At 37.5% G+C, this 204,280-nt stretch overlaps 2 protein-coding genes across 2 annotated transcripts; one reads left to right on the plus strand and one right to left on the minus strand.

The window, feature by feature from the left end:
* Nucleotides 1–60,723: 60,723 nt before the first annotated feature.
* On the plus strand, nt 60,724–118,579 carry LOC150087527 (putative ATP-dependent RNA helicase DHX34). Its single transcript, XM_090371248.1, has 18 exons — nt 60,724–60,916; nt 66,294–66,674; nt 67,198–67,283; nt 71,279–72,045; nt 76,807–77,088; nt 78,009–78,213; nt 81,540–81,754; nt 82,510–82,704; nt 85,839–86,027; nt 87,606–87,851; nt 94,315–94,461; nt 95,839–95,984; nt 99,180–99,290; nt 102,005–102,126; nt 104,779–104,946; nt 109,188–109,293; nt 115,760–115,890; nt 118,383–118,579. Exons 2-18 carry the CDS (start codon nt 66,313–66,315, stop codon nt 118,544–118,546), a joined length of 3,642 nt encoding a protein of 1,213 aa, XP_090227374.1. The 5' UTR covers nt 60,724–60,916; nt 66,294–66,312; the 3' UTR covers nt 118,547–118,579.
* A 4,195-nt stretch (nt 118,580–122,774) lies between these two features.
* Nucleotides 122,775–191,907, minus strand: LOC150087528 (A disintegrin and metalloproteinase with thrombospondin motifs like). The gene is made up of 15 exons (XM_090371233.1): nt 191,710–191,907; nt 184,610–184,858; nt 153,938–154,001; nt 147,924–148,138; nt 147,661–147,753; nt 145,987–146,236; nt 144,814–144,989; nt 144,636–144,707; nt 140,964–141,171; nt 140,761–140,887; nt 140,513–140,677; nt 133,955–134,081; nt 133,514–133,618; nt 131,959–132,211; nt 122,775–124,440 (listed from the first exon to the last, which is right to left on the minus strand). The coding sequence occupies exons 2-15, from the start codon at nt 184,679–184,681 to the stop codon at nt 124,397–124,399; spliced, it is 1,971 nt and encodes a 656-aa protein (XP_090227359.1). The 5' UTR covers nt 184,682–184,858; nt 191,710–191,907; the 3' UTR covers nt 122,775–124,396.
* Between the last annotated feature and the right edge of the window lie 12,373 nt (nt 191,908–204,280).

Genomic DNA, 204,280 nt, shown 5'->3' on the forward strand with positions numbered 1-204,280 from the left:
CAAGCGTGTGCTTCGCACTGCTGCTCCTGTCCACCTGGCTACGGAGACGCCTATTCAGAATAGTGAACAGAGTACTTTCAGGAACGTGAACAGTTTGGCGATGTGAGTCTTAGAATGCACACCATTATGTGCAGCTTAGAAAATTCTAATTTTATCTGTGATTAGCAAAGCTATTCACTTTCTTGGAGTCATACCAATAAACATACATTCTAACTTCTAGCCAATGTTAATTTCTTAATCGCACTGTGAGAAAAAGAGTGTGGGAAATTTTAACAAATGATTTCTCATGATCAGGCTGCAATTACTTCATTATATTTGAAATTTCTGTCAGACGAATATTGTAATAAAAAAGTAAAAATTCAGATTAAGAGTTAGAAATTTATGGTCATTAGACATAAATTTCTACTTCTTCAGGAAATCCTATTTTCAAGGTCATTATAGTGAAATGTAAAACAGCATTAGATTAATGAGAAATCAGCTGGGACCAACCACATAGGACATTATAACGTGTTGGGATGTTAAAAATAGGGTTGCTATAAAGAGCTTCAACTGTATTTGAAATTCTGGTCAACTCATGGATAACAGTGTCATCTCCATTACAAGTATCACCTAAGCCTTGGCAGCCAAAAGTCAGTCTGAAGTCAATGGAGGGACCAATGCATCTCTAAAATCAAAATGAGAAATATGTACCACTTCCAGATTATCCCAATACTTTTGCTGGCATCATTTGGTTAAAGGTAATGAAACCATCTAATACAGTGGCATTCTCAGGTAGGGGCTAAAGGAATATTTACCCAAGATCAAAATAATGCAGATTTTTTTTTTTACTGCCACATGAGCTTAAGCTTAATGATTCCATTAATACCAATTCCATTAATACTAAGCTTAATGATTCCATTAATACCAATTCCATTAATACTAAGCTTAATGATTCCATTAATGCTACTTTAGCTCCTTCCCTTTTAGAAAATCCTTGGATTGCCATTGCTCTAACAAAACAACTTAATGTAATATACATTGTATAAAACATGTCCAAAATTTGATTTTGTTATTTATTTCTATATGGTAAATCTGTGTTCTGTTCTTATTTACAGCATGGATGTTTCACATGGGAATATAAATACAACTATAACCAGCAGTACAGGAATACACTGTGGTCCCCAATATGTTTTCCAGAATTCAGTAAGTTGACCTGTTTATTAAAGCAAGACAGAGTTCTTTTTATCAGCTTTTTTGATATTAAAAATTTATTTTTGTCTCAATATACAGTTAAACCTCCTTTTAATGGACTACAGGGAGTTAAGGCCTGTTCACTAAGGCCAACTGTCTGTTAAATCCAAAGAAATAAATACAGGTATCCATAAATGATTAACCTGGTTTCGGGATGCTACAATTTTTTAATGAACACTGGTAATCACAAACAGTTTTAAATAAAAGTAGATAAATATACAAAGTTTTGTTAACTTATTAATAGACTTCTACATGCGTAGCCTCAGTGGTCTTTAAAATGTCTAAACAACGTTCACACTTCGTGCCACACATCTTTCAGCTTTTGTTGGGTAAGTAGCAATGTGTTCCCACAAATTATTGATATCAAGAACAACTGTTTAGAAAATCAAAACTTCTACGTAACCCCACAGGAAAAAAATCCACCACAGTAATGTCTCATGATATAGGTGGCTATGGAGTTGGGTCGTCCCTGCCAATTCATTAATTTGGAAATGTTACATCAATTGCACAAGTCTTTGTGGATGATGACATTTGGCTACCTGCCCGTAACAGGTACACATTTACAGAAACAATGTTCTCAAAAGAGAGGAAAGGACCAATTAATTGCCATGCATCAACCCTACACCAGACATTAATCTGTGGACTATCCTGAATATACTCCCTTAGAACGTGCGAGTTCTCAGATCCCCATATACAGATATTGTGTCTGTACCACTAACATGGAATGTAGCCTTGTCTGCAAAGCAGAAACGTTACAAGAAGTCATTCTTGTCAACGAGGTTCAAAATGTCATTAGGAAATTTTTTGAGTGTTGGACAGTCATTGGGCTTCAGTTCTTGAATAATTTACCTTGAATAAAGTAATACCTTGTGAACCATGACTTTGAAGTTTGATTTGTGAGGTATAAAGGAAGATATGAAAATGGACTAAATTATATGCTTCCCTCCAGTGGCAGATCCAGAAAAAAATGACAGGAGGGGAACCATTTTGTGCACAAACAAGGCACAAAATAATGCACAGAACAAAACAAATATGACGCTCAAACATAATGTGATTGGCAGACACAGGCACACATTTCATGGCACACAGCTGAAATCTGAATTACTCTGAAGTAAACATTACGCACTATCAAACTGCATGATGCCTCGAACTAGAATGGCAATCACATCAGTGTTGCCAACTGTAGTTAGTTAAAAATATATGCTGAGCCACAGCGGCACCTCCGTAGCCAGGTGGGAAGGAGCAGCAGTGCATAGCACACGCTTCTTGATTAGACCGGGGTTCGAGCCCGTCACCACCAAATACGGAGGATGCGGAAAGGTCAGGGAATGACCACCACATATCTCGGAGCAATATGGCTTTAGTTGCTAATGCTCCTAAAAACTAAAATAACAACAATAACAACAACAACTGAGCCACAACGCATGTCTCTGTTTTAAAAATGGGAAAAAAAATAATAATAAAATAAAATTTTTTGTAGCTGAAGGGAATTTAAACGACTGGTGTATATTTTCCAAAAATCGACAGGGGGGAACGTGTCCCGATGCCCCTACCATGAATCTGCCACTGCTTCCCTCCACATGTGAAATCACCAGTGACAGTCACCAATGGAATCAGTTGTTTCATTGATTTCACTGTTGACTGTGCAAAAGCAGATTGATGGTCTGCCACTGTTCCTGTTTCACAGAATTTCTTCATCCATCCTGACTTAATTAACTTCACATCAGGCGGATTCATTGCACACTTCATTTTACTAATTAAAGATATTCCTTCATTCTAAAATTGAAAGCATTCACAAGAGATTTTTTCTGCAAGCGAAACAACAGAATGTGCCTTCTCTGTCACAGATGCCATCTTCACCGAACAAATACTACAGTGCTTCTAGTGGCAAATACGATAAAAAGAAACTCACACCAGCATAGAAACTTTAAAGATACATAAAGGTATTAGGAGTTGCATTAGCATAATTACAGTTTCATTAGAACAAGTACCGTTTCCTGAAGAAGGGAAATTTGTAAGTGCAGTTTTCTGATATAGCTGACATAACATGATATAATTATAACAAGTTAACTAAGTGGCAATTTTCTTTAAAATTTTTAAGACTTCCCTGCTTAGTAACAAATGATTTTAAAATTTCAGGGAAATAATGCAAATTCAAATCCTCTCTAATGATGGGATTTTTTCCTTTATTCAGTATTTGGTTAGTTTAGGACAGAACTTAGGTTTTCCCTTTGGGAAAATTAGTCTTCAAACTTGCTAAACAAACAAATTTATCTGTATAACATACCCATTCAGTTTATAGACAGTGAACATCATTTAAGATGCTTTGGTTCTAATCTAAATTAGCATTAGTTTTTTTTTTTTTTTTTATGTAAACCTCAAACACGAGAGGTATTAGAACCTATAGTACTTATACCATGCTTGGGCTGGAGGTTGAGAAGACGAAAGAAGATATTTGTTGACATTGGACTTGAACTTCTGTAGACTCTAATTTTCAGGATATACGTATGAAGGAAGGTTGTTCCAGAAAACGGCAGTTGAATGAGTAAATGAGGAAGATGAAAAGTTGGTTCTGTGAGTTTGTAGTTGGACAGTAAATAGATGTTGGCTGGTAACGGCACGTGTTCAGACCGTTTTGAAAGAGAGAACAGCAATTATGGAAGCCAATTCAGAAGAGCAGTGCCCATGGAAGTATCTGTAGAAGAGGAATGCAGCAGAAACAGTATGTCTATGAGACAGCGAGTGCAGAGACTCTGTGAGAGAAGAATCATTAATTAACCTAACTGCCATCTTCTGAATGGAATCAAGAAGCCTGAGAGAGGTTTTGGGGGTACCACTCCAGATGTGGGAACAATATTCCATGGCACAGCGGATTTGCGATTTATATAGAGTGAGCAGCTATTTGGAAGAAAAGTAACACCGAGAGCGAAAGAGAAAACTAAGTTTTTTAGATGCAGAGGAAGCAATATTTCTAATGTGCTTGTGCCAAGAGATCTCTCTTGGCACAAGCACAAGAGAGATTTGGGGATTACCCTGACTTCTTGGCACAAGAAGTCAGGGTAATCCCCAAAAGAGATATATCATTTTGCCTAGAAATCGGAGTGTCACTAAAGATAAGCATAGGAGCAGAAGAATCCTCTTTGTAAGATATAAGAAAAGACTGAGTTTTAGAAGGGTTGAAATCAATTAAGCTGTTTTTGCCCCACTGGACAATTACCTGAAGATCGGCATTTAAGGAATTGGTAGCAAATTTTCGAGAAGTTGAAGCTGATTGAGCAGGGCAAGGTTTCTCAAAATGGAAAGTGGAATGCAATGTACTATCATCGGCAAAACTATGGATAGGATTTCCAGTCAATGGAAGAGGTTCATTAATATACAAGAGGAAAAGAGTGGGGGAAAGAATTGAACCTTAAGGAGCACCGGCATTAGTGGAGAAGTTAGAAGACAGAGAGCCATCTACCATCACCCTCAGTGAGTGATCAGAGAAAACTGGATAACCAATTACAAAAAACAGTTGGCAAACCATAAGATGGAAGCTTGTTTGAAGATCTTTATGCCAAACACAATCGAAAGCCTTTGAGATGTCAAGAGCAACTACTTGTGTTTCACCAAACCTTTCCATTGAATTAGTTCATAAATGGGTAACATAAGCCAGAATATCACCAGTGAATCGACATGACGGAATCCATACTAGTGATTGTTGATCAGACAGAAGGTTTCTAGGTAGTTTAAGAGTTGGAGGTCAATTGATTTCTCCATGACTTTAGAAAGAGTAGAAGTAATTGCAATGGAATGATAAATGGATGGAAGGGATTTGTCACCCTTTTATAGGAACTGGCTGGATATGAGCAAATTTCCAAGCAGAAGGAAAAACACCTTTGGAATAAGAAAGTGGAAAAAGGCAGCAAAGAAGAGTAGTAAGTTCAGTAGCACAGGCTTTGAGAACAAGTGGAGAAATACCATCGGGACCTGCAGCTTTCTTAGCAACAAGATTCGTCAAAATCCTTCTGACATCCTTTTGACGGAAGACCACAGGAGTCATTGAATGGAGCGTGTTGGGAATGGTGGGAGGTGTTTTACCAAGATCATTAATACAAGAGTAGGAAGAAAAATGATGGGATGCTAGCAGATCAGCTTTATCCTTGGCTGAAGTGACAACAGAACCATCTGGTTTGGACAGAGGTGGGAGCAGAGATGGGCAAAAGTTGTGGCCAATAGCTTTGGCAAGAGACCAGAATGCTTGCCTACCATTAGGGCAAGAAGCAAGTTTTCTACTCTTAGCCTGTTCAAACTCTAGTTTGGACTAATTAATAACTGCTTTACAATTGTTGCGAGCTTTGGTGTAGGCAGAAAATGAAACTGAAGAATTAGAAACAAGCCAATTACGATATGCAACATTACATTTATTGGAAAACCAAGGTTTAGATAAAGGACGAGATTTCAATGTGGAGTGTGGAATAAAGGATTCCATTCCTGCAAGAATAATTTCATTGACATGATCTGAGCAAATGTTGACATCAGACGTTTTGAAACAGTAATCCAACCAAGGAAAAGAAGAAAAGAAATCTCGCAGGTCACCCCATTTTGCATTCTTGTAATGCCAAACAAGATTAGGTTGGGAATAGCCATGAGATAAAGGCTCCATTGGAGAAGAGACAATCACCAAGTTGTGATCTGAAGTGCCTAAAGGACCTCTCACTTCGACCGTGTACTCAGAAGTGTTGTTTGTGAGAAAAAGATCAAGCGTGCTGGCTATATGATTAGGATTGTCCGGTATTCTTGTAGGTAAATGAACAATCTGTGCAAGGTTGTTAATAATTACAAAAGCCTCATCATCTCGACCAGCTGGGTCGGTGTGACTAGAAAATGGAAGCCAGCTGGAAAATGGATGCCAACTTTCCTAACAGCCTCACTGTTAGGAAAGTTGGACTGGAGAAAGTCAAAGAGCTCCAAGTGATTAGTGGAGTTGGGAGAATGGGAGAAACAACAGATGAATTTGACACAATGAGGTAGAGAGATTTTAAGCCAGAGAAGATCAAAGAGAGGAGATTCCAAATTGCCAAGTCTCTGACAGGGAATATCAGAACAGACATATGCACAAGTACCACCTTCGAGGCAAAAGGAATCATACAGCATTCAGGCCTATAATGCAAGAAAGCAAGCTTATACAGCATCAGCCAAAAAAAAAAAAAAAGAACCATTCCTCTTTCACCCGTCTGGTCACTCCAAATGTTTGTCTAGTTCAGCCTTAAATTTATATAAGCTATCCATTTTCACAACAACAGATGGAAGTCAGTTCCAGCAATCAACTACTCACTGGCTAAAGGCAAACTTCTGCACATCTATCCTAAAACTGTCTTTCCTCAATTTGAATCTATGCCCCATCAGGTTCTTAATATGAGCAAGCAGAAGTATCTCGTCAGCATTGAGCCTGGCCAAACCATTCAAGGCTTTATACACCTCAGATCATCTCGCAGGTGCCTAGTCTCCAGATTCTGCAACTTGCAGAACTTAAGCCTTTCTTTGTAAGAGCACCCCTTTGTTCCTCTCGCCAATCTTGCTGCCCTTCCCTGTACTCATTCTAGCAACTCTACATCCTTCTTAAAATGAGGCCTAAATCTAGGCCTTAATAAAGGCCTACATTAAGGTCCTTAAAGAAAAAAAAAAAAACATGACAGTTGATCAGTGTTCTCTATAGCAGCTGAGCTATAGAGAACACTCATCAACTTACAGATTATTGGGGGGTGAAATAGCTAAATATCTTTATAAATATCATATAACTGTACTTAAATATAAAATGCAGTAGGTCCTGTTCAAAGAATATACAGGGTGATTCACTACCAGTGCGACAAACTTGCAGGAGGTGTAGGGGGCACAAAGTCGAATCGGAATCACATAGCATTGCAGGGTCCGAAATGCCTTTGTCATGCGGTAGAGGACGTTGAACGGGAGGTCTCGTGAACAGCGATCCCGCTGGAAGTCAGCATTTGCGAACTGTTTCTGTTGAAGAAACCAAGTAGCAAAAGTCCTCCGGAGTGGATAATCCGAAGGCTCCAATGATTGGACGCGTTGCAGATGGTATGAATTCATTTGGTTTGTTGACAGTATCCTCCATACAGTGGATTGGGAAATACCCAATCGTTGGCCTATCGCTCGAGTACTCGTACTCCGATTGCCTTCTGCAAGACATAGGACATTCTCCTCATTGTCTGGCGTCCTCGTCGTTCGCTCTCGATTCATGGTACCTCTCGTGAAACAACCAGTCTCGCATAACCTTTTCTGCACACGTGCGAAAATCGTATGATGAGGAGCACGCCTGTGCGGGAAACGTTCCTGGTACAAGCGCAGAGCGGCGCGCCTGTTACAGTCCGTAGCTCCATATGCGAGGTGCATGTCGGCCAGTTCAATGTTTGAATACTCATCCATCCTACTGCCTCGTGAACCGGTTCACAAATGCTGACTTCCAGCGGGATCGCTGTTCACGCGACCTCCCGTTCAACGTCCTCTACCGCATGACGAAGGCATTTCGGATCCTGTAATACTATGTGATTCCGATTCGTCTTTGTGCCCCCTACACCTCCTGCAAGTTTGTCGCACTGGTAGTGAATCACCCTGTACATTTTTTTATTGGAAGGCCTGCAATTTTTCATCACACAACTAGACCCCTATACCAATTTTTGTTCTTAAATGAGGAGCATACACAAAAGTTGGTGACAATACTATAGATGCGAGTAGAGATGTTATGGTGACAATACTATAGATTGTGAGTAGAGTTAGGTAAGACACTCCCTACACTTTAGTAAAGTGTATTTAGCGTCAAACAGCACTAGGGAGCAAATGGCAAAGCAACGTGGAGATGGGGCACCCATCTCCACGTTGCTTTCATTGTGGGTGTAACAGTTCACTCCAAAAGGCCAGAGATTTAAAAAAGTGTAGGGATCATGTATATGTGTAATGTTGTGTATCTTTGTTCTTCTGGCCATTTAGCCACTGGGCCCCTGATGGGTCCCAACGTTGCCCACACTTGGCCTCATGGAGGCAGACCAGGTACCTAGTAGCCCTATATTTTACTCTGGCAGACCCAGCCACCTAGTTTCCTGAGATTTCAGTGGCTTGGGCCTACATAAAAAAAAACAAAAAAAGCGGAAACGCTAGAATTGAAAAGCCAAATATCGTCGATCGAGGTTCAGTTTTGAGTGATTAAATTTAGATGTGTGGGACGTACGCTGGTATATAGATAGAGTAAGGGGTGGAGACAGAAGGCTGGGGGGAAAGATAGAAGTATGGGGATGACAGAGAAGATGCCCCCAGGTGGTCAGTGAGACATGGCAATGCCTCACCAAGAGAAAAAAGGAGCAGCAGGGAGTATGAATTAAAGCGAGCCAGCCTAGGGCCCAGTTCAGATCGAACATTGGCGCGTTGTCAACAAGGTTCATTGTCCTACGTTGGTAGTTAGTCTGAATCTTGTGGTTGTCACGTCAGGTCGAATGTCATACTTCAGGCGATGGTCTCGTTCTTGTGCTTGGTCCCATCCGGGTTGTTGGTCACAATTAGGAGGTGTCGTGTCCACTATTATTATAGGTCCACTTCCTTGGGATACGGCATTGGGTTTTCTTTTCATTGTTGTTCTCTTTCTTGTTGCTGCTGCGGCTCTTCTTCTCATGAAGAGGTCTTGCACATACTTTGTGAAGATCTTTTATTACTCCTCACAGGAGTCCAGGAGGTGGTTTTTCCCCGTTCCTGAGGTATATAAGCAAGCTGTGTGATGAAGTTCCCGCGCAGGTCCTTGTAATTTGGACATTGGTGCATCAGGTGATGCCATGTCTCTCTTTCCCCACATGGGCATTGTGGGTCCTCAAGCAGTCTGAGTGCTCCAAGTTTGTCGTTTAAGGGTCTGGGTCCTGTTAGAAAATATGTTGAGTATAGTCCTGGTTGGAACCAGGGTGGTGATCTCAGATAGAATTTGTCGACATTGGGTAGGAACTTTCACGTTATCTCTCCTTTGGTTGAGGTTGTCCAACGGTTTGCTATTCCTGTTTCAGATGAATCGCCAGCCGATTCTTTTCTGCTATCTTGCCACTGCAAGTACCATGGTGAAACCCATGAATGTCGTTGAAACTCCTTCTGACATGCCCCCAAGCAGCTGGCCAGTAATGTCAGTGACAACAGAGAACAAGAGCTGAATCGACACGCTGATGAAAGAAGACTGCCACATCACAACACACGAATGGTGCAATGCAGTAGATATAGGGAAACCTGCTGTGATAACCATAATAAAGGAACCGGGCTACAACAAGATTTGAGCCCAAGTGGGTCCCAAAAATGCTGATACATGAGCACAACGAAGCCTGGAAAGTCATCTGTACAGGACTTCTCCAGTACAGATGACAAGAATAAAGGAAAGAGGAAAGGTTTTTTTTTTGTGCATTGTCACAGGTGATGAAATCTGAGCCCACCATTATGACCCTGAAATGAACAGACAGTCAATGGGGTGGTGCCATCAAAATTCCCTGTGCAAGTAGAAGTTCAAAAGACAGCCTTCTGTTGGTAAAGTGTGGCACCACAATCAACTCAGATCGACACGCAGAAATGTTGAAAGCCCACATTCGTAGAGTTTGACTGGATAAAAACCTTAATGAGGTTCTTCTCTATGATATTGCGTGTGGAGTCATGCACATGACTCCACACCAGTCTGCAATCGATGGAGGCCATCGTAAAACTGAGGTGCACTGTTCTTCCTCACCCCTCTCATCGTCCAGATCTTGCACCTACCGATTATCACCTCTTTGGCCTGCTGAAGGATGCACTCTGCGGAACCCATTTTGTGGGCGACAACCAGCTCAAGCACAGTGTTTGCAAAGCACTCCAGAGCAAGAGTAAGGACTTTTACAGGAGTGGAATACGGCATCTGACTCAGAGATGGCAGAAGTGCATAGAAAATGATGGTGACTTTGTGGAAAAATAAATGTATTTATTAATGATTAAGGATTAATTGATGTAAAAAGCATAGTTGTAGGAATTAAATTTTCTGAGAAAAAAAAAAAAATATTGGAGGCATTACTTTCATACAGCTCCTTGTATGATAACTAAATCAGAATATACTCCAAGCTGAAACTCTTGGCAGCACAAACTCAACAAAGGATATGCAACTAGGGGAACAGCAGACATTGGGAGTTGAGGAAGGTAGAACAGAGCAGACTCCCACCAGTAATCAGAACAGCCCACATTTCACATTTACTGTGCTCATAAATATTAATCTGTTCTGATGCACAGCCTGCAAGACCAGCACAGATTACAGCCAGTGTGCTGTCCCATTTGAAGCTTTCCCCCCCCCTTTTACTTATGCTGGTACAAATGCATTTGTCTAGGCAAATAAAGCAAATTTTGTAGCACTTTCACTAGCTCCTAAAATTTTAGTCAATTTCTTCAGCCACTATGATGATCTGTAGTAAATTTGTTGTGATGATTTGATAAAATTACACTTTTCCAGAAAGATACTATTTCTCTCTATGATTATGCAAGCACTTTTGTTTCATAGTTTACACTTCTGTTAATAGTATGGCATATGACATGCTACTTTTTTAAATTTAGTATTAGCAGTGGAATGATGCAAGAAAGCAAACAAAGCAACAAACAGCCAAAAAAAAAAAAAAAAAACCTTTCCCATTTCATCCAACAGTTTGTTAGAATAATTACCCACCCATTGGCTAAAGGCAAACTTCCCCACATCTGTTCTGCAATCATGCTTCCTCAATATATTTATGCACCCTCACGTGCATATTCTCAGCAAGAGGAAGAATCTCATCAGCATTGACTGAGATTGCTGAAACCATTCAAGGCCTTATACACGGTAATCAGGTCACCTTGCAGGTGTGCCTAGTCTCTTGACTCCGCAATTTACAAACTAAAGCCTTTTGTGGTAAGAGTACACCTTTTTCTCCCCCCTCATCAATCTCAATGCCCTTCTCTGTACTCATTCCAGCAGCTCTACATCCTTACAAAAATGAGGGTTCTATATTGTATCCAGTACTCATGATGAAGCCTGACCACTGCCTTATTCAATGGGATAATCACCATATGCTTGCTAGCAAAATTCCTGTATATCATTCACAAAACCCTATGATCTGGCAGCCTGCCTACATTGTTCAGAGAACTTCATATCTGACTGCAAAATTATCACTAGGTCATTTTTATTTTCCACTCCTTAAGTGTAGTAACACACAGTTGATACATTATTCTGGGATTACTGCTACCCATACGGAGTACCTTACATTTGTCAATGTTAAACTTCAATTGCCATTTCTCAGCCCATCTGCCTAACTTTTCTAGATCTGGTTGCAGTAGCATACTGCCATTCTTGCTATTAACTACTATGCTAAGTTTTATAATATCTGAAGATCTAGACAAAGCATCTAGATCTGTATCTAGACGCTTTTCTGTATTTATTAAATCTTTTCTGTATTTATTAAAATGATATTCTAAAGAATATCATTTTAATAAATACAGAAAACGAGCCCAGCATCGAACCCTGCATGTCTCCACTGATAATATTAGTCCATGATGAGCAGTATCCATTAATAACAACTCGCTTGTCTTCTCCCACTCAACCATCCCTTTATTCATAATAGCAACTTGCCCTTAATGCCACAATATTCAATCTGTACAGCAGTCTATTATATGCAACAGTATCAAAAGCTTTCCTGAAAAACAAGCAAATGATATCAAAATTATTTTTTTGCATCCAGTTCCTTTGGGACCACATCACAGTATCCAATCAAGTTGGTCAGAGAAGATTCCCCTTAACAAACCCATGATGTGTCTGAAGTATAATTCCAGCCTTGTCTAGATGATCCTGAATTACTTCTTTTACTAGTGACTCCATTATTACTCGTGTCACCCTTTGTGAATTAGGGATACATTCGCACATCTCCAGTCCATGGGGACCTCCCATGATTCCAAGGATCTTCTCATAATTATGGCTAAGGGTTTGCTACTGCTTTTGCTGCTTCCCTTAATATAATTGGATAGATCCCATTCTTCCCAGGTGCCTTTATGTTTAACTTCAGCCATTTCTCATCTACTTTCCTCTAAGTTATTACAAAACCATTTAGATCTCTGTTAGAGTTTTAGAAACTTCTGCCATCCCCTCTAAAGAATTCCTTGTGTATGAATGTAGAACGAAAATACTCATTCAGTTAGCATTAGTAGATGCATATGATGCAAGAAAATAAGCTTATACAGCATCAGCCAAAAAAAAAAACCCATCCCATTTAACCCATCCATCCATTCCAAATGTTTGTGTAGTTCTGCCTTGAATTTATTTATGCTATCAACTTCCACAACGACAGATGGAAGTTTGTTCCAGCAATCATCTACCCGCTGGCTAAAGGAAAATTTCTGCACATCTATTCAACAACTGTCTTTCCTCAATTTCAGCTTATGCCCCCTCAGGTTTGTAATCTGAGCAAGAGGAAGAATCCCATCAGCATTGAGCCTGCTCAATCCATTCCACCTTAAGTTTGTCAGCAATCATCAACAGTTGAACCATCGATATTAAGTGGACCAATTTGATTCATCCCCTTTACTTCTAGTGTCTACACAAGTAAAGAAGTCTTTTCTGTTTTTCTTTACATCCTTTGCCAAAGATTTCTCATACTCTGACTTCGCTTGCCTAACCTCCTTTCTGACTTGATTACAGACTAGTTTATGTCTATCATAGACTTCTGTGTCACCTGATACTTATAAGCATCCCATGCATTTTTCTTCTCTGCCACGAGTCTCATTGGTTCGTATGGCACCCATTTAGTATTAGTAACGGCCGCATGGTGCAAGAAAGCCTATGGCTTATGCTGCACCAGCCAAAAAAAAAAAAAAAAAATCCGAACAAAACAATGATAAAAACAAAAAAAATAAATAAATAAATAAATAACTAAATAATAATAATTAATAAATAAAAAAAAATAAAATAAAAAGGAAATTAAACCTATCATCCTATGTGCTTCCCTTACCCGAAAGTACTATCCAGATGACCTTTGAATTTCCCCAAACTGTCGGCCTCTACCACCCATGAAGGCAACTTATTCCAGTAATTTATAACTCGCTGGCTAAAATAGAACTTCCTGCAATCCAATCTAAATATTACCCCCCGTAACTTGAATTTATGTCCCCTAGTTCTAGCATCATTTATAATCTTGAAAATTTTGTCCTCATTCATTTTACTGATGCCTCTCAGAGCCTTAAACACCTCAATCAAATCTCCTCTAAGGTGTCTAGTTTCCAAACTCTGCAACCCACATATTCGAAGTCTTTCTTCATAAGGACGCCCTTTTGCCGATCTCACCAGGCGAGTTACCCTTCTTTGCACCCTTTCAAGAAGCTCGATGTCTTTCTTCAGGTGCGGTCTCCATACTTGAACACAGTATTCCAAGTGTGGTCTAACATAAGCCTTATATAATGGGATTATCACGTCCCTATCTCTACTTGCAAAAGTTCGATAGATCATCGATAGGACACCATGGGCCTTCCTTGCAACCTGTTTACAATGCTCAGAGAATTTCATGTCTGACCGTATCGTAACACCCAAGTCCCTTTCCTCCAGTACTGGCTTTAGTTGAACTCCACCAAGTGAATAAGTTTTTTTGGGATTACTGTTTCCCAGGTGTAATACCTTACACTTTGTTGGATTAAAGCACAGCTGCCATTTTTCTGACCATTCCTGAAGTCTATCTAGGTCTCTCTGAAGAAGCTCAGCTTGACAGTGATCATTAACTACTCTCCCAATTTTAACATCATCTGCAAATTTAGACATCACACCCTCTATCCCTTCATCAATGTCGTTTATGAAAATTAAAAACAACAGTGGTCCTAATACTGATCCTTGGGGAACCCCACTTCTTACATCAACCCAATCTGAGGAATAGCCATTTATCACAACCCTCTGCCTCCTACCCTGAAGCCATCCTTCTATCCATCTAAGGATTTTCCCAGTGATTCCAACCTGTTCCAGCTTATAAAGCAACCGCTCATGTGGGACTGCGTCAAAAGCTTTGCTGAAATCTAAATAAACAATGTCGAAATTATTCCCTAAATCCAGCTCGTGAGTGACCCTTTCGAAATAGCGAACCAGATTTGTTAAACATGATTTTCCCTTTACGAAACCATGCTGAGTATCCTTGAGAATTTCAATTCGATCCAAATGATCCTGAATTCCACCCTTGATCATTGCCTCCATGATTTTCCCTACTACTGAAGTCAGACTGACAGGTCGATAATTTCCAACTTCCCTTTTAGAGCCACCCATATGTATGGGAGATACATTTGCACTTTTCCAATCCAAGGGAATCTCCCCAGAGTCTAATGATGCTCGCATAATTAGCCTCAATGGTTCAATGCACTCGCTTGCCGCCTCTCTTAAGATTATAGGGTATATTCCATCAACTCCAGGAGCCTTACTGGTCTGTAGGCTCGAAAGTTTTTTCATTAAATAATCTTGCGAAATTTCAATATCATTAATTACATATTTTTTAACTTCGCTCCCACAATTTCCCTTTGCCACAAAAGGCTTTTCATTTGTAAATATCGATGCAAAATAACTGTTGAGTTCATCTGCAACGGCAGCTGGTGTATTTATTACTATCCCCTTTCCCTTACATAAAGGTCCGATCTGGTTTGTCCTGCTCTTCTTGGCATTTATATATGTGAAGAATTCTTTATCCCCCCTCTTTGCTCTGTTTGCTAGTGATTTCTCATAAACTGCCTTTGCCTGTCGAACCTTTTCTGTGGCTCTATTACACATCACCTTGTAGCTGTTATAGGCTTCAGTACTTTTTATTGTTCTGTAACCTTTCCATGCCACCTTTTTCTGCTCAAGTAATGCGGCAACTTCACTAGTCATCCAACTTGGAACCCTCCTCGTGGAGTATTTTTTTAATGGTATATACGCATTCAAGGCATCTGTGATTAATGTTTTAAAAGCGTACCACAGTTCAATTGTATTCATTCTCTGCGCGATATCTACCCAGTTAATAGAGGCCATGTAGTACCTTAAGGCATCGTAATTTCCTTTTCTGAAATTAAAACCCATTCCTTTGCCTTTTACTTCTGCTACCTCTCTCGTCATCATCCACTGTAGAACTCCGTGATCACTTCCTGCTACTGGTTCCTCTACTGTCAGCCCTGTTATGTCATCTGATTCATGTGTGATGATGAGGTCTAGGATATTCTTTTCTCTAGTATTTTCCCTGACATGTTGATACAAATAACAGTCATCTAGTTGATTTAAAAATTTTGTTCCCCATGTCGAGTTTCCTTCCCATTTACTCCAATCAATTAGAGGCAGATTGAAATCACCCATAATAAGGCATTGACGCTTACTTGCCCATTCCATTTGCATGTAGAGGCTTTTGTCATAATCTTCACAATCACCTGGTCTGTAGATTACTCCTACTCGCATTATACCTTTGTTTCCAACTATCTCACACCATACAGACTCTATACTAGCATGTGAAACGTCTGAATCCGGGAAAGCTATCGTCGCACTCAGGCTGCTTCTGATAAGAAGCATTACCCCACCACCCCTTCTATCTAACCTATCCTTCCTAAATACATTATACAAGCCGTACTGAAACTCATCATCCCCAATTTCCGGGTGGCACCACGTCTCTGTAAGCCCTATTATGTCCGCGTTACTTGTTTTAACCAGCAGTTCGAATTCGCTCATTTTATTGACGACACTTCTAACGTTACTGTATAAACAATTAAGATTTACTGTTCTTGTATATTTAACAACCCTAACACAACCCTTGAAGTTTTTTAGGCTCTCTTCCCTGGCATTAGTTACCCGCCCACGTGAAACGTTTGTGCCCCCAGAACATCTAGATAATACGTCCAGTTGGGGTAACAGATAAGAACTCTTGAGGTATGTGCAAGAGTTACTTTGACCAATACTATCAGATAAACGCGTGTCAGTATTACCCACATCCCCCCTAACTAGCAGTTTCCCTGAACCTTTAAGGTATCCTCAATAATACTGGCAAAAACTTTTGCACCACCTTTGTTTAAGTGTATCCCGTCTCTACAAAACAAATTCCTTCTACCTACAAGTGTGGGCCATGCTGATAGAAATTTACCCCCTAAAGCCTTGCAGATTCCTTCAAGTCTTGAGTTAATCCACAAGGCTCTTAACATATAATCCCTCCTATCGTGTCTGGGCAGAATTGCAGACACATAGACATTATGGCCTAGCTTGCGACATTTCCTCAGCATGGTCCTGTATTTTTCCAACAAATCGTCAGATCGTGTACGTTTAATATCGTTTGTCCCCACATGAATAATAATATTTTCTTTACCCCCTTTAAAATCTGACAGTCTGTTGGTGACATCATCAATAGTTGCTCCCGGCAGACATACCCTGGTTCTCCTCCACCTATCTTTATTACAAAAAATATTCCCCATTTCCCTGACAATGGAGTCTCCTAATAATACAATGTCCTTTTTAACCAGAGTAGTTTGCACTTGGTTTTTCTGTTTTGAGGCTCGAATCGGGTGTGCATCACTTGGTAGATTGCTGGAGTTTTGAGTCCCTGACGAGCTCCCAGATGCATTATTTTCGAGGGCAAGCACTAGTTTTTTCAGGGACTCAAATTGTTCCCTCAGTGCACCAAATTGTAATTTAAGATCGGTGCACTCCTTACATCGATCACAAAGAAAAGAATCCCCAGGTGAGGTAGGATTAGTCACCAGGTCGACCTTGGAAAACATTCCACAGGTTCCACAACGGATTAAATCATGACTCGCCCGTAAATCGCCATCTGCTATTTCCGTGTGAGTCACGATACCCTGTGACGTGTTTAAGGCAGATCTCGTAACTACCATTATAAAATTAAATAAATATCAATGAAACTATGTATATAAAGTGCTTAGCATCATAATACACAGCCATTTCTGAATAAACAGAAAATTTTTAAGGTGGCATCGTTTTAGGTTATATCTCATATTGTGAATACCTTCACAACGAGTTGCCATGATATTGCACTACTTCGAATAAGTAACGCTTCACCTAAGGAGAAGACTAATGTTACTTATTCTCAGATAGGTACCACCACCCAGACAGCACTGTTTCAGGGCTATTTGGCCCTTCTTCAGTGAGTGGGTAGGTACCCAAGTGATGCAATGATGGCAAAAACAGTTATGAAGTATAACTCCACAATATGAGAGATGCCTGATGGTGTATGATGTATTTAGACTAAGGCGCATTTAGGGCTAAAACCTCAAGCTGCGAACAAATTTAGACTATGTATATAAAGTGCTTAGCATCATAATACACAGCCATTTCTGAATAAACAGAAAATTTTTAAGGTGGCATCGTTTTAGGTTATATCTCATATTGTGAATACCTTCACAACGAGTTGCCATGATATTGCACTACTTCGAATAAGTAACGCTTCACCTAAATAGAAGACTAATGTTACTTATTCTCAGATAGGTACCACCACACAGACAGCACTGTTTCAGGGCTATTTGGCCCTTCTTCAGTGAGTGGGTAGGTACCCAAGTGATGCAATGATGGCAAAAACAGTTATGAAGTATAACTCCACAATATGAGAGATGCCTGATGGTGTATGATGTATTTAGACTAAGGCGCATTTAGGGCTAAAGCCTCAAGCTGCGAACAAATTTAGACTATGTATATAAAGTGCTTAGCATCATAATACACAGCCATTTCTGAATAAACAGAAAATTTTTAAGGTGGCATCGTTTTAGGTTATATCTCATATTGCACTTGGTTTTTGTGAAGGTTATATCTCATATTGTGAAGGTATTCACAATATGAGATATAACCTAAAACGATGCCACCTTAAAAATTTTCTGTTTATTCAGAAATGGCTGTGTATTATGATGCTAAGCACTTTATATACATAGTCTAAATTTGTTCGCAGCTTGAGGCTTTAGCCCTAAATGCGCCTTAGTCTAAATACATCATACACCATCAGGCATCTCTCATATTGTGGAGTTATACTTCATAACTGTTTTTGCCATCATTGCATCACTTGGGTACCTACCCACTCACTGAAGAAGGGCCAAATAGCCCTGAAACAGTGCTGTCTGGGTGGTGGTACCTATCTGAGAATAAGTAACATTAGTCTTCTCCTTAGGTGAAGCGTTACTTATTCGAAGTAGTGCAATATCATGGCAACTCGTTGTGAAGGTATTCACAATATGAGATATAACCTAAAACGATGCCACCTTAAAAATTTTCTGTTTATTCAGAAATGGCTGTGTATTATGATGCTAAGCACTTTATATACATAGTCTAAATTTGTTCGCAGCTTGAGGCTTTAGCCCTAAATGCGCCTTAGTCTAAATACATCATACACCATCAGGCATCTCTCATATTGTGGAGTTATACTTCATAACTGTTTTTGCCATCATTGCATCACTTGGGTACCTACCCACTCACTGAAGAAGGGCCAAATAGCCCTGAAACAGTGCTGTCTGGGTGGTGGTACCTATCTGAGAATAAGTAACATTAGTCTTCTCCTTAGGTGAAGCGTTACTTATTCGAAGTAGTGCAATATCATGGCAACTCGTTGTGAAGGTATTCACAATATGAGATATAACCTAAAACGATGCCACCTTAAAAATTTTCTGTTTATTCAGAAATGGCTGTGTATTATGATGCTAAGCACTTTATATACATAGTCTAAATTTGTTCGCAGCTTGAGGCTTTAGCCCTAAATGCGCCTTAGTCTAAATATCAATGAAAGTAACTTTAAAAAATTATATCTATAATATTATTAAAATCAAACAGTTACAGGAAAACCTATAACAAAATAATCCAACAATATCTAAATAAATCAAATATTTAAAAGCACTATCCAAAAGTAAACCACTTAACTGAGGAGCCCTGTCTAAGCGCGTCCGCTCACCTCGAATGTCGGAGAAGATTCCCCTTAACAAACCCATGATGTGTCTGAAGTATAATTCCAGCCTTGTCTAGATGATCCTGCATTACTTCTTTTACTAGTGACTCCACTGTTACTCGTGTCACCCTTTGTGAATTAGGGATACATTCGCACATCTCCAGTCCATGGGGACCTCCCATGATTCCAAGGATCTTCTCATAATTATGGCTAAGGGTTTGCTACTGCTTTTGCTGCTTCCCTTAATATAATTGGATAGATCCCATTCTTCCCAGGTGCCTTTATGTTTAACTTCAGCCATTTCTCATCTACTTTCCTCTAAGTTATTACAAAACCATTTAGATCTCTGTTAGAGTTTTAGAAACTTCTGCCATCCCCTCTAAAGAATTCCTTGTGTATGAATGTAGAACGAAAATACTCATTCAGTTAGCATTAGTAGATGCATATGATGCAAGAAAATAAGCTTATACAGCATCAGCCAAAAAAAAAAACCCATCCCATTTAACCCATCCATCCATTCCAAATGTTTGTGTAGTTCTGCCTTGAATTTATTTAAGCTATCAACTTCCACAACGACAGATGGAAGTTTGTTCCAGCAATCAACTACCCGCTGGCTAAAGGAAAATTTCTGCACATCTATTCAACAACTGTCTTTCCTCAATTTCAGCTTATGCCCCCTCAGGTTTGTAATCTGAGCAAGAGGAAGAATCCCGTCAGCATTGAGCCTGCTCAATCCATTCCACCTTAAGTTTGTCAGCAATCATCAACAGTTGAACCATCGATATTAAGTGGACCAATTTGATTCATCCCCCTTACTTCTAGTGTCTACACAAGTAAAGAAGTCTTTTCTGTTTTTCTTTACATCCTTTGCCAAAGATTTCTCATACTCTGACTTCGCTTGCCTAACCTCCTTTCTGACTTGATTACAGACTAGTTTATGTCTATCATAGACTTCTGTGTCACCTGATACTTATAAGCATCCCATGCATTTTTCTTCTCTGCCACAAGTCTCATTGGTTCGTATGGCACCCATTTAGTTGGCACGAAAAGCCTAGTAGCTTGTATGATTAATTTTCCAAATGTCTCACATTTGGAATTTGCCGATGGTAATATCATCAGTTGGTCCCACTGTACAGAATTTAAAAGCCTGTCTGAGACCACTGTAGTCAAGTCACCTTTAAAAAAGCAAAAACACTTTCCTTTACCCTTGATGGTAGTTATATCTTTAAGTAAATCCAAAATCAATACACTCTGATTACTGCCACCTAATGATTCTTTTATCTGCAAGAGTCTTGATGTATGAATAATCACTGGTGATAATCATATCAAGAGTATTATTCCCTCTCTAATTCTTTTGTTGCTGATGTACTGCCTAATGATTAAGTATGAGCTCTGGCATAGAGTTGGGTAGCTGAGAGCTTGATGGGTCCCCCTCCTCATTTTAATATCTCCAAGAGTATCCACCCTACTCTTCAAGCTCTCATAACAGTCCATCACAATGCTAATGTAAATCAAAAATTTCGTAAATGAATCAAATCCTCCTGCGTACCTTTGCCTTTCCCACCAACCTTCTCTAACTGGTTATATAGTATTACCTGTTTTCATTTTTTACTATGAATTTACTAGACTAATTTTTTTGTGTGGCATTTAAAAGATGCCAAAAAAGCAAGTGTCTTTCTTCTAGGCAATCCCCATTCCAACATAATGTCTCTGAGGTGCCAATGACAAGTGCCTATCTTGACAAACAGCTTTGATTTTGCCAACTAAATGCAAACAGCCGACAAAAACACAGATATTCGTGTTCTCTTCTAGTTTCCTCTCAGTTATACCAAAAATCATTTAGCTCTCTGATAGAGTTTGATAAATGTCTGGCATCCCCTTCTCTAAAGAAGGCCTCGTGTGAATGTAGTTGCAAAATACTCATTTAGTTTGTCAGGAAAGTTAGTTTGCATCTGCCAGACAACTATGTGAGTATCTAAGTTTTGTTCTGGATGGTCAGTGACTTAAACTCTAAAAATTACAATAAAACTTTATTAGTATTGATTTCTCTCATTTATTTTCATACAGTATTTTTTAATTGGGTTTAGCAAAAAATAATTAACAGATCAACATTTTAAATTCAGTAAAAAAAAATAAAAATTAATTATTTTTTATTAAAATAAAAAGGGTATCCCATATGAGTGACTTTAAGTTGAGCATATGAGCGACAATGTTAAAAATCTCAAACAAGAATTTTTTTTAGATTTTTAGTCATTATTCTCTCTTTTTTTTCTTTTTGTTATAGAAATTAATATCATTACCTTCTTACTGCTTCTTTTTTAATTTAGCCCAGCACTTCTATGGTTGAGATTTCTACTTCAACTTATACAATTTCCAGTGGAATCCAATGTAAGTATTCATTTTAATTTACTATCTCCACCATTGTGGTGGAGATTTTACAACAAAAACAATAAGCTGCAAATTTTAATAAACAATTGAAATGTGGCATTTTGATGACAATGCAAATTCCCTTTATGACAAAATGGAACCAAATGCAGACCTAAATTGACATTTCTTAAGAGTTTTTATCTTATTCGACATTCAGTTAGTTTTTTTTATTTTAATACTCAAGGGGACCAATGTGATTCATCCCTTTACTTATAGTGCTTACATAAGTAAACAAGTCTTTACCATTTTTCTTTGCATTATTTTGCCAAAGATTTCTCATAATCTGCCTTAACTTGTTTGACATCCTTTGTGAGTTGAGTGCAGACTCGTTTATACTACCATGGACTTCTATATCACCTGTTAATTTGTGTCCCATGAATTTTTCTTCCCTGCCATGAGTCTGATTACTTCATCTCACATCCATTTAGGTCTAAGTCTTGAACAGTATTTCTTAACTGGTGTGAAAAGCCTAATGTCATCTATGATTATTTCCTCGAATGATTTCCATTTAGAATTTTTATTATTAATATTAAATCCATTTATTAATTTGCTGATGTTAGTATCATCAGTTGGTCCCGAAAAAATTCTGAGGCGATTCTAGTCATCCTTACAAAAGTAAAAATCCTTCCCTTTACCGCTGATGGTAGTTACGTCTTTAAGTAAATTCCATATCAATACACTGTGATCATTCTCACCTGTGGTTCTTTCATCTACTGAGTCTTAATGCATGAATAATCACTGCTGGTAATCAGATCAAGAGTATTACTCTCTCTCTCTCTCTCTCTCTTGTAGCCTCTCCAACATGCTGCTATAGAAAATCATCCAATAATTCCACAAGTCTTGCTAGTGTCTGAGTGACCAACTCACAAGTTCATCAATATGTGGAAAGTTAAAATTCCACATTATAAAGCATTCTCTGATTTAATGGCCCATCCTATTTCTCTGTATATAGTTGTTCGTTGTACTCAAAGTCAGACTTACAACACACTCTTACTTTCATTTTTGCTTTCCCAGGTCTTACGTCACACCAAACTGTCTGAACATTGCACTGGCCTCCCACATCAACTGGATCCACTGCCTTAGATTTAATATTCTTCTTAACTAAAAGCATACCCCACTCCTATCCTGTCTGGCCTTTCTGTACACCTTGTACTCCTGATATTCAAATTCTGAATCCCTTATATCTGAATGACACTGTTTCTGATATCCCCATAATGTCTGCATTTGATCACTTGACCAGCAGTTCAAATTCATGAAATATATTTACTATGCTCCTAACACTAGTGTACATGCAAGTATACATACACCTAGGCAGTCACAATAAATATCTAAACTCTTCTTGCCTTGGCCATCTTAAGACTAAAAAAAAATTTATTTATTTACAAAATAAACAAACAGCTTTAGCAAATTATGAATTACATTCGCACATCTCCAGTCTGTGGGGACCTCCCATGATTCCAAGGATCCTCTCATGATTATGGCTAAGGGTTTGCTACTTCTTTTGCTGCTTCCCTTAATATAATTGGAAAAATCAATATATTCCTTTTATTTTCATATAAATTTTACTTTCATTCATTTTGTTCTCTTTGTCAGAGCATAGGATGAATGAAAGTACAAAATTTATAAGAAAAACTCCAGTTTCAGAAGATATATATGGCCATATGTATTTTCCCCAGTTTTCTCATCTTGAACCAAAATTTTATAAGTCAGATAGAATTAGTGCAGAAAAATTGCAATTTTTTTGAATATCGGTGAATTTTGAATTTTTCTGTTGTGTGAGTTTTCACGCAACAGAAATATTTATTTAACTGAAATTTCATGTCTGTATGTTTTTAATAAATTTGTTTAAATAACAAATGTATATTAAGTCAGTTAAGTAATGAAATGTAAATAATAAATACATTTTTTTGTACTTTAGGCTTGTCAAAAACGTCTTTTGAAGAATTAACAAATTACCTTCGTCAACAATATAGAAATAGGCAAGCATGGATTTGTCCATTTCCATGGATATCTAATGAAGAATTTCACCTAAAAGATTTCTTTATTTCTCCTCATATTACATGGGTAGATTTTAACGAGGAATTCACAATAAACACAAGGAATGAATCATCATACCAAGAAATTTTAAAACCACATGCAAAGTGCTTACCTCCACGACGTATATTACTTGAAGGTGAATCTGGTTGTGGAAAAAGTGCACTCTTGATGAAAATGGCATATGATTGGGCCATGAAAAAAGAAGGCTATCTCTCAGATTACAAATTATTATTTTTAATTCAGTTAAAATATTTGGACTCAAGCATACTTGAGGCTCTGGTGGAACAAATTTTGCGAGAAACAAAGTGGACAGCCCTGAAAGATGAGATCTGGGCAACTATTGTCAGCAACCAGGACAAAGTTATTTTTCTGTTTGATGGATATAACGAGATGACTGAAGAGCAAAAGAAGACTCATACATTTGAAAATATATTCAATGCTTCAATCCTCGCCGGAGTAACTATTATAGTGTCTTCTTGGTCTTTAGACACTTCAGACATAGTTAAAGACTGTGACAGAAGATTTATTGTGCATGGTTTCTCTGAGTTGGGAATAAATCAGTTCATTACCAGATTTATGAAGACGTCAAATAGTCAAAACTTTGCTTCAAAGAATCCGCTTTCTTTCAGTTTGCGTAGCTATTTATCAAGTCGTGACAGTACTGTTATTAAAGTTTTAGCTCAAAGTCCACTAATACTACATCTACTGTGCATATTAGATGAGAATGATGCTTTTAGATCAGAAGCAAGAGAAACAAAACTCACATATGTATATAGCAACATTTGCAGGTGCTTGGTTCAGCGATATCTTCAAAGACACAGTACAGTGGAAAAGTCTACTGCTTGCAATTCAGATCAGTTGTATCATCCTGCTTATCTTGAACTTGGCTTGCTCTGTCTTAAAACTCTACAACAAAAAAAATATGACTTTCCTTTATCTGACCTAGAACAGTGTAGAAAAGTAAATGTTATTAAAGAGCTTGGAATATTACATATCAGTAGACAACACCCCCCTGAATTTATACATGCCTCTTTTAGGGACTTTTTGGCTGCTTTATATTTGAAAGACTTGTTTATTGCTGATTATAAACAATTTCAGAAAACAATAACTGATATTGTGCACAGATTATGCCTGAGGAAAGATTCTTTGCCACTACAGGTATTTGTATTTTTAGTAGGTCTTTTAAAAGAAAAGGCATATGTGTTTCTTAGGTGCCTTCCAGATTATACTTACTTCACTTTAAGCTATTCTGAGCTCATGCAACATCTTTCAGCACTTATAACAGAGAGTAAGTTTTCAGAAGAAAATATTGCTGAAATCCAGAAATATTGCCCTGATGTGCTGCTCCTTGATCATATAATTTCTCGTTCTCTCACCACATTTGCTCCTGGATTGTGTCTTTTATTAAATAATGCCTTTTGCAACATACAAAATATAATAGTATCATCTGATGCAATATATATTTGTAACATCAGTGATCGGGATGCTTATTTAAAAGTTCTTGGTGCACTTCGCCATAATTCTTCAATCAAAAATGTACATATAAAATTGTCCAGTCTTAAATCTCAAAAAAGACAAATTGTATGCTCTGCTTTTAATGAATTTTGTGAATTTGGATTAGGTGATATGAAGTTAGATGAAATGAAGTCAGGTTATAAGAAGAAGAAACTGGAAAGATTAACTATTCATTTTGATTCTGACGACAGTACAATAACTGAGAAAGTTTATGGACTTTTAAAACATCATAAACATTTACAAGAAGTAAATTTAATACTACAAAAACGAGAGAATGTCTTGACATCACATATGATGCGCCATATTTTCCATGCACTGGTACAATGTGAAGCACTGGAAACTTTTAGTATACAGGCTTTTAAGTCCAGCGGAAATATCTGGTCTAGTTTCAATAATTTTTTGAATGAAAAAGGGATTAAACAGATCTCAGTGGATCTCGGAGAACATGAAAACACAACTTTTACATTTCTTTCATTACCAAGGAAGAATTCTCCTTTAAAAACTAATGAATTATCCAGAGAATCCATTCAAAGTCATAACAGATTTAGTTTTTTACAAACAAAGAAATCCTCACTTGAAATTTTGAATATAAATGTGAACAGTCTGACACGTCATGATATTAACTGGCTAGCAGAGGGTATTCAAAACAGCAGAAGTCTCCAAACAATAAACTTTACAACCTCATTTCTTAAACTGAAACATCTGGATCCTATACTTAGTGCATGTATCTTCTCAGCAAACATGAAGGAACTTTATCTGTGTATGAGACATGACAACAGTTTGGCTATAGCCAAAGAATCTACAATAAAAACATTGTGCTCCCTTCTACAGTGTGGAAAGTTGAATATTTTATTTTTGCAGGGATGGCAATTCATAATTAATGAGGCCCTAATATTAGAGTTAGTGAAAAGTGTCAACAAAAGTGCTCTCTTCAAATTATCCTTACAACAATGCATGCTAAATGTGGAAGAGCCAGATGAACAAAATATGGATCAAGCATCAGGGATACATAAAAAATGTTTAAAAGAATTAGAGATAGTGCCATCTAAGTTACAAGAATTAGTACTTGATGAAGCTAATGCTTTTCTATATGATATTACTTGTACTGACCAAATGTATGCTGCAAGTAAAATCTCAACTTTAGAGGTTCTTGGAATTAGTGGTAATAATATTAAGTTAGTTGATAAACATTTTATATTTTTTTGTCAATCTTTTGGCAGGATGACTAGCCTAAAGCAAGTGATTTTCCAAAAGTGGCACTTTTTTTTAAAAGACAAAGAGTTGTGTTTTAAAGAGTTACAATCTTGTTTGAAGCACCTGAAAATACAAAGGCTGGAATTCATTGATTTCTTTATAATTACTAAAGAAGATAACGAACAAAATAAAAAACAGAATTTTTATGAGTTTCTTAATATTGTTTTAGCAATGCCTCAGTTAACTGATTTATCATGCCCTTGGAATCATATTTTTCCATTAAACTTAACTGGAATGCGAAATACTTCAAGAATATTCATTTCTACTTTAAAACCAAAGCATCCTTTTACATTGCACCTTCCGACTTGTTCATCAAAGATAGTATCTTACCTTATGCAAGCAGGAAGTAAATGTGAGCATTTGAAATTGGTGCCGCAACTGAATGATTTAAAGGAATCAAAGAGCATATTTATTTCCCCATTTCCACAAAAAGAAGTTACAAATAGAAATTTAACACAGAGTTGACTTGTTAGAGGTATGAAGATAGACTCATGTGGTTTTTAAATGTTACCGCTGTAACGTTTTTAAAAAAAAAAACATTTAGCACTTGACAATGAACTAGCAAGAGCAGCTTATGAAAATAAGTGTCCAGTGATAACATATGTGTTGAGGAATCCTTTGTTTTATTTTAATTATTTCCCATTATTTTAGTGTTGTGTGTATATATAGGCAAGGAGAATCATGATGAGTGTTTAAGTTTGATAAACTAACTGTACACAATATTTAATTGTAATGTGACTGAGAAAAGCTGATAATGAACATGGCATCACAACTAGTTCAATTTTTATCCTGAGTTAAACTAGTGATAAAAATTCTGTTGTTAGTTAATTGTTAGTTCAGTAACTGTGTATGCATAGAAGTGTTAAAGTGGAACAATTATAATAATAATAATTAAAAAAAAAAAAGCATTTCTGAATATAAACCAAGTACCTTCCTCTGGTATTACAGCGTTAAAATATGTAAAATATGTATATAGAGATGCATTCCACAGCTGATTATATGCATAATCAGAAATAGGGATAGGGTATAGCAGTACAGCCGTGGCAGATACCACTCCAGCTATACCCTAGCCCCAGATCTATGGAGGTGCTATCTAATTAGTGCCCAGTGGGTACTGATTAAATAGCACTGCCATAGATGCTTCCTGCTGGCCCATGAGTGGCATGGGAAAGATTTTGTGGAAAATTTCTTCCTCATGTACTTAATTTTTTAAACACAATTGAATTTATTTATTTATCTATTGTTCAGTTTCTTTCTAATAAACTTTGTCTATGTATTTTAATACCTACACAAATAAACGCTTTTTTAATAATTGTAGTGTCCACCAATCTTTGTATCTTCTCAAAGTGGCCTACTCAACAACTAATCAAACAGCCTGATCTACGATGTCCAGAATCATCTGTGTTATAATAAACTATTTATGTAGGATTAGTGACCTTATTTTTCAGATTGCTTAACTTAAGACTGATCATTAGCAGCACTGAGATATAGAGGGTGATATGAAATGAAAAAATTTTATTAATAGACTAAGATTGTACAAGTTTTCAACAGAAAATAAAAATTCTAAATAAGGAAGTAAAACTGGAATTCAACCTACAAATAGGGACTATATTGTATGCAATTATGATTGTATGCAATTTAATGAATGAGAACTATTTGTCTCAATAATTAAACACTATTCTATGTGCCACTTGAGATAAATTTATTTACTTATGGGAATACATTAGGTTAACCTACTCCTTAAATTTACAATAAATTTATATTCATATGTCGAAACGTGGGACTGATTTTGGTCCCGTCATTAAAAGCTAACTGATGAATAGAGTATATTAGACCAAAACACAACTTTCTTTGAGTTTTTCCTATCAGTCAAGTCCTAACACTTGATAGTAAATCTATCTATCCATTTGTTATGGAATGGGAAGAGAGTAAATATTCTATTCCTGCTTGCACTAAGCAAGGGAGAATTACCTATGCTTCCTTAAATTCACAGCAATCTCTGGTGGTGGTCTAAAATGTATGGATGTTAAAGCTTAAACTAGTGGTTATCAGTAATTCTATAGAAGTAAAAATCCCCCACTGCAATATTCTCCTATTCATCTTGTGTTCTTCTAGTTAACAAATTCCTTTCAAGCAACACATGTCACTGCTAGGTGTAGCTCTGCATGAGGATGCCCTTTAAACTACACATTACAACCATTCACAAGGCTACTTTTATCCTAGAGAACAATCTATCAATTTGTTGATAATACATAGTGGTTATTCTGAGAACTGATTACATTCAAAATTTGGAATCTCTTATATCAGTTGCTGATATTCATGCTATTTCTAACACAATACATCACAAAACAGAAGGAATAAAAGGCAGTATATGCCATGAAAATAAAAATAATACTGTTAAAATAATAAAATTATTATTAAAACAAACTGGTGCTCATAACATTATTCCTACATTTTTATTGACATAAACATATGGGGCAAGTGCAAGAACTTTCAGAAAATCATCTGTAACAAGTGTAGAAACAAACAGAAATTTAGATCATTTATTTGTAACTATGATTCAATTTTACTATACACTCACCAAATTCCATGCCACTACTGCTGACAAATATTACACATGACACAATCTTCAATTAAAGAACGTAAACATGGCTCACTACCGCTGACAACTGTAATTAAGGTTATATTAGTATTTTCAATATGATATGATTTTTAATCTCTGCCTTCAATAACACTTTCATTTTCTTTCATTTTGTTTTGCTATCATTTATATAAAAAATAATTTTTTTTCCAGTTTTTTATGCTCCCCACCCCAACATCACAGTCTTTCATTGCAATTATGTGGTAATGAGGAAAAATGACAGGAAAACATCCTGATGAACACAGTTGGATTATTTTGAATTTGTGTCCAAACTTAAGGCAACAAGGAACCAGTATATCATGTCTGCAGGTTGAGCGTTTTCTATGGTCTGTTTACTTGTTTTGTTGAAAGAAAAACTTAAATTTGGCTAAATTTCAGAAAAGGGTGCACACTCCAGACTGTCGGTGAGAAGAAAAGGAAGAAGGCAACGATTGACCAGTAGAGACTCCTCCCATTTACTGCTTTCCCCTTTCCCCCTCTTCTTCTCGCCGTCCATTACAGGGAAATGTCATATGACAAACATAAAAAGGCAAGACCAATCTCCAGAAAATATGGGAAATGCGAAATCATCATGCAGTTGTTTAGTCGTCGGCATGCTGCACTCGGTTATTGTGTGTTATTGTTATTCCATTAGCATTAGTAGAGGCATATGATGCAAGAAAGCAAGCTTACGCAGCCAGCATCAGCCAAAAAAAAAAAAAAAAAAACCCCTTCCCATTTCACCCATCCATTCACTCCAAATGTTTGTCTAGTTCAGCCATGAATTTATTTAAACTGTCAACTTCTACGACAAATGGAAGGTTGTTTCAGCAATGTCTACTGGAACAAACGGCAAATTTCTGCACATTTATTCTATGTCTATCCTTAATTTGAATTTATGTCCTCTCAGGTGATTAATCTGGACTAGAGGAAGAATCCCATCAGCATTGAGCTTGCTCAAATCATTCAAGGGCTTATACACCTCAATCAGATCACCTCGCAGGTGCCTAGTCCCCAGAAACTGTAATTTGCAGAACTTAAGCCTTTCTTCTTAAGAGCTACCTTTTGTTCCATTTATAATCTTGTTGCCTTTTTCTGTACTCATTCCAGCAGCTCTACATCCTTCCTAAAATGTTTCCAGACCTGTATACAGTACTCAAGGTGTTGCCTGACTATTGCCTTATACAAGAGGATAATCACTTCCTTATCACTGCTAAAAAAAAATTCTGTATATCATTGACAAGACACCATGTGCTACTCTTGCAGACTGTCTGCACTGTCCAGGAAACTCTCCATGTTCATGGTTTGGAAAAGGATGGCTGTAAGACTAATTAAATCATGTATGAGTGTGAATTTGATAGTTTCGGAATACAAGTTTTGTTGGTGTGGATGTTTGAAGGAATGTACCAGCTGGCATGTGAGGACTGATGAGGGAGAATTTTTTTTGTTTTCAATTTGTTTCTTGACAATTTGATTTTTTTTGCAGTAATTGTATGAGTTGTTAGTATCAGGTTTTCTTTATAGTAGGGGGGGCAGCCCCCAAAACAAAAAAAAGAAGTAATTTCTGTTTGTTGATATGCATGAGCAATTCTCAATGTTAATGTTCATGAAATCATCTAGTAATGTACAGCCACAAAAGCAGGAGTTTGGGGATAGCAGCCTCTCCCCTCCCAAAAAAAAAAGCATTTCTGTTGATGTGTATGAGCAATTCTCATTGTTAATGCACATGAAATCGTCTAGTAATGTACGGGTGAGAAGAATCAGTGGCTGTATGTGGTGTTAATTTTTGTTAGTTGTTTTAAAAATTTTTTTTACGGTTTTGCTGTTTCTTTTTGTTCATTTCAGCTGGTCACATGACATCCCCCAGTATCATGCAGCCGCAAAAAGAGGTGGGAAAGCAGTGAATGGAAGAAGCACTGCCTTCTTCTCACTGACAGTCTGGAGTGAGTACTCTATTCTGAATGTTTAACCCTGAAATTTCTTTGAGGGTAAAAAAAAAATCATGTAACCTTACTCTAAGACTAACTCAGCCATGGTCATAACCACTGTGTTATATATAACGGCACATAACCGGAAAAATAAAATCAGAGTTCTGGTGAATTTTTTAAAATTTCAAACTGCACTCTATCAGGAATCACTGCAGCTGTGTGATGAGATTTGGAGCTATGGATGCAGGGTTCAAGGAAGGTTTTTTTTTTTTTTTTTTTTTTGATTTGGTAGTTCTTGGCGCATCGGCTTCTGTGGCCATATTGCACCTCCCAAGGTTTTTGCAGTACTTTGATCCAAGCCCGAGGCGGGAATCGAACCCGCGACCTTTGGGTTGCCGGGCAGGTGCTTTACCCACTCGGCTAGCCTGGTCGGCCGATTCAAGGAAGGAAGAAATATAATCATATAAATATTTTAAGATTCAGTGAATAAACACCTGTGACTCTGAGGCCAACAGCATAGCAGTTGTTCAGTCATTAATCTATGGCTGTATTTTATGAATGTTGTGAGAGTTGAAGCATAAGAAGATTAATTATCGACAATTATCATTGTTCTTCAGAGGTAGATTTCACATTAATTTTGCTTCTGATATCTCTGTAAAATGCACTAGGAATAATAATTCTGTATTCTTAATCAAAATTCACATGCTTTACTGTGTTCAGTTGAATCACCAGGAGAGCTTTGCTCCCTACAAAGTGGGTTGAAACCAAAGGCAGAGTTTGATCTTAAGGCTTGTTTTACTTTCAACTTAGAAACAAATACTGTTATTCCCACAGTTCTGCTTAAGCTAATATCTTTTATAAACATAAGTATAATGTTTTACAAACATTAAGGGGCTAGAATGCAGTTACTGGTGAATCGGATGACTAAACACGAAACTACATGACTTGCTGTTTATGTTATCGAGGCAGGGGAGGTGTTTAGTTTTCATTGGTAGGTTATTATTTAACATCACTGTATATATACTATGTGTCTTGTGTTGTCATGTGACTTTTATTAGTTGTCTTTTCAGACTGTTCTTTTTGTCTTGTGCTTCCTTTCTTAGCATTAGCATAGGCATATGATGCAAGAAAGCAGCATCAGCCAAAAAAAAAAAAAAAAAGCTCCCATTTCACCCCTCCGGTCATTCCACATACCTGTCCAGCTCAGCCTTAAATTTATTTAGGCTATCAACTTCCACAACAAAGGATGGAACTCTGTTCCACCAACCAACCACCCGCTGGCTAAAGGCAAACTTCCGCACATCTATCTTACATCTGTCTTTCCTCAATTTGAATTTATGTCCTCTCAAATGATTATTCTGAGCAAGAGGAAACATTCCATCAGCATTGAGCATGCTCAAACCATTCAAGGCTTTATACACCTCAAAAAGATCACCTCGCAGGTGCCTAGTCTCCAGACACTGTAATTTGCAAAATTTAAGCCTTTCTTTGTAAGAGCAACCCTTTGTTCTATTCACTAATCTTGTTGCCCTTCTCTGTACTCGTTCCAACAGCTCTACATGCTTCTTAAAATGAGGTCAGAAGACCTGTATACAGTACTCAAGGTGTGGCCTGACCTTATACAAGGGGATAATCACCTTATCCCTGCTAGAAAAATTCCTGTATATCATTGACAAGACACTATGAGCTACTCTATCAGATCATCTGCACTGCTCAGAAAACTTCATATCTACCTGCACAATTACTCCCCAGGTCCTTTTCGTTCTCTACCACTGTCAGTGTAGTACCACAGAGTAATTCTGGTGTTACTGCTTCCTATATGTAATACAGTCAGTCCTCATATAACACGTGTTTACACTACACAAATTCGATCATACACTATTTATAAATAGGGGAATGATATTGTATATAACACAAACCGAATTCGCTTATGCACGATTCACCTTTGTGTTTACAAGAAATGGCAGTCGGATGTGGAATAACCCCAACACGATAGGAATGAAGAGAAGATTCTGAAAATGTATTTATGTTTTTTTATATCAGTGAAGGAGAAACACATTTCACCATAATAACGTAAAATTCCAGGTATTGGTATTATCACAAATGCAATTAGATCGACTTTACTACCAGTTTATAACAGATTCCACTAGCAAGAATGCAACTAGAAATTGTTTTTGTTTTATGGTAGTAACCCCCAGAAATGTGCTTTAGTAAAATGTGAGCTAGTGAGGTGTTCATAGCGTGTCTCTCTGCCTTTACAGTGTTGTTTATTCAGTTGCTAAACGCGCACAGCTTTGTTTATGTGTATCAAGTGTGTCTCCTCATTTTGTAATTGTGCTTTATTTCCTAAAAATGGGTTAAATACTTAAAAGGTTCAGAGAGAAAAGCAATATCGATAAACAGAGGCGGACTGGTCAAAAATTCTTACCAGGGAAAATTTGTAGTGGTCTCATACTAGGGTTTATGACCAAAATCACACCGGCCTCAGACCCACTGTGGTTTCCCTGGTAAGGCTCATGACCAGTCTGCCTCTGTCGATAGAGAAAAAAAATATGAAATTGTGAAATACTGAGCGAAATGAAAGACCCATATGATATTGCATGTGCTACAGGCCTAAATGAGCAAACGCTGAGAATTACGAAGAATGCAAAGAAAATAAAAACTTTCATAGCAGGAACAACTCAAAGTGTAATTAAAATCCATTAGATTAAGACACAAAGAATTGGAAGAGATGGAATGGCTGTCATCTGTTTGGATAGAAAATCAAACAAAAAACAAGTTTTCTTCCGGTAGAAGCAAAAGAATTAGCAATATTTTATTACGTAATAGTCATAATAAAATACTTGCGTATTTTATTATGATTATTTATAGTGCTTGGTAATGTTTTGGTTACAAATGTGTGTTCAATCTTGGGTGGTCGGCACCTAACCCTTTTCCCATAGGGCCTGTTGTTTATATTGCACGATTTTGCATTGCATGAGGGTTTCTAGGAACACAAATACCGTGCTATACGAGGACTTACTGTACTTTACATTTGTCAATGTTAAACTTCATTTGCCACCTTAATGATGCTTAAGGGTGCTTAATGATTTTGTAATAACTGAGAACAAAGTGGAGGAGAAATTGTTGAAGTTAAACATAAGAAGACTCCTAGGGTGGATGGGATCTATCCAGTTATATTAAAGGAGGCGGCAAAGGAAGTAAGCAAACCCTTAGCCATAATTATGAGAACATCCTTGGACTCAGGGGAGGTCCCCACGGGCTGGAGATGTGCAAATGTGTCCCCAATTCACAAAGGGAGATCGAAGGGTGACATAAGTAATTACAGACCAGTTAGTTTAACTTCTGTTCCAGGTAAAATAATGGAGTCACTGGTTAAAGATGCATTGCAGGATCATCTAGACAAGACTACAGCAATAATTCAGACACAGCATAGGATTGTTAAGGGAAAGTCTTGTCTGACAAATTTGATTGGTTATTATGATGTGGTTACAAAGGACTGGATGCAAAAAATAATTTTGATATCATATACTTGGATTTCAGGAAAGCTTTTGACTCTGTTGCACATGGAAGACTACTGTACAAATTGGAGCAGAATGGTATTAAGGGTAAGTTGCTACAATGGATAAAAGGATGGTTGAGTGGGAGAAGACAGAGGGTAGTAATTAATGGGTGCTGCTCTTTGTGGACTAATGTTATTAGTGGAGTCCCACAGGGTTCGGTGTTGGGTCCACTGTTATGTATATTTATCAATGATATTGATGAAGGTATATCAGGCTTATCGGGTATATCCAGTACATACTGCTTAGAAAAAGCAGTATGTACTGGAATTTAAGAACAGGTTTGAGCTTCTGCAGACAGCTCAGGACCAAGATATCGACGAGGAATATTACAACTTTCTGAAAGTGATAAAGCCCAAGAAACCTATAGGGAAACAGAAATCCAAAGAAGAAAAAAATTAGTCAAGAAACACTTGTCATGATGAACCAAAGACGACAAATGAAGAGCAAGAAAAACACCGACAGGGAGAAAATTGAGAATACTGAGTTATGCAAAGCCATTAGAAAGAGACTCAGAGAGGACATAAGAAGATTTAACACAAGAAAAGTAGAACAAGCATTAAGGGAAAACAAAGGATTTAAATCAGCAGCCATGAGCAGCAATACAGAAAGACAAATGATACTGAAACTGAAGAATAGCGATGGTGTACTTATAAACAGCAGAGAAGGCATAATTCAAATAGCAGAAGACTACTATAGAGAATTATACAGGGAGCGAGGGAATGATACCAGCAGTGAGGAACATGGATTGCAAAGTAGCAACACATACGACATACCCGATATTCTTCCTGATGAGGTAGAACATGCATTGAAGAAAATGAAGAATCGGAAAGCCCCGGGGGAAGATGAAGTTACTGTAGAGTTGTTAAAATTGGGAGGAAGAGACATAACACAAAAACTGGCAAGGCTCTTCACAAAGTGCATTAGAAAAGGTGTGATGCCTAAGCAGTGGAATAATGCAATCATAGTTTTGCTGCATAAGAAAGGAGATAAATCAGAAATTGGAAATTATAGACCAATTAGCTTGTTATCCCATATCTACAAGTTGTTCACAAGGGTCATTACTAACAGATTAGAAAGAATACTTGATGAGAATCAACCGAAAGAGCAAGCTGGCTTTAGGACAGGATTCTCAACTATGGATCACCTTCACGTAATATCACAGCTAATAGAGAAAGCAAATGAATATAAAACACCATTATGCCTGGCATTTGTGGATTATGAAAAGGCATTTGACTCCATACAACATAAGGCACTGTTTCGGGCACTGGAAAGACAAGGCATAGATACTCCATATATTATGATTTTGAAGAAAATATATGAGTGCTACCTCCTTTATTAGACTAGACAAAGACAGTAGCAAATTTAAAATCGAGAAAGGAGTTCGACAAGGAGACACAATATCTCCGAAGCTGTTTACTTCTGCCCTTGAGGAAGCTTTCAGAAGATTAGACTGGTCGCAGAAAGGAGTCAATGTGAACGGAGAGTACCTAAACCATTTATGATTTGCAGATGACATTGTGGTCACAAGCCACGATCCCAAAGAATTAGAGGAAAATCTTAATCAGTTATGCACAGTTAGTAAGGATTTTGGACTAAAGATGAATATGGCTAAAAACAAAAGTAATGATGAACAAGTATGCCACGGAAAGGGAAATAATGATTGAAGAAGCAGTAATTGAAAAGGTGGAGTCATATACTTCTCTGGGACAAGTTATTAGCTGTAATAATGATAAATGGCTGGAAGTCAAGAGAAGAATAAATTTTGGATGGATAGCATTCAGGAAATATAGTCACATACTGAAGAGCAATATCCCAGTTTGTCTGAAACGTAAAATAATGAATCAATGTATACTCCCCACCATGACTTATGGAAGTGAAACTTGGGCACTCACCAAAAGAATGGAAGAGAAGCTAAGAACTACACAGCGAAGAATGGAACGAATTATATTGGGAATCAGACTGTTAGATAAGAAGAGAAACACATGGATTAGGCAGCAAACTCAAGTAAAGGACATTCTTATCAAAACTAAAGAACTAAAATGGTCTTGGGCAGGACACATAGCTCGAAGACATGATGACAGATGGACTAAGAAAATAACAGAATGGTACCCAAGAGGAGCTAGAAGAAAACCTGGAAGACAAAGGCAGAGATGGATAGATGAAATTCATGAGTTTTTGGGTAGTAAATGGATGGCCAGTGCTCAAAACAGAAGGAACTGGAAAGTTGCTGGAGAGGCCTTCATCCTGCAGTGGATTGAAAATGGCTGATGATGATGATATCAGGCTTAGTATCGAAGTTTCTAGATGATACAAAGGTTGGCAGGGTTGTTAATGACAGTAATAGCAGCGTGTTACTGCAACAGGATCTAGAAAATGAAAACGACCTGGGAGTAATTGTGCAGTCAGATATAAAGTTTTCTGAGCAATGAAGACAGGCTGCCAGGGCAGGTCATGGGGTGTTGTCAATGATATACAGGAATTTTGTTAGCAGGGAAAAGGAGGTGGTTGTCCCTCTGTATAAGGCAATGGTCAGGCCACGCCTTGAGTACTGCGTGCAGGTCTGGAGGCCTCATTTTAGGAAGGATGTGGATTTGCTTGAGTGTGTACAGAGAAGGGCAACAAGATTGGTGAGGGGAATGAAGGGATCCTCTTAACAGAACAGGCTTAAGTTTTTCAAATTGCAGCAGCTGGAGACTAGGCACCTGCAAGGTGATCTGACTGAGGTGTATAAGGCCTTGAATGGGTTGACCATGCTGAATTATGATGGGATTCTTCCACTTGTTCAGATTATGAACCTAAGGGGGCATAAATTAAATTGAGGAAGGCCAGATGTAGAATAGATGTGCGGAAATTTGCCTTTAGCCAGCGTGTGGTTAATTGCTGGAACAAACTTCCATCTGTCGTTGTGGAAGTTGATAGGTTAAATAAATTTAAGGAGGAACTGGACAAATATTTAGAGGGGATTGTTTTGTAATTTTTTTTTTTTTTTTTTTTTTTGGCTGATGCTGCATAAGCTCATACGCTTGCTTTCTTGCATCACATGCCACTACTACTACCTCTCAGCCCATCTGCTCAACTTTCCTAGATCCTGTTGCAGCAGCGTACTGTCATTAGTGTCCTTAACAAGCCAGCCAACCTTCGTATCGTCCGCAAACTTGGACATTAAGCTTGATATACCATCATCAATATCATTTATAAATACAGAAAACAACAATGGACCCAACACTGAACCCTGAGGGACTCCACTAATAACATTAGTCCATGATGAGCAGTGTCCATTGATTACCACTCTCTGCCTTCTCCCACTCAACCATCCCATTATCCATAGCAGCAATTTGCCTCCAATGCCACACTTCTCCAATTTGTTCAGCAGTCTTCCACGTGCAACAGTATCAAAAGCCTTTCTAAGATCCAAATATATGATATCCAAGTTATTCCCTGCATTCAGCTCTCTTGTGACTGCATCATAGTATCCAATCAAATTGGTCAGGCAAGACTTTCCCCATAAAAACCATGCTCTGTCCAAGCTATAACTGAAGTCTTGTTTAGATGATCTTGCAGTGCTTCTTTAACCAGTGCCTCAATTAATTTTCCTGGAACAGAAGTTTGAGTAAATCCCACTTCAGCACACTGTGATCACTGCCACCTAGTGGTTCCTTTATCTGCAGATTCTTAATGCATGCAGAATCACTACTGATAATCAGATCAAGAATATTACTCCCACTAGTTGCCTCTCGAACATGATGATGTAGAAAACAATCATCCAATAAATCCACAAAAGCCTTGCTAGTGTGTGAGTGACCAACCCACAAATTCTTCCAGTCAATATCTGTGAAATTAAAATCCCCCATTATAAGACTCTCTGGAATTTACTGGCCCACTCTATTTCTCTGTACAGTTTCTTGTTATACTCATCAGAGTCATTAGGCCTATAACACACTCCTACTCTCAATTTTGATCTCCCAATGCTTATGTCACACCAAACTGACTACACACTGCACTGTCCAGCAATGTCGACTGGCTTCACTTCCTTGGATTTTGTGTTTCTTAACTAATAGCATAACCCCTCCTCCCTTCCTATCCTTCCCGTACTCATTGTACGCCCCAAATTCCAGTACTGCATTCCTTATATCTGTGTGACACCAAGTCTCTGATATCCCAACAATATCTGCCTTTGATGTTTTGAGCAATATCTCAAATTCATCAAATTTATTTACCAAACTCCTAGCATTGGTATACGAGGGATGTACACAAATGCAATGTAGATCTAATGCATTACATTCCTATTCTTAGCCACCCTAACACAACCCATGTGTTTACTTGTACCGCAATGACTCCCAGCAATCTCTGAAATACTCTGCATCTTGTTTTCCAGGCTGCTGCTCATTCCAATAGAAGCAGTGCAAGAATCACTTTCACCTCTGCCAATGACTACTGTTAAGCTATTAGTCCTTATATCTCCCCAAGCTAGCAGTTTTCCGACCCACCTAACACTGCCTCGATAGCATCAGCAAATATTCTTGCACCCTTTCTATTTAAGTGTATCCCATCCCTGTAGAAGCAGTCTCTCCTGTTAACAAATACAGACCATCCTGAAAAAAATTCTACCCCTTGAGCCTTGTACAATCTTTCCAGGGCCAAATTGATTGACAAGGCTCTCATCATATACTCCCTCCTATCATGTCTGGGCAGAATTGCAGATACTTTCAAATTCAACCCTAATTGACAGCTTTTTTTCAACAGTGTTCTGTACTTGTTAAGTAATTCCACCAGTCTCCTACTCTTAATATCATTAGTACAATCTTATACTGTTACTCTCAAGTAATTCTAGAATGAGGTTTCCTTAATGGGTAAAAATTCATTTACTGGGGCATATGGATGACTAGACATGAAACCATGTGACTTACCTTTGGTGAAGGCGAGAAGGAGTGATGCCAACATTCATTGCCAGAAACAAGCCAGATCCCACGTGATCAATCTTTCTAGAGAATGTCATGTGCATAACAATATATCGGAGCTGAAATGAATATGATTTCATGCACATTAACAATGATAATTGTTGTGCCCATCAACAGAAATTACTTTTTTTTTGTTAGTGCAATCTTAATATCATTCTTGCAGTTTAACTTTATAGATAATTTGTTGATACCTTGAAGTTGAAAGATAAGTTGATTTTTTGTTTAATTCTACATAGTTTTTTAATTTAGTGTTTTTTTTTTTTAATATGGATGTCATGGATCAGAGGTTTTTGTATAGTTTTGAAAGGAACGATGTATGCGCAGTTGTGGCCTACCTCCATGTGGTGTAGGTGGCAGGCCACAACTGCGCATATCCTAGGCAGGCTTTCCTGGTGACAAAATAGCCAAGAACAACTAAATATAACACATACACTGCACAAACATAACATTACGCACATTTCTGGCCTTTTACAGAGTTCTGTATTCAACACAGTGTACTAAGATGGAGTTGAACTGCCATTCGGGTGTCATCCTACACAAGATACTATACATATCCACACGTCTACATAATAGGGAAAAAAAAAAAAAAAAAAGATGAAACAAAAGTAATTGCATGTAGTTTCTTTCTCTTTTTAGTAGTAGGGGCAGCAGCTCCCCCCCAAAAAAAAAAAATTTCTGTTGATGGGCACAATTATCACTGTTAATGCACATGAAATAGTATTCATTTCAGCTCCGATATATTGTTATGCACATGACATGCTCTAGAAAGACTGATCATGCGGGATGTGGCTTGTTCCTGCCAATGAATATTGACATCACTCCTCCTCACCTTCACTAAAGATAAGTCACATAGTTTCATATTTAGTAGACTGCATGCCCCAGTAAATGAATTTTTACCCATTAAGGAAACCTTATTCTAGAATTACTTGAGAGAGTAACAGTATACTTAACAGTAACAGTATTTTTGGATCTTAGTAACAGTATTTTTGGATCTTAGAAAGGCTTTTGATACTGTTGCACATGGAAGACTGCTGCACAAATTGGAGCAGTGTGGCATTGGAGGCAAATTGCTGCTATGGATAAGGGGATGGTTGAGTGGCAGAAGACAGAGAGTGGTAATCAATGGACACTGCTCAACGTGGACTAATGTTATTAGTGGAGTTCCTCAGGGTTCAGTGTTGGGTCCGTTGTTGTTTTCGGTGTTTATGAATGATATTGATGATGGGATATCAAGTTTAATGTCCAAGTTTGCAGATGATACAAAGGTTGGCAGGGTTGTTAAGGACACTACTGACGCTATGCTGCTGCAACAGGATCTGGAAAGGTTGAACAGATGGGCTGAGAGGTGGCAATTGAAGTTTAACATTGACAAATGTAAAGTACTACATATGGGAAACAGTAACCCCAGAGCAACGTATCAACTCTGCGGTACTACACTGACAGTGGTGGAGAATGAAAAGGACCTGGGGATAATTGTGCAGGCAGATATGAAGTTCTCTGAGCAGTGCAGACGAGCTGCAAGAGTAGCTCATGGTGTCTTGTCAATGATATACAGGAATTTTTCTAGCAGGGATAAGGAGGTGATTATTCCCTTGTATAAGGCAATGGTTAGGCCACATCTTGAGTACTGTATACAGGTCTGGAGGCCTCATTTCAAGAAGGATGTAGAGCTGCTGGAACGGGTACAGAGAAGGGCAACAAGATTAGTGAATGGAACAAAGGGTTGCTCTTACGAAGAAAGGCTTAAGTTTTGTAAATTACAGTCTGGAGACTAGGCACCGGCGAGGTGATCTGATAGAGGTGTATAAGGCTTTGAATGGTTTGAGCATGCTCAATGCCAATGGGATTCTTCATCTTGCTCAGAATAATCACCTCAGAGGGCATAAATTCAAATTGAGGAAGGACGGATGTCGGATAGATGTGCGGAAATTTGCCTTTGGCCAGCGGGTGGTTGTTGGTGGAACCGACTTCCATCACTTGTTGTTGAAGTTGATAGCCTAAACAAATTTAAAGCTCAACTGGACAGGTATTTCGAACGAACGGAGGGGTGAAATGGGAGTGGGGATTTTTTTGGCTGATGCTGAATAAGCTTGCTTTCTTGCATCATATGCCTCTACTAATGATAATGCTAATACTGCAATATATGTTTTATTATGAGATTAAGATTTAATAATTTTCATTAATTAATTTAAAAATTTTCTAATAAAAAAAAACAAGAAATTTTAAAAATTATTGTAATTTTATTTATTCTATTAACATTAACTCATGAAGCTGAAATTAAATGCAATGTAGATCTAATGCATTGCATTAAAATCCTAAGTTTCTCCTAAATTATAGGTAATGGCAAAAACAGAAAACATAGCAGTGTTGTTTATTTTTTATTAGTTCTTGGCGCATCAGCTTCTGTGGCCATAATGCACCTCCCAAAGTTTTGCATTTCCTCTGATCCAAGCCCTAGGCGGAATTCGAACCCGCGACCTTTGGGTTGCCAGGCAGGCACTTTACCCACCCAGCTAGCCTGGTCGGCCATACCAGTGTAACAGGAAGCAACATAATTACGCCTGGCAATATGAAATATGATGTCATCAATTTGACTTCAGGTTTTGTTTGTTATATTAGGCTAGGCTACAAAAAATGTTTTGTAATGGAATATATTCCCGAGTTGCAGATGAGGACATCTTAAGGCAAACTTTGCAAAGGTAATACTATTAAAAAAAAAAAAAAAAAAAAACTTTCTAGGTAGTGAAGAACCCATAAAACAACACAAATACACACTATGAACTAATTATGGCCCTTATTATTATATGATGCAAGGAAGCCTGAGGCTTATGCTGCACCAGGCAAAAAAAAAAAAAAAAAAAATCCCCCGAGAGAGAAAGAGAGAGTCAAAAATAGAAGGGAATCACCAAGAAAAAGAAGAATGGGGAAATCCAGCTCAGGACCCTGGGTGTGCCAAGCTCATACTCACTCTTCTTTTGATATTAAAATAAACAGGCATGAGATTGCAAGACAATCTAATCACACATCTAATATTTTTAATGGATGCAAATAGTGCACAATATTTACAAAAATAAACAATAACAATCATTCAATAATCAATTACAATCAATACAGGAGGTGATTATCCCTCTGTATAAGGCAATGGTCAGGCCATGCCTTGAGTACTGCGTACAGGTCTGGAGGCCTCATTTTAGGAAGGATGTAGATTTACTTGAGCGTGTAAAGAGAAGGGCAACAAGATTGGTGAGGGGAATGAAGGGATCCTCTTACCAAGAGAGGCTTAAGTTCTGCAAATTGCAGTGGCTGGAGACTAGGCACCTGCACAGTGATCTGATTGAGGTATATAAGGCCTTGAATGGGTTGAGCAGGCTGAATTCTGATGGGATCCTTCCACTTGTTCAGATTATGAACCTAAGGGGGCATAAATTCAAATTGAGGAAAGACAGATGTAGAATAGATGTGTGGAAATTTGCCTTTAGCCAGCAGGTGGTTAATTGCTGGAACAAACTTCCATCTGTCGTTGTGGAAGTTGATAGGTTGAATAAATTTAAGGAGGAACTGGACAGGCATTTGGAGGGAATGGTGTGATTTTTTTTTTTTTTTTTTTTTTTTGGCTGATGCTGCATAAGCTCATACACTTGCTTTCTTACATCACTTGCCACTACTACTACTACTATTCCATTAAGTTAACTGCTAATTCTTTTTATTAACCCATATTTTTATAACTTTTTTACTTTTTAATTAAAAATGAATTATTTTGTAATTCATCATTATTTAAAGATGTCTTTAAAATGTACAAAATAATTATAAATAATGAATTATAAAAATATCTTAATTCAAACAGACCGTATATGAAGAATAAATTAATCAAACTATCTGAGTTGCTTATGAACAAATAAATAAATAAAATAAAATAAAAATAATAAAACACCTATCATGTGCCTTAATTACAAAGTACTGTATCTGATAGGTGGATTCTTATTATGCTTATTACTACAACAAAACGAAAACTTTCTAGTTTAAAGAGAAATAAGTAATTCGAATTTTTTTAACAGATTAATGCCTAACAACAGTTTACCAAAATGTATGAATTCCATTTGCCCTCACAGTGATAACAAACTTCCTCTTCAAAAAAGTTTGATTTAGTCATCTAAATACGAATGCCAAAAATATATTTTTTAAGGGTACAGCACATTAATCTTTACACAATATCACCACAGTTTTTATGCTCTAATATTGCTTAACAAATTTAAAAATATTAATATAAGATTTAAACAAGTTTCCCCCACACTATAGTAACGACAGATGGCACTGATCACAGAATCTACGCTTCCTATCTCGTGGGTGGAAAATTAAGGGATATTTTCTATTATTTATTTATTTATTTATTTGTATTCATTATAAACATGCATTGCACCAGCTAGTGTTGCATTTCATTTCTAGGTTTCAAGGAAATGGAACTAGCAAGTGTTCCACTCCCGCAGTATCTGTGACTACTAATCTATAATCTAGCCGAGTCCGGAATTACAGTATCATCATCATGTATATAAAGTGCTTAGCATCATAGAATAAGTAAGATGAGAATAAGTAACACTAGTCTTCTCCTTAGGTGAAGCGTTACTTATTCGAAGTAGTGCAATATCATGGCAACTCGTTGTGAAGGCATTCACAATATGAGATATAACCTAAAACGATGCCACCTTAAAAATTTTCTGTTTATTCAGAAATGGCTGTGTATTATGATGCTAAGCACTTTACATACATAGTCTAAATTTGTTCGCAGCTTGAGGCTCTAGCCCTAAATGCGCCTTAGTCTAAGTATCATCATCATACACAAGTGTGAAAAACTTAAGGACCAGTCAGGTTTTCACCTGTAGTTTCTCATAGGTGTGGCCTGGATATGGGGAAAAGTACCAAAGGAACCTCGTTAGGTACAGAAATCATGAAGGAAACAACACCAATACAACGGAAATAAAAACGGTACACGTGGCAACACAGCACTAACTGCCATGATACGGATGCATCATTGCCAAAGCTGGAACAAAGGGAAGAGGTGGTCCTCAGTAGGAGATATGGCCACCCCCAATGTCGATGCAGGCTTTATACCGCCTGTCCATACATAGAACAACGTTGTTGATAAGTTCTTGCGGTAAGATCGTCCATTCCTTTATCAGCACAATCTTCAGCTGGTGAACATTTTCTGGTGGGTGTGGACATGCCGTTAGGCGTCTACCAGAGCGTCCCATATGGGATTTAGATCGATGGAACGGGCAGGCCAATCCATACGAACAATGTCCTCAATTTCCAAAAGCATATCAACAGCTGCAGTGCGATGGGGTGTGGCGTTATCATCAATAAACACGAACTAAAGGTCAATGGCACTTCCGAACAGACGCACACGGGGAAGGATTACCTCTGAACAGTAGCGTGCACCGGTTACAGTACCGCCTTCCAGTATCTGGAGTTGTGTACGCCCATCCATGATAACGCCTCCCTAGACGAGAACACCGCGAACGCCATATCGATCCATTTCGGTGATGTTTGCGGGGTGATACCGTGTGCCAACCGCTCGCCAGATTAGCTGACGTCAGAATTGCTGCTGGGACTAAATCTATTCTCATCAGTAAAGAGTACCTTATCCCATTGCGCTCTGTCCAGTCCTTGTGTTCAATGCACCACTGTAAACGTTGTCTCCGATGGGCAGCTGTTAAAGGAACACAGCGTACTCGCCATTGGGCAAACAGTCCACTTTTGTGGAATCGCCTGGCCACAGTAAACCGCAATATCTTGCGTGCTGTGCTCCTGTGCAGCTGGTTTGCAATGGATTCTGCTGTCTAGTTTCGGTCCCTCTTGTCCTGTAGGCAGGGCCAGACTTTAATGTTTGCAGGCTCTAGGCACTTTTATTATAAAAAATGGGAAAAGAGGAGTAAAATATTCCTTCTAGTAAATTATGCTGTATCAACATGCTGACTGCGAATTAGATCTTTTGATGTATTGCAAGTATGAGCAGTTGATCAGTGCAGCAGCGCATATACGTATGGACATGTATAAACGTGTATGACTGTCTCATGCTAATCTTGTTAAACTGGCTTGTTTTGTAGAGAGTTAAATGTGCATTTTCCTGTTCAAAGCAGTTGTACTCACAAATATGTACATGTGTGTTATATGTGTGTTATATGCTCCTTCCAACCTAGCTATGGAGGCACCTGACTTCATGGATGTCATCTTGATGCTACTAGTAAAACTGACAACTACTTGTTTGATAATGGTACTTGCTGTTACTAATCTTAAACCAATTCGCGATGGAGGATGAATCGAATTCCAAAGTACTCGGCAGGGATGGAAATGATAATTTTAGCAAGAATTCTATTAAATTTATCCTGATTGCCTGCATTTCATATTAACTATTCTCTTGAAGTTCTTTAATTTCACTTTAATTTCACTAAGCAGTTATTAACTTTATATTAAATTTACCGAAACATGGACACTCACAATGATAGCATTGATTTCTATCTTTTTGATAACATTATTATTGCTGAATTTTTGGATTGAAATCAATGATAAACAATGTTAACTGGAAAGACTGCTTCTACAGGGATGGGATACGCTTAAATAGAAAGGGTGCAAGAATACTTGTTGCTGCTATCGAGGCAATGTTAGGTGGGTCGGAAAATTGCTAGCTTGGGGGAATTCAAGGACTAATCGATTAACAGTAGCAACTGGTAGAGGTGAAAGTGATTCTTGCACTGCTTCTATTGGAATAAGCAGCAGCCTAAAAAACAAGATGCAGGGTATTTCAGGGACTGCTGGGAGTCATAGCGGTACAAGTAAACACATCGGTTGTCTTAGGATAGCTAAGAATAGGCACACGTGCATGTATAGTGACGTGTATACCAATGCTAGGAGTTTGGTAAATATATTTGAATTTGAGGTATTGCTCAAAACATCAAAGGGAGATATTGTGGGGATTTCAGAAACGTGGTGTCACACAGATATAAGTAATGCGGAACTGGAATTTGGGGAATACAATGTGTATAGAAAGGATAGACAGGACAGGAGGGGAGGAGGGGTTATGCTATTAATTAAGAAACACATAAAGTCCAAGGAAGTGAAGCCAGTCGACGTCGCTGGATAGTGCAGTGTCGAGTCAGTTTGGTGTGACATAAGCATTGGGAGATCAAAATTGAGAGTAGGAGTGAGCTATAGGCCTAAGGACTCTGATGAGTATAATAAGAAATTGTACGGGGAAATAGAGTGGGCCAGCAAATAAGAGAGTCTTATAATGGGGGATTTTAATTTCCCGGATATTGACTGGAAGAATTTGTGGGTTGGTCACTCAAACACTAGCAAGGCTTTTGTGGATTTATTGGATGATTGTTTTCTACATCGTCATGTTCGGGAGGCAACTAGTGGGAGTAATATTCTTGATCTGATTATCAGTAGTGATTCTTCATGCATTTAGAATCTGCAGATAAAGGAACCAATAGGTAGCAGTGATTACAGTGTGCTGAAGTGGGATTTAATCAAAGAGGAAACTACCATCAGGGGTAAAAGGAAGGGTTTTTGCTTTCATAAAGGCAACTAGATTGGTCTGAGACAGTATTTAAATTCTATACAGAGGGACCATCTGATGATGTTGCAAACAGCAAATTCAAAATGGTAAGCATTCAAAGAACTTATCTTGGAAGGTACTAAGCTTTCCATACCAACTAAGAAACATTAGTATTAGTATTAGTATTAGCAATGGCCATATGGTGCAAGGAAGCCTATGGCTTATGCAGCACCAGCCAAAAAATAAAAAATAAAACAAAATAAAATAACAAAAAATAAATAGAAGTTTGCAGACACAATATACTGGCACTTCATAGCCTTAGAATACAAGTTTGATTTAGTTTGGTTATAGTTTAATTGGTGAGTTAGTGACAAAAGCTATAGTGAGCCAAGACCAAGAGGTTGCACAAGGAGAATAAAGGACAGAAAGGCAGAATGGAGATTTAAAAAGGAAAGAAAGAGATCGCTCATCAACGAAACTAATAAAAAAGCGAAGATCTTTAAATACAAAGTTCTGGACAAAAAGCGAAATAATTTGTTCAAGGTTTAAGCCTAAATGGATGTCAGATGAACTAATGAGACATATGACAGAGAAGGAAAATGCATGGGTATACATATAAATTAAAGGGTGACATGGAAGCCTATGATAGATTATAAGCTGGTCTGTAACTAAGTCACAAAGGAGATTAGGCAGGCGAAGGCAGATTACGAGAAATCTTTGCCAAGGGATGCAAAGAAAAACTGCAGAGTTCTTTACTTATGTAAACTCGAGAAGGAAGGGGATGAATCAGATTGGTCCAATTGATATCGATGGTTCAACTGCTGATGATTCTGCTCAGGTAGCAAACAAACCAAATGAATATTTTGCATCGACATTCACACATGAGGAGTTATTCAGCGAGGGGAATGCCAGAGGTGTATTCAACTCTGGCAGTAAGCTGGATAATCTTGTAATGACTGAGAGTAAAGTGGAGGAGAAATTGTTGAAGATAAACACAAGAAAGGCGCTCCTGGGATGGATGGGATCTATCCAGAGGCAGCAAAGGAAGTAAGCAAACCCGTAGCCATAATTATGAGAGCTTCCTTGGACTCAGGGGAGGTACCCATTGACTGGAGATGTGCAAATGTAACCCCAATTCACAAAGGAGGATCAAAGGCTGACACAAGTAATTATAGACCTGTGAGTTTAACTTCTGTTCCAGTAAAATTAATGGAGGCACTGCAGGATCAACTAGACAAGACTTCAGTTAGAGCTCGGACACAGCATGGTTTTGTGAAGTGAAAATCTTGCCTGTCCAATTTGATTTGATACTATTATTAAGTCACAAAAGAACTGGATGCAGGGAATAACTTTCATGTTATATATTTGGATCTTAGAAAGGTTTTTGATACTGTTGCATATGGAAGACTGCTGCACAAATTGGAGCAGTGCGGCATTGGAGGCAAATTGCTGCTACGGATAAAGGGATGGTTGAGGGGGAGAAGACAAGAGTGGTAATCAATGGACACTGCTCATCGCGGACTAATGTTATTAGTGGAGTCCATCAGGGTTCAATGTTGGGTCCATTATTGTTTTCTGCATTTATAAATATTGATGATGGTATATCAAGCTTAATGTCCAAGTTTGCAGACAATACAAAGGTTGGCAGGGTTGTTAAGGACACTTCTGACGCTATGCTGCTGCAACGGGATCTGGAAAGGTTCAGCAGATTGGCTGAGAGGTGGCAAATGAAGTTTAACATTGACAAATGTAAAGTACTACATATGGGAAAACAGCAACCCCAGAGCAACGTATCAAGTCTGTGGTACTACACTGACAGTGGTAGAGAATGAAAAGGACCTTGGGGGTAATTGTGCAGGCAGATAAATTCTATGAGCAGACGGGCTGCAAGAGTAGCTCATGGTGTATTGTCAATGATATACAGTAATTTTTCTAGCAGGGTTAAGGAGGTGATTATTCCCTTGTATAAGGCAATGGTCAGGCTCCGGGGGTTTGATTTTTAGGAGCATTAGCAACTAAAGCCTTATTTGCTCCGGGGACATGCGGTGGTCGTTCCCTGACCTTTCTGCATCCTTCGTATTTGGTGGTCACGGAATCGAACCCTGGTCTAATCAAGAAGCGTGTGCTACACACTGCTGCTCCTGCCCACCTGGCTACGGAGACGCCAACGAGTACAGAGAAGGGCAACAAGATTAGTGAATGGAACAAAGGGTTGCACTTACGAAGAAAGGCTTAAATTTTGCAAATTACAGTGTCTGGATACTAGGCACCGGCGAGGTGATCTGATAGACGTGTATAAAGCCTCGAATGGTTTGAACATGCTCAATGCCGATGGGATTCCTCCTCTTTGCTCAGAATAATCACCTGAGCGGGCATAAATTCAGATTGAGGAAACAGGTATAGTATAGATGTGCGGAAATTTGCCTTTAGCCAGCGGGTAGTTGCTTGGTGGAACAGACTTCCATCCCTTGTTGTGGAAGTTGATAGCCTAAATAAGTTTAAGGCTCAGCTGGACAGGTATTTGGACCGAACAAAGGGATGAAATGAAAGTGTTTTTTTTTCTTTTTTGGCTGATGCTGCATAAGCTTGCTTTCTTGCATCATGTGCCTCTATTAATGCTAAAGGATATAATGCTAATGCTAATGTAAAGAGAGCGGTAGTAAATAGCGGAATAAGTTTGCGGTGTGATATTTTAAGAAAATAGTGTGAATTTTAAAAGAAGACGGGTTAGCTGTATTTTCAATTTTTGATATTCCGATCCTAGAATAATTTATTGTGTTAAATGTGTTAAAAATGTCTCTCTGATATATGTGAAAACAGGAATCTGGTTCTGAAAAAATAAACAAGAAAAAGCTTTGGGTAAAATGAAACATTCAATGCTGAATTATATAAATGTTTCAAACCCCTTTTGCAATGAGCCTCCGCTTTCTCAATCTGAAGATTTCAGTGATGGCATTCATAGGCCTATCGAAGAAGGAACCAATAAAGGTCAAGTTGATATAGAATTCGAATCGGACAAGGTAGATTCCGTAATTTCGACATCGACAACTAATGTAATTGCAAGTAAGGATGAATCAGAGCCTGTTAATGATATTAGTACCCAAAAAAAAAACATCTGTTGCTGTTTCATTATCAGATTTCACTACTGATCTGATCCAGCTAAATGGAAAATAAATGCTGATCTCATTCATTACCTTGCCCAAAATGTGCCGTCTCAGAATTTAGAGTGCAATTTTTCGACGTCTGAAAATTTGGCGAAAAAGTAAGATATGCAAGAAAACAATCGTGTTATAAGAAAATGGGAAATGGCGAGATCGTTAAAAAAGACTGGCTAATATTCTCAGAACCTATTGGGGAGTACAATGTCCACAGAAAGGATAGACAGGATAGGAATGGAAGAGGGGTTATGCTATTAGTTAAGAAATACATAAAATCCAAGGTAGTGAAGCCAGTCGACATTCCTGGACAGTGCAGTGTCGAGTCAGTTTGGTGTGACATAAGCATTGGGAGATCAAAATTGAGAGTAGGAGTGTGCTATAGGCCTAATGACTCTGGTGAGTATAAGAAGAAACTGTACAGGGAAATAGAGTGGGCAAGTAAATCAGAGAGTCTTATAATGGGGGATTTTAATTTCCCACATATTGACTGGAATTTGGGGGCTAGTCACGGACACACTAGCGAGGCTTTTGTGGATTTATTGGATGATTGTTTTCTACATCAGCATGTTCGGGAGGCAACTAGACGGAGGAATACTCTTGATTTGATTATCAGCAGTGATTCTTCATGCATTAAGAATCTGCAGGTAAATGAACCACTAGGTGGCAGTGATCACAGTGTGCTGAAGTGGGATTTACTCAAAGAGGTAACTACCATTAGGGGTAAAGGGAAGGGTTATTGCTTCCGTAAAGGCGACTACGATGGACTGAGACAGTATTTAAATTCTATACAGTGGGACCAACTGATGATGTTACCAACAGCAAATTCAAAATGGGAAGCATTCAAAGAACTTACCTTGGAAGCTACTAGGATTTACATACCAACTAAGAAATATTGTTCAAGGTTTAGGCCTAAGTGGATGTCAGATGAACTAATGAGACATATGGCATAGAAGAAAAATGCATGCGATACATACAAATTAACACGTGACACAGAAGCCGATGAAAGATGCAAGTTGATCTGTAACCAAGTTACAGAGGAGGTTAGGCAGGCGAAGGCAGATTACGAGAAATCTTTGTCAAGGGATGCAAAGAAAAACAGCAAAGAGTTCTTTACTTATGAAAACTCTAGAAGGAAGGGGATGAATCAGATTGGTCCACTTGATATCGATGGGTCAACTGTTGATGCTCCTGCTCAGGTAGCTAACAAACTGAATGAATATTTTGCATCGACATTCACACATTAGGAGTTATTCAGTGAGGGGAATGCCAGATGTCTATTCAACTCAGGCAGTAAGCTAGAGAATCTTGTGATAACTGAGAGTAAAGTGGGGGAGAAATTGCTGAAGATAAACACAAGAAAGGCACCGGGGGTGGATGGGATCTATCCAGTTATATTAAAGGAGGCAGCAGAGGAAGTAAGCAAACCCTTAGCCATAATTATGAGAGCTTCCTTGGATTCAGGGGAAGTACCCATGGACTGGAGATGTGCAAATGTCACCCCAATTCACAAAGGAGGATCAAAGGACGACACAAGTAATTATAGACCTGTGAGTTTAACTTCTGTTCCTGGAAAATTAATGAGGCACTGGTTAAAGAAGCACTGCAGGATCATCTAGACAAGACTTCAGTTATAGCTCAAATACAGCATGGTTTTGTTAAGGGGAAGTCTTGCCTGACCAATTTGATTGAATACTATGATGCAGTCACAAAAGAAGTGGATGCAGGGAATAACTTTGATATATATTTGGATCTTAGAAAGGCTTTTGATACTGTTGCACGTGGAAGACTGCTGCACAAATTGGAGCAGTGTGGCATTGGAGGCAAATTGCTGCTGTGGATAAAGGGGTGGTTGAGGGGGAGAAGACACAGAGTGGTAATCAATGGACACTGCTCATCGTGGACTAATGTTATTAGTGGAGTCCCTCAGGGTTCAGTATTGGGTCCATTATTGTTTTCTGTATTTATAAATGATTTTGATGAAGGTATGTCAAGCTTAATGTCCAAGTTTGCAGACGATACGAAGGTTGGCAGGGTTGTCAAGGGCACTACTGACACTATGCTACTGCAACAGGATGTGGAAAGGTTGAGCAGATGGGCTGAGAGGTGGCAAATGAAGTTTAACATTGACAAATGTAAAGTACTATATATGGGAAACAGCAACCCCAGAGCAACGTATGAACTCTGTGGTACTACACTGACAGTGGTAGAGAATGAAAAGGACCTGGGGGTGGTTGTGCAGGCAGATATGAAGTTTTCTGAGCAGTGCAGACGGGCTGCAAGAGTAGCTCATGGTGTATTGTAGCCCGTCTGCACTGCTGAGAAAACTTCATGTCTGCCTGCACAACCACCCCCCAGCAGGGGTAAGGAGGTGATTATTTCCTTGTATAAGGCAATGGTCAGGCCACACCTGGAGTACTGTATACAAGTCTGGAGGCCTATTAAGAAGGATGTAGAGCTGTTGGAACAAGTACAGAGAAGGGAAACAAGATTAGTGAATGGAACAAATGGTTGCTTTGTTCTTACGAAGAACGGCTTAAATTTTGTTGCTTATAAAGAAAGGCTTAAATTTTGCAAATTACAGTGTCTGGAGACTAGGCACCTGCGAGGTGATCTGATCGAGGTGTATAAAGCTTTGAATGGCTTGAGCATGCTCAATGCTGATGGAATTCTGCCTCTTTCTCAGAATAATCATTTGAGAGGGCATAAATTCAAATTGACGAAAGACAGATGTAGGATAAATGTGCGGAAGTTTGCCTTTAGCCAGCGGGTTGTTGGTTGGTGGAACAGACTTCCATCCTTTGTTGTGGAAGTTGATAGCCTAAATAAATTTAAAGCTGAGCTGGACAGGTACTTGGAACGAACGGAGGGGTGAAAAGGGAGCGTGTTTTTTTTAAATTTTTTTTTTGACTGATGCCGCATAAGCTTGCTTTTTGCATCATATGCCTCTACTAATGCTAATGTGCACCAGTTCATAACAATCGAACATACACCATACCATAGTACCACCTCCTGCCGTTGGAACGATGGTAAATTGAGACCCGTTAGGGTCTCAATTTATCATCATTCAAACCATCATTACCATCATAATGTCTTCTAATATTTCTCAGTTCGTCTTCACAGTCCACTCTTGGCGTTAGCTGTACCATTTCGATACTTTTATAGAAAAAAAGTGAGTTCTGTGTATAAACGGTAGAAAATCCAAAATGCTTCAACTTTCGCTGCTAATTCGGTTGGAAATGGATCTTTCTTTGCCTAAATTGTATTTTCCAGTTCTTTGCTGCACACTGGACCTCCTAATCTAATGCACAATTCGTTTGTGCATCAGAAGGTCTGTTCCTGGAGCCGACTTTCTGGCATTCTTCCTTTTACAGTTGAATTCTGCTTTCGCGCTCCATATTTTGTATACTTTTGAGATGGTTGCTTTCCACAAACCAGTGATTTCTTTTGTTTTCCCAATTTTGGCTTCTGTTAAACGTTGTTGTAGTTGGATTAGGGTCATCGGCGACTAAGGCCATATTGCTCCATGTATATTGTCTGTAAATTGCTTATGCTCTGAGGTCGATTTTCTGATTTGCTGGACGAAAAAACCCGAGTTTCCGGGAGATAAAACATGCTACCCTCGCCTGATTCTAACTAACTCAGCCACTTTCCAAAAATGAGAATAAAACCTACTCCTGTCATTGACTGGACTCAAACTCGGGTCTTTTTCACCCGGTGTGGTAAGGACGGCGATCCTGCCAACCGTGTTACCCACGAGGGCTTGCTGAACGTGCTCCAACAATAACACCATTCTGAAACCTGAAAGATCACCTATCTTCCGCATGACTATTTTGACTAATAAATTCCACAATAGAGCACGATTCATATTTTACCAAGGCACTTGTAATCATGTCATGTGACAACTAATATTTATATGTGTACCGTACAATTATCTATTGACGCCAATTGCAAAAACTTTCTATTTTATTTGAGCCAGTGAGTATAATTTAAGATTTAAAATGGATCCTGTAACTGAGGTGGTAAACTGTTGAGTAAACCATTATATTTCAAATTTCGAAATCCGGGACATTTGTGAACCCAGAAAAGAAATATATGGGGTCACGGGAACAAATTCTAGAAAGCGGCATGTTTGGTCACCTGACACAAAATAAATACCAACATGAGTGAGTACATCATGAATAATATACACTGTGCTGCCACTTTATTAGGTACACAGTATGCTACTCCAACTGGATCTAGATAAGTGGGCTGAGAAGTGACAACTGAAGTTTAACATTGACAAATGCAAAGTACTGCATATGGGTAGCGATAACCGAAGAGGAACGTACCAACTGTGTGGTACTACACTCAAGGAAGTGGAAAGTAAAAAAGACCTGGGGGATAATTGTGCAGTGAAATATGAAGTTCGCTGAGCAGTGCAGACGGGCTGCCAGGGCAGGTCATGGAGTTTTGTCAATGATATATAGGACTTTTGTTAGCAGGGACAGGGAGGTGATTACCCCGGTATACCAGGCAATGGTCAGGCCACACCTAGAGTACCATGTTCAGGTTCTGTAGGCCTCATTTTAGAAAGGATGTAGAGTTGCTAGAACGAGTGCAAAGAAGGACAACAAGATTGGTGAGGGGAACAAAGGGGTGCTCTTACCAAGAAAGGCTAAGTTCTGCAAATTGCAGTGCCTGGAGAGTAGGCAACTGCGAGGTGATCTGATTGAGGTGTATAATGGGTTGAGTAACCTGAATGCTGATGGTATTCTTCCTCTTGCTCAGACTAAGAACCTGAGGGGGCACAGTTTCAAATTGAGGAAAGATAGTTGTAGAATAGGTGTGCGGAAATTTGCCTTTAGCCAGCAGGTAGTTTATTGGTATAACAGGCTTACATCTTTTGTTGTGGAAGGTAATAGCCTAAATAAATTTAAGGCTGAGCTAGACAGGCATTTGGAACGAATGGAGGGTTAAAATGGGAGCGTTTTTTTTCTTTTGCTGATGCTGCATAAGCTTGCTTTCCTGCATCATATACCTCTACTAATGCTAATACTAATTACATTTAAAATAGTTTCCGTTGAGCGAGGAAAAAAACCTACCTAGTAGCGCGTTGAGTCTCCTTTAGCCTTCAAAACAGTCTGAATTCGTCTAGGCATGGATTGAACAAAATGCTGAAAATATTGTGCACGAATGGAGTACCATGCAGACATGAGTGTGTAATGCAGTTCCTTGAGATTCGACGGAGGTGTAGGCCTGCAGCGAACAGCCCTTTCCAGCTCATTCCAAAGTTGTTCAATACTATTGAGATTAGTGACTGAGCGGGCCACTGCAGCAAAGAAACGTCATTGTCATATTCCTGGAACCATTCAATAGTGATTTGTGCTCTTGCGCATTATCCTGCTGGAAGTAACCATCTGACTGAAGATACACTGTCAACATGAATGGATGCATTTGGTCAGCAACGATGTTTAGGTACGATGTGGCATTCAGACGTGAATCTATGGGTATGAATGGACCCAACGTGTGCCAAGAAAACATTCCCCACACCATAATACTGCCCCCATCACCTTGCACAGTAGTCGTCAGACATGACCGGTCCATGGAATCATGTTGTTTTCGCCAAATTCTGAGCATCAACATCATGAATATAATCAACAACCATCATCATAATGAACATCAACATAATGAACCAGGAACTTCGACTCGTCAGACTAAGCAACTGTTTTCCAAATCTCGATAGTCCAGTGCTGGTGTTACTGTGCTCACAGGAGGTGTGCTCTCTTGTTCTTCATCGACAAGAAAGGTACACGATGTGGTCGTCGGTTGTTGTTGCTCATTGGCGTCAAAGTGCGACTAGTGGTCCATTGCGATATTTTGTTCTGCGCACCAAGGTTTTGTATTCTGACATTATGTGCGACATTGTGGCCCGTCTGTTTGCTTGCACAATTCTAGTCATCCTCCTCACATTGTGGCCCGTCTGTTTGCTTGCACAATTCTAGTCATCCTCCTCACATTGTGGCCCGTCTGTTTGTTTGCACAATTCTTGCCATCCTCCTCTGACCTCTCTCATCAACAAGCGATTTTCTTCCAGAGGAGTGCCATTGAGAGGATATTTTCTGTTCTTTGCACCATTCTCGATGTACTCTTGAAACTTTGTTGCGTGAAAAGTTCAGGAGAACTGCCGTTTCAGAGATGCTTTAGCCAGCACGTCTTGCACCTACTACCATGCCACATTCGAAGTCCGTTAGATCACTCCTTTTCCTCATTCTTGCTACGGTTTTTACGCTTTACTGATAATAGAAAGGTTATTCTGCTGCATTTCTATCCACAATTGTGGTCATGTGACTTGGAACTTTGTGGGACAGACCATTTGTTTACACAGCAGGGGTGTACCTAATAAGCAAAGCAAAAGGCTCAAGCTAATGGAAGTGCTGTGGCTCAGAGCAGAACTGAGGGGGGCAGTTGTCCTCTGACTCACAGCCTTGTAAAATGCACTGTTTGCTTGATGTTTGCAGAGCAATCGGGTACGGGACTTGATACTGCCAAGGGGGATGTCTTTGTGTGTGCGCGATGCAAGGAGTGTAACGATATCAGGCAACAACTCGACGTTCTTTTGGGCCTATATGAGAGCTTGAAGGACAGGGTGGATGCCCTCGAAGAAACTAAATTGAGGGGCCCATCAAGCTCTCAGCTGCCCACATCAACGCCAGAGCTTGCACTTGGGCACCGCGTGACACAGAGACAACCCCCAAGGCAGAATGCGCTGGTCCCGAAGGAACTAGTAGTTGTTGGTGACTCTATTGTCAGGGAAACGGGGAACATGCTTTGTAAAAAAGATAGGTGGAACAGGACCAGGGTATGTCTGCCAGGGGCAAAGGTTGATGACGTTGTAGAGCGAATATCATCTTTTAAGGGCACAAAAGGTGATATAGTTGTACACGTTGGCACTAATAATATTAAGAGTATGAGACCGGCAGAATTACTTAACAAGTACAGGTCACTGTTGAACAAAAGCCGAGAATTAGGGTTGAATTTGAAAGTGTCTGCAATTCTGCCCAGACACGATAGGAGGGAGTATATGATGAGAGCCTTGTCGATCAATTCGGCCCTGGAAAGATTGTGCAAGGCTCAAGGGGTAGAATTTTTTTCAGCCTGGACTGTACTTGTTAACAGGAGAGATTGCTTCTACAGGGATGGGATACACTTAAATAGAAAGGGTGCAAGAATATTTGCTGATGCTATCGAGGCAGTGTTAGGTGGGTCGGAAAACTGCTAGCTTGGGGGGAGACAAAGACCAATAGATTGACAGTAGCCACTGGCAGAGGTGAAAGAGATTCTTGCACTGCTTCTATTAGAATGAGCAGAAGCCTGAAAAACAAGATGCATGGTATTTCAGAGAGTGCTGGGAGCCATTGCGGTACAAGTAAACACATGGGTTGTGTTAGGGTAGCTAAGAATAGAAACAGGTGCAGGTATACTTGCGTGTACACCAATGCTAGGAGTTTAGTAAATAAATTTGATGAATTTGAGGTATTGCTCAAAACATCGAAGGCAGATATTGTTGGGATATCAGAGACGTGGTGTCACACAGATATAAGGGATGCGGAACTGCAATTTGGGGAGTACAACGTCTACAGAAAGGATAGACAGGATAGGAAGGGGGGAGGTGTTATGCTATTAGCTAAGAAACACATAAAAACCAAGGAAGTGAAGCCAGTCGACATCGCTGGACAGTGCAGTGTGGAGTCAGTTTGGTGTGACATAAGCATTGGGAGATCAAAATTGAGAGTAGGAGTGTGCTATAGGCCTAATGACTCTGATGAGTATAATAAGTAACTGTACAGGGAAATAGAGTGGGCCAGTAAATCAGAGTGTCTTATAATGGGAGATTTTAATTTCGCAGATATTGACTGGAATTTGGGGGCTGGATACTCACACACTAGCAGGGCTTTTGTGGATTTATTGGATGATTGTTTTCTACATCAGCATGTTCGGGAGGCAACTAGAGGGAGTAATACTCTTGATTTGATTATCAGCAGTGATTCTTCATGCATTAAGAATCTGCAGATAAATGAACCACTAGGTGGCAGTGATCACAGTGTGCTGAAGTGGGATTTACTCAAAGAGGTAACTACCATTAGGGGTAAAGGGAAGGGTTATTGCTTCCGTAAAGGCGACTACGATGGACTGAGACAGTATTTAAAATCTATACAGTGGGACCAACTGATGATGTTACCAACAGCAAATTCAAAATGGGAAGCATTCAAAGAACTTATCTTGGAAGCTACTAGGCTTTACATACCAACTAAGAAATATTGTTCAAGGTTTAGGCCAAAATGGATGTCAGATGAACTAATGAGGCAGATGGCAGAGAAGAAAAATGCATGGGATACTTACAAATTAACACATGACACAGAAGCCTATGATAGATACAAGTTGATCTGTAACCAAGTTACAAAGGAGGTTAGGCAGGCGAAGGCAGATTACGAGAAATCCTTGGCAAGGGATGCAAAGAAAAACAGCAAAGTGTTCTTTACTTATGTAAACTCTAGAAGGAAAGGGATGAATCAGATTGGTCCACTTGATATTGATGGGTCAAGTGTTGATGATCCTGCTCAGGTGGCTAACAAACTAAATGAATATTTTGCATCGACATTCACACATGAGGAGTTATTCAGCGAGGGGAATGCCAGAGGTGTATTCAACTCTAGCAGTAAGTTACAGAATCTTGAAATAACTGGGAGTAAAGTGGAGGAGAAACTGTTGAAGATAAACACAAGAAAGGCACCCGGGGTGGATGGGATCTATCCAGTTATATTAAAGGAGGCAGCAAAGGAAGTAAGCAAACCCTTAGCCATAATTATGAGAGCTTCCTTGGACTCAGGGGAGGTACCCATAGACTGGAAATGTGCAAATGTGACCCCAATTCACAAAGGAGGATCAAAGGCTGACACAAGTAATTATAGACCTGTGAGCTTGACTTCTGTTCCAGGAAAATTAATGGAGGCACTGGTTAAAGACGCACTGCAGGATCATTTAGACAAGACTTCAGTTATAGCTCAGACACAGCATGGTTTTGTTAAGGGGAAGTCTTGCCTGACCAACTTGATTGGATACTATGATGCAGTCACAAAAGAACTGGATGCAGGGAATAACTTTGATATTATATACTTGGATCTTAGAAAGGCTTTTGATACTGTTGCACATGGAAGACTGCTACACAAATTGGAGCAGTGTGACATTGGAGGCAAATTGCTGCTATGGATAAAGGGGTGGTTGAGGGGGAGAAGACAGAGAGTGGTAATCAATGGACACTGCTCATCGTGGACTGATGTTATTAGTGGAGTCCCTCAGGGCTCAGTGTTGGGTCCATTATTGTTTTCTGTATTTATAAATGATATTGATGATGGTACATCGGGATTAATGTCCAAGTTTGCAGACGATACAAAGGTTGGCAGGGTTGTCAAGGACACTACTGACACTATGCTTCTGCAACAGGATCTGGAAAGGTTGAGCAGATGGGCTGAGAGGTGGCAAATGAAGTTTAACATTGACAAATGTAAAGTACTACACATGGGAAACAGCAACCCCAGAGCAACGTATCAACTCTATGGTACAACACTGACAGTGGTAGAGAATGAAAGGGACTTGGGGGTGGTTGTGCAGGCAGATATGAAGTTCTCTGAGCAGTGCAGACGGGCTGCAAGAGTAGCTCATGGAGTATTGTCAATGATATACAGGAATTTTTCCAGCAGGGATAAGGAGGTGATTATTCCATTGTATAAGGCGATGGTCAGGCCACACCTAGAGTACTGTATACAGGTCTGGAGGCCTCATTTCAAGAAGGATGTAGTGCTGCTGGAACGAGTACAGAGAAGGGCAACAAGATTAGTGAATGGAACAAAGGGGTGCTCTTACGAAGAAAGGCTTAAGTTTTGCAAATTACAGTGTCTGGAAACTAGGCACCAGCGAGGTGATCTGATAGAGGTGTATAAAGCCTTGAATGGTTTAAGCATGCTCAATGCTGATGGGATTCTTCCTCTAGCTCAGAATAATCACCTGAGAGGGCATAAATTCAAATTGAGGAAAGACAGATGTAGGATAGACGTGCGGAAATTTGCCTTTAGCCAGCGGGTGGTTGGTTGGTGGAACAGACTTCCATCCCTTGTGGTGGAGGTTGATAGCCTAAATAAGTTTAAGGCTCAGCTGGACAGGTATTTTGAACGAACAGAGGGGTGAAGTGGAAGTGGTTTTTTTTTTTTTTTTTTGGCTGATGCTGCATAAGCTTGCTTTCTTGCATCAAATGCCTCTACTAATGCTAATGCTAATGCTAATAAAGGGGCAGTACAGTGTATGTTAGTCTGCCGAGGTTAGTGATTTTGCTCTTTTCATATTTCAGGAAAGGTAACACCAAAGCTTCATGCCATATTTCCAATATCAACCATACTCAAATGGTTTGTTCGAAATCCCCTGCAGTAGAAACTAATGAGCGCTGCCTTCTGGCAAAGGAACGGTATTCTGATAAAACTCACAAGTAGAGGTCGCTGTTGTATACAGTGATGCTGTTTATCTTAGCTGACAAGCATGTTTTTTTGGGGTTTTAAAATGCCATACATAATTTTTTGTGAGTGGAAAAAAGGGGTATATATGGAAATGATTACAATTAATTAAATCATTATATATTTGTAATGTTTTTAACAGTTTGTTATTCTTTCGTGTACATAATGAACTTTAAAACATGGTTAGATGTGTTTTGCTTTAATACGAGCAGGTAGGTCTGATTTTTACGTGTGAAAAGCAGTCAGAATCCAAAATATCAAGCATTCCAGGAAATAGTCATTGTAATAGTAATTAAATGACTGTTTACACTAAGTCATACCACGTAGTAAGGACTCGTATTGCTACCCATATGCAAGGTGCTGCATATGGGCATAATAGCCTTAGATGCCAATGCACCAATAAGATCATAATTAAATCAAATCAGTCAAGCTGCATATGGGTAATCCCATCTTAACGTACAACTGTGTGATACCACATTTAGGAAACTGGGAAAACGAAAAACACCTAGGAGTAATTTTGCAGTCGTGAAGTTCCCTGAGATGCAGAAACTTTGCTAGCAGCGATAAGGAGGTGATTATCCCATTGTATAAGGCAGTGGTTAGGCTGCATCTTGCGTACTGCATAGAGGACTGGAACCTCATATTAGGAGGAAATCTGCTGGAACAGTTGCAGAAGAGGACAACAAGATTGGTGAAGGGAACGAAAGAGGGATCTTTCCCTCTGCAACACCAAAAATACTGTAGTTCTTCAAATTGTAGCTGGAGATGGCACCTGCCAGGCGATCTGATTGAGGTGTTTTAATGGATTCAGCAAACTCAGTGCTGATGGCATTCTTCTTCTTCTTGCTCACACTATACACACACACACAAGGGGACATACACTCAGATTGAGGAAGGATGGTTGCAGGATAGATGTGTGGAGGTTTGCCTTCAGCCAGTGGATGGTTGATTGTTGGAACAAACTTCTATCTGCTATTGTGGAAGTGGGGGTAGTTTGAATAAAGTCAAGGAAGAACTGGATAAATTATTGTAGGGGATTTTCAGGTCATGTGGGAGTTGTATTTTGGCTGATGCTTTATAAGCTTGCTTTCTTGCATTATGTGCCACCACTACTACCAATAATAATAGTGCATTTTGCAAATTTGCTTTCAGTCATAGAGTAATGTTGGAACAAACTTCCCTCTGGTGTTGTGGAAGTGATGTATTTTTTGTTTGAATAAATATAATTAAGGAAGGATTAGATTTCAAACATTTTTTTATATACATAACAAATGTTTGAAAGCAGTGCAGTGGTTATGTATGAAGTTCATATGTTATGGTTATGATGTTCATTTTTGATTATTTAGTTGTTAGAGAAATTGTTAGAAGCAAACACAGATGAGGTTCTTTTTTTATTTTTTTGCTGATGTTTGTATAAGCTTGCTTTCTTCCATCATTTTCTACTACTAAAACTAATACTAATTTATTCAATACAGTCAACATTTTTGATATCATATTTCCATATGCAATACCTTTTCTTTTATTCATAGGTTGTATATGTGGCTTTTCTTGTATTTTTTGATTTTTTAATAGTATTTTTAATAATTTTTTTAGTAGTAGGATTATTCTCATTGCATTCTTTAGAAATTATATAACTGTGAATTGTTAATATGAACCAGAGCTGTGATGCTCAATAACTGTGAATTGTGTATATAAGGTGTGCTGTTTTATCTTCTTTGGAATATTTTTCATTTATTTAATAAATATCATTTTACTGTGTTATTTTATTTTATTTTAACCTGGGGTTGCCCCCAAAGAAGTTGCAATGGGGGTGGTATGGTACCTGACAGTGCCCAATTTTGTTTATTATTTGTGGAGAAAGTTTTTAATTTTTTGAACTCTGCTTACAGCATACCAATATTTCAACATTTTTTTATACCTTACAGTACTTATTTTATGTAACTTTTTCATTTTTAATAAAAATTTTAAATATTTAAAACAGGTGTTTTTTTATGCATGTTATTTTTAAAAAGCAAAAAAAATATTAGTGTAGGTAAAAATGAAAAAAGGAGTCATTCATAAATTATAAGCATAAAAATAGTCTTTTCCACTTTTAAGTTCAGAAAACTTTTAAGAGTGCAAAATTCAAAGTTATACATTCTTACCTTTTGCTAGTTTACACCAGTGCAAAATCAATGGAAGAAAGAAGAAACATTCATAAATACATTTCAGGCATTAAGGCCTAATGGTACTAATTAACTTTAATTGTTAACTATTGTAAGAGCATTAATGCCACATAACAATAACATCAACTTAAAAATCAAACACATAATAAATAAGGTTAATTCGTTGTAGTAGTAAAAAACATAAAGTAAGAAATAATAATGTATATATATACAGTAAAATCTCATTAATACAAACTTGTTTATACAAAATACTCGTTTATATGAAGCACATGCCATTCCCCTGTGAAAGGATAGGCTTTTCTATGAAAATATATTTGTTTATTACAAAATTCGATTAATATGTATTACACAGTTCATTTTCACCCCATGAGAAATAAATATTGTTATTTTGTACGTTTAAAGCAAATCTTGGTACAGCTGTTCGATTACTGCCCCCATTATTGCCTCTGGCCACCTGGTTCCCTGTTTCCCAAAGAATGGCACTGACTTGTTAGAAATTATTTTTGTGTAAACAAAAGCAGTTTATGGTAGCTACAACATAAGTGCACTCTGAAAAACAGCATTGTGAAAGATGAGATGATAAATTAACAAAAGAATAAAAACAGTTTTTCTAAGTTGTTTACATACACTCCCTTGCCCTCCACGGGATTAAGGTCAGTTGGCAATTGTTATGCCAGTTCAAAGAGTCTTTTGCTACGGTATACTGATCTATTTTTTTGCCATTTTATCTGAGCTGATGTCTTTTTGGGAAATTGTTTCTTTGAATTAATTTAAAGTTTGTTTATATTAAATCTTATCTAGTAGTGTTATGGTTATAAAACGTAAACTGGCGGAATTAAGCCTGGAAATTAAACTGAAAATTATACAAGAGGCTGATATGATTGAACTTAGCAAAAAAGGACATTGCAAAGGAATGCAACATTCCTTTACCTACTTTATCTACAAAACTGAAAAAAACTTGAAGTGTGTGACACTTTTATCCCTGCTTGAAGTGTGTGACACTTCAAGCAGGGATAAAAAACAGGAAACAAATTCCCTGTTGTTGTTGTTGTTATTTGGTTTTTAGGAGCATTAGCAACTAAGGCCATATTGCTCCGGTGATATGCGGTGGTCATTCCCTGACCTTTCCGCATCCTCCGTATTTGGTGGTGATGGGCTCGAACTCCGGTCTAATCAAGAAGCGTGTGCTATGCACTGCTGCTCCTTCCCACCTGGCTATGGAGGCGCCACAAATTCCCTGTTCAAAACATGAGAACCTTGAAACAAAACGTTTTGAGTGGTACCAACAAATACATGCATCTAATTTGCCAATATCAGGTCTGATTTTGCAAGAAACTGCAAATTATGTAGCTCAGTAACATGGAATTAGTGACTTGAAATGCAGCAGTGGCTAGCTCCAAAGATTTAAAGACAGGAAAAACTTGGTTTCGAAAAATGTTTGCAGCGAGTCTGGATTAGTTGACAAAGAAAAGGCTACAGAAAAGACAAAGAAAAGAACACAACCACAGACTGGTTGTGTTCTGTACGTTCCATTCTTGAAAAATATGAGGCAATGGATATTTTCAATCTTGACGAGACAGGTTTATTTTATAATTTGCTGCCAAACAAAATGTTTGCTGTTCGAAGAGAGTCTTGTCATGGTAGAAAATTAAGTAAACAAAGACTCACTGTTCTGTTATTCTGCAATTCAAATGGCAGTACAAAACTATGCTCATTTGTGATTGGTAAGTTTTCCAAGCCAAGATGTTTTAAAGAAGTTAACCAACTTCCCTGTGATTATGTGGCCATTAGAAGTGCTTGGCTTATGGTCAAAATTTTTCAGTCTTGGTTATCAAAAGTGGACAGAAAAATGGCTTCAGAAAAAAGGACCATTTGGATGGGTCTAGATCATTGTACAGGTACAGCACATTCTGCTGAGACATTAAGTTTACAAATATACAGCTGTTGTTTTTAACCTCTCATTACCACCAGGTTTATGGAGCCACTGGATCAAGGCATTATTTTTAACCACAAGAGAGCATATAGAGCCTGCCTGATAAGGTATTTGAATCTCAACATAAGAGGGAGGGAACAATTTACAGCTAAATTGGACTGTCTTGGATGCTATCCATAATCTTGTTATTGCTTGGGACAGTATTGCATCAAGTGTAATAATCAACTGCTTCAGAAAGAGTGGCTTTGGAGAGAATATCATCGAAAAACATGGTCCAGCAGACAAATGTTATAGCAACATTAAGGAATGGAGAAATTTGAAGAAGCATATGGATTTTGTGGGCGAATTTGAAGAGTTTGTGAAGGTACATGATCTAGTTTCTACCACAACAATGCAACACCAGAAGTGCTGCTGAGCACTAAGCAAAATGATGATGTTTTTGTTAACAGTGACAGCGAAAGTGAAGAATTAGATACACACTGCCATCTAAAAAAGATGCCCAAAATGCATTGAGCATAATAGAGAATATATTAGCCTGTAGTAATGTTAATAAAGAAACAACTATTGGATTTATAATGTCTGTGCTGTAGTTAATGCACATAGGTCAAAAACTGTGCAAAGAAAATTGGATTCTTTCTTTAAATTAATTAATTTATCAAAAAGTTAATGGTTTGTATGTTAAAGGCCTCTGTAGCCGAGTGGTCAGGAGCAGGAGTGCAGTAGCACACGCTCTGAGTAGACTGGGGTTCAAGCCCCTGACTGCTAAATATGGCTGATCTGCCAATCCTCGCTAGACCAGCATGACAGAGTATGGTCCATTTCCCTCAGCATGAATTGTTGAGGAGGCTTCCATCCTGCAGTGGGTTGATAATGGCTGCAGTTTACCTTTTTTTGTCTCCTTTTATATTAAGATTGTAAACCTTTTTACTTTATACTAAATTATTGTCTATCAATATATGTGTTGTACAATATTTTAATTTTCATTAATTCCTTTTCTCTTAGTTTATCTTACAAATAAAATAAAATCTTTTAAAAAAGTGTGTTATTCCTATTACTGCATTGTTAGGCAAGGCTTTTGTTTTTATTATTTTATTTTATTAATTAAAATTAATTAATTTTTTTATTTATTTTTGATATTATTATTATTTTTAGATATATAGTATGTGCCAAAATAAAAAAAAGATAAAATTTTGACACTTTTGGGATACCTCATTACTGCAAACTTCGTTATTACAAAATGTGAAAATTTAGGTCCCTTGAACTTTGTATTAACGAGATTCGACTGTATATATACATATTGTATGGGCTATACGTATTTACATACTTGTGAAACAGTTGAGTAGTACATGATAGTGTTAGATTTATTTATAGATATTACTATATAGGCTAGTGGAGGGAAGATAGTATTATTTGTAATAGATGGTTTAAAATGACTTTTTTTAAAAATTACTTTGCAGGTATATAATCTTTTACATATCTTTTTACTAACAGGAAAGTGTTCATATGATGCATGATGGGGAAAACTAAGCACAAAAAAAATAAAGAAGACAAGGAAAGACATCACAGGAAGCATAAAAAGAAAAAATGGCCCATTCAAGGTGATAATGAAGATGATGTTGTTTTGATAAAGAAAACAGACAGAAAGAGATCTTCTCCTCCTCTGGAAATTACAGAGCCTTCTTGTTCAACACAGTCATGCACACAAAAAACAGAAATTGCTGATATTCAATGTGAGAATTTTGATAAAAAAAAAACTATTTCACTGGATCGCAACTCAAAGTTGTCCATAGGATGTGATGCGTATTTTGACTGGGAAAGTCACAGAAGCACTCTTAATAGGATATTTTTTAGAGATCAAGATGTCATTAAAAGGTATTTTTTTATTTATGGATTTTTAATAAATTTTGTTAATTTTTAGAATGCTTATAATTTTAAAATTTGAAACTTAGTTTGTTTAGATATTATTGTATAGGCATGACTAAAAAGTTTCCATAGAAAAGGTGATCTTAACATCTCTTTAGGAACAGCATATGGTTGTATATTATTCAAGACATTTTTTTATTTTATTTTATTATTATTTTTTTTCAACTCATGTTGATTTTCACAAATTATTAAATCCAGGTCTGTCACTGATATTTATTTATCCACTGAATGTAAATTAATAGTTAATTTTGATAATTTTCTCCTTGAAATTTTCCCACTTAGCAGCATTAATACTGTTTATATGTAATTTCTATTATAATATATTTAATCAATAATAAAATGTAGATTATAAACTGCATTATGAAATATTGATCCACCTTAAATGTTGCTCAGTGTAGGCATTGAATTTTATTCTATTTGAAATGTTTACAAATCTGTATGAAATAATCACAACAAATTATATCTTATATAGAGGTACCCCACAATATGATGATTTTTGGATATTCTTGAAGAAGTATCAAACAGTTCAAAGAAAAGCAAGCTTATCAGTGCAAAGTGGTAAGAATTTTCTTTCAATGAGGCTGCTGAATTAAAATAAGTTTAAGGCCTTTAAAAAAATGCAAAATTTTCTTCAGAATTTACACATGTATTCCACTGCTTCTCTAATTTGTTTATTCTTCCTTCCCAAAATTCTGTTGGCAGAACCATTTTTCAATTTCTAGTGTCAATTGAAACAGTGCCTTTTTAAAGCTTTCATGTTTTTAATTCATTTAGCCACTTCAAAAAATTTTAAGAAATATTAGTTATCATGTTGATATATCCACCTTTGATGGTATTAAAAATCCTAATAGTATTCCTTTATTTGCAAATACAATCCAAAGTACATAGAAAAGCATTTTTACAGGGGCTTACAAAAGAGAGTTAGCAAAAGATAATTATGATGTTTATAATGATATTAATTATAATTATCTTGAATAATGATATTAATTATAATTAATATCATTATTCAAGATATAATCAGAAAATTAAGAGAATGATATGTGGTAGGTAGAAGTGTAATGAGGAATTTGGTCAAATATTAAAAATCTGTGTTTGTTTTTGTAAATTAATTAAATTATAATTTAATGTTTTGAATTAATCATAATATTAATTAAATTATAAAAATAATAATTTTAAATTAAAACGTTATTTTTAGTCTTTAACTCCATTTGATGAATCAGTCAGTGGCTGTGAGCTGTATGCATCTGATGATAGGATAGCAAAGTGGAAAATATGGGCTGCAATGTTGTAATTAAAAAACTAGATCCAATACAAAATTTAACTTTGAATATTTATACAATGCAAGGTGACAAATTACATGAAACCAATCTGATAGATTTCCTTTTAGATACAACTTTGTAATGATGTATTTGAAATGGCTGGTCACAGAGACACATATGCAAAAGAAGTGCAAGGAGCCATTTGTTTCTTATGGGATGAATGAAAGAAAGAAAGGATGAATGAAAGAAATTCAATTAGATGAATTTGTAAATTTCTACAGTGAACTATATACTGAAAAAGCTGATCACAGCAGTAAGCTGGATAACACCTCGCACTCCTCATATTTTAGTGATACCCTGACACAATTTGAAGTCAATCCAGAGACTTTATTGAATACCCTCAACAAATTTAAATCAAACTATGACACAAAAACCGACAGTCTCCCCATGGCACTCTGGTAACACTGCTTTGTTGTCTTGCAACAACTTCTACATCTGATCAAAGCCATTTTCAAAAAGGGATCACTCCCCGGAAGATTAAAGGAAACCACTATCACCCCACTTTTTAAAAAGGGGGCAAAAGACACACCTGCCTCATTTCAACCTATACACAAAGCTAACCCCCTAAGCAAGATTATTGAGAACCTCCTTTACTCTCAGCTCTGCTCCTTCATGAAAAACAAATTCAGCTACATTCATCATGGCTTCCTTATGGGCAGATCAATAGTGACTAACCTACTCTCCATAGAACATGACATCAAACATAGCCTTGATAATAACAATCAGATAGACATTATATATCTGGATCTACAGAAAGGCTTTGACTCGGTACCACACAAGTTGCTTTGCCTCAAGTTAAAGCACATAGGTTTATCAAATAATGCCTTATCACTTATGTCTAACTTCTTTGACAACAGGAAAAGCAGAGTTCTTCTTGAAGGAAGTTACTCCCCCACTTTCCATATTTTCAGGTGGTAGATGACTTTCATCAACCGGTGAAATACCACCACTTTGCTTATTGGAGGCTTGAAGTGGTGAAACCCATGTTTAGTCTCTAGAGCAAAGTTTCCGGCATCCCCCTTTCCCCATACTTCTCCTTCAACCCATGCACGGTACTAAGTACTATAGGTTTTGATACCTTTCGTGTTTGGGGTTCTCATAAAAAAAAAAAAAAATATATATACAAAGGGGAGTCCCACCGGGGTCTCCTCTGGGGCCACTACTCTTTGCTGTATATATTAACGACATACAAGATTGTATGCAACATGCTGACATCAAAGTGCTATCATACGCAGATGACTTAAAAATATACAAAACCATCAAAACAACACAAAACTGTGAATCTCTGGAAAATGGGCTAGACACCATCACCAGATGGATCACAAACAATGGTCTAACACTAAACTTAAACAAATGCTGCACCATGTCTGTCGCAGACTATCACAAAAAACACAAGATTAATTATCCCTATAAAACTAATAACCATGAGCTATTGAGAATACATGAGGTTTCAGATTTGGGAGTATGGTTTTCTGACAAGGGAAACTTCAACACACATGTAAATAAAACTACAGCTAAGGCCTCCAAATCCCTTAGACTGCTTAAAAGAATCTGCTTTGACTTCACCAATGTACAGCTCATAAAAACAGCTTGCATTATGATAATCAACCCAATTCTAGAATATGCTTCACAAATCTGGAATCCTCATACCAAAATTCTCATAAAACAACTGGAACGTATTCAGAAATCCATAGTCAGATTCCTAGTGTACAAATCTAGGTTGGAATTGAACACAAAATCCTATGATGAATGGTGCATTCACTTCGGGATGGTACCTCTCTACCAAAGAAGGGCTGCGGCAGACTGCAAATTCCTAATGCATCTCGTGGCTGGAAAGTTGGATGCCCCCAAGCTGCTCTACCTCATCAACTTCAGCTGTCCTCCAAGAGCATTGAGAAGACAAAATATGCTGGCACAAGAGCCATTCAGAACTGATCAACTTAGATTCCATTACTTCAACAGAACTGCAAAATTGTTAAATGAATCCAACATTGATATTCTAGATGAAAACATTAATATCAAAAAAGAGTTACAAAGGTTTTATAATCAAGTTACTAGAGAACGAAAATAAATGATTAATTTAATAATAATAACAATAATAAAAATATAAAAATAGGTATATTTAGCTTTAAATTTTTTCAGTGAACAAAGATAATAAATAACAATTATAATAATAAAAAAAAAAAAAAATACAGATAACAATAAGAATAATAACACCTATCAACCAGTGCAACTACTTATTGCAAACTAACAAAGAAAGAAAACAACAAAATGTTTAGAAATATAAATTTCTCTGTCACACCAGCTTTGTATAAGATGAATTAAGACTAAGATGCATTAAGGACTTATGCCTCAGGCTGCAAGAGAATAAGTAACAAGAGTCTTCTCCTTTGGTGAAGTGTTACTTATTCGAAGTAGTGCAAAATCACGGCAACTCGTTGTGACAATATGAGATATAACTTAAACGATGCCGCCTTTGCAAAAAATTTGCTAATTCAGAGTTTAGCTGTGTACTAATATGATGCATTTGCACTAACTTGTACATAGTCTAATTCTTTTGCAGCCTGAGGCATAAGCCCTTAATGCATCCTAGTCATAATACTATGTTAAAAAATGAATGGAATGTACTGATTTTTTGATCATAATAAATGTCGCTATGCTTGGTTCTTGTGTCTTAAGGCAGGTTTAGGAACAAACTATTGAATGAAGGAAGACTGGTGATTAATGATTTTATCTCACAGATGAAATTTCAGAGGTGCAACTGAGGATTGCATATTATAATGAACACCCTCTGTTATTCAGGGTGTTCATAATTCTCTCCATGTAGTTTTTAACACACATAGATAAAGTTCTTCACTAAATGTTAAATTTATATGAGTGAGAGTAAACTGTAGCATTGGGGTCCAAAAACCAGTATGATTTATACCAGCTTAGAGGTTAAAAAAATAGAGAAATATTTATCATGTAACTGTATTGCTTGTAGTGGGAGTTAAGTATCTATATGCCCTTCTTGCTGAAAAAAAGCAGTATTTTATTTATTAATGGAATTACATTTTTCTGTATTTTTCATTTCTCCCTTCCCTTTTATTAGCATGCTTAAAAAAGAAGTTTTCATTCTGTGAGAATAAAATAGTAGAATGAAATAGTAAAATTTGTGACTCATATATTTATAGATTCAATTTCTGTATTTAATTCAGGTAAAAGAGCTCAACATTTTTATTTATCTTTTTTTAGGAAATCTTCAGAGTGCTCCTGAAGATATGTTAGGGTTTCCTGCTGTTTTTGATCGCCGTTATAAGATAAACTTCGCACTTTTAACAGGAGATATACAAGAATTGATGACACGTGGATATTTATTCAAAGATGAGGATGATTCAAACAGTTTATCTCAGGACCGAGTTTTAGAATTTCGTTATATCCTCTTATTATATCTGGATTTCCTGCAGAAGCAAAAATTTGTTAAACTTCGTAATTTGCGGAAAGCTCAATCAGATCTTCCCATCAGCAGCTATCACAATCAGATAATTAATTCAGTAAATCAGCATCAAGTTATTGTAGTGGCTGGAGATACTGGTTGTGGAAAATCTACCCAAGTGCCACAGTATCTACTGGCTGCAGGTTTTGAAGGAATAGTATGCACCCAGCCACGTAGAATTGCATGTATATCTCTTTGTAAACGGGTAGCTTATGAAACACTGAATGAATTTGGTTCAGAGGTTGGTTATCAAATACGTTTTGAAAAAAGCAAAACTCAATATACAAAAATACTTTTTCTTACTGAAGGCTTGTTGTTGAGACAGATATCTTCAGATCCTTTCTTATCTAATTACAAAGTCATCATTTTGGATGAAGTGCATGAGAGACACCTGCCCTGTGACTTTCTCCTAGGTATTGTAAAATGCCTAATTCATCAGAGATCTGATCTGAAAGTTATTTTAATGTCTGCAACTATCAATATCGAGTTGTTTGCTGATTATTTTAATAGATGTCCAGTTATTCAGGTAATTTTCATTTATTTATTATTATTATTTTTTCATTGCCAAACAGCGCAATTGGGAGGGTATTTAGAAAGGTACGATGAGGCCCACCGGAGAGGAGAGGAGAGATTAGGGGAGATTAGGGGTCTGCAATACCTGGTCCCACAATTCTTCAAGGGGTCTGGCTGAGACCTTAATATTACAATTTTAAATAATTAAATTTAATTTTAATAATCAAAAAAATTCTGAAAACTTAAAAAATTTATTTTATTAATTTTTTTTATCTTATTGTTAAAATTGACTTGTTACTTTTTAACACATGTCTACATGTGGACACACATACAAACACAAACATATAGTTTGTATGTATGTATGGGGGAGTCATTATACACTGTCTACCGGGAACTGCATTATACATATAAAAGGGGGAGGGGTCTTGTGCACTTTGCACTGAGGCCATGTTAGCTCTTGATGTCTGCCCTACCAGTTCATTTGTTCTTAAAGGAATGTGATATTTTATGTAATCATCATAATATTGGTATTAGCCATAATATTATTTTTCTGATAATTGCCACCTAAGTTATTGTAATTGCCACCTAATTTATTTCATCGATAAATGAGTTAGGTGGGTACCTAGTCAGGCAACTGTGGCTTGTATAATAACTTTATCACTTAAAATTTCTTAACTGATAGATAAATAAATAAATAAACATCCATTATTGATTATACCTCAGTTATATATTGATTATACCTAGTCATACAGAACCCGAACATATGCATAAATGAACACACAAGATGTCAGGCCACATGGACTAACATGAGCATTACACAATTACAATGACCATTTATTTTTAATTTAAATATAGCGCAGTAAATTAAAATTATTTAACATAGCCTTAAGTGAACAAACATAGAAACATAATTAGTTATTCATTTTCAAATATATTCATTACTAGCTTAGACTTAGTTGTTTAATGTACTGGTTGAAGTAGTGGGAATCGTGAAATAACAGCTTGAGGTACAAATATAGTTTGTTAATAATATTAATTGTGGACATGAGAAAATCTGTCAACTGCAGTTGTTCTATTGCAAATTAGCACCAGGGCTGAATTCTTTCTGGTATTCTTGAGGAGAACGTATCAAGCAACTTAATCTCACATACAGTGGGTATGCCAGGAGCCCAAATATTGTTTAGAGATGGCTTTGAGAGCCTTTAGCATTAGCTCAGCACAGCATATGATATTCTGTAGATTTGAGAATTTTAAGAGTAGTAAGGTGCTGCAGCAGCCCAACTTTCTGAGCCACACAAACAACATTATTGGTAAAATTCATGTTTTGATATATTTCCATAATTAGATTCCTCTCAGAAATATGAACTAGATTCTGTTAATACCCAGATGCTTTTAAAATTTTTGGCATTCAAAAGATGTGTTTTAAACAAAGTTTTTTGAGTTAAACAACACAAGTCTTTTTGCCAGTTTGCAACTTTAATGTGTTGCCTAGTGAGGGTGGAACAAAATGCAAAGGATAGCTTCCTTATTATGGGCTGATTTCTTTCAAATCAGCCCATAATAAGGATTGAGAGCAAAACCAAATTTTATGTTATTGGAGGAATGTAGGGGAGGAGGGAATGAAAGCCCTGCAATAAGAGGAATGCAGGGGAGGAGTGAATTAAAGCTGAGAATAGAATAGCATACAGGACAGGTTTCCATCTTAAGAAATACCATGGAAACTGATTTAGAGAATTCCTTAGAAAGAATTAGGGTTCCATGGGTATTCTCCAAAGGGGAATCTGTGTGAGAATGTCTCCAGGCCTAACAGCATCAAATGTAGACTTGAGAGCTACTGTATGTGGATTCAGTGACAATCAAGGTGGTCTGTAGTAAATTAGTGATGATGAAAATACCTTTTCTTCTGTAATGAATTTGCAGAACTTAAAAGGATTTGTTCGGTAATTGAAAGGAGTAGAATTCTTTGCATAAGCTTCAGAACAGATGAGAAAATGGTTCTGGGTTTCCATTCTTTTAATTGAGAGGTAGGTACTTTTGGATGGGAAATAAATCACATCTTAACTAGCTTTTATGAAAAAAATATTTGGTGTGGGTATCTGTTAAACATACCAGTGAGTGCATCAAGAATTACAGGCTTGACATCTTTTGACAACAAAATTAGGAATTAAATTAGGGGCTCAGACTTAATTGTTTCTTTGTCTTATGTGAACCTTTGAAGTGGCAGGTTTGAAAATGGAATTTCAATTGGAATTTCATTGTGTTCACATCAGTCCTTAAAATGACAAAATTAAATCAAGTACCAAATTCAGGGTAGGTGGGAGTTCACAGTTCCAAGAGGTTGCAATTGGTAAAATTTTTTTTTTTTCTCACAGAAGTTCTAAATGTAAGATAATCATTCTTTTTTTTTTTTTTTTTTCAGATAACAAATAGAGCTCTTGCTGTAGTATATTGAGAAATGTAATTGGCAATAGTGTTGTTTGTTTTTGGCAGTTAAGAGTTTGTATTAATATTAGCCATATGGTGCAGGGGCAGCCAGAGGTTTTTGCTCCAACCCAAAATAAATAAATAAATAAATAAATAAATAAATAATTAATTAATCTTTTTTTTAATTATTTTTTTAAACCATAAATAGGAAAGATAGAATGTATACTACTTGGAAGAGAGGTGGGGGAATTACGGAAGCCAGTTCAGAAGAACAGTACCCATGGAAGTATCTATAGAAAAGGAATGCAGTATAAAGTGAATGTCTGAGACAAAGATTGGAGAGACTTTGTAAGAGATGGGTTATTAATTAACCTGACTGCCCTCTTTTGAATTGAGTCAAGAAGCTTCAGAGAGGTTTTAGGGCTACCACCCCATATGTCAGGGTAAGGCAGATTTGAGATTTCTACAGAGTGAGTAGTTGTTTAGAAGAAAAGTAATTCCAAAAGTGAAAAAGAAAACCCAGTTTTTAGATGCAGAGGAAGCAATATTTTTGATATGCTTATGCTGAGAAAGAGAGAGAGAGCAATTTGAAGTTAGGATAATCCCTAATAGAGGTATATGATCCTGTCTAGAAATGTAAGTGTCATTGAAGATAAGCATAGGAGCAGTAGACTTTTTTTTTTGTGAGATGTAAGATAGAACTGAGTTTTAGAAGGATTTTAAAAGGATTGATACATTCTACATCCCACTAGTACTTGAGAAAGCTGAGATTTTGAGGACCTTGCTTGCTGTTTTTAGCAGTTTACTCCAGCTAGTTTAAAATAATTCTGATGCCATTTGTATTCATGCATATTGTAGCATCTGCCAGAATAACTGTAGGAACTCTAAAGTCAAGAAATCTGGGAGGGGGATGAAAGTTTTTGAGTGACATTTATTTGGGAAAGTTTATTGTGGGGAAATGTAGACTAAATCATTTGAATATCAAAAGTGTAGGTGACAGCCAAGTAGTGATCAGATTTGAAGAAAGACCCAAATTGAGTTTCAGAGAAGTGCTTAATACTAAGTGTCCTTTCTGAGATTGCAGCACCGAGGAAAAGAAAGAGTAAAGTCACTATAGGTAATTGAGGGCATTCTTTCTATTATTTAAAAACTGAGTATTTGCTAATATCAACTAAAAGTAGCTACAGAAGTCTATCACCAGTGACCAAGAGGAGTTGAAGTCATCACTTGTAAATTTTTTCCCCTGACCGATGTTGCTTGATTGGCCCACAGGATGATGCTTTTTACTCCAATGTTCTTATTTATGCTCCAGCATGACCACCAGGTTAGTGGAGTGTACAATAAATCAATCAATACAAATGTTAATTGTATTTAGCAGTCACGGGCTTGAATCCCGGTCCACTCAAAGAACGCTTGCTTGCTTCTACACTTGTGCTCCTGACCACTTCGCTATGTCCTCATTTAATGCAGTTCAGTATTTAATGAATTTCTTTTGACTTTAAAAATGGTGCTGGTTAAAAGAAATGCACTGTTCAGGTAACTCATGCTAAACTTAATCCTGCACCAATGTTAATCCACCAACAAGAGCAGTACAACATTGTTAATCCACCATTCATTAAAATAAATAGAAAAAATGTATGAATAGTTTTTTAATTACCCCATGCATGTGGGGGGGGGACACACATGCTGTCATCCAAACGATATTTTAATAGTGGATCCAAGTATGCTTTAGCATTCAGCTCCTTTGAGATCCAAACCCCCTATCATTCTATATAGTATATATACCAGTGGTATTCAGCATTTTTTATTGAATATCCCTTACTATTTTATTGAAAGATATATACATTTTTGAGACAACACCTATTTATAATGCTGCCGACAACTGATGATTTAATCTGAACATGTGATTAGCACAAAATAAATTTGCCATATGGATATTAAAAATTTATAGATAAGTTTTCAATAAAGCCAATTTGGTATGCCCCTCCCAAAGGACTTTCTGCACCTTCAGGGTATACATACAGCTGGTTGATTAATACTTTGCATACTACATAGGCTAGAATAGAATTTCCAAATAGAATAGAAACATTGAGAATTCTTATAGATATTGTTTGGTATTCATTTGACAGCATAGCTAGTTTTTAAGCCATGTGGAATACTTGCTGATACCAACTGAAATTTGCCATAGTAATTAGATAGTATTAATATTGTAAAATGATGTAAGGCAGCAAGCTTATGTAGCATTAGCTACTAAAAAACAAAAAAAAAATAAATAACCATTTTTTTTGCTTGTCCCTTTTAATAGTTTGTCCAACAAATAATTAAAAAAAATTACAAATGGTTTCTTTAGGTTCCAGGTAGGCTTTTTCCAATTCAAGTGAAGTATTTTCCAATACCAGTTGAAGAACAACATTCAGACTCAGGCAGACTAAATCCTGCACCTTTTGTGCGAATCATGCAGCAGATTGACAATAAATATTCTACTAGTGAACGAGGAGACATGCTTGTATTTTTGAGTGGTATGACAGAGATTTCCATTATTGAAGAAGCTGCTCGAATGTATGCTCAGCAGACACAGAAATGGATAGTGCTTCCATTGCATAGCACTCTTTCATTAACTGAACAAGACAAGGTTAGTTTATTACCCTATTTTTGATTTTTTCTCCCAATCATTTTCTTGATTAGAATAATTTGCATTTTTCATCAAGTGGTTGGTATGTACCATATTTTCTTGAATATCCTACATGCTTTTTTTCTCAAATAAATCACATGCATTGCTAGGAACCAAAAATTTGAGTGCATGGCTTATTTTGAAATTTAGTCTGAAGCTTGAGATTGCTCTTAAGTCTATGACTAACTAAGAGAATAAAAATACTGCCTTTTTATTAACTTCACCATTTTTACTAACTGTTTTTATTAAATTCAGGATTTTTATTCACCAATCTAGCAGTAGCCTAAAATAAGTATTTTCTTTATTACTAATATTTATTGAAATGTAATGTGGAATTTTGCCTTGAATAAAAAGTTAGATTTGCTCCTTTAGAAATGATTGTTCTTGTTTCTTAGCAATGCATGATTTATTTGATGTTAATGAAACAGATAGATAAAAACATCAATGTTATTTACTGCTCAGTGAAAGTTGAAGGGTAGTGGGTGTGTTCATCTCCCATTTCAGAAATCCCATTTCATGCAGCTTTCAAGATTTTTTCTAAGTTTGGTGTCCGTTGTACTCATGTTCTGCTAAACATGAGTACTAAAAGCATGTAGTTACTATCTTTCATGGTTAGTGGAAAACTGAAAATAATCCAAGAGGCAGAAATTATCATAAATCATATTTATGGTATCAATTGAATTCACATTATTTAACTTTTTCTTTTTCATTCCTTAAAAAATGGGGTGGAGAGCTTATTCAAGGACAGAGTACTTGAAAAAAATGTAGTATATATTAGTGAGTACTCGTGGCATGTCATTAAGTTGTATGACAAAATTTAATAGTTTTAATAACTAATGTAGTGTAATGACTTAATGTTGTTATAATGGCATACTTAATAGGTATTTCATCTGTCACCAGAAGGTGTAAGGAAATGTATTATTTCTACAAATATTGCTGAGACATCAGTGACTATTGATGGTGTGAGGTTTGTTGTGGATTCTGGAAAAGTTAAAGAGATGAGCTATGATACTGCTTGTAGGATGAGGAAATTGAAAGAATTTTGGATCAGTCGTGCAAGTGCTGAGCAGAGGAAGGGCAGAGCAGGTTTGTTATAATTTATTTGTTGTGTATGCATATCAGTATATACAGGGTGTTTTAAAAGTGATGGTCATAAAGGTGAACTGTACAGGCTACAATATGCAAAAAAAGCCTAGTAAACACAGGTCCTTAAGTGAATCTTTTTTGAGATATTGCACATTTCTAGTTATCCACCACTGCAAAGTGAACTGTACAGAGTTGGGATCCACCACTGACTTGTTTGTTTAGGTTAGGTTATGCTCATTCTTTCCCTTTCCCCATGCTCTGAGACATAGCAGGCATACTAGTACTTATCAAAGGATAGTCAACATGGAAAGAGGTTACAGCAACGAAGAGTATGTGGACATGCACTTCATGTATGGTAAAGCCAACGGCAGTGCACTCGAGGCTGCACGTTTGCACCAAGAAGCATTTCCCCGCCGAAGGCAGCCAACAGGTGCATATTCATAAGGGTATATCAACGCCTTAGAGAACATGGGTGCTTCACACATGGAGTACGAGCAGGTAGGCTCAGAATCATAACACCTGATGTTGAGGAAAGGGTGTTAGAAAGAATAGAACAAAATCCAGGAATTTCGACAAGTAGGGTTGCTCTGCAAGAGCATGTACTGAGTCATAGCAGTGTGTGGCAAATTTTACATTGCCAGTTACTGTACCCCTACCATATCCAGTGTGTACAAGGTCTCAGCAATGCAGACTACACTCCCAGAGTGCTCCCATAGTCAGTGGTGGATCTTAACAGAAAATGTGAATTATCTCGAAAATGGTTCATTTGCTGCCCAATGTTCACTGGGACTTTTTTGCTTATTTTAGTTTGTACTTTTCACCTTTAAATTATTGACCATCATTTTTGAAACACCCTGTATATTACATATATGTAATATACACTGGTAATTCACACTCTTGTAATTCACAGTGCATATTACATTTGTTATTAATTTATCAGATTCTCTTAAATTGATTATCTAATAAACTATTGAGGCACAGTCCAGAAACAGCCTCCATTTATTTCTTGTAGTATTGTCATGTTATGGTGTAAAGCTTAGTTAATGCATCTAACTTTTCTACATAATTCCCCTCTTTATCTTCATGATGATGGGATGGCATCAGAGGTAGATGAGGCAAAGGATGACATAAATGAAGACCTGTTAGAGATGGTATTATAATATTGGACATCTCATGACATATTTGTTTTCTGTCATGAGTTGGCAGATCTTCCTGTTCTGATGTTCATTTTGATACCACCCTGGCAACATGTTCTAACAGTATCCAAGTTTTGGATTTCATGTGAATGGTGATTTGCTGTCAATCATTCAAAATTCATTATGTTAGCTTTATGTAAATTACCTTATGCATGTTAAAGGAATTGCACACTTAAACAACCATTCTCGCACCTCTTTGTTTGCCTGCCAACATTTACACATTTTATAGTACCTTTAGATTCCAATGTCAAGGCAGTAACAGAAATGTTATTGGATGTTATACTGTGCTGACCAGCTTGACATGCTAATTATTTAAATCCATATTAATTACATTTATGAATTTATGCATCTGAACTTTCAAGTAAATTCATCTATCCATTCTTTCTAGTTAATTTCAATGACAAGCACATGGGAAAATACATATGGGAAACAGCAACCCCATAGCAACGTATCAACTCTGTGGTACTACACTGACAGTGGTAGAGAATGAAAGGGACCTGGGGGTGGTTGTGCAGGCAGATATGAAGTTTTCTGAGCAGTGCAGACGGGCTGCAAGAGTAGCTCATGGTGTATTGTCGATGATATATAGGAATTTTTCTAGCAGGGATAAGGAGGTGATTATCCCCTTGTATAAGGCAATGGTCAGGCCACACCTAGAGTACTGTATACAGGTCTGGAGGCCTCATTTCAAGGATGTAGAGATGCTGGAACGAGTACAGAGAAGGGCAACAAGATTAGTGAATGGAACAAACGGGTGCTCTTACGAAGAAAGGCTTAAGTTTTGCAAATTACAGTGTCTGGAGACTAGGCACCAGCGAGGTAATCTGATAGAGGTGTATAAAGCCTTGAATGGTTTGAGCATGCTCAATGCTGATGGGATTCTTCCTCTTGCTCAGAATAATCACCTGAGAGGGCATAAATTCAAATTTAGGAAGGACAGATGTAGGATAGACGTGAGGAAATTTGCCTTTAGCCAGCAGGTGGTTGGTTGGTTGGTGGAACAGAGTTCCATCCCTTGTCGTGGAAGTTGATAGCCTAAAAAAGTTTAAGGCTCAGCTGGACAGGTATTTCGAACGAACAGAGGGGTGAAGTGGAAGTGGTTATTTTTTATTTATTTATTTTTATTTTTTTATTTTTTTATTTTTTGGCTGATGCTGCATAAGCTTGCTTTCTTGCATCAAATGGCTCTACTAATGCTAAAGCATTCTTTCTAGGACATCTATTCTCATATCATGCAAAGTACTGCATATGGGTAGCAGTAACCCAAGAGAAATGTACCAACTCTGTGGTACTACACTCAGGGAGGTGGAGAATGAAAAAGACCTTGGGGTAATTGTGCAGTCAGATATGAAGTTCTCTGAGCAGTGCAGATGGGCTGCCAGAGCAGGTCATGGAGTTTTGTCGATGATATATAGGAATACTGTATACAGGTCTGGAGGCTTCATTTTAGGAAGGATGTAGAGTTGCTAGAACGAGAAAAGAGAAGGGCAACAAGGTGAAAGGAACAAAGGCTTAAGTTCTGCAAGTTGCAGCATCTGGAGACTAGGTGATGTGATTGAGGTGTATAAGGCCTTGAATAGTTTGAGAGACTCAATGCTGATGGGATAGTTCCGCTTGCTCAGACTAAGAACCTAAGGGAGCATAGATTCAAATTGAGGAAAGACAGTTGTAGAATAGATGTGCGAAAGTTTACCTTTAGCCAACGGGTATTTGATTGCTGGAACAAACTTCCATCTGTTGTTGTGGAAGTTGATAGCTTAAATAAATTTAAGGCTGAACTAGACAAGCATTTGGAGTGACCGGATGGGTGAAATGGGAAGTTTTTTTTTTTTTTGTTTTTTTTGGCTGATGCTGCTTTCTTGCATCATATGTCACAACTAATGCTAATCCTAATTCTTGAAATTACTTAGAAAGAATGGATGTGAATTAAATGATATAAATGAATTAAATAGTTTATGGATTAAAATGAATAATTAGGTGCAAATATTATCAAAATAATAGTATATAAAGCTGTGAAGTGTGAGATCCAAAAGATTTTGAAATGGTCATGTTTTTTATACTTTAATTAAAAAGAAATGTGTTAGTTTGGGAATATGAACCTTTATGTCTCATTTATATTTAAAATTTTAGGCAGGACAGGACCAGGTGTGTGTTTCAGACTGTATGCTGAATCTGAATATGAGGCTCTCGATGCTTATTCTACTCCAGAAATTCAGAGGGTTCCGTTGGATTCTTTATTACTTCAGATGATTGCTATGGGCCTTCCAGATGCACGAAAATTTCCATTTCTAGAGCCACCTGCTCTTACTAGCATAGAAGAATCTCTTCAGAGTTTGAAAGATCAGGTATCTTTAATAAAATTTAACTTAAATATAAATTTTATTGAAAAATAAGTAAGTTAACATATGATTTGTATAAAAAAAAGGGCTAGTTGGTTAAATTGGGTACAAAATCAATGTCAGTAGCTGATACTGTTGTCAGTTTATTGGTTGGAGAGGTTGAATATTCTAAAGCTTGCTGTCACCTAAGTGATGCTATTAGAAAGCTTTTTAACTTCTTGTTGTGATCCATAGCTGGTAAGTAACCTAATGTTTTACCCACTACACTTATTCAAAAATATCAATTGAAAACTCTCTGGTAACTTGCTAGATAGAAGAATATTGAAAAAAAAGTAAAGCAATATTCAAGGCCTGTTGCTGCGCTTCAAATTTATTACTCAAATAAACAGCAATAGGTTTGCATGGTCACTAAGTGCAGGCTGCAAGAAAAAACATACCAGTATGTAATACACAGGTTCTCTTTACTGTGCCACCCCCCTTACTCATATGAGGAGAAGAGAGTATTTATGAATGGCTTTAATCTGGACTTTTATTTTAACAATGCACAGTCCCAGAAACCTTACATTCCTGTAGTATGATGAGTTGTCTTCTATTTTTTATATTTTATTTTTTTTTTACTATTGTCGATTGATAATTTTAATAGAAATTTTTATTTTTAATAAATGACACATGTTTAGAAAAGAAAAAACAATATGTTACATTCAAAAATTTGATATATGTGAAGAATTATATATTTTGATAGACAAACTATTCTTTCCTAGGGAGCATTGATGGAAGATGAGACACTGACTCCAATGGGAAGGATGTTATCACGTTTACCAGTAGATGTAACTGTTGGAAAGATGCTGATATTGGGTTCTGTGTTTTTACTGATTGAACCTGTTCTGTCACTTGCAGCTGCCATGAGTGTTCAGTCACCTTTAACCAATCGTTCATTTAGAGATCCAGATGCATTGGTAAGTCTTAAGTAGGCAAAAATCATTCTTTCAGTGTGTAATTTTATTAGAATTTTATTTCTATGACTCTAGAAAAAAATTATATTTGCAATATTATTCTTTCTAATTTCAATGTGATGTAGTATGTGATATATTCAATGTCACATCGTATACAAAATGAAGTGGTTCAAATTCAGACATGTTTAGAAGTTGTTGAGTGACTGGCAATCACAATTCATTTTTTTGGTTCATATTTAACAGTTAATTTTTTTTTTTGGTTCGGATTTCACAGTTTAGATTTTATGTGCTATTAAAAGCCATTGTCCTGAACCTTTATGTTTTTACAGTAAACTCTTTTTCTGAAAATAAAACAATTGTTGCAAGATTATTGTTTCAAGATGCTGAAAAAATATGGGTCTTAGTCACACAAAACTGCTTCCTGAATTATTTCCAACAACACTAGAATTTTTGTCAAAAATCAAAAATATAATTTAAAAAAATATACTGTGCTGCCACTTGATTAGGTACACCTACTTAGTAGCATGTTGAGCCTCCTTTAGCCTTCAAAACAGCCAGAATTTGTCTAGGCGCGGATTGAACAAGATGCTGAAAACATTGTACAGGAATGAAGTACCATGCAGACATGAGTGTGTCATGCGGTTCCTTGAGATTCGACGGAGGTGTAGGCCTGCAGTGAACAGCCCTTTCCAGCTCATTCCAAAGATGTTCAGTACTATTGAGATCAGTGACTGAGCGGGCCACTGCAGCAAAGAAAAGTCATTGTCATGTTCCTGGAACCATTCAATAGTGATTCGGGCTTTGTGCACCGGCGCATTATTTTGCTGGAAGTAACCATCTGACTGAAGATAAACTGTCAACATGAATGGATGCATTTGGCCAGCAATGATGTTTAGGTACGATGTGGCATTCAGACGTGAATCTATGGGTATCAATGGACCCAAAGTGTGCCAACAAAACATTCCCCACACCATAACACTGCCCCCACCACCTTGCACAGTAGTCGTCAGACATGACGGGTCCATGGATTCATATTCTTTTTGCCAAATCTGAACCTTCCATCAACATGATGCACCAGGAACTTCGGCTCATCAGACCAAGCAACTGTTTTCCAATTCTCGATAATCCAGTGCTGGTGTTGCTCTCTTGTTCTTCATTGATAACAAAGGTACGCGATGTGGCCGTTGGCTGTTGTAGCCCATTTGTGACAAAAATGCAACTAGTGGTCTGTTGCGATATTTTGTTCTGCTTACCAAGGTTGTATTGTAACGTGATGTGCAACATTTTGGCCCGTCTGTTTGCTTGCACAATTCTAGACATCCTCCTGTGGCCTCTCTCTCATCAACAAGTGATTTTCTTCCACATGAGTGCCATTGAGAGGATGTTTTCTGTTCGTTGCACCATTCTCTCGATACACCCTTGAAACTGTGGTGCATGAAAAGTTCAGGAGAACTGCCGTTTCAGAGATGCTTTGTCCAGCACATCTTGCACTTACTGCCATGCCACATTCGTAGTCCATTAGATTACTCCTTTTCCCCATTCTTGCTATGGTTTGTACACTTAACTGATACTAGAAAGGTTGTTCTGCTGCATTTATATCCACAACTGTGGTCATGTGACTTGCAACGTTGTGGGACAAACCATTTGTGTGCACAGCAGGGGTGTACCTAATAAAGTGGCAGCACAGTGTATTCATACAATAAAATCATCATTATTTCTTTTTTTTTTTTATACATATCCTATAGTAATATCCTCTCCTCTCTAACCATTTATATAACTATTTTAAGTTATTGTTATTATTTGGTTTTTAGGAGCATTAGCAACTAAGGCCATATTGCTCCGGGAATATGCGGTGGTCATTCCCTGACTATTTTAAGTGACCTTCAAAGTATAGATCACCGAGAGTTGCATCTCTGTGGGTTAATTTAGAATTTTCAGCCTGCACAATGGGTGTATGTGCACACAAATTGTACAGATATAATGCACATTGCTTATGTACTACTACTACCACCACCACAACTACTATGAACTGGTATGCTATGACCATTGTAGTCATTGCATCCAATAGCCTATAACAAACTGATTGCCTTGAAGGAGATGTTTAAAAGTATGCCCATTTGCTCATTAAAAAAATATTATATATATATATATATTATACTTATATTTGAATAATGTTTGAAATAATTGAAAACTGAATCTTTCATAATAAAAATATAAAGATAAAGCAAACATCAGAGGCAGCAAAAAAGCATATTCCTCTACATGATGCTTGAAATATAAAAGTAAAGTAAATTAGAATGATAATTAAAAAAATGCTTTTTATTTTTTTTTAATTATCATTCTAATTTACTTTTATATATATCTTCTTCTTTAATGCTGCCGAATGGCGTTTGCGACTTCGTTTTGATATTGTTCTCTGTCTAGCGCTGCGTGTAGAATTTGTGCTGTTGTCATTTGAAGCCAGGTGTTGATGTTATCTAGCCATGCCATTTTCGGTTTGCCTGGGCGTTTCTTGCCTTCGATTTATATATATACACACACATATAAAATGAATAATTTATATACATATTTATACTCTACGATTGATTCCCTCTCCCACTTTTGTGTATGAATTCTTTTATAACTTGTTTTACTCTCTTCTGGAGTAATCGAATTGTATTATTGTAAATCTTAGAAAAAAATGTATATGTCTTCTATGTCTGATTTGCCACTCTATTTAATGATACTACTCATTAAGCCATGAACTGAAACTTGCAGCATTAAATATTGTGTGATTTTGTTTCATATTTATCAGCTTGAAAAAATTTTGAGAACACTAACTTTCCCAAACCCTGGAAAATATTGCAAAGTAGCATAACGTACTGTTGCTTTAATCCATTCATTTTTAGTATATTATGAAATCTAATATTAAAAGTGCTAAAGATGCAGATATGTTATTCAGATTGTTGTTATATGCTTAAATACTTTCTTAATGCTGCAGTAACAAGAGAACTTTTGTGTGTTTATTGAATTTAAATTTGGTAACTTTAGTAGTTGAATTTAAATTTTGACTTTAATAAACAATTTCTGCTGTTTCAGTGTTTGCTGTTATTTTTTGTTGTCTGTAATTTTTGTTTTTCTATGTGGAATATTTGTAGGCATCAAGGAAATCATTGCAATCCACTCATGGGGATCCATTCACACTTTTGAATTTGTACCACAAATGGTTAGAAGTGAAATCTGATAAACATAGTAACTCACGAAAATGGTGTAGAAGACATGGGCTTGAGGAACAAAGATTTTATGAAATGACTAAGTTACGACAACAGTTCAAAGAACTACTGAAGGTAAGGAAGACTTTTTCTAAAAAAGTATAAAATGGAACTACAAAATGGAGCTATTTTATTTTCTAATCATCTTATAAAAATATTAAAAAGGAATAAGTATATTTTTGAGAATTTTTAATGATCTTGGTGCTTATGGGTGTGTGATATCAGATAATTTTATACATTAATACATAAGAATTAAGTTCAGAAGTTTGATTAAAAATACAACTTAATATATTCTTGAAAAGAAGTATAAATATTTTGTGGAACATCCTGTTACAATGAATGGGGTATGAATCATTTCATTATTCTTAAATTTTCTAACGAATAGTGTTCATAAAATTATTGTTCTTATTTTAATAGATCATTATTTATTTGGATAAGTTCTTCCTCACTTTTCTGACATACACAAGTGCTAATTTTTGCTTTATGCTTCTTAAATATCAACTTTAAAGTTTTCTAAAGAATTAAATACATTTTTTCAAAGATTATTATTTTAAAATGTTATAAGATATACAACAGTCCGTAAAATATTAGTAAACATCAAATTGAGAAATATTTTCACTTATTAATGCATTTTATATTAATTTTTTTATTAACATGTTATTTTTCATTTTAATATTTAAAATTATTTTTTGTTCATTAATAGAAATTCAATTCCTGTGAGTTTAGACTGCCCTAAAGTTGAATCAGAGTAGTAATCTGCTTACTAGTCTGCTTAGAGGGATATTTATAGAGCAAACACTTGAAACCATGAAAACATGGCTTTGTTGTAACCATGTAAGCATAGTTTTTTGCTTTGATTTCAGCATGATTTATTTCAGGAAAGTGAAAAGTGTAGGTGATCTTATCAATTGAATTGTCAATGACAAAAATTCTAATTAGCATTTTGGGGGGGGGGGGAGAATAAAAAACTAAGCTGGTGGAAAGTGTGAAAACCCAGACTGTTTTATACCTTCTCAGGTAAGAAAAAACCAATTGCATATAAAGTTTTACTCAGAACATTTATTAAGAAAAAATTTTTGTTATGGTTTATATCTGTTTTAGCTATTTTTTTGTTTCTGTTTTTTAATTCAATTGTTGATGACAAAAATTGTGTTTAGCATCGTGTGAAATGTTATATAATAATGAGCTTATATCATAATACCAGAATTATTTGTTTTCTTAAGGCTTTTTTTTTTTTTTAATATACTTATTCTGGCAATAATCAACTGTTGTTTCATTTAAATGTAATTATATAGGTTACTGTTTGAAGGGCAGTCTTCCACATGCAGACAACATGATGTAGGAAGGTATCAAAGAGAGACCATCACTCTGCATGAATTATGGATTTTCAATTTTTTAAGGCTAGGAGGGGACCGCACAGGATGTATACCTCTAGTGAGTGACTTGATCTAATAGCAGCAACAACAAAATTCACTGCTTCCACTGTAATATACAGTAATCTTTCATTCAGTGAATTTTCCTTCAAATTCATGCAAAGTAGTACTCTCTCTCTCTCTCTCTCTCTCTTTCATACCTTTCTACATGGTAAAAATTAGTAATTAATGTTACTCGTTTTAAATGTCAAATTTATTTTTTTTATCATTTTATATACAGGATGCCAGAATGTTATATTCTAGCACAAAGGAGTTGACCAGTAGTGAACGTGTCCGAAGGTATGGGGAGATAAAACACCTGAGAAATATGAAACGTCAGTTTTATAGAGCTCCTAAACAAGTGAAGAGGCTCAGATTAGAGACAGACATAGAAGGAATTATTAATGAGGGGAGTGACGATGAAAAAGATGAGAAAGATATTCAAGATATTGATTTTAGGATTGCTCATGATAGGAATCAAGTTAGGGTGAGCAGACTATTGTTGGGTATTCTTCTGTTTGTGTGATTTAATTAGTTTTTCAATATGTAGTAGTAGTAATAGTAGTAGTGGCATGTGATGCAAGAAAGCAAGTGTATGAGCTTATGCAGCATCAGCCAAAAAAAAAAAAAAAATCACACCATTGCCTCCAAATGCCTGTCCAGTTCCTCCTTAAATTTATTCAACCTATCAACTTCCACAACGACAGATGGAAGTTTGTTCCAGCAATTAACCACCCGCTGGCTAAAGGCAAATTTCCGCACATCTATTCTACATCTGTCTTTTCTTATTTGAATAATTTGAATTTATTCATAATTTGAATTTATGCCCCCTTAGGTTCGTAATCTGAACAAGTGGAAGGATCCCATCAGAATTCAGCGTGCTCAACCCATTCAAGGCCTTATATACCTCAATCAGATCACCGCGCAGGTGCCTAGTCTCCAGCCACTGCAATTTGCAGAACTTAAGCCTCTTTGGTAAGAGGATCCCTTCATTCGCCTCACCAATCTTGTTGCCCTTCTCTGTACATGCTCAAGTAAATCTAAATCCTTCCTAAAATGAGGCCTCCAGACCTGTACGCAGTACTCAAGGCGTGGCCTGACCATTGCCTTATACAGAGGGATAATCACCTCCTTTTCCCTGCTAGCAAAATTCCTATATATCATTGACAAAACCCCATGACCTGCCCTGGCAGCCTGTCTGCATTGCTCAGAAAACTTCATATCTGACTGCACAATTACTCCCAGGTCTTTTTCATTTTCTACCACCCTAAGTGTAGTACCACACAGTTGGTACGTTTCTCTGGGGTTACTTCTACCCATATGCAGTACTTTGCATTTGTCAAGGTTAAACTTCAGTTGCCACTTCTTAGCCCATCTGCCCAAATTATCTAGATCCTGTTGCAGTAGCACACTGCCATTACTGTCATTAACAACCCTGCCAACCTTTGTATCATCTGCAAACTTCGACATTAAGCCTGATATACCTTCATCAATATCATTGATAAATATACAAAACAACAGTGGACCTAACACCGAACCCTGTGGGACTCCACTAATAACATTAGTACAAGAAGAGCAGCACCAATTGATTACAACCCTCTGTTTCTCCCACTCAACCATCCTTTTATCCATTGCAGCAACTTACCCTTAATACCATTCTGCTCCAATTTGTACAATAGTCTTCCATGCGCAACAGTGTCAAAAGCTTTCCTGAAATCCAAATATATGATATCAAAATTATTTTTTGCATCCAGTTCCTTTGTAACCACATCATAATATCCTATCAAATTTGTCAGACAAGACTTTCCCTTAACAAACCCATGCTGTGTCTGAATTATTGCTGCAGTCTTGTCTAGATGATCCTGCAATGCATCTTTAACCAGTGACTCCATTATTTTACCCGGAACAGAAGTTAAACTAACTGGTCTGTAATTACTCGTGTCACTCTTCGATCCCCCTTTGTGAATTGGGGATACATTTGCACATCTCCAGTCCGTGGGAACCTCCCCTGAGTCCAAGGACCCTCTCATAATAATGGCTAAGGGTTTGCTTAGTTGCTTTGCCGCCTCCTTTAATATAACTGGATAGATCCCATCCACCCCAGGTGTCTTTCTTATGTTTAACTTCAACAATTTCTCCTCCACTTTGCTTTCAGTTATTCCAAAATCATTAAGTATCCTGCTACAATTTGATAACCTTCTGCCATTTTCAAACCTTAATAATTCCTCATGTGTGAATGTAGATGCAAAATACTCTTAAGTCTACTTAAGGGCAGGTCTTGCCTGACCAATTTGATTGGATACTATGATGTAGTCACAAAAGAACTGGATGCAGGGAATAACTTTGATATTATATATTTGGATCTTAGAAAGGCTTTTGATACTGTTGCACATGGAAGACTGCTGCACAAATTGGAGCAGTGTGGCATTGGAGGCAAATTGCTGCTATGGATAAGGGGATGGTTGAGTGGCAGAAGACAGAGAGTGGTAATCAATGGACACTGCTCAACGTGGACTAATGTTATTAGTGGAGTTCCTCAGGGTTCAGTGTTGGGTCCGTTGTTGTTTTCGGTGTTTATGAATGATATTGATGATGGTATATCAAGTTTAATGTCCAAGTTTGCAGATAATACAAAGGTTGGCAGGGTTGTTAAGGACACTACAGACACTATGCTGCTGCAACAGGATCTGGAAAGGTTGAACAGATGGGCTGAGAGGTGGCAAATGAAGTTTAACATTGACAAATGTTAAGTACTACATATGGGAAACAGTAACCCCAGAGCAACGTATCAACTCTGCGGTACTACACTGACAGTGGTGGAGAATGAAAAGGACCTGGGGGTAATTGTGCAGGCAGATATGAAGTTCTCTGAGCAGTGCAGACGAGCTGCAAGAGTAGCTCATGGTGTCTTGTCAATGATATACAGGAATTTTTCTAGCAGAGATAAGGAGGTGATTATTCCCTTGTATAAGGCAATGGTTAGGCCACATCTTGAGTACTGTATACAGGTCTGGAAGCCTCATTTCAAGAAGGATGTAGAGCTGCTGGAACGGGTACAGAGAAGGGCAACAAGATTAGTGAATGGAAAAAAGGGTTGCTCTTACGAAGAAAGGCTTAAGTTTTGCAAATTACAGAGTCTGGAGACTAGGCACCGGCGAGGTGATCTGATAGAGGTGTATAAGGCCTTGAATGTTTGAGCATGCTCAATGCCAATGGGATTCTTCCTCTTGCTCGGAATAATCACCTCAGAGGGCATAAATTCAAATTGAGGAAGGACGGATGTCGGATAGATATGCGGAAATTTGCCTTTGGCCAGCGGGTGGTTGGTTGGTGGAACCGACTTCCATCATTTGTTGTTGAAGTTGATAGCCTAATCAAATTTAAGGCTCAACTGGACAGGTATTTCGAATGAACGGAGGGGTGAAATGGGAGTGGTGCGTTTTTTTTTTTTTTTTTGGCTGATACTGAATAAGCTTGCTTTCTTGCATCATATGCCTCTACTAATGCTAATGCTACTCATTCAGTTTGTTTGCTATCTGAGCAGGATCATCAACAGTCGAGCCATTGATGTCAAGTGGACCAATCAGATTCATCCCCTTCCTTTTAGAGTTTATATAAGTAAAGAAATCCTTGCTGTTTTTCTTAGCATCTTTTGCCAAGGATTTCTCGTAATCTGCCTTCGCCTGCCTAACCTCCTTTGTCACCTGATTACAGACTAGCTTATATCTGCCATAGGCTTCTGAGTCGCTTGATAATTTATATGCATCCCATGCATTTTTCTTCTCTATTACGAGTCTCATTAGTTCATTAGATAACCATTTAGGCCTAAACCTTGAACAATATTTCTTAATAGGTATGAAACTTTTAGTAGCTTCCACGATTAATTCCTTAAACGCTTCCCACTTAGAATTTACTGTTAGTAACATTGTCAGTTGATCCCACTGTACAGAATTTAAAAACTGTCGGAGAGCACTGTACTCACCTTTACGGAAGCAAAAACCCTTTCCTTTATCCCTGATGGTAATTATATCTTTAAGTAAATCCCATATCAGTACACTGTGATCACTGCCACCTAGTGGTTCCTTTATCTGCAAATTCTTAATACACGAATGATCACTGCTGATAACTTTCTCTGGTTGCCTCTCAAACATGCTGCTGCAGAAAACAATCATCATCCAATAAATCCACAAAAGTCTGACTAGTATGTGAGTGACCAACCCACAAGTTCCAGTCAATATCTGGGAAGTTAAAATCCCCCATTATAAGACATTCCGATTTACTAGCCCACTCTATTTCTCTGTACAATTGTTCATTGTACTCATTCGAGTCATTAGGCCTATAACACACTCCTACTCTTATTTTTGCTTTTGCAGTGCTTATGTCACACCAAACTGACTCAGCAGTGCACTGTTCATCTATATCAACTGGATGCACTTCTTTTGATTTTATGTTTTTCTTAATTAACAGCATAACACCACCTCCCTTTCTATCCTGTCTATCCTTTCTGTACACATTGTATTCCCCAAATTCCAGTTCAGCATTCCTCATATCTGCGTGACACCATGTCTCTGCTATCCCAACAATATCCGCCTTTGATGTCTTGACCAACACTTCAAATTCATCAGATTTATTTACTATACTTCTAGCATTGGTATACATGCAAGCATACATGCTCCTACTCCTATTCTTAGTTACCCTAACACATCCCATATACCCACCTATTTCAGGATGACTGCCATCCATCCCTGAAACCCCCAACACCCCACGCTCCAGGTCGCTACTTATTCTAATAGAAGTTGTGCAAGAATCACCTTCACCTCTGTAATTAGTAATGTGCACTAATATTAGTCATGTTAGTAATATTAGTAATGAAATTAGTTAGGAATATTAGTAATGTTCACTAATTCTAATTTCTTCTGCAATTAGTAAATGTAAACAAATATCCAATAAGTTAAAATTTATGCAAGGATTATTCACTTTCTTGCATTGTTTTGCCAGTTTTTTCTAATTTTAATATTTCAAAATTTCAAAAACCTTCACTTTCAGATATCCCTTCATTTTTAATTTTGATATAATTGCTGAATGTTGCTGACATAGAGTAGAAGCATTATAGCATTGTAGCATTTTTTTTTTTGTAGCAGTCCTGTTCTCTTTTGGTGAACAACAGTCTTTGTTTTATTAAGAATGATGTCAGTAATGGGCAGCATTGACTTCCTTCCAAACTGCTTCACAGTTTGGAAGGAAGTTTGTATTTCATTGTTACCATGCTTGTACTGATGACAGATGTACATGTATATATGCAGTGTATCTGAAAAGTAATGAAACAAAAAGAAAAAAAAAATGTTCAAAAAATAATTTATTATGAAAATCAGTCAAAATAGTCCCCATAGAACTCTATACCTCTCTTTTAATTATTGAAAGCATTCTTGAAATTCCTCCAAAGCTATCTCCTTGAGATGATTGAAATTTCCTTTTCACCTTTATTTTTAACTTCAGAAAGAGAAGGTGCCTCCGTAGTCATGTGGGCAGGAGCAACAGTGCATAGCACACGCTTCTTGATTAGACTGGGGTTCGAGCCCATGACCACCAAATACGGAGGATACAGAAAGGTCAGGGAATGACCACTGCACATCTCCGGAGAAACATGGCATTAGTTGATAATGCTCCTAAAAACCAAATAACAAACAAACATCAGAAAGAGAAGTCAGATGGAGTCAAATATGTTGATTGGTTGGTTGGGGATCTCAGTAATCGTTTTTTGTGAAATAAATCTTTAAACAGTTAACAGAGAATATGCAGGTACATTGTTGTGCAGTAAAAATGAGTCCTTGTTTTTGTGAAAGTCTGCTCTGACCCATTGAATTCTTTGCAACAATTATATTTAGAAGTAATAGAATGATTATTGCAAATAATTCAGTGGTGAGATTAGACTTTCATGAAAACAAGAATTTTTTTTTTTTTTTTCAAGACAACACTTTTTGCATTCTGTATTAATTGTTTGAAGATTGTTATCACAAAAAAGATTGTTATCACAATTTACCATATTTGGCTCCAGCTGACTTCTTTCTCTCTTTCGGTAGTTAAAAATAAAGATGAAAGGGAAACATTTTTATACTATCCAAAATATCCCCAAGAATGTGACTAACCATCTCAAGGAGATAACTTGGAGGAGTGTCAAGAATATTTATTAGTGAAGGAATTACAATTACTACAATTAAAGTAGAGATATAACAAGTGCATAGAGTTCCATAAGGACTAATTTCTTAATAAATTATTTTTCTGAATATCTGCTTTTTTTTAGAATCCTTCTCATTAATTTTCCTGTGAACTTTCTGATAGCTATTGTACATAATGTGTGCATCAGTTACTGATATGCACTTTTTTATCTTTCTTTTTGGATACCTTTCATACAAGTAATATCTTTTCTAGAGTGGTGGAAAATATATGAATGTGAAAAAATTAAAATCAAAATGTGTGATATGTGATCATTTTAAAATGGACATTATAAGTTAGGATCATTTATGGCATAAGTTGTAACTGTTTTATGGCAGCCAACAATCCATTGCCACAGTTAACACTGGGCCATATGTTTTTTATGGCACATACAGATCTGATCATATAACAGCCATTCTAGCCATTGCTCTGTATACTATTATGGACCATGGCTTCTAGACGCATGAATTGCTCATTTCTGGAAAATTTTAATTTCTAATTTTTAGAAAATAAAAATTAGAAATTAAAAGCAGAAAATTCTATTTTATTAGTATTTTTCTTGATTTGTTTGAAAGTTAGACATATACATTGATTTTATCTCTATAATATATTTTAATTTTATTTTATCGATTAGACTCATATTTGAGTATAGTATTGTAATATGATTTATACAGGATAAGTTAACATTTAAAGTTTGAAGTTACTCTGTCTTAAGTAATTCTTATTTTTGTTTTCAGACATTATCAAATCTTAGTCAAGCATATTCCTATAAAGATCTTACTCTTTTGAAACTCATTGTATGTAGTGGACTTTATCCTCAGCTGGGCTTGGCAGATGAGCATAATTCTTATAAACCAGACTCTGAACAACTCTTTCACACAAAGGTAATTTGTTGATCATGAAGGATCTAAGGAACTTTTTTTCCTTTTTAAAAATATAATTTTTGATTTATATTTTAAATTTTTAAATTTGTAGCACAGAAATCACTTTTTTTAAAGAAAATTACATTTTCCAAATATAATTTTCTTTAAAAATGCATTAATGTACATTATACAAATGGTATTTATATTTATATCATGACTAATTTGAAACTGTTCATGTCCCATATATTTTTACTTCCAAGTTTGCAACAAGGGATTAAGATGCTTCTGACAGTTGACATAAGTTGTATTTTTGATCTTGAACATAGTTGATTCTAGAAAAATCTAGCACCTGCCTGCACATAAACCATATGTATTTAGTGACTTCAAAACCATAGTGTGTGAGTGTCCATGGCTTACTTTTTCACTATGTTTCTTCCTCTAGGTTTCTAAAAGAAACTGTTTAAAAAAAATAAATCGGACATAAATCTTTGCGTGTAATTTATTTTTTAGTTTGAGCGTACCTTCCTGGAAATGGCAATGGATATTATAGCATAATACAACTAGAGGATATAATTATCAATGTTCCACATAATAAAATTACCATTTACTTTTATAATACTTATTCTGGAATGTTCAAGAGAATTTATTGGAGAATTTTATAATTTAAAATTGCCTAATGTTCAAATTGCTTGATTCCTTATTTTCTTTTTGTTGCACTCTTTTAAATTTCAAATGAGCATATGAATGACTAATACTTTCCAGACAAGTTTGAAGGTTTGTTTGTTGTTTGTTTTGTACTTGTATTTGCAAATAAAGTAATAATTTTAATAATATTAATAATATTAAATTAAATAGCATACAAGCTAGTGCAATTGCATCATTTCTGTACATAGCCAACTACTTAAGTAGTTATGTAGTTTATGAATGTTCCACATAATAAAACTACCATTTACTTTTATAATACTTATTCTACAATGTTGAAGAGAATTTATTGAAGAATTTTGAAATTTAAAATTGCCTAATAGTCATTGCTTGATTCCTTATTTTCTCTTTGTTGCACTCTTTCAAATTGAGCATGTGAATGACTAATACTTACTAGTACTTAAAAGTCATAATTAATGACTGATACATACAAGTTAGTGCAATTTCACTAACTTGTATGCTAGTTAACTCCCTACGTAACCCAGTATGTTAGCCCTAAACTATTTTGTATTAAATTAAATTTAATAATATTAATAATATTAAATTAAATCTAATAATATTAAGGAACAGTATGGCCTTAGCAGCCTTTGTGCCATTAAACAACAAACCAACAACAACTAATAATATTAATTTTTAATAAAATATCTTATTTTAGAACAAACTTTTAAAATTGTTATCTCAATGTCATTATTGTAGGGAAAACATTTTGTTGTTTTGCATCCAAATGGAGTATTTGCCTTGGAACCTGATTTATTGCAACTTAGAGAAATGGATATTCAGCAGATCAGAAGTGTCACATCACGTACTCCTTTTAGCTATAAGCATCAGTTAATTGCATATGTGTAAGTATTATGATCACCTCCAGTGATAACCTGTCCTTATAGATCCATTTTGTGAATTAAAATTCAAGCTGCTTTAATATTAGTTTTCTTATACCCCAATAAGTACCACAAAATTTATTATTATTGATTATTTATAATTAATGTTCATTAATTAACTGTCCAAATGGCTATATCCTAGGTCCAAAACACTTTTGGGTATTGAATATGGCCTTTAGAAGGTTTCAAAAAATGTTTAAAGCACCATTAAATATGGTGCTTAAAAAGGCTGATCCTGAGTGACTTGCATGGACAATGAATACCCACACATTGTGAGATAACATTAATATGTCATCACAAAAAATGCATGAATGATTATTAACCTCTGTGCTTGTATATTAGCTTCAGTAAAATAATTACAGTGAAGTTATATAAACTCCTCTGGCTGTGGTGGCCATATTTCATATAAATGTAAATTTAGTTATTACTATTTCAGTGACAATATTCACTTGTGTACCCTCTGTGTGCAACCCAGTTTCTTTATGCTAGTATGTATATATGCCGAGTGGGCTAGCTAGGTGGGTAAAGTGCCTGCCTGGCAACCCAAAGGTCGCAGGTTCGAATCCCACCTTGGGCTTGGATTAGAGTAAAATGCAAAAAAAAAAAAAAACTTTGGGAGGTGCATTATGGCCACAGAAGCCAATGCGCTAACAAAAAAAAAAAAAAAAAAAATGTATATGATCAGAGCTTACGGTGGATTGTTGATTTTGTGAGTTTGTAAAAATGAAATTGTTTTCACTCAAATTTTTTTCATTTGTATTTACATGCCTGCATATCATAAAGAGAATGGTCCCTCAGTTGGATAGAAATACAAAAAGAATCCCTAAAAGAATTAATTGATAAAGAAAGGTCTGGAGGCCTCATTTTAGGAAGGATGTGGAGCTGCTAGAATGAGTACAGAGAAGAGCAACAAGATTGGTGAGGGAGCAAAGGGGTACTCTTACCAAGGAAGGCTTCAGTTCTACAAACTGAAGCATCTGGAGACTATGCACCTGTGAGGTGATCTGATTGAGATGTTTAAGGCCTTGAATGGATTGAGCAAGCTCAATGCTGATGGGATTCTTCCTCTTACTTAGACCACACACACGCAGAGGCAGACTGGGTCAAAAATTCTTACTTGGGAAAACTTGTAGCGGCCTCATACTAGTGTTTATATTCGTATTGTTTATGGCCAAAATCATACCAGCCTCTGGCCCACGATGGTTTCCCCGGTAAGCCTTATGGCCAGTCCATCCCTGCTCACATGTGAGGGAGCACAAATTCAAATTGAAGAAGGATAGTTGCAGAATAGATGTGTGGAAGTTTGACTTTAGCCAGTTGGTGGTTGATTGCGAGAATAAACTTCCATCTGTTGTTGTGGAAGTTTATAGCTTAAATAAATTCAAGGAAGAATTAGACAAACTATTGGAAGAAATGAATAGGTGAAATGGGAGGTGTAAGTTTTTTTTTTTTTTGACTAATGCTGTATAAGCTCACTTTCTTGCATCATTTGCCACTGCTAATGCTAAAATGCCAACTTCTTTTTGTTATGATGTTTTGTTATATCTTTATGTTAAAAAATGACAATTTGAGAAAGATGTTACAAAAATCTGAAAATTAATAAATAAATAAATAAAATAAGTACAGCCAGGCCTCGCATAACGCAAGTTCGATTAAAACGTTTTTCAGTTACCGCTATTTGAAAAAATTATTCCACTTTACACAATGCAAATTTCCAGTTAACGCGATTTTTTTTTTTTAAATTTGTGTTGAAAAAGATTTGAATCTCACATTAAGCTTGCTGCGCGTCAATTAACAAACGTTTGTCTGCTGCCCGCCTCGGTGTGTTTCATCAGCCATTGGAAGAAGCCCTTGTTACTTGTTTGGCCCCCCGCTAATAAAGTCAATGTAGGCTTGCATTTAAAAATTCTAATTTTTAAATGAGCCAGATGAAAATGTTACCGCGAAAGAGATAACAGTAAAAGAACTAGATGAAATCTTTCGTATCGCAGAGAACCTCAAACAAAAGGTTTGAGGTTCTCTGCAATATTTATTTCGCTAGGGCCCAGAGAAGATTGTTGTCGGCTATCGGAAACTGATTGATGAAAAGAGAAAGTCAGCAGTGTTCAAATATTTCAGCGACAGTCATTTCTTCATTGTGTATTTTATGTCAGAGGTTCCCAAACTTTCTCGATTCACGGCGCCCTTAGTGTCTCAGTAATTTTTTCATGGTGCACCCAGGCCAAAATAAATACCTAACAGTTCTGTTTAGGTCCAAACAACTAAGAAATGTTGAAACCATGAACTACCTCGAGCTATTAGTTTGTGCGGTGTCCAACAGATGTCGAGTATCGCTGTGTTTCCCTCAAAAATTTAAAATATTCCGCGGCGCACAGTTTGGGAACCATTGTTTTATGCAATAAACATTTAATTCTATAATTATTTTCATTATCTTTTACATTGGATACAGTTAAAAAGTTATTTAAAAAGTATTTTTAAAATTCTCTATGGACATTCCTGAAGGTCAAGGACCAATTATAATTTTTCCTATTGATTATTATATTTGATTAACACTTTTCCGTGCGATGCGCTCGTGGGACGAATTAATTGCGTTAATCGAGGCCAGCCTGTACAAGTCAATAAAAAAACAAAATATTTGTTTGAACTGTGTTTTTGGTTTAAAACTTTTAACATGACTTTTATTTAAAAATAAAAATAATTCAAAAAGTTTTTAAAAAATTGGTAAATATATTTCTGTAACTTCTATCTAGGGTCACATTACATGCTTGAATCTGGCAAAAGAAAAAAAAAAACTTTATTTTGTTTTTAAGTAAAGCAGTTTTTAATTTAAATAAATTAACAATTTGTTATGTAACTACTAAGATTAAATATATAATTCCTGCTGAATTGATCAACATATTGCAAAATGCATGGTTCATTGACATTATCTTTTAAAAAAGAATTAACCTGGCTGTGAATTTTACCGATAAGAATAAAAAATTGTTAAAAACTCATGGTTATATCATCCATTTTGGGCATTAAATCATGCTGTTCATTAAGCTTTCCGGCTGGATATTTTTGTAGCAGTTGTTTTCTCAATATTGTTATTTATTAAACCAGATAACATGTTATCATGTTTTTTTTATTTTTTTTTTTATTTTGTATTTTCCTTCTATTTAGATCTCTTTTGGAGACTACAAAGCCATATTTGGTTAACTGCCTTAGAGTCCCAAGTGCTCATACACTGCTACTTTTGGCTCATTGTTTGGACACAAATCAAGATTTCACTCGGTAAGATATATGAATTTTAATAGTTTTTATTGTGGTGAATTCTGAATTACTGCTAATCTGAAAATTTACTGTAATAAATAATCCACTAAATAGTGACCAGTCAGTCCCCTCTGTGCATAATTTTTTTTGTTGTTATCAAAATGTATAATATTGTATTAATTTGTATATTAAAATAAGGAAAAATTAAATATTTTGTGATATCAGTTTCTTATAGTTAATGTTATTCATACCATAATTCAATTTCTATTCAATTAAAGATTCTATTCTATTCTGCTTACATACATTAAGAGGTGTGCTAGAATAAATAAAAGTTTTACAAATTTTACCAATTGTTATTTAAAAATTGCCTGAAATATATGAAATGTATTATTATAATATATTCAGGACTTTTTTTCCACTGTTTGGTAGTAAAAGAATTATTAGCTTTAGTTTTATTTTCACAAAATTTATATACGAAAAGGCAAATTATTGACTAAGAGTTCAGCTAGTCAATTTTGTTATGTTGTTCCGATAGTTGAGGAAGGAACTCTTCACATTTTACTAATGTTGCTAATGAAGCTAAACTTTCAATATAGCAATGAAACCATACTTAATTTAAGTATTATTTCATTTATCCATTACTTGGAGAGGATGAAGAGTCGATAATGCCCAGAAGATTCTCTGTAATTCTTGCCGCCTCCGTAGCCAGGTGGGAAGGAGCAGCAGTGCGTAGCACACTCTTCTTGATTAGACCGGGATTCGAGCCTGTCACCACCAAATACGGAGGATGCGGAAAGGTCAGGGAATGACCACCGCATATTCCCGGAGCAATATGGCCTTAGTTGCTAATGCTCCTAAAAACCAAATAACAACAACAACAACAACTGTAATTCTTGTATGCAGGAGTGTGCAATGTTACTTTCTGGAAGAATTTCTGCACTGAGATGAGAATGTTGGGAAACTCTCAAGCATAAAGGCAAGTAAGGCTCCTGAAGTTGATGGATATACCCAGTAATTTTGAGGGAGGCCATCAGGAAGTGTATTGAACCAAGAAGTTATGAGAGTACTTTTGGATTAGAGAAGTGCTAATGTATCACCAATACATAAGGGTGGTTCTAAGAGCAAAGTTGGTAACTACAGACTGGTTAATCTGACTTCAGTGGTAAAGAAAATCTTAGAAGCATTGATTAAGAGTGCAATCCAGAGACATTTAGATAGATCTGGCATTCTGAATAACGTATAGGTTTGTTAATAAGAGAAAACCATGTTTAATTTAATTAAATTAATAAGCTATTTTGACAGTTACTCATGTAAGGAACAATTTTGACTTAGTTTATTTGGATTTTAGCTTGGCATATGACTCACTCCATCGTGAGAGGTTATTGTATAAGCTGGAACATGTTGGAATTGCTGGGCAGCTGCAGGGCAGAAGGCAGAGGGGTGTGATTGATGGATATTCTTCAGATTGGTGTAAAGTCAGAAGTGGGGTCTCTGAGGATCAGTTCTGGACCACTGTTGTTTCTGATTTTCATAAACAACATCATTGATGATGGGATAGGCGGCTTGATGCCAAAATTTGCAAACAATGTAAAAGTTGGTAGAGTAGTAACAATCAGTGCCAAGCTGCTCTCTTTTGGGATGACTTGAAGAAGCTGCAAGAAAGCTCAGAAAAGTGGCAGGTATGTTTCAATGCAGCAAAATGCAGGGTCTTACACTTGGGGAATAGCAGCCCCAAAATAAATTATATACCTGATAGGGTTGAATTAAAAACAGGAGAGGAAGAAAGGGATCTGGGAGCTACAATACAAGCAAATATGAAGTTTTCTGAGCAGTATAAACTCAGTATAAACAGGCAGCCAGAGTAGCCCATGGTGTCCTATCGATGATTTATTGAATGCTATCTTGTAGAGATATGGAGGTCATTGTTCCACTGTATAAGGCAATTGTAAGACCACATTTGGAATGTTGTATCCAAGTGTGGAGACCTCATCTTAAAAAGGACATTGATCTTCTTGAAAGCGTCCAAAGATGGGCAACTCGCATGGCGAGATTGGCAAAAGGGCAACCATATGAGGAAAGACTCCATATATGTGGGCTACAGAACTTGACAGCCAGGCACCTCAGAGGAGTCCTGATTTATGATTTATGAGGTGACTCTGAGGTTTGTAAAATGAACCAGAGTGGAATTTTCACTGTTATAGAGAATTCCAGAACTTGGGGGTATAAATTCAAATTACAAGGGAAGAGGTTTAGACAAGATTGTAGGAAGGTTTCTTTTAGCCAGAGAGTTGTTGATTGCTGGAACAGGTTGCCTTCACAGGTAGTTGAGGCTGATGGTTTGAATAAATTCAAAGGTCAATTGGATGGTTACCTATGTGAGGAGGGAAGCAAATAATTTGTATTTTCTTATTTATGCTTCCCACCACCCAGCCAGTGCAGCAAAAGCCCGTGGCTTCCTTGCACTATAGGGCTATTGCTATTACTGTTACTATAAAATTATATTATGAGGAAAATATTTTTCTCCCAAAAATTGGAGTGGGAAAACTATGCAGATATATATATATATAATATTCCAACTCCAGTTTTTATTTTTTATAAATTCCATGGCAAAATGGGAATAAATCTTATTTAAAATGTTTTGACTTCGTTATTTATATTATTGCATAATACATAACGATAGGTTTTTTTTATTTATTAGCCAAATGAATGCTAACTTAGATGTTAATTACTGTTAGGATAGTTTGTGATGGGTGGTTGGAACTTCAATTTCCTGATGCTGAAAAAGCCCAACAGATTTTTATCCAAGCAGTTCACATAAGGGATACATGGCAGGAACTTCTTGAGAAGACTTTTCAAGGTAAGAGGTGAATGATATGAATTTTATTTTTGGGATCTACCTCTTTTGAATTTATTTTAAATTTGGAGTACCACTTTTTTTATTAATAATAAGTGTTTATAAAATAATAAGAGGAGTTTACTTCAATATAGATACTCTCCAGAAATTAAAACGAAAAAATCGACAAACTTACATTAGAGTAACAAATAATTAAAAACCAATTTAATACAATTAAAATCAATTTAACACAATTAAAAATCAATTTAATGCAATTAAAAATATTAAAAAGAATCTAATGAAAATATTCAAAACGATTTTCCTTCCTGAAGCTGACAACGCTTTTCGACCGTATGTTGTGATCACAGGAATGAAAATTACCGAATAGTGTTGGACACGAAACTTAAATAGTGATTATTTGTCTATGCGCATGTGCGTAAAGGTCCACGCATCGGAGATCAAATATGGCTGACAAACACATTAACAGAATTCTCGTGTAATTTAATTTCTACGGTTTCTGCAATTAATAGTCATGTATAATTACGTTGGACATTAATTATTTTGGCCTCGTTAAATAAAAAAGTATGTTTTTCGTTAATGGCATGAAAGGCTAATTCTGATGCTGCTGAACGAGAAGCACGAACTGAGGCTTCATGTTGATTTACATGAATATTCAGAGAAAAACACTTTGAACCTTGGTAAGACGAGTTGCAATCACCGCAAGAAATGTTGTATACCAGGTCATTAATTTGTGTTGCGAACGCAGAAAGAACCAAGCGATTGTTCAGTATAGTGTGTAATTTCTGTATTGGCCTGGCCACAATTTTAAATTTGGTATCTTTAAAGAATATATTAAGCTGTTTGTACCATTGTTCAACATATGGGACAGAAATAAAGTATTTTTTGATATTACTATTGTTGGTTGGTGTAGTATTTTGTATACTATCCTTAGCCTGTACCCTAATTCAGTTTATTTTGGCAAGGGGATAACCCCTGTTTAAGAACCTGCTAGTTAATATTGCTAGTTAAATTATGAGCTCAGAAATACAAATATTAACTATCAGGTTTCTGGAGAGTATCATAGGAAGTGCTCTACATACTATATTGAGGTAAATTCCTCTTATTATTTTACAAATATTAATATCAACATAGAACATATTGAGCATTTCAGCTCTGATTCATACTATCTAATTAATAATAAGTGTATATTTTTAAGTTATTTTTTTATTCAAAGAGGTATTTAGAGCCACATGACATAAATAAAGTATGAATAATTTATCAGTTATTAATTTGCTTTATAAGTGTAATCTTTATTTTTCCTTTTTTCCCATTTTTTCTTCCTCCATGCTAAACTGGAGGAAGGAAAAATGTAAAAAGAATGATATTATAAGAGAAACAACAATTTTTTTAACGGAAGGTCTTGTCAGCCCATTATGGTAAGCTACTGTAAGGTAGTCACATTTTGATATAATTTACTTACATTTTAGAAAGCTTTTGATGGAGTTCCACGTTGAACATGTTTATGCACAAGTTAGAGGATTGTGGCATTCGGATAGGGTAAAGGTATGGTTACCAGAAGATTGAGTGTAGTTATAAATGGACAGATTTTTAAATGGACCATTATGAGTGGGGATTCCTCAAGGTTGTTAGTAATGAGAACAAAGAAATATTTACTGCAACCGGACATAGTCAATTATACAAGTGGTATAAAAAATGGCAATTGAGCTTTAATGCTAGTAAATTCGTTATTCTTTGATTGTGTTACAGCAGTCCGAAGTTGAATTATCTACTGGCATGTGACAAAAGATGAGAAGGCCTTGAGGGGTTGTAATAAACTCTAGTATGAAGTTCTCTCAATGGTAGATTAAAGTTGGAAGGACAGCAAATTCGGTACTTTGTTCAATATGGCCTAAGATGACATACCATGAAGCCACCAGCAGTAACAACATCATCATTGGGTACTGTCAATGATATACTGGAATTTTGCTAGTACAGATATAGATAATTATTTTAGTGTGTACATTAATGATTAGACCACATCTTGAATACTGTATCAATAACAATGTGGGATACTGCCAATTTAATTTTTAGTAAAATATATAAACTTAATTGAAAGGTACAAGGGATGGCAATAAGACTAGTTAGAATGCGGAAAGATACTCACATAGGAAAAGACTCTAGTTCTTTTAAGTTCCAAGTACAGAACCTAGGCATCATCCTGGGGATTTGATTATGATATGTAGACTATGAAATGGTTGAGCAGACTTAAACTTAGTGATGAAAGCACATTTTTTTCTCTTTAGGATGACAAGCAAGGGAACATAGATTCCAAATTAAGCAAAGATATTTGTAGATAGCATGTAAGGAAATTGCCCTTAGTCAAAAAAGTGATTAATTATTGGAACAAGTTGCTATGTGACCTTGTGGAGATAGAGAGTTTATGTAGATTTAAAGAGATATTAGATAAGTCTTTGGAAAAAAAGTAGATAAAAAGATAAAACTTGGAGACATTTTCTTTTGTCTCATTTTTATTTATATTAAATTTATTTATATATATTATTTATTTATATATTTAATTTTATTTATTTTTGGCATCAGATGCTATATACCCTTTGTTTCCTTCCATCATCAATTAATCACATTTTTACTAAAGGAAATGAAATGCTTTATTCTTAGAATGCTGCCAACAAGAAAACCAAGATCAAGAAGTGAGTTCAGAAGTAAAGAAAATGCAGAAAGAACTCTCTGTTTCCATCGATAAGTTCTTACATCAAGAATGTTTGCATGCGATACGTCGTCTTCTAGCTGCTGATATAAAAAATTTATACGTGGGTCCTGAAGAAGGTAAAAGTATAACTGAATTATTATACCTCAAATATAAATATAATAAGTAGGTTTTTTTGAAGAGAACTGGAACGATGTGCAAGCAGCATTTTAAAATTCTACATTTTTCCTGAAAAATGTAGAATTTTAAAATGCTAAAATTTTAATAGTCTCAGTAAAATTCTACATTTTTTACTGAACCTTTGTCTGCTATAACATGTTGAATGTTATGTATGGTAAGACACAGTATAGCACATGTTAAAAATTAATATGAAAAAAAAAAAAAAGTTACAGTGCTCCAAGAAATAAATAATATTTTCCCCTAATCTTATCCATTCAGTGGAGCTCAGTTTGTATGTGTGTGTTTTGATTTTATGTTAGCAAATTCATACCAGTCAGGCAATTATAAGAACATGTTGAACAGGTGTGGAGAGGAAGAATATTTAAAACTATAAAGATGTGTTACGTAACAGTACCCAAATTTTGCAGTTAACCTGAAATTAATAAACCAAAAGAAAAAAAAAATTAACATTATACAGTTCTCTCTGTCTCTTTCTCATCCCATTCTTTTCATTTTGAGAAATAAATAAATAAATGTCTATTTATACTGTGGACAGCCACAGCCAGAAGAGGTTATTCCCATTCAATTCCCTTTGTTTCCACATTTTCCCTAATCTGATCCCTCCATCTTTTCCAGGGTTTTCCTTTCAGCGTCTTCTTATCTTATACAACTTCGTTGCCCCCTCCATAGCCAGGTGGACAGGAGCAGCAGTGCGTAGCACACTCTTCTTGATTAGACCGGGGTTCGATCCCGTGACCACCAAATATGGAGGATGCGGAAAGGTCAGGGAATGACCATCGCATATCCCCGGAGCAATGTGGCCTTAGTTGCTAATGCTCCTAAAAAACCAAATAACTAACTAACTAACAACTTAATTGTAATTTTTTTTGTTGTAGTCAATATGACAGTGCGGCAGCTAACAATGGGCTGTATATTTAAAGAAGAAAAGAAGGTAATCAAATTTTCATATATTTAAAATGTTATAAATTCAATTTTTAGAATCCAGTTTGACAACTAAATGCCCATTTCAAGATAGAGGATACATAGAAACCTGGCTCACATCCTCTCTTCTTGGAAATACATGATACACTACCTGGATATAGAGAACCATGAAATTAAAGAAGTTTCATTAACAAGCTTATGAACTTAGTGCTCTAATAGGAGTAGTGATTCATAGATACTTCTCGATCCCTGTTCCCCATTTTAATATATAGTATTCATTAGTCATTGATTATTCCAGAAAATAAAAATTGATAGATTAAGTTCAGTTCATTTGGTTCAGTGTTCTCTCATGTAAAATGAAACCTTATGATTTGATTTGTATCCGTATCTTCCTCGCTGTTTCAACCTAGGATTGGGTTAAGTGAATCAAAGCCTTCCATCTTTTACTGTCTTCCCAAAATCTTATCTTCTGTCATTCTCTCCCATTCAATTTCCTTCTTTTCCACATATTCCCTAATCTGATCTATCCATCTTTTCCTGGGTCTTCCTCTCAGCCTCTTCTTATCCATTTTCATCTCAAGCATTCTTCTTGGTATTCTGTTCGATTTCTTAGTATTCTGTATTTCTTGTATTTAATTTCTTGGTATTCTGTATTATTTTACCATTTAACGAGCATAATATCTATGATTATTTTGTGCAAATCCAAACCAATAACATTAATGCATGCATCTGTGATTATTTTCTTTGTGCATTCCACCTACACACAAGTCCTCTATTAAAATACCCATAAATACACCTTAAAGAGTATTTTAATACATCCATTTCCTTTTTTTTTTTCTTTTATTTAATTTCTTGTTTTTTCTTAATCTTGATTTGTTTTTTTTACTTTTTTTGTTATGTTAACCTTAAATGTGAATCAATATTATTCTTAGTACATTAGATAGGATATTGGGTGTACAAGAAAGAAGTAATTTATTAATATACCTTTAGCATTAGTAGAGGCATATGATGCAAGAAAGCAAGTTTATGCAGCATCAGCCAAAAAAAAAAACAAAAAAAGCTCCCATTTCACCCCTCCGTTCGTTTCAAATACCTGTCCAGCCCAGCCTTAAATTTATTTAGGCTATCAACTTCCACAACAAAGGATGGAAGTCTGTTCCACCAACCAACTACCCGCTGGCCAAAGGCAAACTTCCACACATCTATCCTACATCTGTCTTTCCTCAATTTGAATTTATGCCCTCTCAGGTGATTATTCTGAGCAAGAGAAAGAATCCCATCAGCATTGAGCATGCTCAAACCATTCAAGTCTTTATACAGCTCAATCAGATCACCTCGCCGGTGCCTACTCTCCAGACACTGTAATTTGCAAAACTTAAGCCTTTCTTCTTAAGAGCAATCCTTTGTTCTGTTCACTAGTCTTGTTAGCCGACCGGGCTAGCCGAGTGGGTAAAGTACCTGCCCGGCAACCCAAAGGTCGCGGGTTCGATTCCCGCCTCGGGCTTGGATCAAAGTACTGCAAAAACCTTGGGAGGTGCAATATGGCCACAGAAGCCGATGCGCCAACAACTACCAAATCAAAAAAAAAAAAAAAAACTAGTCTTGTTGCCTTTCTTTGTACTCGTTCCAACAGCTCTACATCCTTCTTAAAATGAGGCCTACAGACCTGTAAACAGTACTCAAGGTGTGGCCTGACCATTGCCTTATACAAGGGGATAATCACCTCCTTATCCCTGCTAGAAAAATTCCTGTATATCATTGACAAGACACCATGAGCTACTCTTGCAGACTCTGCACTGCTCAGAAAAATTCATATCTGATTGCACAATTACCCCCAGATCCTTTTCATTCTCTACCACTCTGTCTAGTACCACACAGCTGATACTTTACTCTGGGGTTACTGCTCCCATATGCAGTACTTTAAATTTGTCAATGTTACACTTCAGTTGCCACCTCTTAGCCCATCTGCTCAACTTTTCTAGATCCTTTTGCAGCAGCATACTGTCATTAGTGTCCTTATCAACCCTGCCAACCTTCGTATTGTCTGCAAACTTGGACATTAAGCTTGATATACCATCATCAATATCATTAATGAATACAGAAAACAACAATGGACCCAACACTGAACCCTGAGGGACTCCACTAATAACATTAGTCCACAATGAGCAGTGACCATTGATTACCACTCTGTCTTCTCCCACTAAACCATCCCTTTATCCATAGCAGCAATTTGCCTCCAGTGCCACACTGCTCCAATTTGTTCAGCAGTCTTCCATGTGCAACAGTATCAAAAGCCTTTCAAAGATCCAAATGCATATGTCTGCATTTCTGCATATTTGACAAACTCTGAAATTAAAGAAGCTAAAAAAGTCATTGATACGCTGTGAATCCAAAGAAGAATGTTTTTTTTATTGTCACCATTTATCCTAAATATAATTAGTATTTTATATAAAACTGTTACTGTTTTCTGGACTTCTGCTTATATATATATTTAGTTTCTACCATATTTAGCAATGAATATTCATTGCCAGATGACTCACTGTGGAATAATTCTAAGTTGTATTTTTGTGGGCTTATCACTCTGAGGTTGGGCTGTGACAAATACTTCATTTTTAAAGAATTTCACAAAGAAGTGAAATTCTTGAAAATTCATTAAAAATTTTAGTTATCTGAAGAAATTTTGTCCAATTAAAACACTGATTTGTATATATCACAGTAAAGTATTTATTAGCCATACCTCTTTGGGAGTAGTGCTAGTGCTTGGATTAGGCCAGAGTGCTGAAAGGGTGTTCCAGTTAATAAGTTGATTTTTTTAAGTTACACTCAAGCATTCTAGTCATTAAACTTTCTAAACGCTTAAGATTGTTTGGTGTTTCACTGTTATGATATCTGAATGCCACAATGAACACATTTGCAGTTCACTGTGGCATCCAGATATCATAACAGTGAAAAATTGGTATATAATGATTTTATGTGTTGGATATGCTTTTGACCAAAATATGTTTTAATCTTATGGTTTTTTACCAAATATTAGTAATATTGATAAAGCAACATTCTGGTTGTTAAATTTTCCAGGTATGTTGTATCATGCAAGTTAAAGAACTTGTGACTGTAGGGTTTTGTCACTGTAGTTGTTTTAAAACATTTATTTACATACTGTTTAATCTTCTATTTTTATGTATTTTTTCCATGAAAAGTGTTTTCTTTTGATATTTGATGTTCTGAAAGTCTTTGTATTCCCCCCACCTGTTTTTTTTAGGTCACACTGCATCTTTAATGTTAGGAATTTTTTCAAACTGCAGTACTGATAAACCTCATCCTGTCAAAGGTGGTATACAGGTGAAACACTACTTAACATACAACTGGTGAGTAAGTTTTGGTTCAGAAAATATAAAGTTGGCAAAATTCCTTCAGTTTTATATGAGTTTTTGTAATGAATTGTTGAAGCAGTTAGCCATACATATTTATAAATGGCTAGCATATTTATTTTTATTGTTTTTCTTTTCAGTTTTGTGAATTGCAGTATTTTCACGTTTGATTTTGTTGTTGTGCTGAAGATTAATTTATATTACATCTTTTTTTATTTATTTTTTTAATATAAAGTTTCACACAAGCATCCTGACTCGCATTGTGCCATTATATCGGATGCATTATTTTACATAAAACTTGTGTATACAAGTCACACCATCTTAGTGAAACAGATCTTGTGAATGATGATGAGATGAGTATGAAGTTGAATTGCTCTTCTCCAGTTATTTCACGTTTACAAAAGTCTCTCATAGATCAGATACTTTGTGCACTTAATTGTCCAACCAACAGCACATTCCAGAAACTGCCTAGGTAACTATAAGCTGATCATTAACTTCTTGCTTTGCTATTTAACTCTTCTGATTGTGAACTCTATGAGAAAAAGATATATAATCTATTGCAAAGCAGTGATAGAATTGAGACAGGATCAGCAAAGGCTTGCCCCTACTGATAAGAAGAGCTTGCAGAGCTCTAGCTATTCAGCTCATAATCCATAACTAAATCTAGCAATTTAATTTGAAAAAAAAATTTCATATAAATTTTTATTTAACCTTCAAGCAGACATACTAAGGTCAGTTTTTGCACCCTTATTGATTGCACCATTAATAATCATGGATTATGCAAATTATATTTTAAAATCTTAAATGCTGCCCCTTCTTTTAATACCATATTGGGTGCAACTCTGAATTGTATATTTTTGTTAAGTTTAAATAAATTTATATTTTAAAATAAATTTTAAACTGAAAGTTACCTATGGCCAGTTTTACTGTTTTAGGTTACCTACTGGCTTGATTCAATACAATTCAGTTAAACAGGCAGTCACAACACAGTAGGATCATGACTGCTCATTTAACTCTATTGGAAACAAATAATAATAATTATGCAAAAGTGTCCTGGCATGGCCATTCAGTTACTCTAGAGTAAAGTGAAGAAGCAGTTTAAAATCAATGCTATTCTTTATTTTATCAACGTAATGGATTTTGATACAAGCAAGATTATATAAACATATATATAAGCTTGTCCTATGTTTCTTACTGCACACTCTAAGTCGACACAATTTTATATATGATACTGTTTTATCCACCACCTTCTAATAGAATAACATTTTGGATGAAATTTTGCTCTTTTTTTTTTTTTTTTTTTATGCAAACCCCAAACACGAGAGGTATTGGAACCTATAGTACTTTGTACCATGCTTGAGTTGGAGGTTGAGAAGATGAAAGAAGATATATGTTGACATTGGACTTGAACTTCTGTAGACTGTAATTTTCAGCAAATATGTATGAAGGAAGGTTGTTCCAGAAAACGGCAGTTGAGTGAATAAACGAGGAAGATGAAAAGTCGGACAGTAAATAGATGTTGGCTGGTAACGGCACGTGTTCAGACCGTTTTGAAAGAGAGAACAGCAATTATGGAAGCCAATTCAGAAGAACAGTGCCCATGGAAGTATCTGTAGAAGAGGAATGCAGCAGAAACAGTATGTCTATGAGACAGCGAGTGCAGAGACTCTGTGAGAGATGAATCATTAATTAACCTAACTGCCCTCTTCTGAATGGAATCAAGAAGCCTGAGAGAGGTTTTGGGGGGGGTCACCTCCCCAGATGTGGGAAAAATATTCCATGGTAGGGCGGATTTTCAATTTATACAGAGTGAGCAGCTGTTTGGAAGAAAAGTAACGCCGAGAGCAAAAGAGAAAACCAAGTTTTTTAGATGCAGAGGAAGCAATATTTGTAATGTGCTTGTGCCAAGAGAGATTAGAAGTCAGGGTAATCCCCAAAAGAGATATATCATTTTGCCTAGAAATCAGTGTCACCAAATATAAGCATAGGAGCAGAAGAATCCTTTTTGCGAGATATAAGAGAAGACTGAGTTTTAGAGGGGTTGAAATCAACTAAGTTGTCTTTGCCCCACTGGAGAATTACCTGAAAATCGGCATTTAAGGAATTGGTAGCAGATTTTCGAGAAGTTTAAGCTGATTGAGCAGGGCAAGGTTTCTCAAAAAGGAAAATGGAATGCAATGTGCTATCATCGGCAAAACTATGGATAGGATTTCCAGTCAATGGAAGAAGGTCATTAATATACAAAAGGAAAAGAGTGGGGGAAAGAACTGAACCTTGGGGGGACACTGGCATTAGTGGAGAAGTTAGAAGACAGAGAGCCATCTACCATCACCCTTGGTGAGCGATCAGAGAGAAAACTGGATAACCAATTACAAAAAACAGTTGGAAAACCATAAGATGGAAGCTTGTTTAGAAGACCTTTATGCCAGACATGATCGAAAGCCTTTGAGATGTCAAGGGCAACTGCTTGTGTTTCACCGAACCTTTTCATTGAATTAGTCCATAAATGGGTAACATAAGCCAGAATATCACCAGTGGATCAACACTGACGGAATCCATACTGACGATCGTTGATCAGACGGAAGGTTTCTAGGTAGTTTAAGAGTTGGCAGTTAATTGATTTCTCCATTACTTTAGAAAGAGTAGAAGTAATTGGAATGGGACGATAATTGGATGGGAGGGATTTGTCACACTTTTTGGGAACTGGCTGGATATGAGCAAATTTCCAAGAAGGAAAAACACCTTTGGAATAAGAAAATGAAAAAAGGCGACATAGAACAGGAGTAAGTTCAGGTTTTGAGAACAAGTGGAGAAATACCATTGGGACTGGAACTTTCTTAGCATCAAGATTCTTCAAAATCCTTTTGACGGAAGACCACAGGAGGCATTGAATGGAGCATGTTGGGAATGGTGGGAGATGTTTTACCAAGATTATTAATACATGAGCTGGAAGAAAAATGGGATGCTAGCAGGTCAGCTTTATCCTTGGCTGAAGTGACAACAGAATCAACTGGTTTCGACAGAAGTGGGAGTAGAAATGGGCAAAAGTTGCGGTCAATAGCTTTGGCAAGAGACCAGAATGTCCGGCTACCATTAGGGCAAGAAGCAAGTGTTCTACTCTTAGCCTGTTCAAACTCTAGATTGGACTGTTTAATAACTGCTTTACAGTTATTGCGAACTTTGGTCTAGGCAGAAAATGAAACTGAAGAATTAGAAACAAGCCTATTACGATATGCAACATTCTTCTCTTGAACAGCCTTAGCACATTTATTGGAAAACCAAGGTTTAGATAAAGGACGAGATTTTAAAGTGGAGTGTGGGATAAAGGATTCCATTCCTGCAAGAATAATTTCACTGACACGATCTGAGCAAACATTGACATCTGAAGTTTTGAAACAGTAATCCAACCAAGGAAAAGAAGAAAAGAAATCTCGCAGGTCATCCCATTTTGCATTCTTGTAATGCCAAACAACAGGTGGTTGGGAATAGCCATGAGATAAAGGCTCCATTGGAGAAAAGACAATCACCAAGTTGTGATCTGAAGTGCCTAAAGGACCTATCACTTCGACTGTGTGCTTAGAAGGGTTGTTTGTGTGAAAAAAATCAAACGTGCTGACTGTATGATTAGGATTGTCCGGTATTCTTGTAGGTACATGAACAATCTGTGCTAGGTCATTAGTAATTGCAAAAGCCTCAGCATCTCGACCAGATGGGTCGGTGTGACTAGAAAACGGAAGCCAGCGGGAATTGTGAACATTAAAATCAACAAGGAAAATTACCTTATTGTTAGGAAAGTTGGACTGGAGAAAGTCAAGTTGCAAAGAGAGGAAGTCAAAGAGCTCCAAGTGATTAGTGGAGTTGGGAGAACAGTAGAGACAATACATGAATTTGACACAGTGAGGTAGAGAGATTTTAAGCCAGAGAAGATCAAAGAGAGGAGATTCCAAATTGCCAAGTCTCTACCAGGGAATATCAGAACAGACATATGCACCTTTGAGGCGAAAGGAATCATACAGCAAATAATTTGGGCATCTGAGATTTGAATTGAGTACCACGTATATTTGTGAAATGAATTAGGAAGTGCTTGGGAGGTTTAGATCTTTTCACAGATAAGTTTGCTCTATTAGTTTGACAATTCATGGTGTATTCAATGTTAAGAAGAAGTGGGTGGGACATGCTGTATGAAGTAATGAAATTTTTGGATATGGCTTACACATGGTAAGAATATACTAAGATCCTTGGCATAACATGGCCTCGACAATGCCCCCCCCCAACATACACACTACTCAGATTCCCTCCAGTCACTATCTGGCAGAGTAGAGGTAGCAAGATTATACACTAGCTGATACGGAAGCCTCCTAGAGTGTTACCAATAGGTTCGGTATGGTGTACTAACTAGCAGCCAGCCTGCGAACACCATTTTAGAGCTGTACTCTCGAAATGTAAGGAATGTTGGATCTGCCACGATGTTCATCATAATCTCAAAAGTCATCAATCATACTGCATGATGGAAGAGATGGGCAAGGGTTGACCGGAACTTAGCTTTAGAGACTAAACATGGGTTTCACCACTTCAGGCCTCGAATAAGCAAAGTGGTGGTATTGCACCGGTTGATGAGAGTCATCTACCACCTAGTACTGCCTGGTAACATAGAGGGGCAGCATTCCTCCATGTGGTGTGGGTGCCACACCTCCCCTGCTTACATTGGTTCACACCTGGGTGGTCACCCACCATGTACTTGTGCATCGAGGTTATACCCAGCATTACTAACAGTCCCACCATCGTGAAGGTGCAAGCAGATGAAATTGATTTGGCTGTCACAGACTGTCCGGACTTTGCCAAAATTAGGTCCACTTGACTTGAATGTCACCCGAATATCAGTTCCATCAGCATTTTAGACTCCCAGGTAGCAAGTACAGCTTGTTTGGCATATCTGAGAGAATGTCTGTGGCAACCTCTGATCAATTACACCAAATTTATCAGTGGTTTTAAAAAAATGAGTTTGTTTTTAATTGTAAGTGGCACATCCTTTCGTTTTTTAAAATGTAATGCTAAGTGGATATCACTATATTAGATATTTGTTTTTTCTTGGCACACTTCCTTGCTTGGAAGTTTACTACAGTTGCTGATTTGGTAATAACTATTGATAAGTCATAGTGATATAAACATGCATTATGCAAACAATTCTAAAAATGCAACATGCTTGGTTGTACCACTAAAAAATTGAGACCAAATATGAGACTAGTGTTGGATTTTATTTTTTATGGCTCTCCTACTCTAGTGAAAATAAATGCTGTGAACGCAACTAGAAATGTTAATGGAAAGATACTAAAATTTCGAATTTTTAAAAGACATTTAAAATATTGAAATTTTTAAATAGTTAATGCACTTTATTCATAGGTGAATAAAGTTAAATACCTTATTTTCAAGTTAAAAACTTGAAAATTAAACTACAGTTTCATAAAAAAAGTTGTAAGCCTAATCTTTTTAGTCAAGAGAATTTTGCAATATTAATGAAGGTTGTGCATTACTTTGATAAGAGAGATTATGCATAGGTTTACTGTCTGTCTGTCTGTCTGTCTGTCTGTCTGTCTGTCTGTCTGTCTGTATCTTTCAGCGCATTTTCATGGTAGTTTGGAAAATTGTATAGCAGAATAAATTTAGCAAAAGTTATTTTATCTAACCTGGATTAAATTATATAAACTAGGCACCCTCCTGTGTAAATTTGGGTAAAAGTGCAGGTTGCAAAAATGCTAACATAGCAAAGGACAGTGGAAGAAATTAATTTAAATGAATGGCATTTAAATTCTAAAAATGCAACATTCTAAAAATGCAACAAAAAGTTTCAAAAGAGTGTTTTAAAACTTTGCTCTTACTGCGTACTACCTATAGTGAATATTTTACTTTTTTTATACTATAAAAATAATTGTGGGCATGTTTTGTGACACCCCAAAATGCCTTTGTTGTGCCCCAGTGGGTGTTGCCAAATTTTGGCATATGATTTTTCTTTTCACTCTGATTTCCTTTCATTGCATACAGTATATTGATGTAACTAATAGATTAAAATGCAGTTATTAAATAGTACATTTTGGTTCAGGATATGTTATTTCTCTTTGGAAGCTAATAACGGATGTAGGCAATTTCAGATGTTTTACATCTGTTTTTAGCTTGTGCTTCCACACATCTCTCTGTTTTCTATATGTTTTTGGTTTGAAGCCAAGGAGATTACTACCATTGCATTTACTATCAAAAATAATAAGGAAAGAATGGTGTTTGGGGGTCAAATTATTACAGAATTCTAGGTGGGCGTCAAATTATTTTTGACATGTTCATAGTGTGTCAGCATAAAAAAAAACTTTGGAAAGTTTAGGTTGTAAGAACGTTAAATATTGAAACATTGTTGGTAAACATATCATAAATATATATTATCAATAATTAATATGTATTTTTTTTATTCCTACAGTATCCTGGATGCAGACCAGAGTCATTTACAATACATACAGAAACATTGGCAGTGTCCTAATTGCAACAAAGAAATGGTTGCTACTGTTTTGGATCAGATCAGGCATCAAGAAAAGTGTTGTTCGCAACCAGGTTAGTAGCAATATATGATCATAGTAATACTTAAAAAACACCTGCTGTAGTACATTATGTATTTTCCTGTGTGTGTGTGCATGTGCACACACACACACATGGGATTTGTGAAATAATCACACTTAAAAGTGCTGAATTCTTGTTGCTTGCTCACTCAAAATATCGGCGCCTCCGTAGCCAGGTGGGAAGGAGCAGCAGTGTGTAACACACGCTTCTTGATTAAACCGGGGTTCGAGCCCGTCACCACCAAATACGGAGGATGCAGAAAGGTCAGGGAATGACCACCGCATATCCCCGGAGCAATATGGCCTTAGTTGCTAATGCTCCTAAAAACCAAATAACAAACAACAAACTCAAAATATTCATAAAGTATAAGTATAGAATAACAGAAAAATAACAGAAAAGAATTTTTGTTAAAAAATTTAGCCTGTGCATTTATAGTAGAATCCACTTTACTTGTAGTTATATTTCTTGCTGTGTTGATAAACTTAGGAAGATAGTTATAAGCTAGTGATTACAATTTGAAAAAGGTCAGATTATTTACATTAACTAATTCCTATGATTTTTTTTTATTTTTAACTTATCTAACAATACATGCTACCAACCAAAATTAAAAAAATCAAATCACAAAGTTTTTCAGTGGAATTTTATTGCCAAGGAATGGATTAGGGTAGCGATAAAACATTGGCTGACTTGTAATTTATTATCATTAATAAGATAAATTATCCAAGTAATTGGTTGTTATTTCCTGAATGTGTTTTTTTTAACCTTGCCGTTAATGAGTTTGCTGAATGTCTGTGTTCATGATAATGAGGTTTCTGCAATTCTGTGGAGTGAATTTTTAAAAAATAGTAAAAATCAAAATTTTGTTCCTAAATGCTTTTAAATATTTAATTTGTTTCAGTTTTAACCAAATTGGCCAACATTATAGTGAAATTATTGCCAAAAACATCAAATCAAAAATTTTAAAAAAATTGGAAAAAAATTTGTTAAAAAAAAACTTGTGGTTACTGTTTTTTTTTAAATGCAATAATAAATCCTCCATGTATCTATTTATGTATCATTTAATTCATTTTCATCAATTGCTAGATCTGAATTTTAGAGAATTTCAGTTTTTTATAAATCCAAATCAGACAACATATCAACATAACTTAAAATCAAAGAAGGTGTTTCCTTCTTTGATTTTAAGTTATTTTCCAGCTGTCATTTATTAAAGCTGTATGTACTACAGCTTTAATAAATGACAGCTTTAGTAGGAAACATAAATAAGAGATGGCAATGTACATAAGATTTCAAAGCAACTAGTATATTAATAATGGATGTTATCTAGCGTACAGGTTAGTGCAATTGCATCATTTCTATACATAGCCAACTGCTTAAGTAGTTATAAATTGGCATCATTAAGTATATCTCATATTTTGAATACCTTCACAACAAGTTGCCACGATATTGCGCTACCTCGAATAAGTAACGCTTCACATAGGAGAAGACTTGAATGTTATCTAATTGTATATGGAACAACTTTGTGCATAAATTTATGTACACTTCCGGAGCCCACATCATACACGCCAAATAGAAATGTATGTTTGTACTCTGGAAAGGGTTAAATTTATTATATATTTTATTATATTACTTTATTATATTAGCTTTATTAAGGCTGATATTGTTCTCAAGTTGTCTATTGCATATACAGGATGTTTCAATTAAATGGCACAAAGACCCTCTTTGCTTACTTTTAAGCTAATTGCCATCTGGACCTTTTTTGTCAGGTTGGGCTAAAATTTTTGAGTTTGATGTTAAAATTGGACTGAGTATTACCATTTTGATTTTAAGATTTCTAAATTAAAATTTTGTCCAATCAACAGCTTTTTTTCGCAACAGGAAAGTTATTCCCCATTCTCAGCTTAGTCTTAAAACATCATCAGTGTAACTTTGAAAAGAGTAGAAATCATTTTATTTTAAGAAGGAAAAAAAAAGTCAGAGGCACAAGAGAAACTGCATGCACTGAAGAGTGAACATCAGATACAGCCATTGTGTTGGTTTTATTTTTCTTTCATATAAAGTTGGTTTATGTTCATTTCAGAAGTACAGCAATAACATTTTTTAGATTAACCTAAAAATGGGGCAACAACTTTCTCATGAGAAACAATCTGTTAATTAGGCAAACTTTTAATTTAGAAATCAAAAAATTGAAATAGTAATATTCAGTCTAACTTAAACACCAAATTCAAAAATTTCAGTCCAAATAATGACAGAGGGTAGTTGGCAAATAGCCAAAGCATAAAAATAAGCAAGATATGTTCTGATGCCTTTTAATTGAAATACACTGTATGTAGATTCATAAAAATTTGAGTGTTAATAATAGGGTACTTTTATAAATGTTTTTTTAATATTCATTTTTTAGCCAGAAAAGATTTTTACTTTATATTATGTGCTTTTTCTTGCATTTTTACTTGCATTTTTATATATTATTAAATAATTTTTTTGTCTAGATACAGCTGACATTGTTGATAAAGAAAAAGAAGTGTGTGATAATCCACTGAAGAGAGCATATTTCTGTGCTGACTGCCAAGAAGAACTTTATCTTACTTCAACTGAAATCTTAAGGCACAAAAATGGCCACCAACAGGCAGCTAGAAAAGAATGTGTGACCTGATCCATTATTTTGTAAATAAAAGTTTGTTGTTTACGTTGCTTATGGTATTTATTTAATAATTGGATAGCAGTCCTCATAAAAGACATTTACAATTGGATATTCCTGAATGAATAGTCTTCCAAGATGATTCAAAAAATTTTAAAATTACTCACATAAAATAATTATTTAATGTTTAAAGTTTGGTTCTTCCATACCATTTTTAAAAATATCAGTGCTGAGCTTGATTACAGATTATTGCAATCTTGGCAGCTGCTGGTAACATTCTTCACCAGCAGCTGCCAAGATTGCAATAATCTGTGCCTTTCAAATCCAAGCCACGATTTGAAAGTACACCACCCTACCATTAATATCTGGACTCCCCACATCCTACCCAAGCATCATATTTGTAGTTTTGTGAGACACAACTATAAATATGCTTTTGAGGAGATAGTATTATGATTGTGAATGTAGGATGCCACAATCAAGAGTGTTAATTAACAGACTTTCAGAATGGAATTATAATAAAGTATCACCCAAGCAATCAGTCTGTACATGATACTTCAGTGGCATTGAAGATCACTAGGTTGACAATTAGCAATGTGATCAGCAAATGTAGTGGACTGGTACTGAAACCATCATGAAGTGAATTGAAAACCGCTGAAGCTGACAGAATGTAATGGGTGAGCCCTGCAAAGAATCATTCACTCAGAATGTGGTTGATGTTGACCTGGTTGAGGTTAACTAGAGATCTATAGAACGCAGGTTGAGATCAGTCCAGAGCCCTGATCTCAGTCCTGTTGAGATGACTCTGGGATGAATTACATTGGGTACATGTGAGGAAAGTTGCCCAAAAAACAGAGCTGAACTGGTCATTGCTTTAATAACTGAATGGAGAAAAATATGAGGACATTTACAAAAAAAAAAAAAAAAAAACTGTTGGAGAGTGTACCATGGAGACTAGAGGCTGTCATAATGGCTCAAGATTTCAGTAATATGTTATTAGTTTTCTTGTAAATAAAAGTTGTAAATGTGCAGGTGTCCAGATATTAATGTTGGGGGGAGGGCAGAGTATATCCAGGTGCTCTCTCCCTCCCACTCACTAAAAAGAAAGCAATATTCCCTATTTTTTTAAAATTCCTACAGGAAAAGAAGAAACTTTTAGCTGTGTGTGTTAATGACCTTGCTTCTAGTCTGGGACAAAAAAAAAAAAAAATTGCCTTCTGCTTTATATTTTGTTCACAGCTATAATTTCCTTTTTCTGGGTTTTATGCTTTGAATGCGATCTATCAAGGAATGCATTTTGCACACAACATTGAACAATTCAGATTTATACTTCCTTTGCTGATTTATTTTGACTGGAGTGGGTTATATCATCAGGTCATTACCTTTTGTGAATATTATGCGCTGATGCTCTTCGGAGAGCTTTGGATTTGAATCCTGTTGGATAGAGAAAATGCTATTTTACTCAGAACTGTGGTTAGCTGAGCTCCAACAGAGGGAATTGGGGCCCAACCATTGAATTATTCCAGGTTTTACTGTTTGCACAGTGTACAAATTAGAATACACAATGATACACAATTAAATTAAATGACCAACTTGAGTCAGTGCTCCAAAAAAAAAAAATGGCCAACCGGTTCAGTGATATTCTCCACTCTCAAAAACTCAGTGGTCATCTGATGATATTTGCATATAACAGTGGTCTCTGTCACTAGTTCTTTCAGTATTAGAGCTTTTATCTGTGTTAATTTTTTTTTAAAATTGGGGACTTTACAACGTAATTAAAATTTATTCTGAAGAAAAATTTATCCTCGTTTTTGTTTAGTATTAACAGTCACAGATGTTTTAAAAAGTCAATAATATAAACCATATGTTTTTATCTTGGGTTTCAAGATAATTTTTGGGAGTTCTGTGAAATTTTTAATGTGAGAGAGAGAGATGATTTTTATTATGTTAACATGTTTTAAAACAGAGGGGCAGATCATATAAAAAAAAGTGTGGGATGAGGGTTTGAGTTATATTGATATTTGAATACAAATATTAATACTTATATTTTTTAGGATCCTTTCCACAAAGTCCATGAGTTTCTGCAGAGGAATCTCAGAGGACAAATGTTCCATTAATTTTTTTGTTGTTGATTTTTAATTTAATTTCTACACATGTATTTGCTGTTTTTAATTTATTGTTAATTATTATTGCTTTGAAAGATATTAAGATTCTGTAGAAGATTTAGATTTGCAAAAGAATTCTATGGAAAATTTATATTTAGGAAAGATGTTCTGCAGAATGTTTAGATTTGAAATTTTCCACAGAGAGTTTATATTTGCAAAAAATGTATTTTTTGCAAATATAAACTCTGATTGTTCTTCTGCAAATTATATTTGCAGAAGAACAATCAGATTGGCAAAAGGGTTCTATAGATTAGCAGTTATATTTTTAATAGGGTTCCATGGAAGATTTAGATTTGCAAAGAGGCTTTGTGGCCAAAAAAGTTAGAAAAATGTTGATATAAACACTTCCTATTCTTGATTTATCTTTTTGTGTCTGGTAATATTTGTGATTGGTGTGTGGTTAATTGTGAGAGGGAAGGAGACCAGAGGTTTGCCTAGAGCACTTAAACTTTTGCACTGGCCATTCTGAACTATGGTGTGCATAATAATAGGTTACCTTTTTATATGTTGATTTTGGCAAATGGATATGCCAAAGAAAATTGATTCTACAGGGTGAGTCACGAAAAGTAACCCTGTCAATGAAACTACAATGCGATGCATGCACAAGTGGGTAAATGTATAGTACATTACCTTCCGTTAAAGAAGATGTTGGAAATAACCTCCTTGGGCCGCAAGACAGTACTGAGCCCGTGTCAGCATGTTTAACTCTCTGCAACACCGTATACCATCGATGCCCGCAATAGCAGTATGAATGTTCTCCTGTAATTCCTGAAGAGTGTGCGGGTTCATCTCATAAACTTAAGGTAAAAATTTCTCCAAAGGTAAAAATCACATATGGACAGGTCTGGGGAACGTGGGGGCCATAAATCTTTGTGACAGTTCTTCCATCTGGAAACGCTTCATGAATTCAGGCCAGTGCTCTGTAGGATATATGGCAAGTGGCCCCATCCTGTTGAAATGTGTACCACTCCTGCTCTTCAGGGGTTAATTGTGTGTGTAAAAGCTTTCAAATATTGCAAGGTATACGTCTGTGTTAACAGTTGTCTCAAAGAAGATGGACCCTATGATTTGCCGTGCTGATATGGCACACCATACTCTGATTTTTTTGTCATGAAGTGGTTCTTCTTGGAGTTGGTGTGGATTTTCAGTTGACCAGTACTTTGTGTTTTGAGAATTGATGTGTCTGGATAAATGAAACAAGGCTTCATCTGATATAAAATATTGAGTTGGATTGAGCACTCCATCAACAACGCTGTTGAGGAGCCACCTGCAATAATTTACACGTTTCACCTTATCTGTCTCTTTTAATTCTTATACACATGTTACACGAAATGGCTTCAAATTTAGGCATTACATGTACTGCATTCTCTAACTTACATTGACTTGATGGGCTAACTTTCGAGTACTCTTCCTGGGGCTTAATTTCATCCTCTCACGTGGCGCATTATAGCCTTAGTCGCTAATGCGCCAATAAAACCCAAGCAACAACAACAACATCATCATCCTCTCACGAATATCGTGCTCTGCAGTTGGCATAAGAATAGATGGTGCTCTGTTCCTTTTTGCATCGAGGACACTTCCTGTTTTGTGCCACTTCTTCATCAGTTGCTGTATACAGCATTTTGCTGGTATCCTGGCAGTGGGGAACTGTTCCACAAGCATTCTTCTTGTTTCCTTAAATGAACCCGTACACACATATACCTCAACAATTGCAACGCTTTCTGGAACTGAATAAGCAAATTCACACACACACACTGGATTACATCCAGCAAAACATTGTCTTCCAACTAGATTGATCTTGAGGAGTGATGCATGCTACTAATCTGAGGGGAAGATTTTTTTGTGCAGGTGGCTAGTCAGATGTTGATTGGCTGCTGGTTCTTCCAAACATGGAGCAGCGGGCTACTTTTTCGTGACTCACCCTGTGTATATATATGTGAGTGATTAATAAATGTACTTTTTGTGGGTTATAAAAAGACATTTATGGTGTTGTTTTATGGTCAAAATCAAAAAGAACAAATGGGAAACATCTTTTTTTTATTTCAGACAACAATTATTTTTAATAAAATAAATCATCCAGATTATTTTTTTATTTTATTTTTATAATTTTTCCCTCAGAAGTGTTCCATAACCCAACTGCCTACATTGACCAGAAGCTTTGATCCTTCTGGGTCAAATATTTATATTCCCAAGTCTGATAAACAGAAAATAGAGTAAAAAGTGTTTTTGATACAAAGCTGAACTTATTCCAGATTCGCCAATGCTTTCTGTAACAATTAACATGAAAAAATGTTATAACTACAAGTAGTTTAACAAGGAAACAAAACATTTTGTAAGGCACTGCTTTTAAACTGTACAGTCATTGGGTATTCTGTATTTTGTCGTCTTGCTCACTGGAAGAAATGATCATTGTGTGAAGAAAATTCAGCAATTTGTGATTGTAATATTTTCACGTTTTTGCTCCTGCCATGTTTTATTATTTATACATTGGAATGTAGAATTTCTTCAGCCTTTCCTGAATGATTCCTGTTTATTGTACAGATTACGAACACACTATATACATATCACTTCCTGTTGTTTAAATATGACTCAAATTTCAGATTTTCAGGTAACTGGCAATATCTTGAATTTTATACTGCTGCTTCTGTTCGTTAACAACATTTTGTCTTTGCTGTTCACATTTTGAAAGAATTATATGAATTTTTGACCACTCCTCTTACCAAAAAAGAATACTTGAAAATCGGTAGTAGAAAAATTTCTCATAAATATATTTGAGGCTTTCCTTTTTTTATTCTACAGTTTCAAATTCTTTCTCCATTAACAATGAGGATAATCCACACAAATTTTCTTGCTCATATTATCCAGAGAATTTGTATTTTATAATGGGATAGGTGGTATAATTGTTGGTATTGAGGTAAACAACCGCATGGCTTTTGAATGGTATTTGGTGTGCGTAATTGTGATTGATATGCCTCATTTCTTTTGTTCTCTACTGGCACTTGCATATCATGTTTTTTTTTTTTTTTTTTTTTCTTTTATCTTTTGGAAGGAGATGCCTTGATCATTCAATTTATATTGGTGGCAGAAAGTATTTTAACTATAGTTAACATGTATGCAAATATATTCTGTCTCCAATCGCTGTACACACTAAAATACAAAGACCACACGACACACTGTTTTTTTCATTAAAACAAGCAGTCTGTCACTGTTTATATACAAAAGAAATATGTTCTGGATTTCTCAGATCAGCATATCTTCTTTCGTTCAGCTATTGAATATCTGTATATTGTTGCAATGAAAGTTCTTCTGCAAAATTGTTGGTATATATTCTGTTAATTAGAATTCTTCCTTCACGATAAAAGGGAAAATTTACTGATTCTACTTCGATGTGTTTGTAAGATTGAATGAATGAAGGCACTGAAATATGCTTCAAAAAGAGCAGAGCCATATTTCTGGGTATAATCACAGATACTTACTAAACAGTCACCATTTGGCAGTTTTGAAACTAGCTAAGAAGAAGCAAGAGATGGCATATTTCTTGGTAATGTTTCTTCATCCACGGGAGATTACCACAGCACTGGAACAGAAACAAACAACATTGCATTCTTGGACCTGGAACTCCTGCAGATGAATTCTGCATCTCTTTTGCTGTCATTCAGTTTCAACTGTCTTCAAAAGAATTGTAATTTTATTTTGCATATACTCACAGTAGATGTCTTCCATTTACCGCTGGATTGCTTTTTTCATCTATGAAAGAAAAATTAATTTTATAAAATTTTTAAAAAAATAGAAATACACTGTTATACAATGTTATAAGCCAGTGGCAAAATTACTATACTGCCAAGCTCGCTACTGCAGGGGTGCCTTAAGGGTTAGGGGAATCGGAGGGGTGATTTGGCATGGGCTGTGAATAATATGGGACCTACAAATTTGTCCCCCCCACAAAGTGGGGGGGAGTTTGTAGTGTTACTGCTGTTGTAGCTACTAAATTTAGAGTGGAGGAAATTATTTAAATTTTCTATGTATGATGGCCACATAGTGTTAATGAAATTTATAGCTACAGTGATTACAAATATATATGCCGACCGGGCTATCCAGGTGGGTAAAGTGCCTGCCTCGCAACCCAAAGGTCACGGGTTCGAATCCCGCCTCGGGCTTGGATCAAAGTACTGTACTGCAAAAACCTTGGGAGGTGCATTATGGCTACAGAAGCCGATGCGCCAACAACTACCAAAAAAAAGATTACAAATATCAAATATTTTTGCTGTTATTTGTAATACTGCATGGATTTGAACACACTGTGGGATGACTATCTGCATGTAGTGGACTTGAAATGTTGTGAATCAGAACAGCCAAAGGATGTGATCTTTTCATCTCTGCACATGTACAATTAGTTTGGGTATGTGTGCTTATGGAGATTAAGAAAGGTTTGAGCATGTTCTTCTTTGGAGTGAGTCATTTAAATGATGTTAAAATTTAAACAATAAGCAAATACCGAGTTTATTGTGTCTAGGAAGGTCTTGTGAAAAAGTCTTTCTGAGATAATTGCAAAACTTGATGCTTGTTATTTATTCAAAGTGCAATTAAAAAAAGTGTGCACTTTTCTCTCAATATAGAGGTCTCCAGATTTGTGTGTTAAAGGCAAGGAAGTGCATCTTGCATGTCTTTTCTATGTACTAATTAAAAGAATTACAGGATTAAATATCAAAAGATAAAGTAAAAATATTCAGTGATTAAAAATAATTTAAATATAAATATTCAATAAAATGATGGTAAACATAACACAAATGAGCACAAAAATAAAAGCAAAAAATGGAACAAGATGATATGAAAGGTTTGTATTTTTGAAATTCGCCAAGTAGAGTTGAACTTCACAGATCCAGCAGCCTGTTTCCCACACCTAGTTGTTTTTAAAAAAAATGGGTGTATCTGATAAACTGCCCAAAAGTCAGCATCATTTTATAAGAATGGCTATTTGCCCAAGAAATGCATCAGAGCTGATTGGTCAAGATAGAAAGATCACTTCAGGGTCATAAAGTTTCCACTGCAATTGAGCCATGTGGATAAACTTGTTAACATGATTACAGGTCTTCTGTGACAGTATAGTGGAGAGGTTTGTGTTCAAGTTCTGTCATAGACTTGACAAATTTTTAGACTTCTTCAGTTGGAGTTCTAGTTACATGAACTCAACTTTTTAGCAAAGAATTTGACTAGTCCCTCATGAGAGGTTACTGTATAAGCTGGAATATGTTGGGATTACTGAAAAGATTCTAAGATGGATTGCAGGGTGTCTGCAGGGCTGAAGGCAAAGGGTTGTGATTAATGATTATTCTTTAGATTAGTTTAATGTCAGAAGTGGGGTACTCCAAGGATTGGTTCTTGGATCACTGTTTCTGCAGATATTAAGAAGCTTGTTGTCAATGAAGTGAAAAATAGCATGTCGGATTCTAATTATAATGATTGTAGTAGTACTATGTGCCAAAGAGCGCTGTGCCTCAGTCTTGGCGTGTTTATCCTCCCCCCTTTCCGCTGTTTTACTTTATAAACAACACTGACAAATGGATAGAAGGCGGTTGTCAAAATTTGCAGACAATGTAAAGATTGGTAGAGTAATTAATGCCAAGCAGTGCTTCAGGATGACTTGATTAGGCTTCAAGAATGGTCAGAAAAGTGGCAGCTGTGTTTTAATTTTGCAAAATGCAAGGTCTTGGGGAATGGCAACCCCAAAATAAATTGTACACTTGGAGTTGAAATCGAGGAAGAAAGGGATGTGGGAGTTATGATACAGGCTGATATGAAGTTTTCTGAGCAGGCAGCCAGGAAAGGCCATGGAATTTTTGATAAATAAATGATTTATTGAAAGTTATCCTGTAGAGAAGTATTTCTCAATTTAATTTGGTACCAGCAGGTGATTGATTGCTGGAACAAACTTCCATTTGTTGTGGAAGTTGATAGCTTAAATAAATTCAAGGAAGAACTATACCAACCATAAATAGGTTAAATGAGGTGCTGTTTTTTTTTTTTTTTTTTTGGCCGATACTGTATAAGTTTGCTTTCTTGTGTCATATGCTAATAACTATAATAATAAATACTTATGTATGCAGTACTGGTAAATTGTGTTTTTTTCTCAAAATTTGGTTTTGACATTTTCATACAATTGAGAACAAAAGTATTGTGTTAGGTACAAATTATCATGATATTTTCAACCAGAATGTCATGATGGCTTCATATGAGCAAATCAGTAACTGTAACACAGCCACTGATTTCTGTGCATGATGGTATACAGTGTTGCCAAGGATGTGATTTGTGATATAGCTACCAAAACAAGAGAATTTAACTGTTTCATTTTGAGTTGTGCAAATTTGGAATCACCTGTATAAATGGCTAGTACACTGAGTGGCAACTTTATTAGACACACCCATCCTTTTCATGAACTGGAACTCTCCTCCAGTAATGCCTTGTGTGATCATACTATGCAGTATAAGAATGCAGTATATAGGGATGCTGTTTGTATGTAATTCAGTGTAAGAATGAACAAGATGAAAGATTTAGTGACTTTGATCATAGCATGGTATTTGGCACTATATGCTGATATAAGTATCTCAGAAATTGCAGTCTTGCTGATGTTTCTCTTATGTCTCCAGTGCAACAAGATTGGTCCAACAAAATAACATCTAGCCAATAATGATTGTGTTCTTAGAAACAGCTTGTTGTTGTGAGAGACTGTGGGGTTGATGAGAATTGTACAGGTTAACAAAAGCTACAGTCAATCCAGTATAACAGTGCTAACCAAAGAAGCATTTCAGAACGCTGCACAGCTCATACCTTTTCATGGATGGGGTGTTCATGATGAATGAACATCATGAATACCCCATTCATGAAAAGGTATGAGTGAACTAGTTCCTAGAAAGGTGGACTCAGAGACACGAACACTGGACAAGGAAGTTTTGGAAAAACACTACCTGTTCTGGCAGTTTCGCACTGATGGGAACACCAGAATATGGTGAAAACAGCACAAGTTCACAGACCCATCCTGCTAGATGTCACTGTTGACATCTAGCAGGATGGGTCTGTGAACTTGTGCTGGTGGTGATAGTGGAATAGTAGGGAGGGCTTGCATGTTGCGCATTTGCTCATTGTTACAACATATGGATGTCACAGGTTATTTGGAAATTGTTCCAACCAAGTGTATCCCTTTATGTCTGCAGTATATCTATCTATAAATGGCCTTGTAGATAGATTCCTCAGGGTAAAGTGTGTTTAGGGTCAAACAGCCCCAGGAGTTTCCTCCATCTCCGCGTAGTTTACCTTGATCCAGTACACTGTAAAAGGCAGAGATTTAAAAGTGTGTCGATATTGTGGTGTGTAGTCGTGTACTGTTGTTCCTCTGGCTGTTTAGCCGCCAGACCCCTGCTGGGGCTCGACGCTCCACTTTTGTCCCATGGAGGTAGACCAGGCACCCAGTAGGTAAGATTTACTCTGGCAGGTCCTGCCACCTAATTTCCTGAGATTTCAGTGGCTAGGACGTATTAAAAAAAAAATAAATAAAAAAAAATAGTAGTAGATAAATATGCACACATATACATATACGTGCACATAAAATTATGTGCACATACAGAAATGCATGCATGCGTAGTGAGGATAGCACTAGATTTTAGGACCGAATTGGATTCCTCAGGATAGTGTACCATGCCAAAGCTGGAATTGTACAGAAACTGTTACCAGAATTATAAAACAATACAAAACTTGGCCAACGAATGGCCTTGCTTTTATGTTAGCAATGCTGTGGTGATGGAAAAATGCTCTTCACAAATATTAATTTTGTGTATTTTTGTCATTTGATCCATTCAATTTAAAAATTGTCCATCTTTGTATGACGTTATCTAATGTACTCTTTGTCAGAAAATCATAGATTTCCCAAAGTGCCATGTGGGCATTCTACTATTATAATAACACTGAAAAGATATGCTGAAGTTGGATTAATTAAGGATAAAATAATTTAGGAACCAAGAAAAACTCCAACGGATGACAGGGTAATATGCTATATTGCCTTTCATTTTTTAACGGGCAACTGAATTCCTTCTGGGTTTTATAGGACCCCTATCTTTTCCCTTCAGAATACGCACACTAGAATTGTAAGAGAAGACTTAAAAAAATTACAAGGTATGCTGCAAAGTTTGCCAAACTTCTTATCAATGGATTTCCAACAAAAAGATATAGACTGCATTGGATAAGGTGCTATGCATTGTAGAAGAAGTCATTGTTAGTGAAATCAGTTTTGCATTTATGGAAATCAGAGTGCTTTCTTTGCAAGATGGCCTCAAGAGGAATTCATCCAAGAGTGGCAATGGCCATTAGTAAAGATCCTATTAAAATTATGGTTTGGGGGTTATAAGTTATGGTGTTTAACAGTTCGAAATTATGAAAGAAATGATGAATGCCAAGAATTTCATTAAAACACTGGGAAAAATTTTGGAATGAAGAATGGAATTTTCAGGATTATAATTGCCCAGAATTGAACCTGAACATGGTTGATGTGCAAACTGAAAAAGATATGCAAGGTTGATTTCCAGTTCCAAGTATTCCTAAACAGCTATGATTGCTTGTTATATGTGCTTGGGTTACATTTAAGTGAGAATATTGGCTGTTGACATTTAGATGTGGTGAAATCAGCCTACATTTGGATAGGTACCCTACCAAGACTAAGATCATCAATCTGATAAAGTTGAAACTTTATTAATAAATTTGAGTTGACCTCAGCCATGATTGTTATAAATAGCATTATATTGTGGTATTGGAAACAGTGTCGCTAACAGTTCTTATATGGAAAATGACTGCAGAGAATAAGATTCCTGGCCTGCTTTGTGGACAAATTTCTATAGATAGTAGTTCTTATCCTAATGGAGAATAACTTGCCATTTGGTTTCTTATAGAGGCGCCACAGCACACCACCACCATGAATTTGGTAATAGTCATGTAGCAGCAGGACAAGTGCATGGATGAAATAAAAATAAATTTCCATTTATTCACTACAGCCAATCTATTGAATTATAACTATGGACAGCCAGAGCCACAGTCACATTATTGGTTGCAGAGTGATTGCACATGTAACCACTACCATGGCCTGCATTTTTTTTTTTTATCAAAAACAACGTTACATATCTTCATGATCTCCCTTATTCTTCAGACCTTGCACTGAATGACAGTTGTTTTCAAAAATTCAAAAATCAAACGGATATTCGAAAGATTATGATGAGGGCTTTGAAGTCCATGTACAATTAAAATTTCAAATATTTATTAAATGTGGGAGGTATAGTGTTTACCTCCCACATCTAAGTGAAAACGCTATACTTCCCAAATGCTGTACACTTATTTTATATTTATTTTACTTGTATCACCCCTTAAAATTGTAATTGTCGTCCGAATAATGTAAGTATATGGCAATATTTCTTACAGTTTGCATCAGATAAGCTTGACACACGTAGGTGATGATGTAATATTGCATCAGCTGTTACTTTCAGTTATATGAGTACACTCTGCAAGAGTGTACTCATATAACTTGCTTTCGTCAGGATGGCAAGTTATGTGCAGTTGACGCCGCGAAGAAAGAGTGCTATTATTGCTTTACTTGAGGAAGGATGTTCTTTCTGTCATATTGCTTATAGAGTGTCTTGTAATCAATCGACAGTGAGTAGATTTCTTTCCAAACCTAAGAATACTGGTTCTGCTGATAGGAAAAAAGAAGCCAGACACAAACCAGTCTCTACGCCAAAACAGGACCGCGTTTCGAAGCGCTTATACTTTAAAAACCGTAAAGCTTCTTCTTAGTCTGAGCTGAAAAGAGAATGGGAAGAACATACAGGAGTGGTAGCAAGTGCAGTAACAGAAGACGCCTCTTCAGAAATGGATTTGTCCTAAGAAGAAGCCCCTCCTCACACAAAAAATGAAAAAAGGCTCGATTAATTTGGTGTAAGGAGATTGTCAAATGGATCCCCGAGCAGCGGAAGTCAGTTATTTTCTCGGATGAGAAGAAATTCAACCTGCATGGCTCTGATGTGAGACAAACGATTCGTCGTAGACGTGGTGAAGAATGCCATCCAGACTGTATGGTGTCTACAGTGAAATTCCCTACCAGCTAAATGATATGCTGGTGCTTTTCGTATCGTATTGGGGTGCATTTCGGAGTAGGTCATCTACGGTTTAAAGAAGGTTGCATAAATGCCAATGGATGCCTGTCTATATTGGAAGGCAAATTGCAGCCAACCATTAGAGATCATTTCAACCTGGCAAGTAACTGCATCTTTCAAGACGACTCTGCTCCTTGTCATCGGGCGAAAAGTGTAAGTAGGCACTTCTGTAGTTCTTTAGTTTCATTTCTGCATTAGCGGTTCGACAGTAATGTGTTTACATTTGTTACAGGTGAAAATATTGGTTGGAAGAATGGTCCATTACAACTCTTAGCTGACCAGGCATCGTGTGGAATCTGCAGTAGCAGAAAGAAACCAAAGACCCTTCATGAACTTCAGGAAGCCATAATTCGTGTTTGGAACCACAAACTATCTTCAGAAATTGATCTTGTCAATGCTCGACGGTGTGCTGCTGTCATCAGGGCCAGAGGTGGGCGGTTCAACTAAATATTGGTTTGCACCTGGTGAACTTTTCATTTTGTTTTCCATTTAAAATGATAAACTGGAGCAAATTGAGGGCTTCTGATAACATTTCAGCCATAATTGTCGTGTTTACCAAAACTGTTGTATAAAGGTTGCAAATCTCATTTTGGAATATTTTGAGAGCACCTGTCAAATGTTACTTAGCTTTTCCTTAATAAATATTAATAGCTATTAATAAATATCTTTTGTTTATATTTCTATTTGTGATGCTAGTCATTAATGTAACATACCATCGAGAAAAAGGGTTGGAAATGTGAAGCACTTTCTTTGAACACCAATGTATATGGCGTTTGGGAGGCCATACGATTATTTTTAGAATATATGTATAGCCTCCCAAAAGGACTGTTTTGAAATGGATGTCACTCATTTTGATGTATAAACTCAGGAATATTATTTATTAACAATTTATTTTTTAAATTTTGTTTTAGAGTCACCATCTCCTATAACAGAATTCGAAAAGTCTCAAAATAAACGTTCAGCTTACCCAAATTGTGATTCGGCAAGAATCACCATTTGGATAAATACAAAGGATTAATATTTTGTGGTATATACAGATATTGCAAATTTTTTTTCGACTATTATGATTGCAACTCACCAGTAATTTCACTGTTTAGTTTGTCTGGTGCTGTGTCCCTGCTTTTCCTGTTTTGTCTACGGTTTTGGGATGGTCGGCGTTGTCTTGCTCGTCTAGATGGTGAAGCTGTTGACCTCGTTGGCGGCGTACCACTGGACTTATCTTTATCCATCCGTTCTTCTGCTGCTGGTGGATCGGCAAAAGTCTCAGTGACATGAGTATAATCAGGAATAATATTTTCAATCTCTGCTAAACAACGACCATTGCGACAAACCTGAAAGAGAGAGAGAGAGAGAGAAAGAGTAAAGATATTTTGCTACCACTGGAAAATGCATTCATATGTACCTTTGTAAATAACAAAATACAGACGTAACTATGGCAATAGAACAAGTCACTGGATGTGGGCAAATATTTTTAGACAATGCCCAGAGACAGCCCTTAATAAATATCCAATAGGCCTGTATCAAATAAGATTGAAAGTAATTAATATATAAAGTGATAACTATTAACACATTTAATAATGGTTTATATTTAATAGAATATTAGAGCATGATTTAGAGCACCAAAACTTGCGAATATGGTGAGCTGATCGCATGGTACAGAAGGGATTTGATAAGGTTTTTATTTGGCTATCGAATCACACCCTCTATTAAACTCCTGGATTATCATCTAGATGTTTAATAGGGAGCATGGTCACTGTTCAGAACTGCCCACTCAGTTTGGAGTGTGCTTATGATTACGCATGATACACGAAAGAGGCACATTTATTTTCGGGCTGATATAATTGAATAATAATCTTACACAGAAGATTGGATAGCATTCTATCAAGTTCCTTGACATCGCTTTTGGAAACCAGTTTACTCATAGGATGTTTGGATTAGCTGGAACCTGTATTCATAACCGATTTGCATATGTTGTGGGATGAGAAACCATACAATTTCACCTTAGACTAGCTAATCAAAACCGTGCAAAAAAGATAATTTTTCATTACGTCTGTTTATAGTTCTGGGACCAGATAGAAACAGGAGATGCAAACTTAAAGATGGGTAAAATCAGAGCTTATATTGTTTCTTAAGACGCGATCCAAATTTAAGATGGTCTGTGCATGGAGGCTATAGTTAATCTCCATTGAAATTGAGCCATTTAGATGTTAGCTTTGACGCTTTTAGTTCTTCCAGTCGAATAAGAATCGAACCCAGACTTCTTCAAACGATTAACAAGTGACAAAACCACTACTGTCACGAACGGCATTTTGACTATAAATGGCCAGACTTGCAATAATTGCTGCTTCCTCCCTTTTAATTCCTCCGTGCTTCCCCAGACAATTCATAATGAGATCATTTTGGAGTCTTTATTGCAAATGGAATAAAGGAATCCAGGTTGCAAATGGAATTTATAATGAATCATCTAAGCTGGATTGGAACTTCCAACCTGGAAGGTCCATTATAAAGAATTTTCCCCTTATAAAATAAATGTAAATACATTTTCAAATATATATAAGGACATTTTAACAACCTGATATTTTCTGTTTGGTGCAATATGCGCGTATTGGTTGAAAACTTTAAAATCTACTAACCTGACCATCTCCACAAGAGGACCCTTCAGCAGCTGGGCGATATGATACGCAATACCCTGACGAGGTGTCGAAGCAAAACAGCTGTGCGCAGACTCTTGCATCTTTCTGTATACATAGCAAGACAACAAAGGGACATTACCATGTGACATTCTTATATCTTAAAAGCACTTTTTCTAAAACTCTGTCATTACAACAGTCGAATTAATTTCATAAATCCTATCATTATTTTTTTATGTCCAATACTAGTTGGGGAAACTGCGCAATACATCAGAAAGAGTTTTCAAATACCTAATTAGGGTCAAGTTGAACAATAACAATAACCACTAAAATACATTGACGCTGAATAAGTTCTTTGTTTTGATTTTAATAACGCTGTGTCTGTACAGATCATGGCCAACGTGACCTTCAGTGGGATTATTGCTACAAACAGTATGTACTTACGAAACAAGCAGTTGTGCCTCTGTCTCTTTTGCACTGTTCGTCCAGGGTCAGCAAAGTTCCTGGTAGTATCCGGACCAGAAGGTCGTTTTCGTGAGGGAAATTATAAAGGCAGGACGCTGTTTCTCCACTAGAGAAAAAAGATTAATAGAAAGTCAGATTAATGGCCTTAGGAAAGTCATTTAAAGGGTGAGGAAAGAAAAGGTTACAAAGTTTGCTTTTCTTTTTAAGAGTGTTACAACTTCGTTTTGGAATACCTTCATATAGAAGATTGGGCGGGATAGCTGAGGCCCATGGACTAGTTCTATACAGTTCCCGGAAAACATTGGACTGAATTATTAAGTTGTCATTGCTATAATTTTTCCAATTTCTACCAAGAAATATTTACAACGTGAAAGGCCACACAATTCATGGACATGATATACACTGACATTACACCGCCCCTAGTTTCTTTGGTTTAAACCTCAAATAGAACACGCTTTTCACCTACTCTATTTTGCACTTGAGTGCATTCAGGGCGTTTGTGTAGTTTAAGCAATCAGTCTCCCCACCATTCCTTCTGTCTACATTCCATTTGATTGACCCTTATATGAGGACAAAACTGGGCGTCAGCAGAAGAAAATTCATTCATATGTTTCTTCCAATTAATATCAAGTGGAACCTTATTTTTCCGTGGGAACGTCTTGTAGGTGTTGATCATACTTGTTCTTCAGGGTGGAACATAGCAGTCGGGCGTTAACACGAGACAACTCCTTAGCAATGACAACAGTGTGTGTGTGTACGGGTGGCCAAACCTTATGAAAATGCAAATTCAGTAAAATTTTACAGGGTAGGGCAGTCCTACGTTGTCTTAAAAGGTTGCAATTACAGCTACTTTATCTTGTCTATCTCAGGAGGTCTGTGGGTTGTGATCACACCTACTTGTTAGAAATGAAGACACTTGTGACTTGATAATGAATTTTTGAAAAATTTAAAATTCTATCCGAGAAAGAAATCGAAGTTATCCACTAATACCAAAGGGATTCCAAAGATTCATTTCAAAGCAAATTGTGTATGCTGCTTTGCTGTGATAAAGCTTATCATATACACTCACTGGCCAAAAGACTTAGAAACCTTTTGCAGTTGACGTTAATGAGTATTGTACGCTCTCTTGGGGGTTCTCAGTCGGTCATTAAAAAGACGGAATGTGTTGTTGTTGAAGCATGTAGCAGGAGCCACAATTGAGAAAACTAAGGAAATCAGTGGGGTTGAAAGGGTCTGTGCGAGTAGCACAGTGGTATCGTCATCGTCACTCCTGAGTGGAAAAGTCCTCGGTTCGAATCCCGTCGATAACGTGAAGAACCTTAATGGGCTTTTTTGACCAGAGAACACGCACAATTTCCAGACAGGAATATATAATAGTTTATTTCTTTGATCAGTTGAAAGCAACCATCTCAAGATTATTATTATATTGGATTTTAGGAGCATCAGGGACTTTGTATTCCTCCATATATACTGTCTGTAAATTGAGTGTGTTCTGTGGTCGATTTTCTGTTTTGCTGGATGAAAAACTAGAGTATCCGAGAAAAAACCATCTACCTGGTGACTGACTAACTCAGCCACGTGAAAAAGGCTAATAAAATTTCCTTACTTCATTGACGGGACTCGAACTCAGGTCTTTTCTACCCAATGGTGTGGGAGGACGGCGATTCTACCATCTGTGCTACCCACGAGGACACCATCTCAAGAGTTTACAATGCGTGGAAGATAGAAGGGGAATTATGCGAAATGTACACTGAGTGATCACTGAATTATGACCACCCCTATGAAAACTGAATGCGACCCGTTGACCATGTCAGGTATGACAGTGCGGAGTTAGTCGACCTACATAGCATAGATAGATAAGATGTCAGTGGTTCAGTAGGTAGTGAAATTCCAAGTGTGATGGCTAAAAGGAAGGATTTATCGGACTTTAATAAATGACAGATTGCGGGTGTTCGACGACCTGGTGCCTCGATTTCTCAAACGGGTGAACTGGCGGGGTGTTCGAGAGCCACCGTAATTAAAGTGTACCAGGACCGGCGTCAAAATGGTCAAACAACAACCCGATGGCAAAACTGCAAAGGTCAGCGAAAGGTTGATGTTAGAGGTGAGCGCTGGGTCCGACGACTCGTACAGGCGAACAGGCGCAGCACTGTTGAAGAGTTGACTACCAAATACAACATGGGTCAACTCAGAACAATATCTGGCATGACCATGTGTCGCACGTATGGGCTATACCAGCAGACGACCCCTACGGCATTCACTCCTAACCAAGGTTCATCGGGTAAAAAGACTCGCTTTATGCAAAGAGCATGCAAGTTGGACGTTAGAAGACTGGAAGAAGGTGTGCTGGTCGGATGAGTCACGATATTTACTCCACACCGTGGATGGTCGCGTATGGATTTGGCGTCAACAACATAAGGCTCTTCATCCATCAAGCATGGTATCAAAAGTGTAGGCCGGTGGAGGCGGTTGTATGGTGTAGGGCCTGTTTCACTGGCAGGAACTTGGTGCATGTGGACCAACGTATCAGTGGTCCCCGCTATAGTCAACTGCTTGCTGACCGTGTACATCCCGCTATGTCACACTTTTTCCGGAATGGCGATGGTGTCTTCCGAGATGACAATGCGCCGAGCCATCGGGCGCTTGTTGTGCAGGAATGGTTTGAGGAACACAGTTGTGACTTCCAGCATATCGATTGGCCTCCGAAATCCTCCGATATCAATCCCATAGAGCACTTGTGGAACACTATGGAAACGCATATCAGGCATCTGACACCAATCACCTCCTGCATTGCTGACCACATTACATTCAGCTTGGTTGGACATACTACCTGAACGTTTCCGACATCTTGTTGAATCAATGCCACGTCGGATAGCTGCTGCTGAGGGCAAAAGGAGGATCTATGAAATATTGGGTGGGTGGTTATAATTCAGTGATCACTCAGTGTATGTCATGCGTTCAGAATAGAATATCTAGCAAGTAGCAGAAAAATTCCTTTTAGGCAAAGAAAGACCCATTTCCAACCGAACTATACAGGGGTAGGGGCATTTGGAGAATCTGGGATTTGATAATCTTGTTCCTATACGAAATCCACTTCAATTTAGGTTTAGGGCTAAAGGGATGTCAGATGAACTGATGAAATTCGTGGCAGAGAAGAAAAATGTGTGGGATGCATATCAGGCGACACAGAAACCTATGGTAGATACAAGCTAGTCTGTAATCATGTCACAAAGGAGATTAGGCAAGCGAAGGCAGATTACGAGAAATCTTTGATAACGAATGAAAACAGCAAAGACTTCTTTACTTACATCAACTGTAGAAGGAATGGGGAAGAATCGAATGGTCCACTTAACATCAATGGTTTGGCTGGTTGATGATCTTGCTCAGTAGCTGAGAAACTGAATGAGTATTTTGCTTCAAAATGCACACATGAGGAATTCTGTAGGGAAGTGAAAGACAATCTTGTTAAATTTTCACAGGGAACTAAATTATTTTGTAATAACTGAGAGCAAAGTGGTGGAGAAATTGTTGAAGTTAAACATAAGAAAGGCATCTGGGGTAGATGAGATCTATCCAGTTATATTAAAGAAGCCGGCAAAGGAAGTAAGCAAACGCTTAGCAATAATAATGAGAGCACCTTTGGGCTCAGGGGAAGTCCCCACGGACTGCAGATGTGCAAATGTATCCCCAATTCCCAAAGGGGAATCAAAGGGTGACATGAGTAATTGCAGACCTCTTAGTTTTACTTCTTTACGGGGAAAATAATGGAGCCACTGGTTAAAGAAGCCCTGCAGGATCATCTAGACAAAACCACAGTTATAGTTCACACATAGCATGGATCGGTTTGTTAAGAGTAAGTCTTGTCTGACCAATATGATTGGATACTACTGTATGATGTAATCCCAAAGAACTGGATGCAAAGAATAATTTTGGTATCATATAGTTGAATTTCAGGAAAGGTTTTGATACTGTGGTACATGGAGGACTACTGTATAAATTGGAGCAGTATGATATTAAGGGCAAGTTGCTGCAATGAATAAAAGGATGGTTGAGTAGGAGAAGACAGAGAGTGGTATCAATGGGCACTACTCTTTGTGGACCAATGTTATTAGTGGAGTGCTCCAGGGTTCGGTGTTGTGCCCATTATTGTTTTGTATATTTATCAATGATATTGATGATGGTATATTAGGCTTAATGTTGAAGTTGTAGATGACTCAAAAGTTGGCAGGGTGGTTAATGACTGTAATGACAGTAGCGTACTGTAATGCTTTGCAGTAGCGTACTGTAATGACAGTACGCTACTGCAAAGGATCTAGAAAAGTTGGGCAGATGGACTGAGAAGTGGCAACTGAAGTTTAACATTGACAAATGTAAAGTACAGTAATTATGCAGTCCGATATGAAGTTTTTTGACCAATGCAGACAGACTGCCAGAGCGTGTCGTGTGGTCTTGTTAATGATATACAGGAATTTTGCTAGTAGGGATAAGGAGGTGATTATCTCTTTATGTATGACAATGGTCAGGTCACACCTTGAGTACTGCATACAACACTGGAGGCCTCAACTTTTCGGATGGAAGTAGAGTTGCTGGAACTAGTTCAGAGAAGGGCAACAAGATTGCTGAGCGGAACAAAAGGGTGCTTTTACCAAGAAAGGCTTAAGTTCTGCAAATTGCAAAGTCTGGAGACTAGGCACCTGCGAGATGATATGATTGAGGTGTATAAGGCCTTGAATGGTTTGAGCAAGCTGAATGCTGATGGGATTCTTCCTCTTGTTCAGATTACGAACCTGAGGGGGCATAAATTCAAATTAGGAAAGAGTTGTAGAATAGATATGCGAAAATTTGCCTTTAGCCAGCGGGTAGTTGATTGCTGGAACAAACTTTAATTTGTTGTTGTGGAAGTTGAAAGCTTGAATAAATTCAAGGAAGGAAGAACAAACTTTTGGTGTGAATGATGGGTGAAATGGGAAGGGTTTTTTTTTTTTTTTTGGCTGTTGTTCGCTTTCTTGCATCATATACCTCTACTAATGCGCATTTCTTTAAAAAATCGAACGTTTCGACTGCAGTGGTGGACCAACACTAAAATGGCAATGTAGAGTAAGTGGAATAAGATTGTGTGGACAGATGAGTATCAATTTACACTACGAAATGGAGACCCTGTCGTGTACACTGCTCCAGCAGCTGGGGATGCATCATATTATCTGATTTGTTCTGTTGGTACGGAGTGGGTCCGCCCATACCGTTAGAAGGTCATGTTACCTCAAGTGAATATCCTTCTCTCGTATCGGGCCAACTTCATCATTCATTTTTATCCGAATTGCAATGGATCCTTTCAAGATGACATCGCAACTACCCACTGTCGAAAAACTGTATCTAAATGGTTCGAGGATAATTTCCAAGATTTCAAACATCTACCATGGTTGCCTAATTCTCATAATCTGAATGCCATTGAGAATGTCTGGGGTAGGAAGTGAGGCAATAAACAGAGCGGAATTGGAGGGAATTACTGTTCAACATGAACCAGCTCTCTTTATATAAAACTTGAGATTTCAGCTGAGAAGTGCGCTTCAGTGTTCCTAGAAGCACCTGTACGTTGAACAAAGCATTGGCTCACTCCTCTTTGGGTAAAAATTCCCTTTGACACACGTTGTTTGTCGAAACACATGATCAACGTTCTTTTGATCCTGGACTTCTGTAAACGAAACTTTTTTGGGCCTTGGTGATGACTGAAGTCCATTGCATGCTCTGACGCTTGTTCTAAAACTCATTTTCAAACTCATCGAACAGGACCGGAACAGTACCAGTCCGAGAAATTTATTGCCACAACTTGTACGTTGGAATTGTTCCTATTAGATATTGAATAAAAGTTTCTAATTTTTTGACCAGTAAGTGTATGGTAGCATCATTATTTGATAATAAGGCCTACTTAAATTATTTTCCCCACTAGGCAAAGATGCGATCAAGTAGTTATGGTAAGCAAACAGTCCTCTGCATCCTCTCTTCAGGAATCAAATTACAATTAGCTGAAATATGGACTCAATTATAAAATATATTTATCATTTCACAAAAGCGCAGTGTGCGCATTGTTTCTTTCCAGTTAATTTAATTTTCTTTAAGATATTAGAAATTCAAAGTTCTACTGTTTCCAATTTCTTCTAGTTCGAAGAAATTTTCTTACGAAATTTCCACGCAATAATTAACAACTGGTGAAGTTTCTAGATTCAATACTGAAACCTGTCATCAGGTGCAATTGAGAAATAAAAGCCGGAAAAAACAGGGATAAAAGAAAGGTGCCTGATGATATCATGGATCTTTCTTTTAGGTTACTTATTGTAAACTCTAACCCTTTGGGCACAAGAAAATTCATTTAATAATAATTTATGTTTTAATTAGGACAACAATTTTTATGAAAAACCCCACGTTATGTTCTTTCCAGCATTGATTGACATGTTCCATTGAAATTCAAAGTATATAGCGAGGTAGAGCGCATTACAATATCCATAAACTAGTAAGAATTGCAAATTATTGATCACCCACTTCAGAAAATGTTTGAACTGCTCGATACTGCAAGATGACCATCGAAATCCTCTTTCAGTGTGTCGTAGATCGCTCATAATGAAACCATCCTCCCATGGACAATGTGTGGCACCTGGACCCCCGAGATAGCTGGGAGGTGGAGAGCCGTCATGGACACAACCAAGTCTGCAAAGAAAAAGAGCTTTAAGTAGACAGCAAAGGAAATAAAAATTTCCAGTATTAATGAAAAATCATTGGACCATACTCACAAATGTCCAATTTCGTGAGCTGCCACGATAATGCCACTAAATCCCCCGCTGTCCTCAATGATAGCGACACTGTTGACCTTTTCCAATCTTTTATTGACAACGCATGCTCCTCCAACATATGCAAACCCTGAAAAAGAAAAACCCTTCAAGACGCGTAAAGTACTTTTGTCTTAAGAACCATATCGTAGGAAACTGTCGCTCACCTGCAGTTCCTCGATTACAGCGTCCTCCTTGGAACCTCCTTCGACACATGTCCAGTTTTGTGATCACTACAGCAAGGTCGTAGGTTGGCAGTCTATGTTCCCGGTATAAATATTTACCCATGTCGGTTAGAGCACCCGCTGCATCTACAGCATCAGCATTTGGGGATCTGAGACGATTTCGCTCCAGATATGGAGTTGCGTCCCTGTCCTGCGAAAGGTATGAATCAGCTTTTAAAATCACTCGCAGATGCAAACAAGTGAAATAAAGATAAAAATATTTTGTTTTCTATTGAATTTTAGTTTAAATATATAGTCTCGATATCCTGCACATAAAGTAGTTATTTTGCTTTCCCATTTTAATTAATTTCTTAGGACCTAAATATAGCAATCAGCTGCATACCATTTAGCTTTACTGATTACAAGGGTTCACTAATAGTCATCATGTCCAGTCATTAATATGAGGTTTACTCATATTGAACTCTGGACAGTTAATACCAACGTTTGTACAAGTGGCCATAGTGCGATTACTCTGTGACTTTCTTTGCACAAACATGTGCTCATCCATTACGGGATCTTAGGAGATTTCTTTGAGTCATGTGGAATCGGTTTGAAGACTCTATCAACACCGACTTCCCGCTTGAAACCAAGCTACATCCGTCATTTCACAGCTTCTAAATTAGCCTCGTTTGCTATTTGTGCTTTCTGCCATGAAAATTAAAATTCAGTCCTCCGATTCCACTCCTTGGTGGAACCGGGAACTTACTTTGCTTCATCAACAAATGCATCATGCTGGGAGTAACTACTAACAACATTTCAGAAGCTGGCTACCTCCTGACGTTGAAAGGCTCAAACTGCTTTAAGCCTTTTGAGTGAAGAGTATCACTCCTTGTAAAATAAAGGCGGAATTTGGTTACTTCCACTGATTTTGTTACGTCCATTGATAATCGGGACCCATGGAACCTTGTTTATCGCCTTACTGAGAACAGATTCCATTCTTCTGCTGTTTTTTGTTCCTTATTTGCAAAGGATAGCGAGATTCCTTTCTGGAAGAACACCATTAACACCATTTTGGACACTCTGCTTCCTTCTGATCGCCCAGTGGATGACTTGCCTGTCCATCAACAAATAAGGCTGCTCAGCCACTCCTACTCTAATACTTCTGAATCTCAGCTATGTAAGCAAAGGAACGTAGACACTGCTGTCCCAAAGATCAAATCTTTTTTCCCAGGCCTCGTCCTTCATGAAGTCATCTTTATTAAGCAATTCCAAAAGCTTTGTCCAAGTGTTTTTACTACTCTGTTCAAAAAATGTATAAATGAAAGTACTTTTCCTGTATTCCTTGGAATCCTTCTTAAAACCTACCAAAATCCCGAGTAGCAAGTTCTTTAGTCATTTCTCACTTATCTGATTTGGCCAAACCATTTGAAAGATTGATTGCTATAAGGCCCACACTTATATTAGCTGATAAGTGTGGTTTTCGATCTGGACGAGAATTTGAGAAAGGAATTCAACGAGGCACTCGTTGAATTCCTTCTGCAAACTCTAAGTATATTCTTGGTATTTTTGTCGATTTCTCTGCGACCTTTGGTCTGTTGTGGTGGTCTTCCTGAGCGCAAATGGAGTAGATGTCTATTTGCGCGCTTACGATTGCTAATTGCCTTCTTTTTCTTTATAATTTTCCAAGAAGTTATTCTTAAATCGTACAGTTTCTATTATTTCTGGATTTAACTCCGTCTAACGCTCTGTCACTAGGGGCAACCTCAGCGTTCTGTTCTTTTCTTGGACCACTCGTCTGGAACATTGTTCTTGACGTGTGGCTTCTTAAAACGTTTCCATACACTTCCATATTGGCTTAGGCGGATGATCTCTCTCTCTCTCTTTCTGCTAATCCAAGGTAATTCCCTGTCTCTCATGAAACTACTGCCAATTTAGTCATGTCAGCTCTTTCTCTCTCCCTCTCTCAATGGTCCACTCTAAATAAATTATCCATACTCACCTCAAAAACTAAGATGATTCTGGTTCAGGATTCGTTTAATATTTCACGTCTCCACCTGTTGACAAACATCAAAACAATACTGTCCATGGTTTCCTCTCTAAAATTTCTTGGCCTAATCATTGATCATAAGCTTCCATTCACAAAACTACTTTGTTTGGGTCCCGTTACACGCATCCAAGAGTGGATGTGTGCCAAGAAGAAGGAAAAACAGCAGTGGAATAAAAGAGTGTAAAAGGCGACACGGAATAGAGGTAAAGTCAGGATCAGAGGTTTTGAAAACAAGTGGATAAATACCATTTTTTGGCATCACAATTTTTCAAATTCTTCTGACAATCTTTTGCCGGAACACCACAGGAGGCATTGGGCGTAGTGTACTGAAAATCGCAGGAGGTGGTTTAACAAGATCATCAGTTCAAGAGTTAGAAGGAACGTAGGATTCTAGTAAGTCGAATTTATCTTTAGCTGAGGAGGCAAACAGAACAGTAAACAGATTTTGACAGGTTTCTATTAAAAGCAACTTTTGCCCATCTGTACTCCTACTGGGAATATAGATGGGCAAAAGTTGCTGCCAATAGCTTTGCCAAAAGACGAGAATGCTCGAATAAGGATTGGACAAGAAGCAAGTTTTCTACTCTTAGCCAGTCCAAAATCTAGTTTGGTACTCTTAGCCTGTCCAAAATCTAGCAGTAATCCTAGAGTAACTTATCAACTGTGTGGTACTACACTCAGGGTTGTAGTGGAAAATAAAAAAGGCCTGGGGGTAATTGTGAAGTCAGATATGAAATTCTCTGAGTAGTACAGAGAGGCTGCCAGGATAGCTCATGGGGATTTGTCAATGATATACAGAAACTTTACTAACAGGGATAAGGAAGTGATTATCCCTTTGTACAAGGCCATGGTTGGGCCGCACCTTGAGTACTGTACACAGGTTTTGAGGTCTCTCTTTAGGAAGGATGTTGATCTGCTAGAACGCGTCAGAGAAGGGCAACGAGATTGGTGAAAGGAACAAAAGGATGCTCTTACCAAGAAAGCCTTCGGTTTTGCAAATTGCGAAAAGAGACTATACACCAGAACAGCCTTAGCCCATTTATTAAAAAACTAAGGTTTAATTTTCCAATAATGGGCTAAGGACAAATTTTATGAGTAGTGGATAAAGCATTTCATCCCGTTAAGAATAATTTCACCAACACGAACTGAGCGAACATGGACATGTGAAGATTTAAAACAGTAATCCAACCAAGAAAAAGAAGAAAGATTATCCCGTTTTTCATTCCTGTAATGCCAAAGAACACGAGACTGAAATTAGCCCCATAAGATTATTAAAAAGAGTTTTAAACAATCTTATGTTTATTAGAAAAGCTGCAGCTATCAGCAAAGCTGAATGGAACAAGTACAATTTTTATATTGAATGTGTTTATGAATTTCAGACTGATAATTTTCCTTAAGCTTCCGTGGCGCATGCGTAGTTACGCAGTAACAGCAGAGTTGCTAGAAAGCGCTGTCAAAGCAACTCAATTTTAGTGTTAGTATGGTGTAAATATGTAGAATGTATTTTACACATTTCGGCCAGATTAAAATATGCATATTGTTGATTGTTTTATTAAGATAATTTTTATATAATTTTTACTGTTTTCATTTGAATTAATATTACATTTATATAATTTTATTTTTATTACCTTAGCCACAATCATTCCTGCTAAACTTATCCTCACTCTGGGATGACTGAGTAATTTGTAGCGCAGATCAACCTACAGTGTAAGAAAAATATTTTAGAATTAAATTTTAACATCATTTTTAATTTCTTAAAAATTCTTTTAAGGTGGATAATAAATCTGAAATTTATTTTGTATTTACCCCGTTAAAAAAGCTGACAAAATATCTCTTCACATCCCTGCTGTTTCCTCCATGGAAAAGATAGGAGTCATAATCGACCACTAAAAGCACTTCTGGCCAAACGGTGTCGGGGGCTTGCCTTTTACTTCTGTGCTTCCCCCTGGTGGTGTTCGTTTCCATGGCAGGTTCCATGGTTACTGTACAGAAAGATTTATTTGGTTAACCAAATAAATAGTATGGTTAATACACGAAATTAATTACTACCATTAATTATTTAATAATTATAATTAAATTTTATTAACTAAAAGTTAGTTTAATATAATTAACTAAATTAATTATATGAAATTATAGGATACTGTTAATTTATTTCAACAGTTACATTATTAAAAATAATTAATTAAAAAATGTTAATTAAATAAAACAAGCAGTGTTCTTTAAATTGGTTATTAGTCAAAATTATTTTAAAATAATTATTATAATTAAATAAATATCGTTATTATTTTAATTAAATTGAGCTGATCTTAATAAATAATATTAGTAAAATTAATTAAATATTTTAATTGAGAAGAAAAGTTTGCTTATCATTAACTGCTAAATAAGTTTAATATTTTAAATAATTAACATAATTTTAAAATGATTATAATTACTCATATTAATTAATTAAATAATTAATATAAGTTAAATTAATTAAATAATTTTAAAATAATTAAATCCAATTCAATATCATCATTAATTATAATTAATGATGATATTGTATTGGATTTAATTATTTTAAAATTATTTAATTTAATTATTTAATTAAATAATTAAATATAGTAAATTAATAAGAGGAGTTTACCTCAATATAGTACGTGGAACACTTCCGTATGATACCCTCCAGAAATTAAAACGGAAAAAACGAAAAAATCGACAACTTACCGGTACATTAAAGTAAAATATAAATAATTAAAGTCACTTTAATTATTTATATTTTACTTTAATGTACCGGTAAGTTGTCGATTTTTTCGTTTTTTCCGTTTTAATTTCTGGAGGGTATCATACGGAAGTGTTCCACGTACTATATTGAGGTAAACTCCTCTTATTAATTTACTATATCATTATCAACGTAGAACATATTGAGTATTACAGCTCTGATTCATACTATTAAATAATTAAAATAATTTAAATTTCTAATGTTAATTAAAATCAACTTACAGTAATCTGTGTGACCATCTGGCAGACTTTGTTTCCTTTTATAGATGATGTGGGCAGCTTTCTTCGTTTTTGATTTGTTAGTTTTCTGAAGTTTTGGAGGTTTAGTGGAAGAATTTAGGGTTTGGTTCCTTTGAAGTTCTAAAGCCTCGTCTTCATCCAGGAACATTTCATCGTCCACGTATTCATCATCTGTAGTGATAAGACCTGAAGGCAGGGGTTTGATGACTAGGTCGTTTCCTATGGTTCCATCCTACAAAGAAAATAATATCATAAATCGACAGGAACAAATTTGCAGACTGCCACCTTTATTTATAAAATAAACAAATTAGATAATGTTCACTAAGCATTATATTTCAGACCCTCGTGGTTGGTACAATCGCACCTGTCTTCATCCCCTATAACAGTGTATCTAATTCTTCCTTGAATTTATTGAAACTATCCACTTCCACAACACCAGATGGGGTCCGTTAAAACAATCTACGCTCTGGCTAAAGGCAAATTCATGCCCATCCCAACCTGGAACCATCCTTCCCTAATTTGAGTTAATGACCCTCTTGTGTGTAGTCTCAGCAAGAGGAAGAATCTCATCGGATATTGAACTTACTCAATCCATTCAGAGCCTTACACACCTCAATCAGATCTTCTCGCAATTGCCTAGTCTCCAGACGCTGCAATTTGCAGAACAGACAGCAGCAGCTTTTCCTGGTAAGAACACCCTTTTTGCTCCCCCTCACTTCTAGTTTTGATGTTTTTTTTCTGTCCCCAGTTTCAATAGATCCACATCTTTCTTAATGACGTGGATCTGTTGGACCTTTAAATAGTACTCCAGATAGCTTAACCATTGTCATCCATAACGGATAATCACCCCCTTATCTCTGCTGGAAAAATTCTTGCATATCACTGACAAAATTCCATGAGCTCTCCTGGCCCATTGTCTGACTGCACAATTACCCCCAGGTCTTTTTCGTTCTCCACTGCTGGTACCACACAGCTGGTATACTAATCTGGGAGGAGTAAATTGGATTTGTCAATATTAAACTTCAATTGCCATTTCTCAGCCATTTGCCTAAGTGTCCTAGACCTTGTTGGAATATCTCATCCTGATTACTGTCATTAACCACTACCAACCTTTGTACCATTGGCAAACTTAGACATTAAGCCTGATATATTAAGTTAGTCCATAGTGATCTCCCCTGAATCCTGGGATGCTCATAATCACATCTAAAGGTTTGCTTCCACTTTTCTGCCTCCCTTAATATAATTGGATAGATCCCATCTACCTCAGGTGCGTTTTTTACGTTTAGCTCCAACGATTTTTCCTCCACTTTCCTCTCAATTGTCCCTCCAGTGGAATATAGACGCAAAATACCCATTCAGTTGGTGGGCAACTTGAGTAGGATCATCAACCGTATTATTGTACCATAGGGTTGCGTATATCTTCTATGGTACATTTCTTTTTATGTTAAATTCTGATGCAGTGCCGAGGCAACTCGTGTTGATTTGTTTCTTAATACGAGACTGATGCATTTCATAGCTGCTTAGAAAACTGAGGCTAATGTCTATCACTACAATAATGAAGGCCTGACTATTGAGACAATTATACCTTGACCAAGAGGTGATAAAAATCATTTATTCATGTAAACATTAAGGATTCATAAATATAATGTTACTCACCATTTCTAGTTGTCCATCGGCTCCAGTTCTTATCAAAAGTGCTGCCATCTGTTGTTCATCATGATAACTTGTTCCCAAATCGGTGTCATTTTCCTATTTAAGAAACACAATCTTAGTCTTTAAGTTATGCTTATATTATTAGTTTTTTTTAGTTACGATAACAAAACTAAAAGTAGGACACTGAAGTTAATGAACTCTGTTTCTGTGTTCCCCCCGCTGCTCTTTGATTTTTATTGTGTACTAGATAATTAGTTTTCACTGACCTGTGGTGTCACTTCGTGGTATTTCAACCCACGTCCAGTTGTCTCTGCCATTAACACCTTCATAGACGTCAGCCTCCCTTCGAAGTCGCTGTTCTTCCTGAGGTTAAGTCGAAGCTTTCGACCGAATGCCGAGAACTGAACTTGCTTGCTGTCTTCGTCTGAGCGGATTTCTCGTTTGGTCAAAGAGCGGACGTGGACCACCTGGTATTCAGGGACTGAAAGAAACAAAACTGACCTGAGTGAAGAAGAAAAACAAACGTTGAAGGTATAGTCCAGCCCTGTACAAAATGTACAGGGCTGGACTATACCCAAATATATCCAAAAGAGCGGACGTGGACCACCTGGTATTCAGGGATTTAAATTGGACAGTCCAATTTAAATCCCTGAATAGTTTTAAATTGGTTAGTCCAGCCCTGTACAAAATGTACAGGGCTGGACTATCCAATTATTCAGTAGATTGTGAAAATCAAAAACCTAGAACCTAGAACTCCAAACGCCAACCAAATTAGAAAGCACTTTTCCAAGATCTAAAGAAACCGGAGCAAATCAAAAAGTATGAAGACTGAAGTAATTATTTGTTGTGATTTTTAGGAACTATAAAACAAACTGGAAGAATCAAAGATTATCTCTCAATGGAATCAGTTTATTAAAAGCCAAATTAAAAAGCGTTTCTTAAGAAGAAGTATCATGAAAACACACTACCAACATATATTTTTAAAAATTATAGGAGCCAGTCAGAGTCTTGAAAATAACCAAGAAGCATTTTTACAATTTTTTAATGTACTCAAAGATTTACGGTTTCTTTAGATCTTGACTGCTCCTCCTTCCAAGAAACTGGAAAATATCTACTATGATTTTAAGGCATTTTTAAATCTAATAAACTGGGATTTCTTAAGACGCTAGAGGAGAGGAGAGGAGTTATTTAAAAAAGTATGGGAGTATTTTTTAGGATTTTAATGAACCCCAGTTCAAAAGATCTAAAAGCTCGAGGAGTCAGTCAAAAAGAGTACCAGTGAGTGTTAGTCAAGAACCAACGGAAATTATTTTTTCTGATTTTAAGGAATTCACAGCCAAAATGAGAAAACCTTAAGAAGAAGTTCTTAAGTTGTTTTAAAAATGGAGAACTCGTCAAAAGATATAATTATAGAAACAAGCGAATATAATTTCTCATTATTTTAATAAAAATGTATAAACAGAATTGAGAAGGAGGGGGTGATCACAAAAGTGAGGCTCACAAAAGTTAGAATGATTATTAATAAAAAGTATATACATTTAAACTTGTCAAACATTCATTTATAACATATATATATATTTTTTTACTCTGGAAATCCCAATAAGTTCTGAGAACCAGCATCAAACTTAAACAAGGACAAAATACCCACAAAGAAAATCATGAACCGAGAGCGCAAGCCAATGTGAGTTTCTCTGTCTCCTACTGAAGAGATTAGAAACATTGGAACTTTTGCATAAAGCCCGTAGGGAGTCTACTGACCCAGATCCATTATATTTAGATGGCATAAGCGTTCAAAGATGGAAAACCACCAGAGAACATAGCCCTATCCCAGGACGTTCATCAACATCATGTGACCATTGGTACAATATCTGCTATCTCCTTGAATACATATGAATTATACTCAGGCCCTGGAAATTCCTTCTAGGAGAGCACAAGGCATTTTCAAAGAATGTTTAGGAGAGAGAGATTTTATTGGGTCCCTTGACTCCTCTGCTCTCAAACAAAAGCACAGTTGACACCTTCGTTCACCTGAAAAAAGCACCTACAAACATCAGAATAATCACAGGAGATGAGTCCATATAAACGTAATTCAGGGTATTTTAAATCTTCTCTGAAGTATTTGGAAAATGGGTTGAAGGGATGGGACAAGCGTATTGAACAAGTGGTTTTGTGGTAAAGAAAAGGCACTAAAAAGACATTAATCAATCGATCAAATCATTTCATTCATAAACTGAAGAAATATTTCTTTAAAATATGCTTTCTTAGATATATTTTAATAGTGATTGCGGAGAACCTCAGAGGAGTATACCGAAGTGGTATCAAGAACAGGTATGCAAAATACTCTTTAAATTCTTTTAGGACAAAACAATTCTTGCAAAATAAACTCTAATAATGTCTTAAAAACGTGAGGTGCCACTTCGGATATTTCTTAATATTTCAACGAATCAAAGACCCAATTAAGAAATATTTGTTAAGGCTTGGGAAAGTATTCAGAGATCTTAGAGAGAGTTCAAGAATAAAATAAATTGTGGAAAAATTCGTATAAATATGTCTTAAATGTGGTTCCCTGCTGCTCCCTTGTGGAGGAGTTTCCTTAACTTATCCTACACGTTTATGATTTCCTTTTCTACGAGCTGTTTTAGAGATCGAAATCTATCCAAAAACGGAACACTGTGGCGCCATCTATCAATCCTAGTTTTACCGGTTGGTAAAGCAAAATTAGGCCATAAGCGCACGGAGTTTCAGGTTGTTGACCTATGGAAACCTTTCTCTTCGCTCTTCTGTACCTGTAAATAGTATTCAGTGTTAGGGCTCTGGGGTAATTTAGGATGGGTCCACCCCTGGTGCGTGTTGTCCCGATAGATCAAATGAGCGTGACGTAGACAATAGGCCTGTACGTGTTGGAGAAGGGGGGTACGGCGAGAGGATAGGGTGGGTGGTTTGAAACATAAGATGTCAGCTGTAGATGCAGGTCACTGGACTGAGGGGAAAAATACTAACGTCATTCTTATAACTCCAACTTTTTTTAAATACCCACCGGAGAGAGAGAGAGATAAAAAAGAGAAAGCGTTGCTAAAAAGTTGTGACTGTGTCTGGCATGATAGTCACGCGCCAAAGAGAATAAGAAAACCACAACCATCTCTGTTAGACCTTAGGACTATAATAGAGAATTGGATTTTGGGGCGGTAATCAGAAAGGGCGCGCCTGCTTTCCCATACTTTTGATCTTTGCGCTGTAAAGGTGACAAAATACGAGTATATCGGGATCCGCCTGAGTTGCATCAACACCAGTTGGTGTTGATAAATACTATTTCAGCAACTTAGAAACAATTCCAAGACGTTTAGATAGCATTACGATAATTATTATTTGAAGGAATTCAAGGACTCATTTAAGAAGTGAAGATTCCTTTAAAGCCATCATCAAATTCCCAACTAAGAAACATTTTATAAGAAACGTTTTCTCTTGATTTTAAGAAAATAATCTTAATTTTCTTAAAAATTTTAAATACCGTTAATATCTTTAAGATTATTTTGTAGTAATTTCAGTTTGAATGCTCAGGTCTTAACCCATATCAGTAGATTAAACTCTCTAACGGACTTTATCCAATCGCTAAAAACAAAAGCTGATTAGATTTATCCTTCTGACAACCACCACTAAGCTATTAGCGAAGGCAGGCCTTTAGCTTTGGGTGCGAAACAGTGCCATCTTCAAATTGCTACTCATGCTTGACCAGGGGCATTCACCTTCTTTCAGGAGTATTCAGCCTTGAAAAAAAAAAGTTTCCCGACAGTGTTATTTTCTTCCTTTATCCATCTCATACAGTAATTTCTATACTATAAATGATTCTTTACCAGTTGGTGTAAATTGAGGTTGGGTGAATAAAATTTTTACCGGATTGGACGCTGTACACATTAATGCTTGAATTCACTTTCTTTTATTATTGGTCTAAGAAGAAAGTAATTGTAGACGTGCCCCTTTAATTAGCGATTGTTCACACACACACAGAGAGAGAGAGAGAGAGAGAGAGTGAGAGAGAGAGAGAGAGAGAGAGAGAGAGAGAGAATAATTATCTCGTCACCAGTACTGCCGGGTGTCACGAGACAAAAACGAGGCCACCAATCAGCTCGAGGGTTCCCTGAATGAAAATCAAACCTGCATTACCGTTTTCTTTTTGTAGCTTAACTAGGGAAACTTTGGCGCTTTCTTTTGCACATTTTGCTTATGGCTTCGGGCAAGTTTCGAGACCTTTTAGGATTAAGTCACTCTAGAAAAGAGAGAAATATCGTGGGTGAGGACTTGACCCAGAAACAAGTTTAGCAGCTCTCCGACAAATGAATTGAATACCAAAGCGTCAAATCGACTTAGATATTCTGTATTAACACGGGTTAGCATTTCAATAAACCCTCGCTGGTAGCACAATGCATAAAAGCACCGTGCTCCAACCACCAGGTAGAAAAGGTCCAGGTTCGAATTCATTAAGACAGGAGGAATTTTTTAGGATTTTTTCACAACGTAGCTGAATTATTCAGTCTTAGGAGATGGCGTCTAGGTTTTTCTCCCAGAAACTCGAGTTTTTCAACCATCAAAGAGAAAATCGGCCATAGAAGGCACACAATATGGCGCATCGCTGATGTGCCTAAAACTCTACAGCAACAACAAACAAGACAACAAAATGGCTGAAACGGTAGATAATAAAAGAATAGCACAGTTAACTACATTTATCATCTCAAAATATCATTATTATCAGAATCATCGTTCCACCGTACAAATAGTGAAGTTTCGGTGTACTGTGGGCAGGAGAATGTGTATCCAAAAAATACAGTAAAACAGTTGCAGGTTCTGACGTGTTGGTAATTAAAAAGTGGGCGTGATGCAATGTGTGAACCCTTTTATGAGCTGGATAATGGAAGATATGAAGTTTGAGCAACGTTTTGTTATTTGCTGTTGTGTTCGATGTGATTCTAGTGTTGCAGAGACAGTGATGGAAATGTCAAAGGTTTACTTCCAGCAAGTGTCAAGTCGCAAAGCCCCAAGAGGTTCTGGAAGGCAAGAGAATCACACTCTCTTAGCTAAGCAGCAGAATGTCAGTCCCATACAGAGAACGTTCAAATATCGCGAATCTATATTTTAAGTTCCACACCATTTGACACCTGATCAGAAACAAAACGGCTTTAAAGTGTGAAGAGAAAGCTAAAGCAGTGAGAGACACGGCCAAGAATATTTCTTAGTCGCACATAAATAACAGCTGTAATGCTCAAGAAAACCTCGGTTTACACTTACAGCATGTAACTTAAGGCCACTTCTGAACTATGAGGCATCATGTAAGAACTTGCAAGTCTATCAGCGTGTTTTCGGATGTATTCTTTCCTATCATCTACACCCTCGTGAGTTGCACAGGTGGTAGAAATGCTGTCCTCCTCACTGGGTGGAGAAGACCTGATTTCGAGTCCGTCGATGACGGGAGGAATTTTTATGAGCCTTTTTCACAAAGTGGCTGCGTTAGTCGGTCTCAGGTGAAGGTAGCACGATTTTTTCTCCCGAAAACTCGGGTTTTTCGTTCAATTCAATCGACCAATCGACCTCAGAACACCCGCAGTTTACAGACAATATACACGGAGCAATATGGTTTCAGTCGCTGATGCTCCTAAAACCCTTCTATATAACCACTGTGCTGTCCACTAATTGATCATGATGTTCCTCTAATCATTTTGGAAAGGGGGAGGCCTAAACTTGCATAATGGGGAAGATCGAATGGTAAATTAAAGAGAATATTACTTAAATATGAAACACAATACAGAATATATCACACATCTAATGCATTTATCTCACGAATTTAAATGAAGGTGTAAGGAACGTTGTCTTCATTCTAAGGTAGTAAAAAAATGTCATATTAGGGTTGCCTGAAAACACCCTCAATCCACCCAGGCATATTATCTCCATAAATTGCGTCAGTTTTCTGGTAGGTTTGCCTGTTTAGCTTTACGAAAAACCCGAGTTTCCGGGAGAAAATCCAAAGTACCCTCGCCGGAGACCGACTAACTCGGTCACATTATGAAAAAGGCCCATAAAAATTCCTCATGTCATCGACTCGAACTCAGCTCTTTTCCACCTTGTGTGAGGACGACGCGATTCTACTAATTGTGCCACCCACGAGAGCGTGGTGAATGAGAGAGAGAGAGAGAGAGAGAGAGAGAGAGAGAGAGAGAGAGAGAAGAGAGAGAGAGGTGATAATAGGTATCAGGATAGGAAATCAGCGTGACAAATTTGTTCTTTCTCTTACCTGCATCGGCTGATTCTGTATGGAAAATTCGTAGCAAATCGTGATGGGACAAGCTCTTGTGAAGCTGAAAGAAACAAACTAGTTACACCATATTATATTAACAGAGTGATTATGAGAAAGAAGTAAAATAAATTTTTAATTCAATCATAATTTTAGGCTCGCAGAGTTTAACTTTCTGTACATTCAAATGTTATGATTATGAAGTACGGCCTATTTTTGTATTATTTCTGTGACCCCTATTTTGAAATTGGAGACAGGCATTAGCATGCTACATCGATCTATGTGGTATAACCTCTCCTCCCGATTCTCTAACAGATCTGCATACTTAGCGTTCTCTTTAAATCCTTAGAAACCCGCCCATCTTTTAAACAACGAAAAATATAGTTCATTCACCAGAATCGAGATCAAGGCCGAGGGCAATAACCTTCAAGAATCTACAAGCTGCAAAACCAAGGGGAGTGAACGGGATGGTCAGTATGCTGGGATAAAAACCCACGTTTCTGGAGATTCATACCGTTAGCATGCTAATCATGGCTAAAAGAAAAAGCAACAGCTATGTCCAACAGAAAGAAAACGAGAATTGAGAACACAGCTTTTTGATTGGCTGAAAGTAGTAAACATCTTCCCTGTAGTTCAGAAGAAAGAAGTGGAGATGATCTGTTAAAGGGAATTGACTGACCCCGTCCGTCTCCCGTCCAGATGAGGATAATACAGGACACAAGAAAGGGAGGGATCGTCTTTATATAACATCCAACATTTATGTCTTCAGGCAAATGCATTAACAATGCATTAAAGAGGTATAGGTTAAAGTCCTTAGTCTGGGCGTACAACAGAATTTGCTACATGCTGAAGATGACGCACGAAGGAGGTCGAAAACTCTTACGCTTAACATTGTATTTGCCTTCATTATACACCCCGTTTCTATCTTTATCTTCAGAATAAGTTAAATAGTACGGTTGGAGAACTAACAAATCACTGTGTTTACTTATTTTATCGATTCTTAAGAAGTATTTATAAAATATGGTTGTAATTCGACTCCACTCCCAAGTAGTTATTTACCAGGCCAATTGTATTTGAAATTAGTCATATAACTTATCTTTTGAAATCTTCTGTCGCCAGGTGGCAAAGTATACCAGTATATCGTCTGTTTCAACAGCCATTTGTTTTTAATATGTAAAGCAAACCGGAAGTCGTTTAATTAACAGATATAAAATTACTTACATATAATAATATATTGTAATATGCGAAGAAAATTATTATTTCTAAGAAATACTGTATGTATTTATAAAATACACATTTCTGGAAAGTATGTCAAAATTTTCTTCCGCTAGGTGGACGGTATATCAGCGCCAACAAATGTATCAAAAAATTATTTTGATTATAACAATGTTTGATATAGAATTGTGATTATATACATAGACTGATAAAAATAGGATAAAATTTTAAAAAATAGTATTAAGATTACTATTATTTTTTTAAGATTTAAACTATATTTTGGATAATTTATAAAAATTATTGATATCCGGTATATATCGCCTTAAATTAAATAGAAATCTTCCGCCAGGTGGCAAGGTGTAGTAGCATGTCGTTTGCTTGTAGAGGAACTTTTCATAGTGAGTTTTGAAGTTTTAATGTTATAAAATATTATTAAATAGGATATCCCCACTAATTTAGTAGTATTAAACTGATTATATACAGTATATAAATAATAAAATTATAATAATAAGAAGAAGAATAATAACAATAAGAATCAAAATTATAATTACTGAGAAATACCGTTTGTATTATTCGAGTAAATACACCTTTCTCCTTCCACCGCCAGATGGTGTACGTTCTGCTTAGTTTATAAGAAGAAAATTCATAAATATTTTTATTCTATAGCTCATTTTAAAATAAGTGAAAAATGCTTGGAGCTTGAATCAGGGATAAAAAAAAAAAAAAAAAACAGATAAATTTGATATTATGAAGTTGAGCTATTTCTGTCCAATTTTTAAGGTGGTAGGACTTGAAGTGTTATGTAAAAATAACTGCTTAATCTTACATCCAATCTTATTAGGTCAAAAAAATTGTTCAAGCATTTATTTATTTCTTGATGGAGTTATGATAACGCGCTAAGATTAAAATGTACACATAATTGTATGTTCATAATTGAATTCCTTTTGTTTATTGGGAAGTTGTTATTAGGATTGTATCTTGGACAGACATAAGTTTCTAACTTTTCATGCAACCAGCATACCAATGGTTAAAAAATAAAAATCGTTTAACGGGACTCAGGCTAGAGTTATAACCTTGGTTGCTAAACTCCACCTAATAATATAGCTATTAGATGGAGCTGCGATTATTAGACATTTCAAGGTCTTTACGCCAGCTTTTCCATTCCTTAATATTGTGAACTTCAACTTCGTATTTCTCTCATCCAAGGCTAGCAGCCCTTTCACTTTCCATCTTTAAAATTGCGTTCTTAAAAGGGGTGTCGGCTGAATTATTCGCATCAGTAAGAAGGCGAAATAAAATTAGCGTTGTATCTTATCTCTTTCTATAGATTAAATTAATCAAAACAAGGAATACATTAATTTCGGGACTAATAATAGCTGAAAATACTTGAGGACTGATAAGGGACTTGGATAGAAATAGCAAGTCGGTTATTGGCACGCAAATCCCTCAGGAAGAAATAAAAAAACACTTTGGCTACTTTTAGCCAAACTGGTTCCTGAATTACTTGCTCGCTGGGTTAGCAAGGAAAGTGCTGAACTTTCCTCAGTATGTAAATATATACACCTCCTAGCGGGCAAATTTGATAACCGTTAGGCAAGAGGTTATTAACACCAATCATGCGAACTGCAGTATCAGATACTATTACAAGTATAATACAGCATTTGCCTCTTCAGAAAAAGGGGACAGAGTTGGAGTGAGGAAGAAATGTCAGAAATATTAGATTTCAAACAAAAGCCACACTATTGAGGTTCATCTAATGACCGTGACTGCAGTTGTAGCAGTACTGCATAATTAACAGACAAGTTGGTTCTGATTATTTTTAGATTAGATGGTCAACGAACAAGATGGTTTGTTTACTAATGATGCAAATTGTGGCATTTGTACTCGTAGCTGCGTAGAATTAATTTTAAAAACTTAAGATGAATTTTGTTATTCTTCTTTCTTGTTCCTCGCTGATAGGTGGGTCTTTTATATCGTAGTTTAACTGACAGCGTAATGCCGGATTTAGAAAAAGGGTGTAAACAGATAATGAATTATATTAGAGTGCTTAGGAGGTAATCATTTATCTGGACATTTGCCAAGCATGACAAATCAAGGTTTTCTACAAGGCCAGAGATGCCTTGGTATGTTTTATTCGTAGTGCCATTGCATTTGATTTTATTCAAAGGACTTTGCTATTTAATAAAGACATTATAATTTTGAATTCAATTGTCTCTACACAAAAACAAGTGTTCTTATTTATTATAATACAGTTAACTTTTTGTTCCTTCTGTTAATTATAATAAAATATAATATCGAAACGAAGACTGTTATTAGGCCATGAATGAAGGCCCACGAATAAACGTAATGCCGCATTTGAATAGCACTATCAAATATTCAACAAAATAATCCTGTCCGGGAGGAACGTGACCTATATTCTCGCGGCTACAGATGACCACGCCTAATCAAACCAATGCTCGCGTATTCAAAATAGTAAGGAATGCAAGTCGATGATCTCTCAAGTTTCCTTGAGACTAACTGCGAAACTTCCCCTTTCCAGGTTTGATCTTTTGCGAGCAATGCAGCTCCTTTCACTGGTAGAAGATGGGTAACCCTGGAGTATATCTTAAACAAATTATCATGAACAAAAAACATGAAATTTTCTTGAAAGTCTGCATCTTTGATCCTGTCTTTTATGAACTGCATCATCAAGCCTCGTTTTATGTGAAGTAGAAGAAATAATACTTTGGTCTGGTAAACAACTTTAATGTTCAACGGGAAATTTAAGACAACCTTTTTAGGATCAACGAGCTTTTATATTCTTTGGTACTGGTACTGGTCCTCTCCACACCGGGTGGAAAATACCCGGACTCGAATCCCGTTATAAAACGCGGAATTTTTAGGGGTCTTTATCACAACTTGGCTGAATTAGTCGATTTCAGGAGAGGGTAGCATGGTTTTTTCTCCCGGAAACTCAGGTTTTTCGTCCAGTAAACAGTAAATCGACCAGCGAACACAGGCAATATAGACATAATATATACAGCGCAATCAATATGGCCTAAGTTGCTGATGCAATATGGTGTGTCCAAAATCCTGACCTAACCAATCGATGGTATGTACTATGATAGATTACAAGACTTTTTAAAGGGGGAATAAAACTTAATAACAACCCATTGAATTACAAAAAGAACAGAAACGCCTTTTTCACGAATTGTGTAATTTTTCAGGCTGCAGTTTTAAAATAAAATGTATAATAACAATTATTATTTATTAACAGCAATCAAAATACGATTGGTATTTTTCATTTTTGTTAAAAACATCTTTTCTTATTTTCTTCTGTGCACTGCAGCATATATGTTCAAAAAATGCATGTTCCATACATAGAGAATATGTTAATATGCATAAAAAAAGATGGTAACCTGAATAAGCGAAAAAAAAAACAGAAAAGAAAAAAACGGTAACCAGCAAAATACGTGAAACATAGTATTTATTTTTCAACATAATAACCAAAATATTTAAAATTTAAAGATTTGTTGTTTAAGTGAATATTTTTATCAAAGAAGTGAAAGTAAAAGATCAAGGAAGTGAAAATCGCTATGGATCACGTCAGGGTTGTTCGGAGTATGATCAAGAAGCACCGACCAAAATAATGGTGACCCCTTGGGTTGCTCTCGCTGCTTGTACTCTTGCTTTGTTTACTGCGAATTGAACCCCAAGTTCTTTCAGAACTGTTCAATACGATGCAACATTCAAGGTATATTTTGAAAATGCATCAGAAGAAAGTCGTGACATTCGAGAAAACAACCATCAACATCATCTCTGCTGATGGCAGAGCCTTGAACTTGTTTGGTGGGGCGTACTAGCTCCCGTAGCCGAGTGGGCAGGAGCGGGAGTGCAGTAGCACACGCTCTTTGAGTAGACTGGGGTTCAAGCCCCTGACTGCTGAATACGGTCGATCTGCCAACCCGCACTGGACCAGCGTGGCAGATTATGGTCCATTTCCCTCGGCATGAATTGTTGAGGAGGCTTCCATCCTGCAGTGGGTTGATAATGGCTGCACTTTACTTTTTTTTTTTTTTTTTTTTTTTTACTGGAATTCTATTGCGTTTATGTGCTTCTGACATTGACTTCCCATGGTATATTTGAAAACTGACAATATTCCTCACACCCCTTTGTTCTTTTTAAAGGACGCACTTTTAAATTTACACACTGGAACAAATCCAGGATTGTTCCTGGAATTTAGTCCCAGGAACGATCCTGGATTTGTTACTTAAAGTAAAAATATTCGTATTGAGTAATTGTTGACACACTGAAGTGCAAGATAATTCAAAAATTTTCACAAATTTATAAAATTGAAATGTGATACAATTTGGACTTGCCCGAGATCGGTTAACTTGGCCTCCTTTAAAGAACGCTCATAACTTTCCTCACTTTTAGATATTGTGTATGCAATACGTAATATGGTTGAGTTGGCATGCTAGCTTTTCAAGTACCATAGAAACCAAGGCTATGAGGCGTCAGTATTGTGTTTGTAATTATGTAATTTATTCGTTCGGTTTCGAGTTTTATAAAATCTGCCTCATCCTGCGAAGAAGAGGAGAAATATTAATATCAGATGAATGGGTTTATATTATAATATTTTATTAAATTAGTTATATTATTAATAAACATGTGCATCGACATAACTATCGATTATAGTATGCATTTATGTACTGTTTATTTATTGTGTGCAAAAGAAGTATTAATATTTTACCCATTTCCTTTACGTACATAAACGTGGTGATAAATATCATCTCTTATCTCTCGAGATCACGTTTTCCAGGGTTAGAAAACCGGAACAGAATAAGAAGCGAAAATATGAAGACTTGGCTAGCTTGCAGCGATCTGCTATATATTTAAATCACAAATCCATGGTAATGCCTGACACAGTTGTCCTTCAGTTAAGAGTTCATCTTTTCCTTGATGTGCGAGTTGTACTTATTGTAATGAGTTGCGAAATCGATCTAGGGATCGCTGTGCCCTCGGCGAAATTAATTTAAGTTACAATATCTTAATATAGTTCATTTTGCATGTCTCCTTGGCTCTTTGCTTTTGGTTTCTTGGTCTATCAGCTTTCTTGGATTATATTTGATTAGAACGCGGTTATAGGAAGGTCTTTATTGAAACTGAATTGCAGAAGGATCTGTGGATAGAGCAGATAAAACATTTTTATTATATTTTCCTTGTATAATATCTTTCGATGTTAGGAAGGTGGGTCGACCAAGATACGCCATTTCAACAAAACTGCACTGCTTGTTACTAAAATTGCCTTACAAGGAGTTCATGCTCCTAAAATGGAGTCAGATATCAGTGTAGACAAAAATGATTTCTTTATTGGTTTGTTTATTCGGCGTTGGTGTATGTGCCAGGAAAGCAGATCCGCATGACATAGGCACTAAGAAGCTGAGGTTAAGTAGGTGTGTGGGTTAAGTGCCGAAGTAACTAAGGCTGTGAGGTGTGAGTATGATGTTCGTAGGCCCTAGGCACTTTTATTCGGGAAAAATATTTCTTCTATTTTAAAACTTTGACTGCGAATCACGTCAATTAATGACTCAAGTTTCAACTATAGTAAATGATAACTACCTCAATTGACGGAACGACCATCACTTACTTCTATTCTTCTAGTTTCGGGAACAGTCGCTAGATAGCGTATGCGTATTGAATCGAAACTCCTAGAGTCGATTGCAAAGAAATATCACGTGTAGAAAATGATTTTCGAAAATGGTGTTCGAAAACTGTTTTTTTTTCCCTTCGTTCATAGGCCCTAGGCACTGTGCCTATAGTGCCTAATGGGAAATTCGGCCCTGATAATGACTGTGCTACCGCGAGGGCGATGCAGGCTGGATCACGCCAATCTGTAGCATGTCGCCAGAACCTCGCGGGGTTATTATCACCATCCTCCCCATACCGGGTTCGAATCCTGTCAATGGCGCGAGGAATTTTTATCAGCTTTTTTCACAAGTTAGTCGAGTTAGTCGGGCTCATGCGAGGGTTTGCATGGTTTTGCTCCTTAAAACTCGGGTTTTTCATCCAGCATCAAACCGATCAAAAAATAGGCGAAATTATAGTCATGATAAATTACTGCCTTATAGCCTTAGTTGCTTTGACACTTTAACATATACTCGTATGTACAACCGCCGTCAACCCTCTTCAAGAAAGACGAAGCTACCATTCTTGCCTCCCAATACCTCTCTCCTTGCGCACGTTGCTGATAATGATGGGACGATATGGGTGGCAGACCAGGCAATGGACGGTGAGAATGTAGCCCCACGTCTGGCAGGCTTATGGATCTGTTTATCCTCTCGTTCTGAGTTCTGACGTCCTTTTGATACTGCCAGAACCCTGGCAACGAGTCCAAGTACCTTATTATACCCATTGTTTGCCGTGCTGACTGTCCAGCTCCTGTCACCCAACGATTCGACAGGCATCTTATGTAGGGAGAGTGTTCCTATGCCAGGGCGGTAACAGACACGTTTCTGGACATTCTATTGCGTTGATCAGCTTGTCATGTTAATCGTTCCATACACGTCACAGTTATGCATATAAATGTTCTTTCTGGGTGGAGCAGTTTCAGTGAAGATCATTGTAAATTTTTCTGACAGTTGGGAGGTCCTTTACTTTGGTAACTACAATTCGAGAGGGACATTGTCGAATCAAACAAGCTTATGTACGGAGTCCTGGAAACATAATTTCGCGTAATAGTCTGATATTTGGAGTTTTTTACTATTATTATTTATTAAAGAAGGCGGTCCCAACCAGCTTTCCTGGCAACTCCACCGTCTATCGCAATACTGTACAGACAATTCTCATGAGGATATATTTAACTGCTTTACCTCACCTCACATGGGCATGCCTCACTGAAAAATTGGGGGTCACCTACCCTATCGACCCTCTTCTTCCTATTTCACCCCCCAGCCTTCACTCTCCCCTCCCAGCACTTTTTCTTGCACAGTGTATAGCCCTACACGTCCAAATTTAAAATACACCAAAAATTTACGCCCAACCTTTTAGGCACTTTAGAAACAGGCTTTCACGTCAAACCCCATATTAGTGCTTTAATGTAAGTGATTTAAAATTAACCGCGGTCGTTCCAATTTTATTTTAGGTCCTAGCCACTAAAATCCCAGGAAAGTAAGTGGCAGGACCTGCCAGAGTACAATTGACTCAATGGTAACACCCGGCTAGCCTCCACGTGGCGAGGTATGGGCAACGTCTGGTCCCATTAGGGGCCTGGCGGCCAATAAGCCGGATAAACAATGGGCACAACATATAACACTACTCATGACCCACACACTTCTAAATCTCTGGCTTTGACAGGGTACTGTCACCGATACATAGAACATTCGCGGAGATGGGAGAAATCCCAGGAGCCGCTAGGCCCTCAATACCTCATACCTATACCTCACCTCACCACTTGTAATCTATGACACCGACAAGGATCTGACCCCAGAAATGTTGCAGGATGAACTCTATACAAGAAACCTCCAGCGAGATCACCCAGACATGGAACCCACAAGCCTAATAACACCAAAACATCAAACGAGATCCAGATCAGGCATGGTCACAAATTGGGTCGTGGAACTATCGCCAGCTGCGTGGAAAACCATCAGCCAGCAAAACAGAGTATTTATAAACTGGGGCAGCCACCGCTACAGGGAGCATGTGTCTGTACCCAAATGCTTTAGATGTGGCCGCTTTGGGCACACAACACATACCTGTGCCCAAACCCAGCCTGCATGTGGCCATTGCGCTGAACGAGGCCACGAATTTAAATCATGCCCAAAAAAGGACAAACCACCTATGTGTGCAAACTGCAAGTCACAAAAGCTGCAGGCGGATCACTCTATCAGGGACAATAAGTGCCCTATATACCAAAAAGCAAGGAGTACATACCAATTGAGACTCGATTATGGGTACACATCTTAGACCATATAATAACAACAGGGTACTATTTGCACAATTAAACTCCCAGAGGTCCAAGGCAGTTGCCGCGCAGCTGACCAGGACAGCAAACGAGGAAAACCTGGATATCTTGCTCATCCAGGAACCATATACGCACAGTAAGAAGGTCAAGGGATATCCCCTGAAGTATAAAATCGTGCAAACTGATGATGAAACGCCATGGGCCGCCATTCTAATCAGAAATCCAGACTACACAGTCACCAAAATCACAAATTACTGTCTCTCGTGGGCTGTATGTGCCCACGTCATCACTGCACTGGGCGAATTTTATGCAGTATCGCTTTACTGTCGGCCAGGAGAAGATATCCTCCCAGCTATAACTTACCTGCAAAATGTTCTGGAGGAATTCCCGAACGCTAAAATCGTAGTGGGCGCTGATGCAAACTGCCGTTCGTCGGCGTGGTTTAGTGAAACCCCGGAGCGACGTGGCGCGGTAAATGGACAACACCTGGAGGAGTATCTGGCAAACAGTTGCTATATAATCCTTAACAAACCAAACAACCTACCAACATTTTCAAACACGATGTGGGAGGCCACGATTGATGTTACTTTGGCTACCAGATCTCTAGCGGACCACATTGCATTCTGGACTGTCAGAGAAGACTGGACCTCATCTGATCACCGAACAATTACCTTTCAACTAAACCGGAAACTAAATAGACAAATGGTACATAGACAAATGCAACACAGATATGCTGTTGAGAAGGCAGACTGGCCTCTCTTCCAGGAGTCATTACGTACAGCTGCTCAAGCACTTGACACAGAAGGACTAGACCCAGATAGACACCAAGCTGAAATTGTCAAGCTTATCACAGATGCAGCAAACAATTCCATAAAGCGGAAAAAACCTACTCCGGGAGCTGTTCCCTGGTGGTCCCCAGAATTACAACAACTCAGACGTGTGGCAAACACCTGCCGAAAAAATTTTCAACGTGCCAGGCGTAGCTGGCCTGCAGTAGAGGTGGAAGCACTACGACAACAGTACCGAACGGCCAGGAATCAATATACAGCAAAGATCCGTGAACGAAAACAACGCTCCTGGGAGCACCTAGTATCCACAGTTGGAAACGACAACCCCTGGGGAGTGGTCTACAGAGTGACCACAAATAAACTCCCCAGAGGCGAAGTCATCCCCACAACCAAGAAGCCACAAGGGGAGTACACCAAAACGTGGCAGGAATCCATCAATAATATCCTAGATGCCATGTTCCAGAAACACCTGGATCCAACCACCCCAGAACAAACATCGCTCTGCCTAAGAAATAGTACCTACACAACAATCGAAGAGGAGGAGCCCTTTACTAGGATCGAACTGGACATTGCAGCCGCCAAACTAAGAAACAGGAAATCACCAGGTGCAGACTTATTAGAGCCAGAAATCGTAAAAAAGGCAGTTGAGACTATCCCAGAAAAAATACTAAATTTATTTAACCAGTGCCTAAAAGAAGGCTATTTCCCACACACCTGGAAAACGGCAACGCTTCGGCTCATCCTCAAAAATCCAACAAAGCAGCAGGATCTCCCAGGGTCCTACAGACCCATAGCCTTACTGTCTGTACTGAGCAAACTGATGGAACACCTTCTACGAAATCGGATAGAAACTCACTACTCAAACGCAGGCCTTCAATCCCGAAATCAGTTCGGGTTCAGAAAAGGATACTCCACCGTAGATGCATTGGAAAATATTGTTAACGCCGCAACCACAACCAACCGAAAGTACTTCCTCGTCATCGCAATAGATTTTGCTGGGGCATTTGACACTCTCTGGTGGCCAAGTGTCCTCGGCAGGCTCCGGGAGGCTAACCTGCCAGCAAATCTATACAAATGCATCAGTACATACCTCTCAGACAGATCAGTCACAGTCACTACTCCGTATTGCTCCGTATCACGGCTGATACACAGAGGATGCCCACAGGGTTCCGTTCTGGGCCCTCTTCTTTGGAATGTCGTCCTAGACGGCTTCCTAAATCTCAACCTTGGAAACGTCACATCCCAGGCTTATGCAGACGATCTTATTCTGATGCTTGCTGAGGACTCCAGAGCACAATTAGAGAACTCCGCAAATAGAGCAGTCACTATCCTGGAAGACTGGGCTGACAACAACAAACTCACAATTTCTCCAACCAAGACATGTTCAGTCCTACTCAGGGGGAACCTAGATATTAGGAGGCCTCCCCAAATCAAAGTCCAGGGGAAAACCGTCAAACTCGCAACGGAATTAAAACATTTGGGAGTCATGCTCGATAGGAATCTATCCTTCACACCACATCTGACATACATCAGGAATAAAATCAGAAACTATTCTGCACTCTTTGCAAGAGTCACCCGTAAGGACTGGGGCTTGAGGAAAAGGACCCTCGCCCTCTTCTATACGACAGTATTCCTGCCAGCCATTTCATATGCCTCCGGAGTCTGGTACAACAAAGCGACCACCGCGGTCAACAGGAGAAAACTCGAGACGATACAAAGATATACCCTGCTAACGATCTCCAGAGCCTGCAGGACGGTGAGTACTCACGCGCTGCAGGTCCTTATGGGTGCCCTCCCCCTGGACCTGGAGATCGTTCGTCGCGGAGTCCTACACCACCTCAGCAAAGGAAAAACGTCCACCTGCCTGAACTACACGATTGACTTAGCCAATGACCCTAAAATGGAAAAGAAGCGACTCACACTCCATCTCCAACAGACTTGGCAAACCCGCTGGGAAAATTCAATCAAAGGTGAAATCACTCGGAAATTCGTGCCGACAATTCAGACGGTATATCCAAAATATCCCCACTGGCTGTCTCCAGGACTCCTCGTCACATACCTACTCACCGGACACGGTGCATTCAGACACAAGTTATCAGGCTTCCGACTCAGTGACACTCCTCTCTGCCACTGTGGCCAAACAGAAACATGGGAACACCTCATGTATCACTGTCACCTGTATCAAGATCTACGCTGCCGGCTCATCACTGAAATTCGATTCACACTGCAAAACCAGGAACACCTCATCCTAGAAGAAGAAGACAGCTACAAAGCGCTAACAAAATTCGCCCAGGGCCTCTTCAGCAGAAGACGGACCTTCCCCCAGCCGCAACCACTGCAATGAAGAGAATGCAAGTACCCATCAAAGCTGCCCATAATCAGAAAAACAATTCTACACCACTAAGGACCACCAGAACAAATCAAACCCCCAGGGATCCGACTTCATAACAGAAGAAACAAAATGAAATCGCAAATGCACATCCAAGCTGACTGGACTAAATAACCTCGGATGGGATCTTAACCAATGAATGGCTACAAAATAAACTGGACTTTGTACACCTCGGATGGGACAATGTCCCAAAAATGACATTCCACCGACTGAAGAAACTGCAGAGCCTCTCTGCACACTAGCCTTATTGGCGATCTGACCTGGCGCCCTTGCCTGGTCCACTTTTCTCCCCTTTCCCTGGCCGGGGGGGAGGTGATGGTCCCTCTATCTCCTTCCCTCCTTGCCACCCACACTTTCCCTTCTGGTGGGGCATGGGCATGCCCCACCAAATTTTGGAGTCACCCTCCCTATCGACTCCATTCTTCTGTCTGTCGCCCCCCCCAGCCTTCAGTCTCCCTCCCACTCTACCTGCACGCAAGCGAAAGCCCCACACATCCAAACTTAATTACAGCCAAATTTGATTCGCCCACAATTTTCGGCCTCACAATTCTAGCACAACCACCACGCGATAACCTCTCAATTTTTTTTTTTATTTATTTATTTATTTTATTATTTTATTTTATTTTATTTTTTTATTTATTATTATTTTTTTATTTATTATTATTATTTTTATTTTTATTTATTTTTTATTTATTTATTTATTTATTTATTTTTTTAGGTCCTAGCCACTGAAATCTCAGGAAACTAGGTGGCAGGACCTGCCAGAGTACTTATTTAAAATATTGGTGTACCTGGTCTGCCTCCACGGGGCAAAGTGTGGGCAACGTCTGGCCTCAGCAGAGGCCTGGCGGCTAAATGGCCAGAAGAACAACGGTACACAACACTACTCATCTACAATATCCATACACTTTTAAATCTCTGGCCTTTACAGTGTACTGTATCACACGACAATGTAAACTACGCGGAGATGGGGGAAACCCCTGGTGCCGTTTGACCCCAAACACACTTTACACTTTACACTTTACCTCACCACAGAAAGTCGACTTTGCATTCACTACTTAAAATGACAATCAGGATAAATGAGGAACTTTGTTTCTACAACAACATATGCAGCTAATGTATCCATCACATAGAAATAGTGAAGCTGTAATCGAGAATAGCACTGCTCAGGAACACTGTTTGACTCAAATGATTGTTGCAGTTGTTCCAAATTGGATGATTGAGGATCTCTACTCTGAAGAGCTCGTCCTCATCCTTTAGGTATTCAGTTGAATTGAAATCTGGGGAGATCTCTGCAGTAGACTGAATTCACTCTCATGTCCGTTTGTCGAACAAATTCTGTAAAATTCTGGTCTTGTAATGTTATCCTTAACTTTGGTGCGTTATCCTATTAGAAGGACCTATTCAGAGATAGATAGATAAGCTGCAGCCATGGAGAGATGCGCCTAGTCGGAAACAATTTCTAGATAACTTGTGGCAAGCAAATTTCTTTTCATTACACCACCATCACTAGCTTGCGTTGTTGACACTTGGCAAGAATCCAAACCTTCAAGGTTGACACCTGATGTTTTCTTCATATTCTGGTCCCCTACGCTTCAAATCCTTCACTGTTCAGTGTTGGTTTTGGGGACCAAGTATAACCGTACCATCTTTTTGGAGTAGAACCGGGTTCGTTCGTTTGCTGCGATACGTAATCCCTGACAGGGTATGACAAGTTGTACTGTCTGAAATGCCCTCATGGTTGCCACTGTTGTATTCGCTTGTTCTATTACTGATTTGTAACCTCTCTGTTGCCCTGCACAAATATACATTCAGTGATTACTAATCTAGACGTGAAAATGGCCAATATTTGATTGGTCATTTGCCGAAGAAAAAGTAAAAGGTAGATTCGGTAAATTGTGAACAGACCAATTATTTCCCATCAGAAACTCCTCAAATGGATTTTTGGAGATCAGCCCGAAGATCTATATTAGAAACAATTAAGAATGAAGACATAAGGAAAGCAATGGACGTTTAAATAAACATCATGGAGGCTTGGTCCCAAAGATGGAGACCAATGGGATTATGTGTGGATCAGAACATCTACCTTTCAAATCTTTTGTTCGCAGATGTACTGATTGCGAAGGATGCGGAGGATGCTGACTATATGTGCAGAAAACTATTGGAACAATATAGAGAATAAGGTCTGCCAATAAATTTCAATAAGACGGAATATATGAATTCAACAGGGGGAATTTTGAGTGTAAATGGAGCACAGATAAACAGATAAAGAATGTGAAGCAGTTTAAATATCTAGGAGCTATTGTGCAGATGGATGGTTCATCTGAAGATGAGATTACAAGAAGAATTAATGAGGGAAGAAAGGTCTTGGGAATGTTGAATCTAATATTATGGAGCAATAATATTCTCCCAAAAACCAAACGATTGATATGTAATGCAATATTTCAGAGTATCTTACTATATGGATCAGAGAATTGGACTATAAAGGAAAGGCAAAGGAAGAAATTCTGGCTGTAGAGATGGATTTTTGGAGAAGATCAGCCGGAAGATCTAAATTAGAAAGAGTTAGGAATGAAGACAAGAAAAGCAATGGACGCTCAAGTAAACATCATTGACAAAATAAAACAAAAAAAGAGATTTGAATGGTATAGACTTGTTATGAGACTATCTAAAAAGAGCAATGGAATGGGCACCCCCCCCCCAGAAGAAAAAGGAGAGGAGGCCAAGAAGCAAATGGATAGAGGGAGTTAGAGCAGCAATGGAAAAGAGGAAATTGAAGAATGGAGACTGGGAGGACAGAAAAGAGTGGAGGAACAAAATTAAAATATAAAAAATAAATACAGAAAATAAAATAAAAGTTAGGTCGAGGATAACCATTGATACAATGGAGACGTCCAAAAAGAAGAACTCCTCATGCCCCTCTGCCGTCGGTGAACCCACTATGCCAAAGGAAGGATTTGGCACTGGTGTAGTCTACTGGCAGCTCTTAGGAGACCACCTTCCATGTTGGCATTTTTTCTCAGACAGAAACAGAATCTTCCAAGATGATATTGCTCCATGTCATTGGGACTCGCACTATGCACAAGTGGTTAGAGGGTACAATGAAGATATCACTCATCTTGATTGGTCCAAATTCGTCTGACCTCATTCCATGTGGTGCACGGGTAGCACAGTGGTATAATCGCCGTCCTCCCCACACCGAGTGGAAAATGCCTTGGTTCGAATCCCGTCGATGACGCGAGGAACATTAATGGGCTTTTTTCACTCCGTAGCTGAGTTAGTTGGTCTCAGGCGTAAATAGCAAGGTTTCCTCCCCCAGAAACTGGGGTTTCTCGTCTAGCAAAGCACACAAATCGACCAAAGAACACACCCAATTTACAGACACAATTCACACGGGTAGTTGAAAGTAATTTTCCAGGTGATCCTAATATAATAGTTTAGTTTTTTTATTAACCTCAATCCAATTGAACACGTGTGGGACATTTTTGAATGGGAAGTGAGACGTATGGACGCGCAATCATCATAGATTCCAACGCTAGTGGAAGCTCTGCAGGAAGCATGGCTGCAGTTCCCTATGGACATCTTCAGGCATCTAGTGGAGTCCATGCGTAGGCGAATACGGTATTAGGTAGGTGCTCATAATTCAGTGATCACCGAGTGTATAAACATACACGTGATGCTGTTACTGAAAGAGGGCTCAGTTTCATGAAAAGCTGTACCTCTCCTAATAAAATGGCACTCAGTGTACATCATTCCTTAGATTGATGGAACTTGGAACGTCAGTTTTACCAAACATGTCCAAATAGCCTTAAATGACAAATTTAAAAATAATACTAAGGTGACCTTAGTAATATATTATTCAACCGTATTCAACTTCCATGACCACTGAGTTGAATGTAATAAGATACTGGTCTTGCACTCGGAGCGCCTCAAGAAATTATTCTGTTGCAATTTCACCCCCCTCCCCCTCTGAATACAGTGATCACGTAATATTCGTTGTTTGTATTCATAGTCACTCTCCTGGCTTGCCGGTCCACAAAACACTGCTTGTTCCGGAACGAATTGCAGGTTGAGTCACACTTGGCCCGACAAACCCGACAAAAGGGAAATCACATGGACTGATTGCAACTTCTCCTGACGGATTACACACTGTTTGTTATGAGCAAGCGATAATTGGCTCGATGGAGCAGAAGTGGGTCATTTGGCCAGTTACGAGCGAATACAGATATTGCCTTCGTGGGAAAGTTAGTGAAACTCAGCGCTGTTCACCCATTTCGAAGTGATCTAAAAAAATCTATTTTTGTGAGAATCGTGGAGCCTACTGCGCATCGGGTATACGAGGAAAGAGTGGTGGATGACATTAACCCCGATTAATATTCTGTTTGTGTGACATTTTTATGGATTTTCTCTTCCTTTAACAGGTAACATCGAATAATCTGTTATTGTCCAATAAATCATGCTAACAAAACAGGCAAATTACCCACAGTTCGCTCACTTTATGCAAATTTGTAATTTATTGTTGTAGGTCCCTTGAGTCGCTATTTAGATATTTCAAAAATTTGCATACTTTACGCAAATTATTGGTAATTTATTTTTAGGACTGAGTCCTTTGCTCGCGTGGAAAAGTCCAAGATGCAATGTGGCAGCAGGCTTGCGTGTTTGCTTCGTTCCTTTCATGGTCCACATGGAAGGAACAATTTCCTTTCATCTGGACCATGGAAGGAAATTGTTCTACGATTGAATTAATTATTATGGTGAAGAGTGAAATCTCCCTCCTCCATTGTGGGATGATTCGTAATTTTTCAAATATAGCCTTACTGAATAGTGCAGTGGAGATAATCACTATCCTGCTCACACCATGCTGAAAATACCTGGGTTCGAATCCTGCTAATAACGCGAGGAATTTTTATGGGATTTTTTTTCATGTTTTTTTTTTTCTCGTTGAAACTAGCGTTTTTCATCCAGAAAACAGGAAACTGGACCAGAGAATCACAAACTCTACAGAGAGAATATACTGATGCCTCAGAACCTGAGTTCCATTAAAACTCATTCAATCAGTATTTTCGAATACGGTCCAAAAATGATGTTGATCAAGTTTTGGAACTTTTGATTAAAAGAAGTCGCCTTAGTTTTTAGGAAAAGCTTCCAGGTTCCTGTTTCATAAGGTTATCAAGAAGTTTTTGGCAACGGTTAGGATTTTGGAATTAAATTAGTACTTCTTGTTCCCCAAAATCTAATCCAAGCTGAAAGGACAATCCATGTTGAAAGGACTTGTAACCTGTCTGTAAATTGCGTGTGGTCGATTAATCTATGGTCGATTAATGTGTAATCTATGGTGTAAGATGTATAATTTATGGTCGATTTTTTGTTTTCTGGATGAGAAACGCGAGTTTCCGGGAATAAAAATTATGCTATTCTCGATTGAGACCGACTAACTCAGCCTCGTTGTGAAAAAGGCACATAAAAATTCCTCACGTCTTCGACGGGATTCAAACTCAGGTGTTTTCGACACAGTGTGGGAAGACAACGATTTTACAAACTGTGCTGTCCACGCATGCGAAATGTGACAGGGGTCACATTTCGCATTTTCAAATATGTTTAAGAAACACTTATTTTAATTGAGTCAATCTTGGTACTTGTTAAACCATATCTTCCATAGTCTGTTTGCCTTTTTTCCTCAATGAAAAACTGGGCTTTCTAGGAGTAAAAGTCACGAGGCTTTCTCCTGGGACCGGCTAATTTAATCATGGTATAAAAAAAGAATCAAAAACGGATGATGGACGACTTCCTGTTACCTTTGTTTTCTAAAATAAATGTGCTCATTTCTTTTGACATGACCTCACAAATCTAAAATCTCATTGATAATCCAATAACAAGTAGGCACAATGCAAGGACATAAGCCACGTGTGGGTGGAGAATAAAGGGGAAGGCATGGGATGAAATACTACAGTATTGTCTTAGGGCTAGAGATGCCGATAGTCTAATTCTGTATTATTCGATGATGATGGATAAAGCTAAGATCCCAGAAAGCTGCGGGACCTTAGTTTAACATTGGAGTCCAGAGTTCACTTCCGTGAATTGACAACCTGTAATTTATTCCACTATATCCTTCACACAGGTGTTTCTATTTTAACAACCATTTTATGCACTGGAGGATATGTCAGGCGCATTTTTATAAAAATTATTTAATTATACCTGATAGTCTAAGTTGCCTTGGTGCAGAATGAAACGCTACGTCCCCAATAGATTATCATAGCTGGAGTCCCCTGATGATGTTTGTTATGATCTATGAAAATTTGCATCTGTTTAACGTGGAAGAATAACTTACATTATCTATCACGGACTATTTGAAAATTATACACTGTCAAGTCAAAATATTATGACCACTCCCATGTTTTACCGGCCCTTCCTCCTCGCCTAGCGACACACACCTATCGCAGTGAGAACCGGTTGGTCCAAGTGTGTTCCAACAGGATAATGCGCCCTGCAACCTTGCTGGTATTGTCTGAGAACGGTTTTCCGAATACGAAAGTGACTTCCAATTGCTACCTTGGTGGCCGAATTTCGCCGGATATGAATCCCATAGGACATTTTTGAGATTACGTAGATGGACAGATCCAGCGTTTGGATTGGACTAACCATATGGACTAACTTAGATGTGCGGGATGCAATCCTGGCGAAATGGGACATGGTACAACATGGCGGAAAGTGGAGGAGGAGGATATGTCCACTATTAGTTAGGTGGTCATAATATTGTGAATGGGCAGTGTATGTCTTGCCACTGGAAGCGAACTTCTAAGTTGACAAAAGGCCCCATTACAGATTAAACTGGGGTACTCAACGCAACAGTTCTAAGTTCTGAATACAGTAGAGTAAGAAATGGAGGGAACATGCTTGAACGACAAACTTAATGAAGGGGGGTACACTTCCTGTTTAGAAAACAAAGATGTGAACGCAGTCAAAAACACTTGTTTATGGATCCAGGGCGGAAAGCGACGAAGATTGCAGAAAGACTGATTTAGGGGAGGATATGCGTGGTAATTGTAGTGTATTGACGTCAAGGAATCATTCATAAGACAATGCAGGCACTAAATATCGCTTCATCTAGTTAAGGAAGCAGTTTTCCTTTCAAAACAGATAATTTACACTGAACACTACCTCCCACAAAATTGCTACACTCCCTTTCTTAAGTGGTATCCTAGTTTAGGGAGGAAAGGAGACTTGTATAATCTTTCTTGAGCTCCATCAGAAGCTGTTTTAGGTGCTAATATTTCTACAGTTTTTTAGTTTTTGCAGATATAGAGATATTTTTTCAGTGCGGTGTGTAACAAGGGTTTTTTTTTTTTTTTCAGAGAAGAACGTTACTTTGCATATTTATTTACAATTGGGAGACTGGTGCCCTGTTAGACAAAAACTGAAATAAATAAGACTGGTTCTTGGTAAAATCATTCTTGTGGTTATTCCTATAAACTTTTTAATCTAAAATAGTTTCTATATAAAACTGTATTGATGTTTTTGCATATATTTGAGCTTGTGTAAAGGGGTCAGAAAAATGAACATTATTCTTAAAAGACGAAATTTGCGGAGTCAAACGCTGCAAGACTCAGATGGCACCGTGATACTGAGTGTTCCAGGAGAAAATAAACCAATCATTAAAATAGTGAAAAAGCAACCGAGCAGAACGTAAACGTTAGTGACATCCCTGTAAGTAGCAAACCTCATGTGGACTGGTACTGATGACAAAATAGCCGTAACTATAGTGATAGAGCCGGTCCCAAAACTTGCTCTTTAAGAATAATTTCATCTAAATCTACCATTTACTTTAATGTGGTGTATGTTCGATATTCCTAGCCAAAGTAACCGCCTTCAGATTCATTAGAAAAACTAAAAACTGGTTTTCCAACATTTGATTGATTTATCACGCTGACACTAGATTAAACCAGAACTTAATTGGGGAAGGGGGGGACATTTTTAGCTGGGGCAGGTTATGACGTTAAATTTTGATGGATTCGATGCTTTCTTTTTTTTTTTGAGAACCATGCTACCCTCGCTTGAGACCAACTAATTTATCCACGCTGGAAAAAGGCCCATAAAAATTCCTCACCCCATCGACGAGACTCGAACTCAAGTCATTTCCATCCGGAGTGGGGAGAAAATGACCGGTGATCGTACCAACTGTGCTAGCCACGAAGGCATCATCTTTCAAACGGGTCCAAAACCTCCCTCAACCCAGTCAAGACTCATTTACTGTCCAACTCCAAACTCACAGAACCAACTTTTCATTTTCTCCCTTCTACTTCTGTTTTCTGGAACAACATCTATTTCAATCTCAGTTCGGTTTAGAAAAAAGGAAGTTTATAGATTTATTTTTCGATCATGACTGAGTTAGTCAGTCTAAAGCCAGCTTTATACTTGCTCAAGTGCACATGGTACTCAGCAAGTGCTTACCAAAATTACATCCGTAGTAATCACGTGATTATTAGCTGTGAGATTAGATTTCCATAGCATTTACTGAGGGAAGATGGGCATAGAGTGCAAATGGTGAAGTTCCTATTAATATTTTAAAGGGGAATGTTCGATGAAAGGGAGGATGTACGCGGGTACTGAAGAGGCTAAGAAATCTGGCCTTAAAACCAAACGAACACTTTTTTTTTATCGAGTAATGTCTGAATATCTACTTCACTTGAAATCAAGTTGTTTTGTGTGGACGGATGGACGGACTTGATGAAGACAGGAAGATTTAGCAAAATGGAAGATTGTTATTTCTAGACGTATCTACTATAAATAATAATCCGAAGGAATTTGAATGTAGACCTTTTCTAACGTTTCTGCAATGTTTCTAATGTTTCTTGAACTCAACAGTACAATAATTTGAATTGTTGAGTTCAAGTTGAATTGAATTTGAAGGGTTCAATAATTTGCAAATTCCAAACAAAAGCGGTTTACATTTGATGTATTTGAATACGCATTGTGCTTCTTCCTTGTATCAGGACCGATCCTAGAGTTACGAGACTCGTGCAGGAATTAGAGTTTGAAGTCAACAAGGGTTTTACTTGTTGGCATCAGGGGTCTTTTTTTGAATAGTGCAATGCTTGTGATTTTGGAATTACAAGCATTTCAATTACATGCTGAGCATTTTTAGCCAATCGATGGAATTTTCTTAAATATGTTAATTTGTCCATGACAGGCTAGCGGAACTTAATAGCTGTTCAATTACGATAAGTCTGATATTATACGGGTAATTACATCTACAATATGCGTTCCAGAAACACAGAAGAAATGAAAATATATATATAAAAAAAGGGAATAATTTCGATAATTATTTATCAAGATAACTGAAAGACAACTATTATCTTAGGCAGTAAGGTTCGATTATTCTTTGACAATCATTTTGTGGTAAATGGTAGAGGTACACTCAGTCTGTTACGCCTAAGATGTAGGAGCGTATAGTCATAACAATGATTTTAGAGGTACACTCAGTCTGTTACGCCAAAGATATATTAGCATATAGTTATAATAATGATTTTTAAAGGTACATTCAATTTGTTACGCCAAAGATATAGGAGCATATAGATATAATAATGATTTTAGTAGAACATCCAGTCTGTTACATCGAAGATATAGGAGCGTATAGTTATAATAATGATTTTAAATGTACATGATTTGAGATGTATACCCAATCTGTTACATCGAATACATAGGAGCGTATAGTCGTAATAATGCTTTTAGAAGTGCACTCAGTCTGCTAAACCGAAGATAAAGGATCATATAGTTATAATAACGATTTTAGAGGTACACTCAGTCTGTTACGCCAAAGATATATTAGCATATAGTTATAATAATGATTTTTAAATGTACATTCAATTTGTTACGCCAAAGATATAGGAGCATATAGTTTTAATAATGATTTAGAGGTACACTCACTGTTACGCTGAAGATATAGGAGCGTATAGTTATAATAATGATTTTAAGGGTACATGCAGTCTGTTACACCAAAGATATATGGGCATATAGTTATAATAACGATTTTAGCTGTAGTTATAATAATGATTTTTAGAGGTAGATTCAGTTTGTTACGCCAAAGATATAGGAGCATATAGTTATAATAATGATTTTTAAAGGTACATTCAATTTGTTACACCAAAGATAGGAGCATACAGTTATAATAATGATTTTAGAGGTACACTCAGTCTGTTACGCTGAAGATATAGGAGCGTATAGTATATAATAAGGATTTTAGAGGCACACTCAGTCTGTTACGCCAAAGATATATGAGGATATACTTATAATAATGATTTTTAGAGGTACATTCAGTTTGTTACGCCGAAGATATAGGAGCTTATAGTTATAATAATGATTTTAAAGGTATATGCAGTCTGTTACGCCAAAGATATATGGGCGTATAGTTATAATAATGATTTTAGAGGTACACTCAGTCTGTTACGCCAAAGATATATGAGGTATAGTTATAATAATGATTTTTAGAGGTACATTCAGTTTGTTACGCCGAAGATAAAGGAGCATATAGTTATAACATTGATTTGAGATGTACACCCAGTCTGTTACGTCGAATATATAGGAGCGTATAGTAATAATAATGATTTTAGAAGTACACTCAGTCTGCTAAACCGAAGATATAGGAGCATATAGTTATAATAATGATTTTTAGAGGTACATTCAATTTGTTACGCCAAAGATATAGGAGCATATAGTTATAATAATGATTTTAGGGGTACACTAAGTCTGTTACGCTGAAGATATAGGAGCGTATAGTATATAATAATGATTTTAGAAGTACATCCAGTCTGTTACATCGAAGATATAGGAGTGTATAGTTATAATAATGATTTTAAAGGTACATGCAGTCTGTTACGCCAAAGATATATGGGCGTATAGTTATAATAATGATTTTTAGAGGTACATTCAGTTTATTACGCCGAAGATATAGGAGCGTATAGTTATAACATTGATTTGAGATGTATACCCAGTCTGTTACGTCGAATATATAGGAGCGTGTAGTCATAATAATGATTTTAGAAGTACACTCAGTCTTCTAAACCGAAGATAAAGGATCATATAGTTATAATAATGATTTTTAAAGGTACATTCAATTTGTTACGCCAAAGATATAGGAGCATATAGTTATAATAATGATTTTAGAAGTGCACTCAGTCTGTTACGCTGAAGATATAGGAGCGTATAATATATAATAATGATTTTAGACCTACACTCAGTCTGTTACCCCAAATATAAAGGATCATATAGTTATAATAATGATTTTTAGAGGTACATTCAATTTGTTACGCTGACAATATAGGAGCGTATAGTCATAATAATGATTTTAGTGGTACACTCAGTATGTTACATTGAAGATATAGGGGCGCATAGTCATAATAACGATTATGCAGTCCACTTATATGATGGAATTTATATTTAAAAAAATATTTCCCATCTAGGACGTTGGAAATGAAGAAGGTTGAATGTCTGTTCGAACATAAAGGTTTCGAATCACCGAGAATATAATTAACATGTTCAAAGGTCAAAACAATGCCTTTCAATATTTTCTTAATTTCTCTTCTAGTAAGGAATAGGGTCAAGTAGTTCTTTTTATTGTCGTATCTTTGGAGTGAAAGAAAAAGAGATGCTTGTCTAAAGGCATCGTAATGGTGCGTGAAAATTGTGGTACAACGACCAGGAAATTTGTGTACCGTCTTCGAATGTTCGCAGCCTTAAGGGGATTTGTGCAGGTTGTCTGCATCTGTGTTAAACCGGTAAGAGGGCAATAGAACAGAGGGGGAGAAAACAAAAAAAGGGATGATACTGTCATCTGTTCTTCCCAGTGTGTGATCAGAATTATCATTTGCACTTTCAGGAAAAGCTTTTGAAAAGATATCGTGTGGTCTGTGGATGCGATGAATACCACGAAGAGAAGATTTGAAATGTAGAGAAAATGGATACAAATAAGAGGGAAAATTGGTACGAAGACGGATCAAAGAAGACAAGAAGAAGATAAAAGTTTCAAAGGTCGCCATCTTTGTATCTTTCGGACCTCTATCCACTTGATAAATGCAATCTTTTCCAGTTACTTTTAAAAGGACTAAAATTGATTGGTGAAACAATTGATCTTCGAGAAATAATCTTAAATCATTTAGCGAGAGGATGCATTATTTATAATCATTAGTGTATGTCTGGTGCATGAATGAAGTCTTCAAATCAATATCTGGTTCATTTCAACCATTAGGCCTCCTCCCCCTTCTTCTACGCGCATTTAAATGGTATGCCTGGTTTAAATGAGTTGTTCTACTGGATGCTGACTGTGAAGATGATGGGGGTGGCATCATTAGTTCGCACGCGCTGAATTTCGGTCTGTTGTCTTTGGAATCCTGAGATAATTGTGGGATCTAACGGTGTTCATGTTAATGACCTGGTCGCGTGCTCGTTTCGGGCATCGGCTTCATGCGGCAACAAACCAGAAACGCTAAATATAGAAACGCTGATTGCAGGTGGGGGGACAGAGTTTTAAGGGGACAGTGAATTGACTAGGCGAGAGCAAGCTGTTCGGGATACAAATATGCTGTGATCACACACACACATTTAATATTTGATGCCGATAAGCAAATATTACCGGGGAGAGAGGAGGAAAGAGAAGGGGAATGATAAAGAAAGAAAGAGAAAAAGTGTGTGTGTGTGTGTGTGTGTGTGTGTGTGTGTGTGTGTGTGTGTGTGTGTGAGAGAGAGAGAGAGAGAGAGAGCAAGAAAAAAAAAAAGAAAGACGTGGAAAGAGGAAGAAATAAGAAAATAAAGAAAGAAAGTCAGAAAAAAACCGAGGAAACAGTAAAAAAAAAGATGAATGAATGAAATGAAGCGATAGAGAAAGAGAGACAGAAACTGAAAGAGAGGGAAGAAAGAGGCAAAAGGAGAGACTGAAACAAAGAAAACAAGGGATAATGGAAGACAGCTAGAGGGAAGGAGGAGAGAGAGGCAAAAAACAAAAGGAAGGGGAAGGGGAAAGAGAAAGAAAGACGAGAAAAAAAGTAAAAAAGGAAAATATAGAAATAAAAAATGAAATAAATATAGTCAGAGCGAAAAATATAAAGAAGGAGCGCGAGAGAGAGAGGGAGAAAGAAAAAGGGAAACATAGGGGGAGAAGGATGAAATAGAGAGAGAGAGAGAGAGAGAGAGAGAGAGAGAGAGAGAGAGAGAGAGAGAGAGAGAAGAGAAATAAAATAAATGAATGATAGAAACAGAAGGAAACAATAAAGAGTAAAACAAAATTGGGCAAAGTGGAAGTGAGAGAGAGAGGAAGATTTAAAGAGAAAGGAAGAAATATAAGAACTTCTAATGAAAGAGAATAAAATGAGAAGAGAGAGAAGGAGGAAAGGAGAAGAAAGAGATGGAGAAATTGAGAAGAAAGAGAAGGAGAAAAAAAGACGAAAACAGAAAGAAACAAAAGAGGATAAGTAGACAGGAAAAGGAGAAAGGAAGAGATCTGTTAGGCAAATAAAGCGAAAGACAAAAAAGATATAAAGAAAACGAGAAAAAAAGAAAGGAAGATAAATAGAGAAAAAAGAAAGAAAAGGGAGAAGGCAGAAAGAAAGGGAAACACAGAGAAAAAAGGTGAAGGATCGAGAAAAAGAGAAAGAAACGAAGGAGAAAATAAAATTGGGAGAGTAGGAATAATAGAGAGACGGAGAGAGTGAGAGAAAAAAGAACGATTGGAAGATAGAGAGAAATGAGAAAAAGAAATAAAGTAAGAAAGAAAATAAAGAAAAGAAAGAAAAAGAGAAAGAGAAAAAAGAAAAACGAGAAGAAAAAGAATGGAATAAAACATTGGATAAGATTACTTTTCACTACAAAATACTCTCTCTCTCTCTCTCTCTCTCTCTCTCTCTCTCTCTCTCTCTCTCTCCATCGAACTAAGAAATGAGCGACAGCCAATTTCCTGTCTCCTTTCCACAATCACGACAGTTTCCTGTTGCTTTAAACATCCGCAAGTTAGATTTGCTTCTTTCCAATCACATAAATATTTAATGGTGAATATACACTGTTTCTTTCTTTCTCTCTCTCTCTCACTCGCCATCGTCGAAATATACACATGTCCTCATTTCTTTACTTTCTCCAGACATTTAATATCTTCCTTCACGCTCCCTGATATCACGAGAATGTCCATCACAACAGCTCGCATCAAACAAAAAAAGCCATTACCCAACTCAAACACCACTGAAAGAAAGTCCCTTCCGGGATATTTATCCTCAGGAATTTTTCTCCACCCTCTTTTCTCCCAGTTCAGAATACCCCCCGTTATGAGCACCCAATTGCTTCTATTGTGGAGTAATGTCCACCAAATTTCAATTGTTGTCCCTCACCTCAAGAAACAGTTCCACCCCGTACTTTTTTCGACTAGCCATTGTGTTTTTAAATCCAGGAAGTGTCAACAATACCCACCAAAGCTGATCTCTTCGAATATGTCACAGTGAAGGGACACGAACAATGGGGTGATTAAACAAAGCCTTCCAGGTGGAGTAACAGTGGGTGAAGAATTGGACCAATTTGTAAGGGAGATAGAAAGTATCCGACGTTGAGAGCAATTAAGTTTAATTCGAAGTAGTTGAAGATTGGCTGAATGCCAAATGAATTCCTTGTTTTCAGACTGTCTTTTCTTCCCAAAATATCTGATGCCCATAATTCAGTGCAATTTCGCAATCTCCACTTTATTATTAATTGTCTTTCGCAGGAGTAACGAACTTTTGAATTATTGCAATACAGCCTCCTTCAGACAGGACTGTGTTTTGGTGAAAATGGTCCCCAAAAGAAAGCAAGTGTAAGCGGAAGCCACTCAACGCAACCGATGGTGAAATTTTGACATTTAGGCCAGTGGGCCAAAAGCAGAATACATTACGCAGTGATTACTGGTGGGTCAACTTTCCCCTGTAGGAACTTGGGGCAGGACCGGCAGGTACTTTTACGAGAAGAGGGTCATTTTCCGGTAGTTTATGATGGGGAACACGCAGGGATTGAATCAGAGGTGAATGATTCTTGCACGGTTTCAGTATCCGGTAGTGGTTTTTACGCTTGGAGGCAATCCAACTTCCTCGAGATGAGCTAAATATGTATGTTGAATTGCTTTATCCTTAATAAAATTAAGAATAAAGCAATTCAAAATTGCTTTACTCTCTGGGACGAATAAAATTTCACTTTTAATGAGAGGAATGCCTTTGAGTGCAATGTTGTCATGGATACTCGATTAAAACATCCATTCCCCTACGTGCAAAGAAAGTGGTCGATCCCTAATTTTTTTTCCTGTTACGCAATGGGGGATTGAAGAGGGTTCTTTCACACCATACACGTCCCAAATAAGCTTATATCATACAGAGCGTGATAGAGTAGCGAGCAATTTCCTCCTTAAGGAATCGAATTTACTTTAAGAAGGAAAAATGCTTTTGAGGACGTCTTTGGTGTGCATGTACAGAATTCTGAAACTTCATTAACGAGATGTAATTTGGTTGTACACTTTTGTTTTTTTCGGGCCACTGAATTTAAGTGGTCGTAAAACTAAATGTGTAGCGTTGTATAAAATTAAGTGAAGATCTGGCTTTTCTGCCATCATGCATTTGAAATAATTAAAGCAAGAAACATGACCCAATTACCTAGGAGTTTCAGAACATTACATTTTTTCTTTTCTTACAATTTCCTTTTTTATCAATATTTTTTATTTATTCCTACTCACGGGCCCCTTAAATTAAAGGGTGCACCATTTTCATCACGTATCGCAGCATTTATAGTATTTGAATCTGTTTTCAAATTATAATTTTATTTACCGTATTTTTTGAACTATAAGATTTTAATTGATACAAAAGTCTTAAAATTATTTCGTATTACAAACCAAGGGCTTTCATAATATCAAAAGTAGAAATGTTTCTTCAGGATACATTATTGGCAGTAAAGTCAGTATGGACAGTCGAATTAAGACCACACCCTTTTGACCCAGTCTTGGCACTGAAAAAATGATCTGGTTTTCTGGCAATGATGTCACAGAAAGGAGACTTTTTGTTCCTTCCTTGGCAAGTTCCCTCTTTCAATTTAATTCGTTGTAACTGTGAAAAAGGAAGAATGGTTATGCGGTGTCAGGTGTGTGGTAACTGCCAAAGCAACTAAGGCTATGAGGTGTAGGTATATTGTGCATGCTACCTTGGTTGGTGCCTCCGTAGCCAGGTGGGAAGGAGCAGCAGTGCGTAGCACGCGCTTCTTGATTAGACCGGGGTTCGAGCCCGTCACCACCAAATACGGAGGATGCGGGAAGGTCAGGGAATGACCACCGCATATCCCAGAGCAATATGGCCTTAGTTGCTAATGCTCCTAAACAACAAACAAACAGCATGCTACCCACGAGGATGCTATCTTAATGTATAACCATGACTTCTTAGTATTTTTGCTAGTGTAAGCTGAAGAGTTAAAAGGATTGACTTGTTTAATCTGGGATTACCAAGAAGATAATCCGAGATTAAATTTTTGCGGTCTTGGCCATTACTTAGTTCCATCAAGAATTGTTTTTGAGTTTATTACCTTAACCTTTGGAGCACCAGTGTATAAACTTCATCATGAGCTATGAGCGACTCAAAAAATTGTTTCGAGTGTTATGGGTTGTCACAAACAGAACCTGTTTCGAAATCAACTGTTAGTTACGCATGCGTACAACCAAAGGAGTTTTCTCTTCATTACCGCGGCAGAGACGTGGGTATACCACACACTGGTATTAACTGATAAATGTAATGGTCTTAGGACCTTAATGTTACCACTTCAATCCACTAACGATGACGCATTAATTGAAATAAAAACTCGCTAAGAAGTAATCACATTGTGGGACCGGTTCTGAACCAAGAAAAGGCAGAAGTTAGCCCCTAATTATGCGTTGTTTTGAAACAACTTCAAATATAAATGGCTTATCTATGCGGTTGTATGTGGTGAGGAGCAGAAGCACGAACTGCTTCGCCAATCATTGCGTAGGCGCTAGCGCCCTCGGGCGGTAAGCAGCGTAATGTAGGCCAAACGCGTTAGGGCTAGTAAGTGGTTAGATCCAGACACGGACACGTACCACGTGGAGGTATCAAATGATCCTCAGCTGCCAAAGGTAGGAAAAGGGGGAGGGGATATGACTTGTGGCACGAGACAGTACAGAGAAAAGCTCTAATAGCGGATATTTAAAATTTTCGGCTGCTCCCACTTTTGAATGTTTACGAGGGGATCCTGAAGTTCATAAAGTTGTGTGAATGAGGAAAGATGGACAAAATCAGTCACTGTGTAGTCATCTATTATTTGGGACTAACGCCAAAGGCAGTTCACGAGGACATGGTTACAACATTGGGGGAATTGTCCCTTCCTATTCCATTTTTTAGAAGTGGGCATCAGAATTTAAAGGAGGGAGGGAGAGAGCCCGGAAGATGGCCCACGATATGTGCATGATCTGATGATGAGTGATCGATGAGTGAAAGTTCTGTACATTGACAGCGTCTTTGACATCTTCTGAACGTGTGTCAGCTCAAACTGTCAGCGCAAACTGTCAGCACAATGGGTCCCGAAGTTGTTGACAGCAGATCAAAAAAAAGACAAAAGAATTTTTAAGTAAAATGAACATTTGCATCGTTTCTCAAGCAGATCCAGCACATTTACTTCCAACTTTTGTGGCCATGCACGAGTCCATCACTTTCAGCCAGAGATAAGGGAGCAGTTCAAACAGTAGACTTCTCCACCTCCAAAGAAAACCAAGTCGAGTTCTTCTGCTGGCAAGGCGATGTCATTGATTTTTTGGGATTCTGATGGAGTGGATTACCTTCAGAAAGACGTAACAGTCAAATGAGTTTATTAAGCAGACTTTATGAGGCATATGCATGAAAACCTCGAAGGACACGTTGGGGAAAACTAAGCAAAGGAACCTTATTCCACCAGGTGCTCGCAACTGTCATAGCCATGGCTACACTGCATGAGTGCAGCTTTGAAATCTTTGACCATCCCCCAGATTCACTAAATCTAGCATCATCGGAGTTTCACCTATTTCCAAATTTCAAAAAATACCAGGCTGGAATCCATTCTCCCACCGACAGTGGCCTCATTGCTGCAGTGGATGCATTCCTAGAGGCCCAAATATTTTTGTGTATTGACTCCAAAAGGGGCTATGTTGAAAAGTAACACGTGACCAGACTCCTCAAATAAACGGTTCATACTCAGCCAACTTTTCAAACGCCTTTTGTAGTTTCTTTCACTCCCCAACCTTCAACCCATCAACTTACCCATTTTAGATCGTTCTAATAATAAAGAAATATTAGAAAAAAATCAGTTCTTACCTTCTGTACAGGGGAGAGATGCCCACATTGGCATAGGGCAGACGCCAGACTTATCCACAGAGGGAACAACATCGAAGAAACACCACTAAGAAAGGGGTAAATGTCCCTCTCGTCTCTCTCTCCCTGCCTCCTGTTCTTGACGGTATTCCTCAAAGTTATCCGTCTTCTTGGTTCTCGGGACCTGCCCGACACTGATTCCAGAAATTATAGTCACTTCAAAGGGCTCAACCCTCGTTCACAAAAGGCGACCTAAAATAAAATAAAAAAAAAAACCACATAAAAATCGCGATCCCCCGGTAGGTCACGAAAAAAGCTTAAAGGGTACAGCAAAGTTGAGAAACACTGCATTATTTTATAACAACTTGTACTGCATACACAGAGAAGATTTCTAAGTACTGATTCACCTAAGAGTGGTAAACGCTACTTTGCTCCTGTCTAACCAGTTACTACAAGAGAGAGAGAAAGAGAGAAAGAAACGTACTTATTGCTTTTTAATGCATCCTGTCGATGGCAACGCCAGTGATGCAGCTCCTGACCTCCCCACCCTGCTTTCCTAATATCTGTGCCGAAATTCTCAGGACCTAGCTCTCTCGACATGGAAGAGCACCCATCCAAGTCGGGGTACTTAAAGATGCAACTCTGATGTTGAAAGACATTCACAAGAACCACATTAAGAAAAGTTGGCACTTAGCCTAGTGATCCATTTGAAGGATGTCCACAGAAATTCGCTTTAAAGGTTAAATTCAAGGGGTTAAAGGTGGTTTATGATAGTTCTTGAGTTAACCAACTGTTAACTCAAGGTTAAACTCAACTCTTTCCACAATTAATATATCCGCGCATTTATTCATTTTTCTATGGGATCAAGAAATAGGCTGTGTATGCATGCTGCAGAAACACGACCTCAATTCTATTGTCACCACCAGGTGGTGTTAGTGTTGTAGTGTCAGCAGAAACATGTAGGACTCCAAACTGTGTCGATAGGACATGATGGCTTTCGTAACAAAAGATATTCCCTTTCCAGAAAAAATATGCTTTTAGGATTTTATGATTTTCTAATACTTTGTCCACAAATATGGCCGAAGTTAATCCCAAAGGTTGCGCAGACGATAAGGTACAAAATAGGCACGTGCAGATTTTAATCTAGAATTTTATTGGTTATTGTTTTGATTTTATGAACCAATCATATTTGTTTACTTTCAAGATTAAATAGAATAAGTTGTAGTTCGCGATATAAATTATAAAATCATTCTATTGTTGGCATAATTTATCAAAATCATTCTATTATTGGCATGATCATAATCATCCTATTATTGGCATGATCATAATCATCCTATTGTTGGCATAATTTATGACAATCATCATATTATTGGCATAATTGATCATAGTCATCCTATTGTTGGCATGATTTATCAAAACCATCCTATTGTTGGCATAATTGATCAAAATCATCCTATTATTGGAATAATTGATAAAAATCATCCTATTATTGGTTATATTAATCTACTGTTCAACTTTTATGACACATAAGAAATCTTTCATGATTTAAATGACGTCATAAACACGTTTTCTCTTAAGATGATACGAATCAGAAGCCATCTGACTATATAATTTCAATGTTTGTTATTCTGAGTCTGTTTCGTTTTGGGACAAAAAATTGTAAATATTGATGAAGTTAACGTGTATTTATTTCCAAAAAAAAATGGGAGCAGTCTTTGGTCAGTACATTTAAAGATCTATTTCAACCAATAAAGTCATTTCTATCATTGACCCGCATTTAGTCTAGGTAAGGGGGTGTTGGTGTGTGATGAAAAATTCAAAGATGATCATTTTGTGGGCAGGTGGGGAAGGTTTTTGTTGTTGTAGTAGAATTTTAGGAGCATCAGCAACTAAGGCCATATTGTTCTGTGTCTGTAAATTGAGTGTGTTTTGAGGTCTATTTTCTGTTTGCTGGATGAAAAACCCGAGTTTCTGGGAGAAGGGCAACTAACTCAGCCACATTGTGTAAAAGGCCCATAAAAATTCCTCACGTCATCATCGAGACTCGAACTCAGGCCTTTTGAACCCTGTGTGGGGAGGACGGCGATTCTACCAACTGTGTACTCACGAGTGGTGGAAAGGGATTGAGTCTTTGTTTAGATGGACTTTAACTTATTGAAAGTAATACGCACTGTCTTGGAACAACATCACGTAATAGACAGGAAGAGAAAGAGAAAGGGCATGGCCTTTCTGTCCTACTTGTTAAGTCCTTGGCCAAGACAGACAATTGTGGTTACATCACAACCCTTCTGAGCCAAATTTCATCACTCAGTGCATTTCCACGCATGCAACCATCTAATAAGATGGTTGCATGCGTAGGAAGAATGTGCAGTGTATATTTTCCTCTTGATGTTCAATTTGAAGGTTGAAACGACCTTGTTAACTAATTAAGATGTGTCACTGTTAACCAAACCATAACTGTGGAACAGTTGCTCAACAACAGCAAATCTTTACCACCAAACGATAATGTAGATTAATTTCTACCGCTAGGTGACAGTTTGGTCATAACCGGAAGATTCCATTAAATGGTTTCATCCATGAGTGACTACCGTCGGAATCAGGATTTCGTTGGTGGAAATCGAACCGAGAATACGCCATCTAGCGACATCGAACTGAACTTCATTCTCCATCTGTTGGCAACTTTGGATAGTTCTAGTTTTCGAATGGAATTTCGATTCACGCGATGATTACTTAATTTTTGGAGATAAGAAGCACTTAGGAGTTAAGTTCTGCTTCATTACTGAAGAAATGGTCATAACAAAGAACTGTCCTGGTTTTCAATTGCTCGAAAACTGATGGTCTCCAAATTAAATATTTATTCTGTGCTATAGGGGACAGTCTTTGATACGCTATTCTGACCACGCAACCAGTTGAGTTCAACTTTCCCTGTACGCCTCCCAGGCAGGGTGGAGTAGCTATTTGGTGGCCTACTGGTACAGTTTAAACGAAAATGGTGTTGTTGTTGTGGTGATTTGGATTGTAGTCTTGGCTCTGCTCGCTAGTGATACATTAAAAGGGTACACGTACTGTGTTTTCTGGAGAAACCAAAGTTTAAAATTTAAAAAAAAAATCCTGTTTCTCGGGATGAAAATCGCGAGGTAACATATGCAAATCTAATCGCGATGGGTAGTATTCCTAAAAGGTCACTGTTGCTGAGGGATAGGTGGACGGTGACTAATTTTCCAATGAGGGATCCCTCTCGAGGAGGAGTGCCTTGCATGTAATACAGTTAGCATAATCGCCGGACTGCCCACACCGTGTGGAAAAGACCTTCAGTTCGAACCCCATCGATGACGTGAGGAATTTTTATGGGTCTTTTTGCAAAGTGGCTGAGTTAGTTGGTCTTAGGCGAGGGCAGTCACTAATCAGCCACTCATGATTACTTAGAAATTTCCGAGGATTGTGTCTGGTAATTTTAGTGTTTTTTAAGGTCGATTTGCTTGTTTCTCGGGATGAAAAATCGCGAGGTATCCTATGCAGATTTTATTGCAATGGGTAATATTTCTAAAAGATCGCTGTACTACTTTCTGAGGGTAGGAGGACGATCACTATTTTTCCAATGAGATACCCCCTTCACAGGAGGAGGAGGTCTACAGTTGGCGTAATTTCTTTAGGTCTTTTCCACCCCATACAGGGTGGAAAAGACCTAATTTGAATATCGTCGATGACGTGAGGAATTTTTATGTCTTTTCGCAAAGTGGCTGAGTTAGTCGGTCTTCGGTGAGTGTAGTCAGTTAATCAACCACTTTAGATTATTTAGAAATCTCCGAGGATTTTGTCTAGAATTTTTGGGCATTCTAAATTCTATTTGCCTGTTTCTCGGGATGAAAATCGCCCGGTAACACTTATCATGATGGATAATATTTCTAAAACATCACTGTACTACTTAATGAGGCTGGAGGACGGTCACGAATTGACCAATGAGAGACCTCACCCTCTAGGAGGAGTGCCCTTGCAGTAGCACAGTTGGCATAATCGCTGTACTCCCCATACCAAGTGGAAAAGACCCGAGTTCGAATCCCGTCGATGACATGACGAATTTTTATTGGTCTTTTCGAAAAGTGGCTGAGTTAGTTGGTCTTAAGCGAGAGTAGAATTGTTTTTTATCCCGGAAACTCGGGTTCTTCGTCCAACAAACAGGCAAATCAACCTCAGAACACATGATATGGCCTGATCTGCTGATGCGCCAACAACCAACCAATCTGGAATCCTGAAGTTTATTTTGCCTCATCTGCCCATTCTACTACTAATATTAAAAGATTCCAGACTTTAAGCATTGAGAGGAAAGTACTCCCGCGGAATAATTGTGGGATGTTTCTGAGAACGGAAATTGGGGTGTTTTATTCTTCGGGTTCCAAAACATCCTTGGCTGCTCGCAACAATTCTAGGAGGGTAGTTCAGCTAGAAGGACGCCCACAGAACCTGTCCTCTAGATGTCAGCTGTTGTCAAGGCTTCTCCGCCTATCGGCAAGGCCAACAGGTAAAGAGTTAGTCGGAATGCAAGCTGATGACCTTTTTTTGTGTAATCCTGGTATACTCTAGGTGCAACTTATGCGTCCATACGTTGCATTATTCTCCATTAAATGGGAGAAAGTGGGGTTGGTGAGCGAAACAATTGAGGGGAATTTTTCCCACCCTCCACAAATGATGACTTCGGTGATAGGACGAAGAAGAAAAAAAACAAACCAAGATGGATTATTTCTTGTTGAACCAGTTCTGTCCCGCAACACTGAAGTGGTTGTATACTGTGACATGGCCTTCAGGAAATCCAATTAAAATTCATTTCTAGCATTGTAAGGGGGATAACCTTCGACTTGGCAGACGTCTAAGAATATTTCGACTGCAAATAGTATTACGTTACCCCCTAAGTGAATAAAAAAGAACCGAAGGGGGATTCAAATCAAACTAGATCTCCCTCCACAGCAGCCACATTCGTTTTAAGATAAACAAAGATGGAGGACTAAAAAACCTGTAGATTCAGCACGAACCGACAGGTTATAATTTCCTCGAAAATTAGTAACCTAGCAACAGTTGCTATGCAACGGTGTATATCCTGACGTTGGACCAACACTAAATTGTATTCCGGGGCTCAAATTTTTGGACACATACCGCATCTGCGATGTGTCCATGATCTTGATCCTTCTAACTTTCACATGTTCTGACCAAGATATACCACGACAAAAGTTCAAGGAATACTGGAAAGTTGCTAAGCAACGGCAGCGGTGTTCATCCTGACGCTAGCCCAACACTAAAATTTATCCTGGAGCTCAAATTTTGTCCCTGATCTTGAGCCTTCTAACTTTCACATGTTTGAACCAAGATACACTTCACGATAAAAGTTCAAGGAATACTGGAAAGTTGCTATGCAACAACAGTGTTCATCCTGATGCTAGACCAACACTAAAATGCAACCTGGAGCTCAAATTTTTGAGACATGTAAAAAAGTAAAAGTAAAGTGCAGCCATTATCAACCCACTGCAGGGTGGAAGCCTCCTCAACAATTCATGCTGAGGGAAATGGACCATTATCTGCCACGCTGGTCCAGTGCGGGTTGGCAGATCGACCGTATTCAGCAGTCAGGGGCTTGAACCCTGGTCTACTCAAAGAGCGTGTGCTACTGCACTCCCGCTCCTGCCCACTCGGCTACGAGACATGTACCACATCTGCAATGTGTCCCTGATCTTGAGCCTTCCAACTTTTGTTTTTGGACCAAGATACACCATGATAAAAGTTCTGGAACGTTGCTATGCAACGGTGTTCATCCTGACGTTAGACCAACACTAAAATGAATCCTAGAGCTCAAAATTTTGTCCATGATCTTGAGCTTTCTAACTTTCACATATTTGGACCTGATGCACTTCACGACAAAAGTTCAAGGAATACTGGAAAGTTGCTATAGAACATTTTTCATTCTTGCGTTAAAATGTCCTGCCTAAAATGTATCCTAGGGCTCAAATTTTGAGACACATACATTCGCGATGGACCCTGATCTTGAGCCTTCTGATTTTCACATGTTTGGGCCAAAATACTCTTCAAGACAAAAGTTCATGGAATACGGGAAAGTTGCTATGCAACAGTATCTATTCTGACGTTACTCTAATGCTAAAATGAATCCTGGAGCTCAAAATTTTCCCCTGATCTTGAGCCTTGTAACTTTCATATATTTTGACCAAGATACACTTCAAGGAATATTGGAAAGTTGCTATGCAACAGTGTTCATCCTGATGTTAGAGCAACACTAAATTGTAACCTGGAGCTCAAATTTTTGAGACACGTACCACAACCGAGATGTGTCCCTGATCTTGAGCTCTCTAACTTTCACATGTTTGGACAAAGATACACTTCACGACAAAAGTTCAAGGAATACTGGAAATTAGTGCTTTTATTATGTTTCTGCGCTGTTGTTTTGAATATCGGGGTTAATCTAGCGCTCTATTTGCATAATCTAATCGATGTAAAATGGACGCAGCAAAAGCGTTCCATAATCTCTAGAAATATTCAGTCCAATGATATTTCCTGGTCTACATTTTACCGAGCCTGCTAATACCACCCGATAAACTAATGGCGTTGGTTTACCTGCATTTTAAAACCACGTTTTTTCCAAAGAAGTAGGACAAGTTTAGTTCGGCTCTTAGCCAGCGACCTTAAACAGATGTGGGATTTACTGCGCAGGCGCAATAAGCACAAACTTTCTTTTGCACTAAGGATAGCGTCCATTTAAGTACAAATTTCGAAAGATACGAAAAGGGTAAAAATGAGGTGATTAAACTATTCGAGCACGCCACCTAGTGGATATTAAGTTTGTGTACGTGTAGAAATATTAGATTTAATTTTGTTCAGACCAAACGATTGGCAGGATACTTATCGTTTGGTACTACAAAACTTACAGGATTTTAAATGAAATAAAAGTAATTTGGACTTAAATGAATATACGCCCTCTATCGGGACCAAATTTGGTTATAAGGCATATAAGGACAGAGAAAGTGAGTTAGAAAGTTGCTCTTATAACTAAATTGCGTCCCGACAGGGGGCGAGTATCGATTTATCTTAAAAAAGTAACTTACGTGCAATAGTACGTCCTCAGAGGTCATGTCACACAACAAATCACAGTAAAAACGTTTCGAGAGGGTTTACTAATCTCGCGTTCTAACCACCAGACGTAAAGGTCAGCATCAGCTGCTCCGTAGCACGAGGACCGTAACATCCAATGACAGCGAAAGCGATCCCGCCGCAACCTGCAGACGGCGAGGTACGGCAGAGAAGGTAGCAACTGGCGTTGTGGATGCGAGTCAAAGTAGGCTGCCGAGGTCTACAAGCCGTACGAGAAGGGGGGAGGGGGAGGGGGGAGTTAACTACGGTGACCTACTTAGCGGCTGTGCTATGTTGCTCGCTCAACTAGGGCATGAAGCTTCCGTAGTAAGTCGGTTGATTGTCATTTTCCTAAGCCGCTGCCCCCTCCCCCCTGGTTTTGTCCCCCTCCCATTTTCCCGCTTGCAGCAGCAGCGGGGCTACGCACCGCCAACCCTCTCTCCGCTCAGCTCGGTAAGCACGATTGGAAACTCGTGCGAGTCGAGATAGCCCCGACAACGTTTCTTTCACTTTCTTTCTCTCGGGAGTGTCGCTCGTCGATGTGCCAGGGAGGTGGTTCTGTTTTATTGTTTCTCGCGTCCGCACACGAGGGGTTGAGCCGAGGATCACTTTCGATTGTCGTTCCTTCCTCTTAATGAGAGCTTCTCTCTCTCTCTCTCTCTGGAGCCGCTTTTAGGGCAATTAGCCTAACGAGGTTCAACAACCCCAAGTGCGTTTATTTTGAATGAATTCAATTGTTTCGGTGGTGATGGATTTAATTTGTTGCGCGCATTCACATCAGCGAATGAGCTGTGAAAAGACAACTGCACATAAACACTACTTCTTCAGCTTTCTTTCTTTCTGTCTCTCCGTTTGCCTCTCTTTCTTACCTCGACTCATTTTCTCACTTTCCTTCTTTCACTCACCTCCTCTCAGCTTTCTTTCTCACTCTTTCTGTTTCTCTCAAGTATTCTGTTTGTGTGTCTCTCCCCTCCCCCTTTTCTACCTCTTTTGATGATTCCTCTCTCTCTCTCTCTCTCCTTCTCACCATTTTGTCTTTCTTATTTTCTCCATCTTTCTGCTTCGTCCTAGTATTTTCCGTCTATATCTCTCTTTTTTTCTATTTCATCTTTTCATTCTGCCTCTCTCACTTATTTTCTCTCTTCTCTCCCTCTCTTTCACTTTTCAGTTTATCTCATTTCTGTCTCATCTCTCTCTCTCTCTCTGTTTTTCTTTAGCCATCTTTCTGTCCGTCTCTTTTTCTGTCTGTCTTTGTTTCTCTCCCTTTCTCTTTCTATTTCTCTCTCTCTCTCTCTCTCTCTCTCTCTCTCTCTTTCCTGTATCTGTCTGTATCTGTCTGTCCCTCTGTTTTTCACTCTCTCTATCTCTATCTGTGTATGTCTCCCTCTCTTTCTTTCAGTCCATCTCTGTCTACTTCTGTCTCTTTGTCTGTCTGTCCCTCTGTCTGTCTGTCTATCTGTGTGTCTGTCTACTGTTTGTGTCTCTGTTTCTATCTGTCCGTTTGTCTCTGTCTTTCCGTTTCGCATGTCTGTCTGTCTGTCTCTCTCTCTCTCTCTCTCTTTCTGTGTGTGCCTCCTTCTATCTGTTTGCCTGGCTGTCTGTCCCTGCATCTCTTTTTGTCTGTCTGTCCATATTGCTTTGTCTCACTCTCTCTCTCTCTCTCTCTCTCTCTGTATCTCTTTGTTTCTCTTTCTGTCTGTATCTGTTTCTCTCCGTCTGCTTGTCTCTCTCCTTATCTCTCTTTTTCTGTCTATTTTGAATTATTTCTGTCTCCCTCTCTATGTCTGTTTGTCTCTCTCTCTTTCTGTGTGTGTGTGCCTCCCTCTATCTCTTTGCCTGTCTGTCTGTCTCTGCATCTCTTTCTGTCTGTCTGTCCATACTGCTTTGTCTCACTCTACCTGTCTTTCTCTGTGTTTCTGTCTTTCTGCTTGTCTCTCTCTCTCTCTCTCTCTCTCTCTCTCTCTGTCTGTATCTCTTTGTCTCTCTTTCTGTCTGTCAGTATCTGTTTCTCTCTGTCTGCTTGTCTCTCTCCTTATCTCTCTTTTTCTGTCTATTTTGAATTATTTCTGTCTCCCTCTCTATGTCTGTCTGTCTGTCTCTCTCTCTCTCTCTCTCTTTCTGTGTGTGCCTCCCTCTATCTCTTTGCCTGGCTGTCTGTCTCTGCATCTCTTTCTGTCTGTCTGTCCATATTGCTTTGTCTCACTCTACCTGTCTTTCTCTGTGTTTCTGCTTGTCTGTCTGTCTTATCTCTTTTTCTGTCTATTTTGAATTATTTCTGTCTCCCTCTCTATGTCTGTCTCTCTCTCTCTCTCTGTGTGCCTCCCTCTATCTCTTTGCCTGGCTGTCTGTCTCTGCATCTCTTTCTGTCTGTCTGTCCATATTGCTTTGTCTCACTCTACCTGTCTTTCTCTGTGTTTCTGTCTTTCTGCTTGTCTGTCTGTCTGTCTCTCTCTCTCTCTCTCTGTCTGTGTGTGTGTTTGTATCTGTTTGTCTCTCTTTCTGTCTGTCAGTATCTGTTTCTCTCCGTCTGCTTGTCTCTCTCCTTATCTCTCTTTTTCTGTCTATTTTGAATTATTTCTGTCTCCCTCTCTACGTCTGCCTGTCTCTGTCACTCTTTCTGTCTCTCTCTCTCTCTACCTCCTCATGTATGTCCGTTTGTCCTTCAGCCTCTCCCAGGTATTCTCTGTCTGTATCTCTTTCTCATTTTACTCCCCCTTATTTATTTTCTATCTCTCTCTGCCTGTCTATTTTTTATCCCTTTCCCTTTCCGTTTTTTCATCTAAGTGTTCTCCTCTCTCTCTCTCTGATTTGTAGTTCAGCTTGGCTTAGCTTAGATGTGTTAAGTGCCAATGCAACTAAGGATATGAGGTGTCAATATATTGTATCTGTAATTGCATGTAATCTTTGGTCAGTTTACTTTTGATGAAAACCCGAAAATCCCGAATTTCTGGGAGGACCAATTCAATCACTTTGTGAAAGAAGACCTCGCGTCATCCACGGGATTCGAACCCAGGCCTTTTACACCCAGTTTGAGAGCATGTGTCACTACCATTTTAAATCCACAGTCATTACTGCTAGAGGGCAGCACTATTGTGGCCCTTTGGGGCATCCTAGAAATGTTGTATAACCAATCCATAAAACCATACAAATTTTTGTAATTTTAAATAAAAAGTGATGAAAAAAATTTCATAAAATATTATTTTCTTTGAAAAAAGTGCCACAGAAATTTTAATCCACTTGATTTCTCTGAAGGGGAAGCAGAATTATTTTGTCTAAATATATCCTTCTAAATAATTCCAGGGACTTCCTCGTGAGGGTGGATATGTTCAGAAGTCTCCTCTTTTCACTGCTCAGTGTCACAACTGGTTATACAAAGCGTACACGTCCCCGCCCTCTGGCGACTATTAGTAGAAACTCTCATCGGACGTTGACCCCAATCTAGTGGGTCAATCAGGAAAAGTGAAGAGGTAACTCGAGCCAGTAGACTGATGGAGTGTAGAGGGAAAAAACTAATCAACTGACATGCTAATATCTGCTGCAGACAAACAAGATGGCGTTGTTTTCCAGAAACTATCAAAACAAACAGTTGAGTCAACATCATCGAGGTTAAATCCTTTGTCGTATTGTGAGGTCGATTGTCTTCCACGAGACAATTTCTTATTGAAAAACAAAAACAGCGTTCAAGTTGCTTGGGGCCATTTTTCAATAAACCATGTTTACGATTATAATTTTATAACTTTGGCTTCCATAACATCTTTTGTAACCCTTTCCTGTACATGATTTGAGGTCATAATTTATAGCTCTTCTTCGCTGGATCCCATGAGACTCATGCTGTTCCTTTTTTTTTTTAAATCGTGAGCCCCTGCCAGGTTCAGTTCTTTATACCAATCAGGTCGGGGGTGAAAGACAAAAATGAAAACAAACTAACAGCTGGAGGCCACAATTTGTGAAAAGGGAACGGACTCTGGTAGAACAGAATCAGTGTCATCCACAGGTGGCTTCAAGAGGTTTGATGATAGCAATTTGGTGACACACAGATCTGTTATTATTTCGATAGTAGTCGGTACTGGTCGTAAAGCAATCAGACGCTAATGATCCCCAGTTAGCTCGACAAATACGTGGCAATCAGCCAATGAGGGGCTTCTCTCAATTATTCTTGCCAACTGGATTGTCCCACTGTCCTCTACCTCGAGGCCATGGTGCACAGAGCGAGGTAGCTTCCCCGCAGTGTGGCGTCATTTTATCCATAAAGCCCTGCTCATCAGTCTGGTTTTGCCACCACTAGACGACCTCTATATTGGTCAGTGCCTTACTAGGCAGTCGGTTGGCCAACTGCTTAAATAATCATTTTTTTCGGGAGGGGGGAGATAATTAAGGGGCACCGCTACCAGTATGTATTTTAAGGAGAAAGGATTATCGCTTCCTGTTATGGATAAACAGCAGGGTTGAGGTGTCATATATAAGGGGGGGAGTAATAGCTTTGGGGTAATCACTACTGTCCTATATCTGCAGTACTTCATCAACAGATGAGTCATTGAGGACGATTTGGAGAAGATGTTCATCTGGGACATTTAATTAGATTCACTCATTACTGCACTTGAACTTTTGCTCAATGGTGTATTATTCTTAGTGACACGCTCATAAATACTTTTTATAAAATTTATTTATAATAAATGAAAAAGAAATTTTAATAAGCTTTTTAGAATATCTTAAACAGAGATTAAGTATGGATTTAATGTATCTTGATATTCTTTTCTGATAAGAAAGAAGTACCTTAGTGGAGTTGGGGGGGGGGGGGGTGATAGGTCACGTTTTACGCTTACAGTCACGACATTAAAAATTGGCTCCACTTTTTTTTTTCTCTTTTAAAAAACCCTCCTTTTTTTGTTTGTTCCCCAACTTCTGAACACTACTGTACACATTCGAAATCGAAGTATGTATTCTTGTAATCTTGGAACAATCATCACTGATATTAATTGGTTGTTTTACAAAGACATTTCTAAATAAAAAAAATTTAATACTTGAACGTTTTTCTTAAATTAATCGAGATTAATTAATGTAATCAGCGTATAAACGTTTTTTTAATGACGTACCTATAAAATGAACAAGATGGTGACCTATTTTGACTTCAGTGACAACTTTATTCTATCTATTTTAGGATTATCTATTAACTGAATGAGGCAAGTTTTTGTTAGTTGATCTTTTTCTGTAAAAAGGGAATTATTTTAAAGAAAAAAAAACATTGTAAATTGGAATGACAGATTTAAGCGGATGTCGTTATTTAAATTTTAAGGAAGTAGATTGGCCTCAGTTGATAGTACCAATTAACTTTTTTCTTTGTTTTTTTGTACTGATCTCAGAAAGATTGCAAATAAAGATTTCTTAAGGGGGTGGGAAGTCCCTTCATCATCGAAGGCATAAAAACTGTTAAGGGAAGTTTACTGTTAGATTGAGGTCAGTGGCTTGTCGCCTGTAGGGGCATGTCAAGATTACCAAATATCTGCGGACCTATGAAAGAAGGAAATTTTATGACTCAATGGGAAACCCCCAAAGTCTCAGTTTACTGGGACCAGGGTTTTTACACTCCCTTAGAAAAACAGTGACCTGGTACTTCTTTAAGAAGGGGAGCGTGGTGATAATTTTCTTAAGAAATGCTTAAAATGTATTAAAAAATTAAATAGTAAATTCACAATTTGCAGTCAATCCCATGTTGCATTTTTAATCCCACTCATAAGGATCAGAGGGACACATCCCTCTGATCAAAATTAAGCTATTAATTACAAATTACGTTTCGAGAAGATTTACATATTTCCATCATCAGAGAATTTCAATCTTTTCTGAGCCATTACCCTGTTTTCAGGTTGAAAAACCACAATTAATGGGAGAAAAAGACTGTGCGGTCTTCTCTATAGGCTAAGTAGGCCACAGTGTGAACACAGGCCATCATTGACCAGAGTTCGATTCTCATCTTGATGAGAATCGAACTCTGGCCAATGATGCTGCACTAATTCTACAAGGTGTGCTCATTCTCGTGTACGCCTGAAAGAATCAGCATCAACTGCAGCTGCTTTTATCGATGTTAAAGGAGATAAACATTGCAATTAGATGTATCCTCTAATATTTTGGTAGAGCAGTGTAGAATATCTGTGCAATATCAAAACAGAGTTGTGTATTTATAAGCAATGCCATGTTGGTCTGGTGGAATTTTAAGTGCTTCATAAATTTGATAAAAATCATTGCCAATTCATGATTTATATTAATGCCTTTGTGCGCCCCCTGTCGATCGAATCGAGGTACTTTTGAATTATGTAATATTTCTATCTTTTGTTCCCTAAGCAAGAGATATCCTGTCCGTGGTGCCCTGATTTCTTTTTTTAACTTCAACGAACAATCATGATCACATGACTTGCTTGGCTGGTCCATAACCCCAAGAACTGCTCCCACATGTAAATAAATATTCGAGAATATTTTTTGTCAATTTGAATAAAATCTATTCAACTGCTCTTTCAGCTTTTTACATTCTGTTCTTTCAAATAAATCTTGGAGAACACATAAGTACCACACTCCCCCTTACGTCACAAAGTGTTTAAGGAAGTTTACGCACTATTTAATTGAAGAAACTTGTAACAGGTGTTTCTAGGTAGTGATTTTCTTAGATTGTGCGCCAGTCAAGCAAGTCATGTGATCACGGTTGTGTATGGAAGAAAAGAAGAGAACAGAGACACCAAAGACAAGCACAAAAATATTGCCTTTGTATTTTAGTATTTAAAAAGGGTTTAAATTTATATAAACACAAAACTTTTATTCTCCCCCCCCTCCCCCCCCCTCTCTCTAGAGGGCGCTCGATTCGTTAAACTAAACTGCAGAAGATATAATGGAGCGTATGACACAGTTTTCGTGTGGTTTAGGAGCAATCGGAAGGGATGTACAATGGTGCCATCTGGTGGTCGAAAATGTAATTACTATTCATAAATTCATATCTTAATTCATATATTGATTTCTTATGTAAAAATCACTTAAATTTAGAGGAATCAGTGACCTTTACTGAGGAAACGAATGGTTTTCAACAAATGGTTGGGACGTGAGGAATTTTAAAAGACTGACAGTATTTCACGGATGGGTGCATTTGAAATCAGTTTATCTAAGAGTGAAATTATTTCTTTTTTCGGGTTGTAGACGTTTAAGGAAATGTGTTTAGAGATTTAGACAGCTTTAATGGGATCTTAATTCAATATTTTGTCTCTTGGCACGTTTCCTAGAAGATCAACAAACTTTTCTTTTATCACACTTGATACGTTCGTTGGTATTTTCCCCCTCAGAAGTACCGCATGGTCTCCTCTTTGAAGAATGGGGAGATTCGTATCTTACAATAACAAAGTAGGATAGAAAGAAAGCAAAAGTTTGAAGGCAGTGAGGGACCTTTCTCCTAAGAAGATAATAGACAGTTTTAGAGCAGAGTTTTTCCAATCTTTCCTCCACTGAAAGGAAAAGTCAAATAGTATGAGAAAGCCTTCGACTTCCTCTTTAATTCTTTGTTGAAAAGGGCGTTGTCAGCTCTTATACACCCTGCTTCATCTCCATTTTGGTCCAAGTCCCCAAAAGCGACTTGGGTGAACTCGCTTTTGAGCAACTTGACGCCAAGACTTGAAGACCTCGAATCTTATAAAAAGCCTTTTGATTCCTCGACATTTCCCCCCTTGGTTTAAAGACGTTTTATAACCTAGAAGTATTTAGAGAATTAACTTCCTGTTAAATTTAATTAATGAAGCAGTTTATGAAAGAATTTTGATCATTTAGATGAATCCTTTAAAATAAAAAATCGCACGTGTCTCCATCTATCGATCTTGATGTGAAACAATAAATCTTATAGTGATATAAGAAAAGTCCCTTTCTGTGGCTGAAAGTGTCAAAAATTGAAAATTTTATTGAAAGTGAATACCAGCGTACAATTTTTGAGTAGGATTTGCAATGTGGTTTATTTTTACATGAACAATCCAAAACCTTTATTGGAAGATCATGGTTCAAATGAAGGACAATATTTTAGGATGGAATTTTCAAGAGGTTCGGTCCACTGGTTGTTGTAATTGGGTTTTAGGAGCATCAGCGACTAAGGCCACATTGCCTCGTGTATATTGTCTATACACTGGTGTGTTCTGTGGTCGACTTTCAGTTTTCTGGACGAAAAACCCAAGTTTCTGTGAGAAAAAAATCATGCAACCTTCATCTGAGACCGACTAACTTGGCCATGTTAGTCCGCTGGACTATCTTATCCAGTTTTAAATTTTAGAAGTGCTGGTTTCCTGCGACGTCAGTACTTTTAGGAGACCATTCTAACGTGAGATGTCAAGTGGATTCTAAGGGCTATAGGGTCTTTGGCTGATTAGTAATGATAGTAATACATTGGTGTGCAAAACGTAAGGACCAGACAGGTTTCCACCTGTAGCTACTCACAGGAGTGGCCTCAATATGGGAAAAGCATACCAAAGGAACCTCGTGAGGTACAGAAATCATGAAGGAAACAACACCGACACAACAACGGAAACAAAACAGTACAGAGGGACTTTATTCAAAAATGGCAACATAGCACTGGCTGCCATGATACAGATGCATCACCGCCAAAGATGGAACAAAGGGAAGAGGTGGTCCTCAGTAGGAGATATGGCCACCCCTAATGTCGATGCAAGCTTTGCACCGCCTGTCCATACTTAGAACAATGATGTTGATATATAAGTTATAAGTTCTTGCGGTAACATCGTCCATTCCTCTGTCAGCGCCATCTTCAGCTGGTGAACATTTTCTGGTGGGTGTGGACGTGCCGCTAGGCGTCTCCCCAGAACGTCCCATATGTGTTCGATGGGATTTAGTTCGTAGAACGGGCAGGCCAATCCATACGAACAATGTCCTTACTTTCCAAAACCATATCAACAGCTGCAGTGCGATGGAATATGGCGTTATCATCCATAAACACGAACCCGGAGCCAATGGCACCTCGGTACAGACGCATATGGGGAAAGATTACCTCAATACAGTCTGTTTTGCTGGACGAAAAACCCCAGTTTCTGGGGGGAAACCTTGCTATCTATGTCAGAGACAGACTAACTCAGAACACGGAGTGAAAAAAGCCCATTAAAGTTCCTCTCGTCATCGACGGGATTCAAACCCGGGCCTTTTCCACCCGGTGAAGATACCACTGTGCTACCGCGCAGACTATCCATCCAAGATAACGCCTCCCCAGACGAGAACACCTCGACTGCCATATCGACCCCTTTCAGTGATGATTGCGGGGTGATACCGTGTGCCAACCTCTCGCCAGATTAGCTATGTCCACAATCGCTGCTGAGACTGAACTACTCTGATCAGTAAAGATTATCTTACCTCATTGCACTGCTGCCCAGTCCTTGTGTTCGATGTACCACTGTAAACGGTGTCTCCGATGGACACGTGTTAAAGGGACACACAAGGTTTATTGTGGACAGGCGACTCCACCTTTGTGGAGTCGCCTGGCAACAGTTAACCACGATATCCTGCGTCCAGTGCAGCTGGTTTGCAGTGGATTCTGCTGTCTGTTATCGGTCCCTCTCGGCCTGTAGGAGTATATAGCGGTCATCATTGGCCGTTGTTTTTCGTGGACAACCACCACTGGTCCTTCGAACAGCTGTACCTGTCGTTCTGAAAGCTGACCATGTACATCAGACGATGCTATGGGCGATACCGAACTCTGCAGTCCCACTTCTTCCACTTCCAGTTTCCCAATTATTCAACCCCGGGTAAAGTCATCCAGATGTTGTCTACTGGTCGTTTCGTTGTCTGTAGCACTGTATGAATCGTACCAATGGAACGTCTGTAACAATCGTGCTCACCTTTCGGTAATTTGCAATAACTGCTGCTTTTATCTGTTTATGTGAGCCCTCTCATCACGATTCAATTTTTTCCATGTGCACCAGCTTTCTACTGAACAGCCACAGTTATGCAAATCACCACAGGCTGTTTCTTTCGATTTTGTGGTTGTAATCTTTATAAATAGGGTTGGTCCTTACGTTTTGCACACCGGTGTACTAATAGAGGCATGTGATGCAAGAAACAGCGTATGAGCTAATGTAGCATCAGCCAAAAAAAAAAAAAAAAAAAAACATTACACAACAGTTCCCTCTAAAAGTTTGTCCAGTAGCTCCTTGAATTTATTTAAGCTATCAACTTCCACAACGACAGATGGAAGTTTGTTCCAGCAATCAACCACCCTCTGGCTAAAGGAAAATTTCCGCACATCTATTCTACATTTGTCTTTCCTCAATTTGAATTTATGCCCCCTTAGGTTCGTAATCTGAGCAATCGGAAGAATCCCATCAGAATTCAGCGTGATCAACCCATTCAAGGCCTTATACACCTCAATCAGATCACCTCGCAGGTGCCTAGTTTCTAGCCGCTGCAATTTGCAGGACTTACGCCTCTCCTTCGTTCCCCTCACCAATCTTGTTGCCTTTCTCTGTACACGCTCAATCAACCCTACATCCTTCCTAAAATGAGGCCTCCAGACCTGTATTCAAGGAGCGGCGTGACCATTGCCTTATACAAAGGGATAATAACCTCCTTTTCTGTACTAGCAAAGTTCCAGTCAGTGTAACTCCTCATGTGTGAGGAGTTATACTTAAGGACCAGACAGGTTTTCACCAAATCACTGTTAAAATCCCCCATTATAAGACATTCTGATTTACTGGCCCACTCTATTTCTCTGCACAATTGCTCATTATACTCATCAGATTCATTAGGCCTATAACACACATCTACTCTCATTTTCCCTTTCCCAGTGTTTATGTCACACCAAACTGACTCAACATTGCACTGTTCACCCATGTCAACTGGATGCACTTCCTTAGATTTTGTTTTTCTTAGTTATCAGCATAACCCCTCCTTTCTTCCTATCCTGTCTACCCTTAATGTACACATTCCCAAATTCCAATTCTACACTGCTTATGTCTGTGTGACACCACGTCTCTGATATCCCAACAATATCTGCCTTTGATGTCTTGACCAGCACTTCAAATTCATCAATTTTAACTATATTCGTAGCATTGGTGTACATGCAAGCATACATGCCCCTGTTCTTATTCTTAGTTACCACAACAGAGCAAATGTATTTATTTGTTTCATGATGACTGCCGTCCGTCCCTGAAGTCCTCAGCACCCCTTGATCCAGGCTGCTCTCGCCTTTGTCTTCGGCTACTGTTAATCATTTTTGTCTCTGAACCTTCCCCCACCAATCCAGAAGTTTTCCGACCCACCTAACACTGCCCCGATAGCATCAGCAAATATTCTTGCACCCTTTCTATTTAAGTGTTTCCCATCCCTGTAGAAGCAGTCTCTCCTGTCAACGAGCACAGATCAGGCTGAGAAAAAGTCTACCCCTTGTGCCTTGCACAATCTCTCCAGGGCCGAATTGATCGACAAGGTTCTCATCATATACTCCCTTCTATCGTGTTTGGGCAGAACTGCAGACACTTTCACATTCAACCCTAACTCGTGACATTTTTTCAACATTGACCTGTACTTGTTGAGTAAGTCTGCAGATCTCTTACTCTTAATGTCATTAGTTGCAACGTGTACAACATTATCAGCTTTTGTGCCATGCCCTTAAAAGATGAAATCTGCTCTACAACTTCAACTTTTGCCCCTGGCAGACATACCCTGGTCCTATTATATCTTTATCACTGACTCGTGAGTTAGTCAGTCTCAGACGAGGTCAGCGTGGTTTTTTACCCAAGAAACTCGGGTTTTTCGTTCAGTTAACAGGCATATCGACCAAAGAACGTATGGAATTAATACAATATGGTCTAAGTCGCTGATGTACCTAGAAGTTTTTTCTGGGGGTAGAACCACCTTTGGTTCAATGTCGATGAAATTAAAAAAAAAACGGATTTTAACTCTTCAAGTTAATTTAAAAATTTTGTCCCCATGGTGAGTTTCCCATACACTTGCTCCAGTCAATAAGGGAATTGAAATCATCATAATAGGATATTATAGGTGTCTTTCTTGCACTGGTTCCCTTCCCAACAGTTTCTGCCTACCCCTTAAAGCTTCAGGCAGAAATGATGGAGACGTCATAATATGTAGGAGACACAGCGTGGCTTTCTAAAATTGCAGGGATAGTTTTAATAGATGCGATGCCTCGATTAGATCTGCTATTTCCAACGTGAGTCACATCTCACCACTCTACCTCGAGGCGATGGCATACATATCTTCAGGAACTTCTATAAAGGAAACGATAGAATAATAGCATCTCCCCTTCTCCTAATCATAAGTATGATAAAAAGGCACTCTACTATAAACATTCAACAGCCAGACAACCATCTTAAATCAATCTTATAATCAGTTCCGGCTGATCAAAAACCTAATTCTTCTCTGCGAAGCTGATGTGTTTTCCTCTATTTCTGCTGGCCAGCTAACTGGGTTTACCTCTGTTCAATCCCACCTCTCTCATCAGCAGTTAATGCGTTTTTTGTGTGGTTTAAATTGCAAATTGAAAGGCTCAATAAAAGATGTTGCGTCCTA

This window comes from Mastigoproctus giganteus, chromosome 4 (genome assembly GCF_048544385.1).
Source record: "Mastigoproctus giganteus isolate SK-2022 chromosome 4, ASM4854438v1, whole genome shotgun sequence".
NCBI lineage: Eukaryota > Metazoa > Arthropoda > Arachnida > Uropygi > Thelyphonidae > Mastigoproctus > Mastigoproctus giganteus.

Excerpts from the sequence above, each read along its gene's own strand:
- LOC150087528 (XM_090371233.1), bottom strand. The coding sequence starts at position 184,681 with ATGTTGTTCCCTCTGTGGATAAGTCTGGCGTCTGCCCTATGCCAATGT. Across the intron at positions 140,678-140,760 it reads GCTCACGAAATTGGACATTT|ACTTGGTTGTGTCCATGACG; the intron begins GTGAGTATGGTC and ends TTTTCTTTGCAG. Across the intron at positions 133,619-133,954 it reads GAGGCACAACTGCTTGTTTC|AAAGATGCAAGAGTCTGCGC; the intron begins GTAAGTACATAC and ends CTATGTATACAG.
- LOC150087527 (XM_090371248.1), top strand. The coding sequence starts at position 66,313 with ATGATGGGGAAAACTAAGCACAAAAAAAATAAAGAAGACAAGGAAAGA. Across the intron at positions 86,028-87,605 it reads AGTTCAAAGAACTACTGAAG|GATGCCAGAATGTTATATTC; the intron begins GTAAGGAAGACT and ends TTTTATATACAG. Across the intron at positions 104,947-109,187 it reads ATACGTGGGTCCTGAAGAAG|GTCACACTGCATCTTTAATG; the intron begins GTAAAAGTATAA and ends TGTTTTTTTTAG.